The sequence below is a fragment of the Pantherophis guttatus genome, chromosome 3, assembly GCF_059756535.1.
Source record: "Pantherophis guttatus breed Tessera chromosome 3, ASM5975653v1, whole genome shotgun sequence".
Taxonomy (NCBI): Eukaryota; Metazoa; Chordata; class Lepidosauria; order Squamata; family Colubridae; genus Pantherophis; species Pantherophis guttatus.
In genome coordinates, this window is record NC_142065.1 from 175,552,593 (window position 1) to 175,840,950 (window position 288,358).

Here is a 288,358-nt window from a genome sequence, read left to right on the forward strand (position 1 = left end):
GTTGGCTTATCATAAAGCAGGACTGTTCAGGCTTACAAAGATGGAACACACATTTAATCATGTCCCAGTTCTTTTCCTCTTTGCCTGAGCAAGCCAGTGAGCTGTGCAGGCAAAGAGGAAATGGGTTTTGTAAGAATATTAAAGCTCACACTTCCTATGTTTGGTCTATACAAGCCCGCTGACTGTCTTGTCCAAAAACAAACAAACAAGCCTGACTTGACCTCCCTAAACTATCCTGCAACTTCAATTTGTGTGTGGGATGGGGGAAGAGAAGTAAACAGATGCATCACCACTGCTAACATAAAATTTACAAAAGTCCAGCTGGCTTTTGAACAGAGTGGGAAAGAACTGCTGGGCAGTGATATATTCAGGCTAATACTCTAGAACAGGGGTGTCAAACTCAAGGGGGTCCAGATCCGGCCTGTGGTGTGCTTAGATCTGGCCCACGGGGCCACTCTGGAAACAGCGAAGGATCAGCCCGCAGTGCCTCTGCCATCAAAAACGGAGCTCAGGAGGGCTGCGTGAGGCCCTCCCGAATTCCATTTTTGCTGGCAGAGAGTTTCAAGAGGCCACTGTAGCTGAAAATAGAGCTTGGTAGCCCATTTTTGCAGCCGAATGCTCGGAACACCACAGGCGCCCTTGACATGAGTGATGTTGAGCTGGCCATGCCCACCCTGGCCAAACCCACCCCAGTCCCACAAGGTCAAACACAACCTTGATGCAGCTCTCAATAAAATCAAGATTGACATCCATGCTCTAGAATACTAATTTGAAGTGTGTGGGTTTTTTTAAACTGAGAATCAGGTAAATCTGATGATAGGTTTTCCTTGCCAATCAACAGTTTATTGTTGCTATCTAGATTCAGTTTGTTTTTACTAAGGCAGCATACTTGACTTTTGTTATAATAATTTTTAGAAAAATGTTCATTTCTCAAGGAGAACAGTTTCTAGTTTGGTAGTTAACTTCACGACATACAACCTGCCCTGCCCATCTTCTAGCTCTCAGTATCAGTATCAATGCAGGCCTTCAGAAGTTTGCATGAAACTATTCTTTATTTCCTCCATCTTTTGTCTCATTCTGCAGATGTACTCAACCAACAGCTATTGAGCCCAATTGACAGTTGCTTCAACACACCTTCGTCAAGAATTTCAATTCTTGGAAAAAGTCCAACTCTTGCATTGTCAACTTTCCTTCTTTCACAGACATCTTGTTTTTCTTTGTCTCTGTTTTCCTTTCACTTGGCAAACATTTTTTATATTCCGGATCTGGAGTTTTCACACACTCGTTTCCATTTCACTTTCATTGACCCTTATCTTCTTGGTTAGTTTCCAGAAGCCTCATCCACCAACGTATTTGCATCCTAATTTCTCTTCAGTTCAGCATAAACCCTTTATGTCTGTAATTATTTTAACAATAATCCATCTTAGATCCTGTGGCTTCATTTGCTCATGGTCGTGCCAGGTATCCATTATGTAATTTATCCATCTGGATGGTATTTTCCAACTAGTACACTAAAATAGCATTGCAATGATCTAGGAAGACTATATCCGTGTGTACCATTTGTCTGTATTTTTAGTTCAGTCCATATATAGGACACGGTTTATTTTAGCTAAATCTTACTATTGCACTTGAACATCTGTTAAGCAAAAACAGGTGGCCTTCAAAGGACAGGAAAAGTCATTGCAGAGGTTCAGGACCCTCTCTTAAATGTCAGCATCCTTGTAAACTGCAGCTGAAGATTACATCACATCTATTGTGTAAACAGAGGCCTGGATAAAGGCAAGTCTCCAGCAAATTTGGCAGCTTGCTGTACCTTTCATTTTGTTTAATATGTCTCACTGCTTGATGATATGAATTTTCCTTCAGGATCCCTTACAGTCCAATAAATATCATATTGTTGAATGACCTTGATGGGTGCCAAATAACAAGCCATTCAGTGGCCTGAAAGTAGAATGGTAGACACTAAAAATCAGTTCCTTATAGAAAACAGTATCTTCCTAAAGACAGGAAAGAAAGATAGTAAAGAGTTAACCATATCCTTGTGTAATATTGTTGCCAATATACAGTAACTTGGTTTGTTTCCAGAGCAATGCAGACGTTTTGGTTTGCCAGCCTGACAAACTGAAAATGCTGAGTAAAGCAATAGTAAATGGAACAGATTGTGGCTGGATTGCCTTTGTGTATAATCTGAATGTTTATCTAGTGCTAAAATATTGAACCAATAGCTGCTATTAAAATGAGATGGTGATCCATTCAACATACTAGTACAATCCAAAAGCATTTTGCTGCATTTGCAGGCAGCATCCTGTTTAATTAGTCTGTGTACTGTACAAAATGTTTGGTTTTTAAGGTCTTATGTTTTTTTATCCCTCAGCATTTTTGACTGAGCCTTAAAAGTATGCATCAGATGTGGCAAAAGTCCAAATTCCAAGGCAGATGAGGGTAATTTGGAACAGCTTTTCATTTACCAGATGGGGCTGAACTTCTTCCATTCTGGACCTGGGCCATTATGAAGCTCCAGTCCCAGTCTGTTTCTCCAAACCTCTGGCATGCTGCAAATGACAGCATTACAGCAGCTATGCCAAGAAAGACAAAGAGCTTTTGCTGTTTATATAAAACGCTTGGAAGGGAAGGAATATTAGACTTAGTAATTGACAGGTCTAGCCTCAAATCAAAATAAGTCTTGGGGAAAGGCCATGTTCAGCTATTTAGTTGCCCCAATCATAATGTTTTGGATGAGATCTCCCCCACCCTCTCTCTCCCTCTCCCTCTCCCCCCTCTCTCTTTCTCTCTCTATGTCTCTTCTATCTCTTTCTCTGTTTTCCTTCTTATTTTTCTTTTTTTATTTGCATTATGTCAGACATTAAATCTCACTCACTCTCTTGACTTTTTTTGAGAGTACAGTATCAATGCACACCTGTGTATCATCTTTTTTGTCGTTAGCTTTAATTTTAAATATACAAACTACATGCTTTAGAACAACACTATGCCTTTTCTGAATCATTCACCCAAGCTGAGAAGACTGTCTGGGGTAATTGTTATTCTAGACAACTGTTCTACTCATGATCTCACAATGCTGCTCAGGTTTATGCCTCCGTAATGTTTTGTCATGTGCTTTCTCTTGGACACTTCCCAGATACTCAATCAAAACTTTCATACTGCTCCAGAGAATCCAATCAAGTAAATAGCCTGAGAAACTGCTATAGATAAGAACAGAGTAATGGGAAGTTGCAGCAAGGACAGAAACATACAGTCTCTGCATTCCTACCCTTGATATAATTAAATATTGTCCTCCAATCCTATTAAAGGATAGATTAGAGGAAACATAATCCCAACCATGGCCGATGATTGCGAGTGGCATTACTCAATAATATTTAAGTAAAATATTTGAATTAAGTAAAATGGTAAATGGATTTTGTTAGTGGGAAAACACCCACCTACCTCCTAAAAGCTGAAGTAGTTTAGATTATTTTTATTTTTATTTATATGCCACCCTTCTCCGGAGACTCAGGGCAGTTTACAATGCGTTAAGCAATATGATTATCACATGAATGTTATTGTCAAAGTCCTCTGATTCGTCCCTTGCTTTCATTTTCCTAGAAAAATTAAACAGTCAGAAAAATGCTTTATGTCTATCTCTATGAACTTTCTGATTAGTCTAAAGACTATTTTCAAACATATGTTTGTCTACATTTTTATGATGCTTACTGAAAACCATAACTCCTGTGCACAATATTAGCTTTGAAATCAATTCCTGTGATAATCATAACTTCAATATAGCATTCAGGAACTTAAATATAGCAGTTTTTAAAGATCTTGAGCCAAACCCTTTAGCCACTTTTCAATCTTATTTTATATCAAATTACTCTGGTTTCCAGATATCCAACAACAGTTAAGTTTCTATCTATATCTTCATTATCTCCACAAGTGCATATTGTTCCAAAGGATCATCTGTTGTATATTTCTGGACAATGTTGTTCTCAGTTGTGCCTAAACCCAGCCTGGGGTTTTGGGAACAACTTCAAAATCCAGGCAAACTTGCAAAAAAAGATTAGGTGGTTTTAACCATTTAAAAGATAAGCTCTGTACATGCTTCTGTATACACTATTCTGAAACATCTCTTTCAAAGAATTTGTACAATTTCATCTCTGTTTAATGCTCTTTGACCGAACTATATATGAAGTTTTGCTTGGTTATTCTTTCTCTTAAACATGCTCCATTTCTTGTTTTCTTTGCACTTTTCCCCCTCTGTGAGCTATCATTTTTTTCCTCAGTCGCTAGGCTTCCCTGGGTCACCCAGTTACCAACCTGGTTATTTTAATACTTTTCTGCTTGAAATTAACTTTATTAAAATTAGTATACTTGTCCAAGTGCCAAGGGGTAGATATACACACCAAGCTTCTGTAATGTAAATGATTGCGTCTTCTTTGTGTGTTTCAATAAACGTATACACTTGTTGAACTTGGATGATTGCCTGAGCTAATTATTCCCTAAGTAACATGTAAAGATATGCTGTGTGAACCACAGTTTGATGAAAAAATATAATTGAGTTCTGAGTGCTTTTCTAAAAACAATTCCATTTAACAATAAAGTTTACTTCTGACTAGATATACGTAGGCATGTCATGACAAGTTTGTCTGGAGTTAGTGTAAAAAAAAAAAAGTAACCAAGACATTTTATATACACTTAATATCTTTGGTTTTAATATTATCCTGAATTAAATAATTACGTTACCATCATGGTTGCTTATTTTCACTTACTAGTTGATTATTTCCAACTAGTAGCAAAAAACCAGAGAAATATTTTGTATTAGGTTCACTGGCAATTTAACCAGTAACCTCTGAGTTATAGATATAATTATAGTTATTTAGTTATTTAGATAGTTTCCTTATTATTTAGATATAGTTATTTGATTATTTAGATAGTTATCCTTTCCACCATCCTGCCAGAACTGATGAAGCTTTATGGTTAAGAAGTGAAACATCTTCAAGGAAAAACAAAGAAAGTCCAGTTGCCTTTTGAAAAAGCACCTTTGAGATAACTAAGATGATTAAGAATGAATTTATTTATTTATTTATTGGTTCAATTTATATGCCGCCCTTTTCCGGAGACTCAGGGCAGCTTACAATGCGTTAAGCAATAGCCTTCATACTTTTGTATATACCTGCTTAGTAGGGCTTTTGGAGGACCCCTAAGCAGTGTTCTTTTTTTATACAAAGTCAGCTTATGGCCCCCACAAACTGGGTCCTCATTTTACCTACCTCGAAAGGATGGAAGGCTGAGTCAATCTTGAGTGACCCAATTATGTAACTGAACTTTGGGCATTCCACAACATGGCCTCATTTATGGCCATTTGTAGCATCTCAGGTCACATGACTGCATTTTGTCGCAGTTTTGTTGAAAATTGTGGGCATGATTTTTTTCAAACCACAGCCTATGCTTAATGATCACAGCATTCACTTTAAGACTGCCCAAAAAACCTGACATTATAAAATCAAGTTGGTTACATGACTGGCCTGTTTTTGGACTACTATGTCATATGACTGTAATGGGCAGCCTGCATTATAGTTGTATGTTGAGAACTACATGTACTTGAATATGTGATCATCAGAGCTATAAAATATTCAGATCCGAAGGAAGCAAAGGTGCTTTCAGATCTGGAATAAGCATCCTTTCTGTTCAGTCTATAGCTCTTAAAAGAATTACACTTCTTCCTGGGTTAAGGAAAATATTTATTTGTATTCAGGAGGCATTTTGAAGATGGATACAGAGTACAGTTGCTGTCCTATTAGTAGCCCCTTCATGTAGCCCCCTACTACTTTTTCCTGAAAATGTGAGTCTCCCCTGTACCCCTAGGAAAAGACACATGCTCTTTAAGGAGCTTCAGGCAGGTACACTGAGAATGGCTACGCAAAGATTCAAAGTACCTTGGCTTCAGAGGTGGTATTCAGCAGGTTCTGACCAGTTCTGGAGAACCGGTAGCAGAAATTTTCAGTAGTTTGGAGAACCGGTAAATACCACCTCTGACTGGCCCTACCCCATCTATTCTCTGCCTCCCGAGTCCCAGCTGATCAGGAGGGAATGGAGATTTTACAGTATCCTTCCCCTGGAGTGGGATGGGAATGGAGATTCTACAGTATCCTTCCCCTGCCATGCCCACCATGCCACACCCACCAAGCCATGCCACGCCCACCAAGCCACAGCCACAGAACTGGTAGTAAAAAAAAATGAATCCCACCACAGCTTGGCTTGTTTTGGATATGAAGGCTACACTACTCTGATGCTCATGAAAGTTTACTCATTGTAAAAGAAGAATAAGGAGTTGTTCTGTTATTCTATTAAAAATATGAGCTTTGATGGCAAGACTGTAATATTCTAAGATAAGGTAACATTCATGTTGCTCCTGGGGACAATGAAAAGTGCTTTTACAGCAGATGATTATTTTTATATGCTCTTCTTCCTGAAAGAAGACAGAGTGAAGCACCACGATGAAACAAATCTTCCGTACAAACACTGTGATAAAAGCAAACCCAATAAAAAAGCAACCAACGAAACAGAATGAAAAGCCCTGAACTCTTTAGGCCTTTATAGACCTGTGACAGCTTTCTGAATTAGGGCTTGTAGCCAAATAGTCAACAAAACAATGTAATACCACCCAACTTAACAGTTGTACATCCATATTCTGCATCATTAGTTCAGGAGCTTCATCTTGGCATAATCCAGTAATGATGTTTTTAGGGCATGGATCATTTAAATCTGAGAGGATTCACAATGTGCCACCAACATACCCAAGGTGTGTTTAATGAGAACTTCCCCATTACTTCATTTAACAGTGTGTTCATACCATCAACAAAGCTTATCTTGAATGTAATTGGCTACTGGAAAGATAGGCTTTTAGACAATACTTATCCCAGGATTTTTGTATTGTAGATCCAAGAGAGAACAGGCCACAACTTTATATCTAATCAGAATTGCATTAAATTTGCTGAACAAAATTCAAGTCACCAGCTCTATCCAACCAGCACCTAAAGCTTTGATTCTTAGGATTCAGAGCTCATTTTATTGAATTCCAATATCCCCAGGACATCTATCTATGCATGCATCATTCAAATAGCCATATTTTTCTAATTTTCCTAGTGCAGCCATGTGATAAAACAAAAGTAAGCCTTACATCTGAGTATCTTTCATTTGAGCTATCAAATTTGCAAAGATTAATAGAAAGCATTATAAGAAACAGAAACAACAACAGGTAGGAATGATCTGCTCTGTACCCAATAACATGAAATGTTTGGTTGAAAAAAAAAAACTAAGGGAGCCCAAGTTCACTGGATTTGGAACATGACAAAAAAAGCTAAAGTGCAATTAAAGGTCAAGACACTTATCATGAAATAGATGGTTAAATCCATCTGCCAAGTAGGTACCCTGTTTCCCCCAAAATAAGACTTCCCCTGATAATAAGCTTTTGAGTGTATGGCAATAAGGCCAAGCGCTTATTTCAGGGTTCAAAAAAATATAAGACAGGGTCTTATTTTCGGGGAAACATGGTAGAAGAGAACCCTTTTTCTTTTTCAAATAATTTTTTAAAAGATAGTCAGTTCCATGACTCCCATTGGCTCCAACTAATATCAGTTCTCTGGCTCTCTGTGCTTTGGTTTGGACCTTTCAGCTCAATAATGCTGCATCTTTCTGGGCAACTTTTCAGCTTCAGGTCCTCAAGATCAGCAGAACAAATTCTGCAACTTTTTGTATCTAACGCATAGCAATGTTTTGTGGAAGTCTGTGCCATTCTCAACTCTCATTACTGTCCCATTTGTCTCTTGTTGACATTTTCCAGTCTCCAAATTCTTATCAATTCTTATCTTGCTGCCAGAGTTATAACATTCCAACAAAGCTTGTATTATAGCCAATGCAAGCGAGTCAAGAAATATAACCAAAATAGCAATAACTTTTAACACAAATTATTTATCTCCTAAGATGTTTATTCCATGAAATAAAAATGAACATTTAGAGTATAACTAATTCCTTTCTAAGGTAATTGTAACAATTCCAAAATATATAATAAGAATTAGACAATTCTTATAATTCACTGTTTCATACCAGCACCATGCAGAATAAAACATTAAAAATGGGTGAAATAAAGAATTCAAACACAAATGCCTTTTAGTCAAAGCAAGTTAAATACATCTCAGACAAAGTCATCTAAAATCACACTCAAATGTAGATTCAATCTGTACAATAATTGAAGCTAAGTTATCTCATTTATAAAAGCCATGCCAATCAAAGTAGACATAAACATTGAACATGGCATTGACACCAAATGAAATAACCTGACATTAAGAAACTCCCATGGGTTGCATGTATTCCTTAAAGGCAATGCTGTCTCATCTAGAACAGATCACTTTCCTAATTCCTAAGCATGAAACACATTGATTCACAATATTTCTTTTTGTAACAGCTAGTTTTGAAACAGTTCAGAAGACTGTAACATGAACAAACTGTTGCAAACTGCTTCATCATTGGTGAAAAGATTACCTTGTTTATTTTTCATAAGGCCAGAGGTGGTATTCAGCAGGTTCTGACTAGTTCTGGAGAACCGGTAGCGGAAATTTTGAGTAGTTCGGAGAACCAGTAAATACCACCTCTGACTGGCCCCACCCCCATCTATTCTCTGCCTCCCAAGTCCCTGCTGATCGGGAGGAAATGGAGATTTTACAGTATCCTTCCCCTGGAGTAGGGTGGGCATGGAGATTTTATAGTATCCTTCCCCTGCCACGCCTACCAAGCCAGGCCACACCCACCAAGCCATGCCACACCCACCAAGCCATGCCCACAGAACTGGTAGTAAAAAAAAATGAATTCCACCACTGCATAAGGTCCTAAAAGCCCATCTATGTTACCAGGTCAGGGGTACTGAATGTGTTAAGGAATATAGCCATTTCCTGACTGTATTGCTACAAGTATCTTGCTCCCGTGTATATGTAATCTGGCTGTTTTTAATGTTTTTAGTGTTTTTATTGTTTTAAAATGTTTTTAAGTATTTTTAATTATGAAATAAAATAAAATTGGAAAAATCTATGTTTTAAAATACATAGGGATATATTGGTTCCATATGGGAATATATCAGCTTCTGGAATAACAGAGTTTTATTTGCCTTCATATTCTAGAGAACCAACAGAAGGCGAAAATTGGTTATAGAAAAAAACAGTAATACCTTAATCAATCCAGCTACATCAGATTTCATAGGCTGATTTAGCTATAAAAAGCAATTAATTGCAGGCGCCAGTTAGAATTTACCTAAGGTACATCTATTAAGTATGTGCTAATATCTAGTCATTCCCAAGCAGAAAACATTAGTTGCTCATAGAGATAGTGTCTTGCTCAAAGCACACAACATTTTTTTGTTTTGCTTATTCCATATCCTACTCTTTGGGTAGCCCTGTTTTTGTAGGCTATTTCATGGCTGAGGTCCAGTCTTGAGGTTTACCAATATCATCAGTGTCACCATCACTGCTATATCTTCTCCTCTTTCAACTTTAATGGCAATTAGACAATTAGAAAAAGTCAGATTCTGATCTACTCACATGTTCCTAAATTTTCCTGGATTACTGTCTTAATACAAAGTGTGCAAAGTGTACCAAGAATCAATAAGATAAGAAAAACTAAAACAGGCTCATATTTTTAGGGCAGAGAAGTATCAAATGAAATTATTTTGTTATTGTTGTGACTGTAGTTGTTGTTTTGTTAGAGGATAAATTGGCTCCGTTCTTCTTTCTTGTAACTAGATTCAATGAATTCATCTGCATTATACTAAGGCTGCAGGGCATGCTGATAAAAACATTACTATTTTAGCAGTTATATATTAAAAATAAATCTATTAACACGATCTTATCTGTTCCTGCTCTGTTTTAGCTACAGAACACGAAACAAATTTTCAGAAAGGTCATTAGAGATCCAAATCTTTGTCCTTTTTCTAAGCAACTTAACATTTAAGCAATAACAGACCGTTTTCTGCACTGGGAACTTGATTATATTTTAATTATCCTCCAGTGAAGTTAGCAATAGTTATTATATAAACCTGTTAAGACAGGTGACAAAAATTGTAGGAGCAAGGTCAAACATGAATATTGAGAAGAAAGTTATCTGGCTGCCTTCAGAAATTGTTTTAATTTGCTAGGGTTGCCTCTAATCTGGAGAACCAATAACTTCTAGCAAGGATAAGTAAAATTTATTTTTCAAGATAATCTCCAAACATGATTGTATGCATTTTATCTTGCCCCATTGGATGTGAGGACAGAGGAAAGACAAGAGCTGGAAGACTGATAGGGAATTATTGTATACCTTTTTATTTTATGAATACTATTGAGGAAAAGGCATTTTAAATTATGCTGGTCTTGAATTTTGATGAACAGCACCAGTGCTATGATACTTTAAAGTTGAAATTGGGTTCCAAGGGAATTATAGCACTGGCAAGTGAATGTGTCTGCATGAGGTGTATGTGAGAGGGACGGCAATTAAAAAAGTCAATATAGTCCAGAAATAACACAATCAAAGCCTGAGCCATTTTTTAGTTTTGACAATGCATGTGAAAAATGGGTAGGACTTCAATCATCAGATGAAGTCTTGGCTTTTTTCACTCTTGCAGGTACTCAACCAAACAAAGCCAGTGTATCTCTTATTGTGAACATTATCATTATTCTCAGCAATTTCCATTTATTCTACTTATTGATTGATTGATTGATTGGTTGGTTGGTTGGTTCAATTTATATGCCGCCCTTCTCTGGAGACTCAGGGCGGCTTACAATGCATTAAACAATAGCCTTCATATTTTAGTATATACTGCTTAGTAGGGCTTTCAGCCCCCCCTAAGCGGTGTTCTTTTTTATACAAGGTCAATTTATTGCCCCCATAATCCGGGTCTTCATTTTACCTACCTCGAAAGGATGGAAGGCTGAGTCAACCTTGAGCCTGGTGAGATTTGAACTTGCAGTAATTGCAGGAAGCTGGTGTTACTTAACAGCACTTTAGTCTGCTGCGCCACCAAGGCTCAAATTCTACTTTTGCTTCTACTAATCAAGGAAGATGTACAAGCTCTTTACTTATTACTTACTTGTATAATTTATAGTATAGAATAAATACTATCTATACTGCTATTATGTATTTATTTATTTATTTTCCACATTTTTCAACTGCCCATCTCCCTCAAAGAGTGACTATATTGTACTATATGTACCATAGTATATAGATAGCAATAAAGGAGAATATTTGTAGCTCAGGTTGAAATTAGGGGTCCTTAGCATTCTCTGAGCTGGTTGTTTTCTTGCAGACATTTCATTACCCAAACTAGGTAACATCATCAATAATTTGCTGATAAGCATAAATTTGGTTTCTGTTTATATACAGTATCTTGCCCTGCAGTTTTGGTAGGGGTATGATTGGTAGGTCCTTGATCAGGATATTATTTTCTGTTTGATGTTGGCTTCTGAGTGTTTTCTGCCTAGTATTAATTCTTGTTTATCTGGATATTGGCTGTTCTTTTTATTGACTCTTTTTGTAACTTTCTTAGCCTTTCTTATTGAATCTTTTGACTGGTTTATAAATATGGTTTATTTTTATGTGTCTCTTGTAGCCCATTTGTTATCAGTTTGGATGCTAGGCTTCTGGGAATCGTCTAGTATTTTTGGATTTCACTTGGACTAGGATGCTCACAGCTTTCCAGTTAAAACTGGCTGAGTCTCTTCATATGTTCTAAGATGAAAGAGTTTTCATTGTGTCTTCTGACTTCTAATTGGTGTTCATGGATGTGTTCTGCTAGTATTCTGCCTGTCTGTCTTCTCTAGTGACTGACAGTACTTATACATATCTTTTAGTTCACCGCTGTTTTTTTCTTTTTGGGCAGCTAGCATGCTGCAAACTAAAACACACTGACTAAATTTTAAATTTTTGCAGCACCTACCCCACCACTCACAAAATCAGTTGTCTCAGAACCCTCATTTACAGAACAAAGATACTATCACTAATGGTCTTTGTGGCACTTTTTTTCCCCCTTACTTGCTAAATTCAGAAAGACTACAGATTCTCCATAGTGCCTTCCAGATTTTTTGGATTTCAAATCCCATCATCCAAAATGCAATTATCCTGGCAAAGGATAAAGAAAGTTGTAATCCAAGATATGTTAAGAATGGAAATATGGTTCAGGCTATTTTTAAGTCACATACTATTAAGGTAGAAGAGGACAAATAACTCTTGTTTGCTTGTGGTGAACAACCCAAGTGTTTGGCAAGTAGGTCTTCGAAATCAAAAGATACAGATGTCTTAGTATGCAACACTGACCAAAGCTGTTGTTTATCTTGATGCTGCTTCTTACATTACATTTCATATCTGCAACCCTAGTACTAGTTTCATAGATTTGTTTTATAATTATAATGGAAAAGTAAAAAGTGTCATTTCAAAACAGTATATTTTATTTTGATAATTTGCAAGGCTCTTGATTTATAGGCTAACAAATATGAATGTTGAGAAAATTTCATTTGCAAGTAAATCATATTAAATAATTTAACGAAAGATCATATCTGCCTTGCCACTATATCCTAAATGGCATTTCATTATCCTGCTTAAAGCTTATCAATATGATTTCCATAACCACAGATTTTGCTTTTGCGGTCATACAAAAACCTTCAAAAGCCTTTGTTTCGTAGAACTGGGAAATCTTATCTTATCAAATGACTTAAGTAATATTTATGGCGGCCTTCTTTAACAAATTTAAAACTATATATCAGGATTTTATTATTTCATCTTTTATTTATGGGAAAGAAAGAAAGAGATAACTCACTTACACATTTGCCAGGACTGATAAATACAATAGCTATTTCTAAGTTAAAGTATTAAACTCTTTCATAGAACAGCTTAACGGAGGAAAGTACAAAATACAGATGAGTTCCTGTTTCAAAATGATCAGTATGCTGTTCACGTATACTTTCTTTTCCTGTGACTTCTACATTCATCCCAGTTTTCTGACCAGTGAATAGTTCTGGCAATTATGTATTTTATTTGAATATTTATAAAAAATATATGTTTACAATGCAGTCAACTTTGAAAGGAGTATTGCCTTGGCCCTACTTGTGTATAGAACTTAATCTAGTATATGACCAGTAACTGAAGGCATCCGACTTTGGTTTTATTTTAACTCTAAACTGAACATGGACTGAATTGCTAATGATACAGAGAGCTGTCTTGAGAACTATCTTGTAAAAATCAAGACATGCAGCCACCTGCACAGATACTGATATCCATTGCCTCCACATCAATTGTTCCAAAAGCAGATTTGACAGCTTCAAAAACCCCAAAATGAATCTCTTACGTCTCTTAAAAGAAACAGGCTATGGATGGGAGTGGAGAAGGAAGAAAAATGAATAATTTTAAAATCCAAACTCTAAAAAAAATCGGTATCACATTGATGAATGCAAACTTCTTTTCTTTTTCAATGTTATTTTGTTTTTGTTTTTTGCTGTAGCCCATAGATATAACCCACATGAGAATTCTCAGTGACCAGTGAAATGAACAACTGAAATGACAAGTGCAACAGTCATCCCCACTTTCTTTCATTTTAAGGGTGGCTGCATAGGAAAAGTTTCTGATAAACTGTGTCCTCTACCATCATTTTCTGACTCAGTGAAAGCTGCTAATATTAGAAGGACTGATGATAGAAAAGAACTTGTTTCTCTTTGTGACACTCCTTTGAATAATCATGAAACGTGATTACTGGATTAAAATAAATCCTGGTCCACAGTGCTTTTTTCTTTCTTTAAACAAAAGGGCAAGAAGACAGTTGACTCATAATAAGGGTCCATGGAGCAGGAATACTCATTGGTAACCAGTGAGTAGTTTTCTGGGGCTTGCAAGAATATGATGAAAGGGCAAGAAACTTTGTTGAACTCTTAGCACACTTCTCCTTTTATAATCCAGGGGGTGGGGAATCTGTTATTGCTAGTACAATAAAACTGAGCTTGTTGAATATCTACTCTTTTTAAAAAAAAATTCAGACTCTTTCAGCAGACAAATGACTGCTCTGTCTGTTTAGAACTTTTTTTAAAATCTTTGTTCCCTTTTGCCTCTGAGATTTTTAGATTAACTCTCAAATAAATTAATTTGCTCCTGCTGAATAGATCTTATAGACATAATATCTGTCGAGCCTCGCAGCAAGCTCGACAACGCTACCATGCGATGACAGCAGCAAGGAACATACATACAATATACATACACACGGGGTGATGGTGGCACTGGGTGCAGGCGGTCGTGTGCGGGGTGTGGAGTGGAGGTGTCGTGTGCGATGGGTGTAGGGCGGTTCATGAATGTTGCTGCGGAAGAACGCTCCAGATCACACTGAAGCCCGATACACTGATGAGGGAGGGTGTGGTACTAATAACAAGGGCATGGTATTAAGGAGGAAATGGAGGTAATGAACGGGCGGGCTATTTAAACGCTCACTGTCAAGGATCCATAGCGCTGATTTCGTTCGTTTTTGTGAATCCCAGCATGTGTCTGGAAGCCGACGTGAATAAACCAGCATTTTGCAAAGAGCTGAACTGTGTTTGCTGAGTTTTGCTTGCGTCTTGCACGGAACTACTGAGAAGAAATCAGCGCTCCCCCCCTTTTCTGGCTAGGGATGGCGGAGGGCATGGATACAGCCACTGCTTCACTGGTCCTGGAGGAGGAGGGTCCACCACCCGACGTGGAAGAAATTCCGGTTGAGCCTCAGCCTTCAGTTCGGCTGAAGGAACGAGGACAAAGCCGCAGTCAGGGTGAGGAGACTAGAGAGGCTGGGCTGGCGAGGGGTGTGGCCAGCCAGGCAGGATCGGGGGAGTGGTGGCAAAGCCCCGCTTTGACTGCTCCGGCTGCTTGCAAAGACCCAACGTCGCCCCCATACAGCGAAAGGGTTTATCGATGGAGAGAGAGACGTTGGGTTGACGACGATGACAGGGAGTGGAGCTACTCAACAGGGCTGGGCCAATCCACCATAGAAGTACTTTGGGAGCGCTTTGGAGAAGCCAGCTTTCATGACGCCCAGTCCTGGCAACCGTGGTTGACGGGGACTGAAGCTACAACCAGCTGGCACCCATCCTCTACAGGACAAGAGATCCGGTTCCGGTTAGCCAGCCCCAAGTTGCGGGTGGGCCCTTCCCTAGGTGGTGGTTCCCGGCCACATGCCACACACCACCCAACACCCCAACCTGTTGGATCGACAACTATGGGAACGGTACCTGGCCCGCTTCGCTCAGTTCCAGGACAGGTTGCTGGGTCCAGGGGCCTGAGTGTTTCAGGTCAGGCACCTCCAGGACTGGCGGGGCAGCCGGGGATGTGGGGTTCCCAACCAGTATGGGGACCAACCCCCTTACAGACCACATTTGATGGTAACTCCGATCGGGTGGCTCTCTTTCTAAGCCAGGTACTTAGCTATATCGACCTGTATGGCCGTTTGTATCCCACCCAATGGTCTATGGTGGTGGCCATTACAACAACTCTGACGGGGGAAGCTGCTGATTGGGTGGCGGATCTGCATAACGACCATGCCTGGAAGCTCACTGATGTCGGGCTATTCCTGGAGGGCCTCAGAGTGCAGTTCGAAGACGATACCCGAACCCAAGTGACAGAAGGAGAGCTCGTAGCTTTGAAGCAACGGGGCCACCCAGCAAAAGAATATGTGAAAGAATTCCGCCAGTTAGCAGGGAGAGTGCAAGGGTGGCCTGAACGCATGCTGGTTCACCAGTTTCATCTTGGACTGGACTGCGATTTGTGGCAGGCCTGTGTTTATAGGGGGATGCCACCCCATCTGTCCGAATGGTGTAAAGCTGCTATTGACTTGGACGTTGGCTTAAGGGAATTCTGGGTCAGAGGTGGTGTGAGCTCAAGTCCCAGCCACCTTCAACCTGAGAGGCCCGGTTTTGGTAGAGCGACAGGTAGGGGGAGCCCGATCCTTGGGTAACCGATCCATTCGGCGCCCGTTGTGATGTTTCCGTTGTAACCAAATGGGCCATAGGGCTCTAGAGTGCCCGCTGCCACCGGTGCAGCCGACTGGACCAAGCGCACCAACATCCAGTGGAAAACCTCGAGGCCGATCCACGCCAGAAAAGACCAAAGGTTTAGCACAGCTGGGACAAAGCCCTACTGGTGTTACGACTAAGGAGACAGGCCCTTCTATACATCCCGGGATATTTCCTGTCATTCTAGAGGAGAGTGAGGAGGACGAGGAGAGTAACGACCCGATGGTAAGTGATCCCATTCGTCCCTTCCTTATCCTGATATCTTTGACCCCATTACAGGGTAGTCCACATGTACAGCGCAAAGCTCTTATTGATTCTGGGTGCACGAGATGTTTGATGAGGCGATCTGTTGCTACTCACCTAGGTATAAGGCTACGAACCTTGAAATCCCCAATAACATTTGAACAGATGGACGGGTCAACCGTAGGGGGAGCCCCAGCTACCCAGGTGACTGAATTAGTAAAACTGGAGATGGGGGATCATTGGGAGTACATACGGTTCGTAGTAGTGGACACAATGATTGAACCTGTGATACTGGGCCTGGCCTGGTTGGACAAATGGACACCCACCATATGGTGGGAGGGGGGTTTCCGCAGACTGCGGTTACCAATAGGACCAGAGCCGGATTCTGTACGTGAGGCATCAGACCAGCAGGGGGTGTTGATGATAGGACTAGACCATAGGGTAAGTCCCGAGGGGGTCCCCACCGAATATGCGGATCTAGCACTGGTTTTCGATGAAAAAGAATGTAACACGTTACCGTCACACTGACCAACGGACTGTGCCATCGAATTGATACCCGGTGTGCAGTTACCGAAGCCACATAGGTATGCAATGACCCCGAGGGAGGTGGAGGAACTACGCAAATATATCGATAAGAATCTGGCTAGGGGGTTTATACAACCCAGTCGTTCGCGCATGGCCGCCCCAGTATTATTCCGGGAGAAAAAGGATGGGGGTCTTCATTTGTGTGTCGATTATCGAGGATTGAATGCAGTTAGCGTAGAGCCGCTATATCCGCTACCGTTAATGAAAGACCTCTTAGCTGCATTGGCTACCGGGAAGTACTTTACAAAACTAGACTTGCGGGAAGCCTATTATAGGGTTCATGTGAAGCAAGGGGATGAGTGGAAGACCACCTTCAACTGCCCATTGGGTAGTTTCAAATTCTGTGTTATGCCCTTTGGGTTGCAGGGCCCTCCCGCTGTCTTTATGCAACTAATTAATGAGGTGTTACACGATTAACTGTATCAAGGGGTTCTAGTGTATCTGGACGATATCCTCATATATACAAAGACCATGCAGGAACACGTCCAACTCATTCGTCAGGTATTGGAACGGTTGCTAAAAGCACACCTGTACGTTAAGGTATCTAAGTGCGAATTCCACCGCACTGAGTTAGACTATCTAGGCTATCATATATCTAACAATGGCATAGTGATGGACCTGATGAAGGTGAAAGCTGTATTGGAATGGCAGGCCCCGACAACCAGACGACAGTTACAAAGCTTCCTCAGGTTCGCCAATTTCTATCGTCAATTCATTCCAACATTCACACACATTGCTCTACCATTGACAAACCTCCTACGCACAAAAGGGGAGGGTCCTTTACGACCGGGCCAGCGTCTGGAGTGGACATTAGAGTGCCAGAGAGCATTCAAAACCTTGAAATGTTGTTTTGCTGAGGCACCGGTATTACAACATCCTGATCAAACAAAACCATTCATAGTCCAGGTAGATGCTAGTGACATTGCAGTAGGGGCCGTGTTGTTATAAGTTGATAGTCAAGGACAATTACACCCGTGTGCATACACATCCAAGAAGTTTACTCCCACGGAGAGGGGCTGGGCTATTTGGGAGAAGAGACATTCGCTGTTCGTTGGGGTCTCCTCACCTGGCGCCATATCTTAGAAGGAACCCAGGTGCCGTTCGAGGTATGGACAGATCACCGTAATTTAATAGCGTTACAAACCCCCAGACGATTATCACCGAAACAGGTCCGGTGGGCACATTATTTTCAGCATTTCCGCTTTACCCTGAAATACATGCCCGGAGGCAAGAATTTTCTAGCCGATGCTTTATCTCGCATGCCGCAGTTCCATAGCAAACGAGACGAGATAGTTCAGGCTATGGTGCCCAACGGCAACACAGGTAGTGAAGCTGTCATAGTGACAACAACTGAGAAACAAAAGGAATGGAAGGAGTTGTTACAAACGGCCTTGAAATCCGACACATGGTTCAAAGAAAACAATCATTTGCTTACACATAGGGACGGCCTACCATGGAAGGGGGATAGGTTGTATGTTCCGGAGGAGGTCTGGGGACTGGTATTACAAAGATGTCATGATAACAAGTCGGCCGGGCATTACGGTTTCCTTAAAACATTACACCTAACCCGGCATCAATTCTGGTGGCCACACATGAGGAAAGATGTGGAGACATACACACAAAACTGCTCTATTTGTATGAAAGCCAAATCCCGACCTGGTAAACCTTTAGGGTTATTACAGACAGTAGCTAGGCCTACCCATCCTTGGGAGGAGATAGGAATGGATTTTATAGTCGACCTACCGGAGAGCAATGGGAACACGGTAATCTGGACAGTTATCGACCTGTTTTCTAAACAGGCTCACTTCATTCCTTGCCGAGGGTTACCCTCGGCACGTAAGCTGGCTAAACTGTTTATAATCCATATTTACAGGTTACATGGGGTACCTCGTCACATCATTTCCGATAGGGGGTACAATTCACAGCTCGGTTTTGGAGAAACTTCCTGTCTGCTATCGGATCAACACAAGGTCTTAGTTCCGCATTTCATCCCAGTACCAACGGAGCTGTTGAAAGGGCAAATGCGATGATAGAACGCTATCTCTGTTGTTATGTGTCATATCAACAAACCGATTGGTCCTCCCTCCTACCATTTGCGGAGGTGGCCTATAACAATGCAGTCCATAGTAGTACGGGCCTCACTCCCTTTTGTGTAACGATGGGACGGGACTTTGTAGCTATACCAGAATTAGACCAGTCACCGACAACCTCATACATGCCCCATGAATGGGCTGATACTTTGAATACGGTATGGCCCCAAGTCAGGGAGGCGTTGGATAAGGCAGCTCTTGCATACAAATCTCAGGCTGACAAGCACCGAGATCCTGCTCCACCTTTACGGGTAGGGGACATGGTATATCTTTCTACAAAATACATCAAATTAAGGCTCCCCAGTAGGAAACTAGGACCAAAATACCTGGGTCCCTTCCCCATTGTCAGGGTTATCAATCCAGTTACTGTAATGCTGAAACTCCCTCCGTTACTGGGGAAAATTCACCCTGTATTTCATAATAGCCTGCTTAAACCAGCTAAACAAACCCAGAAAGACTGTGATCGTCCTGGTCCAATCACAGAAGGACATTATGAAGTAGACGAAATATTAGACTCTAAGCTATAAAGAGGGAAGTTGTATTACCTGGTTAAATGGACAGGATATCCATTAGAGGAGGCGTCCTGGATACCATGCACTGATGTACACGCCAAACGGCTACTGCGATGGTTTCATAAAGTAAATCCGCAGAAACCACGGTTCAGCGCTAATGGTGTACATTTGTCTCTTACAGGGGGATCCTTGGTGAAAGGGGAGCCGCCTGTCGAGCCTCACAGCACGCTCGACAATGCTACCACGCGATGACAGCAGCAAGGAACATACATACGATATACATACACACGGGGTGATGGTGGCACTGGGTGCAGGCGGTCGTGTGCGGTGTGTGGGGTGGAGGTGTCGTGTGCGACGGGTGTAGGGAGGTTCATGAACGTTGCTGCGGAAGAATGCTCCAGTTCACACTGAAGCCCGATATGCTGATGAGGGAGGGTGTGGTACTAATAACAAGGGCGTGGTATTAAGGAGGAAATGGAGGTAATGAATGGGTGGGCTATTTAAACGCTCACCGTCAGGGATCCATAGTGCTGATTTCGTTCGTTTTTGCGAATCCCAGCATGTGTCTGGAAGCCGACGTGAATAAACCAGCATTTTGCAAAGAGCTGAACTGTGTTTGCTGAGTTTTGCTTGCGTCTTGCATGGAACTACTGAGAATATCTTTAAAAGTTCCTCTGCAAGTCTGGCACACAGAAAGATTTCTCCAACTTCTATGAAGTGTTTTTGACTTCCAAAGTTTGTAGATTAAAACCATAGATACATTGTAATACTGAATTCTTACCCATTATCATTCTACTTGATAATGGTACAACAGGCTAAGGGCATCTTATTATGTTGTGGTATGAGAAATACAGCCTCAGTCTATAAAATAATTTTATTAAAGCAAAAAACAATGTGCACAGAGTTTTTCTTTTTCAGTGTTAACCTTTATTTACCAAAGAAAGTGCAACAGAAAAGATTTCAGAAACTATTTTTGTCAAATGTTTATAGATAAAAAGTTGGCTCTTACAAACCAAAAAAGATATCAAATGCTTCTAATTATGGAATAAATATTCCATGTTGTATTCTGCATTTACTAGGGAAATGAAATATCTATCTTGTTTCCAACACTTTAAAAAAACTATGGGGCTCAGGGAGTATCTAGTCAGGTGCTGCTTGATATTCAAGTTAATTATGTTTCCACTATTAGCAGACAACCTTGAAACTGTTGTTCCAGCAAATATAAATAGCTGTATTCTGGTGCCTTGATTGTAGAAGCAACTCTGGCTTAAATTACATAGGTCATACGCAGATTTAATCAATCAATATTTGATTTCGCCTGGTATATTTCTGCCACTATGCCTACTTTTATTGCCTTATTTGACCTACCTTAAATGCCTTGATGGGATCTTTTTAGGAAAAAAAATTATAGTAGGTAACAGTTTTAGTCCAATTACTAGCAGAGAGATTATGCTACATTTTTTTTAAAAAAAATCTGTATCTCATAGAATTATATCTGATAGAATTCACAAGCACTGTGAACTAATGATGGTAACTACTGTATGCTTGTACTTCTACTGTAGCTCTCTAAAATCTCCAAACAGTTATACATCTGTACTTAAATTTCTCTTAGAATCTCATTTAAATATTTTGAAATCCAGGTACTTGTAGAATGTATGTAATATTATCTCTTAATAAGTTAAGTAAGAGATGTTATGTTCATAAGACAACATTCTTCATGATTTAATATTTACAAGGCAACATTCTTTATGTCAGCTTTATGGTATCAGAACATAGGTGTCATTTAATAATTTGACACATTAGACAATTCTGTGTAAACTTTCCCCCTCCTACAACCCATGTCTATGTGTAATACGCTGTGAATAAAGCTGTTTTCTTCTCAGTTGTGAACTATTCCATGGTTTCAGAAAATTATGTAGCGATGATTAAATTAGAGCATCTTCCCCTTGCATTTTAATTTTACTACTTCATTTTTCATCATTCAATTATCAAATTTATTTATTTATTTATTTATTTATTTATTATTCATATTTCTATGCCGCCCACTCTCCGAGGACTCTGGGCGGCTTACACCAAAGACAGTATACTAAATAGCATATTGTCCCCAACAATCTGGATCCTCATTTTACCCACCTCGGAAGGATGGAAGCTGAGTCAACCTTGAGCCGGTGAGATTTGATCCGCTGATCTGCTGAACTAGCAGTCAGCTGAAGTAGCTGCAGTACTGCACCCTAACCACTGCATCACCTCGCCAATTTCCTGTTGTAATAAAAGCACTACACTATCCTAACTGAAATCTCAGATATGGAATGTATAGTTCTCAGTATCAAGTAAAATATAATAATGTGTACAGCAGCCATTTTTATTGAACTGGTAGTGATATGTTTAGTAAATGAGAACGCTCAAAGACTATCAACAAAAGCACTATATTCCAGTTCATACAGCAAAAAACAGTTGGAAACATTTGATAAATTAGTGTGCCTTGAATTATATTTACCTCTTTCTGCTGTATAAATACCGGTAAATGTTCTTGCATAGCCTGCAATAATTAGACATGGTAAATTGTCTTCTGTGGTCTGTATGTGTGTAAGTCATTTCTTTATTCATATATTTTTTGAGATTTCCAAAAGTCAAAAACTTAAAGTGACACATGGAGTAACAAAAGAACACCCTCTCTTGTGTAATTCTTTTTCTCCTATACTTTCATATTGAAACTTCAGCTGTTTCCTAAAATTCAAAAATAAGGTCCAAATAACATATTATGAGGAAATATGTTAGCTACACGCTGATGAACTGTCTTTTCCATATCTGCCTTTCAAGTTGCACAGTTATTAAAAAGGACATGTCTCTGAATTTTCCCCATGCTTTTCATGAGGCTACCAACGAAATCATGCAAAGTGTAACAATACCAGTGCCATAGTTAAGCATAAGCTAAATAATTTATAGTTGAGAGCATCGCAATCTGTGACGCCTCACAAAAATTTCAGAATAACAAAATATTGATTTTGCAAATGAGTGCATTACTACTTACGCTAAAAGTGATCCCAATTACTTATTTTGAAGGTATTTTGTGTGTGTAGGAGTTTTTGTGTGCATATATTTATGTATATTAAAATCATTTTAAAAGAAGTAAATATTGTTTCCAGGTTAAACTATATTCTAATCTATGAGGGTGATCAAACCAGCCATATGATAAATATCAGCATTTATAGTACTTATTTACAATATTTATAATCAGCAAATATATTTATTTGAAAATAATTTGAATTTTTCACTTTAAATACCTTGCTCTTAAATTATTAAAATGCATATATGGCTTCCCAAATCTAAATCCATCACTGACAATGACATCATATCACATGTAAATGCCTTAGCAAGTACATACTTACAAAGAATTTTATCTAATATGATAAAAAAGAGAGTAGTATACACACATGTGTTCCTATAATAAGTTTGAGATTTAATTATTTTATTTTATTTTTAAAAACTGTATTTATTTATTGTGTTCTAGTTCCTTGAAAAAAATAAGAAATTAAACAATGAGCTAATCATATTAAAATATTTAAAATTTGCATTTTAAGTCTAATGTAATATTTTTAAATTAAAAGTGTGAAAGGACCTATGATATATGATTCACATGTTTAATGTGTATAACTGCAAAATTATTGAAATACATTTATCTTGCCAAGTTATAATAAATTCCTTGTCCATTGTTTTTATGCCTATTAATACAAGTTCCACAAGCTATTTATAGTACAATCAGAAGTGCCCACAGTTATCTGAAACTATGTCAGAATGATGGCATTCACGTGTCATGTCATTACGCAAATTCAACCCTACATACTTGGTTGGATAGGATTATCAACAAATATTCTCCATCTATCAATTTGATTTTTCCAAAATGGCTGTGCAAATAATATATGAAGAATAGGGATGTGCTGCTTGTCAGATCTGAATGAAAAAGATGCTTCCGAGCAGATATGGGCAAGTTCCAATGCCCTCCTAATTAAAATGTATGCTTTCTTGAGTTTGTGCAGTTATCATGTGAGTTCAATAAAACATGCAGCTTCATTAAGAAGATACCAACAAATAAAATGCGTGGAAAGATCAGCAGTCCTGCCAACAGTAATGAAGATATAACAACTAGAACAAGTACCAACTGTGAGTACTTAGAACTGACAAGAATTGGTTGTTGTCAATCTGAAATATAGGTTTCTATGTTGAAATGTTATTATTTCTATCAGTGTTTACAGGAGAGGAAAGTGGGGGGAGAGAAATAAGTGATATAATAACTAATTGTGAACAAATGTTGTAATGCAAATATGTAGGGTTGGATTTGCATAATGACATTACATGTGCATGCCATCATTCTAACATAATTTCCGATAACTGTGGACACTACTGATTGTACTATAAATAACTTGTGGAAATTGTATTAATAGGCATAAAAACAATGCACAAGGAATTCATTATAACTTGGCAAGACAAATGCATTTCAATAATTTTACAGTTATACAAATTAAACATGTGGATCATATATCATGGGTCCTTTCAAACTTTTTAATTTAATTACATTTACATTAGAATTAAAATGCAAATGTTAACTATTTTAATATGATGAGCTCATTGTTTAATTTCAGTCATTTCCAGTAATATGGAAGTTCTTAGTAAAAATGTTCACAAGGATGCCTTGTGAACATTAAAGGTGGGTATTTTAAAACATTTAAAAATTAGACTGAATTACATGAAATACATGGAATTATTTTTGCTGTTAGCTTATTGCTAGATATGTAACTGAGCACTATAAACAGGTATTATAGATTAGTATTTCTTTCAATGTAACCTTCAGTTGTATTAAGATGTTGAACTGTCAAAACTCATTACCCACAGGAATAAAATGAAAATGGAAAGTAGTGTTGCAACAAACATCTAAAACACAAAGGTCCTGCTTTCCTTTGCACATTATGTCAAAATATGACAGTCATATATTGCTTCCTGAAGAGTTTTTATTGAAACTTTCGATTTAAAAAATGAACATGCAGCAATGATTTCCTTTTTTTAGCATTGCACAACAAGTCGCTGTCTAAATTTGGAACTAACAAGTTTTCCCTGGCATACAGCAAGAAGCTGTTTTACTCAAGTAGAAATATTTTTTTTTAAATGACATGTTATATTTTTATTTTCAGTAAAATATTACGGTAATAACACTGTCAAGCTCAATTGAACAACCTCCAATTCTGTTTCTTTACTTTTGTGCAAACACACATACACTTTCCTTACATCTCAGATTTCAAAGATAGTAAGCACTAAGAATTAGGAATATCACATTTTTTTAGATTTCAATTTTCTTCTCTGTTTTCCTTATTTAAATAGCAAAAACTTCCCCAGTTATTATGACTCTAGCATCAATATTCCGGTTGTGGTATGGAGAAAAATGCAGGAATGATCTAGGCATTGAAAGAATGTGATTTGAAGAAATGAGGAAGCTATGAGCTTTGTACTCACAAATAAATTTATTTTTTGCCTTCTGGATCAATTCAGTTTGGACAATTGAACAAAAAACAAATAAATTTCAACAATTTCTTAGACAGCCAGACCTTGAACCATAGAAGACTTTGAAAATTGTCATTTTCATCTGCAAACGAAGATGAAGTGTTCCTGGTTCCTGTAATCTGCAATTTAAACCGGAGCAAACCAGGAGCACTACTCAGGTGACCCTGAAGACCTCCAAGCGCCATCTCCCCTTGAGTCTATGGTGTAAATGTAGAGCTGGACATTATTCACATACTGATGTCACCTCACTCCAACTAGCACTCTTTCAGAAGCTTCATGTATATGTGAAATAGGATGGAAAAGGAACTGATTTATGGGTTGTCCAAGCGCTTATTATCCAACAAATCACAATTGAAGATGCCTGCTCAGGGAGGATCAAAACTACTGTCATGTAATGCCTGCAACTCCTAGCCTTTGTACTTGTTCTAATATTGAGTAGTCAACTATATTGGAAGCTGTCAAAAGATCCAGCAGGACAAAGATGCTCATACTCTCTCCACCCAAATGCATCAGAATTTCCATCTCTTACATAAGCTTGATTCCAAACTGAAAACATTTCTTTGTGAGGCATCCAAGTAAACTGAGTAGTATGCATGAATGTAGGAAATGGAAATTTCATTGTTACTATTTCACTAGGCTTTATGCTCTTATTCATAAAGAGTATTGTAGTGATTTATTTATAAATATGGTTTCTAGTTGAGTAGTTTAATGAAATAAAGACAGATGACAAAAAATTCTCTCTAATGCTTCTTGAACATCAGGGCAATCATTCCAGATCTTTCTAATGCAGCAGATCCCTATCCAACAAAAAATTCTTATAATTTAAGTCACAAGCCATGCAGAAAGGAGAAAACTAAAAGCAATTTGTAATTTTTGAGTTTTAAATATTAATGACTTAATAACTTTATCAAGAAGCAAGGCTCCTGCATTAGCTGGACCAATCCAAAATTCCTTTAATGTAAGAAGCAGTCCCAGAGGTGAAGGAAAGTCAGTAATAGAAGCTTTTACATGTTTCTAACCTCTGTATGGGAATAATATTTTCTTAAAGAGATATGAAAAATGATAATTGATCCTGCTTCTTATCCCTAGACAGCATTCTCCAACCTGGTGAAATTTAGATGATTTCAGCTATTCCAAATTCCCAACTGATTATTGGCCACCTTTTTAGATATTTTTGAGTCGTATATCTCCCCACCAACTTGGTTTGCATCCTGAACACAGCAAACAAGGACAAAGTGAAATCCCTTAATATGGAAATGGAACTCTATATTATTTGTTTTACTCTGTTTTCTTTAGAACAACTTGGACTTACCACCTCCAGCTATGATTATTTTTTTATTATTATTATTTATTACATTTCTATACTGCCCTTCTCCCGAAGGACTCAGGGCGGTTTATAGCCATTATAAAATAATACCAACACAAAAATTAAAAAACAATTTAAAATAATTTAAAGCATTGGCCATATTTAAAACCCCTAGCTAAAACCCCTTTAAAACCATTAAAACCCACTTAAGTTAATTCATTCGGTCAGGCTGGCTTGCTGAAACAATAAAGTATTCAGTACACGGCTGAAGATGCGGAGGTCGGGGATCCTCCTTATGTCTAGGGGCAGCTCATTCCATAGGGCAGGAGCCTCCATAGAGAAGGCTCTCCCCCTGGGAGTCACCAGCCGACATTGTTTGGCCGACGGCACCCTGAGGCCCTCTCTGTGGGAGCCTATCGGGCGGTGGGAGGCATGCGGTGTCAGAAGGCGGTCCTGTAAGTATCCCGGTCCTAAGCCACGGAGCGCTTTGAAGATTGTGACTAGCACCTTGAAACACACCCGGAAGACCACTGGGAGCCAGTGCAGCTCGCGCAAGAGAGGTGTTACATGGGAGTGACAAGTCACCCTTGATAACTATTTGTTCTATAAATTCTGTATATAAAAGCCATCTTCCGGGTGCGTTTCAAGGTGCTACTATGCAGATTTTCTCCATGTTGATCTAATTTTAACCTGTTCTGCCTTCAGATCGCCCACTATAATTAAGTTACAATGTGAGTTTCTTCCAAATTTCCAATCATTAGACTCTTCTCTGGAGAGCTAGGTCTTTTCATGATGTGTCTGAAATAAAATAACTTGACCTTGGTCATTTGTGCCTATAATAAATAAAAATAATAACAATAAAAAACTATTAATCACATTTTAAAACTGCCCACTTTTTTCACAGAGGGACTCTGGGTGGTGTTCAATAAAATATTAAAAATAAAAAATAGTATATAAAATTTAAAAGAGCATGTGATGTTAAAATTAGTTTAAAATATGGATAAGGTTTTCAGGGTACTAGCCAGCCCCATAACTCTCTGTTTCAGGCAAAGCTGACGACATGTTTTCACACCTTTGTGGAAGGGCGGGAGATTCATAATAATATGAATTATTGCAAAATCTCAATAGATTTATTCCAAATGCATTGTATGTATAGCAAATACAGAACTACAGTATGCAGAATGGTTATTTCATGTCTATAACATAATATTTCCATTATGATTATTTTATATGCTCCAAGTTGTTTACTCCTCTTATTGTCTACCTCAAAGTCAGATTCAAGTTCAAAAATGGGTGTCTTAAACTCCAATGCTCTGCTCTAACCCAGTGGTACCTGATCACAGAAAAAAGCCAAATGATCAATTGGAAGAGGTTGGGGAGCAAGCAAGCCATTTTAAGAAAAGTTACATGTTGTGATAGATGATTGATGGATGGAGAGAGAGAGAGAGAATAGAATAATAGCTTCCAAATATTTGGGTATTATATAAAATTCTTCTACCATAGCTATAGAAAGTTGTTTTATTTTAAAATTGCATTTAGTTTACCTAAGCAAAAGTATAAAAAATACTGTAATTTTTCTCTCAGGTGCAGAGCTTACATTATTGAAAATCCTTTTCAAATGCCCTTTAATAGATCTATTGAGTTGAACATGCTGCTATTTTATGGATATTATATTGTTGTGGTTTTGAAGTATTTATAGACAGAAGGAGGGTAAGTTATATCTTAATGTAACCAGCCCAGCTTGTTGGAATAAAAGAGTCTTCAGGGCACAGCGAAAGGTACGCAGGTCGGGGATCATATGGACCTCTAGGGGCAGCTCATTCCAGAAGGCTGATGCCCCCACAGAGAAGGGTCTCACTCTGGGTGTCGCCAGCTGACATTGTTTGGCTGACGGCACCCTGAGGAACCCCACTCTGTGGGAGCGTATTGGCCAGTGGGAGGCTATCGGTGGCCGAAGGCGATCTCGTATATACCCCGGTCCTAAGCCATGGAGTGCTTTAAAGGTGGTGACCAACACCTTGAATCACACCCAGAAGACCACCGGGAGCCAGTGCAACTCGCGCAGGAGAAGTGTTACATGGGTGCGCCATGTCGCCCCCATAATCACCCACGCGGCTGCATTCTGGACCAGTTGGAGCCTCCGAGTGCTCTTCAAGGGGTGCCCCATGTAGAGAGAGGGGAGAATATAATAAAGCCACTCAACTAAAATTATTTTCTGTAATATATCCAGTGGTGGGATTCAAGTAATTTAACAACCGGTTCTCTGCCCTAATGATTTCTTCCAACAACCAGTTTGCCAAACTGCTCAGAAAGTTAACAACCGGTTCTCCCGAAGTGGTATGAACTGGCTGAATCCCACCACTGAATATGTCCTAAAACACTACTCGCATCTAGCTTCACTATTTCTGGATTGTTGTATTTTTCCTGATCTCTCCACACTCAGAATCTTTTCTATTTTTGTCTCATCTTCTTTTTAAAAGCCTGCAAAAGATTCTTTATGCTCCTGATTGATTCTTTAAGGCTTGATTTTTTCAGGCTTTGATCTTTTTTGCTTTTACCTGGATTGACAGTTTCAGTTTAATTATCAGATCAGAACTCTTTGAGATGAGAGCTCTCCTGACTCATTTCAGTATTTTGGTCATGCTGCCTGATGCCAGTAATTCATTTTAGACATAGACATAGAATAATAGGGTTAGAAGGAACTTTGGATATCATCTATTCCAACCCACTTCCCAAGGCAGGAGACATTGTACCATCTCAGACAAATGGTTGTCCAGTCTTTTCTTGAAAACCTCCAGCAACAAAGCATCCACAACTCTGTGAGGTTCCACTGTTTCACTGGTTAATTGTTCTCATTGTCAGGAAATTTCTCCTTAGTTCCAAGTTGGATCTCTCTTTGATGAGCTTCTATCCATTGCTTCTTGTCCTACAAGCAGGTGCTTTGGAGAATAAATTGATCTCCTCTTCTCTGTGAGAACCCCTCCTATAATTAGCCCCTCTTTGGCTAATATATAAACTATAAGATATGCTTAAAATTTGATCCTTAGTGGACTGTTCAAATGATACTATGAGCACTTTTGTGATTTAAATGGTTGAAATCAGATATATATTTTAAATTTTGGAGTTTGGGGCTGAATATATTTTTCCAGTTTACAACATTAAATATTATTTATTTTGAGGTGAAGACAAATAAAATTTGTCTGGATAGCTCTGCAGACTAAGCACTGTAATTTAACACCAGCTGTCTGCAATTAAAAAAGTTTGAATCTTGCCAGGCTCAAGGTTGACTCAGCCTTCCATCCTTTCTAAGGTAGGTAAATTGAGGACCCAGTTTGTGGGGGCAATAAGCTGACTTTGTATAAAATATACAAAAGTATGAAGGCTATTGCTTAACGCACTGTAAGCCATCCTGAGTCTCCGGAGAAGGGTGGCATATAAATCAAATTGAAAAAAAAAATTAAGTTTATGTCTGTACAAAAAATTTATAAATGCAATTCCTTCCCCATTTAGATATTTATAAACACAGCAATGAAAATAACTATTAGTCATAAAAATATGATTAGCTGCAAGTCCATAATAAATTCGTATTTGGTTACAGTAATAATAATACCACTTATTTTGAACGGAGAAATAAAATAAATTGTTTTACTATGGATTCATTTTTCAAATTTTATTGAAATACAATATTTATATGCTCTCTTCCTCATTCACAAAACTAAAATTTAGTAAACATCCAACAGGTTAATCTCTTTTTGAAAGAATGCCTTTTAATGCCACACTATTTATCAGTGAAAAAATGTGTCAAGGATTTTGCTATTATATTGTTTTATGTAAACAAGGCTAGAAAAATATAATGGCTTGGATTTAAACAAACACCAAAACATTTGCAAATAATTGTTGCTTATCCAAGAGCTGTTTCTCATCTCAGATGGCAAGAATCTCAATTACATAATAATGTATATGTCACTTTATAAAACACATTTTCTTAAGCAAAACTTAATGTTGCTAAAAGTGCCAGCTGGGGATGGGGGGAAGTAGAAGAGTACTACACATATCCAAACTGTAGAATCTACTATAACTATTCTTTTTCTCATAGACTATTTATATTTCAGTTTAAGACATCACCATAATTTAATGAGCTTTCAATAGATTCTGGGACTGCAATATCAGTTCTAACCTCAATTTCACACGTGCTGCTCAACTGCTTTCTTTCTGACTGAAAAACCTGGCCTTGAATTAACAGGTCAAATTAAACATTCTTTAACTAACGTTTTATCAAGCCTGTGTCATATAATCCAATTTTCTACTGCTGTTTTGCTCATAATTGTATAAACCAATGCCAGAGAGCTTTCATTCAAATATGCCCACATAGTTTCTATTTTACAACTTATTATATAAATAAGAAATGAATGCAGTCTGTTCATTCACATATAATTAAGTATATTTTAAATCAAATTTCATGTTGTGTACTACTGTAATTCAAATTCTAGAAGATGTCATATTTAGAAAATGCATTGTTAAAGGCCCCAAAGAAGACAAGCAAGTACATTACAATCTTCTGTGTGAGAAAATAATTTATGCTAACCACTAATGGATGAGGAAAACAATTTCCTCATTGGGGAAAATTTGGGAAAAGTATCAGCAATCAAAGACATCAGGGCCACAATTGGTATCCTTGGGTTATTGTTTTTATTTGGCCAGACAAGAATGAAGAAACAGGAAGATAATTTTGGCTGTGACAATAAAAATTGTAATACAGGTGGTCCTTGGTTTTTGATCTCTTTTTCAGCAACTGTTTGAAATTATGATGGTGCTGAATAAACTGATATCACAACCAGTTGTCAGCCCTCCCAGATAAATGTGACAGGAAATATGACTAGATGTACTAAATCTACTTCATTGTAAGACTACATTAACAAAATTGTTCAAATCATATTTCACAACCACATTGCTTAGCAATGAAAATTCCAGTCCCAATTAGCATTGTTAGAAGACGACTAGCTACAATCCATTTTAAGAGAAAGGATCTGATGCGTTAATTTCATCTCTGTACTGCAGTTGAATTTCTGTGTCAAGAATTACTGACAGTACTACAGAGGTTGAAACCCATCGGCCCACAAAATACCAGATGTTATGATGTAAACTCTCAGCATCTTTTAATTTAGGATATTAATACAAGGGATTATTAATTAAAATTAATTAATTAATTCTTTTAATAATTTTAAATTTTGTATCGATATGTGTTTTAGTCTGGCTGTGCACCGCCCTGAGTCCACTTGGAGAAGGGCGGGATATAAATTGAATAAAATAAATAAAATAATAAATAAATAAATAAATTGAGACTTATTGAAGCATTTAAGCAAAAAATGACTTCTCTGAGTTGCTTACCTGGTTGTGTGAATTTATTGAACATGATTCTGGTGGTGATGCTGCTTTTATTCATATGAAGAAAAGCATCATAAACCTATTCTCAAGGAGATTGAACATTTAACTCACCTTTTTCTACAACCAGGTTGTACTGATAGTATTTCAGTAGTGGTAGGTTACCTCTTTATTGCAATTTGGTATAGTCGTTAAGGCACCAGGTTAGAAACCCGATGACCAGTGGTGAAATGCAAAATTTGTTACTACCGGTTCTGTGGGCATGGCTTGGTGGGGAGGTAATGTGACCAACTTTTTTTTTTAACTTTTTTAAAGCATTTTTTACAACCTATTTGGGCGAATAGGTTGTAAAAAATGCTTTTAAAAGGTAAAAAAAAAGGCTCTGACAACCACAGCTGTGGCGTGCAATCATCAGAGCCTTTCTTTTACGTTTTAAAAGCATTTTTAACAACCTATTCGCCCAAATAGGTTGTACAAAAATGCTTTTAAAAGTAAAAAAAAGAGGCTCTGACGATCACAGCTGTGATGCGCAGTCATCAGAGCCTTTTTTTTTTAACTTTTAAAAGCATTTTTTTACAACCTATTCAGGTGAATAGGTTGTAAAAAATGCTTTTAAAAGGTAAAAAAGGCGCTGACGATCACAGCTGTGGCGCGTGATCCTCAGAGCCTTTTTTTAACCTTTTAAAAGCAGGAAGTAACGACACCCGGGCAGGTGGGCGGAGCCTCACACCACCATCCTACCGGTTCTCTGAACTACCTGCCACAATCACTACTGGATCGCCCGATCGGTCCGAACCAGGAGCATTTCACGCCTGCCGAAGACCCTGAAGGACAAAGCTAGCTTGTTAACTTTAGTCCAGTCATTCTTCCTCAGCCCTAGGAAGGAGGCAATGACATACTATTTCTGAAAAAACCCGCCAAGAAAACTACAGAGTTATTCCTGGCAGTCAACAATAACGTAAAAGCCCTAGCAATCAGCACCAAAAAGCCTTTTTTTATTATTCAGCAAATATAGACTTCTCTCACTTTATGCTAGGGTTACATATCCCAACAAACTCTTATAAAACAAATTCACATTAAGCAAGACATTGAGCCAGTGGAAAAGGGGGATTACAGTGTATGATGTCAAATTTTGTAACTCAAATGCATTGATAAATTTGCTCATAAATGTTCAGAGTCTTATTATTATGCACCAGGTAACTTAGATATGTTTTCTTGTTTGTCTGTGCTCTGTGTACAATGAATGCATTTTTTCCATCTTTTTTTATAACTGGAATTCTAATTTACATGGTTCCCATGACCTACAAAGAGATTGAGTGCATACAGCACTACAAATTATTATCATTCTTTGTTATACTGCAGATGATTTTAACCTATCTTAAGGCTTGGGCTCTTTACCTGCTACAACCCAACAAAATATGTCCAACTTGATTTCCAGTATTAGATGCTTTTCCTTGTCAATTGGGACAAGGGCATTGGTCAAATTGTTATGCCTGAGTTGACCACTTTTAATAGTAATATTATTGCAGGTATAAAGTACAGTAAGTGAGAGATAGCACATATGGCTAGCGCCATACTTCAGTACAATGATAATGCAGGAATGAGGGCAGAAAGCAGTTTTGGCATATTTCTAGACCTATGGTGCAAATTGATATATTGACACAAACATAACAGCCATTTTGTTCATAAAAAATAAATTCTTAGATGAAAAGTTAATCAGATTAGAGCAAATTTGCATAAAACAGAGCAAATCTGTATTAATGATATCAGCTGAACTACTGGGAACACAACTCAGTTTGGATTATTTGCAAGTTATCTGATCAATCAAGAATTCCATTAAAGCTTTCAGGAATTCTGATAATCTTGGAAATTACCTAGTCCTAAACTCTGCCCAATAAAGGATTTTACTGCTGTAAGTAAATATTCAATATTCAGCAAATATTTAAAAGCCAAATTGTTGTATCTAGGGCCTAAAGATTAAAACAGGGCCAGGGTTACTTTTGTAAAGAAATGTTTTAACTTTATTGCTCATACTGGCTTTGTCAAACTGGAAGATAACAATTTCTACAATAGTTCCCCATACTATACAATTCTCATATCAATAGATGTAGTATAAATCACCAAGCTTTCAAGGGATGCATACTATAGCAGAAATCTATGCCTACTATATCAGGGGTTTTTTTTTTGACAGACATTTGTATTCAGGTAGGGAGTCAATGGAATGAGAGATGGGAACTTGAATTAATTGTCCACTGACTGCATTTGGGTACGGCTTTGATTATAGAGGAAGTTGGCTGTACTGGCCCCTGATATGTATGCTTTGTCACATTTTCAGTTTTGCTTTCCCGAGAATTCTATTCCATGTGGAAAAACTCTCTGCTCCTGGGAAATTTTAGAGAAGATATGCATGCCTTGTAAATGTCCTAGAAAGAAAAGGGTTAAAGTATCAGGTACCTAATACAATCTTTTGTTAAGCATTTTAGCATTAGAGTAAGGATTTACTCTGTGCTCCCTCACTGTCTCTCACTCTGCCTGCTCTCCCTTCTGCCTTTATTCCCAGACATATAGATAGTCCTTGACTTACAACAGTTCGTTTAGTGACTGTTCGAAGTTACAATGGCACTGAAAACAGTGACTTATGACCATTTTTCACACTTACGACCATTGCAGCATCCCCATGGTCATGTGATCAAAATTCCAACATTTGGCAATTGGCTCATATTTATGACAATTGTGGTGTCTCAGAGTCATGTGATCACCTTTTGTGACCTTCTGACGAGCAAAGTCAATGGGAAAGCCAGATTCACTTAGCAACAATGAATCTTAACAACTGCAGTGATTCACTTAACAAAGGTGGCAAGAAAAATTGTAAAATGGGCAAAACTCACTTAATCAATTTCCCACTTAGCAACATAAATTTTGGGCTCAGTTGTGGTCGTAAGTTGAGGACTACCTGTATATGCGCAGAACATGTTTTAAATGCTTTTCTCCAGTTAGGACGTAGTTAGCAATGGCAGGCTGTTCCTATTCTTATAAATAAATCTCATTTCTGTTATAATGCCAACTTCACTAAAACTTGCTCAGGTTAGATTCTCATTTCAGGAATATTCATATTCACATGTTGAATTAGTATTATACGGTAGTATTATTTAAGTAGCTAAATATAATGGAAACATATCCATATTTATAGAATAGAATAGAATAGAATAGAATAGAATAGAATAGAATAGAATAGAATAGAATAGAATAGAACATTGTTTCCCAAACTTGACCCTTTGAAGATGTATGGACTTCAACTCCCAGAATTCCTCAACCAGGTATACTGGTTGGGAAATTCTGGAAATTGAAGTCCATGGATCTTAAAATAGCCAAGTTTGGGAAACACTGGAATAGAAGAATAGAATAGAATAGAATTCTTTATTGGCCAAGTGTGATTGGACACACAAGGAATTTGTCTTGGTACATACACTCTCAGCGTACATAAAAGAAGATACATTTGTCAAGAATCATAAGGTACAACACTTAATGATAGTCATAGGGAAACAGTCAATATAAATCTTAAGGATACCAGCAACAAGGTTACAGTCATATAGTCATAAGTGGGAGGAGATGGGTGATAGGAACGATGAGAAGATTAATAATTATTAATAATAATTAATAGTTAAAGAGACTTAGTCCTTCTTAAGTGTGTGAGGACTGTATTTTATAATGGCAAGAAAAATTGATTCAGTCCACACTGCAGAATAAAAAGTGGTTAAAGCACCAGGCTTGAAGCCAAGACAATGAGTTCTAGTCCCATCATAAACATGAAAAACAAACTGGATGACTTTGAGCCAGCCACTCTCTGTTGTGTGAAAAAAGGAGAAGAAAGGAGTATTCGTTATGCTTGTCACCTTGAATGATTTATCAAAATAGTAAAAGCAGGATGTAAAAAAAAAAAATCAATAAAGTTTGAAAGTTGTTCAAGTGTCAAGTTACCAGGTAGCAAAAGTATTTCTAGAACTAAGGGAATTGATGTTTCGATATAAAGATTACACTGCTGGGAACAATAATAGTAATCACCTTCTGTTGTGAATCTTTCCCATTTGCTTTATAGTGCATAAAGTATTTCCCCTAAGGGAATATAATAACAAAAATTCCACATATCTCTCAAATTCTATATCACCTGAGAGTCACCATTATTAAAACAACTAAAGGAACAGCATTAGTTGGCAAAACATAAAAGCTCTACTGTGATTGTTAAATAGCGAGATCCAGAACTTGCTCAGAGGACATCAAAGGTCTCTGTTTCATTGCTGCCATCTCAGTTGTCTGGATTCCTTCAGTCCAGATTTTTATAAAATCTTGGATTTTTATAAGAATATTTAGATTACAGCAAGGATAATTTTTCTAAGAGATTCTACAATATTTCCCCCCTTCTTTCCAATTTATTAACATTATAGTATGGATTATATCAGTGGTGGAATCCAAATTATTTTACTACTGGTTCTGTGGGTGTGGCTTGGTGGGCGTGGCAGAGGAAGGATACTGCAAAATCGCCATTCCAATCCCACTCCTAGGCGAAGGATATTGCAAAATCTCCATTCCCATCCCACTCTGGGGCCAGCCAGAGATGGTATTTGCCGGTTCTCTGAACTACTCAAAATTTCCACTACCGGTTCTCCAGAACCGGTCAGAATCTGCTGAATTGCACCCCTGGATTATATTAAAATATATGTTAAAAATATTTTGGATCTGACATAAAACACAACTCAAGAGACATTACAATGTTAGTTGTAGATGGTGGCATAAAGGTATAGAAAACTCTAAATCCTAATACAAGTATCCCACTATCCAAAAGAGAACAGCAATCCTAGAATGCAATTTTTAGATTTCATTGGACAATTGTTCCTCTGCAGCCTTGACATCTATGGGGAAGTGTTTGTGTAACTGCAGCCATGAATAACTGAAAGGGCTGGAAGTTGTGGTAGAACAGAGATGGGACTTAGGACCTAATAGGAAACAAAAGGCAGGAATTTCATGCCTCTTTCTTTCCATTTTTCACTGGCATGAATATAGTACCAAATTGAATGAGTATATCCAATTCGAATAAAAGTTTACTATTTAAACTTGCTTTGTCATGGAACACCAGTTATGAAATTATTGTTTACCTCTAGAGAGAAGGCAGAGGCAGAATGAATGCCATTTCAAGAGGCATTTTTTCTTTCCAATAATTATACAACCTCCCTTATTCTGAGCCCCTTACCTTATTAACATTAGAGGAGGCTCCTTCTCTGTTTCCACCTTTATTCATTTACACCTATACCAGTGGTAGGTTGCCCCGGTTCGGACCGGTTCACAAGAACCGGTAGTAAAACCTGTGGGAGGCTCTGCCCACCGCCCCGGATGTCATCATAGGTAATCTGTGCATGTGCAGAAGCGAGCACACGCGCTCCCAATGCAAACCGGTAGTAAAGGTAAGTAGAATCCACCACTGACCTACCACAACTCCAGTACATTGAATCTTCAAGACTGCCAAAATTATCTTGAGATCTATTCTACTTCCCGAAAAAGTTATAATGTATGTCCTCTAGATCATGGACATGTATACAGGGGTACATGAAAATGTTCATTCAAATGGAGAGAGGTGAGGACAAATGTATAGCTTCAAACCTGGAAGGGAGCAGCTTTGCTAAACTGTGATTTATGTTGCCATGGCTTATGAAATTGAACACTATGTGGATATTGTGTTAACCATATATTTGGTTTGTAAAATCTCATTTAGGCTGGGTTGAATGCAACTTGCTAAACTAAAATTTGAATAAGCCACATAATCTATTAGTGTAATGTGTGAACCTAGCAGTAACATTTATATAAATAATGGGATTTTGGCTGCAATTCATACCAGCCTATTGTCCTTTATCTCAATGTAATTTATTCCAAGCCAGTTGGCTACATAGGGCTTTACTTCATTTACTTATATTACTGGAATGCCAAAATGTCTGAGCGAAGCATTTAATCAGCCACTAAATTAAAGAAGAGATGAACATTCTATAATCAGTTACTGTACAGAAGAGTCCAAATCATCATACATTTAATTTCATTTCAATGACATTTTATTTTGTTGTATGAGGTGCAATAATAATAAACTAAACTAAACTAAACTAAACATTAAGTTAAATCATGGGTGTCAAACCTGTGGCCTGCAGGCTGGATGCCTCATGTGCTGGCCATGCCCACCGGTTTAGCGAAGGGGAAAAAAGTTGATACATCATGTGATGTGTCATTGTGAGTTTGACACCTCTGACCTAAAAATATGTACAACATTCTTCTTGATCAGTTTCAAATGTATTCTATGATCAATTAGGAAGTGGGGGAAAGCCACATACAAAGCCAAATCTATTGAAAAATAATATGTGCAGAATTATATGGAGACATGAGGGTGGGAAATAAAATACAGATTGTAAGTGAAAGGTAGCATGTTATCTTGATCCTGGCTTAACATGTGAGAACTCAGGCATTATGCTTCCTAAATCACTGCTGAGTGTTGTAGCTATGTTCATATTGTACACTGAACACAAATTAGTCACATACATTTTAGTCTAGTACATTGACCAACTGATTTATGTCATTAATTTATGGCTCATTGCATTGTGTAAGCCCTCTTCCCAAATTGGATAGCATTCAGACTATGCTCAAACCATTTTTTATTCAATAAACCACCGTTAGGCAAGTATGACTCAATGTGTTGTGTAACTTCAGTTTCCATGTCATGCAAAAGATATAAGCTTAATGGGAGGATAATTTTTTATGAAACTGAATGATGTTGGCATATCAGCTAACATGCAGGAACATGGACTGCTAGTTCTGCAAAATGCTACAGTTATGGGTTTGCCGACTGCAACATGTTGCTGATTTTTTTAAAAACAACAACAACAACCCCACAGCAGGGTAAATCAACATTCATTCATTCAGCTACATTCATAAAAAGTTGGGATGGCCTCAAGATGATGACAATTGTGGCATGCCATCATCAAGAGTCAAGTACTCTTGTGCCTCATCATTACACAAAAAGAAATTGCATCATTTGTGTTGTGACATCATTCCCACTTCCTCATGCATACAGTAGAGCTACCCAAATTATTTTATTCATACAATGGAAGTAATCATGTCAGGGAAAAACATAGTGCACAATATCCTGAATTTAACATAATATGTTTAGCATTGTGAAAACCCAGTTCCATTGATTTTTTTTAATTTTTATATGCCACCCTTCTCCGGAGACTCAGGGCTGCTTACAATGCATTAAGCAATAGCCTTCACACTTTTGTATATTTTATACAAAGTCAGCTTATTGCCCCCACAAACCGGGTCCTCATTTTACCCACCTTAGAAAGGATGGAAGGCTGAGTCGACCTTGAGCCTGGTGAGAATTGAACTCGCAGTAATTGCAGGCAGCTGGATGTTAAATGCTGCCTTAGTAGGAGGCATTAGCCTCCTACGCCACTCAGGCTTCTTAGGTATTAGACCAACACGCAACATTTTCTGAATATTTTAAGCATGTTTGGCGAACAGAGCCTCATAACCGTGTATATCTCCCTGCTCTGCCCACCTTTAATTTAGCCACCACACTTTCCTAGTCTCTTATCATCCAAATCCAGAAGACCACCTTTGAAAAGGAAACAAGGTGGGAATACGTAGCGCTGTTTTCTGCTCCGTTACATCGCGGAGGTCGATTCAAGCCTATTGTATGCGAGCAATAGCATCCCCCGCCCCGCCCCCTACCCATTTCAGGATGGACCGAGCCATTCAGAGCGCAGAATGGGGGAGAAGGCGTAGGGAAAGGGAGAGAAAGCAAGCGAAAAGAAGGAAAAGTCTGTGAAAAATACAAAGGCGAGACGCGAGCTCTTCTCCTTGCTGCCTTTCGGGACATCCTGGAAGGCCGCCCATATAGAGGGAGCACCCTGTCCGCCGTTTTTCAACTCCCCCCCCCCGCGTTAGCAAGAAGTGGGAAGGACGGAGCTCGGCGCCGCTTGTGGCTGCGGTGGCAGCAATTCGGCCGTGGGAGAGTTTTCATTCAATGTGCGGAGGAAGCCCGGGGGGCGCGTGCACCGCGTCGCCTTCGCAAAGCCGTGCAATTTCGCTGTGGTCCCTTGGCCACCGTAGCGTCGGCTCCCAGATGGCATTCTCGGCAAGACCGCGTCTCCTCGCGTAGGGTTTACTCGGAGGAGACGACCCAAGCAGGGCACCAGGTAAGTCTGGCTGTACTCGGAACGAGGGAATGTGGCCGCCCAGGGCTTCTGGAACGGGTGGTCGTGGCGGAAGGACACACAGACAGCAGAGCCTCGAGATCGGAAAGGGTGGAAAACGCTCCCTTTTGCCCGGAGCCTCGTCTCTCAGCTCCGATGCGGCGGCGGCGGCGGCTCTGCCTTTTTCGCTCCTCTCCTCATCTCGGGTTATCTGCGACTGGAATGCCGGTGCCCGCTTCGTAGCGCTAGTTAGTACGCCTGAGCCAACGCTGCCTCTCCACCGCCGACGTAACTAACAGCTGAAGCCCGTTTTAGAGGCGGCAGCGGCCAGGGTCGGTTTGCGCTATATATGCGCCGGTCACTACACCTGGGTTGTTGTTCCTCCTCCCTGGAGGGGGCGGGTTGTTTTGTTGATTTTTGTTGTAGCTTTGGGAGGGAGTCACTTGGATCGCGAGCGCAGAAGCAGGAGGGGGAAGTTTAACGTGCGCCTGCTCAGGAAACCGAGAACCGGGTTGGTACAGTATTACAGAGGGAGAGAGAGAGGGAGAGAGAGGACGGGTTATTCGCGCTCTCATTATTGGCGCGCGCGCATATGTGTGTTTGTGTATATATGTCTGTATGTGTGTGTGGGTGCAACGTTTCATTTTAGACTTGTAAAATTGGAAGCAATTCCGGGAGATTAGGAAGTTCGCCTTCGTTAAGGCCGTTGCTCTACCTGCAAAGCGCTGTAGAGCCTCGGAGGCTGCCTTTCCAGAATCTCCGCTTTTTAAGAAAAGACGCGGTTTTGTACATTCTTGGGAATGATTGAATTCGAAGTCTATGGAGATTCTTAGTCATCCAGGCCATGGTTGTCCCAAAGGTCCTTTTTCTCCCCCAAGTGGCCTCAACGACTCTCTAAAAGAATGCAAATATCAAGCTGTCTGCAAGGAATATAAATCCTTCCGTTCCCCACCATCCCGTCAGAGCTGAGAAAGCTTCTTGGATGAGAAGCGAAAGGTCGTCCAAGAAAAACGAGAAAGTCCAGTTGCCTCCTGAAAAAGCACCTTTGGGACATTGAATTCGAAGGAAGGCAGTTATATAGGCTCCGGAACAGAGATGGAAGCGCTTGAAACATGCATCCTTTACCCTAAATTAGAGCAAATGTCTAACACCAGTGTGTGAAAAGTATTTGTATCCCTTTTAGGATGGGTGTTAGCCCAGCTTTAATTAAAGCTTGGCTTTGGCTGTTTCACTGCTGTATGGATACTGGAGCAATGTGTCTTTGTGGTGTTTGTGTTTGACAGCGTGAAAAGTACAGGTAGTGTGGGTGTTTACTCTGAAGAAAAAAATACTCTGTGTTTGACATTTTGTCAGTGTGCTTATATCTGAAGTTTAGTAGCCTCTTTTTAAGATGGATAAATACCCTTTCAAGTTTTATACTGCATATATATCAGAAAATAACTGCTGCTGGCTATATTGATATTTTCTGTCTGGCAGGCAGGTACACCTGTCTTTATATTTGGTGAACTCTAGTTAAAGAAGTGGAATACCAGTGACAACTGTATGAAATTATATAAACATTTTGTTTTAAGATTCTGTTGTTAGAATCTTAAAATACTTATTCCAGCAAAAACCACAAATTACTTGTGGTTTGCATATCAACCTGGTTTAACTTCTTGATGAGGTTTTTGCAGCATGAGTATTACAATATTTCCTCTGTCATGTTCTAATGAAATGGTTAAAAAGAAGTTCCTAATCTCAGTTTTAAACTTGCCCCTTATGTTCATGCCATATCTACAATACAGGGATAACAATAATAGTTTATTCCACAGGATTGGTATCATCTTGACCCTATCAGATTTGATTATTAAATTGATGCTAAGTAACAGTTCTGTCAGGAAATTGAAATTTGGGCTTGTCAATAGTTCCTCGTTAGTTGGAGGGAAGTTCAGAGTTAAGAGTTATGTCTTTATCCTGGGTTAATCCTAGTCTGCCTTTTATTGGTTACTGTATTGCTACAAGATGGGGAGATAGTTGTATGGCAGCAATAGAGGTGAAATGTATTTTGGTCACAAGGTAAACATGAGTCAGCAGTATGAGTCTGCTACAAAAGCTGCAACTGTAGGTTATGTTAACAGAACCATAATTTAAAAAATAAAGCTTTATGCTGTTTTATACTCAGATATTATCCATATGTAAATTTAGAACCAAGATATAAGGATATCATTTCCAAATTGGAACAGAAGCCTAGAAGCCATATGAAGATGTCAAAATAATGATTTTGGGATATTTAGTTTAGAAATCAGAAGATTAAGAATATAGCATAGCATAGTGTTCAAGTGTTTTATCCCATAAAAGATGGCAGTATTTTAAGTGTTTGATGCCAAGACATCAATGGTGGTTCTAACTGACTTCCATTAAAGAAAATAGATTTTGAATGAGCTTGATTTTGAACTATAAACTAGCAAACCATATTTTAGTGAATAAAAATAATGTTAACATTTAGAAAAATGGGATAATTGAGTAAAATCATGGTTAAATTATGAATGTGAGTTCTACAAAGCTTTTAAATGATTAGAGCATTTAACATCTAACTAAATGAGCATCTGAACATGATTGACTGTTCTCATGGATGGCATTCAAGCAGAAGCTGGACTGCCATCTGTATAATTGATAGCTGATAAAGACATCCAGCAGACATGTCCATGAATGGGATAGTAAGGCATTTTGTTACAGCTGCAGTTCTCATTACCCAAATCCTTAGTTTCACATTCCTCCATATGTGTCTTCAACTTGTTGATGACTAAATTCTCCGAAGAGAAAATTTTATGATGATGGAGTTCTTTATATTAATTTATTCAGTGAAAATGCCACTCAGTTCCAACCAACTTTGAGTGGTGTATTGTACAAAAAAGTAGCATAAAAATAGTAGTAAAATATTTATAAAAAAAGAAACAACAAGATATTGGAACAAGAGTTGACTATGGTCCACCATAGTCAAACACAATCCAACAGGGGCCCCAACCACCTTTACCCAAGACCTGGGAGAACAGCTTTCTGGAATGCCAGAAAGAGAGACATGGGGAATATTGGGGAATCTCATTCAAGAGGGCATGTATCATGACAGTGAAGGCATGCTTCTAGGATCCTGATAGATTCCAGGTGGACTTGGAGAGCACCAACTCTGTCAGATTGAATCAACCAGGTTGTCATGAGAGACACTGGGGCCCTATGCCATGCAGGGCTGAATAGATTATGATAAGCACCTTGAATAACACCTGGAAGCATTTTGTAACAGTACAGTTTATGAAGCAGAGATGTCACATGCCAATCAAGGTTCATGTTGCTGAATTCTGGACCAGTTGAAGTCCAAGTGGTCTTCAAAGGCTAGCCATGTAGAGCACATTGCAGTAGTTAATACATGTGGTGACTAGGGCATGAGTGACTGCACAACCTTTTGCTGCATTCCTTTTTGTAGCTTTAAAAAAAAAAACAATCCTTAACCATTGTGTGGGAATTGGCAAAGCAAAAGCCTATTGTCTGGGAAGAATAGAACAAGGTATAAAATGGTCTGGGCAGAGATTGAACTCAGTTCTTTTTTTTTTTTTAATTTGATTTATATGCCGCCCTTCTCTGGAGACTCAGGGCGGCTTACAATGCGTTAAGCAATAGCCTTCATACTTTTGTATATTTTTACAAAGTCAGTTTATTGCCCCCACAAACTGAGTCCTCAATTTACCTACCTTAGAAAGGATGGAAGGCTGAGTCAACCTTGAGCCTGGCAAGATTCGAACTTACTAATTGCAGACAGCTGGAGTTAAATTACAATGCATTAGTCTGCTGAGCTATCCAGGCTCCTGGATATCAGTTCTTCAAGATCCTTTCCTAATCTGATTATATCATTTTACCTTTTTTACAGTTACTTTTTAACATCCTATTGTTTTCCAGCTTTCTTATTGGTGTCTAGGGAAATTGCTTGCTACAAGGCAAGTATTATCTGATCATCATTTGATTTCTGAAAATGTTATGAATAACCAGCAAACTTTTTATGAAATAGTTATCCCAAAATATTAACCCACATTGCCTGCTGTTTGTAATCTCGGTTCTGTTCTGAGCCTCTGATATCAGAAATAAGCTACATCATAGATTTTTCACATAGTAATTCAGCTAAGTGATTATTCTATATTTGAATAATAAACAGTGTTGAGGATTTACTAATGTTTTGTTTTAAAGAAATGATTTGGCTGGTATGTTTGTTCTACATAGGTAGAGGGCAATGCAGATAATTCAGTCTCTTTTGATCCACTCCCTGAATGGTAAAATACTTGGAAACACCTTTAGTGGGCTGCTTTGATGCCTTCTCAAAGGGTGCTGAACATTTCTGATGAGATAACTGAGGAAACAAAATGACTCATAAAATTATTTCCACAGCTGTAGTAAGTACCAAATTAGATATTAGAAGAGTAGTTTAAGATAAACAAAATCATCCGAGAAATCTGTTACAGTTTTTATTCATGAAATGTGTAAAGTGCTCTATTTTCCCAGGAATAAACAGACAGCTCTTTCTTCTAGTTTTGGTAGCTTTGCCAAATCTGATAAATCTGTTGACTTTACATAGATTTATGATTCCAATGAGACATAAAATTACCATTGTGGCAAAGATATCAATTATTTTAGAAAAGTAGGTGTCTCAGTTTATAGCTGGAAAATAATGGGAAGTACTGATTTTTTTTAAAAAAAAAAAGGTAGAGAAGCATCTGAATATGCTAATATAAATCAAAATGTTTGTATTGCCTCACATCAGAGGCTCCTAACTTTATTATAATATTTGTATCATGTATGATGTTTTTAATTTAATACTTTTTCTTTTTCTGTAATTCTTCTTGAGAATTTGCAATCTTCCCAGCCAGCTTCCAATAGGTCAATGGGGAAATCTGAATTCGCTTGATGATTGCATGATTGACTTAATAACTGCAGTAATTCTCTTAACAACCATGGCAAAAAAGATAATAAGATCAGTCAATCAATCAGAATAAGAATAGAGCTGGAAGGAACCTTCAAGATCTTCTAGTCCAACCCCCTACTCAAGCAGGAGACCCTATACCATTTCAGACAAGTGACTGTCCAGTCTCTTCTTAAAAACCTCCAGTGATGAAGCACCCACAACTTCTGATGGCAAGCTGTTCACTATTAAGAAGTTTCTCCTTAGTTCCAGATTGCTTCTCTCCTTGGATGGATTAGTTTCTATCCATTATTTCTTGTCCTGCCCTCTAGTGCTTTGAAAAATAAGTTGACCTCTTCCTCTTTGTGGCAAACTCTCAAATAGTGAAATATTACTGTCATGTCCCCCCTAGTTCTTCTTTTCTTTAGATTAGCCAAACCCAAATCCTGCAACCGATCATCATATGTTTTTGTCCTCAGGCGTTTATTCATCTTAGTTGCTCTTCTTTGCACTTTTTACAAAGTCTCAACATCTTGTGTAATGTGGTGATCAAAATTGGATGAAGTATTCCAGGTGTGGCCTTACTCTAAGGTTAAGTGCAATTCACAACTGCCTTATTTAGCAACAAAAATTCTTCTTCCAATTGTGGTTGTAAGTCATGATCTATCTGGAGGTTTTTCCAACATCATATGCCTAAGTATATGGAAACCTGTTGTAGAATTAGTATAAATATTTTGAGTGAGTCCTTCCCCCAAAAAACTTGTACAATATTTAATTGACACAAACTAGTTTAAAAACTCAGTTGGGGATTGCTAACTGATTATGGAGTAAAAGCTGTTTGTATAACTCTGTGATGTAAACTTCGTATTCCTTTTTTTCCACATCTTGGCAAACTATACTTAATCTTTCCTAAACCAAACTCAAGTTTTAGATGCAGACAAAAAGTATTTATGTGCTTTTGTCAAATGTGATTACATCCAATGAATTCAATTTTAGATACATTATTTTGTTTTGATGTTAGTCTTGAACTTTAAATAAAAAGCAATTTATAGCTTTGTTGGTCAATATGGGATGAATATCTGAAATCTATCGAAGGGGTATTTTTAATAGGACCAGCAAAAGGATATGTAAGATTTAGAGTCATCAAAACCTTCTGGCACAATGTTAAAAGTTATGTGGTCTGTAAATTCACATCAGGTTCAAGATAGCAGGTGCCAAATGAATGCAGACAACATAGATATTTTTAGCATAAGATTTCACCCAATCTTCAAGTTGCAGAAAAAATAGTTGAATAGTTGCTCCTCCTACCTGTGTAAACAGCAAGCCCATAAGCCCTCAGTCTGTCTTTTGCCATGGGTGGTGCACAGAGGTATCTTGATTGGGCAGAATGCAATATAAATGTTGCACTTACCTAAAGAAAGCTGAAAAATAATTTTGCACTAAGAATAATATCAGTTAAGTCAAATTGTATAATGTATGTGTGTCTGTATAAAAATTGTTTAGGGATTCTAAGATATCTCCTTGCTGACAATGTTTATTGTATAACTAGATTACAGATAGAATATATTGGAAGTAAAGTTTCTAATATACTTTTTAATATACTTTTTTTCAGCAAAGCATTTTAATTGAACATTGTAAGCACATGAGTAAAAAAGAAATTCTTCATTTTATTCTTTGTAATTCATATGTGGAATATGTTGCTTTCCAAAAATGTTGACTTTTCTTTTCCTGTAACTCTGAAATATCTAGGTCAAGAGATTTGATCTTATTAATAATGTATGGGCAATTCTTCTAGTTACTTGGTTTCACAAATTTTATTCAGAGAAAATGCCCGCTGGTCCTGTTATCTTCTTTTTCCTACTTAGAGTTTGTGGCTCTAAATGTGACTGATTTAGGGGGATTCTTATCTCAGTGCAGTTAGCATCTTCCCAGACTGCATTCTTAAAAGTTTTGTCACATCTAGAGTGTACCAGCTTGGAGAACTTTAAAATGTTTGCTGTGCAATAGAAATATTTCCTAACAGAGCTTCATGGAGCATTAATTATATTTATTCAGAATTCTAATTTTATTTGGTAATTAATGTAACTCATATGCTTTGAAATGTGGCAATGTTTTGTGCTGTCAAGTCATACTCCTAGAAAGGCTACCATAGAATTTTTTAATGAAACCGGTCTCTTTCCTCCAAGGCCTCTGCTTTGTATTAGAAGTACATTTTTATTTTTTTTATTTTTAGCAAACATTGTTTCAGGTGAAATATACCCAGTGGCAGGATTAGCATAAAGAATATATTTTTGTTTTCTGATACAAAAGTTTGTGGAAAAAGTTGCTGGGTGAGGGAGATGGTTCTCAATTTAAGATCAAATTGAGAAGACAAATCTAGAGAAGACTGGAATGAACAAAACTCTGGCATCTGAAGCATGGATGACAATAAGAGTGACAATAAACTAGATTTGGAGGATTAACAACCATGTGTAGCTACAGCCATCTATCATATATAGGAGTTTCTATTTTTCTAGTGAGAGGAGAAAAATGAGCATTCAAGAAAATCTCCAGATTTAGGAAGCAAATATAAGAAATGCTTTCTACCCTAAAGCCAAAACTGTATTAAAAATACATTGATTGGGTTCACATATTGAATGTAGTATGTTTTAACAATGTTTAATTGACTGGATCCCAACTGATTGATTTGAATATTTGTATGGATTTGTGTGTTAAGCCATAAACCATGTAAAACCATAATGGATAAGATCACACAATAGTTAAATCAAAACAAAATGAACCACATTATGGCTTAGTAAGATTTGTGGACCAAGTATAATTATCATTACTTTTTCTAGCCCAACAATTTCTAACTCTGCTCTTTTCTAAGTAAAGAACCATGTAAATTCTATAATCTAGGAAATAGTGTTGATATTGTCTGCAATATTACAAATGAAAAAGAGAAAAGGCTACTTACTATACAAGAAAACTTCATTTACAGTTATTTTTTCCTGAATACTTTTATGTTGTGCTCAGCCCCATTTGGTTCTAATTTTTTTCAGTTTCATTCCTCTAAATATTCAATTAACATTGTGATATTAGTGGCAAGCACTTGAAAAATATCAGAAACATTTTCCCTTGTTAATTATCATTTATTAGTTGTGCTTGCTTGTTTATATCTTGCATATACCCATATACTTCTTTAGGTGTGATCATGTTTTTTTATAAGACGTGGTGACGTAGAGGCTTAATGACACTGGAACTGCGCTTCAGCGGCTCAAGCCTGGCTCCACAAAATGGTGAGTGAGCTCCCACCACTCGCTCTCTGGCTCCTGTCCGCCAAACAATTCAAGTAGATAAATGGGTACCACTTTGGTGGGAAAAAACGTAGCTGCATTTGTGTGGGCAGAAAGCGGAAGCCAGCACTGGAACAGGCCAGACTTAAGACAACATGAGCTGAGGCAAGACCGACGGAGGAGCCTGGAAGAGTATCCACCTGAACGCTGGTAGTCAGCTGGTGTAAGCTAGTTCGCCCCTGCAGCGCACCAAATATAAGCATGCAAATGTTGAACAGAACTTCAGCATTTGCTTAAAAATTAGCCATTTAGGCTGTCAGAACTGTGTTGTGTTGGGTGCTTGTAAATTTCCTGGACATTGTATGCCATACGTTAAATAAATAATAAAGGACATTAAACATACAAAAAAGGGTTTAGTTGAGTTGTTATTCCATTTGTCAGTCCATTCAAAAGAAACCAGATTGTACAACATTAAATAATATCAAACAAAATCATACTGGAAATTCATAGAATGAAATATTTATAACCTTGACAGTGCACTAAGAATGGTAGTTATTGGTTACAGTTCTAAACACTTCGTGTCAAAGTTATTCATGGTCTCTCCCAATCCTTCTGTCATGTTACATATTATACTATAATCTATGAACTATGCAGTCCAGTATATCATCCATAGTACTTTGAAAAAGCTTCAGCTGATCAGCTGAACTTTAGATTGCAGGTTTTTTTTCTGTGAGAGAGAAATATAGCTTGATATAGCTTTCCTATGTAGAGGTAATCCTCCATTTACAACCATAATTGAGCCCAAATTTCTGTTGCTAGGTGAGTGAGTTGTGAGTTGAGAAAATTTTGTGCCATTTTATGACCTTTCTGCCACAGTTGTTAAGCAAATGCTGCAGTTGTTAAGTGAATCATGTGGTCATTAAGCAAATCTGGCTTCCCCTATTGACTTTCCTTGTTGGAAGCTGACTGGAAGATTGTAAATGGCGATCATATGACTCCATGCAGGATAGTGCAACTATCATAAATACATGCCAGTTGCCAAGCACCTGAATTCTGATCACAAGACAGTAGGGATGCTGCAACAGTCATAAGTGTGAAAACCAGCCATAAATCACTGGCATTGTAACCTCAGTCACTAAATGAATGGTTGTAAGTCTACTTGTATAGTAACTTTATATAGAAACAGATAAGAGTAATAGATAAAAATAATACAAAAGAGAAAAAGAAATACAAAAAGATAGAAAAGGGGGAAAAAGAATAATAAAGAAATAGTTTCCAGTCTTTCTTAAGAGCAATTATAAGTACATTTGTAGTTTGGCATCTCTATCTAAGCTTACATTAAAGTTTCTTTCTTTATCTGTTGTTTATATAAATCAAATCCATTTAAAATGAACTGATGTTTTATGGATTTTTTGAGGCAAAAAAAGAACTTAGTTTTCCAGCATTTTGAATTAACATTTTATTCAGTTTCATTGCTTGCACCTGTAGACTCTTACCATTCCATGACTTAGAATAAAAGATCTTGTCTGTGTTCATGTTTCAGTTTTTTAAATACCAATTTGTCATTTGAGCTAAAAGTAAATTATTAAAAGGCATAGATCTAAGCAAATTATAGTTTACTTCATCAGATGCATCTGATGAAGGGAGCTTTAGCTCAACAAAGGTTATGCATTTTAACAAAATATATTAGTCTGAAATAACAATAGTATTTACACTTATATACCACAGTGCTTTACAGCCCTCTCTAAGTGGTTTACAGAGTCAGCACATTGCCCCCAACAATCTGGGTCCTTGGAAGGATGGAACGCTGAGGCAATCCTGAGCTGGTGAGAATCAAACTGCCAAATTGCTGGCAGTCAGCAGAATTAGCCTGCAATATTGCATTCTAACCACAGAGCCACCATGGCTTCAGGTGTTTCAGTATTTTTGGATTACCATAAATTAGCATGACTCTTTCATAATTTGACATTTGTGTATGTGTGCATGGACATGAATTTGAAAGCAATGCTAGAAAATCTACATTAGTGTTCATCCTTTTTTTAATACTAATTTTGATGCTTTTTAAAATTTTTGTTCCACTTTTTTTTGAGTAGATAATGACAGAAATTTATAGTCCCTTTAGAGAGCTACCTCAAATATATCAATGTATCACAATGTAATGGTCTGGGCAATTTGTACCCAATGGTCCCTTTTCATTATTCATGTGTCTCTTAAAAGTACATTTTTGGAGCCTATAATTCACGTTATATATCCTTCCATCATTTTTGCTTGCATGACTACCATTTAGATTATTTATGTCCTTGTGCTCAAGGTACTCACTGAAATTTTAGAGATGACATCATAAACAAATAATTCTTATAATAAACTATAGATAGAGGAGTGAGCTGCTTCCACTAGAAATGGTATACAATGAAATGAACAAAATAGGCAGAAAGAAATCTACTTATATGTGTCCTGCAATCCAGCCAAGATAATTCGCATTTCTGTCTTTATCCAGTTACATATTTGTGTTGTCAGATGTTATGGACTCTTCATATGAATGAATATTTTGTTTATTTTTTTACTTTATTAAAAACTAATTACAACAATCTTGAAAAAGAAAATTATAGCTTTGTTTAGGATCATGTTCTGCTTAACCTTGATGGGTTCCATGAGATTTGTAATAAGACTAGTTAATTGAATGTTCATGTTTTCTAAATTTTCTTCAAATATGAAAATCATATTTGTATGTGATATTGTATGTGGTTATAAATTCTATTTAATTCTATTTAGGAATTGTGAAACCTTTTCGTTATTTTTAATAGTTTCCACAAAGGAAGGTCTACAAGTGGTTGATTTCCATATCCTTGGTTTTTCAAATGATTCCTGTTATACATAGTCTTGAGTCTTCCTTTTCTCCCCCTCCCTCCCCCATTATAAAAAGTAATTTTTCATTTATTGTGGCAGGCATTGAAATGCACATTCTGTTTAAAAGAACACACTAGTATATTAAAGACAGGCATTTTCCTTTACACATTATTTTGCCCGGTAGTTTCCACACCTTGCTGGCTCTTCTCTCTCATTTTCATTCGACCCTCCTAGTTAACGGAAGATGAATTGAATAATTTATTCCACCCATCAATAGAATATAAATACCTGCCTTGGACACTGACAAAATGCCAGCTTCAAGTCCAGATAGGTTGTTCAGTGTTAGAAAAGTAGGGCAAGTCAAGGTTCTGAATTCAGAAGGCTGTCAAAGATACGTATAATTCTTTGGTGTCAGCAATATCAATGAAATGGCTGTGAAATGGAATTTTGGAGCCCAAGACTGTTTTTAAAATTCCTATCATTTAATTATATTTAATTTATATATTTATTTAATTTATATCCCACCTTTATTATTTTTATAAACAACTCTAGGCAGCAAACATATCTAATGCTCCTGCTTCATCCTATTTTCCTCACCACCACCACCACCACCACAACAACAACCCTGTGTGTTGGGCTGAGGGAGACTGACGGGCCCAAGAGGTGGCACAGTGGTTAGGGTGCAGTACTGCAGCTACTTCAGCTGACTGCTAGTTCAGCAGATCAGCGGATCAAATCTCACCGGCTCAAGGTTGACTCAGCCTTCCATCCTTCCAAGGTGGGTAAAATGAGGACCCAGATTGTTGGGGGCAATATGTTATTTAGTATACTGTCTTTGGTGTAAGACGCCCAGAGTCCTCGGAAAGTGGATGGCACAGAAATATGAATAATAAAAAAATAAAAATAAATAAAAAAAGGTCACCCAACTAGGAAAGGCTGAACTTGAACTCACAGTCTTCCTTTTTCTAATCTGGTGCCTTTAACCACTAGACCAAATTTATATGGTTTTAATTACTTGCTAATGATAAAACTTCCAGTTATATATCAGTGTCCTTCGAGTACTAGATATTCACACTGTTCATCAGTATTTTCTTTCTCTTGCCAAAAGTTGTAAAATAGCACTAGACATGTTTTTAGAGCCTCTGCAATACATGGGAGAATGATGGAAAAACTTTCTCTGCTTGCCATTGTAGAACTTCCTTACAAAAAAATCTGTTTCACATTAAGTGAAATTGTAGAAGGCCCAAGCATGTTCCAAGAAAGCTAGATGTCAAATACACACTCCTAAGTAAGAACTAGAAAAATACTAAACATAGCATAATAGTTACAATATGACTGAACATGTGCTATACACTTCTATTGTAGAAATGGCACAGATACATATAATATTTTAAGAATAACAGGAGTGATGGCTTGCAATAGAAGTTTATAAGGCTTGAAGGCTATTAGGCTGGTGATACATCAAATTATATCTGAATAGCGGCAGCGTCATACTGTATGCATGGAAAAACACTTTCTTAGAAATAATAGTGCATGTCTAGGTGTGCTTATTTTAAATAACACAACAACATGGTTGGGAGGGACCTTGGACGTCTTTTATTCCAACCCCTTGCTCAAGCTGGAACCCTATAACATTTCAGACAAATAGTTGTCCAATCTCTTCTTAAAAACCTCCACTATTGGAGCATCCTTGGCTTCTGGAGGCAACTCATTCGACTGATTAATTATTCTGTCAGGAAATTTCTCCTTAGTTCTATAGGCTGGTTCTCTCCTTAATTAGTTTCTATCCATTGCTTCTTGTCCTGCCTTCTGGTGCTTTGGAGAATAGGTTGACTCTCTCTTCTTCTTTTTTTTTATTTTTTATTTTAATGTTTTATTATTAAGAAATTATAATAATACAATTTTTGTCCATCCGGTTACATAGTATGGAAAAAGAAATAAATACAAATTATATATTGTACATATATAGATAATCTTTGCAGACCAGTTACATGGTATAAAAAATTGTGTTCTCATATCATTCTTAGTGTATATATATATATATATAATAATCTTTAACGATAAATTAGTAAATACGTAAGTCATGTCTTTTGCTTACCCATGTAACCTTTCCTTGCCTTATTATATTTCCTACCATCTACAGTACATCTTCTCTTTTTATTTCATTTAACTATTTCTTGTATTTGCTCTGGTCTCTTTCCTTTTTTTTTTTTTTATTTCAATTTCCTCTTCTCTAACCACCCGTATCACTTGTCCCATACGCTATAATAATCAGAATCTTCTCTCTCATTGATTTCAGGTTGACTCTCTCTTCTTTGTGGCATGTCACAGTACTTCTTTTAATTAAACTAGACACATCCAGTTCCAGCAACCAATCTTTATATGCTTTAGCCTCCAGTCACCTAATCATCTTTGTTTTTCTTCTCTGCACTCTTTCTAGAGTGTCAATATCTTTTTTATATATTGTGGTGACCAAAACTGGATGCAGTATTCTAAATGTGGTCTTACCAAGGCATTATAAAGTGGTACTAACACTTCACATGAGCTTGATTTGATTCCTCTGTTAATGCAGCCTAGGACTATGTTGGCTTTTTTGGCAACTGCAGCCCACTGCTGGCTCATTTTTAAGAATTGTCTATTAGGACTCCAAGATCCCTCTCACAGTTACTACTATTGAGCCAGGTACACCTATTCTATACTTATGCATTTACTTTTTCTTGCCTAACTGTAGAACCTTACTTTTGTCACCCTTGAAGTTAGATAGAGCCTAATGTTCAAGTTTGTATCTTGAACCTATCTTCTGGGGTTTTAGTTATTCCTGCTAGCTTAGTGTCATCTGCAAATTTGATGAGTTTTGCTTCTGTCCACTCATCTAAATCCTTAATGAATATTTTGAATAATACTAGGCAAAGACAAAGCCTTGGAGTACACCACTGCATACATCCCTCCAAATGTGGTTGTTCAGCCAATTAAGAATCCATCTGGTGGTGATGCTATCTATGCCATATTTTTCTATTGTATCAAGTAGTCGGTTGTGGTCTACTTTATCAAATGCCTTATTTAAATCCTAGTAAATTATATGCACATCATTTCTGCCCCATTGTAGAAGAATGCAGTAAGATTTGTCTGGCACAATCTGTTTTTGACAAACCCATATTGGCTTATGGTTATGACTTTGTTTGCCTCTAAGTGCTTGTAAATTTAGTGCTTATCTTTTCCATAATCTGCTAGAATTTTCAAAATTTTTGATGTGATAATCATTCATGACTTTGAATGAGCTACACCATACCAAATATGAAAAAATAAAGTTTTGCCTCAATAGAGCATAGTTCTATATCCATGTAGTTTTCTTGACAACAGAATTGGTTTGCTGTTGTCCTCTTTTGAGATGTTTTTCTGAATTTTGAGTCTAATCTGTAGCCTTGAAATTTTCTGGTGATCTCCCATTTATATGCAAATCAGATGAGATGTATCAAACTTTTTTGAAAGCAGTTGAAGCATTTGTGCTAGCATTTGCTTTAGTGCAGAGGTCGCCAACCTTTCAGACCTCAGGGACCACTAAATTCATAATTTTAAGTGAATAAGAATTTTTTTAAAAGATAAATAGTATTTGGTGCAGGGGTGAAATCCAGCAGGTTCCAACAGATTCTGGAGAACTGGTGGTGGAAATTTTGAGCACTTTGGAGAACCAATAGTAGAAATTTTGAGTAGTTCTGAGAACCGGCAAATAACACCTCTGGCTGGCCCAAGAGTGGGGTGGGAATGGAGATTTTGCAGTATCCTTCCCCTGATATGCCCACCAAGCCATGCCCACCAAGCCACGCCCACGAACCGGTAGTAAAAAAAGTTGGATTTCACCACTGATTTAGTGCAATATAAAAATGCAAATAATATTTCTGCGGACCACCAACATTTTCTCATGGACCATCAGTTGGTGACTCCTGCTTTAGTGGAATATGTACTGTATTGTTATTCCAACCCAGATAGTGAAGCAAGAGCTCAGACCAAGAAAAAAAAATGATGAAGTTACACAACTCTATCAAACAACATTAAGGGCATATCCATCTCGATCTCCAGCAACATGGGCATATTTCTCCTTCATTACTCTTTTCCTTAAAATTGGAGAAGCAGGTTCCCTGGAAATGGAGATAGAAGAAAGTGTGTATACTATATTAGAGAGCCAATTGGATATAGTGATTAATGCATCATTCTTGAATCTAGAAAATGTGAGTTCTAATTCATCATAGGACATTTCTTTTTGCAAACACATTTATCTAAGCTTGTTTGTCTTCCTATATTGTACGTGTATTCTTAGTAGGATTCTTATTATTATGCCAGACTACAAAGATTTTTTTTCCAACTAGATGCAAGACTATGACCTCCCACTGTTTTGTTTTGTGAAATTATTCCCCCCCCCCACTTCGCCCCCAGTAATCATACTTTCTACAGTTGCAGTGCAGAAAGTGTTTGCATCTTTTGGGAACAGACAGTCATGCTTCAATCAGAAAGCTACAGAGCCTTTTAGCTCTCTAGTCACAGTTACTATTATCTTAATATTCTATTTTTAATCATCAGTATGTTGATTCTGTTTAGTTTTCAAAATAGCTGTATTGGAGGCCTTTCATTAACTTTCTGTTCAAGTGTCATTAAGTCTGAGGAATGGGTTAGAAAGTTTTCTGTAGATCTGAATAAATGTGGAGGCTCATTCTGATAAGTCAGTTCAGCCTGTCCCACATTAGCCTTGGCTTGTTTTGAGAACTTTATACTGTATATTTTCATGAGTATTGGAATGCATGCAGGAGAGAAAAAGAGGTCACTAAATGTCAGTGAAACAAATGATAGCTAAAGCAAACAGAAATGACTATCCCAATGAATATTAAGGGCAATGGGCTTATCAAATATCAAGCATTCTTGAGTTTCCAGAGTTAAAAATGGAATGTGTGCAGCACATACCAAATAGCAAGACCACTAATGCTAAAAAGAATAACATATGACGTTTGATGGACAAGTGATTTCAACAGAGTTGTTTGAAATCTACATTGATTTTTTCTTTTTTAAAATAAATTTATTGAATAAAATTTTAACAAAGTAAAAGCTATAAAAGAAAATTAAAAGAATTGTAGAGGAAAGGAAATTTGTAAAGTGGTTTCTGATCTTCTTAAAGCAGTTATAGATTCAAGGACTCTACATAAATTTTCTAGTCTAGCCTCTCCTGCTTCCCCCATTTATATACACTTTCATGTGTGCGTGTCTTTGTATGTGTGTGTGTATATATACATACATATATACATACATACATGTATACATACATACATACATACATGCATGCATACATACATACATAGTGGAAGATCTTATATTTGTTATTCTAGGTACTCCATGGATATCCTGAATCTAGTGCTTGAAGATATTTACCTGGTTTTTAAACAGCAAATCATCTGTGAGCCAAATCCACTATGTCCTATTTTTTTGTGCTTGTAGATGCCCATGATGTTTGCATGAATATATTGGGATTCTTTAGGGTTACTATTCACAGAAGTTTTACCTGTATTTACCCTGTATTCATGTACAGCTAATCCTCGCTTATCAAGGATAACTGGGATCAAGAATTCCATCACTAAGGAATGCAGTCATCAGACATGTTACCTGACTGCAACAATAGTCCCAATTGCTATTGTTAAGGACTATCCTGCAGAATTGAAGTGCCCTGGGTCACATGATCACCATTTGCAACTTCTTGCCAGCTTCTTCATTGTTTTTGCTTGCCAGAAGTTGGTAGTGAAGTTTGCAAATGGTGATCACATTACTTCAGAATGCTGCAGCAGTATAATTGCAAGCTAGTTGCCAAGTGCCCAAACCATGATCATGTGACCTAGGGTATGCTCCGACAGCCATATCTACAAGGAATATTAAGATTCTTAAATCCGCTATATTCAGCATTGTCGTAACATTGACTGTTTGCTGAACAGGTAGACATTAAGTGAGGACTAACTATTGTTTTTGATTGTAAAAGCATCTCATCAAAAAATACAGTTCTGTATATCCAAAAACACATTTAACATTATAAAAAGGATAAGAATAAAGATACTAAGCTTTCAAGTGAAGCTTTAGCTAAATCTATGTGTAACAACAGTGGCTGTGTTCACATTTCTGGCAAGAAGTATTTGCTCAGTCTATTGTAGTTTGCTTGGTTCTTTCTGCCTTACTGCAAAATGTAAACCCTTTTCAAGGGACATTTAGCTGGCCTCTGCATTGTTTTCTTTCCAAAAACAATTGAAGATCTGCCTTTTTATGCAGACAATCTGATCCAAGATTGTTGTATATTTTTTTCTGATTTTTAAAATAAGCTTTTAAGTGTTTCATTGTTTTTATTTTGATTATTTTGTTATTCCATCTTCCTCCTTTATAGACTGTTCAGCTGTCCTCTAGAGAAGAAAATGTTATGGAAAATAGGTAAGTCCAGGCATTGAAGTTTATGAGTGAATCAGGCAACTGTAAAAATAAAGTTCAGCTTAGCTCCATATGTGACATCCCTTCTCCCCACACCTATTAGGCTTAAAATCTATACAGGTTTAGGAACTGAAAAAAGAACCTACATGTACATCTGGGACACGTCCAAAGTCTTAACTATGGATAGTCCTAAAAAGATGATAATTCACTTTATAGAGGGCATTTTGTTATCATGCACAAAATAGGGTCTTATTTGAGATAACATCGGAAATGACTAGAAAATTAGCAAATATGTAAATTTAGAGGTTGCTAGATTTGAATGATATTAGTTTTAAGAGGTATATTCATATATTAAACCTGAGCAGGATTTGCCTTATTCATTTATTATAAGGCTTACAAGTATCATGGTTAAACAATTAATCATAACTTAATGAATTACAAGTTCTACAAATAGCTTCTAGTACATCAAAAATACTTATTTATCACAGCCTTAATCCTTAATGCCTGCTTGAAAAGTGATGTTTTTAACTTTAAACAATATAATACAGTTTGGTTAAATCTGTACCTATTCAGTCACCAACTTTGCTATTTTATTTATTGTTAAACAATAAATAAAATATTTATTGTTAAACAAATCTATATAGCCACCCAATTTATACACAGTTGACTCTGGGCAGCTTAAAACCACAACGTTAAAACATTAAAACCACAATATAAAACTATATAAAAATGCTATTCAGCATTTCTATTCCTATCCATAGAATTTCTGCTTCATTATGATCTTTGTGCATGAGCCTTATGTGCACAGTTGTACGCCCATTTAGAACTTCTAGAATCCAAGAATTGCTCACACTTCTGATCAGTTTGTTCACCTTCAACCATCATAGCTATAGCCTGTTGGTCATTGTTTGGCTCATTAAAATTCTTTACTCTTCTGAAAGTTTAAAATCTTTTTGTAACTTTTCTTCAGATCTTTTTAGAATCGTTAATTGGGACACTTTGTTATCTTGTTCCAAGTAGCAAGCATTGTCATTTGGAAGACCCTGAGGTACCCATTTCTCAAATGCCCCTTAAAATATGCTGAACTTTTTTTTTGTTTTTTTGTCTGAAGGTCACAAAATAAATTCTTGTAAGATTCATCACACATTTACTGAAGAGGTAAATCACCTCATTCATCACCTTATTCCTTGCCATTTGTACGCTTTAACAACTTTTAAAGGTGGCAGACCCTGAGGTTTTTGTAGCTGTCTCCCGTTCTTCCTATCATATTTCCAGATTATCTGCTAAATATACAAACTAGGTTGCAAGAGTTAAGGCTATAATTTTTTTTTAAAGAACTATGGGTTTAACTGCAAATGCTACAAAGACCAATACAAATCTTATATTCTAGCTTGAAATGGATTAACTTTATACACTTTAAGTTTCTTCACACAGCACTTCCACAAGCATATATTCAACAGATCTTTATTAGGTTCAAGAAATTGATGATGCTATGTGGCACCTGCTTTCTTCTGTACAAAAAGACAAAAACTTCTATTGAGACAAACAACTGGATCACATTTTTAACCAAATGCTTGCATGCCATCATGGCAAGATCATATTTTATTCTTAAATTTAATTTTGACTATATTTTTTCTCATACAACTGGCATTCAACCATAAAACTGTAGTTAAACTGACTACTTAAGGTTGTTGAAAATAATCCCATTTTATGTTCTAAAATATAATGAGATACATATATGATCGTATATAAATACATGATAGTCTGCAAAATGTTTTTAGGATGAATGGGAGGAATTAGAAGGACATTTTTCTTTAGTTTGGAGCAACTATGTTAAATTATAAATTCTCTTTCTTTCCAAGATTTTTGGAGCTCAAATCTTCAGGATTCCAGCTTGGTTTCTATGCTCACTTGAAGAAGTTCAGCTTCCTCCATGCATGGAAGGGAACTACTTTGGCAGGGTGCCAGAATGGAGCTCATTTCTGCACTTCCCCAGAAGAGTTCAGGTCTCCTCAACAGGCAGTTCTTTCAGCCAGCCCCAAGATAAGAGGGAGTTGTTTTGTCAGGCAGCGATAGCTTGCAACCTTCGCTGCCGGCTTCCACATTGTTTTTCTGGGGAAGCTGACAGAGAAAATTGCAAATGGTTATGATATTAAACATATTTGTTACATCTGCAAGAGTTTTCTGAGGATGAGTGCTAGGCCGGAAGTCTTTTCTTTGAAATAGTTTTCTGCAAACATTCTTTTCATTAAAATCGGAAGATGCAGATTTAATTCCTCAGTGATAAACTGCCAGAATATAAATAAATTACAACAGAAATAAAAATGTGACAGAATTACACAAATTCTACAGTTATAGCAGCTGAAAATTATATCTTGTGGAACTTTTCGGATGCTTTAGAATTTATTTTTTTTTGCTCCTGTGCAAATCATGTCCACATATGAGTCAAGGCTTAATTTTTTTAAAGGGATAGAAATGCTAACTGAAGGAGTTGTTTCATGCTGCAGACTTTGTCCACCATTTAAGCTAGCACTACTACCAGTTACAGCTCTTTTTCCATTTGTAGGTAGTCCTTGATTACAATTTGAGCCCATAAATCTTTGGGATTGTAAGTCAAATCACCACATGCAGGACTTGATTTTATGACTGATTTTGCTACATCATTAAGCAAGTTACTATAGTTGTTAAGCAAATCACGTCATGTTCAATTATAGCTTATCCAATGGGCATTTCTGATGGAAAACAGGTTAAAAAAAACCTTGATTATGTGACTACAGAATGCTGCAACTGGTTTGAGTCTGTTGTAACTTCAAACAGTCATTAAGCAAGTGGTCATAAGTTGAGAACTACCTGTAGTGAAGAGTCCTTCTTATGCTGAAAATTTTCCCCTATTTTAGGGAGACTTGTACCTATTTACTATGGATACCAACAGATGCTTTTTTACAAGTTGCTGCTTTTATAGCTACAATATTTTAGACCAGGTGTGTCGAACTGGTGGCCTGCAGGCTGGATGCGTCACACACAGGCCATGCCCACCCCAGCTCCGCGAAGGAAAAAATGTCCCCAAACATCATGTGACACCACAAGTTTGACATCCGTGTTTTAGACTGTTTTAAGTGCTTCATATATTCTTTCTTGAAATTCTTATAGAAACCCTATGTGATAGGAAAGTATTCCTGGTTATCAGCCATTCAGTCTTCTAAAATTCTAGAGTGAGATTAATATCTTGCTGGTCATGACAAAAAAGCTTTCTATTAGCTGCAAAGAGGTGTGGAAAAAACATCAAGATATTTTATTGAATTCAGTTGATTGCACCAAATTAGGATGAGGGAAGGAGTAGGTGGAACAGTATGATTCCTTCTCCTTTCATTATATATGCTACTTCTGTTCAATCATTGTTCCATTGAAGTACTGGTTTTCAAATGCTTTCAGGATCATTTTGAGAAAGGAAGAAAATAAGCCAGAATCTATTAGCTTGGGTTTTCCAACCCAGTTTTTAATTCTGCTGCCAATTTCTTAGGGCCAACAATTGATATGTAATTAGCCTCTACTTTTAATTACTCATCATAAAGATGTGAGGCTTTGAGCTCAGTTTTAAAAAGAGGTTTTATTTTTCATACCTGCTTTTTCTTTTGAATTATTGAAGGCATTGACAGCAACAGTTTGAAGAAAGTTGCAGTGGCAGAGAAGCATATTTAGAGGAGAATAATAGGTATCCCATTTAAAGGGCCTGGTGGCTCAGCAGACTAAAAGCATTGTGATTAACACCAGCTGTCTGCAATTACTGTAAGTTCGAATCTCACCAGGCTCAAGGTTGACTCAGCCTTCCATCCTTTCTAAGGTAGGTAAAATGAGGACTCAGTTTGTGGGGGCAATAAACTGACTTTCTATAAATATACAAAAGTATGAAGGCTATTGCTTAACACATTGTAAGCCGCCCTGCGTCTCCAGAGAAGGGCGGCATATAAATCAAATTAAAAAAAAAAAGGCCTTAGTATGCTTAATCACAAATCACTAAAAACTGGCAATATGTGAATCTTCCATCTTTAATATGTTGCTTGGCTAATAGGGCATCACTATATCTGACATGTTGGAAGACCAAAACACCCTCAATAATCTGTCCAACTAACTCAGCTATGTGCAGGCCCTATCTGAATCACTCCTGAGTGTTATTAAGGAAGGCACTTATACCAAAGCCAGGTCTCTAAACATCAGGATTGTAGTTTGACATAATTAGCTGACTGACATTAGGAGCAATTGATGTGATTCACAATAACTACTTTATAAAGTTAGGCTAGTTTTAAGAGCTGTTGCCAACATAGCACTTAAAAAATAAATAATTCAAGGAAGAGAGCTTTCAAATGGGACAATATCATTTGAAAAATATCTTTTGAATAATAGAAGCAACTTTTTACCTCAAATGTCTCCATGAAGTGGTGTTCCATTCCTGGTAATGTCTTGGACCCACCTATGTAGATATATTGTCAGTTTCATGGAAGTGATTTGGCCTTATGGGACATTTTTTAACTTTCCCTTCTAATCAATTGTGCTGGCTCTTCTTTTGTGCATGTATTTCCCTAACCTGATTGTGATTAGTTTCCGAGCCCACTATCTTTTGAATAATGGAGGAAGCTGTTTTTTCTCTTTATCCTTAAAATGACAGTGTGTTTGTCTTTTAAGGCTGTTGGTACTCAGAACTATATTTATATTACTGAGAAATGCAAGTGAAGCTGGACATCCGTTTTGATCAAATGAGAAAGCAGTGGAGCTTTGGCCTCCATCAACCTTTCTGTATTATAAATATTTCCTTTTTTATCTTCCAGTTTCTTTTTTAGAGATGTTTGGGATTTCTGTTTCTACTGCTGAACAGTCCTATATAGGAATACGTATATACCTGAAATATGTGGATCTGCATATTCAGTGTATTAGTACCAATAAGCATCACTGCCTATAAAATTCTCTTTCTATGTTGTATCATTTATGAAACCATATAAGTACAACTTATTAGGCAAGAAGAAGAAATTAAGTTTCCTGTTGGGAAATTCACATGTGGCGCTTTCTGCATGTTGGTTCAACAATAAATGTCATTTATTTCAATGTAACTGACTGCCTTAAAACTGCTTTGTCCGAACGTACTATCATAAATTGTGACTGATATATTTGAAGTGTTGCCCTAGAATGCTGTTACCAAAATCAAAGTGTTTAATCATGTGTTAAATATAGGGAGGACCATTTTGGTTGCTTCCTGATAGGCCTCTATTCCTATCAACCCAAACCTGTGTAGCCTGTGGCAAAGAATTATGGGAGTTATCTTTAAGTATTCAGATGACACCATGTTGCCTGACTCTAGTGTAAAGGATGGTGAGTTTCCCTTGAACATTTTTGTTTTGTAGAAAACCTACTTCTTGTTTCCCTTCCCTCCAAATATGGATGGGACCAGGACACTAATGAGAAACATCTGGAATAAAGCAATTGCCAGATGTTGAAGGAAAACGGATTATTCTTTTTCAAGTTGTGAAGATATTTGTCCTACTTTATTCCTCTTCTCTATTGCAATAGATCACATGAATAAGTTATCAAAGATTCTTTGCGTGTTACCTGAAATGATAATTCTGCTGGCTTCCTGCTCACAGTGATATTTTATCCTTTGTTGTCTCATAGCCTGTGCTTGAATATTTGTGAGGTCTCATTCCCTAGAGGAGAGGCTGACTTTTGCTTTAATTTCCTCCATGTTTTAAAAGAAAACTTCAAAAATGAACACTGCTATTAAGCAAACAGTAGTTCTCCCCTGCTTCCTCCTCACGACATCCCAAAAAAGAAAAAATAGCCAGGAGCATAAAGAAGTCTGTTCTTCTTAAGTTTGAATACTCTGCCTTTACACATTTTAAACAACAGAATTACCACATATAGCAGTATTCTGTAACTAGAGTTTCAAGCAAATTGAAAGACAGCTACATCTGCTGTTCAGTTAGAAACAGAAGACATTTAATTTGCCTTTTAAACCAGCCTCAACAGTGATGCAATTCAGCTGAAGTAGATGTACAGTGCTTTTTTTCCTCTACAAATCAATACAGCTTGGAGAGGCTGTCATGGGAACTGGGTGACTCAGAGCCAGCTGTGTTCAAATATAAACTTCTGTACCACAAACTCAAGGTAATGACTCTTTGCTCTTGTTTTTTAGTCAGCACTTTAGTTGTGAGACATTGCAGAGTAAGTTTTAATTGACTACTTAGTTTCCATTAGAAACTGGCTGAAACTTTGTTCTGGCAACATCAGCAAGTTAAAACTATTCTTCCTAAAGCATTAGAGTTTTGAAATAACCAGGAGGTATGCTGTGGAAAAGGGTAGTATTGGAAGAGAATGAATATTGCTTTCTATAAATGTAGGTAAATTTTCATTGTGGGTGGAATGAATAGTGGAACTGTTGGTCAAAAGAATTTTATTTCATTAATATATAGGAAGCTATCTGCAGATACAGCACACCTCATGGGCATGTTCAGTAGCATCATAAACAACTTTGTTATGCAGTTACTTTACTAGTGGCAAGTAGGATGATTGTTTTGTGATAATTCTAGGACCTATGATGGTGAATCTATGGAACGCGTGCCACAGGTGGCACATGGAGCCATATCTCTGGGCACATGAGCGTTGCCCTAGTTCAGCTCCAACGTGCATGCACGCGCCGGCCAGCTGATTTTCAGGCTTTCTGGGCCCACCAGAAGTTGGGAAATGGGTCATTTCCAGCCTCCAGAGGGCCTCTGGGTGGGGGAAGGCCGTTTTCACCCTCCCCAGGCTCCAAAAAAGGCTCTGGAGCCTGGGGAGGGCAAAAAACAAGCCTACTGGGCCCACCGGTAACCTTTTTGCCTTCACGTGCCAAAAGTGTGAGGCGCGTGGGGGGCAGTTTGTTTTTGTTTTGTTTTGTTTGTTTTTATTGAATTTATATACCGCCCTACTCCCGAAGGACTCAGGGCGGTGAACAGCCATAGAATAAAACAGATAAATACAAAATTTAAAATAAAATAAAACGAATTAAATAATTTGGCTGAACAAATTAAAACCCCAATAATTTAAAAACAAATTTAAAATTTCCATTTAAAAAGGGGAAAGACTTAGGTCAGGCCAGCTTGATGAAATAAGAAAGTCTTGAGCGCGCGATGGAAGGTACGCAGATCCGGGATCCTCCGTATCTCCGGGGGTAGCTCGTTCCAGATAGTAGCAGTGAATTATGGATGTGGGCACGCATGTGCGCGACTCCCTTGTGCGACCCCACTTTTGGCACGTGACGGCAAAAAGGTTAGCCATCACTGTTCTAGGATTTTTTTTTTTTTTAATGAAAAGAGGACTCACTGTGTATAATCCTACCACACTTTTTCAAATGCCCCATCAGTGTTTCAAATTGCATTGAAAGTGAACATTCCCTAATCACCATCTTTGGTCCTTTATAGTCATAAACTGTATGCATTGTCTGAAAGAAATGAGAAACAGAGGTTATCAAAGGTAGGCAAACTGCTAGCATATGAAATAAGTTGTTTCTCATCTTTAAAATATTTTGCACTATTCAATTTATAAAGTTAACAGTTCTCTAGTTGTTATCCATCCATTATTCTTTTTACTTGCTTGTATCTTTTTTCTTTGTCCATTAAGTCTGTTAAGGAAGAACAAATCATGCATAATTTTTGACTGTTATATCTATTATTTGTTCACCTGAAACCACATTTTATTAGCCAAGATGAAACCAAGAAGTTGAAAATAGTGAAGTTGATCTACTATCATAAAATATATACACTGCTCAAAAAAATAAAGGGAGCACAAGCAGAAGACATCCGAGATCTGAATGAATGAAAATAGCCTTATTGAATACTTTGTTCATTACATACAGTAGTTTTGTGTTTCCTTTAGTTGTTTGAGCAGTGTATAAACTACTGTATGTAAAGAACAAAGTATTTAATAAGGCTATTTCATTCATTCAGATCTCGGATGTCTTCTGCTTGTGTTCCCTTTATTTTTTTGAGCAGTATAAGTTGACTATACATGTTTGATATTGCATTATAAAATGTATAACATTAATTTTATATTTTATTACATTGGTTTATATTTTTCATTTGCTTGTACTGTGCTTATTAGAAGTGCATTCTAATAAAACTAAAATTACACAAAGATGTTCATTTATACCATAGTTTTTCATATAATTATAACTCCACGAGAATTGCATCTCACATATGGTTTAAATCTCATTCAAGGAACCAAGGAACTCCTTTCTGTATTAACAGAAGATTCCACTGGAGGAATGGAAATGCTAGATGCAACCTAATACTTTATTAATTTATAAACATAAGTATAATTATTTGTGCTATGGGACATTTTTTTCCACCATATATTATATAATTCTGGGAGGAATTGATTCCAGAGAGTCTGTGCTGAATGGAAAAAAGCTGTAACAGGTGAGGTTACCATTTTTACACAAAGAACAGCTAATTGGCATTGACTGTATAATTGAGCTAAGTGCAAAGGAAAGTGAATTACAATCAGGTTTTTCAAATAATTGGCTGTTCCTGTACACAGACCTATGAAGGTCAACATCAGCAATCCAAATAAGACTCGGCCCAATCAGTATAGAGATTGATGAAAAGAGATGGGCTATATATTAAAACACATGAACAGTTGCAGGAATTGGGTATGTCTAGTCTAGTGAAAAGAAAGACTAGGTGTGACATGATAGCAGTGTTCCAATATTTGAGGGGCTGCCACAAAGAAGCCAGGTCAGCCTATTTTACAAAGCACCTGAAGGCAAGATAAGAAACAATTGATGGCAGCTAAGCAAGGAGAGAAGCAACCTAGAAATAAAGAAAATTTCCTGACCGAAAAATTAGTGGAACTGCTTGCCTTCAGAAGTTGTAGGTACTCCATAATGGAGGCTTTTAAGAAGGGACTGGACAGCCACTTGTCTGAAATGGTATAGGGCATGATTGTCAAACTTGTGGTGTCACGTTGCTGTCACATGACATATTGTGACATTTTTCCCCTTTGTGGAGCTGGGGTGGGTGTGGCCTGCGCATAACACATCCAGCCTGAGGGTTGCCAGTTTGACATTCCTGGTATAGGGTTTCCTGCTTGAACAGGGAGTTGGACTAGACCTCTAGGGTCCCTTCCAATTTATAATTTATTCTGTAATAATTATCTAGGAACATACAGACTACACTATTCTGATGTAGTGTTGTGCTCAGAAAAATCTAGCAGGTCTGTCACCAAACTATTACAGTAATCGAGACAGAATACCACCAAGGCATGAACTTATTGCTTATCTGCTTTGGAGTAAGATATGAATGCATTCTTTGGATATTTGTAAGATAGTTACACATTCTTATAGTTAGCAATTAATTACTTCAATTTAAGTTTGTCACTGAGAACAACTGCCAAATTATGTAATACATTTGTAATTGACAGTTTTGAAGGGCAAAAGAAGTCAAGAGAAAGGGACAGTCAGGTTGAAAAATAATTAACTGAATCATTTTTAGATGTGGTTTAAGTTAATGAGATTTCATTAAACTGGAAATCCAAGTTAGACATTTAGAGAAAAATTATATAATCCAAGACAAATCACTTTTCCCAGTGTATCCTCAAACTAGAGGACCAGTCTCTGCAATGAGCTAATTTTATTTGTGCAAGTTGTATGTGTGACGTTGCATATGAGTTTTCATTCATATACTATGCACCCTGTTAATATTGAAAACATAGTTTTATGTCAATAACCTTGACTTTAATGCAGAGAATCAAAAGTTGCCAGGAATGCCTTTATCCTACCAAAATTAGCTGTCCCAGCTGAATCTATTTTCAGAGAATGCAGCTCTGGCCAGAAAAATGCTTTCTCTTATTTATATCACATCCAGATATTCAGAAGTTACTGTTGATTCAAAATTCAGCATGTTTGTTAAGAATATAAACATAACATCTTTTTATAATTCAGAAGTCTGCTAACAGATCTGATTAGAAAGAGGTTCTTTGGAAAACAGGGCTAGAGTTTCGTGAATGCAATATATGGTATCCTCATTCTCCTAAGCATTTTGGAACACCTTTTCTAGATTAATCAAAAACATTGAATAAACTACAAGTTTGTTTCTAGATACGATTCAAAGCTGTTGGAACTTTAAAACTACATGGTTTAGGAACAAATTTAAAATGGTATCTTAAACTGTACCCAACTGTCATCTGTTGAGAGGACAAGAGGATGCCTAAAACTCTTTCCCAAAGAAGACCATCTCACATCCTTACTGACACTCTTTGCAAATTGGTGAAGACTCTGGCATCGTCCAGACATGGGTTGCTTCAGTCGGATCTGCTGTTGGCTGAGTCATAGTTTTTTTTACCACGCCCCTTGCTCCTCCCTTTCATCTCAGTTTTGATACAGTCGGCCTGAGAGAAATATCTCTTGCAGATCTGGCTCTCAGCCCAGGTCTGCTCGATTCCTTTAAACTACTTTAAGTTTTTTGACCATTTATTTTTACTTTTCTCATTTTCTTTTTTCAGAGGGACCAGCCTACTAGGCTATTTTGTTTTTGAGCCTCCCGATCTACTCAGCTTTTTTGGAGCATCCTGGTCTACCAGGTTTCTTCTTCGCTCCTGGTGGCCGCCATTTTGGACGGCTCCCTTCGATCAGCCATTTTTGTGTTTTTTGTGGAATCGGAGCCCTATATCACCAACAAAATGCACAGGGCTCAGAATGCTATACAACCAACTGAAATAGTGATTCCTGGCAGGAGCTCCAGGATCGCTTATTTCGGCCATCGCCGCCCCTCAGCAACCTCAGTACACCGATGATCAGCTGTACGGCGGCTCTTTGCCACCAACAAGCCTGGGAGAGAGGTTTGGATGCAATTTCCTCTATTCCCCATACCAACGAAATTTCTTATATTGGAGAGTAGCAAGGTTCTTCCTTGCTCTCTCCCTGTGGCATATTCCAGCCATCAGTTCCTCAAATCGTGGCTGTGGGGGTGCTGAATGGGGACTGTTTCTAGGTGCTACCTGGACAGTCACCTCTGAAGCAGAGTTTATCCTGCTCACGTGTATGCTGGCAGCCATTAGTCTGCTCCGACACAGTCGCTGCCATTTTTTCTTCCTCCATGTGGCGAAAGTGAAACTAATTCTTCTCCAGTCGACATCTTGGTGACAGTGAGTATAAACCAAGATGGTGGATCGCTCTTCTCAAGAGGAGGAAGCTGCAATGTCTACTGGAAAGAAAGCCACTTGCAAACGCAAGCACCTTTCTAAAGCGGAGGAGAAGGACCTGGAAAGGAGGCATAAAACTTTAGAAAAGCAGATTACTAAGGCTGCTGCAAATGTACCTGAAAAAGAGGTTTCTCTTCTTCCCCCTATTCCCTCCCTCCCTGTTCCTGCAGTTAACCAGGCCTGGTCATCAGAAGGGGAGGGAGGGGTTCTTCAGGAAGAACAAGGTACAATCCAAAATCCTTTTGCATGTCAATTGGTTACTCCTGCAACCCCTGAATCTGGCAGAAATGTGGCAGCAACAGCTTTTGCAGGGGAATCCCCCTTACCAGAAAAAACTCCAGAGGATCCTTTTAAAAATCTGCCAGAAGGATTAAAAGTCTTAATTGATCAGGCCATTGCCTCTCGCATGGCAGCTGCCTTTCAGGGTCATCATTCTGGCTCAATAATTTCAGAACGTTCCGCCCAAATCAGAGGCTCTCCTTCAGTTAGTCTTTCTGGATCTCATTCTCCTGCTGCTTCCAGGGTAAGCGAAGCATGTGTCTTTGAAGAAGAATGCCACTCTGACTTATCAAATGATGAAGGGGTGATTCAAGACACACTTGCCTTTACAGGTTTATTTCCCCCAAATAGACTTAAGTCCTATAAGGCACGAATTAATGCTGCATTAAAAGAGGATGATTACCTCAAGGAGGCGCAGGAAGCTCAACAGGGTCAAACACAGGGCCTTTTTTCTGAGCCTCCTCCTGAACAGTGTTTTATTCCAACCCTACAACTGTTCATAGACGTGGTTAAAAAGCAATGGTCTAGTCCTGCTACCTTGTCTTCTGCACATGGTTCAGATAGAAAATATCTGAAGCACCCAAGTTTGCACAATTATTACAGGTTCCCCCAGTGGACAGTCCTATAGCAGCTCTTTCTTCTTCCTCTTCCTATGTGGCAGGGGATACATCTGAAGGTCTCCGACCGGAAGATAAAAAATTGGAATTTCTCTTTAAAAAGAACCATCAGGCTGCAGCATGGGCAATTCAAATGGCTTCTTTGGCCTCATTTTTTAATCGACTCACCATTCTCTGGCTCCAACAATTACAGGCCAGAGTACCCTCTAGTGAGGTTCCCTCCATCAGGATATTAATAAAATCATAACTGCCACTCAGTTTTCAGCTGATGCTACTCTCAATTTGGCTAAATATGCGTCTAGGGCCCTAGCCTCTACAGTGTCAGCTCGCAGGCTGCTCTAGCTTCGCCAGTGGCCAGCAGATCTGAAGGCTAAATGGCATTTTCCGGAGCAGCTCCATACTCAGCAGAAAAACTGTTTGGTGAATCACTTGATCCTCTTCTTATTGAGACACGTGACAAGCGTAAAGTTCTACCTTCAACATCAAAACGTTCTGACAGAAAGTCCTCTCCGTATTACAGGAGGGCATCCTTTCGCACCTATTCCCAGGGAAGCCCCTCCCATCAGGTTTACCTTCAGGGATCAAACCGGTCTTCAGACCATCAATCCTTTCAAGACAGGAACAAGCAATTGCCGCAGTCTAAGCAGTCCTTTCGTGGCTCTGGCTACCGCCAATCCCGTGGGCGTAATGACTTACTGCCCAATCCTCCCATTGGAGGACGCCTGGCCCTCTTCGCGGACAGGTGGGAAAGCTCAACACTCGATCTCTGGGTCCTTTCGGTAGTAAAATTCGATCTTCCGCTAGAATTCCTCTCGAAACCTCCGAACCGCTTCATCCAATGCCCACCTTCACACAGCAAATCCAGACGACAACTGATGGACCAAGCTGTTCAACACGTCCTGCAAATTCACGCCATAGAGGAGGTTCCTCACAGTCAGTGGAAACAGGGCTATTACTCCATCCTTTTCGTGGTTCTGAAGCGTTTGGGAGGGTGGAGAGCGATTCTAGATTTAAAATCTCTCAACTCATACATAGTTTACCGCAGATTCAAAATGTGTTCACTAACTTCTATTCTTCAGGGGATTCATGCCAACGATTTCCTAGTTTCTATAGATCTCATGGAGGCTTACCTTCACATTCCCATTCTGCCAAAGCATCGGAAGTATCTGCGTTTCAGCTATGCAGGAAAACATCTGCAGTACTGAGCTCTTCCTTTCAGGCTGGCCTCAGCCCCAAGGGTCTTCACGAAGGTCATGGCGGTCATAGCAGCCCACCTAAGGCTGAAACCAGTCAGATTCCAGGCTTACCTGGACGACATTCTAACTCATTCTTACGACCAAGCCTTGCACGATCTGGATCTCACAATTCGAACCTTAAACGACCATGGGTTCCTGGTCAACTACAAGAAAAGCCAGTAAGTTCCAGTCAACAGAATTGTCCATCTTGGTGCCATCATCGATACAAGTCAGGGAGCAGTCTACCTATCCTTGGAACAGCAGTCAGACATACGGGACTTGGTGACAGAAATTCAAAGAAACCGGTCAGTTCCCTTGGCCACATTGTCCAAACTCCTAGACAAGATGGTCTCTTGTGTTCAGATCATTCCCTGGGCCCGTCTTCACGCTCAACACATACAGTGATTCCTGCTTCCCTTCCAGCGAAAGCGTCGGGCTCACATCATGACCACAGTCAGGGTTCCCCACTCAGTCAGGCAATCACTACATTGGTGGACATCGCCTTCTCTAGACAAGGGATGTCTCTTCACGGATCAAGACAGACTTGTCCTTACTACAGACGCCAGCCTGTCTGGCTGGGGAGCTCATCTCGATTCACAGGTAGCGCAAGGCGTTGGTCAGCATCAGATCTAACCAACCCTATCAATTGGCTAGAGTTGAAGGCCATTCGCCTAGCCCTCAGACATTTTCAACAGACTGTACAAAACCGCCATGTCCTGATATTGACAGACAAAGTTGCTGCAAAGGCACATGTCAATCGTCAAGGGGGGACTCGTTCGAGGCGATCAAGGAAGAATCTTTTCGACTTGGCAAGTGGGCCGAGCAATATCTCCTCTCCATTTGAGCAGACCACATAGCGGGGACGGAGAACACCCAGGCGGATTTTCTCAGAAGGACCCAGGTGGACAACGCCGAGTGGCAGATCCATCCAGACATATTCCAAAAAATATGCAACAGGTTTGAAATTCTGACCATAGATCTCTTCACGACGAACCTAAACACTCAGCTTCCTCGATTCTTCTAAAGGTTCCTGACGCCGGGGGTGGAAGGGGTCAACGCTCTCCGACTCACATAGCCACCTAGGCTTCACTATGCCTTTCCTCCATTACCACTAATCCAGGCCCTGCTTCAAAAAGTCATCACTGACAGGGCGGAGATTATCCTCGTGGCTCCACACCGGCCACGTCGCCTGTGGTTTGCGGACCTGGTCAGTCTCTTCATATCACAACCTTGGAAGATTCCATCAGATCAAGTCATTCTGTGCCAGGGGGCCCTGCTTCATCCGGAACCTCAGTGGCTTCAACTGACTGCCTGGCACTTGAAAGTGTCCACCTAAAATGGGACAAGTATTTGGATAGGGTTATCCACACCGTGCAAGCTTGCAGACGCAGGTCCACAGTTAGGATTTACAATGCCACCTGGCTAGCCTTTTATAGATGGTGTAAATCCCACCAAAACCCACTTTCAGCCTCCACTCCACAGATACTTGAATTCCTGCAGGATGGCTTGGACCGTGGTCTGGCCCATAGCACCCTTCGGAGGCACGTGGTAGCCATATCTATGGCCTTGTCCGGTGCCACCAGGGAGCCACTTACTCATCACCCAGTTATCAAAAAATTTCTAAGAGGAGCCAGTCTTTTATGGCCCTCTTCAATTCATGGATACCCCACTTGGGATTTGTCCAAAGAGCTTAAGACATTGACTGGGGTTCCCTTTGAGCCTCTCCGCACTGTCCACCTTCGTTTTCTCGCTCTTAAAGTAGCCTTCCTAGTGGCCATAACGTGAACTCGCCGCATATCTGAGCTGGCAGCCCTCTCTATTAGAGAAGATCTATGTGTTTTCAGACCTGACACTGTTGTATTGCGTCTGGATCCCTCCTTTATCCCTAAAGTAAATTTCCTTTTTCACAGGGCTCAGGAGGTCATTCTCCCTAATTTTTGTCCAAGACCTTCTCATGACCTGGAGTGGAGGTGGCACACCTTAGATGTGTGGAAGGCTTTCAAAATTTACATTAAAAGAACTGCCCCTTTCAGAAAATCTGACGCCTTATTTGTTTCATTTTTACCAAATTCTTTAGGGCATAAAGTCTCCTCCGCGACAATTGGTCACTGGATCAGAGCTTGCATCGCCTTGGCAAGCCTAGGCGATCCCTGTTCCCGGTCGCATTACTGCTCACTCCACTGCTGCTATCTCAGTGGCCTGGGCAACTCAAGCCTCCCTTGAAGAGGTCTGCAGGGCGGCCACCTGGTCCACTCCTTCACCATTTATTCGCCATTATAAGGTAGATGTTTTCGCTTCAGCTGAAGCGTCATTTGGCAGAAGGGTATTGCAACAGGTGCATCAGGCCGGGGTATCTCCAGGCCCTTCGGCATCCCCCCCTTAGGACTGCCAAAAGTTTGGTATGTCCCATGTCTGGATGATGCCACAGCCATCAATGGAAAATGGGCATTAGACTTACCTTGAATGCCTGTTTTCATTGAAAGGATGTGGCATTGTCCAGCCACTCCCTCTGTCTCAGGGCCTGTACCCGGTCCTTTTTCTAATGTTCAAGGAGTTTGTTTTCCAGTTGCCATGTTGGACTGGTTCCTATCTCTTAACAGTGTTGGTTCCTGTTGGAGATTTTTTCTTGTGGCCTTTCTTTGCCGAAACAGCCTGAAAGGGAGGAGCAAGAGGCGTGGTCAAAAATCTATGACTCAGCCATAGCAGATCTGACTGAAGCAACCGATGTCTGGACAATGCCACATCCTTTCAATGAAAACAGGCATTCAAGGTAAGTCTAATGCCCATTCTGGGGCATGTTAAGGTATGTAACTTTTAAATAAAGTAAATACTAAAGATTCATTCATTCTTTAAGCAGGATGATTTTAAGAGAGAAAAGCTACTCTTTATACAGTTTCAACCATATGGAAGATCAAATCAGCTGCAAAAATAGACAAATATGTTTTTTAAAAGTGTGAATCCATAAAACAACCCGCACTAAGCATTTATGAAGCCTTAACATTATTTCAGTTACCTGGGTTCTTGCCTATTCTTTTTAGAGTATTATACCTTGACATGATAAGACTTCTCCTTCCCAGGGTCAAAAGAGAAGGGGTGAAACCAACACTAATCCCCAACAGAAGTTGGAGCAGTTGGTGTTCTTCAGGGGTGGAGTAGGATAATACTGAAGAAGGTACACAATAGCCAGTAGTAAACATCCACTTATGTCTGAAGGGAGGAAGGAATGTAATAGAAACTGGAAATTGACTTGCTTTCTCATAGGTGTAAGATGGGGAAGAGAATCTTTGTCAGACTTTCAAAGTTCTGATTTTTATAAAAGTAAAGTTACAGCTGTTGTTTGTTTCCTGATCTGCCCTACCTTCAAGGGCTGACAGATGCTCTTCTCGTTTAGGAAAGTAATTCTAAAATTAGAATCATAAGGGAACAGGAACAAACCACTCTCAATTATCATCAAGAAAATTCCATGCATGTTAGAAGATCACACTACATCCCATATTGGAAGATGTTCCTCTAGTTACTTGAAAAAAACAATGAATCACCACAATTAGATTTTGTGGTGATGGGGTGGACTCCCAAAGCTGCAAGGAAGTCTGGTCACTTATGGTGCCAGTATTGAAAGCATTCCTCATTTTACAAGGACACACAGAAACTGGAACATGGAATGCATTATTTTTGCTCTTAATGAGGAGGCTTTGGTATTTCTTTCAGGATCTGGACTTGCAGGAGACAGTGAAATGCCAGCCAGCTGTAGGGAAGATCTGAAAGCTACTACTTCTCCTAAAGAGAGTACAGCTGGAAATGCTGAATTGCTTGAATCTGCTCCTGTAGGTCCAATAGAACAATTGAGACTGCTATAGTGAAGATTCAGGGAGTCCCTGAAGTTAAGTGTTTGTGGAATCAAAGTCTTTCTAGTACAGTAATTAAACAATACCTGGGAAGATACTCCACTTTGCCGATTTATTACTACCCTTTAATTTCCCTTGTTATTTCTTGCAACTGAAATTCTTCTCTGAACATTTCATGAATCTTACTCGTGTGTCTTGAAACATGGATCTGGTTCCTTGAATCACCATGTGGCAATCTCATTTTGAACTACTCTTTCAGACTAGACTGCTGCAACAGAATGCTGAGAACTATCCAGTTACAAACTGCTCTGTCTTGTTTACCTATTATTTACTATAATCTTAGTCTATACTGTTTTCTTTATTTGTGTTAGGAACTAACAAAATTGCTACATAACTCTGAGTGAATTATAGCAGCAACAGTGATAAAAACAACTGTGATAAAATTCAATGTAGAATTTGAGAAATATCAAAGAATATTTAAAATTTGTGAAACAAACATTTTCAGAATGTGGGTTTTTAGGAATAAGTTCAAATCATATGATTATATGATATACTGTTAACTGACAAGGCCATATTTATTAGAATTAATGCATAATGAATGTCCAACAATATATGCATATTCTACAGCTGCAGTCGTAGAAAACACCCAGAGAATTTTATTGCACATTGCAAGAGAAGCTAAATGAAACATCGAGAAAGGAAATAGTGATTTGAATGCAAGAATGGTTGATTTTCAAATCAATGCATGATTTGAATATAAGAATAGATGAAATGAAAAAAGTTGAATTTATAGGATGATTTTGATTGGTTACATAATAATGTAAGAGATGGGATAACAGAGTTTCCTGGAGAAAATTCTTTTGTTTATTGTCAATGTAAATGCAAATTCTACTGAAGGTTATTACTGGTTGCACAACATCAGAGTCAAACTAGCTACATAATAATCATAGGAAATGGGCCATCAATTTTGGCCAGCAATTATAAGGGTTAAATTTAGAGAAAAGAGATATAGAGGACATATATCAGAATATACAATCAGTGAAAATAATAGATTAAATCAATTAACATGCAAAAAAGAACATGGGGAAAAAGCAAGAAACATTGTGAAGATTGGATCAGAAAAAAAATGTTTTCAAAATATGAAAAAGAATAAGATCCTGTACTTTCCATGGAACTGCTCTTGAAGGTTACAGCTGATCCAGAATGTGGTAGTTTTGGATGCACCTCAGTTTGTCCATGTGACATCTCTCTTTGTGAGTTGCCTGGATTATCAGTTCAGTTGTAATTCAAACTGCTGGGTGTCACCAGTAAAGCTCTTTATGGTTTAGGGTAGCCGGATAGCTACAATTGTTTCTGCCCGCTCTATAAGATCTGGCAGGGTTGGCATCCTCCTGGCATCCTCAATATCATAATGTGTTTTCTGGAATTTGGGACATATAATTCCTGTTGTATCCTATGTCCCCTGAATGACATTCCACTAAAACAGAGGTCTTCAAACTTGGCCGCTTTAAGACTTGTGGACTTCAACTCCCAGAATTCTCCAGCATAGCGGGCTGGAGAATTCTGGGAGTTGAAGTCCACAAGTCTTAAAGCGGCCAAGTTTGAAGACCTCTGCACTAAAGTCTGTATAGGCCTCCCTCAGCTAAAATGATTTGTGAACATCGGGAGCATGCATTTTTTAATTTTCTAATATAGTGTTATAACTTTTTGCTTTTATTCTTTCTCTCCCTTTTATTAAGCATTTTTAAACCCTTGTATGTCTCCTTGAGTTACTTCATGATTAAATGGCTTATAAATCAAATAAAAAATCAAATTCAGAATACATTATGATAGCTAAAGATGGAAGGTGAAAGCTTTGGATATACAAGGATGTACCACAACTGAATACAAATTTCTAAAAATCAAGCACCCAAGGACAAAATGTTTTCTTAATCAAGCATATGAACAAATAGAAGAGAATTTTAAAAAACAAAAATGTTTTTAAGATGATTGCAGAAATCACATGAAATTTTATAAGAAGGTTACTCAAGAATAATCAGAAGAGAAGTGACTAAGGTTAAACAATCATGAAAGAACAACACTGAAAAACTATAAATGGAATACGAGAATGAAAGTATTTTTACAGACAATGTATATTCATAAATTCACTATTAGAACGTGAGAAATGGTAGGCTTTAAGTTGTCATATAAAATCACAGGTGCAAATGAAAGGCTTATTAAGCTGCAGTTATAGGAGAAGGTAATTAAAGTGCTAGCAATTCTGTGTCAACAAATATAGAACCAAACTATGTGGCATGGAGATTGAAAAAGTTCAGTGCATATATCTAATTAATGGAAGATGCAAAAGAATATGCAAATGAATGGAGTTGAAATCAAGTTGCGTACATAAGCACAAATTCTGATATAAGAATGGCAGGAGTGAAGAGATGCATCAAAATAGGATGACAAAGCGTTAAGAATGTCAGTTAGCAGACAACTGACTTCGTTATCAGGAAAAAGAAAAGCTTAGGTGAACTTAATATGCAAGTAAAAATGGAAGGTGAAAAATCTTGGGTGAATGTTAAATATGAAGAAGACAAAAATAGTGTGCAAGGCAATAGCCTGCAAGTCATCTTCCGGGTGGTTCTCTTTATTTTCATGGGATCTATTTCATCCAATCATCCCCAGAAAATTATAGATAATGAAGTTTCACAAAATGCAAAAATCAGTATGCCATTTTCTACATGCATATAGTAAGAAAAAGTCCAGAACTGCAGTTATGTGACAATCTTTACTGTAGAAGTCAGACTGGACTCTGTTTGAAAACTCTGGATACCCAAAACATGGGAAAAAGCACCACAGATGATGAGATTGTTTTGTATTCTAGAAATAATCAATTAAAACAGTTTACATATGCTGGATGTGCTAAAATTGTGTTTACTCTTTGGTAGCTGTCTATCAAATACAAATATTTTGTTTTTTTTTAATCGTCTTTAAAACTTATTTCTCACCATCAGAAATTGGTTACTTTTAATTTTCTTATGTATGGATTATATCTTGCTGTACATATACAGTTATATACAAGAATACAAGTATCCCTTGTCAAGGGATGTCTTAATGGATCTCTTAAGTGAACATGAACTGATACTATTAAGCATGACATCTTTCTGCAAATTTGAATGCGTATTTTTTATGTGTAGTTGTTTATAAATTCAAAAAAAGAAGATTGAATATGGCATGCATGAATAATTGGATGCCCTTTTAGTCACTACTTTGTAACACCTCCTTTGGCAGAAATAACAGTTTGCAAATGTTTCCTAAATCTAGCTGATACTTGCTTTTGGAAAGTTTTCCTACCATTCCTTGCAGAATTCTAGCTCAGAAATAATATTAGGTCTCCATTCATGGCACTGCTTGTTTGAGATTGCTCCACATATTTTTTATAAGGTTTCTTTCTGTTCAAATTTTAGGACTGCAAAGGCCATTTCAGAAGCTTTACTTACATTCCTGTATTTCATGATTTATTTGGAACTTTGTTCCAGACAATTATTTTCTTGAAATATCCAAACTCTCTTCAGCTTTCTATGTCTGCAACATGCTTATGTTCAAAATCATACAGCAGCTGGATGTTTTTGAGAAACTCAAGACATCAAAATAGGTGCACTTTTCAGCCAATGTCAATGACTACATTAGCCTTTGTTTCTAAATCACTGACAACTTTTGCTAATGTGTTTGCAATTATATTCTGTTCTTTGGGAGGTTCTTCACTTCTATTTTATTTTTCTTATTTTGAATAATTTGCAGCATTATTAGAAAGCAGAGTGTCATAAATTTGAAATTTAACATGTAGCTTTTATTGCTACCACTTGTAATATGTAACACTGTATAAATTTCTTATGTACCAATTATTTCAGCTGGGAAGATGCTCTCTTCTATTGCTTGACAAACACATACAATAGAATTGGTCTGCATACAAAGGCTTGGCATAATAGTTATTGATAGATTATGCTTCTCAGTTTCTTACAGCTTTATCCAATAATTGCTCTACAATATGAGTTCTGTTGAATAGATAATTTCTTGATCAAAGTGGCAGAGCCATATTGATGAAGAGCTTTTTTCACTGCTCAATTCAAGTGCTGTCAAGCCTTTCTGGAGTCAGCAAAAATTATATAGGGAGTCCTTACTTAATGATGTTAATTGGGACTGGAAACTCCATCATTAAGTGACATAATTTTAAGGCAGAAACACTGCATGATCATGTAGTTTAGTAATGACAGTCCCAGTTGCTGTTTAGTTCAATCCTCACATGACCATAACTTGCAGTTTCCTCTGGTTTCCTTATTGACTTTGCTTGTTGGAAGCCTGCAGAGAAAATTGCAAATCATAATCAACTGGGTGTAGAATAATGAACCAGTTGTCAGTACAAGGACTCAATGTAACTACCACTTGTTCAACACCATTGTAAGTTCAAAAAGTTGCTGAACAATTAACAATTAAACAAGGACCACCTGTTCCAGCATGAAAGTTGTCTCTATTGCTGACATGTGTTCTGTAAATGAGTGTCCTGGCTTGGCTTGTATGGTGAGTGATCAAGAAATTGGTTGGTTGGCTGGAATGGTGAGGGTCTGACTGAAAACGCTTGTCACTTTTAGGCTTTTTGTGTGTGTGTGTGCTTATCCTTTTTATAGCTTTTTTGATATAACCTACCATGAATAAAGTTTTAAAAACAAATCAAGGGAGTTGACTCAAAAGCAGGATTTTTACCTCTCTATTTGTGTCCTAGAGGCAATAAATTCTTACTTTTAGATTATGGCTGTTTTTTGTTTTGTTTTGTTTTTGGAGGTAATGAATGCTGAGACTTTGTCGGTCACATCATTCTGCTGTTTCACCATTTCAGCTTTGGACTCCATGTTAAAGGCTGTGGTGTTGGGGCACTTACAGTACTGCCTGTTCAGCAGTTTAACACAACTGCATAATTCTGATAAACCAGCACAGCATAGATTTTTAGGAGAAAACAGCAGAATGGCAAGAGATGAGCTCAGACCAGAGTTGGAAACTACAGTCTTGATCATGTAGAAAATTATTTGTTGCATAAGCAGCCAAGGCATTTTAAATCAATGGCTTATTTCTGTAATTTACTGGCTTCTCTTACAAAGTTATCTATGTTTATACCTGCAAATTTAGTTTGACTAGTATAGTTGATCTTGATGACGTGCATACTGCAGCTGCAATGCTATCAGGTAACTAAAATAATAATTTTAGTTGAAAGACAGTGCAGATGGCTGGTCATCTGATTATTGTATTTTAAAGATGGATCTATCAAACCTCCCCCACCCAAAAAGCAAAGTTACTTTGCTTAGTGTGATTGGGTGTCAGTGATGATAAAAATAAAACAGTAAAAACTCTTCCAAAAAGCTATGCCTAGAAAAGTCAGAGGAAAGACAAAAAAAGGAAATGAAGTCATACAAATATCTACTAACATGAAGATCCTTCATATTTTGAGGTGCTGTTTCAAAAGCATGTGCAAGACTCAGATTTATTTGCCACATAATTTTTTATTTTTTTTTTAATTTGATTTATATGCCGCCCTTCTCCGAAGACTCAGGGCGGCTTACAATGTGCTCAGCAATAGCCTTCATCCTTTTGTATATTTATACAAAGTCAGCTTATTGCCCCCACAACTGGGTCCTCAATTTACCTACCTTAGAAAGGATGGAAGGCTGAGTCAACCTTGAGCCTTGGCGAGATTCGAACCCTGCAGTAATTGCAGGCAGCTGGTCTTAATAACCAGCTTAATAACAGGGTGCCTTTAACAAAATTTTCATTTTGTGTATGTATCTATAGTAGCTTACCCAAAACTATGACTTATTAAAATATTACCCTGAAAGTTATTTCTTATAGTCTGCTGCCCTACTTGAACTAAGACAGTAGATGGTACGCACTGGGAAGTTTTGCTCAGTTCCTCAGAACTGGAAGGCAAAGTTTCTTTCACTTTCTGTTCCTTTTCAAATCTAATTTGGATCCAGAATTTACTTTTTGCTATATGTATTTCAAATTCTTTATTCATTTTCTCTTTACATTCTTAGAGAGAAGCCTATTACTAAATTAATTAACATACCTCTCATATAATTATGCTTACAATTGTCTATTTGACACAGGTCTCCGTATTTTTATTTATTTATATTTCCTATTTCTTAACTATCTCCCTCAGAGAGTATGACATTTAAAGCTTAAAATATGATTTAAAGTTTTTTTAAAAAATAATTTTAATCGGTTTTATCCTCAAGTGAAGAAAATCTGGTCTTACTGATACTATGGAGAGGGAGGATAAGGACCAGCCATCTGGACTTTTTGAAATAATGAAGAATGAAGGTATATGATTGTTAAGGACCAAGATTCATTGATCTCAGAAGAATAGAGGGAGACTAGAAACATTGGGCTGGGAGCCTTGTTCCCTTTGGTTACCTTGCTAGTGGCACTAAAGGAACCTTTGTGCCAGTGACTGCAGTGGAATAACTTTATTAGAGTTAGCTAATGGAAGATTTGGGGGGGCAGAGTAAATAGGTCATACTGTACCTGGAAAGCAAAACATGTTATCTAACCTGATGCTAACAGCCATGGGCTTGGGTGTGTGCGAGAGCATGCAAGAGAAACAGGCACTGTCTCCTCAAGGATATCCTGTTCTCAAAGAATGGGATTCTGTCTCTGTATGTTTGTCATGCTGGCAGACAAGGACAGAACCCACACACTTCTTTATAAACTGTAATAAATTCCATGGAATTCTTGCATGTGAAGGTTTGTAAGAATAGAAAACAAAAGCAAGCATGTATGCTTTTGACACCAGGTCAGTGTTTTCTTTCACGTGCACTGGGAATAGCCTCCTGTTTCTGCTTGGCAGCTGATTCTTATTATCTAATGTAAGTATGTTAGGTACCTACTCACTGTAGTGTGACTTCCTAGAAGGGAAGCAGTCAACAGAATACTGTAAGGTTTCTCTGAGACACAGCTGTATGTTCTCTGGAATGAGGTTGTAAAAGTTCCTGGCACAAGGAATCCTCCTTAGAATATTACTTATCTAAGGGACAAGAAGGCTTATTGCTTGGTAGAATGTTGCTTGTTTTCCAATGATGGCTGTGGCATCGTCCAGACATGGGTTGTTTCAGTCGGATCTGCTGTTGGCTGAGTTATAGTTTTTTTTACCTTTCAGGCTCAGTTTCAACTCAGTCGGCCCGAGATAAACATCTCTTGCAGATCTGGCTCTCAGCCCAAGTCTGTTCAATTCTTTTATTTTATTCTAAGTTTTTTGACCTTTTATTTTTATTTTTCTCTTTTTACTTTTTCAAGGGTACCGGTCTACTAGGCTATTTAATTTATTTATTTATTTAACTGAGCCTAACGGTATACCCAGCCTTTTTTGAAGAGTCCTGGTCTACCAGGCCTCTTCTTCGCTCCTGGCGGCTGCCATTTTGGGTGGCTCCCTTCGCATGGCTGTTTTTACTCTTTTTGGTGAGATTGAGCCCTATACCATCAACGAAACAACGCACAGGGCTCAGAACGCTGTACCACCAATTTAAACAGTGATTCCTGGCAGCAGCTCCAGGATCGCTTATTTTGGCCACCGCCGCTGTCAGCGCCATTGAAACACCGACAATCAGCTGTAGGGCGGCCCTTTGAAGCGCCGCGGCATTTTAAACTGCATTTTTTTGCCACTTTGCCACCAACGAGCTTGAGAGAAAGGTTTGGAAGCAATTCCTCAATCCCTCATACCACCAATGAAATTTTCTTCTAGTTCCAAGGTTATTCCTTGCTCTCTCCCTGTGGCATATTCCAGCCATCGGTTCTTGGAATTGTGGCTATGGGCGCTAGATAGTGACTGCCTCTAGGGCCACCTGGACAATCACTCTTGAGCAGAATACTTCCTGCTTATGTGTGTGCTGGCTGACATCAGTCTTCTCTGACATAGCCGCCACCGTTTATTCCTCCACATGGCAAAAGTGAAACTACTTCTTCTCCAGCCAACATCTTGGTCACAGTGAGTATAAATTCAAGATGGCAGATCGCTCTTCCCAAAGGGAGGGAGCTGGCAAATCCACGGGAAAGAAAGCCACTTGCAAACACAAGCACATTTCTAAAGCAGAGGAAAAGGATTTGGAAAGAAGACACAAATCCTTAGGGAAGCAGATAACCAAGGCTGTTACAAATGTGCCTGATACAGAGGTTTCTAATCTTCCCACCACTCCTTCCCTCCCTATTCTTGCAGTTAACCAGGCTGGTCATCAGAAGGGGAGGGAGGACGACTTCTTCATGAAGAACAAGGCACAATTCAAAATCCTTTTGCATGCCAATTGATTAGCCCTACAATTCCTGAATCTGGTAGAATTTTTATAACAACAGCCTCTGCAAGAGATTCTCCCTCACCAGAAAAAACTCCATAGGACCCATTTAAAAATTTACCAGAAGGATTGTAAATCCTTATTGTACAGGCCATTGCCTCTCGCATGGCCACTGTTTTACAGGGTCATCATTCTGGATCAATAATTTCAGAACATTCTGCTCAAATAAGAGGTTCTCCTGCAACTAGCCTTACTGGCTCTCATTCTCCTGCAGCTTCCACAGCAAGCGAGGCATTTGCCTTTGATGAAGAATGTCACTCTGACTTATCAGATGATGAAGGGGTGATTCCAGACTTGCCTGCATTTACAGGTTTATTTTCCCCAAATAGATTCAAGTCCTTTTGCATAAGGCATGAATCTCTGCTGCATTAAAAGAGGATGGTTACCTCAAAGAAGCTCAGGAAGTTCAACAGGGACAGCCACAGGGCCTTTTCTCTGAACCTCCTCCTGAACAGTGTTTTATTCCAACCCCACAACTGTTCATAGATGTGGTCAAAAAGCAATGGTCCAGTCCTGCAACCCTATCCTCTGAACATGGTACAGATAAAAAGTATTATGCTGTAGCACCTAGGTTTGCCCAACTATTGCAGGTTCCCCCAGTGGACAGTCCTGTAGCAGCTCTTTCCTCTTCCTCTTCATATGTGGCAGGGGATACATCTGAAGGTCTATGATTGGAGGATAAGAAATTTGATATTCTTTTTAAAAAGAACCATCAAGCTGCAGCATGGGCAATTCAAACAGCCTCCTTGGTCTCCTTTTTCAATAGAACCACTATTTTGTGGCTTCAGCAGTTGCAGGCCAGGATACCCCCTAGTGAGGCTCACCTCCATCAGGATATCAACAAGATTATTGCTGCCACTCAATTTTCAGCTGATGCTACTTTAAATTCAGCTAAATATGCATCTAGAGCTCTAGCTTCTACAGTGTCAGCCCGCAGGCTGCTCTGTCTTCGCCAGTGGCCAGCAGATCTTAAGGCAAAATGGTGTTTGGCTGCAGCTCCATATTCAGCAGAGAAACTGTTTGGTGAGTCACTTGAGCCGCTTCTCATTGAAACACGTGAGCGAAAAATTCTGCCTTCAGCAACTAGACGCGCTGATAGAAGGCCCTCCCCATTCTACAGGAAGATATCCTTTCATGCCTATTCCCATAGAAGCCCCTCCCATCAAGTTTACCTGCAGGGGTCTAACCGACCATTGGACCGTCAATCCTTTCGGGAAAGGACCAAACAATTCCCACAGTCTAAGCAATCTTTTTGCAGTTCTGGCTACCGCCAATCCCGCGGTCATAAATGACTCACCGCCCACTACTCCAATTGGAGACTGCCTGGCCCTCTTTGCGGACAGGTGGGAAAGCTCAACACCAGATCTTTGGTTCCTCTCGGTAGTAAAATTCGGCCTTCCTCTAGAATTTCTCTCCCACCCTCCAAACCGCTTTATTCAGTGCCCTCCTTCAAACAGCAAGACCAGAAGACAGCAAATGGAACAAGCTGTTCAACACCTCCGCTATAGAGGAGGTTCCTCAAAGTCAATGGAAGCAGGGCTATTACTCTATCCTTTTTGTAGTTCCAAAGCATTTGGGGAGATGGAGAGCAATTCTAGATCTAAAGTCCCTCATTCATACATAGTCTACCGCAGATTCAAAATGTGCTCACGAACCTCTATTCTTCAAGGGATTTGTCCCATTGATTTTCTAGTTTCTATAGATCTCATGGAGGCTTACCTTCACATTCCCATTCTGCCAGCACATCGAAAATACCTGCGCTTCAGCTATGCAGGCAAACATCTGCAATACCCATCTGCAAAGGGCTCTTCCCTTTGGACTGGCCTCGGACCCAAAGTGTTTTACAAAGATCCTGGTGGTCGTAGCAGCCCACCTATGGCTGAAACCGGTCAGACTCCAGGCATATCTGGATGACATTCTAATTCAGGCTCATTCTTACGACCGAGCCTTAAAAGATCTGGATCTCACAATTCGGACCTTGAACGACCACGGGTTCCTAGTCAACTACAAGAAAAGCCAGTTAGTTCTGGTCACCAGAATTGTCCATCTTGGTGCCATCATCGATTCGATGCAGGGAGCAGCCTACCTGTCCTTGGAACGAAGGTCCGACATACGGGAATTGGTGACCCAAATTCACAGAAACCTGTCAGTTTCCTTGACCACTTTGTCCAGACTCCTAGGCAGGATGGTCTCATGTGTTCAGATCGTTCCCTAGGCGTGCCTTCATGCTCGACATGTACAGTGGTTCCTGCTTCCCTTCCAGCGAAAGCGTCAGGCTCAACCATGACCACAGTCAGAGTTCCCCTCTCAGGCGTTTACTACATTGGTGGGCATCGCCTTCTCTAGACAAGGGATGTCTCTTTGCAGATCACGACAGACTTGTTCTCACTACAGATGTCAGCCTGTCCAGCTGGGGAGCCCATCTCGAATCGCAGGTAGCGCAAGGCCATTGGTCAGACAAAGATCTATCCAACCCTATCAATTGGCTAGAGTTGAAGGCCATTCGCCTAGCCCTCAGACATTTTCAACGGACTGTACAAAGCCGCCATGTCCTGATATTGACAGACAACATTGCTGCAAAGGCACATGTCAATCGTCAAGGGGGGCGACTAATGGAGAAATCATTTCGATTTGGCAAGTGGGCCAAGCAACATCTCCTATCCATTCAAGCGGACCACATAGCGGGGACGGAAAACATCCAAGCAGATTTTCTCAGTAGGACTCAGGTGAACAACGCCGAGTGGCAACTCCATCCAAACATATTCCAAAAGATATGCAACAGGTTCGGGACTCTAACCATCGATTTATTCGCAACGAACCTGAACAACCAACTTCCTTGATTCCCGACACAGGGGGTGGAAGGGGTCAATGCTCTCTGACTCAAATGGCCACCCGGACTTCACTATGCCTTTCCTCCACTACCCCTAATCCAAGCCCTGCTTTGGAAAGTTATCACCGACAGGGCAGAGATTATCCTCGTGGCTCCCCATTGGCCACATCGCCCATGGTTTGCAGACCTGGTCAGTCTCTCCACCTCCATTTCCTCACTCTCAAAGTAGCCTTTCTAGTGGCCATAACGTCAGCTCAATGCATATCTGAGCTGGCAGCCCTTTCTTTTAGAGAAGATCTATGTGTTTTCCGACCAGACACTGTGTTTTATGCCTGGACCCCTCCTTTATCCCAAAAGTAAATTCCCCTTTTCACAGGGCTCAGGAGGTTGTTCTCCCTATTTTTTGTCCAAGGCCATCTCATGACTTGGAGCAGAAGTGGCACACTTTAGATGTGCGGAGGGCTCTCAAAATCTACATTAAAGGAACAGCCCCTTTCAGAAAATCTGAGGCTTTATTTGTTTCGTTTTTACCAAATTCATTAGGGTGTAAGGTCTCTGCTGTGACAATTTGTCGCTGGATCAGAGCTTGCATTGCCTTGGCATATCAAGCCCAGGCGATCCCTGTCCCCGGTCGCATTACTGCTCACTCCACACGGAGTACTGCTACCTCAGTGGCCTGGGCAACTCAGGCCTCCCTTGAAGAGGTCTGCAGGGCAGCCACCTAGTCCACTCCTTCACCATTTATTCACCATTATAAGTTAGATGTTTTCGCTTCAGCTGAAGCGTCATTTGGCAGGAGGGTATTGCAACAGGTGCATCAGGCCGGGGTCTCTCCAGGCCCTTTAGCATCCCCCCCTTAGGACTGCCAAAACTTTGGTATGTCCCATGTCTGGATGATGCCACAGCCATTACTGGAAAATAGGCATTGGTCTTACCTTGAATGCCAATTTTCAAAGATGCTGTGGCATCGTCCATCCCCTCCCTCTGTCTCAGGGCCTGTACTTGACTTTTTCTTATGTCCAAGGAGTTTATTTTTCCAGTTGCCGCATTGGACCAGTCCCTATCTCTAATGTTGTTGGTTCCTGTTGGAGATCTTCTTGTGGTCCGTCTTCGCCGAAACTGAGCCTGAAAGGGAGGAGCAAGGGGCGTGGTCAAAAAAACTATGACTCAGCCAACAGAAAATCCAACTGAAGCAACCCATGTCTGGACGATGCCACAGCATCTCTGAAAATCGGCATTCAAGGTAAGACCAATGCCTATTCTGTTCCCAAAACTGTATATTTGCTGTGTCTAGCTTTAAAGTAAAATTCTGCTGCCATTTTACCTTACTTTCATATGAAAACGGTTTTGGGGTTATGGGAACCAGTTTGTTTGTACAGGTAGTCCTCAATTTACAACAGTTCACTTATGACCATTCAAAGTTATAACGGCACTGAAATAGGTGATTTATGACCAGTCTTCACGCATATGACCGTTGCACCATCCCCATGATCACATGATTTACCTTCGGATGCTTGACAATTGACTCGCATTTTTGACCATTGCAGTGTCTCGGGGTCATGTGATCACCTTTTGCAACCTTCTGACAAGTAAAGTCAGTGGGAAAACCAGATTCACTTAACAACCGTGTTACTAATTTAACAACTGCAGTGATTCACTTAACAAATGTGACAAGAAAAGTTGTAAAATGGAGCAAAACTCACTTTAAAAAACACTCACTTAGCGACAGAAAGTTTTGGTTCAATTGTGGTCATAATTTGAGGACTACCTGTAGTATTTAAGGCTGCAAAGTATTTTGAACCAAGACTGCTAAAAAAGGGTATCCATTATAGAACTGTTCTTATTTCCCTTTATTAAAATAGCATCTCTAATGGGATATCTCCTCTTTCTTCCACAGATATTTATAGACAACGTTAGTTGGCAGACACTGAAAATGGAACAATGATGTTGTGACATACCTATCTTACAAACCAAAGATTATAATGACAGTTTTAACAGTTTGCAGAGACTTGTTTAAAATAATCGGTAAATACATAGGGGAATTTTAATTTCTTAACCTATATCTTCTATATAAATATAAGGAAACTGTACTTCTCCAGATATTCCTCAGTATGTTTCACCTTAGCTGATTGATACATGTTGGACTTCTGAAAATTATAGCTCACAAATAAATCCTGGATTGCAAGTGCCCAATTTTTTTCTTGTTTACTTTTGTTATTTTGGTTTTTTAAAAGGCATCATTTTCAGAGTCTGCAGTCCTATGTATGATTAAATTAGTGTTAATAAATGGGAGCTAGATACACTATTTATTCATTAAATGATTTCCATTCATTCATTCTCTCTGCATGTCAAGGGAGTTAGTAATTATGTCAAGTTGGATATTATTTTGCTGAATTTGTTTGTATAATGGACATGAAATTCTTTTTCATCACCAAGTTAATCACTTTACTGGCTAATTTAGCTTTAATGTTGTAAAAGTTTTCATTTATGTTAGATGCTGCAAAGAAGTTGCAAATCTAACTTCTGCTGGCACACAAAAGATACACAGTAGGAAGATAAAAGCATGTGACAGTAGCCACAAGCTAAATATTTATATTAGTCTTGTAAATACTGAAATCCATCCCAATATGTGAAAAAATATTACCTGTCTTATGTTCATGGTAAAATAAAGTATTGTATAACATAAAATAACGTATAAACTGAAAAGAAAAGCACTGGAAAGAGATACAACTGATTGCAGCTACAGCTACCTTTAGATGCACTGAAGATGGACTATGGAGAGAACTGTTTCATGAGTGAATTTAACTCTTTTTAGTAATAATGAAGAAAACTTATGTTTTGTTTATTTTTCTGAAAGAATTATTGGCATATGGGGAAAAGCAATTTTATGAATGGAGAAACTTATTTTGCATGCAATAGGTCTAAATTAGTAATTACTAATTTGATTAATATATAATCTACTCTGGGCCTCTTTGGACTATAATTTTTGGCAGATATATGGTTACTCATACTCTACATGTATGTACACATACACACATGCATGTAGCCATTGAGAACAGTTGTCTTTAATTCAGGTTGGTTTGGTAGTTTTAGCAAAGTTGAGATGGAAAGATATGAGAAAAGAAGCTTCCTATCTTTCCCTATCCTACTTGATTTCTGAATGCAGAGAAAGTACAGAAAGCTCCATCACTCCCTTCTTTATTACTCATGTCCATGAGACTTGTGTTTAAATATAAAGCTAATACAAAGTGCATCCTTATTCTGTTGGCCACTTACCTAGAATCAGAATAGTTCAACTTTGCCCACTTAAATGTTTCAGTGTACATAACTACACCTTATATAAATATATAGAGTTTGAGTTGCAAAGAATTAAGGCTAATAACATAACAATTGCAGGTTATTAAGAAAATTGATGCAAAATTGGTGAATGCTATTTGGGACTTCAAATATTATGAGAAAGCGGCTGAAGTCAGCTGGTTATCTAATCGGGACTTCTTGCAATGAAAGAAACTAGAATGCATGTGCATATGCTTACATCCATTCTTGTACAGGGATATACCTGTCTTGGGGTTTATTTGATTTTTTTTTTTTGGTCATGTGCCCTCCTTTCATCGTTCTGTGCTAGCAAATGGCTATAATTAGATTAGCAGCCTGCTAAACAACAGTGACAGTATCCAAGCCTCAGAGAGCATGTGCTAGATTCTGCATGTGCCTTTCTGCCATTGGCTGGCAACATTTGCTGCTTTCCAATTTGATAGGTTTCCCCAGTAATCTTTATGCTGCATTAGAGACATAGATACAGTGGTATAGTGTTCATGCAACGGTGGAGGAACTCTTCTGTAGCATAAAAGGAAAGCATACAGAAGAAAGAGTAATTGCTCTTTATTATAAACCTATCAGCATTTTAACAACTGCTGGCTGCAGGCAGAGGTCAGTGAAGGAGTTTCAGTTCATGGTAATTACTTTCAGGTCTTTATCTCGTCCCATAAAACACATCCATGCATGAAATGAATACAGTTAATCATGTCATCTATCTAATTTTCTTCTGTTTTCGTTAACATGTGCAACCTCCCGGAATGGTCATCACATAACAAAACACATAATTATATTTAAGATTTAGCAGGAAAATATATTGTTATTGCATGGGGGAAAGGCTCTCGTGAAATCTTCGACCCTGGCACTTGCCTATTTTTGTTGTGATAAGAAGAGTGTTAGTATTAGTTTGGATTTTTTTTTAAAAGGGTAAACAACAGCTGAATTAGAACATATATAACTTTTTTTCATTCAGGAAGAATGAATTTTTTCTACATAATGACCATTAATCAGGGATAATTCTGGAGGTAGCCTTCAGTTCAGTCCAGGCAGTAACAATAAGCCTATTTATGCAAAGACAGGAACTTGGATTAATATGCTCTATTGTCTGTCTGCAGCATGTGTGTGTGGATTCTTTGTTTGATCCTCCGAATTCCTTATTAAGTAGGAACTCACTTCAATTGCAGTAGATCCATCATTGCATAGGTATTGTTACAAGATAGTAGTTTTAAGCTTGTGTATGTGTGGTATATGTCAAAGATTGTTCCCGGCGTGTAGCAAAATGGAATTTGGTATAACTGGATGGTGCAGTGAAACGTTTTGACAAGCTTGGCTGGTTTATTTTTTTGAGAAGGGAAGAGTATGTTATGATTCTCTTCCTCCGCCCCCTCCTTTAGATTCTGGTTTATAGGCGACTCGATACTTGAGATTTCCTCAGTAACTCATCCAAACTTATTCAGAAGTGTGCTGATTGAAGGTATGCACCTTGCTTGATTATTTAAAGGAACAGCTGAAGCAGGAAGTGTTACAATAGATCTTTAGTTGTGTAGTTGCATTTCGTACAAAAGAAAACCCTCATAACAAACCTCTGAGAACTACTTCGGTGTAAATTATTTTCTTATGTGTGGGCATTAGCACATGAGTATGGTTTGTTTCTGTGGAGCTTTTTGTAAATTGGGTTCTTTGAAGTTGCTCCTGGGAATGTTTTGACTGCTGACGGCCAAGTAAATGTGCATTAGGTCACGGATTGTCCAGCTGGCATTTAGCCACCATGCGTCTGGATAACAGGAGAATGAACTATTTGCTTTTGTTTCAAATCTTATCTCTACTCCTAATTTCAGGTTTTTCTCTAATTAAATTTTACCAAACACAGCTCAGTTGTAGGTTTCAGTTTCTAATACATGTGTGTATATGTGTATATATGTGTGTGGATGTGGATGTACAGATTATATACAGTGTGTGTGTGTGTGTGTGTATGTATTATATATTCTGTGTGTGTGTGTGTACACGCATAGTTTTCTTTTCCTTGGTATCACCATAAGATAAATCAGAATGGCATCTCAAATTTAATTCTCATCCAAGCTGTGAACTTAGTTTAACTTCCAAAATAGAATTTTGAGATACTAAGCATAAATTAATAATATATTACATGGTGGCAATGGACAATTGCTGGGAATAAAGAATCATTTTACCATTGGGGGGAAAAACTAAAGTTGGGGGGATTAAGATAAGTCAAAAATAAAAAATAAAAACTTTATTATTACCCTTAAAGGCGGTATGGTCTATGGAGCTCCATCTTTTGGGGTTTAGACCCAGTTCCTGTGATTCTTGACTTTTATATTAATTCCAATATAAAATATAAAAGTGCTGTTGAATAATTTCAGAAGTCTTTTCCTATCTGAGTATTCAGATTCATATAGGTATTCCACAACTTGGACATTAGGGTAAAATATATCTCCTGCTGTGTTCAAAAGCATTTTGAATCCAGTATGAGAAGTAATGTAAGAGACCTGTCATGTGCATGGCATGAGTGTCTTATGTACTGAACTATTTTTTTCATTTCATTTTTCAGTTTCAACTTTTTCATAGTGAACTGGAACAAAATGTTCATGTCTATTTTGATTGATCTTTGTGATCCAAACTTTGTTTCTGCAACCCACCTAAGATGTTTCCCCCACCCGGCCCCTGGATAGAAGGATGGGGAAATCATCCTTCAGCAGGCAGCAGCAGCTTGCAGCCTTCCCTGCCAGCAAATGGTGACCACATGATTTCAGTGATTACTTGGAAGCCAATTGAAAGTATGAATAAGTTGCCAAGTGCAACCTGAAATTGCATGAGATGCAATCACATTGCAAGAGGGATGGGGCAGTTGTAATTTTGAGGATGGCTCATAAGTAACTTTTCCTAACAGCCGTAACTTCAAATGGTTAAGCAACCATTGAAGACTACCTGAACTTCATATGATCAGGTGATGTTATAGATCTTGAAATGAAATGAAATTATAACTTCAAACGGTCACTAAACAAATGGCTGTAAGTTCATTTAGTGACCATTCAAAGTTATAATACCACTGAAAAATGTCACTTACGACCATTTTTCACAGTTACGACCTTCACAGCATCCCCATGATCATGTGATCAAAATTCAGATGCTTGGCAACTGGTTCATACTTATGACCGTTGCCGTGCCCCAAGGTCATCTGATCCCCTTTTGTAATCTTCTGACAAGCAGAGTCAATGAGGAAGCCAGATTCACTTAACAGCCAGGTTACTAACTTATCAACAGCAGTGATTCACTTAACAACTGTGGCAAGAAAGCTTGTAAAATGGGACAAAACTCACTTAACAAATGTCTCACTGAACAACAGAAATTTGGTGCTCAATTGTGGTCATAAGTCGAGGACTACCTGTATTGTAGTTTTTAATTAGATTTTGGGTATTGTTTAAAACACAATACCCAAAATCTAATTAAAAACTACAATACGGGTAGTCCTTGACATACAGCCATTTGTTTAGTGACCGTTTAAAGTTGCAGTGGCACTAAAAAAAATGACTTATGATTGTTTTTCACACTTATGACCATTACAGCATTTCCATGGTCACATGATCAAAGTTTGGGTGCTTGGCAACTGGCTCATATTTATGACATTGCAATATTCCAGGGTCCTGCGATCCCCTTTTATGACCTTCTGACAAGCAAAGTCAATGGAGAAGCAAGATTCATTTAACTACCAGCCATCTTACTAATTTAACAACTGCAGTGATTCACTGAACTGTGGCAAGAAAGGTCATAAAATAGGGTGCAACTCACTTAACAAAGGTTTCACTTAGCAATGGAAATTTTGGGCTCAATTGTGGTTGTAAGTTGAGGACTACCTATTAAGTAAAATACTACATTAATTATTGCCCTATTTCCTATACATTCTTTTATTTCTTTGCAAACTTTACTGTTTGAAGTCCACATAAATACCATTTGTGTATGCATGTCTACTTCAGGATACCACTTCATTTTCTATTGAAAGTTGATGTTTATGTCTAATAGATAAGGGATGGTATATGGCATGAAGAAATAACTAACTTTATAGGGGTAAAGAGTTACTAAATTAGTTATACTTGTGATGAAGTCTGGAAATCGCTTGTTTATATATTTGTTTTCTTTTTCTTTATTCACTCTTTGCTTTTTCTTCTTTTGCTTTTTCCTTCAGTTTTTTTTCTTTTTCATCTTTTTCTAACTTCAGTTTGGCATGGCATGGCATGGCATAGCATAGCATAGTGTAGAATAGTTGGCTATGCAAACTATAAGTCGTGCATTTATTTACAATAAACAATGCCCAATAAGGCCAAAATATGATTGGGAGCCACGCAATCATATTTTGGTTAGAAGATGAGCAGCTATATAAATGTTATAAACAATAAAAATTATTTTATTTTTCAATATGTTATATGTTGAAGAGAGGAGAAATAATTTATTATCTTACTATCATGGAAGCAGATCCCAAATTTTTAAAAAGAATACTTAAGTTTGAAATATTAATATTGTATCTGTATGAATTAAAAAATATACTAAAGATCTAGTATTTTGTGTCACCTTAATGAAAACGTATTCTGAGCCCACATAGAATCTTATTCTTTAACTTGTTTAGGTATTCTGGAGATGTCCTAAATTTAATATTTCTGACAGTTTACTGAGTATCATAGAAGTAACAAATAGACCGTAAGGCTCTTTTTATAATAAGAATTAGATCCAAGTCAGTAAAGTACAAATACTTTGGAATTATGAGTAACTGTTGCACAACATGCTGGCACATGCTCTCTGTTTGACTATCTAAGTTCCTTGCTTACATTATCACAGATCCTACTGCAAAATTCGCATCCTGTACATGGACAACTCAGGGGTAGGAAAGTTATTTGCCCTGTGTCAGTCTCTTTCAGACGATTCAAGTAACACAGCTTTTGCTTTTGCATACAATAGTCACATTGGGTTGGCACTGTTTCCAAAACTCAGTAGGAAGAAAGATCATTGCCATGTTTCCCTCACTTCTAACATTTATGTTCTTCACCAGAATTTTGCAGGAGGCAAAAACATCAAGATCTTACTGGCACTTTCTGAAAATCCATTCTTTTTTCATCTTATTCCCTGCAGAAAGAAATATTTAATTCACAAGTAGTCCATGAAGTACTGCTTTGATTTCTGCAGCAGTCTTGACTTGAAACAAATTGACCGCTTCTTTCCATTCCATTCTGGAGCTGCAGGGTAGAAAGGAAAATTTAAATTCATCCAATCATGTGAATTGGACTTTTGGAGATTGCAACAGCTATACCAAAGAGGCTCCTCTTGATTTGCCCAAAGAGTAAAGAAGGTCTAATTTCTTTTCATACTTTTTGGGTTTTTGCGAAAAGCATTAGAAACATGGTGACATTTATTTATGTGTTTAATGAAAGCTAATATTTTTCTTATCCAGGGGAGGGGAAAGCAAGAAATTATGGTGCAAAAAAAAGTTATTTGTCTTGACCAAAGAAGCAAATGGGGAGAAATCAAACTCTGAATTGTTTGGATCATTTATTTGCCTTTGCCCTGATTGACTTACCTCCCAATCTTTTTAGAATTTTACAGCCTGAAATTTGATTCCTGGTGGAGCTAAGAACACTGGTCAAGATGTTGGTAGTTCAAAACCATTTATTATAAGGATTATACTCCCAGGGCTATGTGGGATCTGAAGGTAAAAAGATTTTTCAGAATACAGGAGGGCTGATCCTGTAGCCATTTTTCATTAACTCCTTTAAGGAAGCCCATCTACTTCCAGGCTCACCAGGTTCCTTCTGCAACTAACTGTTTAATTTAAGAAGTTGCCAGCAGGTGCTACCTCTTCATTCAGGTGTGTTCCATAGACTCCTGTTCCCTTTGGATCTGCAATGCTGCATAGCCATGGCTACTAAAATTGTCTCTGCTGCCTTGGCAAGGCCAATTATTTGTCCTGAAACTAGCTATAGTTTTGCAAAGATTTTTAGCATAGTATACAGCCCTTAGGAAATGGTGGTGAAACATTGTGATATAAAAATGACAAAAGAGATAGAAAATGTTTCCAGGCACTTTTGATTAAAGTGTAAGTGCAGATATGAAGCAATACTTGGAACAGCTCCACTCACTCCTATAATCTGTTGTCAGATATCTATAATCATATGCTTCTATTTACTACATTAATCAGCCTGTGCTAACTCACTTGTCATCTATTTGAATACTTTGTGGACCGTAATCATTTAATGTCAATGACTTTTTTTGAGTTGGGGTAAACCCAGCAGTTGACAGGCTCATGGGTGGGCCATCTGTGTCTTACAAATACATACGGATAAATTGTCTTCTGACCTACTGATTGTGAACTAGCATGGGGTTGGTTTTTTTGTCCCACTGCTCTTTGAAAACAGCACTATTAATTATTTTGAGAAGAATCATTAATGAGGGAGATGAGGATTTTGACAACAGTTTAGTATTACTGTTACTAGAATAATCCTGTCTGTGAAGTGATCTTTGTGAAACTTTTATTTCTTGTAGTTTGATAGGCTGCGGTGTGTCTGAAGGCCACATGCCACCCATGACTGGCTAACATGGGTCATGAATTATCCTCCTAGCTACCTAGTAATATTAAAAGCCGGGTAATGAGAACCATGTGTATAATATCACACTGTGTAAATTCTCAGACTGCATTGTTTATTCATACCTATCCCATCCATTTAGTGTTTTAGCTCATTTCAGATTCCAGTTCTTTCATTAATAATCTCACAGTTTTATATTGATCATTTTCTTAGATTTAGGATCTTGACTACATTTCAGGGTAGCTTCAGGGTACCTCATATGAAACATTTTAGTCTTTTTTATTTTTGTCCTGATTTTGTTAACCCTGTTTCAACTTTTTAAAAAAGCCCTGTTCTTTGAGAATGAATCTTAATCGTGGTCTACTATTCACCATTCATAGTTGACAATTATGGTGGCATGTAAATTTAATGCAGAAATAATAAAATAATCAAATAAGTAGTTACATTTTACATCTAAACGTTGCCAACATTTATGGGTACAGTTGCAAAAATATTGGTATTCCGCAACCTCCCCCCCCCCAAAAAAATCCAGTTTTCTGTGAAATAAGTTCACACTGACAAGAAGTAAATGGCATCCACCAGTTCATAGAGTAGACACTTTGCTTTTGATGGTAGTAGATAAGATTAATAAACATTGTAGTAAATGCATATACTTATACATCTGTTATGCCTGTAGTTTTTCAACATTTGTAGCTTGCCAGATATTACAAGAAACAGGTATTTAAATTATATTGATGCTGTCCTAAAATAAGTACAAAAACAACATCATCAAATTTTGTGAGCTCTGGAGTTCTCACCTGCTCTTGTCCATTTTCTGAAAACAAAACATTTATAATACATTTGGTTTGAGTTGAATTCTGTAGTCTGTCTCTGGAGATGTGATTTGTGCTGCATTGATAATCCATGTTTTATGACAATCCCCAGAGGCTTTCAAAGAGGATATCGTTGTTTGTATAAAACAGCAAACTGGAGACTCCTGGATTGCATTTGTCACAGTCTGAACTGAACACAGACTTCTTTTCTATGTTGTAACAAATAAGAATGTTTCCCAGAATATTTCTTATCTGTATATACTGGAAAATAGTTTACCAGCACTCTTTCAACATGTGATATTTCTGCTATTGTTGTAGAAGCTTAAGGCATATAAGAGTTGTTTTAATAACAACTAAAATTTGTTCTAATATTTAGTCACTATATTCCATTTATTAATACTTAGTTTGTACTTTCTTAGTATTAATTTGCTGAACAAAAATTATGGGAAACTTATTTTACCCTCCTTTTTGTCCTTTTGAGATACTGGATTTACTTTAATCAACTTGACTGACTGTATTTGTGATTTGAATATAAAAGCTTCCCTGCCACATTCATAAAACTGTCCAGGGATCCATCCATTACCATCATCATCTTAAAATCTCCCTTGCTTTTTTTTTCCTTTTCCTTTTTCCTTTTTATTTAATCACATAAATTGTATTGAGAAAACATAACAGAATTGCTGCAAAATATATGATTATTGGGTACTTCTGTACCTGAATGTATTATATAAACAACAGATATGCAACTCAGAGCATGATTTTGTATTGTGGCATTCATATACAACCACTTTTTATTTTTACATTATAAATTACATTACATTATAGAATGATTGAAATGGCATTTTAATAGCTTGAAGTAGCATCTTGTTTTGCTATGTGCATATATTTTTTATTTTAAAATCCATGAAGATCTTAGCTAGTTGCCTATTAATAAAGAGCTCCCCTTACTGCATATTTTAATGTTAATTAATGCTTGGCTGTGGAAACTATCTTTAGTTTTATTATTTGTCTGCTTCTGTTTATATAAAAATGCTTTACTGAAATACATAAAATAGTAATGATGGTTAGTTTAAACAGCAGGAGCAAATTCAAAATCCATAATTAGCTTAATAACTTTCTTAGAACTAGTCAAAATGGCAGTAAAGAGTTTGCAAGTTTTTGAGAATTTGCTTGGCAAGATGTTAATAAAGTGTCTTGTTTTATATTATATAATAAAATGGGGGACAAGAAATAATTCATAAAGGCAAAGCAAAACTTTCATTTCAGAAGTATAGACTTTAACTTTTAAACAATTGTTAATCATTACTGCTTAAAAGAGGGATGCGGTGGCTGAGTAGCTAAAACGCTGAGCTTGTCAATAGAAAAGTTGGCAGTTCAGCGGTTCGAATCCCTAGTGTCACGTAATGGGGTGAGCTCCTGTTACTTGTCCCAGCTTCTGTCAACCTAGCAGTTCGAAAGCACGTAAAAAATGCAAGTAGAAAAATAGGGATCACCTTTGGTGATCCCTATTTGGTGGGGTGATCCCACCAAATAGATCCCACCCTTTGGTGGGAAAGTAACAGCGTTCCGTGAACCTTTGGTATTTAGTCATGCCGGCCACATGACCATGGAGACGTCTTCGGACAGCGCTGGCTCTTCGGCTTTGAAACGGAGATGAGCACCTCCCCCTAGAGTCGGGAACGACTAGCACATATGTGCAAGGGGAACCTTTAACTTTACCTTACTGCTTAAAAATATTCTTTGGATTACTATTTTCATCTATTCATCAGAAACTTTGTAATTGTGTACCATCAAAAAGGTCTGTCAAAAGTATACAGATTTTTCATTTCAGTAATTTTTCACTTCCTCTTTTCTGGTCATCATGCTTCCTTCCTCTTACAACCCTTCAAATACAGCTACTTGTCCGCCTTTGTTGTATGTTGCTAGGATTTCCTAACTTGTTACCAGATTTTCCAGTGGTTGATAGCTAAGTCAATGGTGGGTCTTAATCATGTAAATAAATATTATGCATGACAATCTGGTCTTTCATTTTCCAATCCATCCAACTGGTTGCTGTCTTCCCTTCCCTTTTATTGCTTTTCTTTCCTTCCACTTTCCCAGCATTATAGACTTCCGAAGGGTATTAGGGCTGCTTGTTCTCTTGGCTGGCCATGCTATTCTCAATACCAAATTTTGTAGTACTTTCTATGTATTGCTTTTCTCCAGAGTGCTAGATAATCAACGGATTGTGCCAGATGTGGCAGAATTAGGAATCTGACAGAATGAGAAATTGTTCCAGATAGATAGGCATTATCAATAATTTTACAGAGATTTTCATAAATTTCTTTTAAGTGGAGCATGTCTCTTCACTATTCTCTACAAGCCAAAGCTTGTGAGATATATATAGATCAAGGCTGGCCTCCATCACTCCTGATTATTTAGTGAAGTACTCACAGAGCTGGACTTAGTTATTCCTTTAATTAAATTTACTGAACTGGGAGAGCAATTATGTTTTCACAGTGGCACATCACATTTTAAATGAGCACCAAGCTTTGCTTTTTCTTCACTTGAATTCCCTTTGTGTTCCACAAGTTCCTACATGAAATAGAAATTTCTAAGTCCCAATATCAATTCAGCAAAAGAATATGTTGATTTCTTTTGCGTCACAATTTTCTCCTTGCAGTGTATTATATTATTTATAATAACAAACATCTATATTTATACAAGTGGAAGAAACAGATGCAGCTATCTCTGTTTTATCTCTTAAGAAGCAGGTTTTATTGGATTCCATTTCAGCAAGAATGGAATGGAGAAAAAATACACACTTTTCTGTGACAGGATTATTATTATTCTGTGACAGGATTATTATTTTTTACGTCTTAGTAAAAGTGCAGGAAGTGTGTTTCACTTCACAACTGCAAATTTCAAATAACCATATATAACCTATTTTCTGCATCCTGTATCCAACAAATATGTGCAAAATGAACACATTGGTGAACTAATGTTGAGCATCATATATACTAACAGTGATTCATTCCCATTTTCAAATATCAGTTAATATTTAGTTGGCTAAAATGACTTCCACAATCAAGGCAAACATGAATTAAGTCAAGGTAATCCTTGACTTAACAACCATTCATTTAGTGACTTATTTTCACACTTACAACCATTGCAACATTATCGTGATCATGGCGATGTGATCAAAATTTAGATGCTTGGCAATGGGTTCATATTTATGATGGTTGCAGTGCCCCAGAATCATGCAATCATCTTTTGCGACCTTCTGACAACTAGGTTAATGGGGAAACAAGATTCGCTTAACAACCATATTACTAACTTAACAACTGCAGCAGTTCACTTAACAACTGTGGCAATAAAAGTCATAAAATGACCATCTTAATAACCATCTCACTTAGCAATAGAAAATTTGGGCTCAATTGTGGTTGTAAATCAAGGATTACCTATATTTATAATCAACTTGAAATTCTGATATACTGATTGAAGCTGAATATTCACAGGTTGTCTTCCCCAAGGATGGATGTTGACTGTGGAAATGCTGCCTTCTTGTGTCAGTATATATACTCCAAAAATATTTTTTGTTAAATGCATTTTATATCGTTTATACCAGGGGTGGATAAAAATCAATGATTTTTTTTAAAAAAATCAAAAAAATCAGATATTTTGATTTAAATCGGATTTTTTTTTATTTAAATCGGATTTTTTTTATTTTTATTGAATTTATTTTAATAAAAAACTGTTGGGGTAAAAATCTATCGTAAGATAGTTTTCTATTTAAGATACATAAATAATTTAGTTTATTCAGCGTGAAATGGAGCTTAGTTATGTAGCATGAGGCTGTATATTCTGCAACACTGGGACTATTGGTGAGTCAACAGTGGGTCAAAGGAATAGCAGAGATGACAGTTGCTCTTTAAAAATTATGATTTAAATCGAGTTGATTTAAATCAAGCCTTTTTACTAGTGATTTAAATCATGATTTAAATTGTGATTTAAATCAACTCGATTTAAATCAAATCCACCCTGTTTATACCCAGTTAAGAAACTGGAAGATTTCTATTATTTTTCCCCCCTTTCTTTCTTTTTTCTTTTGTTATCCTGAATTAAAGAATATCAGGCAACTTTTATAATGAAGCTGCTGTCAAAGTCACCTAATAATTTATTTCAGGCAGCAAGGCCATATTGGTATGTAACTATGGGTTTCATTTGCATTTAAAATGCAGTTATATATTTTTTTCATTCTTACAAAACCAAGTCAGTAATTATAACCAAAGATGCTTGGGATTTTATTTTAATGGAAGCTCTAACTGCTAAATATTATATACTGAATGCTTCTGCTTTAGTTTCACTTAAAAAGAACAACACCCTGATCCTCTTGTAAAAATTAAGTGCTTTCCTAGTGAAATTTGTTAGGACCACAGCATCTGCCATCATCAATCATATTGACCATTACATATTTTTTTATTTAAATGCAGAGACACAGACAACACCACATCCCGGCCATTTCAGCATACTGTATCCAGTTCCCCACAAGAGAGATTGAGATGAGGTGAGATGGACAGCATATAAATGTAATAAATAAAAAAGGAGGCAGACCCACCTTAACTTTTCCCACAGTTATTTTCCATTCCACTGCAGTCGTAGATTTTCAATCATCAATAGACACATAGAGATAAATCACATTTACACACTATTCAAAAAAGATATAATAGAAAAGCTAAGAAGAAAACAAAAACAGGTGAACACATGTTCTCCATCAATCAACACTCAGATAAACAGGTATTAACACCAGACAAACAATCAAGCATAACATTACCCACCAAAACACTGACAGGGCAAGCCACTTAATATAAACAGGGAGCAAAGCCCACACTCAACAGCACTGATGATGTTGCCAAGTCAGTCAATAAAAAAATCTGCAAGCCAACAATTGTCAGGAAGACCAGATCCACACATGAAAGTTCAATTAAATGGATCAATGTCAGGTACAAATGACCTGAAATAAGAGTTGAGTTAAAAGCACTAAGAGTTTATTCTTGCCATCTATACATAAGAATTAAGCACTTAATATGGTCCAAGGTAAAATGATGCTAGGGAAAGGGTCAGTGGAATTCACAGGAAGGGAGCTGGTTCGGGGTCTTCTGCGGCTGCGCAATGATTCCAGACTGGTGATGCATTTAACCTTACCCTCCAGATTGGCCTGCTCATTTCCTACACTTAATTTAATTTAATTAATTAAATTTAATTAATAAAATTTATATGCCGCCCCTTTCCGAAGACTCAGGGCGGCTAAAAACCAGTGCACAAGAATCAACTTATTGCTAAAAACCAGTGCACAAGAATCTTCTCAACTAATAGTCAGAACCTGATTAGAATTAGATAAGGGTCACTTGGGGGGAGTTGGACATACCGTATTTTTCAGAGTATAAGATGCACCTTCCCCCCCCAAAAGAGGCTGAAAATTTGGGTGTGTCTTATACTCCAAATGTAGCTTTTTCGAAGTTTTCTTTCAGTCCTAACGCGCTAGCGAGTGAAGCGATCTCAATGCTTTGCTCCAATTCTCAGCTGTTCTTTAGAAGCTTTTTTTCAGCCCTAACTAGGCGCTAGCCGAGTGAAGTGATCCCCCCCCCCATGCTTTACCTGCTTTTTTCATTGCTGCTTCCTCTCAGCTGTGCCTTAGGAGCTGTTTTTTATCCCCAAGCAGGGGATAAAAAACCAGCAAACTAATGTGCTGAAGCTGACCAGCCTAAGGACGTTAGCCAAATGAATACCTGGTAGGCAGATTTTTCCCCCTATTTTTCTCTCCAAAAACTAAGCTGTGTCTTATACTCCAGTGCGTCTTATACTCCGAAAAATACAGTAGTTTGCTTGTGGCTATATATTCTAGGCTGATTCCCCCTTTTCACTCTGCTCCAGGTTCTGCCATTCATTTTCTTGTAACAATCAAGCTCAGAGAGCACCAAGGATTCCACAGTTGTGAAATGTTCCGTACTGAAGAAAAGGATATTTTTATTTAAATGTTTACAGCATCAGTTTCTCAGCTGGGAAAGGGACTGAGGCTGTATAGTAGTCTTTCCTTTGTGAAACTTCAAGGTTTTCAGTCAATTAGAATTATATAATGTTAGTCCTTTATGGATGCAAGATATTTCCTTGTTTCATTATGCACAGAAAGGCTTGTGATCAAGGAAAAGTAGTGGAAGGGGGAAGTCTATAGGCTTTACAGCATATTTAATGTTCCATTCTTTACACATGTGAAATTTCAATAAAGAATGAAGACTCATACAGTGACTCAGGATCTACACTATCAACATCGATTTATTTCTTTGTCGGTAAATATAAATTTAGCAATTTGGAGTTACTAAGTTTCTTGTGTTCTTCATGGCAGTTCAGTAATTCATAGAAATGACAATTAGAATAGCTAAGGGTACTTCAGTGTAGCAGAGTTTCCATTCCCCAATCTTGCAAGGCATTCTGAAGTGTCTTTGTCTTCTGCTAATTTCAGACTATTGAGCACAGATAGAAAACACAATTAGCCAATGTGTGCTCCCTCTGGTGGACCCATAGGAGAGTGCACAATGTATTAGATCCTATAGTAAAACTTGTTTAAAAGAGAGGAGACAATTAGTGAAATCAGCTGTATGTTTTAGCACTGAATACTTTAATTGTTACTAATGTTTCAATATCTCACAGATTTGTGAGATTGTATAAACATAGATTATGCAGTCCACCATTTTATTGCAAAAATTAGATAAATATTTGAAAAGCAGTTCAGTTGAAGATTGGGAATTTAGAAAACAAGGCACAGATTTTCTATTCCCAATATCTTGCAATACAGTTTGAAATTACCAATGTTTGTTGTTGCATTTATCAGTCTGAGATCTCCATGAGTTAATTCTGTTCTCCCACTAGATGACTATTATGCAAATTCAAACTCAGTTCGAGGCTTAAGTTCTATGACCTTCGTCCCATAGCAAGGAAAAATGAATTATTAATACCATTATTGCATTCAAATTTCACTATATGCTATGTGCATTTTGGATATGGACACACACACCTCGACTTACAACAGTTCATTTAGTGACATTTCAAAGTTACAATGGCACTGAAAAAAGTGCCGATTGCGACGATTTTTTACTCATGACTATTGCAGCATCCCCATGGTCATGTGATCTACATTTGGATGCTTGACAACTGGTTCATATTTATTATGATTGCAATGCCTGGAGTTATGTGATCATTTTTTGCAACCTTCTGACAAGCAAAGTCAATGGGGAAGCCAGATTCACTTAATAAGTATTAAATTAGTGTTACTAATTTAACAACCATAGTGATTCGCTCAACAAATGTGGCAAGAAAAGTCATAAAAGGGGGGCAAACTCACTTAACAAATTTCTCACTTAGCAACATTTTATTTTTATTTATTTATTTATTTTAAATTTATATACCGCCCTTCTCCCTGAGGACTCAGGGCGGTGTACAGCCAGAATTAAAAAACATAAAATACAAATATTAAAAAACAATTTCATAAATTCTTGGCTCAATTGTGGTTATAAGTTGAGGACCTGTATATATGCATTTGTGTGTATGTGTATGTGTAAGCATGTATTTCAGATGAACTGGCATAGAAATGAAAAAATTCCCCACTGTTTTAGTGTTGAAAAAAAGAGAAGGATGTGGGATATAGACAGGTGTGGGGCCAATCCAGGAATAATGCAATGAATGTGGGTAGTGTGGTGCCTTTACTATTTATTTAGATGATGGAAATTGGTTGTATATAAATATAGCACAACAATATGGGTTTTTTCAAGTGTCAATTACAGGTATAAATTTATTTCACCATAAACATCTTGGTATTTTAAGACAAAAAGAGAAAGTAATTGAGTTATTTTAATGCCTTCTTCCAAGCTAGAAGTCGCTTTTTTTCAGCCTAGTAAGGAGGTAGTGGCAAACCACTTCCGAAAAACTTTTCTTTGTGAACTGCAGTCCAGGCAGTTCAGTAGGAGTCAATGCTGATTGAAGGTACAAAAACAGAACAACACTGTATATTTGAAACTGCTTTGCTTTGGGCTAAAACAGTCGTCATGATGTCCTCAGGACTGAATAAATGAAACTGAAAGAAGCTACACATGATTGACTATGAAACAGTTTATTTGGAAATTCACTAAAAGCAGCAACAACCAAGGAAATTAAACTGAAAGTTGGGCCATAGGTTGTTTAGAATAAATTTGTGATATATGTGTAAAGGAATGTTTAATTGTAAACAATTCCCCCCAAAGCACGTGGATTTCTGAAATCCCCTCTTGCAAATGTGGATCAGGTGACACTTGCCTTTTCTTTCCACATCTTTTCCCTTTCAGAATAAGGACAAACACATCACTTCCTGAAGGTGACACAGTGACTTCTTCTGTGGGCAGCATTCCCGTTGCAGCTGCATAAGGGCTTCTAAAGTTCAACATATCAAACGCTTGCATTATTAGGCCAGGAAATCTTTTCTTTATTGTACTTTCAGCAGAACATATTTGCATTTCATCTGCATTAGATAACAGTGCACACTGCTCTGCCACTATTATAGGCTGAATCTTTCCTATAATTTAAAAGTAGTTCATCGCAACATGAAATCTGCTTTCCTGTAAAGCGCTTTGAAGTGAGAATTATGTCAAGCTCTCACTGAATTGTTCCCATAGAGAGGAATGTGGTTTATTGAAGCTAATTTAAAAAGGTGACCTGCTTCATGTCACCATAGCTCAAGTTTTATATTTTCAGATCTGCTGTAAGTGAACCTGATGTCTTCCCAATTATTATTCTCCTTTATTGTCCATGCCCATTCTAATTCCAAAAGCTGACAGAATGCTAAAGTTTTGTAACGTGTGTGTGTGTGTGTGTGTGTGTGTGTGTGTGTGTGTGTATGTATGTTCCCCATTACATGTTCTCTAGGACTTGATCTACAGCTGTGCAAATTGAATTAGGCTCCTTTATTATTGCTTGTGTTCATTTCTTCCTCATCAAATTTCCAAATAACCCTCCCATTATTTTAGGATTTACAATCCTAAAATATCAGCAGTATTTTTAAGAATCTGCCCAATAGAGGTAGTTCTCAATTTGCAACCACAATTGAACCCAAAATTTATGATGCTAAGTGAGAAATTTGTTAAGTGAGTTTTGTCCCCATTTTACAACTTTACTTGTCACATTTGTTTGGAATTCTTTATTGGCCAAGTGTGATTGGACACACAAGGAATTTGTCTTTGGTGCATGCTCTCAGTGTATATAAAAAGAAAAGATACATTTGTCAAGAATCATAAGATACAACACTTAAAGATAGTCATAGGGTACAAATAAGCAATCTAATCATACAAGGAAACAATATAAATTGTAAGAATACAAGCAACAAAGTTACAGTCATAAGTGGTAGGAGATGGGTGATAGGAACATGAGAAGATTAATAGTAATGCAGACTTAGTGAATAGTTTGAAGGAATTATTTGTTTAGCAGGGTAATGGTGTTTGGGAAAAAACTGTTCTTGTGTCTAGTTGTTCTGGTGTGCAGTGCTCTATAGCGTCATTTTAAAGGTAGAAGTTGAAACAGTTTATGTCCAGGATGCAAGGTTGTTAAGTGAATCACTGCAGTTGTTAAATTAGTAGCATGGTTGTCAAGTGAATTTGGTTTCTCCATTGGCCTTGCTTGTCAGAAGATTGCAAATAGTAATCAAATAATTCCAGGACACTGCAACTGTCATAAATGTGAGTCAGTTATTACACATTCAAATGTAAATCACTTGACCATGAAGTTGCTGCAACGGTCAAAAGTGTGAAAAATGGTCATAAATCATAAATTGAGGACTATCTGTACTTCTTCAGCCTGTCCTTCTGCTGGGATACAGTTATTCAGCAGCAAGCAAGTTCCATTCTTTAATCCCATTTGCCATAAATAGCAGGTGGCAAGATTTTTACCTCAAGAATGCCAGACTTCCTGCTATTGCTCTAAATTCGGAAGCGCCTGCCTCTTCTGTGTAGTATATAATTATAGAATGAAAGTATAGAAAGAAATGTGTGTGATCACCTGGTACAAACCCTTGCTGACTACATGAATCTATTATTCAACAGATGGCCATTCAGTCTAGCTTAAAAAGTCATTTAAAAGACTCCAATGCCTGCCAAACAGAAGAGGTTGTACCATTAGGAAACTTCAATTCTTATCTAAAAGAAAAGAATACCTTACCTTCCCTAGCTCAGAAGATATGTTTGTTCTCTGCTCTGCTATTTTATTATCCAGAAAATGCATTTTTCTTAACTTGCATGCAATGTAATAGCATACAATCGGGCTTTATGTAACTCCTTACATATTACATTGGGACATAGAAGGAAGCTAGAGATTCTGTTGAGATATTGCCAGGCTTACTGAACTGTAATAGAGATCCCTCGTCTTTTGGTGTTTATCTTAAATATACTGGGTTTAGTTGGGCCCAGGAATTCAGGACCTACAGCAGGGATCCCCAACCTGTGGCCCATAGCCCACTATCAGGCCATGGCCTGTTGGCCATCGGATCGTGTGACTGGCTGGCAAGTGCGTGTGTGCGTATGCACCCCCCACTCATGCTAGAGTCGTGCGGGCATTCACAGCCCTTTTTGCATCACATGCATGCTCATGGCCCTGTTCATGCATGTGCATGCTTGCGTAAAGGCCCATGCCCCTCCCCCCTAGGCCACCAATCCAGAAAGGTTGGAAATTCTGACCTACATATATAACTACAATGGCTTGATTGCAAATAATCATAGACATAACATGTATAGATCAAAACACCTTGGATCTTTCGTTTACTTCAGAGCATTTATTATAGTGATCTGAATGTTGGGAACATTATCACCAAATTATTGAGATTGTAATTGGAAATTAAGCGCATCCTAGAAGAGTCTCTGCAGTCAAGGATAAAGTTCAGAGACAGTTCATGAATTGCACAAATAGATAACCTTTGCCAGAATGTGGATACAAAAAGTGTGTCCAACTTGGTCTTTTTAGACCTATCAGCAGCTTAGAATACCATCAAATATGACATCATTCCAAGCTGCCCACACTGCTGAGAATTAAGGGTACTTTAATTTGTGGTGGCTACATTTCTTTGTTGAGGGATGATTATAGTTGGTATGGTGGAATGGTATGGTATGATGGACTTAATAGCTACTGTCCCTCCTCTCTATAATATAACATTTATATTAAACCTCTGGGAGAAATCATCCAAAGATATTGTGGTTAGATCATGATCAATATACTGTTGATATCCAGCTGCATATTACTATTCCAGACCAGAATGGTCCATTGAAGTCCTGTTCTGATGTACTGTGCTGTAAGAATTTGGTGGAAGAAATTAGCATTTAAACTGAATCCTAGTAAAACAAAATTTTTGTTTGTCCATCCAAGTTCACTGTCAGCTCCAACAGTGCCCTTTAAGAAGGTAAAATTACCCCTGAAGAACAAGTTCTTGAGGAGTCTCCTGGACTCAATGGCTCTTAGGTGGGAACCTGGCTTGGGAGTAGGGATGCTTTTTTTCAATTTCAGTTGTTGCACTAGTTAAAACCTATCTGGTAGTGGAAGTGTTTGTGGCACCTTAATTAGGGAATTTATACTTCACAATGTTCCAGCAGATGCCCTTTTGGTTTGTTGGTTGGTTTGTTTGTTTCTTTGTTTGTTTCTTTGTTTTGGAAAGTTTATCTTTCTGCATCAACAGCCATTTTAATTATTTTTTCATCATGGCTTCTGTGTAACACGTAACGTAAATGGGTTCCATCAGTGGTGGGTTTCAAATATTTTTACCACAGGTTCTGTGGGCGAGGCTTGGTGGGCGTGGTGTGGCTTGGTGGGCATGGCTTGGTGGACATGGCAGGGAAAGGATACTGTAAAATCTCCATTCCCTCCCCAATCCAAGGGAAATTTACTGCAAAATCCCCATCTCCACTTGATCATCTGATACTTGGGAGGCAGAGAATAGATGGGGGCAGGGCCAATCAGAATTTTTACTACCGGTTCTCCGAACTACTCAAAATTTCCGCTACCGGTTCTCCAGAACTGGTCAGAACATGCTGAAACCCACCTCTGGGTTCCATACTTATGTGCAAGAATCTTCTTAGAATCTTCCAAGGCTGAGAAATTTGTTGTGTATGTATGGTATGGTTACAGGCACAGTTTCTGCTTCCTCACAGTTCCTTTTCAGTTGTTGTAGTAACTTTGAAAGTTTTCTCCATCAAGAGTTAACTAAATTATTTTTTTTAATTGGTTTTCCTTTTCTCTTTTTCTTTTTCATCTAAAAATATTGCCATTAATGATGATAATGAAGATAGTGATAATTTATAATATACCTGTGCCTCTAGAGATTGAGCTGATGAAAGGCCTTCTTAAAAAGGTGTAAACCAGCAGCAAGTTATCATTGTGAAAAGATAATCTTTTTGCTTTCTCTGTCTGGGAGAGATTGATACTGTGAACTTCTAGATACCTATCTACACTTCCCCAAAATGTGCAAATTAAATACAAGGGAATCAGTCATTCAGTTTTTGTCCTCCAGTTTGGAAGAAACTACCATGTTTCCTGAAAATAAGACCCTGTCTTATATTTTTTTGAACCCCAAAATAAGCGCTTGGCCTTATTTTTGGGGAGGTCTTATTATTTTGAGGCATGTGGAGCAAGATGGGGTCCCTTTTGCCGTCTTACCTGATTTCCAGCTCTGTCTTTAAATATTTTCAGGGGGAGCATTATATTAGTGCATGCGCTCAAAAACCCGATTGGGCTTATTATCAGGGATTGTCTTATTTTCAGGGAAACAGGATATTTTTGGCAACCAAGCTATCAATATCAAGAACTTTAAGCTCAGTCCCTATTTGTCTTCTACACCATGGCTGCCCAGTGTGCTCTGCACAGAACCTGATGAGGATGATGATATCTGGTTTTAATTTCCAAGTTCCAAAGTGTTTAAAACAGGAGTCCCTAACTCCCATGGCTGCAGCCCACTACTAGGCCACCTTGAGCCGTTCAGAACTGGACCATAGAAGTGGCAGGCGAGCGCGGCTTGCCCGCTACTCACATGGAACCATTGTCTTCCCACTCACCCCCACCAGTCTGCAAAGCCAGAAAGGTTGGGAAATTCCAGTTTAAAATGTTAATAAATATTTATTCAATAAATAAATATTAATAAAATACAGATATCAGGGAGTCAGTGAATTGTTGCAGTATATTTCAAGACAACTGTTTCTCAGATGCTATCAAAACACAAAAGTTCAATAGGGTTACAAAGTGTTACGAATATTTATTTATAGAGGTACATTTCAACAATCTATTTCATGCTCTTAACTAATTTGATAACTAGTCATACTTGTCTATTGATTGTTGAACTGCCAACAAAGAGGTGAGCCTCTAAAAGTTCTAAGAGGCATTTAGAAGGATCTTAAATCTTGAGGAAAGGTGATATGACCCTCTAAGATCACAAAAATCAAAATAAATAGAACATGTCTTATAAACCATGGAAAGATTGTAGACAAGCAGACATACAAAATATCAGAATTTCTTCAGTCAATGGAGAAGAGCTTGAAATAACATTAAAGCTTAAGGGTGTGTTGGATATGTGTTATATTTCTTAGAAGAAGGTATCTGTAGTCCTATAATCTACCTGGAAACCCCAGGGTTTTTATAAAAGACAATTCTTCTGCAGACAGCTCTCTTTGATATCTAAAACCTGCCAAATGCTACATTCCACTTTATTTTTACCTATCGTTGCTAGTTCTTTCCCTTTATTATTGTACTTGAATACTGTTGTCTTCATTGTAGAAACCTCTTAAAATAAGAGGTCTAACTATTAATGAGCCTTTACTTTTAAAGGAATTCAACTGCTGTTAAATAGAATTCTTCAACATACAGACTAGAGTATATTGTGCAGAGTATCACACGTCTGACATAAGTTTGCTGCCCATTATCTTACTGAGATCCATATCAGGTTTTTTTCTCCTTTTAAACAAAATATGCGACAGGCACCTTTTGTGGAGTCTACTATCCAGATTCCATGTCTGAAAAGAGGTGTTTGTAGGGATGAAAGCAAGTGCATTCCAAGTCATAAATTGATTGATTTATGGTGACCACACAGGTAAAGCAAGACGTATATCCTAGTCACAAGTTTGAGAGTAAAGTTCTTTGAGAACGGCTAGAGAAAAGTATGAGATTAGCTATGGACAGGTAGAATGTTGTGTTTTACAATCTTTCTTGGAAGTCAGGGTCTTATTTATACTTACTGAAGATATGTCTTCATTCCAGTCTAGATGATCTTATTTATCTCTAAGGTCAGGCATCTAGGTAAGTTGAACTCTTCTGAAACCTCTTACACCTTCTTTTCATAGCCAATTGCATGGCTGTAAAATGGTACTATCATTATTTATGTTGCAACTTTGAACATGCTTCTGTATGGTTGGATTCTTCTGCTCTAGACTCTCACTCTTCTCTACCTATGATAAACAACTTCTATCAACATTTAGTTGTCCATTTGTTTATATAACTTACATCATTGTTTTTTGATGTTGCCTCTTTTCATCCCAAATTGCACTTTTATAATGGTAGGAATAGGACTGCTATAAAGGGAACACCTCCATCCTTTTGCAAGCTATTTAATAATTCAAATTGCTTTGGTTTTGTTTCAATAGGCTATTTAAGCAGATAAATTTACAGAGAAAGGAGATCACATCATTTTATTCATTGTTGGTGTGTTAGTGTTTATATTCAATTGCTGTATATTTACAAAAGAGAATTAAAATCCTCATTTACTGAATTAACACTGAATATCTTTGGTACAGGAGAAAGATAAGATACTGGAAAAAATAAATCATAGAATTAATACATACAGATCAATAGCACAACATAAGATTTAAGTCATAAATGATCCTGTATATTTTGAATTGCACATATAATAATATAATAATATAACTCTGATTTACCATTACTTTACCACCGTATTCTACCATCTTGGAGATTGTAATATATTGTATAATTTTCTCTCCAAATATTAGCAGTCTTTTCTCATCACCATTTTGCAGCCAGATTTCTGCACCATTTTTCTTTTCCCTATTCATATAGGTCACACATGTTGTTTTCTTGAGGTGATTGAATGAGAATAAATAAATAAATAAATGAGTGTCTCTTTCACACAAATATACATATATTTTAATATTCTAAGGAAATCTAAAATTTGGGAATTTTAATCTATTTGGCAAATTGAAGACAGATAATTGATATAAAAATAACTTTGAAATAGGTATTCCGTATGAATGCACGTTTCCCACTCAAATGTAATGAATATAATTATTTAACATCACTGGCTTATCTATTTTAGATTTATCTTGAGATAGTTTTTCTCAAGAAGTATTTAAAAAATGAAAATTAAAAGTTATAATAAAAAATAATGGAGTTAAATGAGTATTTGTAGAGCTGGAAAACACAGTACTCTCAATAAACTAAATTTGCATTATTATATTTCTAATAGGAAATTCAGCACAGCTTTGTTTTATAACAATTTTATAGCTGTCACTACTTCATAACTTGGCTGGAGTGCCCATTAAAAAATTCTTAATGCCATTTAATTTTGTAATATCTCAGTATTCATTTAAAAGACGTATTAAATTTCACCACATTTAATATATTTATTATTTATTTAATCAAAGATTAGATTATGTATTAGAAGTCATTATATATGTGAATAGCTGGTGCTTTAATTTTATAGCAAGTAATGTTAGAAGGAAGCATTGTTATTTTATAGCAAGTAATGATAAATATATTATTTTATATCCATTTAAATGACTTTTATTATAACTTGGCACACATCAATTCCCATTGTCAAAACACAGTTTTAGTATAGTATTATTGTTGGTTGTACACTCAGCCAGATATTTAGACTGGATTTGGCAATTTTGTCTACCTATCCACTACTTTCCAAGGCCCTGGGATAAGGAGATGTGTAGAAAGACCTGGTGGTGTTGTAACTTTGCAATATTTCAGAGAGAGAGATGTCTCGGGTTACTTATGCTTGGTTCATAATATATGTTCTGATACAGAATTCAAAGAGTTTTGAGCAGTTTATTTATTTATTTATTTATTGGTTCGATTTATATGCTGCCCTTCTCCAGAGACTCAGGGCGGCATACAATGCATTAAGCAATAGCCTTCATACTTTTGTATATACCTGCTTAGTAGGGCTTTCGGCCCCTCCCTAAATGGTGTTCTTTTTTATACAAAGTCAGCTTATTGCCCCAGCAAACCGGGTCCTCATTTTACCTACCTCGAAAGGATGGAAGGCTGAGTCAACCTTGAGCCTGGTGAGATTTGAACTTGCAGTAATTGCAGGCAGCTGGTGTTACTTAACAGTGCTTTAATCTGCTGCGCCACCAAGGCTCTTCAAGTACGGTATAACTTGTGGATTTTTTAGGTGAAGCAGTTTCACATGAGCTGGAACCTTCACAGTTATCGCTTTGCAAGTTTTGAATTGTATATAGAAATTGACTACATAGGCAGGATTTGTCTCTTCCTACAAATTGACAAATTTTTGCATTCAAAACCTTGATTGAACTTCTGAGTGATAGTTTATTCTTAAATCTTCTGAATTGTATGTAGGAACATAAGTGATTTAAGAGTCTCCGTGCAAGTCAAGGAATAACAGCATTGTCCTGCTCATTGCTGAATATTTGATAACTGAGAAATGTGCTGTTCTTTGTGAGTAGAGGTATTGCATATTTTTATCATAATATGAGGATATTGATATTCTTCTCCCCTTTGACTTTGTTTAATCACTTGTTAAAACTTAAGCAACTATTACTGGATATTCAAATGATAAATTCCATACTTTAATTGATAATTTTGTCCATGCTGAATCAATACTTAATTGATTTATAATTAAACATAGTTTAAACATCATTATTTCTTATTTATTTAGCCTTTTTAAAAGCTAAAAAGCTTGAATATTATAACATTTTTTAGAAGAAAGTTTTTTAAGCCTTCAAATCATTTTGGTTATCCTTTTTTTCCTGCATATGTTCCTGCTGTTCTCTGTTCTTTTTGTGAGGTGGTATTCAGAATTTTATTCTCATCCAGGGGTGTTTCAGGGTTCTATTCCGAGGATTATTGCTCTGGAGAGTTGTACAAAAGTTATACTACTACTACTACTGATTTTGTTTTCAGTACCTTTCCACATAGACTTCGCATTTTTGCAGCATCTAGATCAGTGGTGAAATCAAAAAATTTTTACTACCGGTTCTGTGGGCATGGCTTGGTGGACATTGCAGGGAAAGGATACTGCAAAATCCCCATTCCCTCCCCACTCATGGAGGAAGGATATTGCATAATCTCCATTCGCAGCCCACTCTGGGGCCATCCAGAGGTGGTATTTGCCGGTTCTCCAAACTACTCAAAATTTCCGCTACCGGTTCTCCAGAACCTATTAGAACCTGCTGGGTTTCACCCCTGATCTAGATGTTTTATCAAAGTATGTCCAAACCCCCAGATCACTAGTCAGTAATGATAGAGCCACCATGAAATTAAAATTCTGTGTCCCGAACTGCATTTCTTTCTATTCTAGTGTTTTTCAACCTTGACAATTTCAAGGAATTTCTGGGAGCTGAAGTCCTAGTGGACTTCAGCTCCCAGAAATTCCCAATAAATATGCTGGTTGGAGAATTCTGGGAGTTGAGGTCCACACAGCTTAAAGTTGCCAAGGTAAAGAAACACTGCTTTTATTCCATTTAACAGAATTTTCAGTTTTAGCACTTGTATTTTTCCTCTTTAGATGAGTTCTTGTGACAGCCTTAATATTATATAAGTAAGCTGCACTAATAATCTTGGCCATCCTATTATCACCTTTTTTTTCTTCCCAATCAACTATAATTGTTGGGGGGGGGGGAATGATACCTGGGAGATCTTATATTCATTGCACTCTTCAATTGTAGCAGCAACCTGTTTTCTGTTGTTGTTTTTTAAAACAAGTTCTGTATACAGATTTCTACTTGAAGTTGCATTGCAAAACCAAAACATTGCAATGAGGAAGAATGCTTTGCTATGCTTTCTGATCTGAAGAAAATCTTCCATTTGGAATTTCTCTATACAGAATAGTTTGGAAACAGATAATATAAGCCAGGTGTCCATGTGTGTTGAGGATGCATATATCGTAGGAAACCTTCATATTTGGACTCCCGCCTTTCGATTTAGGGGTTCCTTCATAAACCCAGTTTATGTGCAAGGACACTGTTTTTTAAAAAAACCAGCAGCAATATTTATATAGCTTATCATTGTTTGAGAATAAAGAAATGTTCTATTGTGAAAGGTACTTTTGTTTATTTATTCAAACAAATGAGAAGCATTATGGCAGCAAGAAGCTAATTTAGCCATGAAAAGGTTACTTCTTTGGCTTAATGTACCTGTCATGTATAATAATGAAATATGAAAGGATTTTAATTTATAATAAGGTAATCAATCAAAGCTAATTATGGTTTATGACAACACTGTTGTTCTGTGTTAGTTCACGGAGAGTTGAAATGGAATATTTTAAAGCTGAAGATCAAGATGAGACAATATAAGGGAAATCAAACCATTTGTTTGAAGAGAAAAGTTAACATTCTCCCTGAGAGTCTAATATATTTAAGTAAGCATCATTAAAAATAACGTGAGTTATTACTGCAATCTTAAACGAGAAATTAGCCTTACTACCACTTTAATACCAAAGCAGTTACATAGTAAATGCCACCTAATAGAACTTGCAATATATATATTAGTTGTTTACAGTTGTTTAATTACAATTAACATACTGGCTTAAATAAATTTTCTGCCTAGACTGGAATTATGCCTTCTCGTGGTAGTCACCAAGTACTATGAAGACCATATATTTGTCATGTTGTTTTTCCCCCTAACATTAGCTAATCATAAATATGTGTCTTGTAGCAATATACCAGATATTGCATTGCTTTTTCATGACTAATAATTCCTTATGGTATTAAATAATTAAATGGTTACTGATCAAGTTGTAATTATTTTTTCTGCTTAATTTGATAAACTCTTGTTTGCCTGTCAGAAATCCTGTCTTTCAATTATCTTAGTAGCATCTGTCCCAGAGACAAAATATAGTAATACTTTTTAGCTTTCCAATGCCACAACTATTTCCCTCCTCTTTTGGTTATCAAAGTTTCTAATTGAAAGGAAGGCATCTATTTCTGACTAGAAACAACAGGTGATGAAAATAGGATTTACAGGAAGTAAATGGAAAGGGAAAACTGGGAAGGAACGTAAAGAGAAATAGTAGGGGGAAAAGGCTGAACTTAGATGGCAGACAGAATATGTAAAAGAAATTAGAGAAGGTCCCTCCCTCTACGTTTGCAAAGCTGTTTCATATAGTCATATATAGTTTCCTATATTTTCTTAGTGGAAGTGTTTATAATTAAAAAAAGGTTCCATAAAATAAATATTATTCTTGATCTTAAGGTCATCTGAAATATTTGTATTCTAGGCATACATTTAAAAATACATGTTTTTTTTTTAATTCCAAATAAACTGTGTTCAGTATAAACTATATAACAAGCCCTAAACTCCTACAGTTCTGGTTTCTTCTGTCTTAAGGATATAAAAGAGAAAACAATAGACATATTATTTTTAGCTAAAGCTTGTTTCACTCTGCCTGCGTACTCAAACGATAAACACAGCTTTGAGAAAGCCAGAAGCCATATACTGTAAATTATGTATGCAGTATAAGCTTGGAACCATGTAACTGTAATATTTAGATCATTTAAATTAACCCTTGACTTAAATTGTGAGAAACTAGTATCAAAATTAAATGCATGCTTATACCTGAAGAGAAGAGCAGTAATCCTTATTTTGCTTACAGTCTTAGTAAAAGACATGCTTTTCAGTGTTGGTGTGAGGAAACGCGTCAGCTAGAATGACCCACTGCTTTAGCTCAGCCAGCAAAGGAAGGGGTGGGGAAGAAGAGAAGGCTCTGTTGCTACAGTGGTGATATCACACACCATTGCTAACATGTGGTTGGCTATTTTATGTTTCAGATCACTGCTTGTAGTGGAACACAAAGAAACCGCAGAGACTTCCGCATCCTTCAGTGAGAAGAAAGAAACCAACAGAGCAAGATTAATACTGGCTTGTTTCTGGTGGCTTGTTTGTACAAAAGGCGGGTGGGGGGGCGGGGGGGGCAGAAAAGAAGGAAACATCCCTGATATTTAACGAGCTGTGAAATGAAGCACTGCTGCTTCTCCTGCTAACCTTCAGATTCCAAGGTTCATCTGCTATTCATTGTGCTTAATATACATGTTTCTGCACCGTGCATTTAGAAGATCCCAGAAAGGAATTCAAAACGGCTGCGGGGGAAAAGCCACCAAACATGCCTACAGAAACACTACAGACAGGTAGCATGGTCAAACCTGTCAGTCCTGCCATCACTTTCACTTCCGCTGTTCCTCTCCGCATTCTAAACAAAGGACCTGATTATTTCCGCAGGCAAACGGAGCCTAATCCAAAAAGACTTAGTGCTGTGGAGAGGCTGGAAGCTGACAAGGCAAAATATGTGAAAAGCCAAGAAGTCATCAATGCCAAACAAGAACCCGTGAAGCCAGCAGTGCTTCCAAAGCCGCCAGTGTGCCCTGCAGCTAAACGAGCCTTGGGCAGCCCTACCTTGAAAGTATTTAGCAACAATGCAAAGACTGAGAGTGGTGTCCAGAGAGAGAACCTGAAATTGGAAATTTTGAAGAATATTATAAACAGTTCAGAGGGCTCCAGTTCAGGTTCAGGTCACAAACACAGTTCGCGAAATTGGCCTCCCCACAAATCTGATACGGGAGAATTAAATCGTCACTCATTTGCGGAATCCCTAAAGGTTTATCCCAGCCACGGTTCTAACAGTCCTCAAGAAAGCAGCTCCAGTGTAAACAGAAGGCTACTGGAACAATCAGCAGAATCTTTCTTGCATGTTTCGCATAGTTCCTCAGACATTAGAAAAGTATCCAGTGGTAAACCTTTAAAAGCAATACCCTGCAGTAGTTCAGCTCCACCTCTGCCTCCAAAACCCAAAATTGCAACCATCACTACGTTGAAATCACCAGAGATGGACTCAGTGGAATCCACTTGTGGAGTAAGCAGAAGACCTTCCCTTCAACGATCAAAGTCGGACTTAAGTGATAGATACTTTCGAGTTGATGCAGACGTTGAAAGGTTCTTTAACTACTGTGGACTTGATCCTGAAGAGCTTGAAAATCTTGGAATGGAAAATTTTGCAAGGGCTAACTCTGACATTATCTCTCTCAACTTTCGCAGTGCAAGTATGATCAGTTCAGACTGTGAACAGTCTCAGGACAGCAACAGTGACCTTAGAAATGATGACAGTGCCAATGACCGTGTGCCATATGGTATTTCTGCAATAGAAAGAAATGCCAGAATCATCAAGTGGTTATACAGCATCAAACAAGCTAGGGAATCACAGAAAGTGTCCCATGTGTGAGTGAGTTTTGGGGAGGGGAGGGGGGAGGCAAAGAAAGACTAATTTGTGTATATTCAGTTGTGAAGGGTTGTGAAGTCTACTTGAAGTCTTAATACACTTCTCAGATCTCTTTTTATGTTCCTTGTTGTGCAATGTTTTCAAGTTGCATGCCTGTCAACATGTGAACTGACCTGGCTTCTACTTGAATAATTACTAGCTACAGAGCCTGGCTGAGCATACACACATTATCTGCCAAAAGTTTAAGACCAGAATCTAAACAGGGCTTTTGTCTTTAAATAAATTGTTTACATTGAATGGTGATACGGCTTCTTTATAATAGATTGTAGTCTCTTGAAGTTGTGTGGTTTTGTTTTGTTTTTTAAATATTTGGCCACTTTTGGTATTTTAAGCACAACTTAATTTGCTTAAGAAAGAAAAAGAGGAGACATTGCAAAAATAAGGTTATAGCAACCCTTACCTAGAACCGCATAGTAGTTTGTGGAAAAATGGATCAAATGAAGTTTCTGTTACCTACAATGCATAATGCATCTTGTTTCATTCTTTGTTGTTTTTCTTTTCAAGCTGTGTTCCAAGGTTCTCTGTTTTAATATTCTAACCAGAGACGCCTTCATACATACATTCTTTCTATGATCTTTTTATAAATACTATAAGTGGTTATGAAAGTGTTACAGACTTTTTAAACTGCTATTGTGGATTGTGATGTAAAAAAGATCTGTCATATCTTAGTTTCCCTAATAATGGGCATTTTTTTTTATTTTTTGGAACGTAACTAAGATAGTGAACAATGAAAATGATGATGCCTTTAAAGGAAGGTTCCTTGTCTTAAACTTTTGACGGGAGTTGTTAAATCCTGTTTGCTGATCTTGAATGCCTTTAAATAGACAAAGCACATCATGATTACAAGCTCCTGCTGCTGACTACATTTTTGTAGACCTGTTTGAGCATTTCATGAATAGAAAATGGAAATACACAGCCATAGCAGTGTAAGAACTTCTTACCCAAAAATTTAACACACAATATAGCTGAATTATATCTGAGAAAGTGTCATTATGTTGTCTTAAATATGTTATATCTTAAGGCTGTGGAAGTTTGTTACAGCTCTAGGAACTGTAGAAACATGACAGTATGTAGCTTTATTTTTGGTTGTCCCTTACTCCCGTCCCTCCAGTGTTCAGTGCTGCACGTCAATCTGTTACACTTTTTTTTTTTTTACAAACTTGTGTCTTCCCAATGGTTTAACTGTCACATCAATGTGGCAGTTGTGATGCATAGCAGAGAAGTTAAAAGTGCAGTGGTCTATTTCATTATTATTATTACTATTCTTATTACTCATGCTTTGAAGTATTTTGCAGCACTATCTTATACTTCGTCAGCTAATAGGAAACTTTTTAATGTGTAAATGCTGTAAGACTTTGTATATATTTCAGTTGTTACGAGATCTTTAAGAAAAGTGTTATGCTAATAAATAGCTATTGTTGCAGCTACTGCTTATGTGTTTTTCTGTTGATTTTAATTTGTGATGCAATAATGGAGAAATAAAAACTAGGGATTAAAATAAAATTTGATTCAGTGTAGGATGAAATAGGATATTACAGAGAAATGCTGTTGTATGGGGAGATTAATTATGGGAAGAAAGCTAACTTCTTTGGGATTCTCTTTCCATTATCATGTAAGGTAGAAAACATGATAAATAATTGATTTAGCCTTCCAAAACAATTTGTTTTTAAAACCCATATTGATAGATAATTGATAGATTATCACTTTTAAAGAGACCCATAGAACTAAGATTATTATTACAATACCATAATTGTGAGTACAGTTGTGATTGTATGTCAAGGACTACCTATATTAAGTACAATTCCCAGTCACTAAAACCAGGGGTCCCCAACCCCGGACCATAGCCCACTACTGGGCCTTCATCTGTTCGGAACTGGGCTGCGGAAGTGGCGGTCAAGCACATGTACGCACATCCCCACTTGCATGAACGGCGGCCATGTGTGTCCATGCTTGCCACTCACACAGAATTATCCCCTCTGTCTCCAACACTATTCACAAAGCCGGAAAGATTGGGAACTACCCATGTTCTTTTACAGATAGCCTTTGACTGATGATGGTTCATTTAATGACTGTTTGAAGTTACAACACACCTCCTCAAAGCTATTTGCAACCCATTTTTGGAGTTACAGTGGCTGCACATAAACATGCAACAGTCACACTGTTGCATTTTGAGTGCTTGGCAATCCTCACCTTTGTGGCTGTACCCTGCAGCCACAGTCAAATACTCCCTCTTTTCTTCTGGGGTATTTAACTGTGTTGTCCTTAAGCAATAATCATAACTAGCCAATCTCGCATTCAAGGCACACAGCAATTCAGAAACATCTAATTTACTGACCGAATTTCCTCATAACTGAGAATGCTACTTTGGCAAAAGATGTAACATGTTGAACATACACATATGAAAATATCATCTGCATCTTGTGTAGCAACTAAGTATGACAACACTCTTTTATGACCATATCATACAGTCCAAATTGACAAATAATGGGTGAAGTTGAGAAGTCTGGCATAGACCTAGTCAATATCAAATAGAATTGTGTTGGCATACATTAAAACAAAGCACACAGTCTCTAGGGAAATTTTCATACTGGTTGGATGGTTTTCATGCAACCAGTATTAAAGGATGCTATTTTAGCATTTGTTTAAGTGATGATTTTTTTTTATTTTATTTATTAATCACACTAAATCAAATATTGCACTATTCCAACTTGCTCTAACTCACATGTGTCAAACTCGCAGTGTCTTGTTGCCATCTGATGTACCATGATGTCATGGAGCTGGGGTGGGCGAGGCCTGTGCGTGACGCATCCGGCCCGCAGGACACCAGTTTGACATCTCTGTTCTAACCCGTATTAGAAGTTACTGACTGACTTTATATTCTTGTAACCATGCTTTGTTTAACCATGGTTGTTGAAGTTGTTGAAGCAGCACAACTTCAAGTTTGCTTGTGGCAGGATGAGGTGAACATAAACAGCTGATATTTATTAGAAAATAAGATTTCTGGTTCCTATTAAGGAATATCCTGCTTTTAAAAACATAGGACACAGAGAAAGTTGGAATCTTCAGACTGATTTTTATTTCTGATTGCTTCAAATAGAAATAAGGTATATCTACATTTGCTACTTAAACTGTTCCTGTTCTATGATCATGCTGGCTTTTCTGTAAACTTTGAAACTTAGTTTGAATAAATCCTGTCACTAAAACATTTTGGTAAATTTACAAGGTATTCCCCACAGGGGCTGAGAACTCTGGGGATGTTGAAATCCACACATCTTAAACTTGCTAATTTGAAAAACATTCTCCATTTGGGCCATTGGCTACCAAATGTTATTAGACAATAATAAAATAAATAAAAAAATAAAAAAAATTAAAATGTAGTAAATTGTTATTAAAGGTCTGTAAGGGGCATGCATAAGCGCACCAACGTGCCTACCATCCCTGTCCTAATGTCCCCATTTATTCGTATCCATTTCATGTATTCATAATCATGTTTATACTTATATCTGTAATCTTATATATGCATGACAAAATAAATAAATAAAATAAAATAAAATAAAATAAAATAATAAAACAAAACTTTCCTGTGCCTTCCAAATTTTCCTGTTTGGAAAGCAATTACCAATCATTTTCTTTCCTGTGGGTAGATTTTTCTGGAAATCTCTTTTCCCCACTTTCCCACCATAAACACACAAATATACCCATATTTAAAATGAGATTTATAGAATCAAGATGCGCATACAGGCTAGCACAGTAAGGTGAATAAAATAAATCCTTTATTATTGCTCTAATTCTTTCCAGTATATTTTAGGCTCATTCCTATCTTTTCTCTAATAGAAAAATGGATGTAACTCCTCCCTTGCAAAGCTTCCAAACCAGCTAGAAGGCTGCTGGTTTGAAACCTGGGAGAAGCAGGGTTGTTGTTGTTTTTTAAAAAATACTTTTTTCTTTATCCAAGCTGCTTTTTCCTGTGCTTTCTTCTAAAAATAATCCAAGTAGATCATTTTACCATTCCTATCATCCCAGGGTTTCCTTAAATAATTCCGTATCACATATCCTTGAGAAGTTAGCATTTATATCTCCTTTTTGCTTTGTGATTTATAATTAAATAACAATCCAAAAAAAATAATACAATTTTATCCCATGGCTCCAAAGTTTACTCCAAAATCTTTGCTATAGAATGTCAAACACTTAAAACTCCCAAGTATATAAAGTTGACAGGATCACTTTCATCGATATGCCTGATGACACTATTTTAGAAGTTTGCTAAAGTTGGATATTTTTCTGTGCATTCCTTGCTGATTCCCTATCCGCATCACTGGGTTCTCTGTCTACCTAGTTATTTTTTGTCACTATTTGTTTACCATTGATATCAATTTGCCTAGAACAACACTGAACTAACTGGGTCTATAATTGCTTGGTTTTCTTATTTTTTTTTAAAAAAAAAATTCTGACTGACTATCTTCAACCCTCTGTTACAGAGCCTAATCTAAGAAATATATTTACTATGTTACATAAATATGGTAAACATTTGTGATTTCCCACTGAGTCCAGACAGAGATTAAAACTCAAAACAAAGAGAAGTTTCCATACATTCCTGACCATGGCATCTATTAAGCGGTAGACAAGCCTGCCTTCAGGTGTGGATGCTCCATCAATGGAGGTTTTCATACAATGGTAGGAAAATTGTTGTCTGGGATAGTTTGAGGAAATCTTATCCTGGACAGGAAGTTGGACTAGAAAGTGTCAAACATTACTTCCAACCTTATGATTCTATTAGTTAAATAATACCCATTGTTTTCTTAAAGTGAGGACCTTAACTATCACCTTACTTTTAGGATTTTCAAACTGTGAGTTGGGATACTCCAAAGATCACTAAGAAACTTAGAAGAGAAAAATCTTTTTTAAAAAATAAATAAATAAAAAAGATTGATCAGCCTTACAAGATCAGTGAATTGTGTAAACCCAATAAGCAGTTGTACTGCACAGTTAAGATTCCCCTCTACATTGGGAAATGAATATTTCAGAGAGATATTTGGAAATTGATATCTGTTCATTTCTATTCATATCTATTTTTATTACAGACGGATAATATATTGGTTAATTTATTTGTTCATTACAGGTAGTCATCAACTTAGGACCACAAGTGAGCCCAAAATTTCCATTGCTAAGGAAGACGATTAAGTGAGTTGTACCCCATTTTATGACCTTTTTTTGCCACAGTTGTTAAGTGAATCAGTGCAGTTGTTACAGGAATCATTGTTAAGCAAATATGGCTTCCCCATTGACTTTCCTTGTCAGAAACCAGCTGGGAAGATTACAAATGGTGATTACATTACTTCAGGACAGTGCAAGAACCAGTTGCCAAGCTGCAAGCTGCTGCAATAGTCGTAAGTGTGAAGTCACTTTTTTCAGTAATATTGTAACTCTGAACGGTCATTAAATGAATAGTTGTAAGTTGCGGATCTTCTGTAATTGAATCATTGGAATGTATTCTAACAGCCTACTGCCACAGGTTCTTAGGAAATACAGTGGTCTAATTACAGTACATAGCAAATGCATGCATGCATGCATCCATACATACATACAGACAATGTAATTATTAAAAAATAAGTAATACCACTAAACTGGAGAATCCCTACATATACAACTTATATCTAAGTTATTACATGCCTGAACAAAAAAACACATTAAATATATAAAATAATGAAAAGGAATCAGTTTTCACAACAATTTACTTTGACTATTAATGCATTAATACTAAACATTTTTTAAAAAATATTTGCTTATTTGTAGAAATATAAAATATTTTGCTTAAAATATTTTATATTTCTACAAATATACCCAGAAAACAGATGTGTTTTCAATTTTCTCCTGTAAAAACCTTTTTGGATAGTTCAACATTTCCAAAGGGAGGACACAGCTGGAATAATTGCAGTCTGTGTCCTGGCTTGCCAGCTAACAAAAAATAAAAATCAAACAAAAACTCCACTTTAAAGCAGGAAATTTTAATCAAAATTCAAAGTGGAGTTTTTGACAGAGTTTCTTGGTTTCAGTTTTGGCATAAGTATAAAGCATGTAATGTACAATCTTAAAGATGGAAAATTTTAGGAAGCAGTAGATTAGTTTCTCCATGCCAAGAGTTTAAAAATATAAAAGATAAGTGTGTTCCTTTTTGTCTACTGCCTTCTTCTTTCTTTTGTATCTATTTAACTGCCCTCATTTCAAAAAGAATGAAAGCAGCTAAATTCTGGCTCCTTATATTCAAATAGCCACCTGTTTCTATCTCTTGTGTAGATTAAAGCTTTAAATATTGTCATTTCCACACTTAAATTCATTTTCCAGGCTTTAATTGAAACCATGTTGCTTTGTTTCCATAGAACAGAACAGAACAGAACAAAAATAGGAATAAGAATAGGAATAGCTATTTGATAGAGCATAATGTTATATATTTACCTTGTTTGCTGTTATGCCAAAACAAGGAAACATTTGGAATTCTGAGACTACGTTGATGAACATTCATAAAATGGTGGACAACACAAATTCATCAACTCGCAAAATGGCTGATCATACAGCCAAATTGCTACCCTCAAGCATTAAAATTTAACCAGAAGGCAAATTAACCCTTCCCAAGATGCCATCTATCATACCTGTTGGCTTTTTGTGACTACCTAAGCATTCTTGCATCTATATATAATAGTACAGGCTGGTGAGCTGCTTTGCAGAATGTCAGCTTTCTATGCCTGTTTCAAAAAATTAAAAGAATAGTATAAAATGCTAGAAGATGCAAGAAATCTGCTGGATCTATAAAGGAGGAAGACTGTGGTTCAATATTTTCTTCCCCTATCTTAAACACAAGTTCTCTATGATACCATGAAAATTGTATCAGATGTAGAATCAGGCATCAACTCCTCTTTTTCCTTTAAAAAATCATTGTTACTTACAGATTTTACTAGAGAGAAATCCATATAGATCCAGGCATGCTTTAGTCTTAAGAAAATTCATGGTCAATAAAAGCTAAAGATAGATAATTGGAAAAATGTTAAATAACTTATAAAGTATTCTCTTATTAGCTACCAAAACGTTATATCTAGTTTAAAAACAACAGATTTTTAACATTGAAAAATTCATAAGTTCCATCCTGTTGTGCTGAATTTAAATTACTGCATTATTGTATTATAATAAGGAAGCTTTGAACTTTCAGGAAATTAAATAGATAAAAGAACAACTGATTTATTCTGAATTTTTATTCCCTTACGGAACGAAGAAGCAATCAGCAAACTTAGCAAAACTTGCAACGTATAAATGCAGTATAAAATATTGGGAATTGGCAATGTTTGTATTTCGATGCATCTACTTCCATGGGAACTGTATTCAGAAAAGCTACATTAGTAGCCATAGTAAATTTGCAAAGGCTAGAAAATACTGTACTGGTACACATTACAGAAAGTTTTCAGAGCAAATATTTGGACTGGATTTCACTCTATTTGTGTTGGTTCTTAAGAAAAGTGGGTTATTATCCTGTTAGAGTGTGGACAGTTTGGAAAATACAAGTGGGTGTGTGAATACAGAATAAGCTCCCCCATTACTCACCAAGAAACTCACCAGGAAACTCTTAGAGCTAATAGGATGTGGTTTATTCTTCACTGTTAAACTATGACAGATTGGTCATGATGTTTGTCATTTAGTTCACTGAATCTTGGAGGCATAAAAGAATCAAGCAACAAATACTGGAAGCCTCATTTACTGCGGATCATATTAGGTCATAGTACGAACAATAAGTGGTATGAGAGACACCTTTGTTCAGCACAAAATAAATCAGAAATCTTAATTTATTCAGTTCCAGTTCTGATTATGGGAGCCCTGAAAACTTTGTTTTTATTCTAATTCTTTGCTAAAACCCTAAAATATTCTGCATATGTTCTATGACTGGCAAATCAACTTGTTTACAGCTAAACTAAACGCAGATTTCTACTTAATTGACAGCTAACATTTTTTCCATCCTATGAATTAAGTAGGTTATCAAATCTATTATATGGTATATAGGTAATAGGTATTTGTTTACTTACAGTTGCCTTCCTTAACCTGTCACCTTCCCCATGCTGGCTGGGAATTACAGACCCAACATAGCTAGACAATTTGAAAACTACTAATAAAAAGGAACAAATAGGCCGACTTTGTTTTCTTACAATACAATATGAATCCTTAGCATCTAACCAATAAGGAATATCAGCTAAGCTGTTACCTAATTTTTGATGTGGTAAATTAGTAATATATGGCAAAATGTATAATAGCTTATACTATATACCCATGATGGCAACCCCCCCCCCTGGAGTTGGAGATGGGGGTGGCAATGAACTACAGGAGGATGCTGGCGACCCTCCCCTCCCCTTTGGAACTGGAAACATCAAGAGTGGGAGACTTGCAACCAGGGCCAGGACCTGGTGGGAGATCTTTTCCCAGGCCTAGGAGGCCCTTAAACTGTGATTGCGTGAGGGCTGGGGGCTTGAAACAACCGCCCCACTTTTTGCCCTATTTCTCTCTCCTCGTCTCCAGTGTCCCCTTTAACGATGGGGCCCAATTACATCAGCTGTTAGCCCGTAGGACTCACCGGCTTTGCTTATATCATCTAAACCCCCCTGTTTATTCCATCTGAAATGGAAGGACGGTACATTACTGCATCCCGTCGCTGAGGGGGCTGGACATCAGTTGACCACAGTGAGAGGGTGGCCTGGATGTCGGGGCCCCTGGGGGCTGAACCGGGATGATTTTACATATATGTACTCTGTCAGCGGAGGGGACTTGACCACCGGACCAACCGCCGTGAGAGGGCGGTTTTTGGACCTGATCCCCGGACACTGCCTGTTTCATTGGCCCATTGCTGCCATCTCACCACAAGAGGGGCTGACCAGCTGACCTAACCACCGTGAGAGGGTGGTAGGATCTATTGCCCCCTTTGGATTGTGGTCATCTTGGTTTTTGGACTTTGTCCCCTGTTGTGAGGGGACAGCGGACTTGGCCCTGTAAATATGTTCCTAGATCCCCCATTTCTATGTCTTCTCCTCCGGTCCTTCTATAGACCCTTAGGATATGGTCGTGCTACCCGTTTGGCTAAGATGTACTCAGCGGCGGAACTTCTTGGTCTGCGAGACTCCCCCCTCTCGCAGGCTTGGCCCTCCACTCTATCGAGGGCCTACCTCGATGACGGGCTTTGGAACCCCGAGAGGTGGCATGCCACAAAGAGGGGGCTGCGGGATTTTTTAAAACTGTCTTTGTCCAAACTTTTAAGGGGTTCGGGAAGGGGGGAGGGGGGTTGGACAGGGATTAGGGTTGTGGGTTTGGGGGATAACCCACTTAGGGGAGGGTCAGACCGGGCCAGGATGTGCAGCGGGGGGTGGGGGGATCCGGGGATAACGGGGGGTCAAGCCTGTCCAGACTGTGTTTCCATCATTGGTACTGTGAGTGGGAGGGGTAGATATGGCGGGAGTAGGGGGCCATATCATGTTAAGGGAGCACGCACCCGCTGTCTTCAAGCGGTAGGGCGCTCCGGCCCCCATAGCTCCACTCGTTCTCCAGGTTGCATAGACCCTCAGGGCCCGGGCCTTCGACTGATGTTGTGCAATGCCAGGTCTGTAGTAAATAAAGCCCCCCTCATTTGTGATCTTATTCAGGAGGGGGGAGCGGACCTGGCGGGTATTACAGAGACCTGGTTGGGCCCGGAGGGAGGGGTCCCTCTGGTAGAAATGTGCCCACCAGGCTTCCACGCATTCCATCAGCCGAGGCCTCAGGGGAGGGGCGGGGGAGTAGCGGTTATTATTAGAGAAGGCCTTAGGCCGAGGGAGACCACTGTTCCTCAGACAGCCGGTTGTGAGTCCCTCCTTGTGGAGTGGGGTCATGGGGTTCAGATGGGCTTGTTGATCACATACCTGGCTCCCTGCCACGTGGCTGCAGCCCTGCCCGAGCTACTCAATGTTATCGCCGCGGTGGCGGTTGATACCTCCAGACTTATGGTTATGGGGGATTTCAACCTGCCGTCCGCGGGTGAGGCATCTGAGGTGGCTCGGGAGTTCATGGCTTCCATGACGGCCATGGACCTGACCCAGCTAATTTCTGGCCCTACGCACAGGGGGGGAAACACACTGGACCTGGTTTTTGTCTCTGGACAGTGGTTGAGTGATCTTGAGATAGGGGACATAGTCACTGAGCCCTTGTCATGGACAGATCACTCTCTCCTTTGCCTTGACCTTCGAATCGCGGTACCCCGCCGCAGGGAGGCGGAACCGGTAAGATGGTACCGCCCCAGGCGCCTGATGGAACCTGATAGGTTCCAAAGGGAGCTTGGGCCAATCCCCGAGGATCTTGCACACGCCTCGACTGGAGACCTAGTGGCCGCTTGGTATAGAGCGGCCGCTGGAGCTCTGGATCGAGTCGTGCCTTTGCGGCCTCTGACCCGGCGCTGTACTCACCTGGCTCCTTGGTTCACTGAGGAGCTGAGGGAGATGAAGCGCCGGAAAAGATGCCTAGAGAGCAGTTGGAGGGCTAGTCTTTCTGAATCGGACCGGACACTGGTAAGATCTCATATTAAGAATTACCTAGTGGCGATAAAAGCAGCAAAATGTACTCATTGTGCTGCTCTTATTGCGTCATCAGATAATCGCCCGGCCGCCCTGTTTAGGGTGACCCGCTCCCTGCTCCACCAGGAAGCGCGGGAGGACCCCTTGGAGGGAAGAGCCGAGGACTTTGTACAATATCTGCATGACAAAATCACTCAGATTCGGGAAGGTCTGGACTCCGACTGGGTAGGTCCAGCGAGGGTGACGGGGGCAGGTCTTGAGAAGGTTATCTGGGACGAGTTTGATCCTGTGACCCCAGATGACGTGGACAAGATTCTGGGCAACTGAATGCAACCACGTGTTTGTTGGACCCGTGTCCCTCCTGGTTAGTACTGGCTTCCCGGGAGGTGACGCGAGGCTGGCTCCAGGGGATTATAAATGCTTCATTGGGTGAGAGTGCCTTCCCCGCCGCCTTGAAGGAGGCGGTGGTGAGGCCTCTCCTCAAGAAGCCTTCCCTGGACCCGGAAGTATTGGCTAATTATCGTCCAGTCTCCAACCTTCGCTTCGTTGCGAAGGTTGTCGAGAGTGTGGTTGCACGACAGTTTCCCCAGTACCTGGATGAAACGTCGTATCTAGATCCTTTCCAGTCGGGCTTCAGGCCTGGGTACAGCACGGAAACGGCATTGGTCGCGTTGGTTGATGATCTCTGGAGGGCTCGGGACAGGGGTTGCTCCTCTGTCTTGGTCCTGTTAGATCTCTCAGCGGCTTTTGATACCATCGACCATGGTATCATGCTGCACCGGTTGGAAGAGTTGGGGATGGGAGGCACCGTTTTACGGTGGTTCTCCTCCTTTCTCTCCGACCGGTCGCAGTCTGTGTTGACAGGGGGGCAGAGATCGACCCCGAGGCCCCTCATATGTGGGGTGCCGCAGGGATCGGTTCTCTCGCCCCTTTTGTTCAACATTTATGTAAAGCCGCTGGGCGAGATCATCCGTGGTTTCGGGGTGAAGTACCACCAGTACGCTGACGACACTCAGCTGTACATCTCCACCCCGGACCACCCCAACGATGCCCTTGAAGTGATGTCCCGGTGCCTGGAGGCCGTACGGATCTGGATGGGGAGGAACAGGCTCAGGCTCAACCCATCCAAGACTGAGTGGCTGTGGTTTCCGACGTCCCGATATAGTCAGCTGGCACCATCGCTGACTATTGGGGGCGAATCATTGGCCCCCATGGAAAGGGCTCGCAACTTGGGCGTCCTCCTGGATTCACGGCTGTCTCTAGAAGAGCACTTGACGGCCGTGACCGGGAGGATTTTTCATCAGGTTTGCCTGATTCGCCAGTTGCGTCCCTTTCTAGATCGGGACTCCCAACACACGGTCACTCATGCCCTTGTCACCTCTCGTCTGGACTATTGTAACGCTCTCTACATGGGGCTCCCCTTGAGGTGCACTCGGAGGCTCCAACTGGCGCAGAGTGCGGCCGCGCGGGTGGTTATGGGAGCAACGTGGAGCTCCCATGTAACACCTCTCCTGCGCGAGCTGCACTGGCTCCCGGTGGTCTTCCGAGTGCGCTTCAAGGTTCTGGTTACCACCTTTAAAGCGCTCCATGGCTTAGGACCTGGTTATTTACGGGACCGCCTGCTACCACCAATAGCCTCCCACCGACCAGTACGCTCCCATAGAGAGGGGCTCCTCCGGGTGCCGTCGGCCAAACAATGTCAACTGGCGGCCCCCAGGGGGAGAGCCTTCTCTGTGGGGGCACCTACAGTCTGGAACGAGCTCCCCCCGGAGATACGGAGGATCCCGGACCTGCGCACCTTCCGCCGCACGCTTAAAACGTTTTTATTCCATCAAGCTGGCCTGGCCTAAATCTCCTTTTTAAAATCTTAAAATTTAAATTTTAAATACTAATTTTAATTTGTTTAATTATGGGATATTTTTAAAATTGAGCCAAATTGTTTAATCTGTTTTAATTTATTTTAAATTTTGTACTCTTGTGTTTTATCCTTTGGCTGTTCACCGCCCTGAGTCCTTCGGGAGAAGGGCGGTATAGAAATCTAATAAAATAAAATAAATAAAATAATAATAAATGGCAAACCTATGGCATGGGCGCCACAAGTGGCACGCAGAGCCATATTGGTGGGCACGCGAGCTCAGCTCCGGCCAGCTGATTTTCAGGCCTTCTGGGCCCACCGGAAGTCAGAAAACACACTGTTTCCGGCCTCCAGAGGGTCTCTGGGGAAGGTGGGGAAGGCTGTTTTCACCGTCCCTAGGCTCCTAGAAAGGCTCTGGAGCCTGGGGAAAGCAAAAAACGGGCCTACCGGGCCCACCGTGCCATTGCGTGCCAAAAGCGGGGGGAGTGCGGGAGCGTCATGAGTGCATGTGTGGGGAGGGGGCATAGAATTATGGATGTGGGCATGCACGTGCACATGACTCCCCCACACTCCCCCTGCTTTTGGCACGTGATGACAAAAAGGTTAGCCATCACTGCTATATACAGTAGAGCCGTGGTGACGCAGTGGTTAGAATGCAGTACTGCAGGCTACTTCTGCTGACTGCCAGCTGCTTGCAATTTTCATAGAAAGCTATAATCTAAACCAAATAACTTTGTCTCTAATAGCCGAAATTGAACAGAACAGAATAACAGAGTTGGAAGTGACCTTGGAGATCATTATCATTAAATTGAGCCAAATCTATTTAATCATTTTAATTTTTAACTGCTGTTTTGTCTTGTGTTTTTAAATAGGCTGTACACCTCCCTGAGTCCTTCGGGAGAACGGCGGTATAGAAATAAAATTATCATTATTATTATTATTATTATTATTATTATTATTATTATTATTATTATTATTATTTGCTATAAGAGGCAAAATTGCATAAGAAGCAAAATATTAATGTATTAAGTAATTGTATATAGCCTATATGATATAATTTAGAGGTCTAGATCTCACATACTAGCCTTCCCCAATCTACACATAGATATGTAATTTTCTATTTCCAGAATAATCAAGGCAGCTTGACACAATTGCTATGAATTCTAAAATTTGAAGCCCAAGAATATGGAAGGCACTCAAATGAGGAAACATGAAGCTAAATTATAATGATGTTTATTTATTTTAAAATATTTATATGGACATCCACCTTAAACAACTTTGTGTGGCTCACAATAATAAAACTAGTAACTATAAAATAACCATAACACAGTAAAATAATCAAAAATAAACTCTTTGGGCATGACTTATATGAATTCAGCCTATTTTGTTTTAATCAATAAACCATAATTAAGTAAATGGTAGATTAGCATGATATACAATTTCAGTGACTCATACGCTTTGATCTGAACCATCCAATGTATTCAGTTAATTCAATACATAACATCTAGTCTAAAACCTAGAGATAAAAGAAGAAAGTAAAAATAGTATAAATTACTTATTTTCAAGCTGAAAAAAGCTCTGTTTGCAACAGATACATTTATTCTTATTGACCTTGTATCTTTTCCTACATTTTTAAGATTGTCTGGTAAAACTAGACCAGTGGATAATTAGTGGATTCCTGCTGGATGCTCACCTTAGATGACAACCTGCCTTCCCAATGCTCTTCTTTGAATCTTTCTGAATTATACCTGTAATTTTCTTAATGGCTTTGTCTCCTGTCATTTATGTTATTACTTGTCATTTTGAGTACTCTATTGTGCTACAGCATGCAGTTGAGAAATTTTAAGAGTTGATCTGACGTATATTAGTCCATGTATATTAAACTTGCCAGAAACATTGCTTTATAGGATAGCTTGTAAGTCTTTTAATGAACTACTAGCAAATATTAAAAAAAGAATTCATTAAATCTTTTTTAATCTTCATAGGATGAGGACTAAGCTTTTTGTCCCATAGATACTAGGTATTTAATCAAATATATTTAGACAACTCAGTTTTCATGGTCTTTCTACAGAAAGCTGGACAGGGTGTTGCAAACTGGCATTAGGCAAGTTTTAAAAGGTAATGATATTTGATGAAAACTATCACAGGTTAATCCTTCAACCTTGCCAAGTAAATAGTCTTTTTGCTTAATAGAAGGATAGATATAGGTAGAAATTATAAGCTCCCCTTTGCAATTAAAATGTAACAATTCTTGCAAAATCATTATACAGTTTAACAGATTTCACCAATGGCAGTAATCCACTTAGACTAATTTTTATGAAAACAAATAATTAAATCCAATGTATTTAAATTGAGGTTATTCATCTGTAAGAATACCCTTCCATTCTCTTAAAGCAAACTATCAGTCTGTGTAGAAAGATATAAATTTGAAACAAATAGTGTAAATACATTTACATCATAGTTATGTCAAAAGACTGTGTCCCAGATAATATACATTCTAGTTTCATTCATGTACCTCAAAAGAACCAGTAATAAGTAGATAGTAATAATAATGTTTACTCATAACTCTTGACTTTATAACTTACTCATTGCCTCTCTGGTGGGAGAATCATTTGTGAAGATTGTCTCTGTTGATGTACACTACATCTCCTATCACAGGTGAATGTTCTCTATTTTATATTCACTTTCCAGCATCTAGCAACTGAAATTCGAGATGGGTTGCATTTTTATTTAACTGAAAGACTATATTTTAATAGTCATTATCTAATGTACAATAGTGTGCACAATCATGAGCATACATGGTTCTAGTGATTATTGTACGATGCCCAGAATGACGTCTTGTGTATCTATATAAATTTGACAATAAACAGCCTCTATGTCTGCCTCTTATTTACATTAACCAATATATCCCAATTAGCATAGCATACTTTTATGATGGTCAGGACCAGCAGCTGAGTCACAAACTCTTTTTTTTTACATCATCGTATTTATTTATTTTTTGCAAACTAACCATCATTTCATCAGCTCATCTCTGTTACAAATTGACAACACTTTCCTATCATCCACCTATGAGCTGAATACTTCAGATAAATCTACTCATAAACAATTAATTTACTTTGGATCAGGGAATTCTATAAATTAATGCCATCTCAAAAGTAAGAGTCTAGGTTTAAGATCAAAATATTTGTTGTCCTTTTCCAACTTTTTAGCATTTTATATATTGTTCTAGAAAGAAAACATGTATTGAAGAAAAAAGAGAGGCTAGACATTCTGTCATATCAAAAATATTAAATTGGGATTTAGAGACTCCTTTTCCCTTCCTAGAATGAAGAACATTTACCTTTAAGTCCCTATTTGCTCAATTTTTTACTCTTGAGAGTTCCTTTTGGCAGAGTTTTTCTTGACAATCTTTTGGATAAATCATTCCTTTCTTTTTAGAACAGAACAGTATGAGAGACAATAGCAAAGAATTATTCTGTTAGTAGTAGTTAGTGTGGGAAAGGGAGAGGAAGGGAGGAGAGAGATAAAATAAGAAAAGAAGCTTTAATTGGTTAAAAGCCAATTTACATTAGAATAGTATTAGAAATAAAAAGTGCCAGTATTTGTAATACAAAATAGGAGTACCTGGACCTCTGTGATTTAATAAACCACCAGTTTGTATCTTTTATAATAAATCACATCACATCGGTAAGCAACCTGCAGTCTTACAGTTTGTTTTACTTTTTATAAAACTATTTTTAATAAAGAGTTTCCTCTGATCTGTGTGCATGTGATATATGTTTATGTGCATATTAACGCCCAAATAACTTGCTTTAACAAATTATATTTTACTACTTAGTAACAATAACAAGTATGACATATTAATCATACAAAAAGTACAAGGAAATTAAGATCAATTAATATCAAATATTTGAAAGCCACACAAGCTGGAGGTCATGCTGCTGACACAAACTAACTTGAATGGGAAATTATTCATTGTTCTTAGTATAATTTAGGAGTAAACAGAAAAATGTATGTATTCTGTTTACCATTCTGGACTAGAAAGGGCTGGAGGAGGAGTTTATGAGCCAATGGAGCTCTAATTCTAGCAACATTATTACATGGACTCCAAAATTTTTCAATAAAAGTTATAATTTAAATAATATCTCACAAGATAGCTGAATGTTGCAAAATACCTGTATCCTTACACGTCCCTATGCGATTTTATATTCAATTTTTAGTGGTTGTTCCATTTATTTTGAAATTTGGTGCCTGCAATATCACACAAGATGTGATGACCACTGAAAAGCTGCTGATATCATTTGTGATGAAGAATTGTTTTCACAATAATAACGCATTGGTAGATTTTATCATTTATGGATTTTTTTCACCCTGGCCTAACTTTATGCTTTATCTGAACTGAGATGTAATATTCTAACGAGTATTTTAATGTTATAAAAAAAACAGTATTTCAAGTATAAACCTTCTAATGGCTGATTTTCCCAGGAATTATATTTTAGCACATTCTTCAGTAAAGAAAAACATGTTTTATCTTTATGTGCCGATATGAGAGCTATCTGTTTCGCTGCCAAAAAAGGAAGAACTCCCAGCACAGAAGGAACTTTCTCACTGCTGATCTTGGAATTTTAACACAGGAGAAGGTTTTTTAAAAAGGATATAAACAACTTCCTTGTGCTTTCTGTCTTGAGTTCCTAAGGAGGGTTGACACAGAAATCGAACAACTGTTCCTCAAACCAGCTGTGCCCAACAGCAATTTATTAAGTGGGAAAGGAGGAAAACAAAGTGAAGAAGCAAAAATCTGTGCATCTAATAATAAAGTCTAACCCTTTAAATAAATTGCATAAAATTTGTCCTTCTCCCTTCTCGCCAAAAGGTTTTCAGATTGAAATGCTGCCAAGGTGACTGAGTACCTAAATTTGATGACAAAACAGCCCTTGAAAGGATGTGCTGAATATTCTCAGCACCTCAACATTCAGATTTTATTTTTCTGCATTAAATGTGGCATTTTTTTAATTCACTGTCATCTTGAGGCATCCTAGCATTTTATCTGGAGAAGAATTCTTTGTTTGTCCAGCAATATTGTCTTTTTATTCTATTAGTATTTTGTTTTCTCTTATTGCTTTCTTATTTTTATGGCCTAAGATAGGATTTGCAAGATTGGTGCTGCAGACCTTGAACAAGAACATAAAGCTTGATGTTGAATCTGGCCTCTGGCTGTTGCTACTGAATGCCAAGTTGGTCTGCCAAAAACATCTCCCTCATACTCATGGAGGGGAAAAAGTCTCCCTCATCTGGATAATTATGGTGGCTATTAGATTTATTGCAAAATGTCTTTTTGTTTTTATAACCAAGAGCTTTAATTTACCACTAAATAAATATATAAGGATATGTAATCATATATTTTAATTGCCTGATTCTTTTTGTAAAAAAAGCCTGCAACTATGATTAAATAATACATTATTTGTAATAAGTCATTCGATATCTTATTAAACTATTTATAAAATAAATGTAAACCATAATGTTTTAGATCACATGAAAAAGTTTTCATTTATATATAAATACACTGAATACACTGTATTCAATATATAGATAGATAGATAGATAGATAGATAAATAGATAGATAGATAGATAGATAGATAGATATAGATATAGATATATATAGATATAGATAGATAGATAGATAGATAGATAGATAGATAGATATATTTCTTTTCATAGATATATAGATATATATATTTGTTTATATATATATATATATATTATGTAGGTCTTTGGTTATTCGGGTTTTCTCCCGCGTAAAATTGGAAATGTCTTGGCCACGTTTCGACGAAGTCTCATTCGTCATCTTCAGGCTGGTTTTTTCGGCTTTGTGCTTCTAGGAGCAATCATTGCTCCTAGAAAGGTTTTTTTTCATATTTATCAAATATCAGATTCATTGCCATAAATATTTTAATCTCATTTGGGTAATGAGCCAACAAAGCATACTGGAAAATAACTCCTAATCATATTCAGCATGTTAATATTTCAATAGCACTATTACCATATGTTGTTTTTCTTTCCCTTAAATCATGATTCTATTACTAATATAAAGTATCCCTAGCAATAAATCATTCTGTACTCCCATAAAGAATGGAAATTTTATGATTAAATTTAATTATATTATAACTAGGTATCCATTGTCTTAATAAAATCTTTAAAACAAAATTAGAATTAAATGTTTTCATATTCATTTTTACCATCATATTTTTATTGTTTCCTTCTTACCAAATTATAGTATTGAAGATAATGGTTTGAAATGTTTAAAATACTAGGTTTGTCCGATCTTTATCATAGGATTAAAATATCGATTCAACAATTAAATTAATGGAACAGCTTTAGAGAGTATAGTTTGATAGTATTACTTTATACTTACAGTTTATATAGATCCATTATCCTCAGAAATATATCTAATTCTAAAACATGCGCTGGTATCAATACTAATAATTTGGTATTGATTCTATGGTAATTGATAATAAACCAGCTACAGAACAAGTATTTATCTAATAGAAACATTACTTTTCAATCCCATCTCTGAAGGTATTTCTTTAGTCATCCCCATAAAATTTCAGATCATCAGAATTGCATCTTCCCTGGGGTTTGGCTTTTTTTTTTTTTAAGTTTGAACTTCCATCACACAGTCATGGCTCCCATCTTAATTTTTTTTTATGTCACCTTTGCATTATCCTCATGGTCACGTGATCAAAATTCATACGCTTGGAAACTGACTCATATTTATGATAGTTGTAGTGTCCTGGGGTCACATGATCACCTTTTGCTACCTTTTAACAAGCAAAATCAACGAGGAAGCAAAATTCACTTTAAAACTGTTTTACTAACTTACAACTGCAGTGATTCACTTAACAACTGTGACAAGAAAGCTTGTTTAACAGACCAAATTTTTACTTAGAAACCAAATACTAAAAAGTGGGACATAAAGAGAAATTGCAGATAGAAAATGCTGTCCTCTGAATCCCCATAACAGAATACAGCACTAATAAATGCTGTTTTCAAAATAGTCAGTTCTTTTGGCATCTCAATAACAAAAATGGCAATTAAAATTCACAAGGCTTTAAAGCGGTAATCTTATTATAAAGCAGTGAAATACCTTTTAGGAGAAGGCTCAGAACGCCTTTGCTGTTTAAATCCACTTTTCCTTAATTCTGAAAGTCAACACAAAGAGGAAAGCTGTTATTATTTGTTAAATTAAGAGAAATGATTTTCAAAAGCTCCTAAGTGACTTAAAGCAGCATGGCTGGGTTCCTAAATCATAGCAAGGCTTTTAAAAGTATGTGGATTATAATAAGTGCATTGGAGGACAGTAATTCCTAACTGCAGTAACGTTTGCTAGTCTTTAGCCTTTGGTTTATGCCGCTTTTAATTCAATAGGTTGGATTTTTATAAATAAACAAACATAATTCTCTATTAAGTATTAATTTAGTGAAAGCACCTATGTTAACTATTTAGGACTTGTGTCACTGCTATGATTAGACATTCTGCTTTAAATCAGTGGGAGGATGATACCCAGTTAATTGAAAGATGTATCAGTGTCCACACATTGTAACATCATTATATAGTGTTTTTCTTTTTTTTTTAAAAAAAAAAAAGCTTTAATAAGAAAAAAAGAACAAAGAAAAGTTATGTAGGAGAGTTAAAATGGAACTTCATAGTATAATAAACACAGTATAATAAACATTGTATAATATAATAAACATAGTATAATAAACACAACATAACAAAAATTCATAGCAAAAGATAGTAATCTGAATACAGTTGGAATCACATCCACAAGAAGACAGTTGAGTTGTCTGGGATCTGACTGCTAAAATCTGCTTATCCTCAACTTACAACAATTCATTTAGTGACCGTTCAAAGTTACAGCGATCCTGAAAAAAGTGACTTAAGACTGTTTTTCACAGTTAGGACCTTTGCAGCATCCCCATGATCACCTAATCAAAATTCAGATGCTTGGCAACCATTTTATACTTATGATGGTTGCAGTGTCCTGGGGTCATGTGATTCCCCTTTTGCAACCTTTTGACAAACAAAATCAATGGGGAAGCCGGATTCAATAAACAACCAGGTTACTAACTTATCAACTGCAGTGATTCACTTAACAAGAAATGTTGCAAAATGGGCAAAACTCACTTACTTAATGTCTCACTTAACAGAAATTTTGGGCTCAATTGTGGTTGTAAGTCGAGGACTACCTATATTTTCCTCCTAATATCATAGACAGGGCAGTGACAAGTTGATTTCTTTTACTTAACCCACTGCACAAAGGCCAATGTGAAATCCAGCAGGTTCTGACAGGTTCTGGAAAACCGGTAGCGGTACTGGAGAACCGGTACCAAACAGAGAGCCTCTCAAACAGCCTCCAAAAGGTCCGTTTGAGAGGCTCCCTTTGCAAAGAGAAGCTCCTTTAGTTTTTGGAGGCTGCAAACGCAGCCTCTCAAAAGGAGAGCCTCTCAAGCAGAATTTTTTTTTCTTATTTTCCTCCCCCAAAAATAAGGTGCGTTTTATACTCCGGAGCATCTTATACTCTGAAAAATACGTCACTTTTTTCAGCACCATTGTAATTTCTGGCAGTGATTAAGTGAATGGTTGTAAGTCAAGGACTACCTGTATTAATGTACCAGTTATACTCATTCTTAGATTAGGAAGTCCTTTAGATAGTCACTTGTGTTATCTCCTGGTTGGACTATTGTCATGTGTCCTGCAGGGAACTACTCTTGAAGATCTCCCAGATTTTCCTAAACGCAGCCGCTCAGGAAGTAATTGATCTGCCACAGTGTGCCCATATGACTCTGTGCCTCCATTAATTTCAGTGGTTGCGAGTTAGTTTCTGGTTACCCGTTTATCAGCTGTAAAGCTCTTCATGAAACAGAGCTGTTATTTGAGGGGCCATCTGTCTTCCATAATTTCTTCCTGTCCAGGAAGACTGGATGAAATAAGCATACTCCAGCTCCTTTCTGTTAAACATTGTCATCTATCAGGACCTAAGAAATATGCCTTCTCTGTTGCAGCAGCTGTCCTCTGGAATGCTATTCCCCCTCCCCAAGATGCATATGGCTCCCACTCTAATGATGTTCCACAAATTACTGAAACCTTGGCTGTTTTCCCAGGTCTTTAAGAAGGGTGGCTTATTGAGCTCTAGTATGTTTGTTGTTGCTGTTGCTTTGTTTGGTTTCCTTCTCTTCTAGATGTCTATGACTTTTCTTTTTAAAAAATTCTTGTTTTTAAAGGGTGAGCCACCCAGAATCTTTTGGAGACAGATAATGTCTAAAATAATAAGTATATATAAAAAATAAAATTCACATTGAATTTCTGTTCCTTTTTCAGTTTTCCCTAGGCAGAAAATAAACACTTCATAAAACCTAATAGCTGGATTAATATGTCAACCTGATTAAATGTGATGTGCATTCAAAAGATCAGATAGAAGTCTCTGAGAGGCAGAGTTTAGTGTTTCAACCTTCAGTACCAAAGTTCACCAGTCACTGAAAATATGATTAGGAGGTAGTATTCCCCTAATGCAGTGCTTCTCAACCTTGACAACTTTAAGATGTGTGGCCCTCAACTCTGGGGGATTCTGAGAGTTGAAGTCCACACATCTTAAAAGTTGCCAAGGTTGAGAAACGTTGCCCTAATGTGTTTTATAAGTCATGTGTCAAAATCTTACAAAAGTAATTCTTATTACAAGATTAAACTCAGCACTTACATGTCAACAGTCCAGGAAAGATGTAGCAGTATTTAAAAACTGTAAAAGAACATTTTCTTTATAAAAATCGGTTTCCATATAATACAGAAGCCATGCAGAATGGCTTTTGTGAAACAAAATAGAAGAATAATAGACTTTTGCTAAGATAAATCACTGTTTAGAGCAAATTCCCACATACAGCAACATAAAAGATGACAGATTATGTCAACATACCATATACACAACAATAAAATATGATTGACTATGTACTCTGCAAGCAAAGCTGTAAAACTGTTCAATCAACAAAACAAGACCTATGACACAAATCACCAACTCCATACAAATTTGTAATTAAATTGAGAATAATAAGTAAAACAAAATAAAATTATCCAACCAAGAAGATATGACTTTAGAGATGGTTATTTTGAATGTAAAGAGGGTTAGCACCTTTGGTGGGAAAATATATCACATACATTTCAGGTCACTCCACTCACCTTTCATCCCCACCTGGCATTCAGCTCACAACTATAGCTCCTTGTCGCTGTTTGCATGTGATAGCAGTTTCGACAAGGTAGCTAAATCAGGTGAAGGTAGAGTAATGGGTAATGGCTCTTAAACCTTCGGGGAATTAAATCTACCAGAGACTTATCTTTTCAGCATAGATGAGACCAATTGAAGGTTCAACATTTAACAAGGTAGTGTCTCCAAGTGTTGTGCAATGTCTTTCTCCCCAGTTCCATCTAGGTCCAGTGATAAGGCAAAAATAGAGACAGCCAGAGATGGGACCAGGTAGAATGGATGACCAGGATGTCTTCAACGCCTTATCAGGCACATTGCACAACACTTGGAGACACTACCTTGTTAAATGTTGAACCTTCAATTGGTCTCATCTATGCTGAAAAGATAAGTCTCTGGTAGATTTAATTCCCCGAAGGTTTAAGAGCCATTACCCATTACTCTACCTTCACCTGATTTAGCTACCTTGTCGAAACTGCTATCACATGCAAACAGCGACAAGGACAATGGACAAACACAGCTTGTAACAACTTTGGAGGTAACATCAGTATTAAAAGAACTGAACATATATATCAACCTGTCCTCATATACCATATATAGAACACAAAATCACAATTAAAGGCAGACATTATAACCAATTACCTTGGCAATATTTTCTTTTGAGTAGTGAGTATTGATACAGAAGTTAACTGAAGAAGAGCAAATTCTGCTTTTGGTAACTACTCCATTGTGTAGGAATATTGATGAATTATTCCAGCAACAAAATTGAAGCCTACCAAGTTGTGGTACTCAGTAGCTTTATATATGCCAGTTAAACATGGACTGTGTACCAAGGCATATAAGATAGCTCAATCATTTTTACATGACTTGTCTTCACAGATTATTAGGTATCAGATTGCTAGATAAAAATATCAGACACTGAAGTTCTCTGTAGAGCATACTGTATGTACCATCTGTTCATACATTGATGAAAACACAAACCTGGTGTGCAGGTCATATCATGTGTATGCCAGATGAAGGTATATCCAAGCACACCTTTTGAGAACTGCTGTGCTGGAAAATGCTTGTATGGAGGGCAGAGGAAATGCTACAAAGACACATTAAAAGCCTCCCTAAAATTGTTTGACATAGGTGCAATCGTCTGAGAAATTGTTGCTTCAAAACTGACCTACCAGCATGGCCTAATCCACAAGGACTCTCATGTTTATGAAGAAAAGCACATTGCTGAACCACTATTAATAAAAGAGCGAACTACCCAATCTAGAATCAGCAGTGCAACAACTGCAGTGCCTACATAGTTGCCCAAATTGGCCTGACCAGTAATCTTCGGACATACCACATTCAGATTTAACATGACTAATGGTGCTGAGGCCTTCATCAACATAATGAACAACACTGTTTTGTGCTGAAGATATTAGATTTAAATGGACTATAATTGACAGCATCTGAATAATACTGAACTGCAGCTTATGACATAAAATATCTCAAGATGCAAAAAAGACAAAATGATTCTCTGTTCACATACTAGAAATAGCTGAAGGAAAGCAGAAGGAAAGCAGAAGGAAAAAGTTATAATAGAATATGAGACAACTAAACAGTTCAAGATTGTCAAAGAAGTGTACCAAAGTTGTATATTTTCCCTTTTAAAATTAAGTTATAGTCAAACACACAATATTTTGTTTTGAATTATTTAATTTTAAGAAATAAGTATATTTCTATTTTTTTTTAACATTTGGAGCCATTGTTTCTTCAAAAGAAAAGCAGTTACAGATAAACAGTCTTGGATGGATGAGGTCCATTAGGGTTATGAAGAATAAGAAATGCCTTAATGACTAATAAGCACTAGTCAAATGTGAAAATCAGTATAGAGACATAAAGAGGCAGTTCTACACATTACTGGATATTGAATCTGTCTGATGTGTGCCAAAAAGTCTGTCCTACTGTTTCTAAAATTCAAATTAATACTAATATGTATTAATTTGAAAACAGCATTGCATAACTTGAAATATATATTGGAATACTAATATTTTTTTATTATCATAATTAGGGGAGTGAAATATGTTTAATGAATTAATGAGAAAAATGCTCATAAGAACATAATCAGGAGTTTTATATTTCAAGAAGGAATTATTTCAAAGTCTTTTCTCGCTTCCTCTAAAAACAGAATCTCTAATTGGCTTCCAAGAAAGAATGAAAAGATGTCAAACTGCTTACGTTAAAAAAGATAAAGAAGAATTTAAGCCAAGAATTGTTAAGAAAACTGGATGAGGTTTTGACAGATTTTATCTTAACAACTGTAAGTAGTTATTCTCCCCTGTCCTTATTCCCCACAAAATGTATATGCTATCATCCCCTTCCCCCATTCTCAATTCTAAATAACTTTGTTTTTGAAAAGCTGCAATTACAGAAGTTACCAATAATAGGAATCAGCACAGCTGTGCCTGGAGCTGTTCCATCACATAATCACCTGTCATGCATGCTAATTCCAGCTATGATTAAAGCCCATGATTTCCAGGAAAGATGGCCAGCACCATTGTCAGAAGTGTCATGGCTTAATCTAATAGACATGGACTTGTTTGTGCCTGCTTGCAGTATCTCTTCTGTCAGCTGGAGTTATAGGTGATGTTCATACTTTGAAGGATCATGTCTTTTGTTTGTTTGCTTTATAAAAAAGTTCTGGTCCAGTATTTTCAACAAGAAATTAAAGAAAATGGGATTATTTTACACAAAATTTTGGCTGATGTAGACATGTCAAGAAATGACATAATCCCATGATACAGAAATACTTTCCTTTTTTAAAAAAAATATCCAAACAGGCTCCAGAGCAAATGAAGAAACACAATAACTCATGTTTAAAAGGTGCAAAAAGCTTCTGTTTACTACATTTAAAAATTAGCTATATTCAGTTACTTTCCTGAAACAGTCTCTGCCTCCACCCACAAGTCTAGTTCTTTTGTCATCCTACGATTAGTGGGGCGTGAGAAATGGCATGCAGCGTAGAAAGACCCAGCAAATGTTTATTTCCTTTTGATATTTTTATAGTAAGCAACACAGATTCTGACAAATAAAATAACAGTCTTTATTTGTTCATCACTTCCAAAGCTTTATACTGTATATTAGTTCCAGACATACAAATCCTTAACAATGAAACAATAAAGTTATGGTAAATGTGTTCCATAGGTTCATTTATCCCTGAAGGGCTTTTGATGTTCTATTTTTTACTTATGGGGTATATTACTTTTAATCTGTTTGTTTCAATATACTAAAATAATGGGAAATAATACCAAAAGAAAGAAAACAATGAAATAAAATAGTTCCATTTTTTAATATAGCATTAAATCTTCACCACACCAGCTAATTCTGATAACTTTTTCCATTACATCATTAGATAGAGTGTGAAAATTTGTCTGTGGCATTTTCTTTCTATCATAAAAAAATAATCTTTTGCTATGTTCCATTGTTTTTCAGATTGTGCAAAAGAAAAGAAAAAAACACCTATTTAAAACAATTGTTGCTATTATATAAACAAAGCTCAACATTTTCTAATTTTTATCTCTTTGATCATTTAATTCTAAAGTAAATATACTGAACTTTCAAAGTGGCTATTTTAAAAAATTAAAAAGTATTAAAGATCTAGTAAATTTTTCATTATTCAATTGTTTTTCCTTTTTTTTCTCATGAAATAGGTCTTTAAGGTAAACAGAAATATAGAGAAGGAGATTTTTTTTTAAAAAAAAAAATCTTGATCTACTTCTCATTTGCCAGCTTGTGACCACCAGACCCTTGTGGGAGTAAAAATTCTGATAAAGAAAAGCTGGAATTTGATGACATCAATGCCTAAGCATTAAGGAGTCTCTTGCTCTCTGGCGCTAATCAGTAAACTGTCAGTTATCACAAGTGACAAAGTTAATAATGAGAGTTAGCAAAATATTGATTATAACAAAAGGTATGAATTTTTGTTGCTAATTTATTTCATAAACCGTAGTGTTATGCAATAATGTGCTTGCTTGTTTGATGTAAGCGATTTCATTTTTTAATTCAGAGTGAACATGGAAGGTGGATCTGCTGCACAACTGATAAAGGAGTTTTAGGAATACCAGATATTAGCTACAAAATTCCACATGACCAATAGATGCAAGCAAGCCTTGATCTGGTAGTCCTAGCAATTTGTTTTACCTGGCATTATGAAATGAGACATTTGGCTGGCTGGCTGGCTGGCTGGCTAGTTGGTTGATTCAATTTTGAGGCAACTAATTCCACAATATTCTGCACGGTTCACAACATTAAAAGTAAGCAAGCACTAAAACAATAGAAGCAAAGATCATATGCATCTAGATGAAAATAACATTCTACTGGGAACTGATCCTATCCTACTCCAGAATGGGGAAGCCAACAAATTTTCAACAACTTTTTGAAAATTATCATAGGACTAATATGGATCATTAAGGGAATGCTGGTTCAGAGCCAGATGCTGCAACAAAGAAGGCATATTTCCTAAATTACAATAGATAGCACACACACTCATTCTGCTTGACATTACAGGTTAGGCAGAAACTACTGGAAAAACTACTTGTGATGCACAATATTGATATCTGTCTTTCTTAAAACAAAATAATGCTTCATTAAATTTTGCCAAGCACAGAGTAGATATCTGCTTCCAGTAGCAAAATGTTTAAGATCAGAATTGGAAGTAGAATGAGGTTGTTGGTTCTTCCATCTGGAGATGTAATAATTATAATCTAGTGCTGGCCATCCAGGACTTCCAAAGATGTTTTGTGCAACTCTTGGAATCTTTCCAATTGCATCACAAATTTTCAGAAGCACAATGGATAAAACTAACAATGCAATTTCCCATCCCAGTTTGAGGTGGAAAAGAAAAATGGTGGTGTTTGCCCTAAAACAGTTTTAGCAGCTTGTTTCAACCTGCCCCATAAAATAATCCAGTACATTCTGCTCAAATGTGTGAAATAACTCTAATCACTTCCTCTCACTGTTCTACTAGCTGCAGCCATTTTTTCCCTAACCTAAAAGGCAAGTATAGTTCTGAAAGATTGCCTGCCTCTGTTTTAGTCCAGAAGAGGAAAAAATGTAAAACCAGACCCAAATATTATTTTCTCAAGTTAATTTTATTAACACTAATTTAATATTACATTAATTTTATATTTATATTACACAACCTATCATGATCTTTTTCCACAAAGCTCTCTAAAACAACTCATTTCCTCCCAAATGTTTTATACTTGCATTCTTTCTATGGAATTATTTTACATGGAAGCTTTTATGTTCCAACTAGGAAGATTTCAATTTCCAAAGTGGAACTGCTCATTTGAAGACGTATTAAACATCTGTTTCTACCACTGTGTATAATCTCTTGAAATCTGTTTCCCTTCGGAAGTGTCTTTAAAGATGTTTCTGAATGAAGATTTTGGTTATATCTATTATGCCAGTGACATTTTAATACTAAGGCCTTATTTTATAAACCAGTTTTGGTTAATAACGCAGGTGCCCAACCTTCCCAAAAGCTTTTTAATTTGTGAAAGTTACAGTATGACTAAGTGGAAGCCATAGTAGCACCAAACAGCATCTCATTTTATTCTTCTATTCTGCCCTCCGCTGTGTGCTAAATGGGAGCTTTTATCTTCTTTTCAATTGAAAAAGCAAAGCCATTTATGATGAGTAGTGCCTTCAAATGTGAGTATACGCATGCATTAATTAGCCTTTGAAGTTTTTCTTAGCTTTTAAAAAAAACCTTACAAAAATAATCTCTTGATCTTCAGGATTACCCCTGATATTCCCTACCGGATCAAGAGGCTGAAGAAAATGCAAAATGCAGATTGTATTATAATTTATTACAAATGTGTCCTTATGTAAAATCTAAAAAAGAACGAAAGAATAAAAATGAACAAAAAGACTTACTTTTTATTTATTTAATTTAATTTTATTTTTATTTGATTTATATGACGCCCTTCTCCGGAGACTCAGGGCGGCTTACAATGCGTTAAGCAATAGCCTTCATACTTTTGTATATTTATACAAAGTCAGCTTATTGCCCCCACAAACTGGGTCCTCATTTAACCTACCTTCGATATTACAATTTTAAAAATTGACTTAAAAATGTGTAATGATGGTGTGCCTTTACTTTTTCAATAACTAATCCACAGAGTTCACTGTTTTATCAAGCAGGAAGAGTGAAGGTACTCTTTCCCTGACTGATGGCAAGGATGGAGCTAGAATATGCAAATCTTTCATAACCAAGATTATCCAGCTGTAATGTAGCTGTAAAACGGTTCCTTTCTATTTTATGTTTCTATGATATATAAGGTGTGTTTAAAGCATTTAGAAAAAAGTTAACTGTACTCTGACTTACTCATGTCCTTAACTTGGAGCTACTGGTTCACTTTGCTTCTATTCTAGAAAACAGAAAAATCAAATAATAAATTTGATTTAATTTAATAATAAAATACACATGTTAAAAAATCTATCCATCTTCTATCAAATAACTATAATAAAACTGGGCAACACTCCCACACATCAATGTCTCACCTTGCTCAGTTCCATCCTCATCCCCACAAGCATTTCATCCAATGATTGTGGGAAGAATTGGCTCTTCAGGTCTTCTAGAAGACCAGGAATGTAGCACTCTGCTCAATCTCTGAGGGAAGGGTATTTCCCAGGACAGGGGCAGCTACAAAGAAGGTACTGCTAGATGACAATATTTAAGGGAAGGGACCTAATGTAAACCTACCCTATTTCTCTGATGAGCAAAGCAGATTCCCTTAAAGAGGTGGTCTTGCAAATATCATGGTCCCATGCCCCTTACACTAGTTGTAATTTCCAGATTGTCTTCAAGACATCTGGAGTGAATTGCAGCAATCCAACTGGGAAGCAACCAGAGAATGTGTGACTATGAGCAGAACTTCTTAGATCAGGAATGGCTGCAACTAGTACACAAGATCAATCTGTGAAAGACACACCACCCCTTATTATTGGTGTCACTTTGATTGGGCAAACATGGCTGCTATTTTATCTCCCCCTGCATATATCCCTGGCTATAACATTTGCAATGAAATTGGACACTATGGCAGTATATTCTACTGTATTAATGGCTGCACCTTTATTTATTTATTTATTTATTTATTATTCGAATTTCTATACCGCCCTTCTCCTTTCGGACTCAGGGCAGTGAACAGCCAAAATAAAAACATTTATACATAAAGTACAATTAAAAATAGATTTAAAATAATTAAATTTGGCCCATAGTTTAAAATTTATCAATTTAAAATCCATATCAAAATTTAAAACCAACCATAAAATCATAAAATCAAGAGAGACCAGCTAACTGAAAGAGATGAGTTTTTAGGGCCCGACGAAAAGTCCGGAGGTCGGAGATCACTCGTATCTCTGGGGGTAGATTGTTCCAAAGGGTAGGTGCCACCACAGAGAAGGCTCTCCTCCTGGGGGTCGTCAGCCGGCATTGTCTAGCCGACGGCACCCTGAGGAGGCCCTCTCTGTGGGAGCGAACTGGCCGGTGGGAGGCTATTGGTGGCAGAAGGCGGTCCCGTAAGTACCCTGGCCCTAAGCCATGGAGCGCTTTAAAGGTGATCACCAACACCTTGAAGCGCACCCAGAGGTCCACCGGAAGCCAATGCAGCTCGCGCAGGAGAGGAGTCACATGGGAGCGCCCAGTCACTCCCATAATCCCCCGCGCGGCTGCATTCTGCACCAGTTGGAACCTCCGGGTGTACCCCAAGGGGAACCCCATGTAGAGAGTGTTACAATAGTCCAGACGAGAGGTGACGAGTGCTTGAGTGACTGTGCGTAGGGAGTCCCGATCCAGAAAGGGGCGCAACTGGCGTATCAGGCGAACCTGATAAAAAGCCCCCCTGGCCACAGCCGTTATATGCCCTTCTAAAGACAGCCGTGCGTCCAGGACGACGCCCAAGTTGCGGGCCCTTTCCATGGGGGCCAATGATTCACCCCCAATAACCAGCGATGGCGTCAGCTGGCTATACCAGGACGCCGGCAGCCACAGCCACTCGGTCTTGGAAGGGTTGAGTCGAAGCCTGTTTCTCCCCATCCAGACCCGCACGGCCTCCAGGCACTGGGATATCACTTCCAAGGCATCGTTGGGATGGTCTGGGGTGGAGATGTACAGCTGAGTATCATCAGCGTACTGATGGAACTCCACCCCAAAACCATGGATGATCTCACCCAGCGGCTTCACATAAATGTTGAACAGGAGGGACGAGAGGACCGACCCTTGTGGCACCCCACAAACAAGGCGCCTCGGGGTCGACCGCTGCCCCCCTGTCAACACGGATTGCGACCGGTCGGAGAGATAGGAGGAGAACCACCGCAAAACGGTGCCCCCCACTCCCAGTCCCTCCAGCCGGCGCAACATGATACCATGGTCGATGGTATCAAAAGCCACTGAGAGGTCTAACAGGACCAGAATAGAGGAATAACCCCTATCCCGAGCCCTCCAGAGATCATCCACCAACGCGACCAATGCCATTTCCGTGCTGTACCCAGGTCTGAAGCCGGACTGGAGCGGATCCAAATAGACAGCTTCATCCAGGTACTGTGGAAGCTGTCGCTCCACCACACTCTCAACAACCTTCGCAATAAAGTGAAGGTTGGAGACTGGACGATAGTTAGCCAAAACAGCCGGATCCAGGGATGACTTCTTGAGGAGAGGCCTCACCACCGCCTCTTTCAAGGCGGCCGGCAGGACACCCTCACTCAAAGAAGCGTTGATAATTCCCTGGAGCCAGCCTCGTGTAACCTCCCGGGAAGCCAGCACCAACCAGGAGGGACACGGGTCCAATAAACATGTGGTAGCGTTCAGCCATCCCAAGATCCTGTCCACGTCCTCGGGAGCCACAGAATCGAACTCCTCCCAGATAACATTCTCAAGGCCTGCCTCAGTCATCTCGTCTGAACTAACCCAGTCAGCGGCCAAGTCTTCCCGAATCTGAGTTATTTTATCATCCAGATACTGTACAAAATCCTCAGCTCGGCCCTGCAAGGGGTCCTCCCACGCTCCCAGATGGAGAAGGGAGCGGGTCACCCTGAACAGGGCGGCTGGGCAGTTATCTGATGACGCAATAAGAGTGGAAAAATAGCTAGATTTCACCGCTTTTATCGCCACTAGGTAGGTCTTAATATGAGACCTTACCAGTGTCAAGTCGGATTCGGAACGGCTGGCCCTCCAACCGCTCTCTAGGCGTCTTTTCCGGCGCTTCATCTCTCTCAGCTCCTCGGAGAACCAAGGAGCTAAGTGAGTTCGGTGCCGGGTCAGAGGCCAAAATTTGTATATTGTATTTTTAGCTCTCAAGCGTACTTTACTGCTTTGGCTGCCATAAGTAACGGGAGGGGGGAGAGCTAGGGAGCCTGGGGAGGAAGCGTGCTGGAGGGCTTTGGAAGAAACGAAACTGAATCTTTGAAGTTGCTATCAGGTCAACCGTCGTGGCATTCCTGATTGATGACGCTGCCAGACGTGCTTCCACCTGACCTCTGGGAGACCTTTGGATTGGATGATTTACGATGGACAGTGGGAGGGGATGCTTTCTATATGCAATTTTCGCGCCTTTTGCTTTTAGTTTCAGCTTTCCTTGGTTGCGTTCACTTCATTTTCTAGTAAAAGTACCTTTCCCCCTAAACCATGGAGTTTGGGCCATTCTTTTCTGGACTTTGAAGGAAGCACACCTGACACGTACTTCATTATTTCTCCTTCCATATTGTTTATTTCAATTATGAACTCATCTTCTTTCCCCCACTGTTGACCAGGCTAAAACTATTCTTTCTAGGCTGGTTTCCCTGCTCTCTAATTCTCCCTAAAACCAGTTAGTGCTAGCAATGCCTTCAGGAAGCCACATGGATGGATAGTCATTTGGGCAATGGCAGGAAAGCAACAGCCTCTTCCTCTGTTCACACACCTATACAAACAGAAGCCATGGTAAATAGCACTGGGGCTTACAACTGCTGAAAATTACCATAACAATGAAGGCTTTCAAGTATTATCACTAATGACACCTTGCAAAAACAAGAGCATTTTATTCTATCTTCTATTCCCCAAGATTCCTAACAATTTACAGTAAACTGAAGTCATTGGTTCTGCTTCTTGAGGGAACATTTTGATACACATCTGATAGCTCCACAAGGCCTCTGCTATTGTGTATTCCCATTGCTCTTGGGAGTACTTGATTATAGCATTTGTTGTGTCACACTGGAAGGTATTATCTCTCTCAGGGGGGTTTTAAGCATAGACAGAAGAGATAAACAGATCAGTTTCTGGATGCAACTGGCATATAAATTAGATTGGTTTAACAATATTTCTGCTTTCTAATTATTTTACCTTACAAGGAAAAACTGCAAGCATAATAAACCAGGAAGTAAATGGCACAGTTTCAGGCATGCTCAGTGCATTATTTGGAACTTGATTAAAAGTTTCAAATACCAACTTGAGATCATACTTCAATGTTAAATAGAATGAGCAACTGGGAAGAAAAAAGGAAAAGATAAATGTTAATCCATTTTGTCAATTTGTTTTGAGAATGCACCTGCATCTTGAATGAAGCATGACTTCTTTTTCTACTGGTACAGTCAAAGCTGGAGAGCTGAGACAGAACTACATTAAGATTTTTTTTAAAAGAAATTCTTCAAGATCAGATAATAGTTGTGGCAATTTTTCCGAAAGCTATCAGTGCCTGCAAAAGAAAGAAAAGAGAAAAATCACCTAGAGAAGATTTTGTTTATGTTAGCTACTTTTTTTTGTCAACAGTTTCTATTTTTGTTCATTTACTTCATTGCTTCTTTGATCCACAATTCATTATGAATTCTCACACCTAGCCTTTTATGCATCTCCATTTGCATTGCCCTCCAGATATTTTGTTCTTCAAATCCTCTAATCTAGAAAAGTATATTAGAACTACAAGGTTAATAACTCAGAATTTTTTGCAAAGTTGAAAATATATTGGAAATAAGCATACATCTTCAGAACAATTTAATATTTTAAAATACTTTACTAAGCTGTTCTTTTAATTTTTAAAACCTCGTTTTCACATTTTAGTCAGATTTTAGCAGTCATTTTCTTAATAATAGTACAGCATCAGGAATTTGCTGAGTTCTATTTTTATTGCAAGTGGACCGAATTGAAATAGAATGGTGGTGTGTTCATCTACACAGCATAATTATGGTAGGAAAATTATTAACAGGAAATAATCTGGAAATAACCACGCTAATAATAGAATCATGGAGTTGGAAGGGACTTTGGAGGTCAATTAGTCCAACTGTTGTAGAATTATCGCAAAAGATGGCTTCTAGCCAAAGAGAATTCACCATTTCCTATGGTAGCCTGTTCCACCAGCTAACAACTCCTAGAGTCAGAAAGTTCTTCTTGATGCTTAGCCTGATACTATTTTATTGTAGTTTTAAATCTTGATTCATTGGTTTAAATCTATTGGTTCTAATCCTGCCATCTGTGACAGTTCAGAATAAGTCCACTCCTCTTCTGAGAAACAACTTTTCAAATATTTGAAAACTGCTATCATATCTCCATGTTGTTATCTCTTCTGTAGGCTAAATATAACTAGATTCTTTAAACATTCCTTGCAGGCCTTGGCATCCTGACTTCTCACCATTTTGGTGTCTTTCCTCTGAACTCATTCCAACTTGTCACTGTTCTTTACAAGTTGGATCTGATCAGGGCAGAGTCAAGCAATTATTTCCTGGGACCTGAATTCTATATTCCTGTTGCACCCTAAGAAAGTAAAAATCCAACTGCTATCAGTAGATAGCATTGTTCCAAAAGATATATCATCTTAGTTGACCCTAGTATTTCATTTCACTACACATTTCTTCCTGTATAGTTCTTTCCTGCCAGTTGTCTATCACTTGATTCAATGATTCATATCCTACAGTGATCATTCTGAGAGGGTCCTTTTCTGAGAGTTCTCTTAGAATAGCATATTCAAACTAGAGCTGTGCATATTTTTCATCTGAAAAAATGTGCACATGAGTTTATGTGGAACACTTTTTTTTTTAAATAGTGGAACAGCTGCTTTTTCCATGTTTGCACTGCTGTTTGCCCTCTCTGTATACAGCTATTCCATACAGTACATTGGAAGAATAGCAGATGAACACTTGGTTTCAGTGTTCTCTATCCTGGTCCATTACTGTTAGCAGCTGCTTCTCTCTATCTAATGGTAAGATTATCCCTGGTAATTAAGTTCAATGAAATATTACAGTATTTTGAATATAATCCATTTCTTTCAGGTGAAGCTCAGAACACTTGAATTTGTGTGGCCTTTGGTCTTGATTGTTTTAATGGATCTAATTTTATTTTCCAAAATTTATTGACAAAATACAGATAAAGGTAAATCCTGCCTATAGTTTGCTATCATGGCATGGAAATTGTGAAAGTTACATGCATAAACAAACAAGGATTTGAAGGGATCATTCAATTTATGAATATCCATGATGATTTCCTTTCTTTCAACAAGTTATGATGGCCTGCACTGCCTATGAAAAACATGTTTTCAAAGGAAATAAAAGGATATATTTAAAGTCCTAGACAAAGTCAAGCTTTGAAAGCAGAGAAGACAAAAATGCTATATAATAATCATTTTCTGCAATTCCCTTGATTGTTCAGTGGTCTGTATCTCTTCTTCCACATAATATGATTCGCTTCCTGTGCCTCCTTTTACAAAATGTACACTTGTCACACTTTCCCTTCAAATCAAAAGCTGCAGCTGAATGAACTGCTCCCAAAATATGGGGCCTAGTAATATGTCTGAACAATAAAGTGTCCTCAAATCTGCCTTTGAATGTGAAGTAATTGTGGATGCAATTATATTTGGATATGAAATTCTTCTGGCTGTCTCAAATGAAGGCATATACATGTCCCAGGATGATGGTTGCAGGATCCAAACTGAGTCTGTCACTGGGGCCAGAGGTTTGTTCTTCCAAGCTTTCAGACTTGTGTTGGACCTCATGCTCAGGAAATTTTTCAATCTTCAGGATGTGTTGGGCTGTTCTATACATAGTATTTATGTGGTGCCTGGTTATGTGTGACTTTTAGTTGTTGATTGGGGTGTTGATGGCCAGCTATTAAGTCATTGATTGTTGCTGGGAGGGGCCCATCTCCCAGGCTTCAATCATTTATCTGGTTATTCTTCTGCCTATATTCCATATATTCCACAACAATATAACACTTTGGCAAATAAATAGAATTTTGAAAATATATGAAGTTGATTACAAAGTTCAAAAATTATTAGAAAATATTTCAAATTTTCAGAACGATTAGACCAAGGGTGTCAAACTCATGATGATGTATCATCATGAGTTTGACATGCTTGGCCTAATCGTTCTGAAAATCTGAAATATTTTCTAATAATTTTTCATGTATCACAACTTTTTTCCCCTTTGCTAAACCGGGGATGGGCATGACGTGTGACGCATCTGGCCCGTGGGCCACGAGCTTTACACCCTTGGATTAGACTGTCTTTTAATTCACTGTCTTGAGCACTATAGAGAAAAAAGAGATGGATGAACATGAGTGGTCCTTTTATGCTGTTAGAGTATTATCTTTTCACAACTTAATAGAGGTGAAATTAAATATGGTAAAACCATGTAACATTTCACAGTACATCTTCATGGCTAATACAAAATCAGCCATTTGTTCATCAAAAATCATGTAACTTCAGTTAGAAGTTTTTTTCCCCTTGCAAATACCTTCTTATTTTGCAACACAACTTCAGTGATAATAGATTTCTTCACTGTCCTAATTCCTGCTCCATTGGTGGTTTAATTATTAGCTTTTCTTTGTTGCTGTTGGTGTCTAAATGGCCATCATAATGAAGAAGTGATTTCATTTTATTGTTCAGTTGCATAACCAGCTTTTCTAGTTCAAAGACTATTCAAGATAGGAATAAAAATAGGAATAAAATGTTAGAAAAATTAAAAGAATGGATAAAACCATCAAAATTTACAATGCAATAAAGCTTACACATATATGAAAATGCTATATGATGTTAGGCTGAAGTTATGGGCCTAGAATCTAGACCAAGAGAAAGTTACTTGTCTGAATAATGTAGAATGTGTTAATTTTAATAAAACAAAGAATACTTCAGTCTTTTTTTCAAGTGTTCAGAATTTCTTTCACTCAAAGTAAAACTCTTTTGAAACCAGTGATACCAGGTGTACCACTTATGACAGTTCCTGGATCAGGAGGTCCTGCATATGATCATTTATGCTTTAATTATCTGTTATGTGGAGCATTGTAATTTGCTGTCATAGAACTCCCTTTGAAGAGCATCCAGAAGTTCCAACCAATCCAGAATGCAGCTGTTCAAGTAGTTATAGGACAGGAGTGCCAAACTGGTGGCCCACGGGCCGTATACATCACACACAGGCCACACCCACCCCAGCTCCATGAAGGGGAAAAATGTGAAATGTCACGTGATGGTAGCGTGACACGGCAAGTTTGACAACCGTGTTATAGGATCTTCAATGTCCTCCATGCAACACCTCTACTTTGAGAGTTGTACTGATTATCAGTTTACTTCCAGATACAATTCAGGATTGTCACCTTTGAAATTTATATGACTCCAGACCTAAGTATTTATGAGACTGCATTTCTTCATTATACTGTAGCAGGATAGGAAATAACAGCAATAACAATTGTTGTTGTTGTTGTTGTTGTTGTTGTTGTTGTTGTTGTTATTATTATTATTATTATTATTATTATTATTATTATTATTGAAGTTCATTGCACAGTCAGCCAAATGTTCAGACTGAATTTGGCATTTGTATCCTCCTATCAAGTCCTTTCCAAAGACCTGGGATAGGCAGATGTTGCTGTTTAGTGTAAATGTAAATAAAGACTCAGTCATCCAAAAGCACCTAAAAAGGTTAAATCATGGCAACTGAACCGAAGTTTATTAAACTGAGATGTTTCGTTACTCATCCAAGTAACTTCTTCAGTTAAAATGAAAAATTTAGGTTAGGCAGAGAATCAGAAAGTCTTTGGACTATACTAAGTCTAATATACTAAGTCAGTACTTCTTTGTCTGAACCAACTACTTTCAGGGCCTATAAAGATTCTGAGAAGCTTGGGGACATAATGTTTATCTGAATATTCACATTATCTTTATTTGTAATAGATCCTTTCCCTCCCCCTCTCTCTATTTTTTTAAAAGCTACAGCATAGAAATCAGGAATATCTAAAATATAACTCTTGTAATTTTATGTTAACATATTTTTTGCTGCCTTGAAAGAAAAATGATTGACCTCATAATTTCAAATACATTTATTTTCTAATAGGTCCCTTCCACATAAGGTCTTAGTCTCATACTGTACTCCTTTCTATCTTTTAGCCAAGTAGCTTTAAGGATTGACATGTTACTTTCTTTATGTTTTTAAAAAAGCAGATATGCAAAAAAGTTATGTTAGTATGAAACTGGTTCAGTTTGCTCTAGTACATTTGAGATTAATCAAGTCTTGATTAATGTGGAAAGAAGCTAATTAAGCCAATTATATCTTGCAAATCCTTCATCTTTAGATAAACAAATAGAAAATTAAAAGAAAATTGTTTTCTTCATGGCACTGCGGTGTGTTTATTCTTCATCAACAATATTTATATTTTTGCATAGTTTTCTGTGTGATTCTGACTAATAAATAGTGACTTCATCATCTTGACTTCCTCTCACTGTTCTATGTCTTCTAATAATATTTGCCTGACAGAACTAATGATAACATTTTCTACAGCAATCTCTGCAGAGACTACTCCATGGCACATAACCCTGTTCAGTATATAAAATTACCTAACGTTTTCTTGGAATGAAGCAGAATAGATTATTCTATCTTTTATTAAGTGAGTGAATGAAGATATGAATGTTTAACTAGGGAAAATCAAAAATCCAGTCAGAATTCCAATTATTTTTGCACTTGTCATGAATACTGTTAGCAAGCTTTCAATTTTAGATAGCTGGAATGTCTTGATAAGTAAAAGGAAACCAATTTACAAAGCTTAATCAAACTTATTGTTATGTTTTTTTCTACAAAAACCAAAAATCCACACAAGTACATATAGCAAAAGGCAGGAATATACAGGAAACTTTTAGAAGAAATAGCTCTAGTGAATATCAAGAACTACAACTTATATCTAGGCAGCCCAAAGTAATAAAGCAACAATACTAAGATATCCTTTATCAACCAATAATAATAACTCAATAGATTATACTTTTCCCTACCAAGAAATCAAAATACTATTGTATTTACAGCTCTGGACAATGTGAGATAGCTTTTCTTCCGACTGAAATAATATCTATCATCACAGTCAGGAATGCTGAGATCATTTAATGGTATGGCAATCATGAAGTAATCATCATTCTGTGTCAACTTTGGGTATAAATGCTTATGGTGATAGCTCATGAATTACAGTTGAGTCTCCAAGCTTTTAAAGGATTCTCTTTGTATGATATTCTTGTTGGCTGTCAATACAATATCTCCAAATGTCCATCAGGAACAATTTCTGTAGTATAAAAAAGACGCCTAGTTTCATTTTTCCTATTGTTCTCTTTCATTATCTTTTACAATTTCTTGCTATTAGAGTTTGTTCATTGTTCAACTTCAGCATGAGAAATCTGCTCAACTTGTCTCAGTACTTTGTCTTCAACATTTCTATTGATACTGACTTTGAGAAGTTTGAAACTGAATATTACATATGTACGATTTCTTGTTGCATGTGCTGCTATTTAATAGAACATTTGCAAGATTTTGATTCAATGTGGCTTTTCCCCCATATATCACTTGCAAATTATTCTCAAATTCTTGAACAGAATTTTCAACCTATCTGTTTGTAGCTGCATGATATCAATCAATCAATCAACGATTGATATGATGCTGGTGTTAAATGTCTGATTCCTTTCTTTTTTCCAGGATCTTTTAAAACTGTTAAATTACAAATTGTGATTCATTATCACTCATGAATAGCTCTAGAATATTTATCTTTGCAATAAGTTTTCTCAATACATGTACAGTATATGTGACAGTTGTTAAAGTCATTGGAAACACCACTGAACATTCTGAACATTGAAAATTCTTCTTAACTTTGAATGGTCACTAATGGTCATAAGACAAGAATTATCTGTAGATGGCTGCAAGTTATAAACTTTGTAAGAATTTGTAACATCTGAATAATATTAGGTCTCAGAACCTGCTATTTTTATACCAAATATAAAAATAGTATTTTATTCTTTTATAATTCCATTTATTTGGTTAAGTACTGAAGAATTATTCCTGACTAAATACATGTTTTGTGTGTATGCTTGTGTGTGTTATGGGGGGGGGAGAGAGAGACAGAGAGACAGAGACACAGAATTTATATATTTTTAAATAAAATAGTAGGAAATAATTCTAAATTTCATGGAAAAAGTTTCTCAGTAACAAATTTTCTCTCCCCCCCCCGCTCTCTCCATATTACACCATTTAAAAAAGAGTTATGTGTCATCATTGAAAAATTATAATTTCACCTTTGGAGCCCATAAGAAGCAAGCAAGACAAAAGTGACCTTAATATTATTCATTCATTATATAAAATCCAGTAACCCGGATGACTAATTAGAATATACCATTCAGTCATTACAGTAAATCCCACATTGTATTATTTTGGGGAAATGGTTCATTTGATAGGCCATTCAGTACTACATGTGCTAATGGAAGCTTGCCAACTATCAAATAACATGAATTTCCCAGGTAACATTCAGGACTTATCCCTGAAAACTGTTTTACCTAATCATTACACAATACCCATGTTTAGCACCAGGTGCTCCACCTTCTGCTGTTCAGGATAGGTTTGATCTAACATAGGTTGTGAACAATAATATCCATATTTGTTATTAGATTAGAAGTATAAGAAGTAATAGTAATAATATTGAATTGTTTGTATTATGCTACAGCTTTTTCCATCATGTCTCTTGGGTACACAGACACAATTAATGAAATCTGCCATACTTAATTCAGCTAACTTTATATTTGTAAATTATATAAAAGGTTAAATATCAGTCAGCTAAATTAATCTGCATCATATGCCTAGATCATGGTGAACTATTTTCTTCCTATTTTTTAAAAAGCAGCCATTAGTATTTTTGAATGAGAAAAAAAAAATCTTGATGTTGCCAATTCTTTTGCATTTTATACATAATATTTAGGAGGATAGGAGGATAGGATATAAAAAATAAAAATATTGTCAAACCAAAATAAGCAAAAAAAAAAGTTACATGAGGAGAATGATAGTTAAAATATTTTAAAGAAAGAAATATTAATCCAGAAATATTGTATACAGTATACCTACAAAAGAAGACACAACTTGTAAGGGATGAAACTGGAAAAGCAGGAACCAGCAGTTCCTAGGGTAGAGAGAAACACTATGTCAAGACAGGTCAGGTCCCACCCAAAGCTATCAAGAGAATGGCCATGTATCTATTCATTCAGAAAGATGGAAAGAGAAAGCCAAAGTTTTAAAAAGTGAAAACATATATCATAAAGCTTCTGACCTTCTATAACAGGGGTCTCCAACCTTGGCAACTTTAAGACTTGTGGATTTCAACTCCCAGAATTTCTCAGCCAGCTTTGCTCTTGCAGTTGAAGTCCACAAGTCTTAAAGTTGCCAAGGTTGGAGACCGGTTATAGAAGGTTTCTGTACTGTAGCATCAAGACAAACCATATCTGAGAGTCTGCTACTAAGTCAATTCCTGAATTAGTTACTTAGTTACAATATTCACTGAATAAGAAAGTGATGGGCACAGAGATTGCTGAACAGTATCATATTGAAAAGAAATTGCTAAGATAAACTATTTAAGGTTGTATACCTTGAAGTGAGAGAAAGGAATTCCTGGGATATATGACTGGATCACAGATTCAAAACAGGGGTGGGTTCTACTTACCTTTACTATCGGTTTGCAACGGGGCCGCGCATGCACAGAAGCATTTTGATGACAATCCCAGCACTAGAAAAAAAAATCAAAATATATTGTGAAGCAAATATACTTGTGAAACTGATGTGGACCATAGATCAGTCAATATTGCAGTTATCATAACTGGCCAGTGTTATTGTCAAAGAAGAATTTGCTTTTTGGGGGAGAAAACATCATTAGCAAATCTTAATTGTAAATTGAAAATGTTGGCAAAGTGGATGAAATTAGACCCTGTCCTTGGACCAAATATCGCAATGCTAGTCTAGTGTACAACTTTCAAAATTGTAAATGCCTCCTAGAATTCTCAAACAGTCCATGCAAAAAATTTGGAACAGATAGTGTAGTTTTATATTTGAGGGGCTGCCACAGAGAGGACAGGCTCAAGCTATTTTCCAAAGTACCTGAACGCAAGACAAGGAATAATGGATGGAAACTGGTCAACGAGAGATTCAATCTAGAAATAAAGAGAAATTTCTGACAATGAGAACAATCAACCAATGGAACAGTTTGCTTTCAGAAGTTGTGGGAGCTTCATCACTGAAAGCTTTCAAGAAGAGACGGAAAAGAGACTGGACTGCCATTTGTCAAAAATGGTGTAAGGTCTCCTGGTTGGGCAGGCGTTGGATTAGAAGACCTACAAGGTGCCTTCCAACTGTGCTAATATGTTGTATCTGTTGTAGTTTGACCAAAATATTGTCCCACAACATCCTCTAAACTCCCATGCTGATTTATTAGATCATAAACAATGTACTTTGGTGACAAAGTTTAGAACATGCAAAATAAAAAGAGATTTGGGGTACAAATAAAATAACCATTCATTCTAGAACATGAAAAACTTGCCACCATTGTGCTACTATAAGAAGAAACTGCACATTATACTATACAGATTAGACTTTCTGTTACTGATTGCAAAATGTATAGGTGGAACACTCAAAATTAAGCTTTCAAGAAAATCTAACATCCCTTGTAAGAGCTATCATAAAGAATAAATTTTATTTCAGTGAAAATTGCTCTTCAAAACTGACATAGCACATTCTTGACTGCTCAGCATACAAAATACTGATTTGCTATAAATATATACAATTTCTTAACTTTCAAGAGGCATAGGAAAACTTGTCAAAGAAAAATAATAGACATCATTTCTGCAACTTAATCATGTGTACTTTTAGCACCACCTAGGGACAAATTCTGTATTAGCAGTTTTTTTAAACGTAAGTCTTCTGTTAAATGTTATTCTCACTGAATGAAAATGTTTTATAATTATATATTGGAATGAAACAACTATTCTTCCAGCAACAGTGAGTCTTTATTTCTCTATATCCTTATATAAGAGAATTGCTGAATTACTGAAACTGGCACTTCAGGGCAGGGGTGAAATGTAAAAATGTTTGCTACCAGTTCTGTGGTGTGGCTTGATGGGCGTGGCTTGATGGTCATGTGACCGGGTGGGTGTGGCCAACTTGACATCACTCACTGTTAGAGCCAGCAGCTGCACATTTTGAAGGACATTCTGCCCTTCTGAAGCCCCCAACGCTTTGAGTTTCCCTCCGCCACCCAAGTGAACATCGGAGCCTTCTCTTGCCCCACTCTCCATCCAGGACGGCCGTGCATCCCCCCCACCAATCCTCTGTGTAAGCTGCCCGCCCCATTTCTGCAAAGGCAGAGCCCCCCCCCCCATGTAGGGCAATCCAAAGAGGGGACGGGGATGCTGCACCCGTGCCTCCCATGCTGGCTCCGTGGGGCTTGGGGCTCCAAAGCAGTCCGCTGGATTCCCACCCAGCCACCTGCCTGCCACTGCTTCTTTGGGAACTCGGCCCACGGAGTCCGGCGCTCCGAGGGAAGGAGGCTCAGCCATGGTGCATTTGAGAGGGGTGGAAGCCACCGGCGGGGTGGCAGCCCCCTGCCCAGGAAATGGGCCAGGCCCGGTCACGCCACCGGGGAGCCCGTGGCACTTTCCCTTCGGCCTGGGCAGTGGCATGGACAGATGCAGCCCCAGCCAAGGCCGTCCTGGCTGAGCGAACACCGCGCCTCTGCAGCAACAGGCACGCCGGGGCCGCCTTGCCCGCCTTCATTGCCTCCATGCACTGCACATAGAAGGGGCCATCGCCACCACTCTTGCCACACTCCCATCCCGCCTGGCTGCAGAGTGCAGATATCCGCCCGCCCGAAGCAACCCCACCGCCATTTGTTTTCGTTTCATGGCAGGAGAAGGAAGAAAGCATAACACTGCTGCCTTTCGCTTTCTTCCTTCTCCCGCCACGAAACGAAAGCAAATGGCGGTGGGGTTGCTTCAGGCAGGTGGACGTCTGCATTCTGCAGCCAGACGGGATGGGATGGTGGCGAGAGTGTTGGCGACGGCCCCTTCCACATGCAGTGCATGGAAGTAATGAAGGCTGGCAAGGTGGCCCCGGCACACCTGTTGCTACGGACGCGCAGTGATCGCTTAGTGAGGGCAGCCTTGATTGGGGCTGCATCCACCCGTGCCACTGCCCAGGCTGAAGGGAAAGCACAGCGGGCTCTGTGGTGGCACGGCAGGCCTGGCGAAGGTGGGCAGCAATGGCGGTGACTGGGCAGAGCTTGCTTGGGTTCTCCCGCCATCCTGGAACTGCACCGCACCGGAGAGGTCTTCTATGAGGCCATAGTGTGACAGGGGTGTGTGTGTATGTGTGAGGAAAAGAGGCGGCGATGAAGCCCTGTCACCTGGGAGAGGACCACGGAGAGACATGATCATCAGAGTCTGATGATCATGCGGCTCAGCTGGGCATGGTGGAGGGAGGCGCAGGATTTTTGCTACCGGTTCTCCGAACCACCCACCGCCATCACTACAGGATCGGGCGATCCGGTCCGAACCGGGAGCATTTCACCCCTGCTTCAGGGGCATTTTGAAGATTAACACATTGAATTAAAACTTTCAGAAATTTAGAGCTCAATGAGTTTTTCCTCTACAGGAAACATTTGCTATTCTGGTACAATATTCAGTGCAGTTTGCAGTGCAGTATTTCTGTTTTTCTGTCATAATCTGTTAGAATCCATCCAGAGTAGTGGAGAAAAAAACACTATGTTGTTGCTTGTAAATGACAATTATAATCCTTTGTCTCTCTCTTTAGGGGTTTCATTCAGAATTTAACAGATAACAGATTAACAGAATTGGAAGGGACCTTATAGGTCATCTAGTCCAACCACCCACTAAAGCAGGAGACCCTACACCATTTCTGACAAATGGCAGTTCAATCTTTTCTTGAAAGTTTTAAGAACCGGGTATTGTTTGGGGGCTGGGATGAACACGAGGAGGCTGGCAGCGACGATGGCGGTGGCAGCGGTGTAGGCCTCAATGGCGGCCACCGGGACAGAGGCCGGAGCCTGGGGCAGCAGCGGAGGGCCTGGAGTGAGATGACGGGAGATTTTTTTGGCGGTGTGTTTCCACCTGTAATGCCTGGGTGACCGAGGGGTGTCTGGCCCACCTTGGAGGGCCGCCCCCCAGATGGACCCAGAGTCCTCTGTTGTGAGCTGGAGGAGGTGGAGTTGGAAACATTATTGACGATTATTGACCAACAATTAGACTATTAGACCATTAGAAGACCTCAGGGGAGGTTGGGGGGGCCAGAAGATGACTGTGGGGGCTTTTTACCCCTGGCGCTTTATTGCCTGTGCCCCCCTCCCCCCCTCCCCCTCTTCTGGCTCAGGCCTTATTATGGTCACTGTCACCCCTGCCTATTCCTGGCCTGCTGAACGGTATTTCCCTTTTTGTTTCATCGTGACCTCTCTAGATGGTGCTGCTGCGCGTTAGATGGACCCTTGTTTGTTGAGCCTGTGGTCTGGTGAATTCCATCTTTCTCCTTAAACTGCATATGAGAGCCACAACTTGGGATACAAATTCTGAGGGAGTCGGGTTATGACTGCCTTTTTGCTACCAGCTTTACCAAGACCTTGAACTATCTTTGTCGGCCAGTCATTGTGAGAGGGTGATTCGGTCAACTATTTCCAGATGCCGAAAGGCACTCCCACTGCTGTGAGAGGGCAGTGGAGTCCAGTTTACTTGTACCCAAGAATGGCATTTTCTCTCCTCTGGACTTTGAATCACCGAAGTGGTCCCCCTGACCATAGACTATTTGTCATCCCCAATGACCGGATGTATTCAGCGATCAAGCTCTGTGCACTGCAAGATTCCCCCCTCTCATGGGTTTGGCCCTCCACTCTATCAAGGGCCTACCTTGATTATCAGTTTTGGAACCCCAAGAGGTGGCATGCAGCGAAAGGGAGTTTGAGGAGTTTTTTATATAAATTTTTAATTAAATTTTTAAGGGGGTTGGGGGGGGTTGGATTGGAACTAGGGCTGTGGGTTTGGGGGATAACCCACTGAGGGTGGGACCAGGCCTGGCATGGGAGGCATAGGAGGCTTGGGACTCCGGGTTAAGGAGGAGGTTAGAGCTTGTAACGATGAGAGCCAGTACATCAGTACTGTGAGTGGGAGGGGCAGATATGGCGGAAGATGTGGTTGTGGGAGTGTGTGCCCGCTGTCTCCAAGTGGTGACGTGCTCTGGCCCCCAAGGCTCCTCTCGTCCCCCAGGTAGTTCAGACTCTCAGGGCCCGGACCTTCGGCTGATGTTATGCAATGCCAGATCCATAGTAAATAAAGCCCCCCTCATTTGTGATCTTGTTCAGGAGGGGGGAGCGGATCTGGCAGGTATTACGGAGACCTGGTTGGGCCAAGAGGGGGGGGTCCCCCTCGTTAAAATGTGCCCTCCTGGTTTCTGCACATTTCATCAACCGAGGTCACAGGGTAGGGGCGGGGTGGTGGTGGTGGTTGTTATAAAAGAAGGTCTTGGTCCGAGGGAGGCCACTGTTCCTCAGATTGCTGGATGTGAGTCCCTCCTGGTAATGTGGGGTCATGGGGTACAGGTGGGCTTGCTGATCATGTACCTGGCTCCCTGCCACGTGGCAGCGGCCCTGCCCGAACTGCTCAACGTTATAGCCGGGGTGGCGGTTGATACTCCGAAGCTTATGGTCATGGGGGATTTTAACCTGCCATCCATCGGTGAAGCCTCTGAGGCAGCATGGGAGTTCATGGCTTCCATGACGGCTATGGACCTGACACAGTTAGTGCATGGCCGTACTCACACGGGGGGAAACACTCTGGACTTGGTTTTTATCTCTGGTCAGTGGATGAATGATCTCGATATTGGGGATATAGTGACTGAACCCTTGTCATGGTCGGATCATTCTCTCCTTTGCTTTGACCTTCGAACCGCTACACCCTGCCCCAGGGAGGCAGAACCAATGAGGTGGTTCCGCCCCAGGTGCCTGATGGACCCGGATCGGTTCCAGACAGAGCTTGGGCCGTTTCCTGAGGCTCTGGCTCACGGCTCGACCGAAGACCTGGTGGCCGCCTGGGATAGGGCAGCTGTTGGAGCTTTGGATCGGGTCGTGCCTTTGAGGCCTCTGACTTGGCGCCGATCTCACCTGGCTCCTTGGTTTACCGAGGAGCTGAGGGAGATGAAGCGCCAAAAAAGACGCCTGTAGAGCGGTTGGAGGACCAGCCGGTCTGAATCTGACCGAACACTGGTAAGGTCTCATATTAAGACTTACCTAGTGGCGATAAAAGTGGCAAAATGTAACTATTTTTCCGCTCTTATTGCATCATCAGATAATCGCCCGGCTGCCCTGTTTAGGGTGACCCGCTCCCTGCTCCTTCGGGAAGACCCCTTGGAGGGTAGAGCCGAGGATTTTGTACAGTATCTGTATGATAAAATCGCTCAGATTCGGGAACACCTGGACTCCGACAGGGTAGATTCAGAGAGGGAGGATGGAGGCGGTCTTCAGAATATGATCTGGGAAGAGTTTGATTCTGTGACTTCCAAAGACGTGGACAGGATACTGAATAGACTGAATGCTGCCACATGTTTATTGGACCCGTGTCCCTCCTGGTTGGTGCTGGCCTCTCGGGAGGTTAAATGAGGCTGGCTCCAGGGGATTATAAATGCTTCTTTGAGTGAGGGTGTCTTTTCCGCCGCCTTGAAAGAGGCGGTTGTGAGACTTCTCCTCAAGAAGCCTTCCCTGCACCCAGCAGTGTTGGCTAATTACTGTCCAGTCTCCAACCTTCGCTTTGTTGCGAAGGTTGTTGAGAGTGTGGTAGCACGACAGCTCCCTCAGTACCTGGATAAATTGGCTTATCTAGATCCATTCCAGTCGGGCTTCAGGCCTGGGTACAGCACGGAAACAGCATTGGTCACATTGGTTGATGATCTCTGGAGGGCTCGGGACAGGGGTTGTTCCTCTGTGCTGGTCCTATTAGACCTCTCAGCGGCTTTTGATACCATCGACCATGGTATCATGCTGCACCGGCTGGAAGAGTTAGGGGTGGGGGGCACCGTGTTGCGGTGGTTCTCCTCCTTTCTCTCCGACTGGTCGCAGTCTGTGTTGGCAGGGGGGCAGAGGTTGACCCCGAGGCCCCTTGTATGTGGGGTGCCACAAGGGTCGGTCCTCTCACCCCTTCTGTTCAACATTTATGTGAAGCCACTGCGTGAGATCATCCATGGTTTCGGGATGAAGTACTACCAGTACGCTGATGACACTCAGCTGTACATCTCCACCCCGGACCACCCCAATGATGCCCTTGAAGTGATGTCCCGGTGCCTGGAGGCTGTACGGATCTGGATGGGGAGAAACAGACTCAGGCTCAACCCATCCAAGATCAAGTGGCTGTGGTTTCCGACATCCCGATATAGTCAGTCGGCGCCATCACTGACTATTGGGGGTGAGTCGTTGCCCCCAAGGAGAGGGTTCGCAACTTGGGTGTCCTCCTGGACTCACAGCTGTCTTTAGAAGAGCATTTGACTGGTGTGGCCGGGAGGGCATTTTATCAGGTTTGCCTGATTCACCAGTTGCGTCCCTTTCTGGATCGGGACTCGTTAAATACGGTCACTCATGTCCTCGTCACTTCCCACCTGGATTACTGCAATGCTCTCTACATGGGGCTCCTCTTGAGGAGCACCCGGAGGCTCCAGCTGGTCCAGAATGCGGCCGCACGGGTGGTTATGGGAGCGATGTGGCGCTCCCATGTGACCCCTCTCCTGCGCGAGCTGCACTGGCTCCCGGTGGTCTTCCGGGTGCGCTTCAAGGTTTTGGTTACCACCTTTAGAGTGCTCCATGGCCTAGGACTGGGGTATCTACGAGACCGCCTTCAGCCACCAGTGGCCTCTCACCGACCAGTATGCTCCCATAGAGAGGGGCTTCTTAGGGTGCCGTCGGTCAAACAGTGTCGACTGGCGGCCCCCAGGGGGAGAGCCTTCTCTGTGGGAGCACCTGCAATCTGGAACAAGGTCCCCCCTGAGATACGGAGGATCACAAATCTGTGCGCTTTCCACCGTGCCCTCAAAACATTCCTATTCCAGCAGGCCGGCCTGGCCTAACCTCTTTTTTAAACTCTTTTTAAAATTTGTCTCATAAATTTGGGGTGTTTTAAATTTTGTTTTCTGGGCCAAATTATTTAATTGTATTTTAATGGTTTTTTAACTTTTGTATTATATGTATTTTATCTTTTGGCTGTTCACCGCCCTGAGTCCTTCGGGAGTAGGGCGGTATACAAATTCAAATTTAAAAAAAAAAGTGATGAAGCTCCCATACCTTCCAAAGGCAAGCTGTTCCATTGGTTGATTGTTCTCAGTCAGAAAGTTCCTCCTCATTTCTAGGTTGAATCTCTCCTTGGTCAGTTTCCATCCATTATTCCTTGTCTGGCCTTCAGGTACTTTGGAAAACAGCTTGATCACCTCCTCTCTGTGGCAGCCCCTCAGTATTGGAAGACCGCTATCATGTCTCCCCTGGTCCTTCCCTTCACTAGACTAGCCATGCCCAGTTCCTGAAACCGTTCTTCGTGTTTTAGCCTCTAGTCCCTTAATCATCCTGGTTGCTCTCCTCTGCACTTTTTCTAGAGTCTCAACATCTTTTTTATAATGTGGTGACCAAAACTGCAGTACTTTAGGTGTGGTCTTACTAGGGCTTTATAGAATGGTATTAGTACCTCACTTGATCTTGATTGTATCCCTCTGTTAATGCAATTTAGGATTGCATTGGTTTTTTTAGCTGCCACTGCACACTGCCAGCTCATATTTAGCTGGTTGTCCACTAAGACTTCAAGATCCCTCTCACAGTCACTGCTATTAAGCCTGGTTTCCCCCAGTTTATATGTGTGTTTTTGGTTTTTCTTACCTAAGTATAGGACTTTACTTTTCTCTACCTTGAATTTCATTTTGTTACATAGGGCCCAGTGTTCAAGTCTGTCAAGATCCATCTTCTAGGGTGTTAGCTATTCCTGCCAGCTTAGTATCATCTGCAGATTTGGTGAGTTCCCCTTCTATTCCTCATCTAAATCGTTTATGAAGATATTGAAGAGTACTGGGCCTAAGACAGAACCTTGTGGCACCCCACTACTTCTCTCTATGTAGACTTAGACCCATTAAGGACTACTCATTGAGTACAGTTTGTCAGCCAGTTGCGAATCCACCTAGTGATGAAGCTATCTATCCCACTTTTTTCTAGTTTATGAAGAAGTAGGTTGTGGTCTACTTTGTCAAATGCCTTGCTGAAGTCTAAGTATATTATGTCTACAGTATTTCGCTGGTCTACTAATTTAGTCACTATGTTGAAGAATGAAATAAGATTGGTTTGGCATTATCTGTTTTTAACAAACCCATGCTGACTGCTAGTTATTACTTTCTTGTTTCTAGGTATTGGCAGATCTGTTTTTTTGTTATCTTTTCCAGTATCTTCCTGGGTATTGATGTTAGGCTGATTGGTCTGTAGTTTCCTGGGTCTGTTTTTTTTTTCCTTTTTTGAAGATGGGAACCACATCAGCTCTTTTCCAGTTCTCTGGTAGTTCCCCGGTGTTCTAGGATTTTTGAAAGATGTGGTACAATGGTTCTGAGATGATATCTGCCAGCTCCTTTAGAACTCTGGGATGTGATCCATCAGGTCCTGGTGATTTGTATTCATCAAGATCAGACAGGTGTTCTCTTACTAATTTTTGGCTTATTTTAACTTTTATTTCCAGTCTGTTTTTTACAGTTATGTTTCTGGTAGGTTGGGCTATAGGTTTTTTTTTGTTTGTTTGTTTGTGGTTTTTGCGTGAAGACCAATGCAAAGAATGAGTTAAGCAGCTCTGCTTTCTCTCTGTTGCTTGTTACTTCCTTGCTGTCTTATCTCTTTAGTGGACCGACTGTTTCCTTGATTTTTTTTTTATTTATATGTTGGAAAAAACTTTTTTTGTTATCTTTGACTTATTGTTGCAAATCTTTGTTCATTCTGAGCCTTTGCTTTCCTGACTTCGTCTTTGCAGTTTCTGGCTGTATTCTGATATCCTGCCTTAATTATGTGTCCCTGTTTCCATTTTTTGTACTTGTCCTTTTTGTCTTTCAATTTGTCAGAGAGATCTTTGTGCAGCCATGATGGTTTCTTCTTGGATTTGTTTTTCTTTCTCAGTGGTATTGCGCTGGTCTTTGAAAATGTATCTCCATGTTTCTGAAAGTTTTGCTCTCCCTCTTTTTAAAATAAGGTATTTAACAAAGTTAATGAAAGTAACAGTGGGAATTTTGGCTTGGGAAGGAAAGAGACACATAGATGCTTACTATTGGTGGCGCAGAGGTTAGAACGCAGTACTGCAGGCTACTTCTGCTGACTGCAAGTTGCCTGCAATTTGGCAGTTTGAATCTCACCAGGCTCAAGGTTGACTCAGCCTTCCATCCTTCCAAGGTCGGTAAAATGAGGACCCAGATTGTTGGTGGCAATATGCTGACGATGTAAACCACTTAGAGAGGGCTGTAAAGCACTGTGAAGTGGTATATGAGTCTGGGTGCTATTGCTATTGTCACATAAAACAAGACAGGGACACGTCAGATCCAAGAAAGTATTGGCTGTGTTTGCATGTCACATTAAGCTACAAGCTAGCAAGTGCTATGTTTTAGACTAGTATGTTGTACAAATTCAATAAACATGATTGATTTATGTTCAGTATGTCAAAGCATCCTTAAAAGCAGGTCAATTAAATATATTGAGTTTAACCATGTGAAAGTATGTAATATAAGCACAACCACTTGTTTTCAACAGAAAGGATTTTAGAAGCCTGTACAAAGCTAATCCATCATACAGTTACTGCAGAATGAAATAATTGTACCTGATTCATATACAATGGAAATAAAATGACTGAAGAAAGGAAACCAGAATGCAGCAGCATGCTAAGAAAACACAAACAGTAAAAATATGATAGCAAGATTACCCCTGAAGACAATATGCATAGATATTATGCTCACTGGATTAGTGATGGTAATTTGGCAGAATTCCATTTTCTGCAGAACTACAGGTAAAAAATTGATAAAACTTTACAAGATGCTGACATGGGAACGATTGTAAAATGTGAGTCAACAAGACAGTCTTTTGCTGTGATATAGCAGTCAACCCAAAATACTAACCCTAACACGAAATAGAACCAATTGTGTGAACCTGATGCTGAAAAGCTTTTTGTTTGTACTTAGCTTCAAAATCAAGCAGTGAGAAAGACAGTAGTAAATATATCCAAAATAAATATGGCATTCAAGAAAAGAAAGACAAGATCTAATCTGGTTTAGCTGTTATAAATGCTTCTCATACAATAGCCAGTGATAACAAATAGGTAGAGTAAAAGTCAATCTTTCCATGGGTTTATTCACGCTTTTTAAAAAGCATACTTATACTGGGCATATTTATATATAAAGTGAAAACAGCTGTGTAGATTTTTGATCCAGACTTTACTTGTAATTGTCTTTTTTCTTCTAAAAGGGGAGACAGGGGAAATGTGTCATGTAGTTTGGCTGAAAGATCACCATATATCAGCAGTCTTCAAAAACTTACTATATATTACTTCAACCTCTCATTTGTAATCCAATGATACAGCTGGCACTCCTCTCCACTCATTTCCAGTGTGATTGAAACTCCTGTTCAAAACTTCCCAGGAACTTTTCAGTTTTCAATCTTAAGGCTGTTTCTCCTAGTTTCATTCTTATAATTGCTGACAGGTATTTTGATAAATAGAGTCAAAGGTTGTTCAAAAAGCTGGCTTGTCCCAGATCCATGATGGCCTATTTGATTTTTTTTTTTGATTTTTTTTAAATTTGATTTATATGCCGCCCTTCTCCGAAGACTCAGGGCGGCTTACAATGTGCTCAGCAATAGCCTTCATCCTTTTGTATATATTTCCATAACTGCCCATCTCAACAAGTGACTCTTACTGGTCATCAATGACATGTCCTCTCTGCAAATTCTTCAACCTAAGGCCAAGAGGAAACAAGCATTTTCCATTCAAAAACTGTAGGCAAGCATTCTGATTCACATGGCTGTGGACATAAGGATTCTGAACCTGCAGGGTACCAGCTGATTCACCACATGTTCACATCCTCGCATCCAGCCATAATGCTCTGTGTCTTTGAGGGTATTTCCCTTTGGCTGCAAAATTGAACAGAGCATCATCCTTCTAATTTATTGAGGATCCAATTGGGATATGAACCTTATGTGAGATTGATTTTCCCTACTGATAACCTCTATCCTCTAACTCACAATAGTGATTTCTTTACATTTGCTGGATAATATTACTTCCACATCCACTGTAATGAGGGCAACTGCAGATGTAAAATCAGGAATTGCCCTAGTAGTGAAGGATCTGCACTCTCCCATTCTGCTCACTGTTCCAGCAATGGTAGGAATTGCTGGTCCCCACCACCATCCCTCTTGGGAAGGGACCATTTTTATGGGCTTTGTTCAAGAGAATACAAGAGGACCAATCAGACCTCTAATTAGACACACCAACTCCGCATAGGATATAATGCAGTGCTAGCTGATGTCAAACTCAACTAATGATCCTTCCTGAAATTCTTTTATTAGAAACCTGATGACCAAGCATGCTCATAGCCTTATGAACCTTGCATGCAGTCCATTGTCCTTCTCCATCTCTGCACTCTGCTGCTTTTAATAGCAACACTCAAGGAAGGACTACTGGCAATGTGAGAAGTGTTGAATCTCATCCAAACTGTTTAGATGATTGGCAGAGAATTACTAAGACAGCAGAAATGGTGCTGTGCTGCTGATAAAATTATGATGTATACACAGCCCTACCCCATCTTACCAGTCCCTTATCAGCTTCCTCCATGCTCACTAGGAGCAAGGTGTTTATTTCTGTAAATTTCCTTTATCTTGCTTTTATACATATTGCAACAAGCTGTAATATGCTTTGGTTTGCACTTACTGACTTGTATAAATCGAGCCAGCATAAAACAAGATTTATCTAAGCTCAGCCAATTAAGGTTCATTTAGAATGGTTGAGCAAAGCAATATCTGCAAGCCTATCCTTTTGATGAAGCTTTGAATACATGGCAGTAGAGCATGTGAAAAAAGACAAAAAGGAAGTACATTGGGATTCTTACATTTTCCCCCCTCATGTATATATGCCTACTCCTACTTTCTACATACACAATTTCTGAATGAGTGATTGCTTAGTTGAATGAATACACGTTAGCCCCATGGTTATATAGTCACTGTTCAAAATCGAAGTAATGAAATGGCAGTAACGACATTTAGATCGAGGATGTACACTATTGCCGTTTTAACTGCTCTTCATTGCGGCAAAATAAAGGTTGTTTTTCCTGGGGGGGTATATTAAAAGAATCTAGCAAGTATCACACATGGGAGCGAACTATTTCAGATTTACGCGGAGGAATAACCGTTTATTTAACTAGAAGGAAGCATTATATAGACCTCCCCTCTCTCCCCCCCCCCCAATAATCTGAGAAAGAGGAAGCCACATAACATGCGCACGCGCAAGCCACGCAGAAGTGGGGGCGAGCTAGGTTTGGGGGCCGGGTGTGCGAAGTGGTCCTCCTTGAAGACCTCGTTGCCACGGCAACCCTTGCTGCCGGAAGAATTCCTCAAGGATTCCGCCCATCTCTTCCAGTATCTCTGTAGTTCGGGCTCCCAGGAGCCGTTCCTTTCCTGCCGAAGATGGCGGACGACGGGATAACGGACGGGAAACGGCAGGACGAGCCGGAGGAAGCAGGAGCAACAGGCGGGCCGAGCGGCGTTGGGCGGCAGAAAGGACCCCGTTCAAGCGGACGGCCTCCCACCGTTCGGGATCTGCAGGTAGAGGACTGAGGAGAGAGAGCTTAAAGTCGGGAGCCTGTAAGCAGAGGCTTGGCAGTGTCGCCTCTCCCCTCCCCTTTCCCGTGACACTCGCTCCGCTTCAGAAAGTGAATGGCGATGTCCTGATCAAGGGAAAGTGGAAAGAATAAATTGAGAGCTGCCGCCTTTGGTTTTATTTAATGGATCTAAGGACCATTGTTTCTTCCAATAGATCAGATCAATGGCATGTTTTCTTTTCCTATGTTGTTGTTTTTTGCCCGAAGATTGTTCTTTGAAAGAGTTGAGAAAGATTCATATGATCAGCAATAGTAATAGCACTAACCTATTCCACATATACATTGGACATGCTTTATTTCTTCCACATACTTAAAATCTTCCCTATAGATCTTGCAGAAGGGAGATGTCTCAAAATATTAGAGAAATGTATGTATGTGTTTTAATACTGGTGAAATTGAATTCCATAATTTTAAATCATAGTATCAATAATATTGCTTAACGCATTGTAAGCCGCCCTGAGTCTCCGGAGAAGGGCGGCATATAAATCAAATTTTTAAAAAAATTATTAATATGAATAGATAGATAGATATGGATATAGATATAGATACACACACACACACAAATACTTTCATATGAATATGAATATCAGTTTTTTCTTCCTATGTGACTGTAGCATAAAGCCTATGTTGAGTTTAAGATAATCGTAGCTATAATAACAAGTTTCACTCACTAGTCTAGACATTGAAACTTTGACAGGTGGAAAGTATATCCCTCCCCCCCAACCCCCCATTTTTCTAATCAATTCCTAGCAGCTCGAACTAGCATTGTCAATGTTGAAGAACCAGAGACCTTGTAGTTCAACAAAGTTCAGGAAAGTCAACAGCCACCTACTGTGAGCTTGTTCTGTTCACTGCCTTTAATCTTACTTTGCCAATTTAGACTAATAGTAAAATAATATGTAATAACATCTGTATTAAGAAGTATTCACTTGGCAAATACTTCATTCATGAGATTTGAATGAAAAAATAACTGTCAGTGCTTGACTACTTATCTATGCTGTTCCTTGCTACCCAGCCCTACATTGAAAATAGCTCATATTACTTCATTTCTTGGGTCAATAGACACTGATTAATTTATATATTCTGTGTAGCTGGCATTGGCTGGATTATATGAAGATGAAATTAAAAGACAACCACCTCATTCAGGCAAACCAACAACTAGAGTTGCCAGTCACCCCCGATTACCAGTGCAAAGGTACAAAAAAATCTTCATTGTAGCTATTGGAAGATAGAATAGTTTGAAATTATTGTTATAGTTCCTATAAACATACATGTAAGAAATATTAATATTGAGTAAGCATTTTAATGAATCCTATTTCTTGATTCTGAAATATATTTAATATTGTGAGTATAAATTGTGCTTATTTATATGAGAGTAAATTCTATTAAAACATGGGACAACTTATTTTTAAGCGAATTTTAATTGTATTTCATTTAGGAAATCATTTGACTGCCATAGAGCTTTACTTTAACTCTGCTAAAATTAATGAACTACTATGATTATACTATCAATTTGCTATAGACTGATATAGTATTTAGTCATATATTTAAACTCTATATCTCAAATTAGTTTAATTTAAAACTAATTTCCTAACTAATTTAGTTAGGAAAGTGCAAGGGTTGGGTTTTTGTTTTGTTTTTTTATAATACAATGGAATAAGAGATTGATGGTACATTAAACAAATAACATTATGAATGAATTTTCTTGTTTCTTCTAGAAATTTGAGAAAACCAGAAAGAAGTATGAGTGATGACATGGATAACCAAAGGTACTATAAAATAAAACCTTTGATATATTATATTTATTTTATTTTCATTTATTTATATCCCACCTTTATTTTTATAAAGAACTCAAGGTATCTAATACGCCTTCCTTCAGTGATGTTCCTCTTGTCTGGAATATCTTAAAGTCCTTACAGGTGGTCTGTGAGCATAAGTAGCATAGTAGTTAAAATGCAGTACTGCAGGCTAAATCGCTGCTTACTTCAGGAGTTTGATTCTGAGCAGCTCATGAATGACTCAGCCTTCCATCCTTTCAAGGTTGGAAGGTAAATTGAGCATCCAGATTGTTGGGGGCAATATGCTGACTCTCAGAGATTGCTATAAAACACTGTGAAGCGGTATATAAGTCTAAGTGCTATTGCTATAGCAATTTTGTCTTTTCCCAGGATTGTGCAACTGTGCTCTACGACTGCCATATGATCCCTGAAAAAGTTGTGTTTGGTTTAAAGAGTTGCAGATGCTACGTGTGCATCCCAGCCAACTTCGAAGCATTTTTTTTTGCCTAGAATCAAAAGCATTACATAGCTCTACAGCTTTCTTTGCTAGGGAGAAATAAGATAGAATAAATTATCGAGTCCTCATTGTTTCATTGTATATCTTTGATATAAAATTTACATCTCAGCCTCACCATTTTGCCAGTGGGTTCTTTTTCCAGTTAAAATCATGTATATGGAATATAGTCACAGACCTGAACTTCAAAAAAAAAATCTATTCAACTTTAGTCTATCGTCTATGTCTTGAAGCTTTGGGAGCCTACCAGGAACTGCTGTAGAATGAGACAGAAACTGCTTTGGGAAAGAAACTTCTTTTTGACGACCTTGTAGTTATTATATTATGGAGAATGAGAGAACAAGGAGCTCATAGAAATTCTAGTACAGTCTTTTCAGGATTTTGAAAAATCCCTTGCTTTTAAGTATTTTTTTTTTAAATTTGATTTATATGCCGCCCTTCTCTGGAGACTCAGGGCGGCTTACAATGCGTTAAGCAATAGCCTTCATACTTTTGTATATTTATACAAAGTCAGTTTATTGCCCCCACAAACTGGGTCCTCATTTTACCTACCTTAGAAAGGAAATTTTAACTGCTTTTATGTGGGAATCCACATAAAATCCAGTTCTGTTGGAAAGCTGAGTTTCTATTTAAAAGTTTTGACTATAACCATTGTTGTTGTTGTTTTTAAATAAAAAAGATTTTATTCAGGTGATACAGAATACAGAATTGTTGAGTCATCTGACAATATATCCTCCAGTAAAATAGTCGATGAACTTTTCAAAGAAGCAAGAGAACATGGGGCAGTTCCTTTGGATGAAGTATCAAGAGCTTCAGGAGACTGCCATAAAGCTAAAGTGTGTATATACATTTTTCTAGAACATTTATTTTAATGCAAAAATGTTCATGTTGAGATTTGATTCATCTTAAAATCATGCTTAAATTTTACTTAAAAAGTTAGGAATTTAGGTAAATATTTCTAGAGGACAAGAATAGTGGTAAAGTTACTGAAAAAATATCTCTGCTTTTAATATTTCTGCCAGACTTCAATAGGAATAAATAACTGCAAATGCTACAAATTTATTTATATATAAATGAAATTAAAAGTGTAGCAGTTAACTTATATCTTTGCTTTATATAAAACAGCTATTAGCATTCCTAAATGTCTAGTGACATTTCATAGATATGTTTACTAATATAGTATATCTAAATAATTGTTTGCATGTTTTCCTTTGTTTAACCATTATGCAATTCATACTGTATATTAGTTTAACTGTAGAATATAAGGCAAAGTTTGATCTCTTAACCATTCAGCAAACATCAGCACTTTTTCTGAGATTACTCTCCTAACTGCTAAACATTTTTGTTTTATAGAATCAAAGGATTGGGAAGTACTAATTCAACTGTCTGACTTCACACCATCCCAGACAAATCATGGTCAGAACTTTGTTTGAAAGATCCATGACTTAAAGCATGCTGTACCACTACCTAGTAGTTCTTACAGTCAGGAAATTTCTCCTTATTTTGTATTTGGATCTTTCTCTATAAAGCTTCCATCCGTTGATTCTTATCCTATATTCAGACACTAGGGAGAATAAATCCATGCTCTCTTCTGATGACAGCTCTTTCAAGTATAGAAAGTTGCTGTCATGTCATTTGTTAGCCTTCTCTTTTGTTGGCAAACAAGCCTAGTTCTTTTAAATGGTCTTCGGAGGATTTAGCCTCACCATCTTTGTTACTTGTCTCTGCATTCCTTGCATTTTTTTTTCAGTTTTCTGAAAAACTGGCATTTGGCAGCCAAACTGGACACAGTACAAATAATCCTCAACTCATGACCATTTGTTTAACAATGGTTCGGAATTATGACAGCCTCAGAAAGATGCTTTATTGCCCATAAAGCACTTCTGGCCATTGCAAAACATTGCACCATCATCCCCTGATTGCATGCTTGCAATCTGGGTGTTTAAATTTATGACTAGCTCCCAAATGCCCCCAATAATGTGATTGCCATTTTCAATTTTCTTGGCTGGCTTCCCCAGAAAGTCAATGTAGAAGCCAGCAGTGGAGGTTGCAAGCTGCTGAGAGGAACAGTTCTTTTCCATGCCCAAAGGAGAGCTGAACTTGGCAGGCAGCTCTTTCACTTTGTCCATTTAACAACCTGAGAATAACCCAATAATTGCAACTGGGAGTGCTGGTCTTTTGGTCTTTGGACAAAGCAGTAACATGGGCATCTCACTGAACTACCACTTTGTTCAATGACCAAGATGCTGGTCTCAGTTGTAGTTGTAGGTTGAGGACTACTGGTGTGCTAAATGCAGTCTAACCAGTGCAGCATTTTAAATTATTCATTCTTATCTAGTAGTTTCTAGAAGCAGATTGACAATTAGAGTCTTAGTTTATCAGTGAAACCACCACTTATTTGTAATGTGTGCAAACTATGTTTTCAGATGTTGTTTTAATTACAAACTGTTTGATATGATGTATGGATCTGGTTTACATTTATTGCATGAATTTCACATAATCTCATTTCTTTGGGGAAAGTATGGCATTGTTCTGTCCCTAATTATAAGCTATCAAATGCAATAGTCACTGGCCACAAAATATAGTCCTGGATATGTTTATCATTTAATAATGATAAGATGAATTCAGTGGATTTTGATTTTTTTCTATTTTTGTTTGTAGCAACAAAAGAAAAGTGTTTCTAATTTACAGATTATTTGACTAAATGGACTATTTTAATTATTTTATTAGTCATTTTCTGGTGGTGGATACAGATTGGGAGACTCTGCTCGGAAGAATTCTGAATATATACATGGAGAAAATCAGTACGGGCAAGATGTAAGTAAATAAAATTCTCTATTAAAAAGAGAATCAATATGATTCTTCCAAAGTAGATTTCACTTTAAGTTCCACATACATACCAAAATATAAACTCTGTGGTTACTAAATACGTTTCTAATTTGGTTAAATGTTTTTGTGCTTCTGTATTCTGTATTAGAGAGGGGAAGACTTAAACATGAATATGTGATACTCATAAAAAGAAAGCACAGAAAAATATATTCTTCTAAATAAGTGTACATTAATGTTGTGTGTTACCTGACTAGATGTTTTGAGTTAGAATCTTGGTTCTAGGTTGATACTTAAGATGTTCATTCTTCCCATCTCTCTCTGCCTGATCGAGAAGATCAGAAGATCAAGTAGAAAGGCCTTTTCCTTTGTTTGCCGTGGGAGAGGTAGACCCTTTTCTGGATGCCTTTGGCTGAATTGAGAATATAGTTTTATTCTGAATGAATATTGTTTTGCTAGGAAAGTGGTGTTTTAATACTGATAATATTTTATTTTATATTCCATAAAATAAAACGTATTATGAACACTCATTATCTTGAATTTAGATAAATTTGGTAGGTAACCTTTTAATATATTGAATAGCTTATTTATACTTTACTCTTTGATTTCTTACAACAAAGGAACAAATACTTTATGGCCTACAACAGGGGTGTCAAGCTCACAATGACACATTGTTGTCACGTGACACATTGCAACTTTTCCCCCATCGCTAAACCAGGGGTGAGCGTCACAGGCATATGATGCATCTGGCCTGTGGCCTCCGAGTTTGACACCCCTGGTCTACACTTACATTTAGTATGTCTGAAGAATGGGTATGGCAATATAGAGGCCTGCTGTGCTGTATTAGCAAGTTCTCTTCAGCACTAATTAATGGTCCCTATGTACAACATGAATTCATATGTGATTGTTATAATGCACTAAGGTTGGATTCAGTCTCCCACCTGTCCAGGAAGACCTAGTTATGTTATATGCCAGGAGTATCAGGAGGCAGTGGCATGATTCATCGTAGAGGGCAGTGAGTCCCCTGTAGTCTTTCTACATGAAGAGAATCCCTTGTGTAGGATAAAGTAGAAGCTATTGCTCCTAGTATTCTTGGATGCAGAGCAGTTTGTCGAACTAGTACTTTTTCCAATTGGGTAAGAAGTACACTGAAAAAACTATCCACAGCTATCTCATTAGGAAATAGATGATGCATTAAAATGCAGAAGGGTGGCTAAGGGAGGACTTTTTACTATAAACATCGTGCTCTAATTTGGCAAGCTGCACCTTCTGCATTTCTGTATACTGCAACTTCTGCATTTCTAGCTATTTGTTTCCCAATCGTTAGAAAGATTCAGAATTGGAACTATTATATAGTTTTAAAGGATTCAGATGATCATTTTAAATTAAGTGCTATAATACTGAGAAACAGGCCAGTATCTATTGGTAGAAACAATCTATGTCTTCAAAAATCATAATTTATAAGTCATTATTATGATTTATCAATAGGTTGAGATCTTGCTTAAATTGTGGAGGAATGGCTTCAGCTTAGATGATGGAGAGCTGAGATCCTACACAGATCCAGTGAATGCTCAGTTTCTTGAATCTGTTAAAAGAGGGTAGGTTTATAATATTAGTGAGTACAATAATATATTGATAAACATTTTCATTGCCTTGATATTTTTGTAGATTTTCTATTCATTGAGTAGGAGATCATGCTTTTTATTCTTCAAGATAGAAAAAAATGGTAGATTTGCCAATGAATCTGAAATACAGTAGATGCTCTGTCACAACAAAGTCAGATGAAACTCAAGAGTAAAATGTAGTTAATTTTTTTGGCTGAATTAAAAGTATTTCCTAAAAATATCCACACGTGTTAAATGGTATTGGGAGGACAATGTCAAAAACTACCATAAGGTCCCATTTAAATTAAATTAATTTATAGCCGTTCCCTATTTTTGCACATTAAAGGGGTACATATAGTGTTCCTGATTCTATTTTCCCCACAACAACCACCCCGTGCGGTTAATTGGACTTAGAGAAAGTGAGGGCCCAAAGTCTTCTATCCCATTCTCATGCTTAAGAGTGAACTATAACTTACAGTTTCTCAGTTTCCAGTTCAGCATCTTAAGCACTACATCAAGGATTTTTTTTTTTAATTTGATTTATATGCCGCCCTTCTCCGCCCTTTGACACATGCTTTCGGAAAACTGGAGAAATATTTAAGAGACCTTCCAGATGCAGCAAGAATTTGCCCTTTGCAAAAAAAAGCTTAAATAACTAAGTAAAAAAAAAGTTAAGATAGATGCAAGAGATGTTGTCAAAACAGTTTGATTTGAAACATATCTTCTATAAAAACCTTCTATTTACCTACCTAAAATATTAAATACAAAGCTAGTGTCTGCAATCTTAATTAATTGATTATCTCTATGCTTAAGAAAATCAGACAAGTTTCTGAGGGGAAAGGGATTTCATTTCTGGAGCACCAATCCACTAATGTCAAGTGGACTGTTCTAATTAATATGAAGGTTCAAAGACATGGATAAATTTTTAAGGTCAGGAAAATAATAAATATGTAAGAAAGAAAAAATTATTTGCAACCAATTATGGTAGTACTTCTTTGATTTCCAAAGCAAATAAACAGATAATAATTACTAAAGAATTATGTTTCCTAGATTTGACCTGTGCAAATCATGATGTGTGATTTACAAAAACATCTTGATTTACAAATATTTCAAAAATATGTTTTTTTATTTCAAAAAGAGATAGAATAGCACATTAAACTATGTTCAGCAGAAAATATAGGAGTTGTAATTAAGCATATCTGATGACACAAGCAAAATACTTCATATCAGAAAAGACTGCTCTCTCAAATCCTGCAGATCTTTTGCTGTTTTTTTCAATTTAATGTCCTATTGTAAATAAATTATGTAAATAAATTATGTCAAAGCTTTGTCAGAGAATAGAACCCATATGTTGGGTGTGGTGAGCCAAGTTCACAACAGAAAGACCAAGTTCTAAAATAGACTAGATCTAGCAAAGAATTGAAGAAGAAAACATTTTTTAAAAATCTGAATGTCTTATGGGAGATACAGGCGAGCAGCTTGGAAAGCTGCAATACTTACTTCTTAACTCACCCCCACCCCCCATATCCAGGCCAGAACTGCTATGAAGGGGTAGAAAGCATTCCAGAAGTCCTCCGTTATGTGACCAATATTGCATCCAGATTAACAGAGTTGGAAGGGACCTTATAGGTCATCTAGTCCAACCACCCGCTCAAGCAGGAAACCCTACACCATTTCTGACAAATGGCAGTCCAGTCTTTTCTTGAAAGCCTCAAGTGATGAAGGCACAACTTCCAAAGGCAAGCTGGTTGATTGGTTGATTGTTCTCACTGTCAGAAAGTTCCTCCTCATTTCTAGGTTGAATCTCTCCTTGGTCAGTTTCCATCCATTATTCCTTGTCTGGCCTTCAGATGCTTTAAAAAATAGCTTGACCCCCCTCCTCTCTGTGGCATCCATAGGTTTCCATAGGCACCCTGTCCTGTCCTTCTCAGTGCATCCAGACCCAGATACACAAACACAAAGAACATAAAATGAGAATAGAAGCTTACTTAAACAAAAACGCAACATGTGTAAAGATACTCTGATCATATCTCTGAAAGAAAATGTACACATATCAATAAACATGCAGCAACAATAAATGGAAGGAGTGGAAACAATATTCCAGATGCACATGTGCACACACAGACACATAGACATACACCCATAGAGAGGCAACACATTTCCACCTATCTATGGAGAAAAATGCAAAATAGACTATTAGACAGACCATATTGGAAGATTAGAACTATATGGCTACAGCAGGATAGAGAAGAAAATAGGTATTTCCCATGGGTCTCACTGTTAAAGAGGTTAGAAAGAATTCCAGACAATGTGCTCTCCATGCTTTCCCTATTGTATGGTATAACTTCATGCATTTTGAAAGTGTATTATTGATAATTTTACTACATTCTACTGGTCTTTCAAAGAATACAGCTTTTCCTTTGGTGTTTGTAAGACTTATTTATAGATTTTTGTAATGATGCTGAGGCAAGATAGTAATTTCTGATGGGTACCAGAGTTTAGATAGGTATATATTGCATTTAATGAGAGACAAAGGTGATGATAATAAAAAGAGAGGAGAGGCCTCTGGTGCCATTGAAGCTGCTGCTGGATATTAAGGATTTTGGTAGTAGTAGTGGTGGAAACATAAACAATTGAAGCTCCAGAACAGTTGGCAAATAGCAGCCTTGTGGGAAGCACACTCCTAGAATAGTGCGATAGTAAGCTAAGTCAGTATGGAAGCCATAGATGACACCGGAGATGGAGGTGACTAACTCAATAGAGAGACCAATTGCTTGGTGGCAGCAGTGGTGCTGCCAATCAGCTGTTGAATTGCACTATGTGCTTGGCTGGAGGAGCTGCTAGGCAATGGGATGTTGGATGCTGGTGATGGTAAGTGCTTGCTCAGCATTTAGTGCTTATGTAACAGCAGCAGTGGCATCTGACTGCACATTGGTGGTGGTACCGACCTAGGTACAGTTGGCCCAATGTGCTGAAGGAGCAAAGTAAACCTTAGCATGTGGGAATGGGCTGATGACCAAGTTGAGTGCTGGTCTGTTTCCTATGGTTTCTGCAGATATGCTTAATCCACTATACTGGGCAACCATGATCTCTCTTCATGTATTATCAGGATCTCAAAGAAGTAGACTGCTCTAACTGCTTAGAGTATCTCAGAAATATTATTTTAACATCTGAATGAGACCATTGGGTGAGGATGGGTGAAGTCATCCATAAGCATGATGATGATACCCAGATCTATATCTCAATCCATCATGGATGCTGAGATTTTAATGCCTGGATGCTGTGGGGGTCTGAACAGGCTTAGAATCTACTCTTGTAATAACAATGGCTATAGGTTTTAGGGTCATGTGCCCACAGCAGATCTTACTAGACTCATTCGTATGCTCAAAGAACAGGTAGCAGTTATGCCTTGTAGGGCCTTTTCACAAATCCATCCTGTGCATTAATTATGCCGTTTTCTGGATCAGAAAATCATACTTATACTGACACAGCCTTGATACAACTCACCTGGATCACTGCAATATGTTTTACTTGGGGCTGCTTTTGAAGACCAGTTGGAAGCTACAGGGATCTAACATGCAGTAGTGAGCGTAGTTATAGGTATACATTAATATACATATAAGCCTGTTACTTTGCACTAGTTGCCCAGTAAGCTTAAATATCCTGTTTGTCAGCTATAAAGTTTTTCATGGCACAGAACCTGACCATTTGCAGGATTGGCTGTCTCTAGTTATGCTTTCCTGTCCAGTAAGTCTGAAAGAGTTTGCATGCTCTTTATATTGTCACTCAAGCCGTGTTATTTGGCAGGACCAAGAGCATTTCCTTCAGGATCTGGATAGCTCTGACTCTATCTGTCTTCCAAAAGACTCTGAAGTTCTTGATCTTCCTCCAGACATTAATTGTGTATACCATTATGAGTCACGTGCCAAGTGGGCAGCCATATTAATTAATAAATAATAAACAGTTTGCTCTATTCTATAGAACCGTGATGGTGAACCTATGGCATGTGTGCCACAAGTGGCACGCGTAGCCATATCACTGGGCATGTGAGTTCAGCTCCAGCACACATGTGCCTACTGGCCAACTCATTTTCGGGCCTTTTGGGCCCGTCAGAAGTAGCGAAAAAGGCTGTTTCCAGCCTCTGGGAGGCCTCCGGGAGTGGTGGGGAAGGCCCATTTTTTGCTGTCCCCAGCCTCCAGAGCCTCTCTAGGAGTCTGGAGAGGGCGAAAATGGCCTTACCCACCCCCACGGAGGTCTTCCAGAGACCAAAATTTTTTATTTTAGTCATTTAATTTTTACTTTACAAATATACCCATTAATATACAGCCAAAATTTATGTGAAAAATATGGAAATGGAATTGTCTTTTTAAAATAAATTTATATATACAGTTTGATTTTATATAGTTTTATTAGAATATATGTTTTATAAGTTTTTCTTGGTTTCCCTCTTTTCTTTCTAAAGTTAAAATGTAATTATTCTTTTTCTATCTTTATCATCCTCTTTCAGATTTGCCTGTTTTCAGGTTTGTCCTTTATTTTTTCCAAAAAAAAATGGTCATTTTAAATATATGCAAGACTATAGAGAACAGTGTATCTGTTGAGTAGCATTTTTTAATATAATGTTAAAGATATGATTGGGCAAAAAACAAGTCAATTTTAACATTTCACTGTTCAGCTTAGTCTATAGGTTTCCTCGTAGAATAAACCATTGTTGTTCTTTTTTTTGCTGTTAAGAGAGATTCCTGCTGAACTTCAACGACTAGTGCATGGAGGTCAAGTTAATTTAGATATGGAAGACCATCAAGAACAGGAATATGTAAGACCTAGACTGAAATTCAAAGCTTTCAGTGGAGAAGGTCAGAAACTTGGAAGGTTAGTTTCTTTTTTAAAAAAAGTCATTTAAAAAGAAATTATACTTAACTGTTATTAATTACAGTTGAAAGTAGGAGTTTAGAGCAACCAATTCTACGTGGAACAAACATCATGTCAATTAAAAACCAGGATCCACGAATACCAGCTGGCAGTCAAGATCCCAAATCCTTAATTTCTACCCACACCAACAACAAACAGCACCAGTTTGATTGGAGCAACACAAAAATCATCAGCCATGCTACCACCCCCCATACTTGTAGTTCATCGAAGCCTCGCTCCATAAGCAATTCCATCAACAGACACATTGACCTAAACCAGCCTATGAATCTCTCAGAATCCAAATCAACTACACAGCCAATCCGAGATAGCACCAATCCTCAACCAACCCACGCAACACCCCCCCCCACGAGCACTTCACCTCCCAATGACCCTGACCTGAGATACTGTCCTTATAACAAGACCCATCACAAGACTCACTGATGACTCATAGCTGACCCATCACAAGACCCTCACTTGACACATCCACACCTGAAGTCTTTATAAAACAGAAGAACACTGACACTGACATCCCCTAAACTCCACTGAAGATGTTACCTAGCCTGGTAATGAAACGTTCATAAATCAACCCACAAGCTCAGAGAACAAACCTTCACCCTCATCGTACACCCAAGCTACAGATATCCGCCACTATTGCAAAGGAGTTTAGAGTATTGTGGTCTGGGATTTCTAGGAGTTGTAATACTGATACATTTAAAGGTACTGTATTGGGGAAGAGTTATGTACTGTATTTTGCTTTTTGCATTTTTTTCCATGCTTTCAAATGAGTCTTCACACCCAATGATTGCCTGGACAATTCACTGCAGTTTTCTTGGCAAGATTTTTTTGGAAGTGGTTTGCCATTGCCTGTTACATAAGGCTGGGCTGGGAGATAGTAAATGGCCCAAGTTGCCGTCATGCTAAGGCAGTCTCCCAGTTTCTAGGCTGAATGTTAATGTTTACTTAAATTATTAAATATGAAACAAATAATATCAAGAAGTTATCTCAAAAGTTAAAATAAAAACAGTAGCTAAGTGTAGTTCATTAAATTGTTAGGGCCATGAAACGATCAAATTTTTTACATATATTTTATTAGAATTTCCAGACACGTCAAACCAATTAGTTGAGTGTTTATAAACAAACAGATGAGAACTAAATATTCAATCAAGGCAATTCTGCTCAAGGGTTTTTCCCAGAAGAGTAAATCTGCAAAGACTGTGTTTGCAATCTGCAAAATATTTTTACTCCTGCAAAAGTCATGTTCTTTAAATTAATATGCAAGAGTACAAATTTTATTCATAACACTTCAATAGTTTACATAAGGAATAAGCAACGTAATGCCCTCCAAATTTTCTTGATTTCAAATCAGACAAAATAATTGTGGTAATTTGGAAAGAGCTTTAATGCAAAGCAACTGAGAAATATTAGGTTACCTATGTCTGGACTATATGATTAGTTTTGTTAAAATGTATGGGATACTTACATTGAAGGAATTATTTAAAATGCATTTTTACACATAATTAGAGCAAAGTTCTTACTTGCAAGTAAGTGTCATTACTTAACCTCTTCCAGATAAATGTTCCTGAACACTATGCAGGTAGCCCTCAACTTACAATCATAATGGAGTCTGCCAGTTATGGTTGTAAGTTGTGATGATGATAAAGTAGGTCATCACATGACCATTAAGACCTTTTTTTTCCAGTAATCATTAAGTGAACTCCACAGTTATTTAGCAAACCTATTGTGCACTATAGAGCATTTTTATCAGAATCTGGAAATAAACACCATGTTCAGCAAAAACATCATAAACCACCCCCATGGGACAAGGTAAACAGCCATATATCCAGGCTATTGAGTTCCCACAACATGGTCATGTAACTGAGGGTGGGGTGGCCATCAGAACTTTGGAACCAAGTTGTAAGTACCTTTGGGAGTGCCTGTCATAACTTTGAATGTTCACTAAGTGACCGGCCGTAAGTTGAGGACTGCCTATATGCTTCTGATCACATGACCAAGATCAAAGATGCTAATAAGAAATTGGAAAGAATTTCAGAATCATGTCCTGTATCTTTTTTCTACCTTGTTTTATTTTCTTTCAGCCTCACCCCTGAGATTGTAAGTACACCTTCATCTCCAGAAGAAGAAAACAAACCTTTTTTTGATGCCACTGTTCCAATAGATGCCACTGTACCAACAACTAAGATCCAGATTCGTCTAGCTGATGGCAGTCGTTTAATACAAAGATTTAATCAAACACATAGGTAAGTTAGATAAATTTCCTACACTGTAGGATCTTGAAACTGAACAGATGATCTCCAAAATTCCTTCCAGTCTTCCATTGTATAACATAGTAGCATAAAATTCTGCTGATCCAACAACTAAATTGTAAATCTTATTCATGCCAACAGGATTACAGATATACGAAATTTTATTGTCCAGTCTCGGCCTTTGTTTGCCACAACTGACTTTGTTCTTCTGACTACATTTCCACATAAAGAACTTACAGATGAAAGCCTGACATTACAAGAATCAGATATATTGAATACTGTGATATTACAACAGCTGAAATAAATTGTAAGCCTATCAGTGCAAGGTAGGTTCTGGGAATAGATAATGTTGCATGTTGATTTGCAAGGTTGCTTCAAATAAAGAAGGAAAAGACCAAAAGAATTCCATCATTTTCCAGTTAAAAATAGCAATTGACTTTTAAACTTGTTCAGTCTTCCAGTAACAATTTATTCAAAGTGCAGGTCAAAAAGATTTGTTAAACAAATGTTGAATTTGTATTCTTCCTAGTTCAACTTTTGTGAATTCAATTCCATACTTTTATGGAAGTGGGGGAAGAGGGAAAGAAAAAAAAATATTGACAGAAAATGTATAGGAATGTACATTTGATATTTATAGGAATACAGTGAGGGGGGGGGTTGTGTGTGTATAGCATGGGATTCGTTTTTTGTAAAACTTGAACTATAGAAGAACTTTTCATTGTATCAGCAATTGAGAACTTCAGTTTCTTAGTCCCATTTGTCACTTAGAAATATTTTGATCATAGGATGATGTCTTTCACTTACCTAACATGATTTTAACACATCTGTGTTATGCTCCGAGTTATTTTGTTTGCTCTATCATTCCCTTTTAATATCAGTTATTACTAACCATACTTTTAAGTGCCAGATTGCAGAACAGGTGCAAAGTATTTTTTAATTTTATTCTGTAAACAGGTTTCCTGTTACCAAATGTGAACTCTAACTTTTATGACTAAAGAGAGAAATATAATAAAATAATATGTATGATTTTTAAAGTCTAGTTTAAGAGGAAAATAGTGTGCTGTGTTGTATTAAATAGGTAATTGGGGACCAATTAATAAAGTCACTTTGCAGTATCACTTCTACACCTGGATTTGAATAGCAATGACTTCTTAATATGTATCTTTCAACTACATGCATGTTGGTTTTGAGCATGCAGATTAGCTTCCGCCACTGGAAATTATCACAGAGGTATGATCATTGAACTTTGGATATTACAAACTTTGGATATTTCTACTCCAGGTTAATTTTTTATGGCTAGTTGCTTTTCCAAGCAATTTTCCAAAAATACAAATTATGATTTTGCAAACTTCATAAATCCAAATTAAAGATTTTAGTGGTATGCCAAATTTAACTTCTGCTTCTGGTTATGCTCTGATGTAAACAATAAAGAAAAAAATGTGCAACACAGGATATACAGATCATCTTGGAATTTTATCCACAGGTATAGAACATTGGATTAAGATTCCACTTGTAGCATTTTGCTTGGATAACAGCAAAATTTATCAACACAAGATTCTATGTTCAAATTCCACTGTTCCCAAAAAGCACTTGACTATAAAAATGTCTGAAATTTAAGATGATGTGATAATACATCACTCTGTATTTAACTGTACTGCATTTGTATCTTCTAATCACAATATATCAATTTTTTGTGAATAGACGGTTTATGGTATTATATCAATTATTTGACCAGCATAGTTTCATTTAAAATAATAAAAGTGTTATCAGAAGTTAAGGATTTTTAGTGGCAGCTTTTCAAAAAGCCTATTCAAACTACACAGCTCATTCCTCAGCAAAGATATTTTTTTCCTCCTTTTTAAGCTAGGTTTATTCAAAGATAAACCTATATAGATAAACCTATATTCAAAGATTTAAACATCTTTATAGTATTTTTTTCTTCAATTTTGTGCCCAGGAATCCAAGCCTTCAAGAAGGGAAGTTGCCTTTAAGTATAGGATATAATGCTTGAGTGTAAATTTTAAGTAGGGTTAACTCCAGATTTCTACAACTTGGTTTGTAATTGGTACAGGCTACTTTAGTTTTCAAAGACATAAAAAATTTTAAAAAGTGAAAAGATGTTGAAATGAAAGCAAGATTTTGAAAGTAGAATATGTGCATGATTAAACTAAAAATAAATTACCACTATGTTGTAATTAATAAAGAACATGTTTAAATTACAATGCTTCTGTATATTTTTCATGTTTATTAATTTGAAAAACAGAATGGTTCAATCTGCTCCTGCCTTAAATCTGAGGGTCAAAGAAAGTTAATTCATAAGACAATTAGAATTTTTAACTGATTTTGAAGACAATGCATAATAAATTGCCATATTTCAATTGTCCAACTGACTTGCAGTAAATATGAAAAGCAAGAAGAAAATACTATAATAGAAAGTCCTGTTTGCTTCATATATGAAAACATGATACATTTTCAGTTTCAATATAAAATTGTTACATACATCTGTTTTGCCAGTGCATGTTTGGTTTCCCTGTTAATCGAACAGCTGATACAAGGAAAGTATTATGAAGTAAATTAGATATCTTCAATTAAATTTCCACTGGATTATGATTATTTTATTTCGAGCTAAGCTCGAATTGATTCAGTCCATTAGTTATTCATAAATTTGAAATGATCCCATTCACAATAATGGAAAAAGATTGGTTTATATTCAAGTACTCTGCTTTATCTCATGTCTAGTTTATAATCATAATAAATAATAAACCTATCCAACATGGAAGCTGTTTCAACCTTTAATCCATGCGAATGTATATAAGATATTTATCAAGCTATTGTGAAATATGAGATAATGAAGACTACATTGGGTACTACAGCTTGAGCTTTTATTGTCAGAGACAAAGTCCAATGATTGAATATCCATCTTACGTAAAACCTAATTTTGATTGAAATTAGATGTCGTCTATGAATTAGAACCAAGAAGCATAGACTTTATTGATAATTATTTTCTAGTGATACTTCAGTTAACTTCTCATAAATACTTAGCAAATTCAATTACAATAATCTCAATAACTTTATTATAGTATTACAATATCTATGATGTATACTATTTTATAATATTTTCACCAAAATAAATTTACTTCATAGTTCTTGCTGCTTAGTTGTTCAAAGCAACCATTATGAGATCATGATTGTACCTAGCTTGCTTGGCCGATTTTGAAAAAGCTAAGCAACATCAGGTTTTGCGAGTAGTTGGATGGAAGAACCTCAAGACATCCCACGTGGACGAGTTTAGGAATTGTTTTTTTTTTTTAAATCCCAAAAGAAAACTGTGGAAAATGATTTCTATATTTTTTCTAGGAAAGAACATCAATTTATACTAGTTGTGATTGGAAGCAAAGAAAATGCAAGGAAATTTTTATATTAAAATTATAATTAAAAATAATACAAATATCCTCTCAATCTAAAATGTGTTGTCTAAGATATGTGTAAAAGGACATATCCAAGAAATGCTGGCAGGAAAAATCTAAAAATCACATATTTTGAAGATCGAATGTTTGGGGAATTTGCCTAATAATTGCAGTGTTCTTACTGCATTTTTATTTTAAAAGGAGTTTAAATAATCCTAGGAGTCTAATCGTCGAACTGCTGCAAGAAATCAAGTATATATTTGAAAAAAGATTCAAGGATTAAAAGGCCATGGTGAGCAAAAAGGATTCCCCTGTAGACGAGACTGCGTGTTCCACTCTGCCTGTTCCTTTTTTTTTGTGCTTCTCTTTCTTTCAAAGCCAGTGCAGGGGAAGAACAATTTAGTCCAAATACATATGGCACTGAGTCAGGGATGCTGCAGTGCAGGCATGCCTATAGACATGTTCCTTTTTACTCTGGTACAGTTTATTTTCCTTCCTTCTAGCAATCTTGAGGCACTTTTGATGCTTGATAAAAGTTAAAGTTCCTCCCCACTTCCCCCCCCCCACACACACACACCTCTATTTGCCTGCTTCCCTCTCTTTACTGGTGTGTTTTTGGAGACCAGTGCCCATAAAAATCCCATTGTTTACTTTTTTATACTGAGAGGTTTCTTATCTTTGGGCCAATCACCATCTTTCAGTTTAACATACTGTATCTCACAAGGTTGCAGGAGATAGAGTAGGGCAATTCAGAGAAAATTGAAATGACTTAACTTGACCTCCTCTAAGAATAGAAAAGCTTTTTTATTAAAAAATAATAATAATATACCTATTCAGTGAAAAGAAAAGATCTCTGAACTTGAGATAATTTTCCCCTGAGAAAGAAGGTGTACAAATGCAGACAAGAATCCTAGGTAATGTCCAACATTCTACCTTATTAGCATAAAGTTGCCAATTCCATCTGAGTACAATCTCGATGGTTATGTATTTGTTAAATCAATAACTATTGGTTCATTTTTGTCAATCTGTCAACCTGAGAAAGGAGATTAGGTAAATTTACCAAGGATGGTACCAAACTACTTGTGTCAGTTTTATTAGGAAGACCAGACCATGAAATAAACTCTACTCGGTGTGTACAACTAAGTTTGAGATTGGTTGTAACCACAGAGTCTTGCAAATCTGATTTTGCTGCATCTCAGCCTTTTTTTTAATAGGCCAATAAATGATTTACTTCCAAACATTATCTGAACATTCTGGATCCAAAAAAAAATAGTCATTGTCACTTCAGTACTGGGATCTGCATATTTCCATAAACTCTACAGCCCAACCCTGTTCGAAGCAGTCCTTATTGAAATGGCCAATTTAGAATCTTAGATATCATTAGATGACTTGGGTTAGATACAGTAAATTAACTGTTTTCTGAGGATACTATACATTGTATATGTCCATAATCTTGGCTTCTTTCTGCCAAGAAACATCTTGTACAAGACCACAAGAGATGGAATTGACACAGGAGTTCTGCAACTCAAATTTAACTGATTCCTGCTTTCTAAAGTAAAACATGCAGGTGGAATTGACCTAAGACAATAACATTTTGTGTATTTCCCAGACTTAAAAAAATTGTCAGAAGGTGATTTACAGGGATTTTCAGTTTCTCCTTTTATGACTAGAACAAGATTTCTGTAATATACTGGATTATCCTTTTGCCAATGTAGGACATTCTTAAGAGACTCAGTCATAAACAGAACATTCACTGAATGTTCATATTATAGAAATGCTTTTTTATATTGATTTTTGTCTATTAACATCAATGGCTCAGCAAACTGGATTATAGTTTTAGATATTGACCACTTTTATTAGTCTGTAATGTGGAATGTACAACAATTCTTATTGTTGTCCCCCACTCCAAAATAATTTTTCTTTTGCAGAGAAGTTGTTTTTGAATTTTAACTATTATAAACAAACTGCTTGTGGAAGTCCAACATTGAAAGGCCTTCAAAATGATTCTATTCTGAATAATTATAGTATAATTTTGCCACAGCTGCTTTTTGGAAGATGTTCAGATTCAGAGGATCATCTTTTTTGTTGCTGTTGCAACAAACATTACAACAGCAACTTACTATTTTAGTGGGATTTTTCTTAAATTTTCCTTCAGTTTCCTTTAAGTAAATGACAGTTCCTACTGCTTTGCCAAAGACCTAAAACAGTGCTTTTCCCAAGGTAAGTAAAAGAAAAATATAAAACTGGAAATAAATAATCTGAGATCCTTTATAGTCCAATCTAATGGTGTTGCAAAAGGTGCAGGACAGGTACATTAACTTGCTTAATGGTAACATTCTGTTCTTAGCCTAATAGCTAATGGACAGTCAAAATATTTACACTGACTAATGTATTCTCTCTGCATTGAGAACTTCTGGACATAAGGTGACAGATATTTTTCAAATCAAATGAACATTAAAAGAAGAGAATATTTGTACAGGTTGTCCTCGAGTTACAACAGTTCACTTAATGACCAGTTACAATGGCACTGGAAAAAGTGATTTATGACCATTTTTCACAGTTACAACCTTTGCAGCCTCCCCATGATCATGTGATCAAAAGTTCAGACACTTGGCAACTGGTTCATATTTACGACAGTTTCTATGTCTCTGAATCATGTGATCACTTTTTGCAATCTTCTGACAAACAAAGTCAATGGGGAAGTCAGATCCCCCGGTTGCTAACTTAACAACTTCAGTGATTCACTTAACAACTGTAGTCAGAAATGTCGTAAACTGGAGCAAAACTCACTTGACAAATGTCTCACTTAACAAGGCTAAATTGGGCTAAATTGTGGTCGTAAATCAAGGACTATATACCTTCTGCCTTCTGCCACTGATAGCCTCCCACCGGCCAATACGCTTCCACAGAGAGGGGCTCCTCAGGGTGCTGTCAGCCAAACAATGTTGACTGGCAACACCCAGGGGGAGAGCCTTCTCTGTGGGGGCACCAGCCCTCTGGAATGAGCTGCCCCTAGAGGTTCGTATGATCCCCGACCTGCATACCTTTCGCTGCGCTCTTAAGACTCTTTTGTTCCAACAGGCCAGGCTGGCTTAATATGAATTTTAAATTGGGTGTTCGTTAGCTTTTAACTTTATGGGCCAAATTTTTATATATTCGTTTTAAATTGTTTTTAAATTTTGTGAGTTTATATGTGTTTTAATATGACTGTACACTGCCCTGAGTCCTTTGGGAGAAGTTCAATAAAATCAAAATCAAATCAAAGGACTACCTGTAGTTTAGGATTGAACTATGCAGTATTTGATGCTCTCTGAGATTGGGTGTTTTCTTGCAGACATTTCATTACCTAACTACTGCAGGTAACATCATTAAAGCTAGAAAGGAATGATGTTTGTTCCCTGAGAAAGAACTCAGAGACCACCAAGGACTCAACAAATGAACATTCTTATAAAATAATATACATCTTTAATGTCCAAAAATTAAAATTGAGGCTGAAAAAATAATCTATTAAAAAAAATACATTACAAACATCAAATAAGTTTCCTTTCAGTGAACATAGTGAATTTCCCCCTTTAAAATACTACTTCAGGTACAACCTTAGCTCAGGGGTGTCAAACTCGCAGCCCACGCAACCAGATGTACCACATGCTGGCCATGCCCACCCCTGGTTTAGTGAAGGGGGAAAAGTCACAATACATCACATGATGGGTCTTTATATTGCTCTTGATTTAATGCAATGTGTCCAGTTTGGTGATGTTTCCCACTATTTGATGGGAGAAAAAATCACTTCAGTTGTCCAAAGGTTCAAGGATAATTGATGGCATAGTTTGCTGTATTAGAGATTAAAATTCCTATTATATCAAAAATCCTTGACTGATGCCAGTCAAGGCTACACACTCAAGGCTGAACATTTAAGGCCAAGTGCTTATCAAATAATCACTGTGTTACATGCAGCTTTATCTAGGATGTTGTAAAAAAAATTATCACATGTATTTCTGTTAGACAGAGACTATAGCCCTAGGCTCAAGCTACATTGACACGCAGCTGGTCTCTCTGTTTCAGTTGTCCATTCACAAAGAATTTGGAATTAGGGGAAAGAGCAACCTATACCTTATGCCACTAAATTATGAATTCTCTGTCATTAGACATAATGATGGCTACAGTTTTAAACTGTTTTCAAAGGAAACTATTCAAATTTGTGTGCATGCACGGGGGGTGGGGCACATGTGGGGGTGGGGCACATGCATGGGCGGGGGGTGGGGGTGCATGCACGGGGGCCTCGCACGCATTGAACTTGGGGGTTCAGGCACATTTATCCACCCTTTTTAAATGTTAGAACCAATAACTTCTGTGTTGAAAAAAGCATTGTGCAAATTATGGAAAAAGCTAGGACACAAGGTTTTTTTACCTGTGCAGTGAAATAAAATCATGCTGTAAAATGAACCAAAATGGGACTACTGACATAAAACCTGGTAAAATGGATAGGATAGTTTGGAAGATAAAAACAGTATAAAAAGAACATTAAAATAAAACCCATTTTCAAATTTTGTAGAAAGAACGGAAATTATGTTCTTGAAATAAAACATTTTGTGTATGACAAATGGCATTGAATCACACATTGATCAAATGTTGAAAGGGAAAAAAAATCTGCATTCAGACAACTCCCTAAAATAGCAGGTTAGATCCTCTATGTCCATAATAATTTAGAGAATTTTCTTAAACGTATGTTATTTCTATCAATTTGCACCATCTGTGCATTAGCATATAATTATGAAATGACATCATTTGCAATATCTACATAAATTTAAATAATTTTGCAAATGTTGTAAATAAATGTGATGTTGTAAATACATTTGAATGTTATATGTTCAGATTGAATGGTCACTCCCTTACCTTGAATGGTCCATTATATTACATTTATACTAAGAACATGCATCGTGCTATTTTCTTTAGCAGTAAACAGTATTACAAAACACAGAAAAAATATATAGTAGTAGGCAAAATATTTCAAAGAATTGTATAAGAGTAAAAACAGCCAGTTAAATAAAAGCGACAAATTTCCATCAGGACATTAGTGAGTTAAATCTTCTATAAGAAAGAGTATTGTGGGAAGAGATGGTATTGATTTCCTTTAAATAGACTGTTGAAATATTTATGTCAGAAGTAACCCTGTTTACATATACCATGTGGACAAAAATGCTGTTGATAAATATGGCTCAAGGAAGCAGTTATGGATGTAAAGCTAAGTGATACCTAAGATCTCATACAAAATAGAACGTATTCAAGTATCGGTCTATTTTGTGAATATTTGTATTTTTTTATTTAAAAGCACAGAATTCACCATGGAAAAACTGAAATTATCACCTCTAACTTTCCCTTACACATGTTTGTTTATAAGCAACATTTCTTAATGCACTTCTGTTTCCATGCAATTCTTTCTAATGTAGGCTTTTGTTCTTTCTGCAGTGTACACATTTTTATGCAGCTTTTAAATGACTATTGTGGGTATTCCTCTTATATTTTATCCTATCTCCTGCTCTGAGTTGCATCTTCTTAAGCATGCCCTATTTATTCCCTTAATCCTTCTAATGTCAGTTTACACATCTCTTTCTTGCCTTCTGTTGAATTACTATCTTGTTCCTTGCATCTCTCCATTTCTTCATTAAGCCCATCACAACACTGCCCTTTTTCTAGCAAAATAGCTTGTGTGATTTTGGAAATCTATAAGATTCTTATGGGAACTTATGCAAGTGAATTGGGCGTGTGTTTACGATCACTTAGCCGTTGGGGTTGCTTTAGGAACCATGTTTGCTTCTGTAACTCTCAGGACTTCACCAAGATTGTTGCTATATACCCTTTGTGCTATTTTGGCTACATAAGACCCCCTATATAAGAATATACTTATATATATTGTTAATCCTAATGATACATAATCAATATGTATCTTACAATTTATAGATCCATGATGACCTAGATTGTTGCTAGTGTGTATAATAGTAGAAATTCATGTGTTGATACTTATAACTTATGGTGCAGTAACTAATAATAGAGATGGCAGAAAGAGATTGACCTGTTGAACACTGAATAACAAATGAGAATAGTGACTGTCATTGAGAAATGCCTGCTTGCTTCAAATCTGTGATTTACATATCGGTCTATCCATGTATATTTATAAAATAGTGATGAATCAATAAAGCATGGTTAATTTAATTCCTTATGAATTAGTGAAGCATATAATAGTAACAGGTTCTGAATGTGGAACAAATCATATTTTGGCAGCTTCAAGAGGGGCTTTTGAAGAAAAGTGGACAAGGAAGAAAAAGAAAGAAATGAAAGATTGGAAATGAAAGATGTATGGTTAGAAGAGAAAGAACAATTAAAGATAGATTAATTCCCAACACGACTAGAAAGAGAATGTATGTGCTGCTTTGAACAGAGTGAAACAACTTATTAAGTCACAATCAGTGGAAATATTTAAAAGGATGCTTGGTAGACTAACAAAATTCTAACTGGTTGTGGATGAAGAAAAAAATCAGTTGAGAAACAATTGTTGAAAAAACATGAGGAAAGAAACAAATAATTTAATGTGGTGTTTTTCAAACTTGATAATTTTAAGATGCATGGATTTCAACTCCCAGAATTCTCCAATCAGCATGCTGGAGACTGAAATTCACCCAAATTCCTGAGATACATGTGGATGGGATTTCTCCTTGCATTGATTTTAACAGTTATTAGCGGCGGTGAAATCTAGCCGGATCTGTCCGGCTTGCACGAACTGGTAGGGCCTCCAGCAGGAAGCTCCGCCCACCTGCCGGGACTTCATTACGTCCCTTTTTTGACCCTCTGCACATGCGCAGAAGAGGCACGCAAGCTCACATTTCCCATCCAGTAGCAATGGAAATTCACTGCTGGTTATTAGACTAAGAAACCGCTGGTTTCACCGCTGGTTATTAGACTAAGAAAAGGAACTTGGCTAGGGCAACTAGAGAACATCTATGTACTGTACTAATATATTTTTTTTAAATAAAAGTGATATGAATCCATTTGCTGGCCTGAATCCTTATTGACTATTTCTTTTCATACTTTACTCATTCTAAAAAGTCTTTGCCTGTTTGTTTTGAAGGTTATTACAGGTTAAATAAATAGCAGCACACAGCTTGCATTCTGTTTGATTATTAGGAAGCTTGCGTAGTGTTGTTGACTGTGCCAGAGAAAGAATAAAATAGTGTGAGGTTACTTTGGTCTATCCGTAAGTAAACTCAGTGACCTTCTATTTGCTCATGACCCAGAATTCTTATTTTTCCCCTGACATTTTCCTCTGAATATCTTTTTAGATGTTACATATTGAGCAGATTTTGGTTGGTTCTGTACCACGGGATGTACCATTGAAAATTCTCTGAGCCAAAGAATAAGTAATCATTCTTAAAGCTTTCCAGGATGAATAAAATATTTTATTGAAGAAAAATAAAATCTATACTCAGTAGTTATACACAAACAAACAGAAACCCACAATACCCATATCTTCATCTGGGATGATGTTATAGATCAGGATCTACAAAAGCCATAAGGAAAGCTGGCCCACCCTTGTCTGAAAAAGTATTTCATGCTCTTCCAGTATTAGGATGAGTTTTGTACACATTTTATCAGTGACCTAAGGTCTAATCCATGATCTTATGTTCTCAAGTTTTATTTGCAAGTACGTAAAAGGCAGCATGGTGCAAGGTTATTCTATTGCTTTCAAAATGTGGTGAAGTAATCTTGTCTCTAACGTTAATCTGGAAGGCTTTGGGGTTATGGACGGTCAACCCTTCTTTCATCTTTTCCTTTTACTCTGATTTGGTCTCAAAACCAATACAAACACATTTAGTGGACTGAACTCTCTGTAGCACTCACAAGAATCAGTCCAGAAATCTGATTTACACTGAAAAATATTTACTATACAACCATATAAAACAATGATAGCAGTTTCTTCAAACTGTCTCATTTTTTTCTAATATATTGCAATAACACCCTTACTCGATGGACCATTCTACCTCTTTGGAGGACTGATGCTAAGACACAATAGTGCTCTTCACATTCATGGAAGTTTTAATCTGTACTTGAAATCTATATCATTTGAAGGTTGCAAAACACCAAGTCCAGCTCGCGATTGATCCAAAGAAGGGCATTTTACATTCTTGTCAATTAGCTCCACTTCAAAATAGAAAAGCAAGAAAGTCAGAAATTGCTTGATTTCATTAATAGCAAACAATCTTCCAGGGCATTTTGCCAATCCTGTTCCAAATGGCATATAATAATATTTTAATTTGCGACCATTATGGCAGAAAGTTTTTTCTTCTCCATTTTCTCCAATATAACGATCAAATTTGAATGTCTGTAACAAAATTCAAAGCAGCGTATCTGTTAACTCAGCAATTTCTACAGAAACCTTAAGATAATTTGAAAGTTGCAAATGAAAACTGATATTCTTTTCCCTGGTGATTCGGAAATCAATTGCTGAATATGTTACTAGCAGATAAATTAAATATGATGATATATTTTGGAATATTAAACAACTTTCAAGTAAAATATTGGATAAAATGTTGGAAATATGTAAAAATTTCAGATCAAATTAATACTTTAAAACAGCATTTTGAAGTGGAAAAACTTTGAGTGAAAAAATAAGCAATAAACCCTACTTCCTTTTTTACCCAATGAGTAGCCATAGCCTTGATCTTTTGCATTTAGTTTGTCACTTCTAATGCTATCACTGTCTATAGATATTATTTCTTTGCTTTCTACTTATTTCAGAAATTTTTTAGGGAGTAAATTTTTTCCTCTTCATCATTAATGAATTCCAAAGCAACAATCACTCTGTTTCAATCTATCTATTGTTTATTTACTACATTTTTATCTGGCCTTTATAATTTTTATCAATAGCTCAAGGTGGCAAATCTACATTAACACTCCTTCTTCCTCCTATTTTCCCAACAACAATTAACTATATGAGGTGGGTTAGGTTGAGGGAGTGTGAATGGTCCAAAATCACCCAGCTAGTTTTTTTGCTTAAGGTGGGAAAAGAATTAACAATCTCCTAGCTTCTAGGCCAGCACATTTTCCACCACACCAAACACACTCTGTCTGACTCTTTCTGTTCCCCTCTCTCTCCATATATGTATACATATACATTTTCCCGAATGCCATCACTCTGCTAAACAACTAATTCCCACAACACTGTCAAACTATTTAATAAGACTGTATTACTATTATTCTTCTCATTCTTCCTATTAGCTATCTCCTGCCACTTATGACTATAACCTTGTTGCTTGTATCTTTACGATTTATATTGTTTTATTTAGTTTACTAGTATGATTTGATTGCTTATTTAGTATCCTATGATTATCCCTAAGTGCTGTATCTTATCATTCTTGATGAATGTATTTATTTTATGTACACTGAGAGCATATGCACCAAAGACAAATTCCTTGTGTGTCCAATCACACTTGGCCAATAAAGAATTCTATTCTATTCTATTCTATTCTATTCTATTCTATTCTATTCTATTCTATTCTATTCTATTCTATTCTATTCTATTCTATTCTATTCTATTTGCATTGTTATCATTTAATTTTAACTTTCTCAAAATTATGAACTTCTGGGCAATAGTGGCAGATTGAAGGTGGATCCATAAGAATAAAACTGCCAGATATGACAAAAAAAGAAGCCTGTGAATGGATTGGCTCTTTGGAACTCCTTTCCAGATCAAGGAGAGGGCTAGGATTACCCACAGGTTTGCTTTATCCACAAGCTCCCCATGAAGAGATAGTAACATAGTAATCTCCAGCAGGTTTGAGAATTATGGAAATCTGTGGAAAATCATCATACTTAAGCCATGGTTTAGCACCTTCAAAAGCACCCTGGATTTGCCTACTACCTTTCTTAACTATTCTAGGAAGTTATCTGCTAATGATATGTTTGGTTATTAATAATCTTCTGAATACAAGATTTATCATGCCAGGAGTTCCCTTGTGCCCTGGATTAATAAAGTTTTATTTAAATTTAAGGATTAAAAAGAAGAACAAAAAACTTTTGGAAAACAGCAAAAAGGGGACTACAATGTTAATTTTGGAAAAGTAAGGGGCTACGTGGACTTGAAAGAATATTTCCTATGAGATACTTCAAATGATGTGAAAGAATATATGAAGATTTCTTTTTTTCTTCTATCTCTTCGCACTTTTTTCTTTACTGTTTATATTGTTCGTTTGTATTTGTATTTATCTTTGTATTGTACACTTCAATAAAATTATCAGCAAAACAGATTATTTGGCATCTAATTCTAGCATTTATGCCTTATTTCTTGCTAGATCCAGAGTAGTGTGCTGTATATTAACTCTTTCTACCTATGATCACGGTTTACTTAATAACCTCAGTCTATTTCTTTCCCAGTAATTTATCAACATCGGTAAAACATAATGTCTTAGGAAGCTAAAACTGAAATAATTATTAGGATGATATTTAAACTGATTAATTATATCATTATGAAGGAAAATTATTAATCCACCTAATTATTGGTAATAGTGAGGCAAAGATGGAGCCTGAACAAATACTGATATTATTCAGTATTAAGTTCTTACCTGTGGGAGAATTCACTGACCAGAACCCAAATTGTTTTATAATATAGAATAATTTCTTCCTATTCGTAGTCAGGCAAACTGTTTTGTTGGAAAACTCACCAGTGGATCAGGATAAATTTCAGGATCAAGATGCAACAGCTGGGGATAAACAGCTATGATGTCGTCTTTGCGGATATTGTGGGAATCGCTGCCCAATTGCAAAATGAAATCTTTCTTTGCAACTCGGACTGTCATGGATGCACTGGAGAGTCTTAGTGCTTCTTTTATAATGCTCTCTGTGTAAAGAGAATAGGAATGAACTTTCATCTAAATGTAAAATAAACAGCTGTGTTACTGTACCGATAATAAAGTCAAAAGTAATCTGATCCAGTAAAAATGAAAAACCAAAACCAATGCATGAACTGTTGTTCCAGCCAAGTATACTATATTTCATCATTAGAGCAGGACTAAGACTATTATCCAGCTGATTTGTTCTGATAATTAGTGGTTTTTAAATTCTAGCAGATGGGAGTTCATATATTTCAGCAAAAGTTAACCAAGCGTACCTAATATAGGCATGTCATCTAGCTGTTTTTGATTCAAGCAAATGGGTTTCCTGCTTGAACAGATCTTTTTGCCAGCATCTTTTAGAACTCGTTCTGCCTCTTTTGTAGCTGCTTTCATTGCAGTGGGATTCCTGAAAGAAAAAGACATAGTGAAATCACAATACAAATGTTTATTATTAATCATCTGTGTTGTCCATCTTGCTGAGGTGATTCTAGACATTCTAAGCCATACAATGAACAGTAATAAAAATGCATTATTACAGTCATTGTACACTATCCTCAGAAACAGTTCCAGATTGTGATAAGTTTCAGGCAGGCCTTGCCTTGATAATCATATCTTTAAAAAACCAAGACAGAAAGCATGGCCATTGACAGCATTTCTGTCTTGACTCAGCTCTGAAATGTGGTTGCATGGCTCAGTTTGCCTATGGAAATGTTCTGTCTACATCCTCTCTATGATCAGCTTTACTGCTTTTCATTTTACTTCTCAGTCTTAGTACCCCACTATCAAAATGTATTCTGAAAGTTTGTTTTTAACTTCATATACTCCAAAAAGGAAACAATTGAGAAGTTATAACATCCTAAGTACTGGAGACTCAAGCATCAGAACTTGGAAATTGGCATGTTGTAACTTTAACAGAACTAAATTTATATTTCTGCAGCAATTATGCCTATACAAGTTGCACAATTATTTTACGGTATTCAGTTCGGCCTTTTTTACAACCCTTAAGGCATATTAAATCATTCAATCAAGTTTATTAGGATTTAGTTCAGTTCTCCAAGATGTGTCCCTAATGCAATTGTGAAGCCTAAAGCTAATGTTCCAAGCATTAAGGGCCAAACATGGACCATGATTCCCACTTTGTGGTTCAGAATCATGTCTGATCCTACAGAGCTAGTATTTCTGCTGATGATAGACAACTACCAATCTTGTTGGCATCAAATTTCTATGGCGATATGATGTAGTTTCATCTTTTCTCCTGAATACATAGGTCAATTAACTCTTATGGAGGTCAGATTAATGGTAAACGAATCGATATGGGACATGTATCATCAGAATAATCTCATCAATGTTCTTAAATGTTATTGCCAAATTAGGATGCTGCAAGCATTTGTTACAGGGTATTTACACAATCTAACTCTGAGCAAATATAAATGGCCTTTTTTTGAATTTATTTTAATGGTCTTACATTTGTAATATTGGTTTCATGAGATTCCTTATCTTCAGAAATGTTCTCTAAAAGATTCCTGGCCATCATGGAATCGGTAAATGCAGATTATCCTAGGATAACAAATCCTGAATTTCTGTCCAGCATAAGCTTTGTAAGAGTTCTGATTTGAAGTTGTTAGGTAATATTGGTTTGTAAAAGGTTGTCCTAAGCTTTGTAGCAAAAATGGAACATATAAATAGTGTTTTACAAAGTAATAACCTACAGCAGTACAGGTGCAAAAGACCAAGTCCACATGTGAAAGTCCAATTTAACTGATTTATTGCTAAAAGCCTATGTACAGGAATCTTCTCAATTTATGGTCAGGTTAATGGGTCAATGGCAATCAAGGTGGGGAGTTGTGGACTTTCTCTGTGGCTAAGTAATGATTCTAGTCCAGGGGTGTCCAACCGGAGGCCCGCGGGACAGATGTGTCACATGCAGGCCATGCCCACCCCAGCTCCATGAAGGGAGAAAATGTTGCGAAATGTCACGTGACAGCAATATGACACTGTGAATTTGACACCCGTGTTCTAGGCTGATCCTTCTTTTTACTTGTGCCCTGGCTCTGCCATTCCTTCTTTATAGACCTCTAATAAGTCATGCTTTATTAATAATGTCTGAAATCAGACAGGCAGAAGAAAATGTTTAACAAATATCATTAATATATTTAAAAATATTCATCCAGCATATCAACTACTACTCATCTCACCATTTAGTCAACAGTAAATAAACTGACCATAATAAATAGAAATAGTTTTCTTGTTGACCACTATTTGTATGAACTCACCTAATAAGATAGAATGAACTCCAAAATGTAGCAGGTATTGTGTTAGCTTGTGATGCCCACAGGATTGCAAGATGTGTCTTTGCTTTATCCATATCATCAAAGGTGGACAATGTATCATTCAAGTACATACGGAGAGAAATGAGTTCAGAAATGTTTTCTCTTTTTTCAAGGTTCTCATGGAGCAGAGCCTTAGCTAGCTTCTCTCGTGCACTGTAGGCATTTTTAAATAGATGGATTGGAAGACCTGCTACAAGAGCTGGGAAGATTTGGTCAAATTCCTTGAAGTTCTCCAGAGCACTGAGAATACGTGCTCTCTGGGCTTGTTGACTAGAAGCAAGGAGCTTGTCATGATGTGTATTAAATTCTGTACCAAAAAGTGTTAAAAACCCAGATTCAAACATCACACGATAGCAGAATTCATAAAGCTTATCAGTGACCCAGTCATTGAGATTCATTTTTTCTGCACTTGACTCCACCATGACATAATGCAGGTTCTCCGTCATTGTTTCACTGAGAAATGTTAAGGCATTACCCTGCAATTTTCTTATGATGGTATGGTGTATATTCTCAGTAGTGAATCCATCGTTTGGATCAATGCTTGCGTGTCCAAAGGCCTGCCACCAAATATTAAGAATATTAATTGCCACTAATTAATTATCTAAATTATTCTCCTTTCCCTCTTCTTATTCTATTTTGATGGCATTTAACCCACCACAAATCATCTTAAAGGTAGAACTTAATGGCACTACTTAGAGTATTGTATGTCCCGGTCTAACTGAATAAGAATGCGCATTTGAAATTGAAAGCACTTTATTTTTTCTATAGTTTATAAAAGGGGAAGAGAAACCATAAGAATGAGGTATACTTAAACTTATTGCCTACTGATGGATTCTGAGTGATAGAGTACAGCCATTTAGAATTCCCATTTAGTAACCATTTAAACTCCGGAGATTCATCTATAATAGGAAATGGATTTACATCCATCACTGGCTTTATATGGTGGAGGAGAAAATGTTAGCAAATACTAAATCTGAAACCTATCTAAAACCTATCTTCCAGATTAAAAATCCATCATAATAATGATTATCTCTATGGCAGAAAATTTATACTACAAATAATTTGTTGTTACTGTATGTATTCTGAGAAATGCAGCATTTACATTTCTGTTTTCCAACAGTAGTCTAAATTACAGAGGTGGGGAGATAAAATTTGACACTGAACTGGTGTCTTTATTTGAAAGATATAAATCACGCTGATACCAGCCTAAGGGCAAGTATTATCAGGCAAGAAAGCACAAAATTATACCTTGAATCAGTCAGACCAATCACTAAACTGATACTAAGTTAGAATCCTACATTTATATTCTTGCTTTCTCTGCTATTGTTATGTCTTTTGAAAATAAATAATTTAAAATGAAATTTCTAGGTATAACTGGAAGTTAGTCCCAATGAGTGCATAGGAAGTGTACAATAAATTCATCTGTATTCCCGCAATTCATCTTAAGTATGCTGGCATTAATTAATCAAAATCAATCTCGATATACATTAAGGAAGATTATTTTAGGTTGTAGAAGAAGTAGAGGCAATTTGAATTACTGAACTCTAAGTAAGACAAAGCAATAGGTAAATTTAATGTGAAATTTGGTTTCACCCCATTGGATTTAAAAGTTTGAATCTGAAGAATATTGGGACAGCATCCTTATTTTGTGCTAACAACCCCAAACCCCACACCAATCGGTATTTGGTGGCATAGTTTTTAAACTGAGCCCTTTACCCTGCCTACTTTCAACAGAAAAAGTACTTTCTTACTATAGTTATTTTTTTTTAATGCTACCTTTGCTGAAGCTGCAAAATGGAATTTTTTCCAGTCCAGGTTTCTTCCTTGTTGCATCACTGCATGATAGGAGAAAGGATCTGTGAGGAAATGGACATATTTTCCAGCCAATTGGCATGTGAAAGTGGGACCATGCTTCTTTTGTCGTTCCCTGAGGAATTTGAGAGGATTGACCCCAAACTCTAAAGCACAGCCAAGATATGGAAGCATTCCATTCTCCAAAGGTGGCTCCCCTTGACGTCTAAAGAAAGGAATATATATTCATATTTACATAGAGTGTAAATTTACAATATAAATTAAGGTTTGCAATAGTGGTGAATATTTGTGGCTCGGGTGTAGGATGGGATCCCCTAAACTCCACTGAAGATGTTACCTAGCCTGGTAACGAAATGTTCAGAAACCAACCCACAAGCTGGGAGAAAGAACCTTCATTAATTACGGTTTTGCCTTGACGTTTGCTGTGCAAACACTATTTATAACTTGGTACTTTCACCATTACTAGGAAGACTTTGCTCTCCCCTGAGTAATAAATCTATTGAGGAGGTAGTAGAGAATTGATGAGAACTCACTGATTTGAAGCCAGTCTAGAAGCTTAATATAGCTCCAATAATTAGAATGCCTCAGACCGATTGTAAATCAAATTCAATATAACCTATTTGCCAAGCTAAAGATATCATTCATACTTTGTTTACTTTGGGGCAGTTCATCTAACCCTTTGAATAAAATGCTGATTCACGATAAAATATGAATAATCTATTTATATATGATTACAATGTCTATTTATACATATCTCTATTTCTTTCATATATATTTTTTCTACATTTATGCTGCAAATAGATTATAGAATCCTTTTCTGCTTTCTTATACATATGCACGCAAACAATCAATCAATTAGTATCAATTAGTTAATAAAAGTGTTAAACACAGATTTTTTTTCCAAAAAGAAATCTATAATATTATTAAAAGGGAGGAAAATCAGAGTTCATGAAAGTAATTTTCCTTACCTTCTTCTTACACCCAGAACATACCACAAACTACCACACAATACCATCATTGCTCCCCATGTCAAAAGCAAAGCCAACATGTCAGATAACTATAATAAATTCCAAAAGTGGAAATGATACAAGTCTGAGACTGATATAGGCAATTTCAAAGGGCCACTTCTTAGATTCACCTATTTATTTCACTGAACTAAAATAACCTGTGTAAGCTATTAATTAACTATTTCTGCACGAAATTTCTATGCTTGCCTTTGGAGCAAAAGCTTTGTGTAAAATTGGATTGCACACCTTAGATTTGACCTTGAGTTGATTATCAGTTATCAGGAAAGGTCCAAAGTAATCAAAGAAATTAATGGCTGATATTTTAAAGGTCTATCAGATGTGTTTTGTCTATCAAGTATAGTTTATAGTTCAAGTCTTGGCTTTATATGGAAAACTTGGCTTTATTTGATATTCCACACACCCACTAAGTTATCTGGAATATCACCACCTACTTTTGCCTTAGGCAGCCTTTTCTAGGCTGTTGCCCTCCAACTTGTTATATTATAGCTTACATACTGTGTTGGCTGACAATTCTGGAAGTTATAGTCTAATATATCTAAGGAGGAAAAAAAGAAAAGAATCTAGCTTTGCCCATGATAACAGGTGAATTTAGTTGGCTGTTACTAGAATTGTGCCATACTTTAGATTTGATTTGAAGGCAAAGAGGCACTTGGAACATTGTCTAGCAGTCCCCTGCAGCTCCTTAAGGCAGCTAGACCTTTCCATGGAATTATACAGCTGTTCTCTACCACTGCAGCATGATCTCAGGAAAAGATGGATTTGGCTGAGAAGTTGCAGGCATATGCTCGCATGCCTTTTTGCCTTTGAATCTGAAGTGCTGCCCAATTCCAACTCCTACGTCTTGCAAAAAGAAAATTGTTTTCACTTTCTAGATTTCATCCCCAGTCATAGCGCAAGGGAAATAAATGTTGGTAGAAATCTTTTGTACACTATTGCCTCTCATACAAAGTAGTTGCAGTCTGAGTTCATTATAGCTTCAATAACTCTTTTATAAGGGAGAGAAAGAGCTGAAGATGAATTATCTAAATCAAAAGGACATTATGTTCTCTAACTAATACCTGTCTTTCCAAAATAATAAGATTTTTTTTTATATATATATATATATATATATATATATATATATATATATATATATATATATATATATATATATATACACACACACACACACACATATTCCTAGAATGTAATTGTTTGATGTAGGCTAAAATACAGTGACTAAACCAAACGTTTTATTTATCCTACAAATTTTGTATTTTAACATGTGAAATTATTAAAAAATATATAAAATGATAAAAACCTAAGCATTCAGAATTTCCACTAGAGGGAGCCATAAATTTCTATGCAATACTATAAATAATGAAGAAATACAGTATGCAGAAGGAAAATCTAGTGTTCATCTTTATATGAATGTGGGATTTGGAACACATTTTTTTTCTTTTTCCCTTTTGAAGCTTTTTTTAAAGAATTAATGTGGATGCATGTATCTCTTCTAATATTGTGGTCATCTTGATAGGAGAATCATACTGAGATCTAGAAAGGAGACAGAACTCTTAAGGCTTTGTACTTTTCAGAAGCATTTTTCACCATCTGCCATGGCATTCCTTTAGGGCTGCCAGGTAGGATGGAGTTTAGGACCACTACAGGTTTTGCATTATTGTTGACTTATAGAGAATTGTAAAGTTATAGAAAGTTATAGAGAAACCAATCATGGATGAGAATTCTGAATTAGGTGCCTGCCACCCAATGGTGGGATTCAGCCAGTTCGCACCATTTCGGGAGAACCGGTTGTTAACTTTCTGAGCAGTTTACCAAACTGGTGTTGGAAGAAATCATTAGGGCAGAGAACCAGTTGTTGAATTACTTGAATCCCACCACTGCTGCCACCCCTCCCCTCAGAAGACTTAGTGGGCTTCACATAGATTTGATATGGTTGGGGACTGACTCTTCCATATAACTCATATATTTATGCATTGTAGCAGACTGAAAATCAAGTCAGATGGCCGGCAGCACAGCTGCTCCAGCAACAAAGGCATTTATAGTTTGTTTCTTGCAAGTTCTTTTTTCTATGGCGTATCTGGATTCTTGGTCAAGTTTGTTTTACGTATCTTGTACCACATTCAGGAGAATAAACTCAAAGATGCAGCCTGAAATGACTATAGCACTAATTATCTAGTGCCCTGTAGAAACAAAACATATGTACATAGCTGTTGCTACAGCTAAAATCCTATTTACTCACTTTGATATATGAGAGTCAATGATATTAAGTCAAACTGCTTATTTCTAGTGTAGGAAGTTAGCACCCATCCCTCTCCTAGAAAAATGAAATATTCTAGGAAATATTTAAAAAACAGAATATTATATCTCTCTGGTTGAGAAAAGGAGAAACATAATGTCAGGTGTGCTTCCTTCAAAGTCCAGGAAAGAATGACCCAAACTCCATTGTTTATAGAGAAAGGTACTTTTACTAGAAAATGAAGTGAACGCAACCAAAGGAAAGCAGAATCTAAGGCAATAGACGCGAAAATTGCATATAGAAAACATCCCCTCCCACTGTCCACCGTAAATTATCCAATCCAAAGGTCTTCCAGGGCTCAGGTGGAAGCACACGTCTGGCAGCGTCATCAATCAAGAATGCCACGACCGTTGACCTGACAGCAGCTTCAAAGATACAGTCCGGTGGTTTAACTATCGCTTTCAATTTCTCCAGATTCCTCCAGCATGTTTCCCCCCCATGCTACCTAGCTGTCCCCCCTCCCATTACTATGGCAGCCAAAGCAGTAAAGGCGGAGGCTGACACATACTCTGGGAAAACAGCCCCCACCTTTGCTAATAGCCCCAGAAAGGCTGGGCCAGCTTATCTACAACACAAAAGACATGGCCCTCAGGACATGATAGGATTAGCCCTCTACCCATCTAGCAACTCACCACATGGCATCTGGGAGATTATATCACCCAGAAAGATTCAATCAAGCTTGGGAGTCAAGACACTACAAAGTTACCCCTGCATGGCCCCATGGGAGTCTAACAAACAATCAGAATACATTTCTTACACAGGAACAGGAAGCTCCAAGGCAGGGCCCAAGAGAGAGTATAAATCAATCTCTCTCTCTCTCTCCCTCCCTCCCTCCCTCCCTCCCTCCCTCCCTCCCTCTCTCTCTCTCTCTCTCACACACACACACACCCATATGCTCTTTTTGTCCAGGACCTCAAAACCATGTGGTCCTGTTCACCATTAAACCATCTTTCCAAGCAGTTTCCATGTTTCCAGTGTCTTTCTTCCCACTTGGAACTGAACCCAGATGGACATTTTCCCACATGAATGTATGTCATGAACATGTCTGACATAATGTTATTTTCATTTCACATCCAGATCATGATTGAGACAGGCTTAAGTTGTTTAACTTAATTCTTTATATTTTAAAACAGTTTCCCCACAAGCCATTCATGGCAGCATTTAAAGGATCATATCTGATGCCCTTTTGTACTAGGGCAGCCCAGCAACGCTTGGTTTCTTGTGGCTGATACAGACATTCTCCTCTACTGCCATTTTCTCTTCCTGGAAAAAAGAGCATAAGGTACTGCAGCTGGGTGCTACTATATTGGCAATTCCCTGCACTCCCAGTCAATAATTGATCAACAGCTGGAGAAAACTAATGTTAGAGACCTGACAGTCAAAACAAGCATGCCCAGATTGCCAATCGGGGGTGTGAGCAGGGGTGAAATCCAGCAGGTTCTGACAGGTTCTGGAGAACCGGTAGTGGAAATTTTGAGTAGTTCAGAGAACCGACAAGTGCCACCTTTGGCTGGCCCCAGAGTGGGGTGGGAATGGGGATTTTGCAGTATCCTTCTCCTGCCAATCCCACCAAGCCACACCATGCCCACCAAGTCACGTCCACAGAATCGGTAGTAAAGAAAAGTAGATTTCACCACTGGGTGTGAGTATGGGAGGAGCTGTCTGGTAGCTAGGAGTAGGAGTAGATAAAGTGGGAGAGGTTCTCTTACTTTATTGGGCAAGTCATCCACTCCATGGATCAGCTGTGGTTCTGAAATTGGCAGGTGCTTTCTTGTCATTCAGAAAGGAGGAGAACAGAAAAGGCAGAGACTTTAACCAATGGCTTTACTTAAGAGAACCAATACAACTAGAATCAGAACCAACCACTCACTACCCAATGGCCCAACAGAATAGGAAGCAAGAAAGGCAATATTTTATTTATTTATTTGTCAGGTACGTATTAGATAATATATATAATTGAATGTATTGAATTGAACGTATTAGATAATATATATGAATTTAATACATAAAATGAATACAAATAAAGGGAACATTAGGATAGGGATGGTAGGCACGCTAGTGCTCTTATGCACACCCCTTACAGACTTCTTAGGAATGGGGTGAGGTCAACAGTAGACAGGCTTAGGTTAAAATTTGGGGGGTTTAGGGATGAAACCACAGAGTCAGGTAGTACATTCCAGGCACTGACCACTCTGTTGCTGAAGTCATATTTTCTGCAATCGGAGTTTGGAGCGGTTCACTTTAAGTTTGTATCTATTCTGTGCTCGTGTATTGTTGTGGTTGAAGCTGAAGTAGTCATTGACAGGTAGGACATTGTAGCAGATAATTTTATGAGCCACGCTTAGGTCATACTAAAGCCCATGTAGTTCTAAGTTTTCTAAGCCTAGAATTTCAAGTCTGGTGGCATAAGGTATTTTGTTGCGAGCAGAGGAGTGGAGGACTCTTCTTGTGAAATATTTCTGGACACACTCAATTATATTTATGTCCGATATGCAGTGTAGGTTCCAGACAGATGAGCTATATTCTAGAATTGGTCTAGCAAAATATTGGAACAAATTGTATTTGTTCTAAATGTATTCTTAACTTCGTACACTGCCTAAAGCTGCAGTTACAATAGCTACTAATGCTATTTCATAGTAATAACTCTTTTGAAGGAGGAGGTATACATCATTTCAAACTTGAGAGGGCCTTATTTTTTTCCCCTAGAGCCTTGAGGCTGACTAACTGGCGCCATCTAGTGCAGGCAACCAGACATAACAATTAAGAACCAACCCATCTTTGAGCCATGTTCTGTTGTGAATTTGTTGCAACAAAACTGAAAGAGAAAAATCTTTTTCTGATTTGTCACCATACAAGTACATTGAAGGGGTGGAAGATTAAAGAAAAGCTTTTGATATTGTGTGACGTAATGCTAACTGCATTAAGTTAGCAATGATGACTATTCGCTGTCAAACTGTTTTAGCAAAGCCATTTTCTATTTTATGATCTTATATGAATTGGACAGCTTACTAAAAATCAATTTTTAAACCACCTTTTATTAAATCTAGCTGATTCCCACAACTATTCTTAAATATTCCATCAAAATTATATTCTCTCTAAATTTTATGAAAACATTGTACTTTTAGTTCCTTTTTCATATGGATTTCCCTTTATTATTTTTTCTCTACATATACAGTAAAATGATACACTTCGTAACTTGCATGGATCCTGATTCCATGTGCTGATTCACAAATAAAATCTTTGAAAAGTTAAATTAATTCTCTATTTAATTTTTGATTCATATTCTGGTTTTATTTATTATCAATATTAAATGTGCATTTTATAATGCTATCTTGTATATCTTTGAAAGCTATTCTACACATTGTAAAGTTTTCAATAAATCTGAAATTATAGTAATGACGGACAATGTTACAACATTTTATTACAGTAACTAGCTGGATACCCCGTGCTTCGCTATGAAACTATGTGATGGGGCTTGATAAATTGACACTTAAAGCTTGAAAATTAATGAGTAGTTTAAAAAGTGACTGTATTATTTGGTTAGAGACAGTAAACTAAGTTTCTTTTACAGATGAAGACATTATTATAAATGTAACAACAATGAAATAGATGGGTTTAAACCCTTTAATCCCAGCAGCAACCGTGGCTGTTTTGTCCATGTAGCCAGGCTAATAAGTTGCATAGCATAGACTTTCAATTTGTCACTCAGATGAATTGCTCAGGGCCACCCTGTAAACAACATTCCTGGTTTTGCTGTCTAGCTAGAAGATGACCAGTCTGTCAGGTGAACTGACTCTGGAGCATGCCACATAGAACTGGCCATGGGAGAAACAGTCACTCGTCAGATGCACACCAGCCACTTTCAAAGTCTGTCCCTGTGCCTTATTGATGGTGATGGCATACCAAGCCTTAATGGGAAATTGTAAGTGTTTGAACCAGGGGTGAAATCTACTTAACTTCCTTACCGGTTCGGAAGCGTGCGCATCACGTGAGCAAGCAGACCTTCTGCGCATGCGCAGAAGGTAAAAAACATATTAATTCCTGGTTAAAACCAGAAAGTAATGACACCTGCCATTACTTTGCTCCGCCATTGCCGAACCACCGCTCAAGAGAGCTACCGGACCGGGTGATCTCGTCCGATCCGGGAGCATTTCACCCCTGGTTTAAACTCAAAGTGGTAGTCTGATGGGATCAGAGGAATTCGGGGCATGAAAATGGTTTCTCCCTGATTGATACCTGTGAAAATCGTGACTTCGATTACGTGTTTGTACAGAGTCTTCACCTGAAGCCTGGTGCCATTGCACAGTTAGATTGCGTAACAGCATGATTGGAGCACCAACCTTGAGATAGAGGACATGAGGTGGTAATTCTGTGGGTTGAGAGTGTGCAAGAACTCCACAGGGTAATGTACAGCATCCCTGATCTCCATTACTGAGTCCATAGATTCATACTTCATATGTTGTCAGTGGACAACTTTTCCAGCAGAAAGTTAGAAAGTGCTTTGCCACTGGAAGCTGGTGGGTGAGAAGGCTGTGTAAGGGTTCAGGGGAGGGCTGAAGGGGAGGGAGGTGGACTTTACTGCCACTACAGCACATCCCGGAACTCTCATCCTGCCACTTTAGAGCATGGCACCAGGCACCGGGTAACCGGAGTCCAAGATCAACAACCTTGTCCCTGGAGTAATCAATCTGAGGTTCATATTTAAAACCAGACAAATACTTATTAGTCCAAGGCATTGATCTCATTTGTGACTGATTAAAGTAGGGGTTATTAGATGTATATTTTTTACAGATAGTCTACTGACTTGGAGTTTGATGATACTTGTGTACAGCTTCCCTTACTTGTGTTTTCCTAATTGAATCTGTAAATCTTTTTCTGCCTTTTTTGCCTCTTTTCCCTTTAACTGGTGTTACAGTAGAAGGAACAAATTCATCTGAATTGAGGAGGAAAATAAGGGGGGGGGAGAGAAATCTGCCTCTGTCTACCAGCATCCATCGGTATTCATCTGGCTAGCATCCTGTCCGTGTGTGAGAGAGTTGAGGGGTGTTTGGAAACTCAAACAGTATTTGCTGTGTGAGCAAGAAGGAGACAGGAAGGAGGCTGGTTGTGGCTTAGTTCAAGTGTTCTGTATTACAGCTGCTTCCTGCTGTGAAAGTAAAACTGAAACTCCCCTGCTTGTGTTTTGCATTTGGAAGAGATTCTTTTCAGGTGGGGAGGGGGAGTAGGACTCCTTAAGAGGAACATACATGGCAAATTTTAAGTTTATAGGCTTTACAGTTCTGGAGATTTTGTGATTAATGCGTGAGTGGTTTTCAGTTTTATATATATATATATTCCTTATAAGATTTAACTACAGGAAATGCACAATTCCTTTGGTTGCTCATTTCTCACATTACTTCATTCATTTTCTAATATATATTTCCTGTCTTTCATTTTTCCAAAAGGGTCATATTTACCATTCATAGTGATGTAACAGGAAAACAAACAGTAACTACATGTTGTAATTGCTTTCCCATTTAGGAGACAGAAGCTATTGCTCTATAAAAAAATTTGTGAGTGTACATATAATCATTTGTGGTTAATAATAATAACACTGAAAGGATCCATTCATAGATTTTAATGACAGCTTTGATTACAGTGATTCATTCTTGTTCTCTCAAACCTGTTTGAAATCTACCACGAAGAATGCATCTCTTCAGAACCATGTCAACAGGCTGTATTTATGGATGTTCAGAAACTAATTAAAACAGAATACAGATAAAGTGGCAATAATGCTGAGAGTGAATGATCACAATCTTTAGCCCAACAAAGAATTTAGATATGTTAAGGAGGTAAGAATGATTTCTAGAAATATTTCCCCCCCTTTAGCTACTCTTAGACGTACTTACAGACTTTCCTATACTCATCCATGGTTCTGACATGCACTTTTGATGATTACAGTGAACTTAGCATAGAGCTACCTTTCAAGCCAACTGATACAGAAAGCTGTATACGGATAGTACACATTGGAACTATTCAATGTTACTCTTCAATTTGCTTCTGATTTCAATTCAGCATTCTAACTTTAAACTTGTACAGAATGGAAACCTTATAATATTAGACGTCATATCATATCAGCTAAGATTTAGGGCTTTTCCGGACTGCAATCTTAGGCTGTATGATTCCTGTGGCTGAAATGAAGATTTTAGTCAAGATTTCCATCCTTTCCTCCACTGGGATAGCTGAAGTTTGGATCCACTCTGACCACAGTTTACGTATTCTCTGCTTCTTTAGCCTTCCCACTCATGCTAGTAAAACAAGCAACGATCAATTTCCTTTCCAGGTATTTGAAGACATGTGGTTTCCATGATAGAGTGTGAGTGTCCATCTGATGAATCCTCTTCATAATGAATACCTATCTATTTTATACCCCCACCACTGTACCACTAAAAAGAAGGCTTCTTCTAAAAAGAAGAATTAATTTTAATTAAATTAATTAAATTAAAAAGAAGGCAAGGCCATCATTTTACTATTCTTATGTCCTTGGACTACAAGGGGAAACCTAGTTTAATAAAGAAAAGTATAGCTGTTTTAATAGATAACACATTATAATATTATTATCTTGTTTGATTTAAACCTTTGGTTTTGGGGCTACATTGTTAATAAATAATTTTATTCTAGAAAAATGAACAATTATAAATAAATATATGCACAACATGATTCATTTCTTTATATAAGAGGATTGTATTAATCTATAAACTGCTTTCCATATGAACACAAAGACGCCTTAAATTGATGTAAAGCAAAACTTCAGAATTAAAATAAAATCATATTTGAAATCAAAATTCAGTTATGGTCTCTTTGTGGAAGGGGGGGGGTTATGCCTATGTGTCTCCTGTTCAGAATATTTAACCTTTCAAGTTATTTTAACTTCTGTGAATGGTTGTAGAGTATCTCTTAGTTAGGCTGTAATTTTGGCTTCCTCAGTATATAAATGCCCGATAGCATTGTTCAGTATTTAAAGCTGTATTTAGATTAGTCTCAACCTGTTTAATCATCTGCCCTTGTTCAAATATTTCCACATCCTTTGAAAGATAGTTACATTAACTATCGAAAGGAAAAAAGTATTTCCAGAGGGAGTGCTAGCTTTCTTTTAAAAAGCCTTTTATTCCTTCACTGCCCTTTCATAGTCTTCCTATCCGTTGAAGTTCAATGATCGCTATAATTTTAAAATCAATTAATGTCAATTAAAAATAAATCAAGATAAAAGTATCCTTTCTACTAAAAGAGAACACTTGTGTAGTTGGTTTCTTTGAGATAATTGTTTCTTGCAGGGAGGGAGTCAGAAGTAGAGTTTCCTTGGCTCCATGGCAAGCTTGTCAAATGGGACCTCTAACAGTGAGTGATCTCAAGCACTATGTCCTCTCAGGCTGCAGCAATTGACAGAGGTTGGCAGAAGAGGATGGTAACAGGTTCTCTTCTCCCTTGCTGCCATAACAGGTAAGGGCCTAAGGGCGGCAGTGTTCCCATTTTTAATATTCCTCCTATCTTCTCTTCTACTACAAGTCTACTCAGGGAGACTTGTCTCCAGTCATGTTCAAAACACAATAACAAATGCATCTAGCATTTCTGTTCCCTTTTCTCCAAAGATCTTATCCCTCTACCTGAAACTACTCCTGTAGACACACTAGATGACAGCAAAAAAGATATTGAAAAATCTGATCCTGCTGCCAAGTAATGATTGTTTGGAGCTGGGGTCTCCAACCTTGGTAACTTTAAGCTTTGCTGGCTGAGGAACTCTGGGAGTTGAAGTCCACAAGTCTTAAAGTTGCCAAGGTTGGAGACCCCTGGTCTGGAACATCTGGATTTTTGCAGCCCAAATGTGGACACTCTCACCCCCACCCCTGCATGTTCAGGATTGTTGAACCACTTCTTGCCCGTGAGGACAAGAAGTGGGCTGCAAAATTCCCCATGCCTTTGCTTCCTGGGACAGCTTGCATTCCAAGTCTTCACTATATTTATATCACCGAGGTAAGAAAAAAATTGAGAAAATCTTGTTTGTTAACTGGACCTGAAACCCAAAAAATACCCTCACTTGTATTGCTACATAAGAACTGATAAAAACAAATGTCCATCTGTTTTAGTGTTCTGTATATATAAAGGCTCCTTTGTAAGGAAGGGCATCAGTGCCAAAGCACCTTTTCCTATTTATTTATCTTAGCCATAGTTATGCAGAGGTATTCTGCCTGTCATGATGAATAGTTCCTTCACAGAGAATAAGCTATTGATATCACCAAATGTCCATCACCATACTTCCTTACATAGTCTAGTTTTTGTCTCTCAGACACAGACCTCTAGAGATTTAGCCAGAGGTAAAAAACTCAATATTCTAGATACTAATAATCCATGAAAACTTTGTCCCTCAGCTCTTCCAGCCACCCAACTTTTATGGCAAAAGGAGAAAATTATTAAACATATAAGAAGAGAATTTATTATTATAGTTTACTTTTAATGTAATATTATTTAAATATAATTAAACCTAAGCCCCAGTATTGCTCTTTGCATAAAAAAGGTATAATAAGTTAGTGTTAGATTGCGTTATTCACCTATTACCTAAATGCCAGGCTACTAAAACATTTCATTCTTTATCGTTTGTATTTTTGTACTTTGGAATTTTGAAACTTTATTCTTTGTAACCTTGAAATAAAAACTGTTTAAAAACCCTGGGAGGGTTTTTACAGACCGAGAGAGTGCACCAGAAAAATAATAATAATAAAGGAAAGCTTATATCATCTTTTTAAGATGATTTAAAATTTAAAAGTAGAAAAGAAAATTTACAGTCCTTGGACATTGGCCTGCTTATATATATATATCCAAAGCAAATATAACTAAAATAAGGTTCTTCAACAACCATTTTTATGGAACAGGAACAGAGATGGTATTCAGCAGGTTCTGACCAGTTCTGGAGAACCAGTAGCAGAAATTTTGAGTAGTTCGGAAAACCAGTAAATACCACCTCTGACTGGCCCCACCATCTATTCTCTGCCTCCTGAGTCCCAGCTGAGCAGGAGGAAATGGGGATTTTGCAGTATCCTTCTCCTGGAGTGGGGTGGAATGGAGATTTTACAGTATCCTTCCCCTGCCATGCCCCCCAACCCATGCCATGCCCCCAAGCCACGCCCACAGAACTGATAGTAAAAAATTTTGAATCCCACCACTAGACAGGAAGGATCTAAGCGACATTCTTCTAAATAAGAATTTCTATCTTTTGAAAGTCACTGGATTTTCAGATATTATGAGGGTAGAGCCAGAAAGATAGAAGCTTATCCTCAGATACTGCCTTCTAGTGTTACGGGACTTCAACAGTAGTTATTTCTTGAAGTCAGACATCTGACATTGGATAAGCAGAACAAGATGACCTGAGAATGGGAAGGGGCCTATTCAGCTGATCTTCAAGATCATTCAGAGAAAAGCTGTATTCAAGCCAGCAGCAGAGATACATATAAATTGATAGATGCAAGATTATCCATTCATGACATAAATACTGATTTTTCCTGTTTTTCTTTCTGCCAGGTTTAAAGGTTTCAAATTTTTTTCTGGGTTTTTCTGATAGAATACCCAACAACCTATAAAATCTATAAAATTATCATTAATTTTAAATTGAGTAGGAACTCATTCTACATTATTATTTTTTACAAATGTATACTCAAACAGTTTGGGCTGATAAAAATAAATCTAAAAAATATGATACACTAAGATATTTTTATAACATACTGCGTATGTAACTAAAATTATTGAGTAAATATTTATTCAAGCTTTATCCAAACTCTGGGATACTTTAAAAAAAGTTTATTTTAGTGAATCATTTAAGTATATGTTAAATTCATTTGGAAAGGGAGTTAAAATAGTTCCTATGCGGTTTGCTTGAAAGCCAGTCATGATGTAAAATATTTACATGCATTTTTGAAGAATGGGGGTGGAAAGAAAAATACTAGAAAGAAATTAATGTTAGAATGCAAAAAAGGAAGGAAAAAGAGATGACAAATTAAAATAGGAGAAAGAGAAGAAAGATAAACATTCAAACATTAAACACATTCTCTCTCTGTGTGTGTGTATGCTACCTATTCCAACACTTACAATTAAAACAGATGATAGTTATACAATTGAAGAATGTATAAATATTTAGTTCTCTACATAATTTTTCCCAAAAAGAAATAAAAAATAAAATAAGTTGCTAATGATTTTGATAATGGTCAATCCAGATTATAATATTCCAGAGGTTTATGAAAGGCATTACGAAAGTGTTTACAAATATCAACTTCACTGATTGTAACAAGGCAGCAATGTCATATTACATCATTCATTTTGATTCTCTCTGGCAAGCTGATTGTGAAGGCAATGTTCTGAAACAAAATCCAGATTCCTTAAGAAAATAATTATAAGAGAATGAGAATGAAATGATTTATAGAAATATTAGATAGATAAAATGCAATTAGGCTCTGGAAATTAATGAACTAAAGACCAAGAGAATTCTACTTGAATTCTACATTCTTGGAAAAATGAAAGTAGCAATTGTAAATTATGCATAAAAGCAAAAGAATAAATATTATTTACTAGCTATTAAATATTTACTAACAATGGGAAACATGGCTGGAGATATTGTAAATTCTGGTGAAATGATAGGTTGTTTTCCTTCCAGGTAAGGGCATTAATATTTAGCATGATCAAAATGGATTTGAATCAGTTTATGATATTTTAGTATGTATCAACTGAACCTCAGATATACTTGAGGGACTGGGATCACTATCACTGTCCTATAAATTATTGAGTATTACATAATAATAAAATAATACAAATATTATGAAATAGGCTATATTTGGAAACAAACTGAAATCTACCATGCATTTTGTTCAGCTGTAGACTCTGACTTTAAGAAATCAGCTGATCAAAGGCAGAAATTTTCTTTCTTCATTTGCATGATCTGTATCAAATGAACTATGAGGAACAGTTTGTCATGAGACTCACTTAGAAAATAAAAGTCATGTTGTTTTCTATTGAGCAAACTTGTTGAATATAAATGCTAATAAGCAGATTAATCTTTTAATGTACTTCAGAAATCCATACTACTTACAGATCTCCACTTCCATCCATGTATGCTTCAATGAAAAAAACAAATGAAAATCTGTGAAGCTATCCATAACAAAATGAGTCCACACATTCCAGGATAAAAATGAGTAAGGACATGTTATGTTAATGCATACATGTACTAACAGTTAAGTCTTTTTTTTCCTGTAAAGCAATACTAACGTTTTTCCAATGTATAAATTAGTAGCCAAATTAAGCATACAGAACAGAATAGCATCTGCATTGATAGCAATAGCACCAAGAAAAAGAAACCCCAGCAATTCTAAGCAGGTCCTCTCCACAGAGAGAGATGGAAATCTTCAGGAAGATGTCAGGGCTAAAAAAGATGATGCGGTAATAGTTCAGCTCTTTACAAATGAAATAATAGGGGTAATAATAACAATAATAATACCTGTCATCACAAATCAATGACTCACTTATAAGCAGCTTTGCTGTCTTTTTTTCCTGAAAATGGGAAGAAACTAAGTTGGCATAAATTATTTGACCTTACATTGTGCCTTTAATATGCTTCTGAAACGTGGCCATTTTGTACTGCTTTCTCATTCAGCATTGTACTGCAAGCAAGTGGGAGCCATCAAAGTGTACAATATATTTCAGGGGCACTTACACAGTCTATATCCGTGATGGTGAACCTATGGCACGCGTGCCAGAGGTGGCACGCAGAGCCCTCTCTGTGGGCACGTGAGCCATCGCCAGCTGTTCTTTTGGTTTCCAGCATGCGCATGTGCACCAGACAGTTGGTCTTTGTGCATGCTGGAGAGCCAGAAACCTGAAGACCAACTGGCCAGCTTTGGGGCACGCAAAGACCAACTGGCGGGTGTGTATGTGCGCGCTAAAAACCTGAAGACCAGGTGGCCAGCGCGCACATGTGCCCCGCCCAGCTAGTCTTCGGGTTTCCGGTACTCTGGCACATGCATGCACATGTGTTCCAGTTTGGGCACTCAGTGCCAAAAAGGTTTGCCATCACTAGTCTAAATGCTTATCCAATCACATTATTTTCTTCTCCCAATGACTATCATCCTATCAACTAACGAGCGTGAGGTAGTTTCAAAGCATGTGTTTCTCTTAATTGCAGCAAAGTGGCCACATGAGCTTGCGTGGCTCAGATGTAGCTGCTATGTAAGTGTCTCTGGAGTCAGAGTTCAAGCAAGGTATTCTGATGTGTATTAAGAGACATGTTCTGCTTACTCTTGGTTGAATGAAGCTAGGAATGGGCTGCTGAGCTTCAAAGATTCACTCTCAAGGGTGACGGTCAATCAACCAAATAATTAATTTAAAAAGAAAAACAAAGTGGAAAGGAAATGGTTCCAGTCTCCCTTGCCACCCAAGCAGTGTTACAGAGTAGGCATCAAGCCCATGGACCAAATGGAAATTAGTGGTATCATACAGTTGCTGCCAAGCACATCCTCCCCATCAACTACATCACTTCAAGCCAATTCTTCTATGTGACATGGATTGTATGGATGTGATGTGTGTGGGGTTTTTTTGTATTCCTAGAGAAACATGTCAGAATATTTGGACCTAAGCAGTAGGTTGTCTATGAGATGCAAGCTCCATTGAGGTGGTGTGAAGTGGAATGTCTTTGTACTATAGTAACTGGTCTGTATGGATGAACTTGGATTAATTTTAGTGAAGCTTTTTATGAGGGCTTTTAATTTGAGCCTTTGTAGGTTTTACTATGTCTTTTTTCTGACATATACTATGCTGTTTCTCTAAAAAGAAAAACAGAATAGTTGCATATCTTCAGATTCTACTACCAATTGATATGATTATATAATTTAGACTCATTGTATCCCTGAGGAAAGTTTTGCCCAGAATGTTTTAATACCTTCTATTTTTATATTGATGTATACATTTTTATTGGAAATAAAAGGCAGATTCCCAGAGGAACAGGTAATCCCATAGATAACCCAGTCCTATGTCATGTAGGGCAGGGGTTCCCAACCCCAACAACCGGGCCGCACAAACAAGTGAGGCCCCAATCCACAGGATGCAGGCAGCATGCAAAACCATGCTCTCCACTCCACCCCCCGTCCACAGAAAAATCTTTGTCCATGGACCTGGTCCCTGATGCCCAAAAGGTTAGGCGCCACTGGTGCAGGGATTTATAAGTGACAACAAGTACCTTGAATTACATATGAAAGCCTATATAGGCTTAACAAGAAACATCCATAACTACCTCTGCTGCTGCATTGTGGACCAAATGAAGTTTCTAAATAGTTTTCAAGGTCAGCCCCATGAAAAGTGCATTGCGATAATTTATTTATTAGATTTTTATAGTGCCTTTATTACATGCCTAAGGCTTCCTTTTCCACCTGTTTTTCTCACAACAATCCTGTGAGGTGGATTAGGCTGAGAGAATGACTGGTCCAAAGTCACCCAGGCAGCTTTCATGCCTAAGGTGAGACTCACAGACTTCTAGTTTCTAACCTTTTGCCTTAATTACTGATATGATCAAGGCTGAGTGACTGTGAGAAGCCCCCCAATCCAGGAATAAGCACAACTGGCACGCAATACAGAACTCTGTGAAGGTCTTTGTGGCTAAAGCCATCACCTGCTCTTCAAGCAAGAACTGTGAATCCAAGAGGATCCCCAGTTTGTGCACAGAATCCAAGCAAACACAGGCAAGAGATGTTCAATCAAGTACCATCAGCATATTGATAATAGTATAGTTTCACATAAATTCAGTGAAGACTTTTAGTGCCTTTTCAGTTTAAAACTCACATTCTCTAATAACTTTCACTGGCAATCTGCTGAGGACTCTTTCACTCAGTTAAAAGTCTGTAGAGGTTCTCAGTCATCCAGGTAATGGTTGTCCCAAAGGTGCTTTTTCATGAAGCAACTGGACTTCATTTTTTCTTTGAAGATGTTTTGTTTCTCATCCAAGAAGCTTCTTCAGCTCTGGCAGGATAGTGGGGAATGGATGAATTTATTTTCCTTGCAGACAGCTGGTCATTTGCATCAGTGGTGGGTTTCAAATTTTTTTACTACCGGTTCTGTGGGTGTGGCTTGGTGGGCGTGGCTTGGTGGGTGTGACAGGGGAAGGATACTGTAAAATCTCCATTCCCTCCCCCCTCCAGGGGAAGGTTACTGCAAAATCCCCATTTTGTCCTGAACAGCTGGTACTCAGGAGGCAGAGAATAGATGGGGGCAGGGCCAATCAGAATGTTTACTACCGGTTCTCGAACTAATTTCCGCTACCAGTTCTCCAGAACTAGTCAGAACCTGCTGAAACCCACCTCTGATTTGCATCCTTTCAGAAGGTTGTTGAAGTACTTGGAGGTTTATCTGTGTCCTCAGGGTCAACTGAGAAGTGCTCCTGGTTCTTGTAGTCTGCAATCCCCCCCCCACACCTTCTGGAAATCCATTCCTATTCCCACACCATTCCAAGGGTGTTCATCCTGTTAGGATATGGTTTGAGCCTAACGAGTTGTCCAGGCAATATATGTGTTCTGTGACTTTAATATGAATATGTATTGTGTGACTTTAAAGTTTTACTGCTGATTCATTGTAATGCTAAGTCATGCTGTAATTATATAATCACTGGTTGTGAACGTATTTAAGAAAGGTACTGAAATGGATTCAGTTGATGATAAGCTACCATTGTGTATGGAATTGCAACCATTGTGCTATCATCGGTTGGATGGATCTGCTACCATTGTGGTTTGTGAACCAGAGTGAGTTTGTTATTCTAACCAACTACTGCTTATGTGGTAAGATACTGTATCACTGGACTGATTTAACTGGCAAAGACTTGGATTGATTTAAAGACTATGAGATTGTTTTTTCACTATAAACTTTTGATAAACCAGTTTGCACATCCCTTATTCATTGCTCTCAGCAACGTTTCTCTGTGCTCTACACTGGTTGGTAACACAACAACAATATCCTTAACACATCCCAAATTGTGTAGCTAAAAGTCTGTAGAGATTCTCAGTCGTCCAGGTCATGATTGTCCCAAAGGTGCTTTTTCAGGAGGTTTTTTCAATGAGACGTGGGAAGAAAGATCTGAATCACCATATTCCGATTCTAGGCAATTCTGATTCTTTTCTTTCCCGGGTAGGGTACAGATCACATAGAAGTCTAAAGGTCGGGCAGTGAAATCCTTGCCCAGAGTTATCAGGCCGTCGCTGGTTGAGGAACCCCGGGCGAAAGGGGAAACTCCTTTCCTTGCTCAACTTCTCAGAACAAACACCGACCAAACCACAAAACCATCCGACTCATTCCAAATTCTCCCCGACGCGGCTTCGTCAGACGTCACGAGGGCCCTGCGAGTGGCGCATGAGCACCCGCAGCCTCGTCCTCCGCTTGGCTCGCTTCAGTCTTTGCCGAACAACGCCGGGAAGGAGAGCAAGAGGTTCCGCCTCTGCGCTTAACGGTCTCCAGATTTATTACCGTCGCCCGCTGGTGAGTACTTCGTCCTTCAAGCCCCCCCCCCCCATGTCTGTGTGAACGGCACGGGGAGGGCAGCAAGGCAGTGGGGCGCGCGCCCACAAGGTTTCTTCGTGGGTTCTGAAGGGCAGGTTTCCGACAAAGGAAGGGAGAGCCGGGAAGGCTGAGCCCCCGCCGGGCCTATAGCGAGCGTTAGGCGAAAAGAGAAAAGGGCCGTTCCGTTAAGGAGAGGGTGGTTGGGGGCAGAATAGGGAGGTCTGCGCCCCTCCGGGTTGGCAAAAACGGGGATCCTTTGTCCACGCCTTCTGCTCTGAGGTTGAAGGCTCCGACCGATCAAGACCGCGCCCTTCGCGGTGCGGACGGACGGGACGCGAGCCCTTCCCTCTAAACTCCCTGGAGAGGGAAGGAAGGGTAGCAACCTGGCTCGTGTCCCGTTCTTGTGCTGGACCTGCATGGGGCGGTGGGGAAGAACTGGGGCCCGGTTTCCTCCTTCGGCGAGGGGCGGAAACCAACGCTCAGTTATGGGAGTCGGAAAACGGGGAGGGGACAAAAAAAGGAAAGAAAGAGAGGCGCTTGGAGGGTCTCTGGGGCCTCGTTATGGGCGCCGTCGGAAAGCCTCACCGAGTCTCTGAGGCGGTCGGCGAAGAGGCTTTGAAGGAGAACTTGGAGTTTCATTACGTAGCATGTTTTCGTAAGCGGGAAAGAAGGAAGTAGTTGTGCTTTTTGTGAGACTTTGGTTTCCTTTACGCGGAGGTGTGCCTTGGATTTCCTTAGTAAACCATTCGTTAGTAATAGGGGCCGAATCGATATTGGCCTGATTCATACATCACATTAAAGCTCAATCCGATTTGGTTTAGTATATTGTGTGGATCTAGCCATTACGGTTTAGTGTAAAACATGGTTTATGGGTTAAAACAACCTTGAAGCCTGTGAAGACTTGAACTTCAACTCCTACAGTATTTTGTCATTGAACATGCTGGAAGAATTTGATGCATTAAACAATCACCTAAAGTCTGTGATGGCTCGAACTCGAACTCATACAGTCTTTTGCCATTGATCATGTTGGAAAAGTTTGATGAGGTTGAAATAAAGTAATTGGAAAGCAACAGGTTGTCTTCCCCTGTCTTATGTTCCGAGAATGAATTTTTAATTTTTCGATTAATATAGGATTTAACATACAGTGTTTTGTCATCGAACAGAATAACAGCATTTCCTGTCTTGAAGTACTTCTCTTTTTATATTATTAAAGTTATGTATTGTTAAAAATACAATTTTCATAGATTTTTACTAGTAATAGTTTTAGATTAATTCTAACAGCACAAGTTTATGCAGTTTGAAATTAAATTCTGTTCCTGGCAGAAGATTTTAGAGCGGTGCTTCCCAACCTTAGCAATTTTAAGAAAGGTGGACTACTGGTTGGGGAATTCTGGGAGTTGAAGTCCACCTTTATTAAAGTTGCCAAGGTTGGGAAACTCTGCTTTAGAGTTATGATTCAAGTTATCACTTCTGAGAAGTATATGTAGATGGCACATCTTGAATTGAAAAAAATTGTCCCTTTCATATACTGTTTTTACTTCTCCAAAGGCACAGGAAATATTTTTAACCCATAAAACATTTTTAACAATTTAGAAAGTCAGATAAACTAATTGCTTCTAATGTATTCTTATTATAATTATTGTTAAAAGTAACAAAACCATCATGAATATCTTCCATCAATTTGACTAATTTCCCCCGTAAAATAATCCAGGTGGTTTGCCAACAATGTATTTCTTTTGGAAGTGAAATCCATAGTTTTAAACTATGTTGATAGCCATATGAGGTAGGCTGGGCTGAAAGTGACAGGCCCAGGGTTACCCAGCAAGCTTGTCATTAAAAAACTTGTTCATTTTTCTACATTATACATAAAGTTTGTTTATCCATCTCTAATATATTCACTGTTTCTTCCTTCTTGCTAAAAAAAGAGATCCAGTGTTCACTTTTTTTCACTTCACTTTTGCCATGCCTCTCAATTAGTTTGGAAAGATGCTTTTGGAAGTATTAAGGAGGTATTGAATGACCTACTTTGTATTAATTCCACAAAATACTTTGTTATCCAGAGAGTTATTATGTTGTGTCTCTCCATTTATTCAGATAAAGTATAAAGATACAGTATAACCAATAAGTTGGTTAAAGTGTACCAGTATAACCAACTTATTATGTCATACAAGGCAAAAACATCCTTCACTAAGCCTAATCAGCAATGAAATAAAGCAACAAAACTTTTTTCTGTACTTTCATTGATATCCAAAATCTGAGATTTGAGCTGTATGTTGCCTAACTGATCTGATTCCTCAATTATTTCGTTACCTTCCCCCCCATCCCAAGAAAACTAGGCGGTTCATTCCTAACGCTAGGTTCATTAGGAACAAGTTAAAAAAAATAGATTTATTGGGGATTCCATTGTTTATATTCATTTTGAGAATTGTCTCTCCCCAATTCCCCCTTTCTGTCTTTCAGCCAGTAATAGATTTTTTCCTCTTATCCCAAGTCCACTATATATTCTCAGGAGCTTTGGTGAAGAATTTATCAAGTCCACTTAAACTATACCTACTAAGTTACTGTTAATTCTATGCTTGTTGGCTTTCTTGAAGTATTTTGAAAGTTGAGTCAAATAAAATCTAACTTTGAAGAATCCATGTTCCTTCTTCTCTTTAAAATAACATGCACTTGATGGAAGAGTTTGGGCAAGGCCAGATAGCAGCTGCCTACCCAGAAGAAATATTAGAGTATTTTTTGACTGATACACATATGTTCATGCATGCACATATGTTTTCCTTTTCTCCATTGCTTCAGTCTGGTCAGAAGGGGAAATGCAATATTATTCAGTTTTAGAAAAAAATATTGAAAAGAATTAATTTAAAATGTTGGAAGTATTAATTCTGTACTTGTTTGATTTACAGTTCAACCCAGCATTTCCTAGATGTGTATGTTGGGAGTAGTTTATTCATAAAATAAACTATATACTGTAAACAGAGGTCTGAATGATATGACTGAAAGAAGTAAATGAAAGGGCTGGAAAAGTCATATCAATTACTTAAAAGTGTTGGACCCCAGATACTCTTTTAACATGGATAAAAGGAGCATCAGTTGTAACTGTTAATTTTTCATCTTAAACTTAAACATATAAAGAATGGATATTATAAGTTATTGTTATTCAAGATTGCATCTCACTCGTATCAGAAGCACTGAGAGGCTTCTGGGTTGAAAGAATAGATGGTGACATCACCGTTGCCAAGGGCTGCATGGATGGGGAGGGGTCCTTTCGTGTCTGGCAGGAGCTGAAATGAAGGACAGGGAGCTCAGCCACCCAAGACAGCACTTGGGCCACGAACATGGGCTTGCTAACATCCAACCCAGCATCCTAACCACATGAGCTCTATGCTCCATGTTACTCAAGATTAAGTAAATATTCTAGTATTTTTTTTTTTTTAGAAATAGAAATTAATAATTTAGAAATAAAAAATGATGAATATCAAATTGTGGCTGTTAATAACTTTTTGAACTGTACTTGGACATTGGGATTTTTTATTTGCTTATTTAAAATCTTTTTTCCTCCAGTGAAAATGTCGCTGTATCCTTCTCTGGAAGACCTGAAGGTAGACAAAGTAATTCAGGTATGACAAAATACATTTTATAATAATTTTTTGTTGTGGATAAACCTTGGTTTTTGAGATTTCTGAAGTATCACAGTAGTTTCAAGATACGGTATTTGTGATATAAATATTAAATTTTATTAATTATATTGCATATATTAATCATATGCATAACCAAAAATCATCTGGAGACATGAAACCTACATTTTTTCTAGAAGTTCTTTTAGCTATTCTGTTTAAAAAAAATAACATTTCCATATCTAGAATTGCTCAGCTGAACGTTGATTTGAGTATTCTCTTAATCTGTTTATGCCTGGTGAGCAGAATGGGGTTATCCATCTCTTTGAATAATCTTAGTGTTTTCTGGTTTACCAGAGATATGAATTCATCAAGCATTGTTTAGACTGAATGCTCTTGGCAGGTCATCCCATTCCTGACATGTGGTCCTGGCACAGGTTAATCGTGGAAGCTAATTTTAAGGCCTGATTGCAGTTCTAAAATTTGATTTCTTGAAATAACCTAGTATTGCAGGAGGAAGAATAAACTTTTTCATTAGCACTGACCTTCCACTAAATGGAAAAACAGTAAAATCAGTATCAATAATAATAGAAGTGATTTTAAAGTCTGACAGAGGGCCAGATAACCTTATCTCTAAACTGGTGTTAAGTATAAGATAAGAACAAGAAAACAGGAAGAAACTTTTAGAGAGAGGTGACGACTTTCCTGAGAAATATGTAGGTTGCATGAGATCTTTGTACTGCATTAAGACTTTGGCCAAAAGTTCTCCATGGCTGTTGCAGGATTAGTGTTAGATGAGAAGTCCAGTGACGGGTTTAAACTCTAAATGTCAGTAAACTGACTGCATAATCTTGAATAAGTACTTGAAATACTTGAAGACCATTTATACCAGCTTCGATTCCTAGAAGAAAGTGGAAGAACTCTAATTTTATTTATAAATTAAAGTTCACTTTTGATGTGGACATATAAATTGGTGCTCCTTTATGTCTCCTAATCTCTTTATCATCATTGTAGTGTCATAGCACATAGAAGTAGAGATTGTAAATACCTTTGTTCACTCTGCTTTTGTTGCATACTACGGTAGTTAAGCCCAACATCTAATATTTTTACATTTAGTGAAGCCAAATAGAAGGGGAAACGGGATACAATGTTATTACAGTCAGCTATGCATAAAATGGGTGGAGCATGCTTTAAACTTTATATTTTTAGCTTCAAAAATGTTTTAATCAGGAAAGCCGTGATGGATAACCATTTTGTCTCACTGTTTCTTTGATCAAAATCTCCTTGTTGTCTTCCCAAGTTAACTATGTGAATTTAACTTTTATCAAAGAACAGCCAATTGTGACTGCATTGAAATAAAATTAGAAGGCAAGGTTCTTACTATTGATTTAGGTCTAGTTGAGCATTTGGAGAATTGCTTCTTAAAATTGTGTCTTGCATAATGAGGAAATTGAAAAAAAATTACAAAACCTTATAAAATGTTCATTAACTATTAACATACCGGTATATTATTATTTAGAAACATACAGGTAGTCCTTGCTTAATGACAGCAACTGGGACTGGAATTTCATCACCAAGAATGCTGTCATAAAGTGCAACATCACATGATCACATTGCTTAGCAATAACAATCTTAGCAATTCCTGTTGCCATTGTTAAGCAAGGATCACAGGTAATAAAGCAAAGACTACCTCACAACTTCTTGCATACTTCCAACAAGCAAAGTTAATCAGGAAGCCCACAGGAAGTTGCAAGCCCTTGGTGGCTCATGAACAGGATGGCAGTCAGATAAGGGGCTGCTGTGCTGTGCTGTGCTGTGCTGTGTGTAGGGTGGCTCCACCAGTTTGGGGAGGGTGCATCAGTAACAGCGCTATATGAGAATGAAGGGCTTGTGTTGGCAGTTATCGGGGATGGGAGAATACATCTGCACCCATGAGTGGTTGCTGCCAGGTGAGAGACGCTGTGTCAGTAGTTGCAAGTGGCTGCTTCCAGGTGAAGGAGAGTGTGCCAGTGATTGCCACGCAGGCATTGCTGGACTTACATAGATGTAGGCAAGAGGTGTTACAATTATGCACTGCGCGCACTAGCAATAACACTTAGATCTATATACCACTCCATAGTGCTTTACAGCACCCTCTGAGTGGTTTGTAAATACCAGCATATTGCCCTTAACAATCTGGGTCCTCATTTTACTGATCTCGGAAGGATGGAAGACTGAGTCACACTGAGCCAATCAGGATCGAACTCCTGGCTGTGGGTAAATACTGCAATAATAGCTGGCAATACTGCATTCTAACTATGACTCATAAGTACACTAGAATAAGATTCCCAGAATCTTGTACTCAAAAAAAAAAAAGCTGTGGGACCAACTTAAGAGGACCAATTTGTAATCTTCCCTGCTGGCTTCCCCCATTGACTTTGCTTGAGGGACACTGGCAGGAAGATCACAAATGGTGACTATGTGACCACAGGATCCTGCAACCATTGTAAGTGCCAAGTGCCCAGATTGTGATTATATGATCATGGGGTGCTGGGATAGATAAACTTTGAAGACCAGTCATAAGTACCTTATGCTCAGCGCCATTGTAACTTTGAACAGTTGCTAATGAAAGATCATTAACCAAAAGCTGACTCTAAAATATTATATATTTTTATGTAGTTTAATCCTTATAATGTTTTTAAATCATATTTCTGTATAGGCTCAGACATCCTTTGCGTCAAACCCAGCTAACCCAGCAATTCTATCTGAAGCTTCAGCACCCATCTTACAAGATGGAAGTAAGTTGATATAAGATTTGAAAAATGCTTGATACTTTGTATAAATTTCATTGATTGTAGAAGGATTTAATGATTTAATTGATTGTTATGTTTGGCTCTTAATAGGATCTTACTTTCACAATCCAAGCATATATTTATTTTATAGCCTTTGAAATCCTGTCTATTGATGAATTCTGAGCTTATCTCAAAAGAAATGAACTTTGCACGTTTTAATTTGAAGAAAAAAGCTCAATGATGTTTTTATATTTTATAATATGTACTTGAATTACATTGTTTTTATTGTTTTTCTGAGAACGATAGTATCACTTTATATATATACACATTTGTTATAAAAATAAATCAAACTTATTGAAATGCTTATATTCAGTTTGGAATTTTAAACACAAGGAGTGCAGTATAGATTTTGTGACCTGTTGTCTTATTTTCAGGCAGAAAACCATTTTCTATAGTGTAGAATCATTGTAAGACAATGTAATATTGCTGCGGTATGAAAATAAATTTCAGGTAAGTGAATTTAGTACCTTCAACTAGTGTGTTAAGTTTTTAAAAATCCCAAAGGATGAGATTAGTGAAATATGAGGCATGCTGTTGATTTTGCCAAGAGTATAACTGAAGGAACAGAAATACCATTGTAGCAAGATTATAATTACTTTTCTTTACTTTTTTCAGATTTATATCCTAAACTGTATCCTGAACTTTCCCAGTATATGGGTATAACTTTGAATGATGAGGAAATTCAGAGAAACCTGACAATGGTTCCTGCAAATTCACAGGGGGTAAGTGTCTTAACAGAGAACAGGGATTCCTTTGGGCTTTACTGATTTTGAGGGTTTGAATTATTCATGAAAAAAAAGAAAGAAAGATGGGAAACCTTCTACTGCAGTGTTGGCTAACCTTTTTGTCACCGAGTGCCGAAACGGGAGAACATGCACGCGTGCCAGAAACCGGAAGAGCAGCCACCCGGTGCACATAACGCGCACTGGGTGGCTGCTCTTCTGGTTTCCAGCACGTGCATGCGCAGCGGCCACGTGGTCTTCCGGTCAGTGTGCATGCGCACACGGAAACCGGAAGAGCAGCTGTCCCGTGCGCATGTATGCGCCTGGAAGATAATCTAGTTTCCGACGTGCACACCGGCCAGCTGGTCTTCATACGAGCATGCATGCCAGAAACCGGAAGACCAGGTGGTTGATGTGCATGCGTGCACTGGAAACAGAAGAAACCGCCGCCGCCAGTTTCCGGTGCTCCCATGCGCATGAAGACTAGCTGGCCGGAAGAGCAATGGGCAATGGCTCGTGCACCTGGAGAGATGGCTCTGTGTGCCACTTCCAGCACACGTGCCATAGGTTCACCATCACGGTTCTATTGTATTCCCTCCCCTATAATTGAAAAAGTCATAACAAAAAAACTTATGTGCTACATAAAACAGTAGATGTATCTGCTCAGCTTGAATTTACTTCAGTCTTTGTCATAACTGTGATTTTATAGATGATAAAATATCAACATAACACAACACACTCATTTACATCAAAGATCTATGTCTGATAGTAGAGTTTGTGCTTATTTTTAATTTGTTGGGGGGGGATGTTTTTGTACTCTATAGCTTGTTGCAAGACCTTCTGCATCAGATTACATGATAGCTCCAGTAACTGGAAATGATGTTGGAATTCGTCGAGCAGAAATTAAGCAGGGGATCCGTGAACTGATCTTGTGTAAAGATCAGGAAGGAAAAATTGGTCTTCGTCTTAAGTCAGTGGACAATGTATGTATAATAAGTGTTATGCTAGAATTCAAAATAGGATAAATTGTTACATAAAGATGTATTCTTTATAGTTTATCTTTCAGCCCTTAATCTGCTACATGACTTTCAATATATATGAGTTGGACAGCAAAAATATTTTTAAAAATGAAAAAGGCTTATATTTATTTGTCAAAAAGAAATTGCTAACTTTTAAGAAATTAAACAATTTCGTGAGTAATATAATTAATAGTATAATCAGAGAACTAATATTAGCTTAATAAATTTTATCAAATTTAAATATGTATTTTTGAATTAAAATTTAAGGGAGTGGTGGATGTTATATAGTAATGTTAATAGACAGTTGGGGCTTGCTAATGATAAATTTGTTCAGTATATTTCTCCTCTGCTTTTAATGTATACAGGAATTATATGCGCACGCCCCTAAATTTACCAACATTATTGTTTTAGGGTGTCTTTGCTCAGCTGGTTCAGGCAAACTCCCCAGCCGCACTGGCTGGCCTGCGATTTGGAGACCAGATTCTACAAATCAATGGTGAAAATTGTGCTGGATGGAGTTCTGATAAAGCTCATAAAATATTGAAGCAAGTTCCTGGAGAGAGAATTTCCATGATTATTCGAGACAGGTAAACTTGCAGGATTATTGTATATCAGCTGAATTATATTAATAGTAAGATCTGTGCTTTCTATATTGTTTGTTTTATTGTTTTATTAAATTTGTTTGTTTTATTAAATTTGTATATCGCCCTACTCCCGAAGGACTCAGGGCGGTGAACAGGCACAGGATAAAATACAGAAATACAAAAGTTAGAAACAATTTAAAACCAAATTAAATAATTTAGCCCATGACCATTAAAATCCCAATAATTTAAAACAAATTAAAATTTCAGTTTAAAAAATTTAAAAGAAAGGGGAGAAAATTAGGCCAGGCCGGCTTGCTGGAATAAGAGGGTCTTAAGAGCACGGTGGAAGGTGCGCAGATCTGGGATCCTCCGTATTTCCAGTGGGAACTCGTTCCAGATAATGGGTGCCCCCACAGAGAAGGCCCTCCCCCTGGGAGCCGCCAGTCGACACTGCTTGGCTGATGGCACCTGGAGGAGCCCTTCTCTATGAGAGCGTACCGGCCGGTGGGAGGCTGTTTGTGGTAGTAGGCGGTCCCGTAAATAACCAGTTGTTAAGTTGTTAACTTAAAAGAATAAGCTTCTTCACAGCCAGTAAATTTGGGGTTAATTTTATTGCGGACAGTGGTTCAGTAATATATTCGGTAAATTTTATAAATAGTGAAATATAAATATTTTTCTTCTAGGCCTTTTGAACGGACTATTACCATGCACAAGGACAGTACAGGACATGTTGGCTTTATTTTCAAAAATGGAAAAATAACTTCGATAGTAAAGGATAGTTCTGCTGCAAGAAATGGACTTCTTACTGAACACAGCATTTGTGAAATTAATGGACAAAATGTAATTGGTCTGAAGGTAAATATGTTTTCTGTAAATATATGTTACTCTCAATCAATTATACTTACAAATGGTGTTTTTTGTCAGTTTATGAGTAATATACAATTGTACCTTGGCACTCGACTGCTTTGAAGCTCATCGAATTTGGTACTTGATGCATTTTGATGAGAAAATTTTGTCCTAATACTCATTTGTTTGGTGCTCCATGTGCAAGCTATAACTTATTGGTGTGAGCTGCCTTGAGATTTCCTACCTTTTCCAGCTGAAACAAAGGTTCATGCATTAGTCTTGCAGTATCTTTCCCCTGTGCCCATCCCCTTGTGGTCTTGTCTTAGCTTCTGTGGTCATTTTGTGCATTTTTGCACTTTTTTTCTTCAGTAGTACAGGTAAAGTGAAGTTTTATTTTATTCAAGTGTTTATTAATTTTAATAAATTTTATTTCTTAGGGTTGTATAATTATATACAACCCTATCTTTCTACATATTGTCTTAAAATGTGCATTGTCTTTGATTTGGGAACACATTAAATTTATTTACATTATTCCTTAAAATTGGTACTTGTTACTTTTGGTACTTATTGCACCTGCCGGAACCAATTAAGCACAAGTACCGAAGTACCACTATATATGGTTTCCTATTTGAAAACAAGAAAGCAATAACAGGCATTATATTTCTGTTTGTGTAGCAATGCAGGTTTATGCCTTTAGTAGAGATGATTATTATTGATTAGAGCCTTATTTTAGTCAGCTTCTAGCTTTACTTTTCTTGTAAAGAGCTGCTGTTTCCTCTTGCTGATGAAAAAAGAATAACTATTTGCATTTATCTGCTGAATTGTAGCTGTGTGCATGACTTATCTCTCAAATAATCTGACACTATCTTTAGCCTGTGAGTATATTTTATTTAAACCACGAAATAAACTACTTTATTCACCCTTGAAACAAATTTAAAACCATTGTGGCTATAAAACAATTTCAAGGTTTATAAGGTTTATGACTTTTACACTTTGTTTAACAGGATTCCCAGATTGCGGACATATTATCAACAGCTGGAAATGTAGTGACCATTACTATGATGCCTTCCCAGATCTTTGAACACATAATAAAAAGGTATGAGTGTTTTTTTAAATGTGTGTGGTATGGGCTCTTTATCTTTTGAAAGGATGGATAATATGCATTGAACTTATTATAATGAATATAAAATGCAGATAGTCTTCTCTTACTAACCGCTTCTTCATTGACCAAAATTATGACAGTGCTGAAAAGGTAACTTAATGGTCAACTTAAGATCATTGGAAGTCCATCAGAAATGTGATCAACATTACTATTGGCACATGTCCTGTGCCTGCATTTTATTTTTTTATTTTTTCTCACCTTGCTGAACAAGAAAGGAAGCTTTTTTGATTTTCTGCACATGGAAAGCAATGTGATTGCACTGGCTGTTGAAATCCCTTCCTCTCCAATTTCTCTTGTTTGCAAGAGGGTGGCTGGAAAATAAGTGATTTCTGTAGGCATTCTCTTCTTTGCCTGACCCTTTCCTCCTGCCAAGGCAATCACATTGTTTTTGATGCAGCTTACTCCCTTGAAATCCCTACTTCTCCGATCTTTTGGGGGAGATGGGTCAGGCAAGGAGAGATTGGTTACAGAAATTATTTGCTTTCTTCCTACCCAACCACCTTGCAGATTAAAGAGGCAGTTTAGAGAGAGTAAGCTGTGGCTGCCAGTCCTATACTGCGGAACATTTACATTGCTTTTGATATGTGTAAGACAGTAAGCAGACACTTGAGTATTCCAAAGAATGGGTCTATAGTTAGCGGACAAACAGAAGCTGTAGATATGAAACTGACTAGTCTTGTCTATTTCTAGCCAGAAAGCTCAGTTGTGGTCACATTATTTCTCACTTAATGATTGCTTCACTTCGAATCCCAATTAGAGTCACTTAGTGAAGATTATATGTATTGGTAATAGTACCTTATTCCAGCAACTTTATTCTCAATTACATTGGAACGCATCTAAACTTTGCAATTGGAAATAATTGAAAACTTAACACTTTTAACTCTTGAAGTTTCTTTTTAAGAGTAAACATTAATATAAGAGAATATATATAGTTCAGGATTTATTAATTAATTAATTAATTAATTAATTAATTAATTAAAGGATTGAATTGAGAGTCCTTAGTGCTGACTTTGGTTGTTTGCCTGCAGATGTTTAATTTCCCTACTAGATACAACCAATACAAGTGAATGTGGGGTTTGCTCCCTGCTTATATACAGTAGCTGGCTCTGCCAGTTTTGAAGGGGGTGTGGTTTTCTCTTCTGTAGTTCCTTGATTAGGGTATTTTTTCTGCTTGATAGCAATCAAGCACAGAGAGCACCAAGGATTCCATCTATTAATTAAAGTTATAACTCTTTGCATATATTTGCTCATAGAATAACATCATAGTGATCAGATGTTGGTCAGATGAACAAAAAGAGGTCCATGTGCAAAGGTTCAAAATTAACTGATTTATTGCTAAAAGTCCATCCCCAGAAATATTTTCAACTAATGGTCAGAATCTGATTAGCATTAGATAAGTGTCAACGACTTGGTTTGTGGAACTCTAAACTGATCCCTCTTTTTATTCCTCCACATAGCTCTGCCAATTCTTCTACACAAACCTGCTAATATTAATTCATGTAACTCAGATATTTTGCTCTATTCTTTTTGTAATTCTGCAAATTTTGAATGACTTGCATATTCCATTATGGGCTAATACATTGTGAACTTTTTTTTCTAGGATGGCTTCAAGCATTATGAAAAGTTTGATGGATCATACTATTCCTGAAGTCTAAAATTTATTTTGGATACATTTGTAATTGAGACACTGCTAAACATGGCTACTATGTCTTCGCAATATTTACATTCTGCACATGAGCCTTTCTTTACATGAAATGCTGCATTGAGCATTTAATTACATTATGGCTGGGAATGTCACATTTCAACAAAAACCTTGCTCACATTTTGCATTTTATATTCATCATGCTACTTTGACAAAACATGTGCTTCTTTCATAGGGTTGTATTATATAGGTCAGGAAAATTTATGTCATTAAAAATGGAAGAAAACTAATGTTTGTGAAAGCATCTAGTATTTGCTTTCTTTGATCCAGATATACTGCTGCTCTTTGTACTTTTTCAGATTCATTTTTGTACTGCATCTACCAGTGAAAATATAACTTAGTGTTAATTAACTGATTTTAGTAATCATGTTTACAGAAAGCATGCTGGTTAAACTGAGCATAGCTTGTATTTATCATTCCATAACTATTTTAAAATAATGTTTGTCTTTTTGCTGTCTTATAAAATTGTTCTAATATGCTTATATTGTATTGCCTTAATCCTCTTAAAACTGAAATAAAATTGCAAATATATTCACTTCCTAAATGGGTAGTATTTTGCACTGATGAATCTCTAAATCCTGATTGTTAGCAATATAATCCAGCATAAATGAAGCAATGAAAGTGTTAAACATTTTACCTAAATGGTGTGGTTTATGGCTCTTGAAATAGTAAAATCAGAGTAGGCTATAGTATTTTTTATTACATCAACCAATTTTACTAATACTAAATAAAATGTAATATTGGACATGGGTAACATTTTAATAACTTAGTCATGAGGGTTTTTAATTTATTTCTTCTCTAACAGATAGCCTTTGATATAGTAATTGTAGTAAGAAACCAGCTGTTTACTGATGTTCTATCAGTTGGATGTCAAGCTTTAATGCCAGAAGATAAGCCCAACCTGGCAGCTAGACAGAAGAAAAAAGTTACAAATACTGGCATGTAATATATGCATTCTATCACAGGTATAATACAGAGAAGTAGATGTAATTCTTAATTGCTTAGCAATCGTATCTGCATTAAAATAATACAATTACATCTGAAAAGTTGAGTGGTTTTTTGGCACATACTAATGAAGAATCATTGGGAATTAAATAATGTTATTGCAAATAAATAATATTTACCACTATAACTACTTTAGTTTTGCAGAAGCAAAAACTTTTGGAGATTCATTGAAACAATATATTGAAACAGTATATTGTAATTTAAAGTACTACAGTATATAGAAAATCAGCATTTGAATGGGACTCAATAGTGTGTATGCAAACATGTTTTATATTGGTTTGCAGAGGAGGGTGAAAAAGGATTAATGTTTTGGCCTGGCCAGTAAACCATCACAGTTGATACATTTTTCAGAGATTAAACTGCAGCACTTGACTTAACAAAGGGTAGAGTGATGATGACTGTTTTCATTTAACAGTTAAATATTTATTAGTAAATGAAATACTCCCCAGTCCAAATACAGAGATAGCAGAAGTCAGTGAAAGGAAAAAATGATAAGGGAGAAATGAGCACTCTAGGTCAGACCTAGTAAATGTGGATGAGAATGTTAAACTCCACTTGTCCCTGGCACTTGGAAGAGAGATTTGAATGCCAAATCATGGCAATATATAGATAACCCTTAGTAAGAATGTGTAAACGTGTTTGATAAGAAATGTGTGCTAGTCCACAAAAAAAAAAAAAAGCAAATGTAACCCTACCAGCTGATTTATATTCCAAGCAGCTTTATAAAATCAGGGGAAAAAAATAAGAGACTTTCCCAACTAAAATACAAAATTGTAAAGTTATTGATTTAGCAATCAAACAGCTGGTTGATAGCGGTCTATAGGGTGAAACAATAAAAACATCATCATATTGAGATGGAAGTTTAGGGGAAATAATTCTGCCAAGTACATAAAACAGAACAAAATCCTGTTAGTTAGAAAGCAGGAGACCGTGGAGGCACAAAGCCCACTGGTTCACTTTGGCCAATCATTTTGTCTCTCAGCCCTAGGAAGAAGACAATGGCAAACCAGCCAAGTAATTTCCTGATTGCAATATTGGCAAAATAATGCCAAGAAAACTGCAGGAATTTGTCTAGGCAGTCACCAGGCATCAACCTGACTTGAAGACAAAACATACACAAGGAACAATATATAGAGTAGTATGATTTCAAGTTAGAACATATTGGTTACTGAAAAATAAGTTTATTTTCAACACGAGTATAAGACAAAGTACCTCAAGCTGTTACAGTATTACTTCAGTAAATAGGCAAGAGCATAGACATTTGTAACATTTTAGAGTCTTCATCAATACACAACAGGAATAGGGTGGGGGAAGGGGACCAGAAGTTCTGTTTGAACTATAGAAAGCATTTTTACATTTAGGCAAGGTCCTTTTAAAATTCTGGTTTAAAATATTAAGGATTGATATTATCAGAGAAAAAGCACTTAGTATTGTTGTTTCCAGAACACAATTTGCCTATCTTCTCCTCCAGTAATTATATTGCTGCACTGGTCATTCATCCACATACAAGTCACAGCACCTAAGGAAGATACATATGCAAGTCAATCAGATTGACCATTTGCAACCACCTTCCTCAAACTGCTAGCTGCAATTCATAACTTCATTCCAACTACAAACGACTTTAGCTCACAGCACCTATGAAATCTACATTTTGAGAAGCAAGTTATGGAATTTGTCATATTTAATTATGACAGAAATGATATACCAAAAGCTCCCAAGCTAAGCTAAAAATGGTGGGACATGAAACTGTTCTATAAACTGTTGATTAATGAACAGGAAATAGTAAAAAATAATAAGGAGCCTTGGTAGTACAGTGGTTTAATGCACCCTGTTATTAACACAGCTGCCTGCAATTTCTGCAGGTTCGAATCTTACCAGGCTCAAGGTTGACTCAGCCTTCCATCCTTTCTAAGGTAGGTTAAATGAGGACCCAGTTTGTGGGGGCAATAAGCTGACTTTGTATAAATATACAAAAGTATGAAGGCTATTGCTTAACACATTGTAAGCCGACCTGAGTCTCCAGAGAAGGACGGCATATAAATCAAATTAAAAAAAAAAAAAAAGCATGCATCCCTATTGGCAAGGCAGGGTATTCTTTCCAAACATCTGATTTGGGATTGGTACTTTCAAAATTGTAAGTAATAATTATGGATTTTAGGTAAGTAATGAAGTAATGAACTAAGAATAACTTGCGAATGGTTCTAAAACTGTTGAGCTGATTGCCTTCCAATGTCTCCGAGTTTGAAAAAAGAGTTGCAAAGCCAAGATACCAATAAAGGAGAATATTTGAAGTACAGGTTGAAATGAGGGGTCCTTAGTGCTCTCTGAGTTTGTTTTTTTGCAAATTTCATTACTCAAACTAGGTAACATCATTAGTTCTAGTAAGGACGGGGGTTTGCTGTCGGTTCATCAGAAGTCATCTACAACATACAGTGTAATGACTGCAGCAGCCACTACGTAGGACCAACAGGAAATGACTGGCAGAATGCATTCATGAACTTCAACTAGCAATCAGAAGAAGTTGTGAAACTAATTTCAAAACATATGGACAGAGTTAACCATAGTTTCATTTAGGAAACAGGAAAACCTAGACCAAACCAAGTTCAAAATTACTAGGGAATATCTAGAAGCTTGGCACTCTAACAAATAGACAATGGACACATAGTCATAAACAATATCTACATACTATGCAAAAGAGACAGTCAATGAGCCAAAACCAACAAAAACAAAGCATCTCCCCACCAGCAATCAGCACTCAGATGAGCATATATTAACTCCAAAATTAACATCATACCAACAATCAAAAAGTAAATAATTCCGCAGTCAAGGGACTGCCAAACAAGCTAACAGTAAAGAGCCCAACCAAAGAACCTCCAAGGCCATCCCCACCAATACTGACAGGGCAAGACACTATAGAACAAGGGTCCTCAAACTACGGCCCGCAGGTCACATACTGTCTGCTGAAGCCATTAATCCAACCCACGCAGGACCATGAGGCTGCCCCGCCTACATCACCCTGCCCACCTGCCGGTCCTCACACTTCGGCCGAGCACAGGACTTACCTTTGTAAGTCCTGCGGACTGGAACTGGAAGGCAAAGCCATATTTTTGGCCTGCAGAGCGGTTCTGGAGGTGGGGGAGGTGAAAAATGGAGCATGCAGGCCAAAAACGGGCTATTTTAGCTTGTTTTTGGCCTGCAGAAATATTCTGGAGGTGGGAGAGGTGAAAAACAGGGCATGCAGATGCCTCAGGAGGCCAAAAAATGGGCCGTTTTAGCCCGTTTTTGGCCTGCAGAATGCTTCTGGAGGTGGCGGAGGTGAAAAACGGGGGCATTTTTCACCTCCCCCGCCTCTAGAAGATGGACAGAGAGAAAGAGAGAGACAGAGGTAGAGAAAGAGAGGGGGGGGACGAGAGAGAAACAGGCAGACAGACAGACAGGCAAAGACAGAGAGGTAGAGAGAAACACAGAAAGAGAGAGACAGACAGAGAGAGAGATAAGAGGCACACACACAGAGAGACTTGTTGATTGAAAGCTCCTTGGGGCTGAGAAGAATTGCTGCAAAACTGAGTTTCCTGAAATGGACAAATAGACTCCTAAACAACTGAAAAACCAACTTAGTAAAAAGAAAAGTCAACTAAAAGAGTAACATGAAAACAAAAGCAAAAAAGACCACCTCCAGGAGCAAAACAAAGTTTAATTTGTGTGCATTGTTTAATGGACTGTTAAATTGGCCACACCCACCTAGTCAGATGACCTAGCCACACCCTCCATCACATGACTACCTAGCCATGCCCCCCCCCTGCAGGTCCGCTCACCCAAGCAGTCTGAGGCATCATGAATTGGCCCCGTTTAAAAAGTTTGAGGATCCCCTGCACTAGAATATAACTGAGAGCAAACCTCACTCGGTCTAGCACTGATGTTACCTAGTTTGGTTAATGAAATATCTACAAGAAGACAATCAAGCTCAGAGATCCGAGACAGAATAAATTGAGGGCAATATTGTTTCTGGTTTTCTGATACTTTTTATTAGTTTTTTTAATAAAAATATCTCCAATATGTAAAGTGCATCAGCTAATAACATAGCAGACACAAATCTATCTCTAAGGAAAGACACTGCTTTTAAAAGATTATTTGCTATGGAGATTGTGAGTGTAATATCTAAGCACATGTAAAATTTCACATTCTTTCCTAGTTAGTAAGATGCAGGCAACAGTGTATTTCTTTTAATGTAGCCTCTATACTGAAGATCCTGGTTTGGATAAAATAGTCTGAACATGCTCAGGCTAAAGGCTGCCCAGTCATAAGACTTGGGGAGCCTATCAATCAATTCAAGCCAAAATGATATTTTTTTGCCCCTCCTATATCCATCCTTAAAATTCCACTAAACTTTTTGTGCAGTCAGATTCTGTTGTTTCTATTTTTTTTCCTGATTGAAATTGTTTACAATCACGTGTTTAGTAACTTCAAAAATGTTTTGCTTATTTCTTAATATTCCAAGCTTTAGTATATAATAAAGGTCATGAACCTTTGAGCCAACATTCTTCTGAATTTCCCACTGAATGGTTTAATAGGATCCTTAAAAACAATATTCTGACTTCTTTCTACAGTATACAAATTCTTAGGATTCTTACTTCATGTTATCAAGATCGATAATTTTATACATTAGTTTAAGAAGCAAGAGCAACTTATAAGATGAGCATGCACTTTTATCTAATATTTAAAGGCTTCAGAGTTTTGAAATGTCACTTAGAAACATTTAAAAAATATATTAAAACATACCTGCATGTCCTGGAATTTTTTCTAATGTTTTTCCTCCAAGTATATCCCAAACAAACAATTCTCCTGACTGACTTCCTGATAAAACTATGTGTCCATCCCATTTGAAACATCTGCAAAAATAAGTTTGTCAAACCAAAATTGGTTATCATTTGATGTTATATAACTTTACTCTCGCCACACTTTCCAGGGCTTAATAAAACATAGGCTATTGCTAAGAAAGTGTGGTTTCAGATTAAGAAAATTGAAATGTATTTGTATTTTGGATGATAATTTGGAAAATTTAAGCCATTACTATAATCAAACAGCTAAGGAGGTAATTTAGATGTTTTGCATCTTCATATTTCTCAAACATTAAACTTAGTGCTAACTTTAGAGATCACAAAATTCATCTATTTCTCCTCCAAGTAATGTTATGAGACAAATCTTTAGGGTCTCATGTTGAAGCAATATATATGAACATTTTTCAAAACTTGAAATAAAAAACTAATCTGTTTCATATACAGTATGGAGTTTAACAAAATAATAATAATAATAATAATAATAATAATAATAATAATAATAAAATTTGGCAAAAGAGATTACCTTTGAATTTGCTCCAAAGCTACAGAAGAGATAATCATTCCAGTTTGCACATCTGTTACTTTAAAATAGGCATCTTCTCCTGTGCTTAAAAGGTGCCTGCCATCTATATTATAAGAATAGTTACACTGGGTATTCAACTCAAGTATTTGATGTTAATTACCTTGTCTTCAATATAGAATATTTTGCTTTAATCCCATACATGGTTTACTCAAATAAAACTGAGAGAGGCCTTCAACTCACAAGCTATAATTCCTCACACAGATGCAATGATATCATTTTTAGCTACTATATATATTACATATTTAACTGAGCAGAGAACAAAACACTTATAAGCCTCAAAATCTGATACCATAGTTTATATTCAGGAAACTTAGCTAGTTGATAAAAGAAAGATGCCTTCCAAATTACATTCACCATTTTGACTGTATGCATGCACGTATGCAAGGAAAAATACCTACAGCTAGAAAACTTTTAGTGCTATAAATTGATATCTTTCTTCTCTGAAACAACTAATATGCTACAAAGATACTAACATAGATATGCAAGGCAAGGTCGCAAAAGGTGATCTCATGACCCCAGGATACTGCAACCGTCATAAATTCATGCCAGCTGCCCAAATTTTGATCATGTGACCATGGGTATGCTGTAACGGTTGTAAGTATAGATCACTTACATAGGTCACTTTTTTCAGTGCCATTATAACTTCAAATGATCATTAAATGAATGCTTGTAAGTCAAAGATTACCTGTGATGGCCCTTGTTTCCTCAGAAACACAAACAAGAATTGTATTGGAATTGTATAGTTCCAATCCAGAATTACATTATTTATCAGGGTGATCAGTGTTTTCCTTGACAGAATGGGTATGTGGATATTTAAGAAGAAAATTTGAATTACCCATACCAGGACTGAAGGCAACATCCAAAACAGTTCCTGAATGGCACGGAAGGCGATGCACTATAGAAGCAGTAGGAACATCCCATATACTAATAGTTCCATCTTTTGTTCCGGATGCTAGCAGAGTATATGCAGGATTCAAGATGATAGTTGTTACCTAAGCAATTATGTTAATGTTATTTATTTGCACGTTATTAATAATATATACAATGATAAGTAAGTTTCCACACGTTCCCTAATATATTGAATCTTTATACCTGAATCACTTGAACATTTAAAATTATATGCATACATACTCCTCCCCACCCCACAACTGGGGGTGTTTCAATGAAGGATTACTTTCACAAACAAAATGAGCACAAGAAAGATGGGATTTGTCTGCAGAGGCTTCTGCAATCTCTGCAGAGATAGCCTCAGAATGGTAAAAAAAAATCAAGATGGCGGTCATGTTGGTACGATCAAAACTCTACTTTTTAATGTCTGTCACATATAAAAATAGGCAGAGATTTGCCTGCCTGCATCATTGTGGCCACTATCTTGACTTTTTTCTCCTCATATGCTGCAGATATCCTTGATCAAATTTTTGATCCCTGCATCCAAGATTCAAAGGCAATCAATCTGAAAATTGTTATGTATCTTTATACTTACGCTAACATCATGTTCCAATTCAGCAAGCAATTCAAAATGTTTCTTAGTGTTTAATAATTCTGTTGGATTACAATGCCAAACCTGGAACATAAGATACACAGCAATTAGAAATATATAAGCATTGCTTTCACGCATTATGCCATTCATATAAGACATAAGAAATTGGGAAAAAAAGTTGTAGAACACTTTTTAATATAGAATAACTGCAGTTAAGATTATTGCATACACAAAGATAGAAAGATTTGGTAATACCTACAACAGATGAATGGTCAGTGAAAATATTTAGAACCCGTTGAACTGGTCAAATGGACATATTAGATTGCAAAAAAGAAAATTTCTACATTTATTTTTGTGTTTATATTTTTCAATAACATTATACATGTAAGATATAAGATAGCTTACTGAAAGTCATATGGTTTGTTCCTTATGGTTTGCTCTATTATACATTGGTATATTATGTTCTTCACAAATTAAACAATTCAAAGTCTATGTATCTAAGCCACCTTAGATCTCTTTGCCATCTCTCTGCAGCTGTTTGCCACTGTTAATATTCTACCATGAAGAATGTTTTGTCAATCAATTTATCTGATGGATTGGTTTTAGGCTACTTTTCTGAGAAGAGATCTATCAGCAGTACATGAAATAATGGATCATCCATAAGGCCATAATCTACCTAGCCTATTATAAACATCACAGGAAGCGCTATCAACTAGAGATGATTAAATAGGTTCCATGGAGCAGTTTTATAAAGTAATCATTACTAAGATATCTCAAAGAGACACAGTCCATGAGTCAAACTAGATGCTATTATCCAATTTATGGTTGGAAAATTTTGGCATTATAATAGAAACCTAATGTTGTAAAAGGAAGGGACAGATTTTGAATAGTCTCAGTTATCCAATTACAAAGTCGTTGTTACAAATATATGATGTTTATACAATTAGCTGCTCTCCAGAGGCACTGGACTGCAACAATCCAAGTTTTTAGTCAGCATGAGTTAAATCCTGAAAATTGTAGCCAACTTATATTGTATCTAGAGGGAACTTGGTAGGAAATAATGACCTGCAAAATGTCTTCCATCACAATCATACCTACTTTTACTGTTGAATCCCAAGATGCAGAGTATAATCGATTATTATGCCAACAGATCTTGCTGACGGCATCATGATGCCCTATTAAGGTGTCCTGCTGCCTTCCAAAGGCTACTGAGTAGAAATAACTTTTAGAAATAAAAAAAAAGAGAAAGGGATGTATAAATACTTATGTATTTATACATGTATAAAATATTTTTATTGAGAATAGTACATGCACATAAAAAGGCAAGCCAAAATGTAATTCTTTTCATTTTCCCATTTTTAAAATATTTTTAAAAGTATTTATATTTGGGATTGTCTTATTCATTAGTTTCAGTGGGAGATCCTGTAATAAGGCAAATATTGCAATGCCAGCAATTAACATTTGCTCCCTGAGGTAAAGAATAAAACTGCACCGATTGGTTATTGAATCTTTTGTTAATCTCTGTTGTTCCCAAAGGCTAATATTATTAAGAAGTGTTGTAAGGAGACTGTGTAACATAAAAATCTCTCCTTAAGAACCTGCTGGCATTTATCAGCTGCTGGCATTTATCAGCTGCTAACAGCTGCTTCATTCAAAGATTTAGCCATGGTAGAAATAACTATTTCTGTCAGGAAAACCTGGCCAGATCTGGTCACTGGGGTAACCCATTGTGCAACATATTATAGCCAATTATATCCAATCACACTTATCCAATAAAGAATCCTATTCTATTCTATTACTCATGTACATGCACAATCTTTTGCCTCCTCAAATTCACTTGAACTTAGCTCATGGAAAGACTAGCCCCAATTAAAAGAATCATGAATTAGTGCTGTACATTTAAGAATGTGTAAAATCACATACATATTGTTGTCCCATGAAGAACATACAATGGTGCTATTCCCTGGTAAGATTAAACAAGACGACAAAGCCTGTAACAAAATCAACAAGTTTTGGTTCATATTATTAAATTATATATTGTATATTAAGATATTAATATATTTTGAAACAACATATTTTGTATTTGATGGATTCAAAAGCTATTCTTTGAAGTAATTAAACATATGACATTATTTTGGTGTCTAAATCAGAGGTGTCAAACTCACGGCCCGCAGCCTGGATGCGTCACACCCTGGCCATGCCCAACCCCATTTTAGCGAAGGGGGGTAAGTTGTGATACGTTACATGATGACAACGTGTTGTCATAAGTTTGACACCCTGGTCTAAATCTTCAAAGGTAGCTAAGATAAAAAAGACAAAAAGGAGCCATCTGTCTGGCTGCCATCTTTACATCAGGCCTTTACTGTAACTATGTGTTCCTAATGGAGATTGCATGCCCTAGATTATATCAGTTTCCTGGCTTGAATTTAAAAGGAATATTGTCCTCGCTGGCCAGATTCAAAGGCTTAAGATTGGCACTGGGCATCAAGAAGCTTTGCATATTTTGAAACCTACTTCTAGTTTGCAAGCAAATCAGCAGCCTCTAATTCTGCCTGCATTAATTTCTGCTGTTTTCTGAATTATAATCCCAACCAAATCTAAAAAGGCTACGGTAATAGCTTGGAAGAACTGACCATGTTTGAGAAAGACACACTCCTCTGAAGCATTTTTGAATCTGCCGAAAACATCTTCAAAGTTGAATCTAAGGTAAATGATGAGAGAAAAATAATAAGAACTGTGCTCATTTAAAGGCATCCTTCACCTTCCAGTTTGAAAAATCAACCTAGTCAGGATACGGATTTTCAATTGACAAAAAGTCTGTTTGTGCAGTCCTGTATACTGATGCATAAGTAATAAGTGTATCTGTTAAGCAATGAAAAGGTATTATATATTTTATATTGCTATATAAATATATATTAAAAGGTAAAACATTACTGTCTTTGAATGAGCTTGCACAGGATAAACTTCAACTTCATTTTAGATTTATTTTCACTGAACATGGAAGGAGTATAGATGCAATTAAATCTACAGATGCAATTAAATCTATTTTTGCAAAACTTGGTGTTCATAGCAAGCATGCCAATCTCTACCTTGTTCTTATATAAAGCCACTTCTGTTACTATATTTTTCACCTACTGAAAGTACTTTGCTACCCTAACTTCTAATATTTTAACAGGAATTTGTCCACACTTCTGGTTATTTAAGGAAGTTAACTTCTGCACCATGTAATGTTTACTGTACTTGCACAGAACTATGGAACAGCTTCCTTCCTTTTTGTTCATGCATACATACATTTAATAATTATACATATTAAAATGTTCAGATAGTTTGGGATTCTTTGGATTTTTAATTTAATTTAATTTTAATTCTACAGACCATAACATATGCCAAACCTATAGTAAAACAATTTGAAATTCTAACATTTCACATTACTTGAAAGCAGGCACCTGATAAAAGCATTACTCACCTTGAGATGTAGTAAAGATGGAAGATTGGTTAGAAGTAGAACACATGGCAATTCCAGTTACTGGCCTTTGCAAAACAAAATCGTGTTATTTATTCAGTTACTTCAGGCTGATTGAAAACATACACCAGTGCTTCCTGAAGTCTCTAACTAAGGCTTTTACTCATTACATTTAACCCATGCTGGAATTCTAAATTTGTTTGATAGTCAGATGTAAATCCTTTAACAAATACCTCAGTAGTTAAACATTCACAACTGGAACTTTTATAGCCAGTCATAAAAAGTTCGTTATTGTTTCATTTTATACAATTGCCCATCTGGCTGCTACAATTTACCCTTTGTGGATCTTGTACTGTCCATCAAGTTTTAAACTGGCCATATTATTCCAGGAAAGTAAGATACTTTCTTCTGTCAGATCCTCAAAAGATTCTTCACCTGGAGAAACTGACAAACATGATAATAATGTAAAATCAAAGTAATTAGATGAAAGTCAAAAATGTATATTTACTACCAAATGTTATTTCAGGTAAGAGACAATTCAGGTTTTTTTACATTCTGTCCCCTTTTCTCACTTAAATAACCCTCCCCCCACCCAAAAAAAGTGTCAGTTATAATGTCTACCAGGAGGCACACATTATCAATTTCATCCTTATAGGTATTCATGGTCAGAAGTTATTCTATGAGGCTCAAACCTGGTAGTGAATTCAGGGACTGAAATAGACAATGAGCTGAACAATAAGCAGAATCTAAAAGTTTACTAAATTTACCTGAAGATTCAGTCACAGAAGGGCTATAGCTGGATGCTCGAGACCAACTTTTTAACTTTGGGATTATCCTTCTTGGATGTGGGATTGTGAACAATTGTTTTGGAGTCTGTCCAAACTCCAAGATTTGCGTCAACAGAGCTACTCTTTCATTTGTGTCCATAATGCTTCAGGAAAAGAAGAAAAAAAAAGATCTTGCATTGTACCAAGAAAAACATCATATATAGATATATGATTATATACTGGTATTTTTGGAACTTCTCAATCATTCAGGTGATGGTTGTTCCAACGGTGCTTTTTCAAAAAGGCAAATGAACTTTCTTGGGATTTTTCTTTGAAAAAAATTTCACTTCTAATCCAAGAAGCTTCTTCTTGAGAGCTAACCTTCCTTCAGAATGCTAACAACCAAATGACTGCAAAGAATATAAATCCTTGAATTGCCCACTAGTTGGTTAGAACTGACAAATCTTCTTCTTGAGAAGTGAAACATTTCCAAAGGAAAAAACCAAGAAAGTCTAGTTGTCTATTGGGAAAAAAGCACCTTTGAGCATATTTATTATACTAGGTTAAAGTTGTATGTTTCTACCAATAATAATTCTCATAGTTTAAGCTGATAATTTTCAAGATACAGAATTTTCTCTCCTTACCTCTGTGGCAGGTACTATAATGTTTACTAAACTATTTCTAACATAATAGGAAAATGAGGGCTTTCGCCAGGAGGAAATTTTTCAGCACCAGGCAATCCTAAATTGAAAAAGTAGTACTTTTCCTATTTTTTTCTTTTATATCTGCAATTCTTTTTTGTAGATAATCATCTTGAATTTAGAGTCAACTTCATTTCTAGTAAATGATATGGAATGAGAATCTGAAACGTTTTTTTTCAACTCCAGTTTAAGGATCTTTACAACACTGAATTAACCAAAAATGCATATTTTTTAAACTGGTGAATAAAAAGTTTTACATATCTTAACTAGCTAATTGCGCAATTAATTTATGGAAACACAACTCATATGCAGTTTCTACAAACTCTTCAAAATGGCCTGCGAAGTCTAGAAAGCCTTAGGAAGAGAAATTTACCTTGAAATGTATTCTGTTTTTTAATCAGCCTTTTCCAACATCACCTTTTTAAAAACTGTTTTGATAGAAAGAGCTTCAATGTTTACACCAAAATTGTCCTGTGCAGAATGCAAACTTTGATTTAGACAAACCAGGATCTCAATACCAAACTTGGAATTGGAGGGCAATAGAAACATATGAGAATCTTGAATGATTCTCAGCAGGCTTACAAAGTCAGGAATCTGGCATTGAGAACGGCCCAATGTCACTGATTTTATTAATTATTAATGTGCGGATTTTGCAGCTTTCCAAATTGGGCATACCATTAAATGTACAGGATCATAAGTTGGCTATAAAAATGTTGCAGTACGCTATGATCCTACCTAGGATTTCAATTGAATAAAGTAGTCATGCCCTCTTTAAGACTATGACATTGCTTGACCTCTTCATCCCCACTTCCAGTTCTGAGTGCCTCCTCTTCCACAGGCATCGGAACATTCAGAACATGGAACATATTTTGTGTTCAGCATACTATTTCTGAATATGTATCTCGCTCCATTCTTTTTAGGATTTTTCCTAGGTTAGTTTGGTGCTTATATGCTTTCGCAAACCTAAAGTTAGTCTAAAGACTATCACATTATGTCCTTTGAGTGCATATAAGATATCTCTGAATTCATGCTATAGAACTGCATTGGGGCAATACATTTTTTTCTTTTGAGGGGTGGGTGGCATTAAGCATACATAGCATTTTCTCAAAGGGTGCTATATAAAATTTGTAATTAAAACCAGGATTTGTAATAGAAGGAAATGAATGCTAAATTCTCACTATAAGTGTATAGAAGTTACCTGTTCAGATCTACTCCTCCTTCATAGGTCAAAGGATGAAATACTAAAAAGAAGCAGAGAGGTATGCCGCTGACTTGAAAATACAATTGTTATGGCAAGACTCTCAAATCAAGAAGCATTCTGCAATCTCTCACAACAACATGTTGTGTCATTTGTACACAATAAATTTCAGCTCAACTCAATATCAAGACACATAGCACTTATTGTCTGCAATATAATTTTTAAAGCTCTAATTCTATGCAACTGCTCAACATTCAAATAGTTTCTCTTTATGATCTCTGACGATGTAAATTTCTAACACTTAGACAGCTTGTGCTATATAAATATTGGTCTAGCTCTCTGAAACAGAATTTTAATCCATTTTTCCTCCTCCTGTGAATTATCTGTATTAGACAATGCTAACTGCACCTCTTCGTGGTTTTGAAGGCTTACATTGTCTACTTCTCAGGGGCACAAGCTTTGATTATGTGAACTAATGTAGTGAAGGGATGTCTAGTAAAGCCAAATGTCCATTAAGGGAGGGAAGGAGGCAGGGAGGGACAGCTGTATCCAAGAACCAAGAGGCAGCAGGGGCAGCAGTCCAGTGATAAGATAACTCCAGAAACCACAAATACAGCAGATTAGTAAGTCAAAACCTGAGCACATCAGGGAGGCCACCTGGAAACTAGGAATATTTAATAGGATCATTGTCCAGCCTTATTGATCCCAGAAGTAGAGAAGCTTCCAAAGACAATGAAAAGAGTAGAGGAAGCAAGCAAGCAGCAGCTTAGAAGCCAAGCAATGCCTAGCTGCAACCCAGTGGAGCCAGCAGACTTTTTTCAGATTTAATGCAAATCCACTAAATTAAAGTACTGTGTATTATATAAAAGTTTTATTGCATAAGTCTTAGAACTGAACTTCCATTGCTCTTTCAAGAAGCAGTTAAATATGATGGATAGTTCTGTCTGGTTCCTTAAATGGATACATAAGCAACCCATTCTACTTTAGAAGGATCTTACTACCTTAATTACAATGGAAACATATATGTGGCTATTCAGAAGCAAGCCACACCGAATTCATATAATTTACTTCTATGCATATTTATATAAGATTACAGTTATGACCTTTAACTGTAACTTCACTGTAACTGTAACTGTAAATTAAATTTAAGAGAAACTTAAATTTAATCAGAATATAATCAAGCAAGAAAGTTGTATACAACAAAAATCAAAAATACTTGCAGACAGCAAATACTACTTAACATAATGAAATTTATTTAGGAGAAAACATATCTAGGACTGTGTCATTAAAATATGCTTGTATTTGTTTTCTTTAACTTTATAATTTAGTACAGATACGGAAGAGAAATTGGTACATTATGGCATTATGTGTTCAATAACAGATGGAGGGTGTCAAAGAAGTCCTAGTATAAGAGAAATTCATACAGCTGAAATGTATAAATAACCCTTAAGAACTATAAATATCTATATCAAAATTACCATTCTGAGCTGCAATGGCTTCACTGCCCTTCTGCTTATAGCCAAACACAAGATCAATCCATTCATGAAGATGTTCTGACACATACTGGCTTTCTAAAGCATCTTGACTCTTCTGGAGAAAATCACTGGCATCTGAAATAAATAATATCTAAATTTCTTGCATGTTGTGGACAGCACACCTCTATTCACATTTTCCTATTTCTCTTAAAAAAAACTATCGTGATTAAAAAAGCACAAGCTTTTAATAATCAGCAATTCAGAATTTTGTCATAATTATCTTAAAAGCACAGAGTAGGAGGAAAATGAATATTATTCCAGAGGTTTATGGAAAGCGTGAGAGCAAATCTCTGAGGCAGAATACAGATAATAGTTACACCTAAAATTTTCTATTTACCTGATGCCCAGGGAGGAAGTTCTACATTGTCAACCATCTTTCCTCCTTGTGTCTTCCCCAAGTCCAGTTTCAGATTATTCAATAAGAAACCAGAATCATTTTCATAGAACTCAGGGATTAACTGAATAAAAGAAAAGTAGGGAACTGTTAGCAATGAAACAAAATTGTATTTATATTCATAACAGTATTAGAGCAAAACATTTACTAGTGTTTATTCATGCTTCTAAAGCCAGCATAAGGCACTGTCAAAGACCGCACTCTTTCAAAAAGAAAATCAAAAAGAAAATCCAAATCTGACTAACTCCTAACAGAAGATAGACCAGTAGTCCCATTCTCCAGTTGAATGCATAATAGGAATTGGTAGAATGCACTGTTGGCCAGGTATTTTTAAGTGTGGGCATTTGTCACCAACATGTCAGAACATCAAAGATACAGCATTAATATTAACTATGAAGTTACCAGATTCAGACTATTCCAAGTAAACCATTAAGCTACAGTGGGTATCATGAAATATCTATGGCCAAGTATTGTGGGGCTTTACTTTCTTATCTTAAAATATCAGTCAAAACTGGATATCCTTTCTTACCTGCCAGCAACAGATTGGCCAGGTGAATGTTAACTTGGCCATCTTTTAAAGTGAAATAAATTACTTGAAGTGCGTAAATTTAGCACACTTGATTCCACAGTACAAAGATTGTTATTGGCCACCATCCTTATTTTTCTGCAACCTTATATCTTAATCTACACTAAGATTGCCTTTTCTTGAATGTGTTTACAGTTGTGGATTTCTATTACACATATTAATGCAAAGGTTCCATATATTCATTAAAAAATAAACACTAAGCAGAACACAACACAAGTTTTTTAGTATAGGAAAGAGGAGTAGAAAAGATTCTCATTTCTCCCTGTAATGGCTTTTATACCCTCTAGCTCAGCTTTACAGAGCGTGCAAGAGGATAAAAGATCATGAAGATTGCTTTCCCAATCCCATGAGTATTATTGAAACTCCACTAAGCACTATTCTGCTGGATAAAAGCCAGCAACTGAAATGATCAGTTATGTATAAAATGACGATGATGTTGAATACATATCCTTCAAGGTTTTCTCTTCAAGATGTGATGCCATTACTGATATCATAAAGCTTATACTTGCTTTTTTGGCAGGAAAAAAACCCCAGCATAGATAAAAGTTGCTAGATGTTACAAAAGAACATCCAAGTTTTATAAAGCTTGGTTTGTTTATTTCAACTGTGTTTATACCATTTCAATCATGGTAGCACTTAATGTTATATATAGTTCTACCTACCTATAGCAGGGAATATTTAATTACCAACTTTCACTGTACAACTTATCTTTGTGCTTCAAATGTGGATTCAAACGCTTGTTTTTATTTAAATTTCTAGCAGGTGTTTAGATAATATTCTGGAGCATCAGGCTCACGATTAGTTATTGTGATATGATAACATGAAATATCTATTAGGCAAAATTTTCAGTGAATATATATTTCAACTTGCCACATTGAATCTATTCCAGTCATGTCTGGCTGCAAGTTTTTAGAAGAAGTCCAATATCATTTATCTTAGTCTTATAACTAGGAACGCTAACAAGTTGGGATTTTCTACGTGACAGCCCCCCAAAACTTGGGGTAATTTACTAGACCTGTTAGATGGAAATTCATTTTTAGATGACATACCTGAAGTATTTAAATTGGCAACATAAAGAAAGCCAATTGCTACAGATAGAAGTACAAGAAAATTATTTACCTCTTTGAAGTCTGTTGCTCCATCTAAACAGTTCTTCCAGGTTTCTGCAATACTAGTTGAGAATAGTACAGAGAAAACCAGTTGTTGTTTAAAGCAACACTGTAAGTGTGACAAACACAAAAGTTAGCTGAACTTGTTTTGAATTCAAAACTAACCTGTTGAACATTCTGTCAGGATGATCAAACTTTCCATTTTGTAAGCAAAGCATATGCTCTGGTGCTATAAAAACAAAAAAGGTTAGATACATATCTCCAGTCAAGTACCATAATGACATTCTCTGAAATAACTCTGATTATATCTTACCAACTCTGACCAGGTAAAAGAGAACATAACCTGGTGATGAGTAGTGGCTGCCATACATAAATTTTGGTTCTTGCATTTCTTGATAACGCACCTATCAATGTAAGAAAGGCAAAAAAAGGGAGGAGGGAAGGGGAAAAATGGAGAGAATCAATTAAGTAATAACATTCTTCTATAGTAATTACATGGAGTTTATATTAAAAAGTGAGTCAGCATTTCTTTTTTTGTGCACATTGTTCCACAACGACTGAAATGAGTCACTGACACAACCATATATTCAATGTCAGTGGATTGCTACTGGAAACAATTACAAAATGTATTACTTTGTAGGAACATACTAGACTCCAGGGGCACTTGATGAATTCTTCCCCGTAACCAGTAAAAAAAATATGGTTTATATGCACAGTATAATCTGATCCTAAAATATTTGAAAAAATACCTATCAAACTACTGGAACCTGCATATGAAAAACATAGAAATATATTCTAGCCTAGTCTTTTGCACCCTTCTCTTGCATATACTGAAATGTTTAGATAAAATAGGCATACTTAATAAATAAATTAGTTAGAAATAGTCACATATTTAATCTTTTATTGACAGTCGAAGAAATCACAGTTCAACCTAAATATATCATCTATAAACCTTTGAGCTATGTTGCTCTTTACACCTAGATAATAGCCAATTATGTTCTACTACAGGCTTTAGAAAAACATTCTAAATGTTGCTGAACCACAAAAAACAGCAGCTTTGCTTAATAATACACGTGCAATGATGGAGGTAATGGGAGTTTTAGCTTAGGAACACCTGAAAGGCCACTGAATCTTCAGTCCTTCTACAGTTTTTTCATTTTCTATCAATGCATCTGCTTGTATTCACATTTGGATACCTTTACCAAGTAAAAACCCTCCTATCCCACCTGAAATTAGACTCTCTCAAATATATACAGGTAAAGTTACATTCTTTAACAATTACTTTTAAAACCAGTTGTCCTAGCAATTTTGCATCTATCTTTTATAACAAATTGAAACATTTCACTAGAAAAAAACAAAACTTAATATATAGTAAACAAAAAAATTATTTTAACATATCAATTTACACACAAACAAATATACAAACAAGGTGTTTTTCTACATACCAGTAATCTTTCCAATCTTTCTTTATTTAGTGCACCTACAGGTTTACTAAGGTCACGAAAAGTTTCGGGATTTGTTAGATCTATAAAAGAATATTTGTAAACATATATTATATTACTAACAATGGTATGACTTTTATTTTCTAATGCATATGGACAAAATTTAAGATATCGAATTAGGATTAATTAGGAGCTATACTTTCTTCATCAATCTTTAAAGCATAATTGTAATCCTTGGGAACAATTTGGACTAATGTGTTTGCATATTTAGCTACCAGAGAGAAATCCAATAATTTCAGTGTAGGGAAAAAAACTTCACTGAACATTTTTGTTTTTTCAGATACCTGTGCTGTAGTTACTTTGGCAGAAAAGTATTTTTTTTCCATCCTCAAATATATCATTTTATGGAAAAATTAGCCCAATTTTCACTTCACAATCAAATCAGCAAGCATATACGGTACTTAATGAATGCACCTCATTTCCAGTTTTGTAATTACTTGTAGCTTCTTGAACCCCAAAGGCAAATACTTCATGAACAGTTTTTTTCCCTTTATTTTCCCTTTCCGTTTTAATATTTTACCGTTTTTTCACAACTTATTACCAGTATGAAAAATATAATGAAATGATCAATTTTTATTGATTGGACAAATATTTTGCAAACAAAATCTAATATAATGGGATTTTATAACCGAGATATATATATATATATATATATATATATATATATATATATATATATATATTATTTAGATTCTTTTTAAACTTATTTTGAAATAACCAATTTAAAATAACCAATTTAAAAATAAAATACGTTTTCTGGAAGTTTCAGTCATTTGATATTTTCTATTCACAATTATGCATTTTAGGCTATTTTAGTTTTGCATGCTATTTTGGTAAAATATAGATTTTTATGCTTTCTTCAAGTTGAAAAATTCAAAGAAATTAGATTTTTGGATTTTAGATAGCAAGCAACTTTATTTAAAACCATCCTGAAAAGGTACAATCAATAACTTTTTTAAAAAATATGCTAACAGCTCTTATTTAGTTCTTCTCTTAGATAAGCAGAAAACATATATGCAAACCACCCTTCCCAAATCTATTCAAGACCCTTACTTTCTATGAATAACACGTCAAAGTTAGTGCTTACGATGCAGGCTGTGAAACTCTATGCAACCTTAATGGAAATGAATGGATTTTTGCAACAGTACTTACTGAATCTCTTATCTTCATGCCCCAGGTTGTTATTAATGTTTCCTGACTTGTATTTCCTTGAGGATTCATTTGAAAGTCTAAATGTAGCAAAGTAAGCAGCAAGCTGTGCAACTTTTTAAAATCAAGTTTATATACCAATACTGAAAATGATGTTGCTACTAAACACTATTCCATTTTGGAAACAGAAGTTTGAGAAAATGAACTGACAGCACAAGCAGTCAACTGCCCAGGGTACCTGGTCTGGATTGTCCTATTGCATTTACTTTGCTTGTTTCCAAAGAAGTCTTACCCAGTTCTGAACTAGAATAATCTGCTATGATCCATGGAAAGACATGGTACTGGGAAAGATCATTGCAGCTCCGATCAGCCAGATTATTGAGATGAAGAAGGTATTGGTAGTTTGAGAGATGCCCTCGTTGCCATTGTAACATGTAGCTTTCCGCGGTGTGCTCCGTAATATGATTTTCTAGAAGAATACAGAAAATGTGGCAGAATGCAAATAAGAAATTAATGTAATTTGCAATTAAGGCTCTCCAAGGAACCTTAATTGCAATTAGAAATTAGGCTGAATTTCTATCCCACAAGGCTTATAGAGCAATCATTCATCATTGATCAGATAAGGCAGGTATGACAGCAAGTATTCAGATTTATGAGAAATGGGTATTCCCCACAAAATAATGATCTTGCCATCCCTATTCTATATTTGTCTATGTTCTAATATAAAAATGAGCAATTATTAAGAGCAATCCTCCACTACTTTTTTTAAATAATTGTCTTCTAAACTGTTGCCTTCCATGGAAATTTCATGACAAAAAAGCTGACAATGAGAATCTTGGGATGGGTGATGATGGAGAAGGTGCCTGCATTAAAATATACAAAATTAATATAATATGGGAATAAAATAAGTTATATAATTATTATATTTTGTTTAATCTTTAAGGATTTTATACTTCTTTATCCTGACCCTACACACATTTTGATGCGCTGCTCTTAATCCAAACTAAACTTGTCTTTTAGTACTCCACTGACCATGCTCATACCTCATTTGATTTTGGATTACATCGTACATAACTGCCCTCCTATCTTTCAACGTCATTTGTGATAATGTACTAAATATTCTGAGCTCAAGTTTCAGGCTTTGCATGTGTCTCAAGATCTATATTAGAACTAATCCATTGTAAGGTTTCAAGTGCTGTGTCAGGAACCAGCATGGTTGCATTATTAAAATTTTCCCAACAGTATTGACTGAAATCAGATCAAATGTTGGAGCAAAGCCACAGCTCCTGCAACCATGACAAAGCACTAAAGAGCTGCTATGGGCTCTGTTCAGCTTCTTCTTCTGCATAGATGAAGATTTCTCCGAACTTTATGCCTGCCTTCTTGGTAGATATGTTGCTGCCTCTTAAAAACAAATTTCCTGTGGGAAAGTTATGGTAGATTTCATGCAAATTAACTATAGGTGTGTTTCATGTTCCACTTTGTTTTTTAGGCATACGGTCTGAGATTCAAAGATAGGCAAATACAAAGATTGTTATGTAGGAGAAAACATTGCTTCAGGCACAAGAGTTGCTGGTACTGCTGAGTTATTCTAATACTACTATATTTATTATTTGGCTTGGCTTACTGAATTTTGTCATTAGCTTATAAGAGATATGCAATGCTTTGCATTCGGTTCCAAGAGACCGGTGAAAATCTGTCACTTGTTTCTTTTTAAATCACCATATTTTCCCAATGCAGATAGTCCTCAGAGTATGACCATTTGTTTAGCGACCATTCAAAGTTGCAATGAATAAAGTGATTTATGACCAGTCCTTGTACTTACTATTGTCATATCATCCCTGCAGTCATTTGATCAAAGTTTGGGAGTTTAGGAATTAGAGTGCATTTATTAAGGCTGCAGCATCCTGGGGTCATGTGATCGCCAGGTGCAATTTTCCAACAAGCAAAGGCAATTGGGGGGGGAGCTGTATTCATTAACAAACATGTGATTTATTTAACAGTCATATTGATTCACAGCAAAGAGACTTGTAAAGTCAGGTATAATTCACTTAATTACCGCTTCACTTAGCACAATGTACGTTTTGGTCACAATTGTGGTCTTAAGTTGAGGACTACATGTATCACATGGCAGCTACATAAGGCAACTGTGTAACTGCAGGGAAAAAAACTGACTGTTCTAGAGAGTTGCACATTCTGAACCACCTTTTCTATGTTACTTCTGAAATGTTGTACTGTACTGTAAAGGTCTACTGTTTGTATTCTATCCATGCTCTTTTGTTAATGTTGGGCTTCCAAATTCATTTAAATTCAGTTTTTACTAGTTTACAAAGTCTTCAGCAGTATTTTTTCTACGAAAAACAAAATTAAAAACTAGGCATAAAAATCCAGCAGGGAAAAAATATATATAGTAGTTACTATTATAGTTACATAGTAAGAGTCATGGTGGCACACAGTTTGAATGCAGTATTGCAGGCTAACTCTGCTCACTGCCAGGAGTTCAATTTCTCCAATCCTGACCGGCTCAAGGTTGACTTAGCCACCCATCCTTCCAAGGTCAGTAAAATGAGGACCCAGACTGTTGGGGGAAATATGCTGACTCTGTAAACTGCTTAGAGAGGGCTGTAAAGCACTGTGAAGCAGTATATAATTTAAGTGCTAAGTACTGGGTTTATGCCTGTGATGACTACTATGACAAAAACACGTAAACTCTGTTATTTGAAGTTTCAAGTAAATTGGGTAGTTAATACATTCCATAATTTTATCTGCCAGCCAATCTAAATATTATTGGCTAAGAGTATTTTTTTTTAATTTAAAAAAATTTTTTGGGGAAAAAGCCATAGGTAATGGAACTTTAACCAAATTATATACCTAATCTTTGTTATTTGCCCCAAGTTGCATATTTTCTACCTTATATTAAAGGTGCTCTTCTGATTATATAGACAATGATATTATCAAATGATAACATACGGAAGATATAGAACTCTCTTTGCATGATTCTCACCTTTCAGTGGCTTTCTTCTGCTATTCATACACAAACTTAAAGTACTAAGTTTCTCCACAAAACAATAGAGTTCTTTTTCTATGCAATACTTCCAATCTTATATAAAAGCTAAATCTATTCAAAAAGCTGAAGTTAGTCAGATTCTATCTCTCTCTCTCTCTCTCACACACACACACACACAATTTATTAGAATTGTTGTTGAAACCTAAATATGTTGATACGTAGAAAAAGACATTATCTCGGTCCTCAGTGTTGTAGAATTTCAAATAGATGTCTGAGCATAAATCATTCTCAGTGCAAAATACTTCCAGACCCTTGAAAATAAAAAAAAAAAAAAGATAAAATGACATGTAATAAATTTAACAAATTTACTGAATTAACCAGGATCCATATAGCAGATGTTAAGCATAGATATCTGATTCTTATTGTTTTCACAATAGCAAAAGTGAGGTCTACATTGTTTTTATAGCACAAAAAATCATTGCAATTAATTTATTTTTACTAGTCACTTTGTACCATTTAAATTATTGCCTTTATCACTAAAAAAACACTTCCAAGATCAAAGCAATAATCTAGCTTTTCACAAAGAAATACAATTTAAAAGAAAAAAAAAACCCTATGATTATATAATGTATTCAACTGTTCAACTGTTTTCTATAAACTAACTGCTAGGAAATTCAATCAAAAGGTAATTTTGTATCAGTTCTGTGAAATAGACTCCACCAAGTCCAGAGAGATTTCATACTGTGTAATACTTGTTCCCTAAGGAATTGAAATGGCTAAATTTAAACCCATGAAGCACATCTATGATACCAAGGATCAAAAGCAAGCATTATCTTACCAAAGGTGACAGGCTATGTCTTCTTTTATAGATGCGTCTGACACTACGCAGTGTCACTTGTACCACAGGTTTCTATAAGGAAAGAAGTCAAAAGATGACACATTTCTTCCAGTTGTAGTCACATGCTCCAGATAGAAGATGCATTTTCTCCTTTAGCACTTTATCAACAGTGAGTCTCAACGTTACATTCACCCTGGACTGAAGGGGTTTTAATGGGAATTTTAGATTCTTTTATTGTTTGAATTTTAATTTGGACTTGTTGTTGCTTATTGCTGTGAGACGCCCTGAGTCCTTGTGGAGAAAGGGCGGCATATAAATCCGATAAAATTAAAATTAAATTAAATTAAATTACATCCAAAAAAGACCATTTTGAAAGATTGTTGGGATTTTTTTTAAAAAAAGGATAGGTCAATTATCTTAATTTAGAGAGGCAACTTCTGAGATTGTTCAGTAATCTGTATGTGTTCTGAAAATAGCCAGCTATTTGTTATCTGTGGAAGCTAATTAAAAATTAAGCCAACTTCTTGATGTTAAGGACAGATTCACATTATAGAAACTTTGTGTAATATAATTAAACATATACATGTGAGCAGAAAATACCATGGCTTCCCACAAGGAAATATATCAATCTACTTTCTAGTTTGAAGAACATTTTGACTTTCTTAATTAACTGACATAGTATGGAACTTTGACAACATATAGAAGTATTTAGCTTAACTACAGCAGAAAAACCAGATAGATCTCAAATACCAATGGAAATCCACATATGTAAACCAAAGCACTCCAATTCTTGTGTTTCCCAGAATCATCAGTGTGTAACAGAATAGCCATTAAGGCCATTTTCCATTTATTAAATCATACCATCTTCGTGGCATCATTTGAGCCATAATGAAGTCATAGACGTCTGTCCTCTTTGTTGCTACTTAGACACAACAATAGTTGGATGACAATGCTATAAGTCACCAATTAGGAAATGACCCAAGACTAGGGTAGTGTACTAACTGGGCAGTACTTGTATGTGTGCTTAAATATTGTTATCCTTATTTAGAGCATGGATATTTTTAAAAAGCAGCCTTAAGCTGAAATTAGATTTCCTCAGCCTGGAGAAATATAGCACCTATTAGAAAACGACAGGATTGTTTGATTTGCATTAAAAGCAGAACTCATTGGACACTGAACTGTATGATTTGATTTGAGGGCCAAATAAAGAATACATTGTATACATTTGGAGAACATTTTGTTAGTACACTTATCAAGGTTTTAATAGCAGATGATTAGAAAATGCAAGTTACTCACAGGATAGCCATTGAGAGGCTGGAAATACAAGTTTGCATCAGTGATGCATACATGCCCTGGATTAGTTACTAATGGAGTGACCATTTCCGCTTTACATTCCATATGCAGCGTTTCAGAAACATTCTGAAATCTATTTGAATAACGAAGAGAATGCTCAGTGTAAATTTCTATTTCTTTACCAAAACATGTTTTCTATCACACCTTTACACATATTTTTAGAATATAATATTTACTACTTTATATATTTTATAACAACCAGTATGAAATCTATTCTACAGTACTGATTATATTATAAAAGCGTGAAATTTTTGCTGCTTAGCATATCAGAGAGTATATGTTGTGGCCCGCCAGTGGCCTGCGCAGATTGTGGCTGATCCTGACGACGACGAGGCTGGTGTGGTGTTGTGCCAGCAGCCTGTGCAGCCGGCGCTCAAGTCGGACAGCGAGGAGGCTGAAGAAATGTGGTGCCAGAGGCAGAGATTCAGCCAGGGCTTTCAGATCCTCCAGAGACTCCTTCAAGTGAAGAGAGTGAAGTGGAGAAGCCTCTTCTCAATGCACGAGCACGCAGAGCTGCTAAAAGGCAAATTGGTTACTCAGGAGGAGGTCTCCTCGAGAGTAAGGCTTGGGGCTAATTGGCCACTCCCTTAGCCTATTTAAGTTTGCATGCAGCTGGCAAACGTTGCAGAAACAACATGTGTTTGTCCGGTCGTTCGTTGAACATTTGAGAGTGAATTTTCTTTGCAAACCTGGTTTCTGGGCTAATTGCCAACTATTGTAAGCCTTTATCTAATCTTTGGAATTTCTGGCAGGCTGTTAAGGACATTTTTAGTAATAGCCTGCATTTGAAAAAGACTGTGTTTGTAGTAAACGGAGTTGTTCGGAGTTTTGTGTGTGCTACATTTCTTGGGTTCCGTAGCTGGGGCAGAACAGTATAGCCACCTAAAAACTGAACACATTTGCAAAAACATTTCAAGAGAGCTAAGACCAAAATAACAAAGTCTTTGCCAAGGACAATATGGTGAGAGCAAGATTTGTTTCCCTTTCTATCTGAATGCAGAAGAATAAAATGTGAACAAACAACGGGGGTCTCCAAGCATATTTTAGACTTCTTTGGTTATCTTTATTTTGTCACAGAAATAAGTGATTCAAAAATTCAGAATTCAGCAGAGTAAGATAAACATATATAAATAGATAAAACATTGCAAATCAGTATTAGGCAACACATAGATTCCCATTGCTGATCTACTCTTTGCTTTTCATATTTTCCTAATCAAGTTAATTTTTTTTAGAAACTAAGAGTGAAAAGATGAGATGTTTCCTGAACCAACATACCTGTTCTTATCAAATGATGTTCTGGCCAAACGTGACTGTAGAATAGCAGTTATCTGATTTAAAATAATAACAATAAACAGCTTTAAATTTTTAATGCAAATAGGATTGTCACATTAATCCCTCCATTAATACTACATCTTTAGTACATATTTACCATAGCAGCCTGGTCCCCTAGCTTGTCCAAGTGTGATGCTCTGTATAACTGTTAAAAAACAGAAGAAATCAAATGAAATTTAGAAGTTTTCCCAGATATAAGGGATTTGAAGGCCACAGATACAGGCGAGACTTCTGTCAGAATTACCAATTTTGCATTATATCCATTTTTATCTATGGATTTGCATCACAACAGACATATATATCCATATATAAAATTATAGATCAAGAGTCACAATTCATGGCTTTAGAGCCACATGTATTCCCCCAGGATCCCCTTTTTATATTAAGAGCCCCCAATAACACTGAAACCTATAAGCCTACTTAATCACCATTTTGAAATGATAAAAATTTCAGAACTGTAGCAGAAGCTCCCAAAAGAATACCACAGTAAATAAAAAATCTCCTACACTTAATGAAAGGTCAATTCTTGATATAGATTCTTAACAAATTTAACTTTACCAAGATTTTTATACATCTATCCATACGCGTGCATTCATAATAATTTTGTCTCAATCAGTATTATTCTCAGCAGCAATGCTTCCCTTGATTCAAGTTTGACTCTGGTGCCTATATACATGTAGATTCCTTCATATCCAGAGATATGAAATGATTTTGACATTGCCTTCTTCTGTAATGTTATTCAGTTTTCCAGTAAAGCCCATAAATACAAATCAGGCCACATTCTTGCTAAGCCTTTCAAAATCACTCAAAGTTGGCTAGGTGCTGCTACTAGTTCATGATTAGTAAGCACAGATTTTCTAAGCAGAGATATACTCATGACTGCTACAAATGGGAAAAAAAAGAAACCGATATAAACTTCTCTTTTGTTTGATTGCCTAGAAATGTGGTTTTGTACATGTCTACTAATTTTCAACAGCATCTGCACCAGAGATTGCTCTATGGAAGGCATCCTCAAACAATGGCCAGGTGCTGGATGCGGCCCGCCGACCCAATTTATCCGGCCTGCGGAGTGGTGGGCTAAGCCCCACCCCTCGTCCCTCTCCTCCCAGCCACTTCCTGCATAGCTGGCTTTTCCTGGCTGATGGGGGCCCTGGGGAGGCCTCTTCCAGCCGTCGCCTTATCTTCCACTGTCCAGCCACACTTTCCACTTCTGCTCATTTCAATGCTTCAACCCTCACCACACACTGCTGTCGCAAAGCTAAGGCCGAAGGGTGCGGGTGGGCAAGGGAGGGCCTGTGAGTGGGATGGGGGTGGGGGTTAAAGGAGGCAAAAAAAGGGTGAAAACGGCCCGTTTTTGGCCAAAAAATGAGTCATTTTTGCCTGGTTTTGGCCTGTAGAATACCTCTGGAGGTGGGGGGGGGGAAGGTGGTGAAAAAAATGGGCGAAAACGGCCCATTTTTCATCTCCCCCGCCTCCAGAAGATAGAGATAGATAGAGAGAGAGAGGGAGAGAAAGGGAAAGAAAAAGAGAAGGAAGGAGAGACAGAAAGAGAGGGAGAAAGAAAGAGAGGGAGAAAGAAAGAAAGAAAGAAAGAAAGAAAGAAAGAAAGAAAGAAAGAAAGAAAGAAAGGGAGGGAGGCAGAAAGGGAGAGAGAAAGAGAGAGGGAGGGAGAGAGAGAGAAAGAGGGAGAGAGAGAGAGAGAGACAGGGAGAGAGAAAGAGAAAGAGAGATTTCTCACGCTTCTTGGGACTGAGAAGAATTGCTGCAAAACAGTTTCTTGAAGTGGACTACTAGACTCCTAAACAACTGAAAAAACAATCTAGTAAAAAGAAAAGGCAACCAAAAGAACAACGTGCAAACAAAAGCAAGTAAAACACTCCCAGGAACAAAACAAATTAAAGTTTAATTTGTGTGCATTGTTCAATGGACTGTTAAATTGGCCACACCCACCTAGTCACATGACCACCTAGCCACATGCACCCAGCCGATCCGGCTGCCCAACAGTCTGAGGGACCATGAATGGGCCCCCTGTTTAAAAAGTTTGAGGACCCCTGCTCTATGGGATTGCAGAGGCAGTCAGCAGGATTGCGTAATAACTGATTAGCCACATTTAATCCAGGACTACCATGTAAAATAAAAAAGAAAAAAGAATTAGCCATTTGTTAATTGTTTCAAATATTTGAAACAAATCCCATGCTACAGGCAGTAATAAAACCAACAACTATTCATACTTGGTGAAGTGTTTGTATGACATCTTCGACTTTTCCAGCAACATCCAGTTCAAATACATATTTAGTTTGACCCTGGCAAAAAAAGAGAGAATTAAAATTATACTACAACTCAGTGTAGTCAAACCACACACAACCCCTTCAAACTACGAAAGGGTCTAGTTTAACATCTATATTCCATGCAAACAAATTCAAGATTTAATCCCTGTTATTTCCGATACTCTAATCCAGCTGCTGTATTCTATCTCCAGTTTCTTATTACTCTTTTTTTTGATGACATCAAACATTTTTTGTATATTTCACATAAAAGTTTTACTTAACAGTTCATATCCTAAACTGTTAAAAGGCACTGTAATACTTTTAAATTAAAAATAAGATTATGTTTAAACACTAACAGTTATTTTTTTTACAAAGATATTTTTTTTCAGAGACAAAGCATATAGTTACATAACATTCCATTTTTTTTTCTTTGAATGGAAGAGTATATACTTACTCTTTCCGTTTTAAAGGGTGCGATGATATTTTGTTCTTTAGTGAGAAAAGCCTTTAGAAAAGAATAAGGATGTTTAGTACTTATATTTTGTAATATACTGTAGCTATTGGATATTATCAGAAATGCAGGTAAGCTTATAAAGTATGAATAAAGGATAGCAAAGGAAAGTTCCTCCTCACATCATGTTCCTAAATCTTTTCTCTTCATTTTAAATGAAAATTACATTTTAATTTTAAAATAGGTTTTTTTTTTACAAAAACCAAATCAAAATTGTAAGGTGATATTTCACTGTGACCCTAATTTAACTTTGCCTTTATTTAAAAGTTAGTGACATTGTTAGACACAAATCCCAGTGATTTTATGGACAAACATCCTCCATTCTGTTGTTTCTCTATTGCAGTGTTCTCAACCTCAGCAACTCTAAGATGAGTGGATTTCAACTCCCAGAATTACCCAGCCAGCCATTTTCTATGCATACGAGCAAATCATAGTTATTGTTCTTTTAGGGACATTCAAATTATATTCCTGATCCTTTTTTCTTCTCCATTGTCTTCCTCTTTTTTCATTTTCCCCAATCATGCAAAGCAGTTATTTTTTCTAGTCCATCATCTGCAGAGTTTTTGCTTATTAATCATTGTCTCACTACTTTTTTTTCTTCCAGGACTAATTGACTGACTCTTTTAGCCCATGATACTCTTAATAATCAAATATGCAATTAAAAGCCATCCATCAATGTTCAACTTTCTCAGCCATATAGTACCACCAGGGTTAGGAAGTGCATTGCTTTAAATATTCTGATCTTGACTGAAGAGAATATTTGATATTCTGGTACATTCTGATCTTTATTATCATAGAAATACTCTTTGGCTTCATGATCTTATCTGAGCTTCCCGTTATTTCCTCTTCAGCATTATTTTACTTCTTACATGCCAAGCATGCTGTTTATCTTTTCCTGAGTGAAGAAAATAAAAATATTTTCTTCCCCATTGCCTATGAACTTCTTAATCATGCAGACTGATGTCATCCTTTATCCATTTTATATCCATTTTACATCAGCTATCAGAGCTCATCTTTTTTTCTTAATACCATTTGTTACTTTTCTCTGATTCTGCTTTGAAGAACTTAAAACAAACATTTGCTTGTGCAAAGATTTATGATAAAAATGTTTTGCCTCCCTAAACTAATGAGTCTGGGGCACAGAAAAATCTTTGCTGTTCAAAGTTGACAGGTTTTTCAGACAGCATCGTGTGAATCCACACTTTTGACACAAATCAAGTTTGTTCAGTTTGTGTTCAACCAGGGGCGCTTATCTTATGAGCATCATGATTTATGTTCCACTGTAGCACTGTTGTACTAATGGCAGAGTTGAAGTCACCTATTGTCATACTACATACCCTCTTTGACCGTCCTTATGCATTTTTATGCTTATTATTTGACAAATCTCTTATATCCCTTATGTTTATACAGCAGAAACAGAAATCTGATTTATCTCTGCAGTGTTAACCAATATATCATCATTAAGCATTGCTTCTGGAGTAATTTTTCCACTGTCACTTACAGTATGAATTATGAATGGAAGTTTCAAAACTGTCTTGGCAAAATACAAATTTGATAACAAATGGAGCTTGATCTGAATTAGAAGCCTTTTCAGAGATCATGGCAAAACTTTGAAAAATCTTTCGAAGTCACAAGAATTTGCATTTTAATTTAAAAATTACATTTAAACAAGGACTTTTAGATTATTCATTACTTACTTGAGTAGATAAAATAGCAATCTGCCCAGAATTATCACTAAAACACAGATTTGGGGAAAAAGAAAATAAAATTATCACACTATTCAGTTGTGTTGATATTAAACAAATATGTCTTTAACATATCTTTAAAAGCATTTACCTTGTAAAGGAATAATTCCCACTATCTTCTGGCGCTTCAATTTTAATACAATCTCTCAAAGGAATCTATGTGAATTCACAGAAAAAAAGAAAATTTCATTTGAGTTTGATGTTAAAACCAACCAAAATTCTTGGTATTACTTAGTCATCTACTTACCTTAATAATGGGGTGGCTTATTTCATCAGGCTCAAATATCACTGATTTTGAGCAAATTTTAAATGATCCTTTAATTTTCCTAAGCATTAGAAGACATTAGAAAGTTATTGCAGAATTTTGATACAGCACAATATTAGTGTTTTCCCTTTTATGAAAGAGTGTAATACCTTATTCCCTTGCCATCTTTCTTTAAAATGTAATTAGCTGTATGTTGTTCAAAGTAGTATTCTTCCAGATTAAGGAGTAATAAGGAAAATCTAGAAGTAAATAATAAAAAAACAAAATAATGTGTTAATGGAACTCTGTGCTTTGCTATTAATACGCATTACAGATGGCCCTCCATTTATGAACAGTCACTTAGCAACCATTCAAAGATACAAAGGATGTACCTCAGGGATCCAGGCCCTAAGCTTGAATCCAGGCTTAGGACCTGGATTCAGCAATTCCCCTCTGGGAGTCACATGACTAAACTTCACTTGGTAACTGGGCCACTTTTACAGCAGTATCCCACAATCACGTGAGCATATTTTATAAGAGTTTGCTGAAAGGTTTGTGGAAAAACTGCACCCATAACAAACCACTGGTTCACTTAACATCTATGGCATTTGCTTAATTACTGCAGCAGCCACTTTACAACTGTGGCATTTGATTTACAACCATCACACACACAAAAAAGTGATAGTTTTACAACTGTCATGACTTACAGCCACGAAAAGCAGACTAGATGCGTTCTAAGAAGGCAGCTTCTGGCTAAAAGTTAAAAGTAGTTTGGCAGTGGAAATAATTAGACATAGAAGTGAAAGTCATCCACTTTAAGAAACCACATGTTGGAAGTGCTTTAGTTTCAGATCAGAAAGCAAATCTGATTACTAAGGATACTTGGCACACACAGCATAATATTTTGTAAACAATCCAAGGGGAAGAAATTTTAGATGATCTTTTTTTTATTGTGTTTTATCAATAGGAATAAAATACAAAACAGAAAAATATACATCCAACAGTAATAACCAAAAAATATGTTTAATGTTGGAAATGTTTAATATTTGGATAATCGTAACAAATTTTACTTGCATCTTTTTCCCCAAATGAAGTGCTTTTTTCTTACTCCACTGGGAAAAACCAGCAACATTAGGAAAAAACTGCAACATTGATTTTAACTTCTAAATGGATGCATAAATTTTAAAAGTATCCATTTAAGAAAAAAAATACAAAAATATTTTTGTAACACCAATAAGCAATAATGTAGCAGTCTTTAAAAAATTTCCAGTTAATTACTGATTCAGCCTAAAAGATAATTGAGAAATTTTATTTTTTCTAGTAGTTTATTCTTCAAGGAGTATTGACCTCTATTCCACTGTCCTGCTTTTCTTATGTAATTAATAACGGAAACAAGTCTGCATTCTTTTTGAAGGATGCAGTTTGTATGAATAGCTAAGAAAGGCTTTCATAGATGATTTCACATAGTGAATATAAATATTTTCAATGCTACATAGTAATCAGAAAATTACTTCCGGTCACTGGGTGCCTCGACTTATGACTGTAATGTTGGGCTCAATTGCGATCGTAAATTGAGAACTATCTGTAGGTAATGTTCACTGCTTAAGGATGTTGACATAACAACTTTGCACCGGATTAAACTTTAGTTTCCTTATTTTTAATCTGGGAGAATGGTGATGAATAAAGTCTATTTTGTGTAATTTTAGGGTGAAAATAAGGCAAATTTTCACATTACCTTTTACAGGTGATAAAGTAGATCTAAAGGAGTTTGATTCATTTTGTTTTCTGCATAAACCTTACTAATTTCGATTTGGGTCTGCTATATTTTTGTCTCTACTTCCATTTTCTAAAAAGGTAATTAAAAGTTAAAGAATTTTGCCTTTTCCACCTTAATGCAGAACAGTAAGAACAAAACAGAAGTAGTGACAGAAGGAAAATGACAAATGTTCCCAAGAGGAATATGATGTAATCTGGATCCTCTTAAAATTAAAGCTCACATTTATGCCTCTTGTAAACTTATTTTAATTCCATCTAAATCTTCATGGATTCATATTTTTGTTTTTTGTTTTTTTGGTTTTTTTTGTTTGTGAAATTTTACCAACTTCAGGAATTTAGATCAATATGAACTGTGGATAGCTAAATTATTACATTTTTAAAAAGCATTTATTTTTAAAAGTTTTCTAACTTGTTCAGAATTTACAATTCTGGTTGGTTATTCTTTTGTTTTTTTCCTTGCCTCAGGCCCAAAATTCCTGTTTGGAAGAGTTTATACCGAGTGTATAGAAATGGATTCCAGTTAATATTAAGAAAAACATACTACATAATAAAACACTCCATAACATTCTTCATTATTCCAAAATCAACTCTAGGACAAAACTGAAAGAGATTGACATATAGAAACTAAAGTTGCCAGAGTTATACTCTTTTCTATTCATTGGTTCAACTGCACTACCACAAACAGGAATCAAGATACCCAGAGTTTAGTTTAATCCCATCGCCTTCAGAACAATCCAACAAATTGCTTTGATAAAACCGTAATTTGTTTAATTAAAGGAGCCTGTGGTTGGTATGCAACAGTAAATCTTGTTGGCTACACCAAAAGAGTAAAAAAGCGTGATGCATGTTTTTACAATTTTATCCGGAGGGAAACAGGATTGCTAAGGGAGGGATATTAATCGAACGAATGTTCAACATCGCGTGCAATTCATCGTAAATCGTCCCGACGTCCCAATTGGCGTGTTTTGGAATTGGAGCCTTTGTAGCTTTAAGAGGACGGACAATTCGCCGCAGACGCCGCAGTGTCCCAAAACAATAGTCCCCACGCCACTTCCGTATTGCAAGATTACGACTCGCAATAGGGCGCACCGGGAGAGCGCAAGGAAGGCTGATGATATGCTAGTTTTAAGCAAAAGCAGCAGCAACACCACCACCACCACATACACACATTCCCCGATTAGGAATCCCTTCTTTCACGCCCCTTCCCCACCCCCTCCCAAGCATTCCCGATTCTCTCCCTTCTTTGCACCCCATGAACAAGAAAGCGGTTTCGGTGGCTGCTGGGGAAGGGTTCCCCTCCCTGCTCCACGGCCGCTTTGAGAGCAGCTGGAGTACTTTCGGTTTTCTCTGGCTTCCCCAGCAGAGAGACGCTACCGCGGGCGGAGGGGCGGCGTTCAGAGCGGCCCAACTCCTGAGCGTTTGCTCAGGTTCCCTGGCATTGCCGCAGCCTTCCCTTCGGAGGAACTGGGCGCTCGGCTCTAACCCCGGGCGTTTCACCCACCTCTCTTTGGAGTAGAGGTCCGGCTCTCGCCGTCGCTTCCGAATGAAGGCCATGGAGCTGACCCGACCCTTCTTCCGCAGCGCCTCTTGTTTTGCACCAGGAACTTGCCGACAGGCAGAAACTTGATTCGCCGCTAGGGGCCCAGCAGCAGGCAGCCCTCGCCGGCCATTTATACGGCCGCAGGAGCGTCGGCTCTGGTCCCTCGGCTGGTTGGGATCGCTTTGCGGTGCCCAGATCTACTTTTTCCCCGCTCACGTTTCCGGGCCGGCTTTCCTTTCGCCAGATTTGCCTTGTGACAGGCATGTGCCTTTCTTGCCTTTCGAAGGCTGGGAAATCGGGAACTCCCTGCCTTATTATGGCCACTTGCTTTGGACGGCTTTTTCTTGCCCTCTCTTGCCCTGTGAACTCGGGCACTCACGGTAGATTTTCTGAGGTGTAAAGAAGGTGCAAAATTAAGAGCCACCTCGGTTCAGGGTGCCTGCGCACCCGGAGTGGAGTATAACAATAAGTTATGTTGTAGTTGATGGAATCCCCCCCTCATCCCCCAAACAGGCAGCTTTCGAAAGGCTTGAATTACAACTCTCAGTATTCCTGGAAGTTGTCATCCGATACATCTGGAGGAAAATCGTCTTGAAAAAAAAAAAAAGGCAAAACCCAGGAAAGGACAAAAAGAAAAAAAGTGGCTGTGCTTTTCCCTGCCTTCCCCCTCCCCCCTCCCACCTGCTTTGGTTTTGAACTGGTGCCAGAGCAGCTGGAATTGAGCCATGGGCATCTTAGCACACATTTAAAAGGATATAGGCAAATGAGGCATAGTGGTTAAAAATTAAATCTAGGAGTGAGGTCGAGTCCATTAGCCATAAGAGGTGAGTTTATGGTGGAGCTGAACGAAAAACAGGATATAAATCTAGGGGGGGAGGGGTGAATAATAGTTCTTCCTGTTGGCTCTATATCAGGTATTTGCAGCCCAAGAAGATTTTTAATTCATTGTTTGATCTGTGCAGGCTGCTCTAGAAGAATGAGCAAGGAGCAGTGTCAGTTTTGTTACCTGACCTCTGAAAAGTGTTTGTTTCAAGAACCTGATGCAGCCAAATATTGTCATCTTAACATTTGCATATTTATGTTTACTAACTCAAAGCTTTCACATAATCATTCTAGAGGTAAGGTGCATTGCTCCAGTTGGATGTCAGTTTTTAGAATCATAGGGCTGGAAGGAACCTTAGAGGTCTGCTAGTCCAATCCAGTGGTGAAATCCAAATTTTTTACAACCGGTTCTGTGGGTGTGGCTTGGTGGGCATGACAGGGGAAGGATACTGCAAAATCCCCATTCCCTTCCACTCCTGGGGGAAGAATATTGCAAAATCCCCATTCCCACCCCACTCTGGAGCCAGCCAGAGGTGGTATTTGCTGGTTCTCCAAACTACTCAAAATTTCTGCTAACGGTTCTCCAGAACCTGCTGGATTTCACCCCTGGTCCAATCCCCATACAAAACAGGAGTCCTTATTCCATCCTGGACAATTGGTTGTCCAATCTTTTCTTGAAAATTTCCAGCAATGGAGCATCTACAACTTATGGAGGCAAGCAGTAATTGTTCTCACTACCATGAAGTTTCTCCTTTGGTTCCGTGTTGACTTTTCCTGTGCCTGGCTTCCACCCATTACTTCTTGTCCTGTCCTCCAATACTTAAATTAAATCAGCCCCCTCCTCCCAGCATGACAGCCCTTCAAGTATTGAAAGACAGTTATCATGCCCCTTCTAAGCCTTCTCTTTGTTAGGATAAACATACTAGTTTCCTTAGACCTTCACCATATAGATTAACCTGCTTTGTTGTTTTTCTCTGCACTCTTTCTACTCTCTCTCCACTCTCAACATCTGGTAACTAGAACTGGATACAATATTCCAAGTCTGGCCTCACTAGTGAAATATAGAGCAGTACTATCCCTTCTCATAATCTTGATATTATCCCTCTGTTGATGCAGTCTAGGATTATGCTGGCTTTTTTTGGCAGCTGCAGCACAGTGTTGGCTCATACTTAAGTGGTATCCACCAGGACACCTAGATCTCAGATACATATTACTATTGAGCTAAAAAAAGGTAAAGATTCCCCTTGCACATATGTGCTAGTCATTCCCGACGCTATGGGTTGGTGCTCATCTTTGTTTCAAAGGCGAAGAGCCAGCACTGTCCAAAGACATCTCCGTGGTCATGTGGCCGGCCAAAGGCACACATTCTGTTATCTTCTCACCAAAGATGGTCCTTTTTTTCTACTTACATTTTTTAAATGCTTTTGAACTGCTAGGTTGGCAGAAGCTGGGACAAGTAATGGGAGCTCACCCTGTTATGTGGCACTAGGGATTCGAACCACTGAACTGCCGACCTTTTGATCGAAAAACTCAGCATCTTAGCCATTGAGCCACCGTGTCCATGATGCCTATTCTGTACCGGTGCATTTGGTTTTCCTCCCAAGTAAGTGCAGAACTTTACTTTTCTCGCCACTGAACTGCATCTTGTTTGATAGGGCCTAGAACTCAAATTGTCAAGATCCTTCTGAATCATGAGTCTATTTTCCAAGTGTTAGCAATTCCTCCCAGTTTGGTGATATCTGTAAATTTAAATGCCCCTTTAGTCCCCCTCATCTAGGCCATTTAGGAAGATGTTGAAGAGCTTTGGGTCCAAGAGAGAACCTTGAGGTATTCTTTTGCATGCTTCCTTTCATATAGATGTAGTTACACTGAGGATCATACACTGAGTGTAGTTGGTCAGCCAACTGCAAATCCATCTGGTCTTGGTACTGTGCATTCCACATTGTTCTATCTTATGAAGAAATAGGCTGTGGTCTACTTTATCTAAGTATACTACATCCGCAGCATTTCCTTGGTCTACTAATTTAGTCACTTTATCAAAGAAGGGAAATAAAGATTCTTTTTCCAATGCTGCTAGTTGCTATTTCTTATTGCAACTTAGCTGACAGCATGAATATGACAAACATCTCAGATGGGACCCTTCCTAATTTTTTGGACAAAGGGTGAAGGATGAGAGATGTACTTTCAGACTTGATAGATTCTGCTAATGCAAGTTTACAATAAAGATGCAGTTTGTTCATCTACTTCCTGTCTGCACTACTTCACAAGGCTGGGACCGGTGTTGCAAGTCTGAAAGTAAATTTCTTCCCTATCATCAGGGAAGAGGAAACTCCCATTGGGAGGTTCTGTTTTTATCTCCTGGGGTTGGGAGAAAATTGGTGATTCTTTCCTTGGAAGTTGCTATCTTTTAGGTTTGGCTTTTGATTTTTTTTTATTGTTTTATGTGTTTTTGCAATGCCCTCAAGTCAGCATTGACCCCTGATAACTTTCTGGACTGGTTATTAGCAGAGTAATTCTGTATATCCAGGTTGGAAACTTCATGATAGTTGTGAATTTTGAGTATTGCTTTGAAACTTTGGGGTGATTTTCTGGCACTTGTGCGCACCAATATTAAATACAGTATTACAAATCTCTATCTGAAGCTATCCTGGAAGCTAAGTATGCCTGGGGGGGGGTTTATTGGTTACGGGGGAATGTTGCCTACATTGGAAGTATTTCTCCTTTCTATATGCTACTAGAGTAGTATCCCATGAAAACAGATGATGGTTCTCTTGGAAATTATAACTGTACTTTTGTAAATGTGTCATAGCCAATCATTTATATGTGTAGTAAAGTCATGGTCAGTTTCCAGTTACAAACAGTGAGATGTGATCACGCTTCCTACTTCCTGCAAATTGTGGTATTGTAAATGAAGAAGAAAGTTAAAAAAAAAAAAGAAAATTCAGAATCAGGCAAAGATAAGCAATGTCGTACAGTTGCCAAAAGTCCCCAACATTGATAATTCCATTTCATCACTATGAGCAGAGTCAAAAGAGTTTCTTCCTAATTTTCTTGTCTGAATTATAATAATATAAATACTACTTTTTATTAACAACTTATATATTTGAAAGAGAAATACAACTTTAAGAGTGAAACACTAGCACTGCAGCCTGTCCCAATTTACTCTTCAGAAATGTTGATTGCTGATATTTTAAGAAAGGAAGTGATATCTTTAATTGTTCCAAATTTCAATTTCAGTCAAATAATATGAAAAACAAAGCAAGGGCTATTTAATCTTTAGCTCCTCAAATATCTTTTTAGATTATTATCCTGGAGGTAGAAAATCTAATATGCTAAAGACAGTGTTTTGCAACTTGCATGTTAAACTGTTTCATCAAAATTAAAATCAGTTGTTCACATACCACCTTCTTTTCAAATAAAACTCTGTAGTAAAACATACACGCACTAAAATCATATTCAAGATATGCTACTTGTGTTGGTAATATTATAATTGATTATTATGCTCCCCAAATTTGTTATATTTTGACCTTATAAGTTCCTTTGCACTTTTTTTCTTATTAATGTTTGCTTTAACTATAAAATATCTGGATTTGGAGCTCCTTCTTGTGGTCATATGTGGTTACAGCACATAGCTCTCTTAAACATGCAGAAGGTACTTCATCTTAAAGTTAGTTAATTAGAAAGTCAATTCAATAAAATTACTCTATTAGGCACTGACTGCTGCAGAAACTAGTTCTCTTGAGCAATTTAAATTGGTTAGCTCAATAGCTAATTGAAGTCAAATAAATTCTTGAAAACAGATTACTTGTTTTTCTTTGCAGCCCTAATCTATTGCAATGAGAAAGTATTTGGAAATGTGTTCTATATCAGTATTAGTCATCACAGTTTTAAACTACCTTATAAACAATATGTAGACAATTCAAGTCAGAATTAGTTATACATGTTCTCTTTTTAAAGGCAATTATGTGAATAATCTTATAGAATGATTAACAGCTTTTCCTGAAAGACTATAAGGAAGATGGTTTATGACTAGGGCTAAAGACAAACCATACTCTGGTGGATTCATAGATATGCTAATATGGTTTAACTATGGTTGTTGAATAAGTCACAATTGAGTTCCCCTTAAGTCATAAATAATGTTTTACAAATTATGGTGGTTAGTCTCATGTGACATGCTAATTTTATTTATTTTCTAATTTTAATGTTTTATTGTAAGCCTTTGAGCTACCTTAGTATATGGCAAAATAATGTATTTAATAAATAAAGTGAAACCATGTTGTGGTTTAGTGTAATCTGTAATCCCATTTTCTTCTGCCTTTTAGAAACACCTGCAACCTTCTACTATCTTATACAGTACCTACTCACACTTCCGTTCACTCCTTATGTTAAACCACAGTATTTCGTTCTAGTAGGTTTATGAATTCCATTACTGGTTTCAAAACATAGTTATAGCTTAAGTTATAGATCAAGAAAGCAGAGCTCACATAACCGGTGATATCTGTAATAAGTGTTTAAGACATCCCTAATAATGGTAATTCCTTTCAAATGGCTGAAAAATGAGAATTAAGCATTAGAATTAAGACAAAATCTCAGCTCTGGCAGTCAAATGAGGTTTATACCCATTATTTGTTTATATATTTATGCCACTTGATGTATAGACCCACACAGAATTGCACGATATGTTTGAAAGCATAAATTCTATCTTATGTTTGTACCGTACGTATGAATCAAATTCTAATGGCTTAATCAAATGATAATTTAATCAAATAATTTTTAAAAATAGCTTAGCGCAGCTCAGGCTTTGGGAAATAATTCTCAGCAGAAATCAATTTAATGAAATTTGCCTTATGTTTAACATAACCACAAAGCAAAAAGTATACATGTATGAAAGTTTTGAAAAATTGTTCCTTTCTTCTAGTATGCCAGGATCTGCCATAGATCTTCATTTAAAAAAAACTACCTTCTGCATAGAATTTTAAAGTTGGTGTTTCCAGCCTACACTTAGCTTTGGAAAGTACATTTTCATTTTGCTAGTGAATTTGTAGCTTCTTTTTCAAGCATGACATATAATTTGCATTTTTACATATAAAAAGCCAAAATATAGAGTTTCAATTGCAATGCAGAGTCTTTATTAGATATTGTAGTATTACCACTATTGTACTTGATAGACTATTTGTTTAGTCACAGAAAAGTCCCAGTTTAAGTCTCGACTCAGCTATGTAACTCATCAATAACCTTGATACAATTACTCCCTCCTACCGTGACTTATCAGAAGAATAGTGAAAATAAATAGAGAATGGGGAGCATGCATATTGTTTTGCTATAAAGGATGGCGAACATGGTATGTACGGTATTTTAAATAAAATGGTTGAAATTGTTAATTCTAAGATGTATTCTAAAAATATTTCTTGGCTGCAGAACGTATAGTAAGCATTGAAAACTTCTCTGGCTTGTTTTGCATCTGCATGTCATGATCAATGACATGCAGATGCAATGTCAGTATCTCTCAGTATCTCTCTTTAGATACTGAGCTAAATAAACGTATTGGTAAAGCAGCCACCACATTTTCCAGTCTTACAAAGAGAGTATGGGTTAATAAGAAGCTGACGGAACATACAAAGATCCAAGTCTATAGACTCTGCATCCTGAGCACACTCTTGTACTGCAGTGAGTCTTGGACCCTCTATGCACGGCAGGAGAGAAAGTTGAACACCTCTCATATGCACTGTCTCTGACATATTCTTGGCATCACCTGGCAGGACAAAGTTCCAAATAGGGCAGTCTTGGAAAGTTCTGGAATTTCTAGCATGTATACACTATTGAAACAGTGACATCTACGCTGGCTTGGGCATGTCGTGAGAATGGCTGATGGTTGGATTCCGAAAGATCTCCTGTATAGAGAATTAGTGCAGGGAAAGCGCCTCAGAGGGAGACCACAGCTGTGATATAAGGATATCTGCAAGAGGGACCTAAAGGCCCTGGGAATGAACATTAACAACTGGGAAACCTTGACCTCCGATTGTTCAGCTTGGAGGCTAAAGACGCAGCATGGCCTTCTCCAATTCGAAGAGACACTTGTTCGGCGGGCTGAGGCAAAGAGGCAGTCCCAGAACCAGCGAAATCTGGGAGCTGGGCAGGGGACAGAATGTATCTGCCCTCAGTGTGGAAGGGATTGCCACTCTCGAATTGGCCTTTTTAGTCATACTAGATGCTGTTTTAGGACCTCTTTCCAGAGCACGATACCATAGTCTCTTGAGACTGAAGGATGCCAATGATGATGTCATGATCAATTATGGAAAAAGGTAAGTTGTTAAATATTATTAATTTCTTCCCAGCTGTAGTTCACTCAATTTGATATTGTGCTATTGAGATTCAAAAGGCTGCATTGGAGATAGGAAGAAGTATTAGATCAGCAAGAGAGATATTCAATTTTCTCTATGTACCAACAATCAGTACTCTCTAGAATCTCACAAAGTTTCAGACTCTACCATCCTTGGTATCAGTTTTGCCCAGAATCTCATTTTCAGTTGAAATAAGGAAATATTGTAATTACATTTTATAATTCAGGTCTAAGCACAATGAAAGAAATGTTAAAAATGCAAATAATGGTTTGTGGGATTGGCTGTACAGAAATACTATCTTCCATATGCATCATTTATCAGGCCACTAATCTCAACAAATATAAAACAGCTTCTCCCACCGTGATGCTTTTTAGAAGGGTGGGAATAACTCTTTAATTCCTGCCCACCTTATGTTTCAAAAAACAAAGCAAAACTTCAGTGCTTCTCATTTTTGGTCGCTTGGTGGCACTAAACCAACATGATACTCATTAATTCAGTACATTAAAAGGTTTATGCTGAAACACGGACTGATCATGTTTATGTTCTTTATGGCTAGATTTCAACAATAATAAAACTCCTTAAAAGTCTGTCTGAATTCAAGTGACATGTTCCTAAATAATAAATGAACACCATAGCTACTATTTCTTTGGACATTTGCCTAATCCTATTTGTTCAATATTGTTGATATTGAATTTTTCTTTAGTTTTAAAAATATGTTTAAAATCACCAAATTTCTTATAAGTAACATTGTTACTTCTTTTTTAAGTTTCATATAAGCGCAATCCAGGCAAAGTTAAAACTTTCTAGACAAGGAAACTCTGTGTAATGTAGTAATTAAAGTGTTAGGCAAGAAGCAATGCTATAAAAAAAGCTTTGGTTAAGCACATTTCTATAAATGTATAGTGCATCTTTATTAGTATTATGATGCCATGTTGGCTCAAGAATCCACTTTGTTCTGGCAAGGATAGGAGAGGCAAGAAACCTGGAGCAACCCAGAATATCATGAGGTCCCCAAATAGTTGCAAGAAATAATGGTTTAGAATGTAATTATTTAAATTGAGTAATTAAAGTAAGTGAATGATCTTAACCTCTGTTGATACAGTTAAGACATGCACTGCAATAAATAAATGCAGGTAATGTCCTGCCTTTTAAGTTACCTTTAGCAACTCATGAGGATACCATTTAATTACTGCCTTGGCAGCATAAGATGGGCAGCATAAAAGCCTAATAATAAAACAAACAACTAAATAAATATGATCTAGTATGCAACTTTAGCAAGAAATATGGTTGAGTGTCTTCCAGAAGCTTGTAAGATTACAATTTGCTCATCCATGTTCATCTTTTTGGTTCTAAGTTACGGCTATTGGAATGCTCACTCAGTTACCTAGCTTTAACTCAAACCACAAAGAATGCCCTTTAGACCTTTTTTTTTTCATTCCCCAGAGTCATACTATAGATCTCTTTGTTCTGCACCGCCCTTAGGGAGAATCATTGAGTTCTTTATATTCTTTCTTCTTGAATTTATAACCTTGAGTACAAGTCTTACCTATTCTTTGGGAGGTTTAGTGTGGACAGGCTTGCTATTGTCCTGCTTCAAGATTGATGAGACAGAAGGAGGTCTTGGGTTCATTAGTTACTTTAGTAGCTTGCATAAATATTTTCTCAGTCCTGAACGAGTTAGGCAAAATAAAAGAAGAAAAGATAGTGAATGGCAAAATGGGAATGGTGCAAATCAGGATTCTAAAATAGTAGGCGATTTGCCCTTCTGTATTATTCCCTCTTTTTGGTTTGTACTATTAATCAGGATATTTTAATTCTTCAGAAGTTCTTGTATCTAATGTTAATATATTAGTGCAAAAATACTGCACTCATTTATAATTTCATTGCAGAAGATGCAAATAGTTTGTCTTGTTTCTTCCAGCAAGCTGAACTGAAAAACAGATAAACAGACATTCAACGATACAAGAAATTCTAATAAGTGTGCTTATTACAAAAAAGCTAAAGAACCATTATAAAAAAGATTCCAGTGATTCTTGTATAAAATGCAAAACCTATTTATAATGAAATCAATTTTTTGCATGTCTTTTTTCTCTCTCTTCTTTCTGGGAAGGAACAATGGTTTTCATCAATGTTTTGTTTGGTAACAGACTATTTGCTTATGAGACTTATCCAGACAGACTGCTATATCTGGTGACATTTTAATCCAGTGGTGTCATATGAGTCTGTGCTGATATGTGATAGTTTTATTTGCTCAATATATTCCAACTCACCTCAGTAAATTCAATAATTTTCTGCCAACATCAAAATCTAACTCTTAAAAGAAAGCTAAGAAGCAATGGTACGTATACTTTTCTAACTATACATTATGTCTTTTTCCCCCTAGTGGTTTTAGGAAAAGGGGATGAATTTGAATTGTATAAATTGGAATAAAGAACTGGAAAAGTGATTGTTTATAGTTCTTCAAGAAATATAACTCAGGATAGACAAAAGCATAATAAAATCTGTTCACTTTGAAACTGACTAACATAGCTATAATTTTGCTTCTCATTGGTTCACAATTTTCAAAATGAAAAAGCAGTTCAAATCCAACTGTGTAATGATACTTGAAGGTAAATCCACTGAACTCAATGGACTTCTGAAAAAATGCATATAAATGTGCTCTTTGTGTTTTTGTTTTGAATAAAACAGAGCTTATTAATATTTCATCAAAATGATTATGGCCTCAGTATTGAGCTAAAATTATTTAACTTTCTGAAAGGAAAAATATTTCTGTAAGGAGCTCATTGTAGTTTATAATAAATATTTAAAAACCAAAGTAAATTAAATACTATTTCACTTCTTAAAAACCAATGAAGAGAACAACCTTTAAAACAAACTTCAATGTTTAATAGCCAAAATAATTCCTCATTATGTTTCCTCCTTTTAAAGAACCAGATCCTCGGTTGAAATTGGAAGGCCAAGGAATATCAGGAGTAAGAAAATTTCTTGCATCAGCTGGTAGAAAGATTCCAAACAGTATCATAAATGATGTGCTAAGTATTTAGATATATACAGTATGAGAAAAAGATAATCTTTAAATATCTGGCTCTCAGGTCACTTACAGGTTAAAATACAACTGTCCAAGTAAAGCACCCATCACAAATCAAATTCCAAGGCATTCTGTTTTCAAAGAACAAATTTATATAGATACACCATCTTGGCACTAACTGGTAGAAAGCCAGTACTAAAAGTTCCCAGCCTTTCCACCCCACTATAAATAATATTTTCTTATTTTTCCAAAGCAATATGTCACATTGTCCAACCAGGATAAGAGCTGGTTGCTTGGCGATTTCACTCCTTTTCTGGCCATCCAGCTAATTGTTGTTTTAGCTGAGGACTCCACCCCCCTCAGCTCTCCCCCCTTTTAGCTCCCAAGTGTGTCAAACTGAATTCATGTTAACAACCCAGGATACAAACAATCCCACACCCCAATCAGATTCAGGCTTGACAACAACAGTGTTTTAATAGGTAATGAATGAAAATACAATTTTGTCAGAGAAATGCCTTATCTGACTAGTTCTTGTCAAATTATCATTTAGAATTTGGACTAGTTGAAATATTACATGATTAAAAATGTTAAACCGGATCATATTTTTCTCCCCAAAGTGAATTCTATTCACATTCGTAGTCAGCCAAATGTGTCTGAATTCTTATCATCCCCCAGATACATAGAAGGATGTAGGTTTAGGAAGGTTGTTCAGCAACCTAAAAGCGAATTCTCTTTGCAGAACGTAGCCAAATATTGACTACTACCAACTAATGAAATTCTAGAAAAAATACGAATTTATTGATTCCCTCCTATGGACATGAATCATAACTCATGTCTTGTAAGTAATATATGTTCTTTCTGATTCTTTTGACAATTTGCTGTAGTGTTTAACTTTCATGAAGTGGTAGACATTTTTCTATGCTTAGCCAAGCTTGAGCTTTACACCAAAGGGACTTGTATCTTACCATAAAGGGTTTATTCATAAATCTGCCGTAGTGAAGTTTGGAAAAGTAACTGAAATATATAACCAATTTGAGCTGACCCTTACTGGCAAGCTTTAGCTGAGGCAGCTTAGCAAAATTAAAATAAAAAATAAAGAAAGCATCAGTATGATTTCTCTCTTGAGAAGTGCTATTTTCTTGTAACTTGGATTTCTGTCAAGAAGCAGAATCTGGCAAGGGTGGCATGGAATGTTTACACAACTGCAGGGTTTCATTTTAAAAAATAAGAGACGTTCCTGGGCACAAAAGAGACGCTGTGGCTTATTTGTGGTAAAGCAACAACATTGCAGTCATAGTCGATATTATAATTTCAGATAACATTCAGAGGCATGTCCTGGATCAAAATAGCTGTAATTTATTGTGCTAAAGGTAGTCCATCATTACTTGGGAGAATCAGTATTTACTTACTTAAAAATATCTGTGTTGAATCACATCATAAAACATAGCAATCCATGTCCACAAGCTAAGCATTTAAATGTCCATTGAAATAGACATTCAGTTTTTGAACGCAACAGCACTATTTCTGATATACTTCTTCCAGTACTAGAGAATATTATAGTCCCTCTTTCCACCAAGAATTTGTATTCTTAACTAATAACTAATGTCAGATTTAAATATTTATGATTAGTAATTATCCCAATAATATGCCTGATCTATCTAAAGCACCAATTGGTATAAATTTAATATTTGGTATTTGCTTATAGTTTTGTGCAGTGCAAGACCTGTTTTTGTATATTTTAATTTCAAAATCCACCAGCAAACTATGTGCTATGAATAAAAATAGGCTACCTGTCTTTGAATTTATGATACAATGCATACCCCACTTTTTTTGCTTAGATTGGATGACAGCATATTAGTTACATCATATCTTGACTATTACATTTTTCTTCTGTCTGGAAAGTGGTACTTCAACTCAGGGTTCTTTAGTGGTATGGCATTTATATAATAAGTCCAGCTGGCCATCCTAAGAAGAGACAGAGAAAAAGCAGATTTTACAATATTATTATTTTATTATTTATTATTTATTGAATTTCTATACCGCCCTACTCCCGAAGGACTCAGGGTGGTGTACAGCCATGAAATAAAACACATAGATATACAAAATTTAAAATCAAATAAAATGAATTAAATAAATTTGGCTGAATTAATACCCATAATTTAAAATACCCATAATTTTAAAATACATTAAAAATTTAAAATTTACACTTAAAAGGGAGAAGATTTAGGCGAGGCCCGCTTGATGAAATAAAAGCATCTTCAACTCGTGGCGGAAGGTGCACAGATCCGGGATCCTCCGTATCTCTGGGGGGAGCTCATTCCAGATCGTCGGTGCCCCCACAGAGAAGGCTCTCCCCCTAGGGGCCGACAGCCGACATTGTTTGGCCGACGGCACCTGGAGGAGCCCTTCTCTGTGGGAGCGTACTGGTCGGTGGGAGGCTGTTGGTGGTAGTAGGCGGTCCCGTAAATAACCAGGTCCTAAGCCATGGAGCGCTTTAAAGGTGGTAACCAGAACCTTGAAGCGCACCCGGAAGACCACCGGGAGCCAGTGCAGCTCGCGCAGGAGAGGTGTTACATGGGAGCTCCATGTTGCTCCCATAACCACCCGCGCGGCCGCACTCTGCGCCAGTTGGAGCCTCCGGGTGCACCTCAAGGGGAGCCCCATGTAGAGAGCATTACAATAGTCCAGACGAGAGGTGACGAGGGCATGAGTGACTGTGCGTAACGAGTCCCGATCTAGAAAGGGACGTAACTGGCGAATCAGGCGAACCTGATGAAAAATCCTCCCGGTCACGGCCGTCAAGTGCCCTTCTAAAGACAGCCGTGAGTCCAGGAGGACGCCCAAGTTACTAGCCCTTTCCGTGGGGGCCAATGATTCGCCCCCAATAGCCAGCGATGGCGCCAGCTGACTATATCGGGACGTCGGAAACCACAGCCACTCGGTCTTGGATGGGTTGAGCCTGAGCCCGTTTCTCCCCATCCAGATCCGTACGGCCTCCAGGCACTGGGACATCACTTCAAGGGCATCGTTGGGGTGATCTGGGGTGGAGATGTACAGCTGGGTGTCGTCAGCGTACAGATGGTACTTCACCCCGAAACCACGGATGATCTCGCCCAGCGGCTTTACATAAATGTTGAACAGAAGGGGCGAGAGAACCGATCCCTGCGGCACCCCACATATAAGGGGCCTCGGGGTCGATCTCTGCCCCCCTGTCAACACAGACTGCGACCGGTCAGAGAGAAAGGAGGAGAACCACCGTAAAACGGTGCTTCCCACCCCCAACCCTTCCAGCCGGTGCAGCATGATACCATGGTCGATGGTATCAAAAGCCGCTGAGAGGTCTAACAGGACCAGGACAGAGGAACAACCCCTGTCCCGAGCCCTCCAGAGATCATCAGCCAACGCGACCAATGCCGTTTCCATGCTGTACCCAGGTCTGAAGCCCGACTGGAACGGATCTAGATACGACGCTTCATCCAGGTACTGGGGTAGCTGTCGCGCAACCACACTCTCAACAACCTTCGCAACGAAGCAAAGGTTGGAGACTGGACGATAATTAGCCAATACTGCCGGGTCCAGGGAAGGCTTCTTGAGGAGAGGCCTTACCACCGCCTCTTTCAGGGCGGCGGGAAAGACACCCTCACCCAATGAAGCATTTATAATCCCCTGGAGCCAGCCTCGCGTCACCTCCCGGGAAGCCAGCACTAACCAGGAGGGACACGGGTCCAACAAACATGTGGTCGCATTCAATCTACCCAGAATCCTGTCCACGTCATCTGGGGTCACAGGATCAATGATTTTTATCATTCCTATAAACTTTTGTTTCATGAAGAAAAACTCAAATGAGCCCAGGTTCTAGTCTTGCCATATTTCTGACAATAATTCTTTGCTTTACCATTCTTGCCAGGGTCTGTTGAGTGAAAAATATTCACTTTGCTATGTGTCGGGGCTGAGATTAACAATATATATTAGGATTAATCAATGTTGGATCAGGAAAACCTGAAGTATGAAGTAATTGACTATTAATTTCCCAGGGCATAACTGATTGCTCTGTACTAGCTCCATTCAGAATCTTCTGTCCCTCACAGCAGATTCTAGTACATTCCATGTCAAAGTAGCCAAGTAACCCTTCTTAGAAAATAAAATAATAAAATAAAATAAACTCCAAAAATCTTGTACCAACTTTTGCAAACTTTCTCTCTTGTTTGCAACTGTCAATCCACTATTTTGTATTGCAACTGTCAATCCGCTAAATTATATTTACTGTTTCCATGTGAAAAAAAAACTATACTTTGCTGAATCTCAGCCCAGATATAGGCATAAAAACATTCATAGTCTCTAGAATGATTTAAATTAGGTAGCCTCAGTACATTCCTAATCCATATTGTTCCTTATTAAACAATTCCTTTAATGAGATAGCATATTAAAGAAAATAGTTGAACTAAGAATGTGGAATTCCCCCCCCCCCAAAGAGATTAAATTAACTAAGGAATATAAGGTTTTCTAATATATATATTTATATATTTCATTCACACAAATTTAAAACCTAACTTTGTTTGACTTTATCTCCTCTGTTGCTTCCACAATAGGCTTAATGGAAGTACTTCTGGTTGCGAGGGTCAAACTGCTACTGAAACAGATGGTTTTGAGGGAGGAAAAGGAAAAAGAATAGAGGAGACCAGATATAAAATTGTAGATTACCTTTCTGGCATATTTCAAAGAATAATTACTATCATGGTGATTTTGAAACTATGGAATATTCTATAAATATTGAAATACAATTTTCATAAATTGACTCTGCATGATAAAGCATTCTAATCTAAATCCAGTTATAATCATTGAAATTGAGCACTGCTTTCCCCATTGTAGTAGTACATTATTTTCATTCACCCAGTCTAGCATTCTGCTTTCCATAATGATAAATTCTTGATTGTTTTTTGGAGAAAACAAACAAGTAAAACAGGTAGAGCCATGCAACACCTAACAATTTGATGACATCATTGTTCTAAAAACAAAACAGAACCAAAACAAAGCCTAAAATGTTTGAAAGGTATTAATTTTATAGCCTGAAGAAATAGAAGTATTTCACTCTGCTTGTCATTCAGCTATTTTGTAGAATGGCAGACTTTAATCTGCACCTAGCAAAATAGGACTGATGCTGAAACCTTTAGTAATAACAGCTGTGCAACAATTCGTGTTGAAAGATTAAAAAGGTGCTTTGGAGCCTGCAAAAGGCCAGACCTAGCATCTGTAAGCAACCCTATAAAACCAACATACCTTTTCTTAGGATTGTGTTGCAGTTATGGCGAGGGCAGCTGTGCAATCGCAGAATAAAATAGAAATGCTTTAGGCTGCAGGTAGAGATTGCCCTTCTGCACTCTGAGGTACCATTTTGCTTTTGTATCCAAAATGCTGCACAATTTGATTTTTAATTCATGGTAAAATACTTATTAGTTGTCTGTCTCTAGTGATTATACTTTTGCAGGAGCCTTTTAGATGTTTGAGGTGTTGTCTCTTACGTCTTGCTAGGAATGTAAAAAATAGCTGCCTGCTGAATCAGGTACTCGTATTCACTATGAACTTCTAGAGTCATCAGATAGGAGTTTTGCCAATGCTTCCTGTAGCTAATGGAGACTGGATCTGTGATCTTCTGCCTGTAACACATGTGCACAGAGCTGTAGCCTTTCTGAAAGGCCGTTATGCAGTAATCTTAATTTTTTCCATGTAGCCTTTTTTAAAACAAAGAGCTCTGTAATTCAGAAGCTTGTCCTTGTACTGCTCACAATTTCCTGTAACCAAGGTTTATGTCACCCTTATGACAAATAGTCATTTTATACTAGCAGTCTGTTTATGCAAGCACTGTCGCAGCTGTATCTATAAAAGGGACAGACATCATTAGACATCCACTACTATTGGATTAATTCACATGGATGGGTTAGCTCAATAGTGACCTACAGACCTTTGACCTATCGTAGCAAAGAAGGTTACATGAAGCAGCAAACATTCTTACAAGCAACCCATTTGGAAACAGAAATGCATCCATGTTCATATTTGTATCAATATTATTGTAGTCATCTGGATAGATCCCATGTCAATACTCAGAATGCTCAGGTACTATCAAAGTTTGCAAATTCTTAGAGAACCTACCAAGGTTGACTTCATGAGTGCTGTGATTAGGTTTCATTATCTTATTAATCAGCCTGCATGTCACAATGTTGCCATACTTCTCACAAGTCCCTCACATCTGCTTCTAACCAAGAAAGCTAGAATTTCCAGAATCGTCTTACTGGTCTGATGTATTGAAGTGAAAAGGGTTACAGAAACTTAGAAATGGATATATATACTATAACATCCCATTTATCACAGGGCAATGTGGTGATCTGTCAACATAACTTCTTTCTATTTGAGGTCCAATATAGCAGGATAGGTTGAATATATCACAAAAAGGAAAAAGAAAGAAGAAAGAAGAGAAGAGGAATTACAGGTGAAACTCGAAAAATTAGAATATCGTGCAAATGTTCATTTATTTCAGTAATGCAACTTAAAAGGTGAAACTAATATATGAGATAGACTCATTACATGCAAAGCGAGAT

General features: G+C 37.5%; 6 protein-coding genes, 1 long non-coding RNA gene and 1 pseudogene across 21 annotated transcripts; 5 read left to right on the forward strand and 3 right to left on the reverse strand.

The window, feature by feature from the left end:
* Positions 1-39,475: 39,475 nt before the first annotated feature.
* Positions 39,476-119,530, forward strand: FAM110B (family with sequence similarity 110 member B). 11 transcript variants are annotated; one of them, XM_087890595.1, is made up of 5 exons: positions 39,824-39,939; positions 51,532-51,757; positions 57,389-57,432; positions 101,017-101,090; positions 116,602-119,530. In XM_087890595.1, exon 5 carries the CDS (start codon positions 116,934-116,936, stop codon positions 118,044-118,046), a length of 1,113 nt encoding a protein of 370 aa, XP_087746721.1. In that variant the 5' UTR covers positions 39,824-39,939; positions 51,532-51,757; positions 57,389-57,432; positions 101,017-101,090; positions 116,602-116,933; the 3' UTR covers positions 118,047-119,530. The 11 variants fall into 11 exon arrangements, with proteins under 11 accessions (XP_087746718.1, XP_087746720.1, XP_087746721.1 ...); XM_087890598.1 differs by lacking the exon at positions 101,017-101,090; XM_087890596.1 differs by lacking the exon at positions 51,532-51,757 and having other exon boundaries at positions 39,855-39,939.
* On the forward strand, positions 39,757-189,082 carry UBXN2B (UBX domain protein 2B). The gene is made up of 10 exons (XM_034429824.3): positions 39,757-39,939; positions 172,726-172,910; positions 174,058-174,161; positions 174,685-174,735; positions 175,938-176,094; positions 177,989-178,075; positions 179,573-179,682; positions 184,423-184,560; positions 186,696-186,857; positions 187,005-189,082. Exons 2-10 carry the CDS (start codon positions 172,773-172,775, stop codon positions 187,165-187,167), a joined length of 1,110 nt encoding a protein of 369 aa, XP_034285715.1. The 5' UTR covers positions 39,757-39,939; positions 172,726-172,772; the 3' UTR covers positions 187,168-189,082.
* LOC117672820 (uncharacterized) lies at positions 93,852-116,585 on the reverse strand. Its single transcript, XR_004593380.2, has 2 exons — positions 116,390-116,585; positions 93,852-94,388 (listed from the first exon to the last, which is right to left on the reverse strand). It is a non-coding gene; the product is annotated as an uncharacterized LOC117672820 (long non-coding RNA).
* Positions 127,908-129,327, forward strand: LOC148114922 (uncharacterized). The gene has a single exon (XM_087888806.1). It carries the CDS (start codon positions 128,006-128,008, stop codon positions 128,999-129,001), a length of 996 nt encoding a protein of 331 aa, XP_087744932.1. The 5' UTR covers positions 127,908-128,005; the 3' UTR covers positions 129,002-129,327.
* Positions 164,358-169,272, forward strand: LOC148114923 (uncharacterized; annotated as a pseudogene).
* Positions 189,083-197,699: 8,617 nt separating the features above from the next.
* On the reverse strand, positions 197,700-206,390 carry CYP7A1 (cytochrome P450 family 7 subfamily A member 1). The gene is made up of 6 exons (XM_034429825.3): positions 206,264-206,390; positions 205,260-205,500; positions 203,427-204,040; positions 201,429-201,559; positions 200,983-201,158; positions 197,700-198,644 (listed from the first exon to the last, which is right to left on the reverse strand). The coding sequence occupies exons 1-6, from the start codon at positions 206,341-206,343 to the stop codon at positions 198,348-198,350; spliced, it is 1,539 nt and encodes a 512-aa protein (XP_034285716.2). The 5' UTR covers positions 206,344-206,390; the 3' UTR covers positions 197,700-198,347.
* A 16,743-nt stretch (positions 206,391-223,133) lies between these two features.
* SDCBP (syndecan binding protein) lies at positions 223,134-237,195 on the forward strand. The gene is made up of 9 exons (XM_034429827.3): positions 223,134-224,150; positions 227,733-227,788; positions 230,484-230,562; positions 231,232-231,338; positions 232,163-232,321; positions 232,769-232,944; positions 233,625-233,796; positions 234,792-234,883; positions 236,550-237,195. Exons 2-9 carry the CDS (start codon positions 227,738-227,740, stop codon positions 236,602-236,604), a joined length of 891 nt encoding a protein of 296 aa, XP_034285718.1. The 5' UTR covers positions 223,134-224,150; positions 227,733-227,737; the 3' UTR covers positions 236,605-237,195.
* NSMAF (neutral sphingomyelinase activation associated factor) lies at positions 228,485-272,441 on the reverse strand. 5 transcript variants are annotated; one of them, XM_087890611.1, is made up of 31 exons: positions 271,536-272,183; positions 268,429-268,518; positions 268,262-268,340; positions 268,106-268,170; positions 267,967-268,003; positions 266,213-266,263; positions 265,723-265,794; positions 263,589-263,636; positions 263,435-263,487; positions 262,103-262,232; positions 260,807-260,878; positions 260,171-260,279; positions 257,254-257,430; positions 255,756-255,835; positions 254,624-254,714; positions 254,476-254,539; positions 254,321-254,372; positions 252,559-252,679; positions 252,165-252,296; positions 250,687-250,729; positions 248,788-248,951; positions 248,356-248,464; positions 248,024-248,088; positions 247,191-247,258; positions 246,481-246,548; positions 245,656-245,779; positions 244,561-244,641; positions 243,919-244,069; positions 243,018-243,120; positions 242,436-242,545; positions 228,485-228,686 (listed from the first exon to the last, which is right to left on the reverse strand). In XM_087890611.1, exons 1-31 carry the CDS (start codon positions 271,586-271,588, stop codon positions 228,601-228,603), a joined length of 2,748 nt encoding a protein of 915 aa, XP_087746737.1. In that variant the 5' UTR covers positions 271,589-272,183; the 3' UTR covers positions 228,485-228,600. The 5 variants fall into 5 exon arrangements, with proteins under 5 accessions (XP_087746737.1, XP_034285717.2, XP_087746738.1 ...); XM_034429826.3 differs by lacking the exon at positions 228,485-228,686 and adding an exon at positions 238,818-239,175 and having other exon boundaries at positions 271,536-272,441; XM_087890612.1 differs by lacking the exon at positions 228,485-228,686 and adding an exon at positions 238,818-239,175 and having other exon boundaries at positions 248,356-248,455.
* Between the last annotated feature and the right edge of the window lie 15,917 nt (positions 272,442-288,358).

Excerpts from the sequence above, each read along its gene's own strand:
- FAM110B (XM_087890592.1), top strand. The coding sequence starts at position 116,934 with ATGCCTACAGAAACACTACAGACAGGTAGCATGGTCAAACCTGTCAGT.
- LOC148114922 (XM_087888806.1), top strand. The coding sequence starts at position 128,006 with ATGGGCTTGTTGATCACATACCTGGCTCCCTGCCACGTGGCTGCAGCC.
- UBXN2B (XM_034429824.3), top strand. The coding sequence starts at position 172,773 with ATGGCGGACGACGGGATAACGGACGGGAAACGGCAGGACGAGCCGGAG. Across the intron at positions 174,736-175,937 it reads GATGACATGGATAACCAAAG|ATTTTATTCAGGTGATACAG; the intron begins GTACTATAAAAT and ends TAAATAAAAAAG. Across the intron at positions 186,858-187,004 it reads AGATTTAATCAAACACATAG|GATTACAGATATACGAAATT; the intron begins GTAAGTTAGATA and ends TCATGCCAACAG.
- CYP7A1 (XM_034429825.3), bottom strand. The coding sequence starts at position 206,343 with ATGTTGGCTTTGCTTTTGACATGGGGAGCAATGATGGTATTGTGTGGT. Across the intron at positions 205,501-206,263 it reads GTTCTGGGTGTAAGAAGAAG|ACGTCAAGGGGAGCCACCTT; the intron begins GTAAGGAAAATT and ends TCCTTTCTTTAG. Across the intron at positions 198,645-200,982 it reads AAATTTATCCTGATCCACTG|ACATTCAAATTTGATCGTTA; the intron begins GTGAGTTTTCCA and ends ATTTTGTTACAG.
- SDCBP (XM_034429827.3), top strand. The coding sequence starts at position 227,738 with ATGTCGCTGTATCCTTCTCTGGAAGACCTGAAGGTAGACAAAGTAATT. Across the intron at positions 227,789-230,483 it reads AGGTAGACAAAGTAATTCAG|GCTCAGACATCCTTTGCGTC; the intron begins GTATGACAAAAT and ends ATTTCTGTATAG. Across the intron at positions 230,563-231,231 it reads ACCCATCTTACAAGATGGAA|ATTTATATCCTAAACTGTAT; the intron begins GTAAGTTGATAT and ends TACTTTTTTCAG.
- NSMAF (XM_087890609.1), bottom strand. The coding sequence starts at position 271,588 with ATGGCCTTCATTCGGAAGCGACGGCGAGAGCCGGACCTCTACTCCAAA. Across the intron at positions 263,488-263,588 it reads TAGGGGACCAGGCTGCTATG|ATAACTGCTATTCTACAGTC; the intron begins GTAAATATGTAC and ends ATTTTAAATCAG. Across the intron at positions 247,259-248,023 it reads CATCTTTACTACATCTCAAG|ATTCAACTTTGAAGATGTTT; the intron begins GTGAGTAATGCT and ends CATTTACCTTAG.